The 261,816-nt window shown below is 35.8% G+C and overlaps 15 protein-coding genes and 1 non-coding gene across 24 annotated transcripts; 9 read left to right on the top strand and 7 right to left on the bottom strand.

Annotated features, from left to right (window-relative positions):
* The first annotated feature begins 19,125 nt into the window (after positions 1–19,125).
* Positions 19,126–28,649, top strand: LOC110372882 (MORN repeat-containing protein 5). 2 transcript variants are annotated; one of them, XM_064035593.1, is made up of 8 exons: positions 19,126–19,287; positions 19,715–19,754; positions 20,292–20,369; positions 20,617–20,741; positions 21,167–21,353; positions 22,054–22,221; positions 27,324–27,528; positions 28,332–28,649. In XM_064035593.1, exons 2-8 carry the CDS (start codon positions 19,726–19,728, stop codon positions 28,563–28,565), a joined length of 1,026 nt encoding a protein of 341 aa, XP_063891663.1. In that variant the 5' UTR covers positions 19,126–19,287; positions 19,715–19,725; the 3' UTR covers positions 28,566–28,649. The 2 variants fall into 2 exon arrangements, with proteins under 2 accessions (XP_063891663.1, XP_063891664.1); XM_064035594.1 differs by lacking the exon at positions 28,332–28,649 and adding an exon at positions 27,871–28,094 and having other exon boundaries at positions 19,130–19,287.
* A 2,069-nt stretch (positions 28,650–30,718) lies between these two features.
* LOC110372675 (MORN repeat-containing protein 5) lies at positions 30,719–34,309 on the top strand. Its single transcript, XM_064035678.1, has 8 exons — positions 30,719–30,871; positions 31,024–31,066; positions 31,142–31,219; positions 31,561–31,685; positions 31,836–32,031; positions 33,329–33,496; positions 33,730–33,934; positions 34,170–34,309. Exons 2-8 carry the CDS (start codon positions 31,038–31,040, stop codon positions 34,275–34,277), a joined length of 909 nt encoding a protein of 302 aa, XP_063891748.1. The 5' UTR covers positions 30,719–30,871; positions 31,024–31,037; the 3' UTR covers positions 34,278–34,309.
* A 1,159-nt stretch (positions 34,310–35,468) lies between these two features.
* On the top strand, positions 35,469–39,164 carry LOC110372985 (MORN repeat-containing protein 5). Its single transcript, XM_064035525.1, has 9 exons — positions 35,469–35,636; positions 35,868–35,913; positions 35,995–36,072; positions 36,531–36,658; positions 37,010–37,205; positions 37,438–37,605; positions 37,951–38,161; positions 38,329–38,384; positions 38,938–39,164. Exons 2-9 carry the CDS (start codon positions 35,879–35,881, stop codon positions 38,978–38,980), a joined length of 915 nt encoding a protein of 304 aa, XP_063891595.1. The 5' UTR covers positions 35,469–35,636; positions 35,868–35,878; the 3' UTR covers positions 38,981–39,164.
* Positions 39,165–40,776: 1,612 nt separating this feature from the next.
* On the top strand, positions 40,777–46,044 carry LOC110372055 (dnaJ homolog subfamily C member 21). Of its 2 annotated transcripts, XM_064035408.1 has the most exons (8): positions 40,777–40,937; positions 42,751–43,021; positions 43,144–43,288; positions 43,370–43,517; positions 43,683–43,897; positions 44,102–44,326; positions 44,808–45,185; positions 45,356–46,044. In XM_064035408.1, exons 2-8 carry the CDS (start codon positions 42,831–42,833, stop codon positions 45,893–45,895), a joined length of 1,842 nt encoding a protein of 613 aa, XP_063891478.1. In that variant the 5' UTR covers positions 40,777–40,937; positions 42,751–42,830; the 3' UTR covers positions 45,896–46,044. The 2 variants fall into 2 exon arrangements, with proteins under 2 accessions (XP_063891478.1, XP_021184252.3); XM_021328577.3 differs by lacking the exon at positions 40,777–40,937 and having other exon boundaries at positions 42,718–43,021.
* Positions 46,045–50,473: 4,429 nt separating this feature from the next.
* LOC110372038 (uncharacterized) lies at positions 50,474–61,621 on the bottom strand. Its single transcript, XR_010276617.1, has 2 exons — positions 61,487–61,621; positions 50,474–50,652 (listed from the first exon to the last, which is right to left on the bottom strand). It is a non-coding gene; the product is annotated as an uncharacterized LOC110372038 (transcript).
* Positions 61,622–61,674: 53 nt separating this feature from the next.
* Positions 61,675–88,821, top strand: LOC110372030 (uncharacterized). Its single transcript, XM_021328540.3, has 5 exons — positions 61,675–61,815; positions 80,881–80,984; positions 81,377–81,493; positions 85,885–86,117; positions 86,252–88,821. The coding sequence occupies exons 2-5, from the start codon at positions 80,883–80,885 to the stop codon at positions 86,643–86,645; spliced, it is 846 nt and encodes a 281-aa protein (XP_021184215.1). The 5' UTR covers positions 61,675–61,815; positions 80,881–80,882; the 3' UTR covers positions 86,646–88,821.
* Positions 88,822–89,643: 822 nt separating this feature from the next.
* Positions 89,644–102,439, top strand: LOC110372199 (protein Son). Of its 5 annotated transcripts, none has more exons than XM_049847401.2 (14): positions 89,644–90,622; positions 90,867–90,968; positions 91,564–91,776; positions 92,321–92,484; positions 92,878–93,053; positions 94,282–94,428; positions 94,575–94,666; positions 94,758–94,816; positions 95,133–95,224; positions 95,390–95,473; positions 97,802–97,912; positions 100,641–100,808; positions 101,134–101,310; positions 102,234–102,439. In XM_049847401.2, the coding sequence occupies exons 1-14, from the start codon at positions 89,790–89,792 to the stop codon at positions 102,342–102,344; spliced, it is 2,529 nt and encodes an 842-aa protein (XP_049703358.2). In that variant the 5' UTR covers positions 89,644–89,789; the 3' UTR covers positions 102,345–102,439. The 5 variants fall into 5 exon arrangements, with proteins under 5 accessions (XP_049703358.2, XP_021184465.3, XP_049703356.2 ...); XM_049847399.2 differs by having other exon boundaries at positions 89,645–90,622; positions 100,641–100,835; XM_049847400.2 differs by having other exon boundaries at positions 89,646–90,622; positions 100,641–100,835; positions 101,134–101,304.
* Positions 102,440–104,010: 1,571 nt separating this feature from the next.
* On the bottom strand, positions 104,011–106,330 carry LOC110373020 (iron-sulfur cluster assembly scaffold protein IscU). Its single transcript, XM_021330110.3, has 3 exons — positions 106,088–106,330; positions 105,274–105,577; positions 104,011–104,437 (listed from the first exon to the last, which is right to left on the bottom strand). Exons 1-3 carry the CDS (start codon positions 106,181–106,183, stop codon positions 104,364–104,366), a joined length of 474 nt encoding a protein of 157 aa, XP_021185785.2. The 5' UTR covers positions 106,184–106,330; the 3' UTR covers positions 104,011–104,363.
* Positions 106,331–108,224: 1,894 nt separating this feature from the next.
* LOC126053821 (uncharacterized) lies at positions 108,225–110,146 on the bottom strand. Of its 2 annotated transcripts, XR_010276631.1 has the most exons (4): positions 109,823–110,146; positions 109,414–109,583; positions 108,523–109,341; positions 108,225–108,368 (listed from the first exon to the last, which is right to left on the bottom strand). XR_010276631.1 is itself a non-coding variant. In XM_064035465.1 (3 exons), exons 1-3 carry the CDS (start codon positions 109,953–109,955, stop codon positions 108,415–108,417), a joined length of 1,230 nt encoding a protein of 409 aa, XP_063891535.1. In that variant the 5' UTR covers positions 109,956–110,146; the 3' UTR covers positions 108,225–108,414. The 2 variants fall into 2 exon arrangements, 1 of the variants encoding a protein (XP_063891535.1); XM_064035465.1 differs by having other exon boundaries at positions 108,225–109,341.
* Positions 110,147–113,493: 3,347 nt separating this feature from the next.
* On the top strand, positions 113,494–123,330 carry LOC110372599 (uncharacterized). Of its 2 annotated transcripts, none has more exons than XM_021329432.3 (4): positions 113,494–113,653; positions 113,896–114,098; positions 114,189–114,352; positions 122,731–123,330. In XM_021329432.3, exons 1-4 carry the CDS (start codon positions 113,565–113,567, stop codon positions 122,872–122,874), a joined length of 600 nt encoding a protein of 199 aa, XP_021185107.2. In that variant the 5' UTR covers positions 113,494–113,564; the 3' UTR covers positions 122,875–123,330. The 2 variants fall into 2 exon arrangements, with proteins under 2 accessions (XP_021185107.2, XP_021185098.2); XM_021329423.3 differs by having other exon boundaries at positions 114,189–114,361.
* On the bottom strand, positions 116,633–119,116 carry LOC135117075 (uncharacterized). Its single transcript, XM_064035464.1, has 2 exons — positions 118,982–119,116; positions 116,633–118,884 (listed from the first exon to the last, which is right to left on the bottom strand). Exons 1-2 carry the CDS (start codon positions 119,068–119,070, stop codon positions 117,723–117,725), a joined length of 1,251 nt encoding a protein of 416 aa, XP_063891534.1. The 5' UTR covers positions 119,071–119,116; the 3' UTR covers positions 116,633–117,722.
* A 146-nt stretch (positions 123,331–123,476) lies between the features above and the next one.
* Positions 123,477–125,378, top strand: LOC110372557 (phospholipid hydroperoxide glutathione peroxidase). The gene is made up of 3 exons (XM_021329355.3): positions 123,477–124,032; positions 124,279–124,442; positions 124,659–125,378. Exons 1-3 carry the CDS (start codon positions 123,825–123,827, stop codon positions 124,806–124,808), a joined length of 522 nt encoding a protein of 173 aa, XP_021185030.3. The 5' UTR covers positions 123,477–123,824; the 3' UTR covers positions 124,809–125,378.
* Positions 125,379–127,487: 2,109 nt separating this feature from the next.
* Positions 127,488–129,867, bottom strand: LOC126054847 (uncharacterized). The gene is made up of 7 exons (XM_049841685.2): positions 129,515–129,867; positions 128,980–129,202; positions 128,703–128,875; positions 128,579–128,632; positions 128,283–128,345; positions 128,073–128,207; positions 127,488–127,863 (listed from the first exon to the last, which is right to left on the bottom strand). Exons 1-4 carry the CDS (start codon positions 129,532–129,534, stop codon positions 128,623–128,625), a joined length of 426 nt encoding a protein of 141 aa, XP_049697642.2. The 5' UTR covers positions 129,535–129,867; the 3' UTR covers positions 127,488–127,863; positions 128,073–128,207; positions 128,283–128,345; positions 128,579–128,622.
* Positions 129,868–130,565: 698 nt separating this feature from the next.
* On the top strand, positions 130,566–134,870 carry LOC110372473 (delta(14)-sterol reductase TM7SF2). Its single transcript, XM_021329225.3, is given in 5 exon segments — positions 130,566–130,800; positions 130,894–131,058; positions 131,060–132,209; positions 132,495–132,915; positions 133,152–134,870. Coding segments are annotated over 4 exon segments (2,022 nt in total). The 5' UTR covers positions 130,566–130,800; position 130,894; the 3' UTR covers positions 133,439–134,870.
* Positions 134,871–135,014: 144 nt separating this feature from the next.
* Positions 135,015–255,085, bottom strand: LOC110372671 (Kv channel-interacting protein 4). The gene is made up of 8 exons (XM_064035635.1): positions 255,026–255,085; positions 253,951–254,039; positions 253,409–253,590; positions 205,044–205,064; positions 149,062–149,250; positions 139,530–139,603; positions 138,937–139,149; positions 135,015–138,628 (listed from the first exon to the last, which is right to left on the bottom strand). Exons 1-8 carry the CDS (start codon positions 255,083–255,085, stop codon positions 138,518–138,520), a joined length of 939 nt encoding a protein of 312 aa, XP_063891705.1. The 3' UTR covers positions 135,015–138,517.
* Positions 140,382–142,411, bottom strand: Sumo (Small ubiquitin like modifier). The gene is made up of 3 exons (XM_021328684.2): positions 142,240–142,411; positions 141,959–142,075; positions 140,382–140,960 (listed from the first exon to the last, which is right to left on the bottom strand). The coding sequence occupies exons 1-3, from the start codon at positions 142,255–142,257 to the stop codon at positions 140,820–140,822; spliced, it is 276 nt and encodes a 91-aa protein (XP_021184359.1). The 5' UTR covers positions 142,258–142,411; the 3' UTR covers positions 140,382–140,819.
* Positions 255,086–261,816: the final 6,731 nt, after the last annotated feature.

Below are 261,816 nucleotides of genomic sequence, written 5' to 3'. Positions count from 1 at the left end.
TTTGGCTGATCTAAAAAAAACGAAACATGGCTTTCTGGCCACGTGTGGACTTTTTTGTGTTTGGCGAAACTGTAAATCTGACTGATCTGGTATTATACCAAATGAATTAGAGACTTATGTTACTATTTGTTTTAATATGTATAGATAAGTTTATTTTTTGTGGACGAACCATAACTTAAAACCGCAAAAAGTACAACAATGAACAACTGCATAGACTTGAAATGGTGTAAAATAAATAAGTTTGTCTTTTTTTCCGCCGCTGTGCAAGTAAATAGGCTTCTTTCTACGTGAACTACTCATCATACAGCAAAACCTGGCAAGTTTCAAGTGGTATTTTAGTGGGGTTCCGTATACCTATACTAACATATGTATAAAGATAAAAGATTTGATCGTTTGAATCGAATGTGCTCTCGAATGACTGAACCGATTTGAATCATTTTTTCACTGTTAAGAAGCTTCACTATCTGCGCTTAACATGGGCAATTTTTTATCCGGGTACGAAATAAGTTTTTCTGGGACTCAGATGAAACCGCAGGGAACAGATAGTATTTAATAAATAGAACATTGTAAGCGACAGAACAGTCTCTGAAAACTGAAATTGGAACTGTACGTATTGAATGGTGTAATTGGGTCACCTCTTCAACTATGCCAAACAACTGGAAACGTATTACCTCACAGAAGTACGTGAGTAGGTATTATGACAGATGGGACTTCTAGTTGAAGTGTTCGTGAGAATACCTATTTGAGTGCCAGAATAGTCTGCATGCTTGAAAGGGTTATCAAAACAGAATCTGTATCTCTGTTGGTATGGCTGGTGAACTCGTATATCATTTTAGAAGTGTTCTATAAAAGAACTGAAGGATGACTTATGACTTTTTTTTTATTTTTATTTATTCCTTTATTTTGGATACTTAATTTCATAACGGATGACTTTATACCTGAACTAGTTTCTCCCAGCGGTTTCACCCGCATCCCGTGGGAACTACTTCCCGTACCGGGATAAAAAGTAGTCTATATATAGCCTTCCTCGATAAATGGGCTATCTAACACTGAAAGAAATTTTCAAATCGGACCGGTAGTTCCTGAGATTGGCGCGTTCAAACAAACAAACAAACAAACTCTTTAGCTTTATAATATTAGTATAGATATTTTTATATAAATTAGCACTAATATAGATACCTATTAGTGCTTTATAGATAAAACACTCACTACTATTATCTGACAAGATTAAAGGAAACCTTTTTCCATTAAGATGGTTTAAAAACAATTGGACCGTGCTTGACGGATCTCTAAAACAGACAATGAAACTAGTATCTAGTATTCTTTGAAGTTGTACAAGAAAATCTTGAGTTACTGCTACTTTTATCTGTACACCTTGTAACTTTTTACTATTTCTACTGTTTCTCTAGTAAATCTTAATTTATTAAGGAAAGGTTTCTTCATGGAATTGTTCTCCGATAGATACCGTTTTAATTAGTACTCAACTGAATAATTATTTTAATGCGAAACCTAGGAATAAACTGAACACCTTAATCGATATTACTCACACAAAATAAATAAGACATTACTTGTAATTTGACAACGCATGTGTTGTCTGTAGTTCAATACAGTTTGAGTTGTTTCAACCATTTTCAGCATAACATAATTTAAGCTTTGAATTTATTTGTTTTAAAATCTTCAAGTTAACCCAACCACGTAGGCACTAATATAATCTTATATATCTTATTAAATCCTTAAGCAATATACCAACGTGCAGACAGAAGTGAGACATAACTGGAGTTAGGAGTTATGAACTACAGTTCTCACATATTCTTTGTGTAAGTCGGCTCAAGAGGGTTACGGCGGCTTTGAGTTTCGGCTTCCAGACGTGTGTAGCTTACAGTCATCTTTGTTTGTGGAGATACGTTCTATTTATATCTCGGCTATTGGTATTTATAAAGACTTTTGTTTGATTAATAATTGTGGCATTAATTAATGCTCAATCCTTCAGAGGAGGCCTGTGCCCAGCAGTACGACGATAAAAAGGCTGTTACAATAATTGCGGCATTGGACGGCAAGTATGATGATGATGAATAAAATAATGAAATAGACCTAATTTTATTTATTTTTATTTTTATTTTTTTCATCTTATGGTCCGCAAAAAAAACTAAAGAAGAAAAAGCACAATATAAATATAAGCCAATTATGGGCAGTAGGAGGTACAAGTACATGCATTAAATTAAGATTTTCTAATGGTTTGTAGTTCTTTGCCATTTTATTTCCTTATTTAAAGACATCAGGAAACTGAGCTTGCTACCTGATACTTGATACCTGATACCATAAATGATTGGGCTACGTGCATTAGTGGGAGAACCTCGAATGCATTATTCTCGTCTCACATTACATGCCATTGTTATCTTCGAATAGAAAATAAGAGCAATTACGTTTAAGTACGACTATTAATATAATTCATGAATATTTCTGGCAGATATTGAAACACGTGTGAAATCTGTCTGTTGATGATGATTACTAGATTTTTGTTAGACTGGGTTAGACTGGAAGCTGATCTCAACGTAGTTGGAAAAAGGCTAGGCAAATCGAATTCAAAATTGATATCTTTTATACACTGCTTTTCAGTTTCTTATACTAATTTCATCAGATAATCAGAAAGCTCAAATGTCAGAAAATGTCGTTAAAAATCAAACAAAGCTTATGGTGTGCTAATACCAAGTCGATATCGCTCCAGTCACGTACTGAATAATCTATGGGGTTCAGAGATCGAATGCAAAAGTCGATGGTATCGCCCATAAATATTATATTACGACATTGTAAAATACTTTCCGTAACTTATGTTATGGAGTTACGATTGCTTATTCAGTACCTTTTGTGTGATAATGTTATTTAGAAAAACACATCGTTTTTGAATCGGTTCACTTGATTTTGATCATGATCAATACAGGATACATAGTTCCATACTAGTTTACATTAAAACAAACTGCTATCAGAAATCGGTTCATCAGTTTTTGAGCTACGATGCCGCTGATACGCATACACTCAATTACACATATCCAACACAACCCTTTTTGGTCGAGGCTTACATACTTAAATCATCTAGGTATTAGGCTAATTATTTCTATGTTTTGCTTGTAAATAGTTCTACGCAGAATAATATTACGACGTAATAGAACAAACTTGACATTTGAGATGTGTAAAGAACCTTCTGTTTGAAATAAAGGCCACTTTAGTACTCATTTGTAGATTTACTTCTTGGAATTCGGTGTTAACCATAGTTGCAAAATAATAGCTCTTATTATATCATAGAATTCCCAACTAAATATAATAGCAAATGTATTTCTGATTACCTTTAGAACCTACAAAATAGAATACCTAAATAATGTTTACATATTTTGTATGCATAAGTATTTTATCATATAAATAATTATTATCACGGATGCTTCATTCCTCGTGGGAAATATTTCGCAGCGTTCCTCTGCTTTAAATAGAAGTTCAACCAACCGCAAAATAATCCATAAAACCACTCTTACATTTTGATTCAATATCATAAAATTCGGGATCGTTGCTCAGAAAGTTAGCAAAGAAATGTCATATAAAGTTCTTAAAGAAGGACAATTTATGATCCACGATTCTCTTAACTTAGTTCCGAGTTTAGGATCAACTTATTCAGTTGTTACGTAAGTTTCAATGATTAAAGGGGAAAGAAAATGGGAGCCGTATGCATTATACACGACTTTTGAAGTAACCGAAATGATGACGAATAATTTTCTTAGAAATTGTTATTGTTTTGGCAAACAATAACTTTATACCACGAAAGAAAATAGCTTATTTCTGAGACTCTGAGACTGCCTAAGTGTTTTAGATTTTATACAGTTTTATAGCCATCAAGATAATAAACAATTAAATCTTTTACATGTAAGTTGGACATATCGAACTTCGTGTTCTTACTTATTTGCCTTTGTATCTAAATCTGAAGTAAATTCTATCTAGCTCTAAACCAAAAACCCTTTAAGTATCACATATCAGAATCACGGTCACTAATTGCTGCAGCTTTTCCTATCCCCGAGTGTCTAATAACGTAAGATTTACTCTTGGCAGCGGAACTGATAGCATTAACGTGAAAACCGTGTAGGAATTAGAAGCCATTTAGATAAAGGATTATCAAAAGAACTTAATTACAAAATGCTCTGCTTAAGTTTTTCTTTCTTTTGATTTTTTTACCTTAACTTACTGACCCAAAGAAACTATTTAGGAAGGCACATCTGTTCCTTCTATCTTATCTTTTAAGGGAACCCTTTACCTTCCAACTTTCGAATCCTTAACTTTCACTCTGATAAGATTAAGATATTTGTTCAAGTAAGTTTCATCCCTATTTGTATTTAACTTACGAATCCCTATAAAAGGGATTGAAAATTGAAAACTGTCGCTTTTAGTGAAGCACCGAATTACCTTTAAAAATATATTGGACATGGTTACATTACCTACTAGCAAATAAGAATCCTATTTTGCCAAGTAAACAAACGCTCGCTAATATTAAAAAAAAACAGTTGGCTTGCAAGTCCATCAAAGAATGCATCTGTACCTACTAATATAGGTAGTAGTAGTTAAACTTTATTAATTACATCCTATATGAAACAAAACCTTCTTCATAAAAAAAAACAATAAAATAAAAAAAAACTGCAAATAAAAACAAACGAAAAGCGCTGCATGAATAATAGAAGCCGCAAACTATGCAAACGGCATTTCCATTCACATTCCCACCAAAAATATTGAGTGATCCCATAGCATACGGTTAGAGTCTAACACACTGCAGACTAAAAAGTTGGCGGACAGTTGACCCAATAGTTAGCAAATGTTTTTTACACGCTTTTTATTAGCTTCACCTGTATGTTTGTAACCGACTTCTTTGGGCGCGATTTTGACCCACTTTAAACGGCCAGATTTCGTTCAAACTTTGTAGATTTATTGAGGACCGATGACAATACACTAATTTGATAAAATTATTCCATTTTAACCGACTTCCCAAAAAGGAGGAGGTTACACATACACATCGATTACTCCGAGGTTTATAGACCGATTTACGTGATTCTTTTTTTGTTCGACTTGGAATAGCTGCCAGTTGGTCCCATATTCATCAGGTCAGGATCTGATGATGGAAACCCTGAGAAATCGAGGGCAACCTTCAAAACTTGTAGGCATACATAGGGTAAAAACTTGACACTTAGGTGTACGCCTAAAAGCACTATTCAACTGTGAAGATTTGGAGCTGACCTGATGATGGAGACCAGAGAGGGTCGAGGGAACTCGACAACTGAATATGTAAACTACCTCGTGTTTGGGCTTAAATTATTTGTATTGACAAGACCTTTGCAACAGTGAAGGTTTGGAGCTGACCTGATGATGGAGACCAGAGAAAATGGAGGGAACTCGACAACTGAATATGTAAACTACCTCGTGTTTGGGCTTAAATTATTCGTATTGACAAGACCTATGCAACAGTGAAGGTTTGGAGCTGACCTGATGATGGAGACCAGAGAAAGTCAAGGGAACTCGACAACTGAATATGTAAAATACCTCGTTTGGACTTATATTCTTTGTATTGATGAGAACTTCCCACTTGTATGGATAGTGACAACTATTCGTATCACTGAAAAGCTTTAAATAAATAACCTTTTTACAAAAAAATTAAACCGAGTTCCCAAAACACTAAAAAGCAAAAAAAAAAAACTAATTTTAGGTGCATCGGCCTAGGAGTCGGTGGCAAAATTAACTTAGTAACATCCATTAGACACCGACTTCTAGGCTTTTCAATTTGCAAAATATGATCTTTGTTAATTTATATAATTTTCATCTATAGTCGTTAAGGTAAGAAAATTAATTAAAATCTAGAATTTTTCTCTACAGTCGATAAGACAGGACTCGATGTTAATTTTTATTTCCAATAATTATCTTTAGCCGTTTTCTCTAATATTGACAAATTTTTGTATACTAAAGAGAATTTTAATTCTACAAAACAAATAATAGTTTGAAAACAAACTAAAAAGTAGAAAATAAATAATAGTTTAAAAAAACTAAAAAACACGCTTTTTATAGAAAAACTAACTAAAAAATAGGAAATAAATTTTAATGAATTTAAATTAAGAAAACAGTGTTAAAAATTTCAATGAATATAAATTAATAATAGTGTGAATAATAGAAAACCGACTTGCGCGAAGACTCGACGAATTCCAACCACCGGAGCAGGCAGGGTTTCGGAGCGGATACGGCACCATAGACCACATCCACACAGTGCGGCAGATTATACAGAAGACCGAAGAGTATAATCAGCCCCTGTGTCTAGCATTTGTGGACTATGAGAAGGCCTTTGACTCGGTTGAAATCTGGTCTGTTCTGGAGTCCCTGCAGCGTTGTCAAGTAGATTGGCGATACATCCAAGTGATGAGATGTCTCTACGAAGCCGCTACAATGTCCGTCCAAGTACAGAATCAGCAAACAAGGCCCATACCGTTGCATCGAGGAGTGAGACAAGGGGATGTTATTTCCCCGAAACTGTTCACTAATGCAATGGAGGATATGTTCAAGACGCTGAACTGGAAAGGACGCGGCATCAACATCAATGGCGAACACATCTCTCACTTGAGATTTGCTGACGATATCGTCATCATGGCGGAAACGCTGCAGGACCTACAACAGATGCTTAACGACCTGGCTGAATCTTCTCTACGCATCGGCCTACGGATGAACTTGGACAAAACCAAGGTCATGTTCAATGAACATGTTCTACCGGAACCGATTGCGATACACGGCGCCGTTCTCGAAGTTGTTCGGAAATATGTATACCTCGGGCAGACATTGCAGTTAGGTAGAAACAACTTTGAGGACGAGGTGAATAGGAGAATTCAGTTGGGTTGGGCTGCATTTGGGAAGCTACGTCGAGTCCTAACATCGTCGATTCCACAGTGCCTAAAGACAAAGTCTTCAATCAGTGCGTCCTACCTGTCATGACTTACGGAGCCGAAACGTGGACACTGACGGTACGGCTGGTCCACAAGTTTAAAGTCGCTCAGCGGGCTATGGAAAGAGCTATGCTCGGCGTTTCTCTGAGGGATCGCATCAGAAATGAGGTAATCCGTCAGAGAACCAAGGTCATCGACATAGCCTACCGAATCAGCAAGCTGAAGTGGCAGTGGGCTGGCCATATTAGCCGAAGAACCGATAACCGTTGGGGTAAACGAGTTCTAGAGTGGAGACCGCGCCTCGGCAAACGTAGTGTAGGACGTCCTCAGGCACGGTGGAGTGATGACTTGCGCAAGACGGCTGGCAGGAGCTGGATGCGAGAAGCCGAAAATCGATCTCAGTGGCGTGCACTTGGAGAGGCCTATGTCCAGCAGTGGACTGCGATAGGCTGATGATGATGATGATGATGTGAATACAAAAAAAAAAATAAAAAAAGCGTGGGGTGCTTTTTAAGATATTATCGAAATGAAAATCACTGTACTCATATCTGTCAATAAAATATTTATAACTATTGACACCATGCACCCCACGCTTTTTTTAAAATATTTTTTTTGTATTCACACTATTATTAATTTATATTCATTGAAATTTTTAACACTGTTTTCTTAATTTAAATTCATTAAAATTTATTTCCTATTTTTTAGTTAGTTTTTCTATAAAAAGCGTGTTTTTTAGTTTTTTTAAACTATTATTTATTTTTAAGAAAATTTTGATTAGAATCCATGTTCGGTCCATGTCTGATCCAGGCTAAATACCCGACCCTTGTAATCTGCGTACTGACGTAAACTGGGTTGAGGAGGCCAGATAGGCAGTAAAACACTGGTACTCAGCTCACAGCTGCATCCGGTTAGGCTGGTAGCGGGCCCAAACGTAGTTGGGAAAAAGACTCGGGAGATGATATATTGGTAAGTACTTCCATTTATCTTCATACTGACTCATACGCCCAAATAAAATCGGCCGACTAAAAATTTGCAGTTTAGTACTCTTAGGCTAAAAGCCAAACGTAGTTAGAAAGGCCCTAGGCTAGCTAACTCGCAGCGTCTAAATCAGCTTTATCCAGAGCTAGAATAATTTAACTTCCGCTAAACCGCTTGTTTTGCATACCAGTGTCGTTTTGCTTCTTTCCCTAGAACAGGTTAACTGCGGAAACTAAAACCACAGTGTGAACGATAAGTTACGGGACTTGCTGCTTACGGCGAGGCTGTGAAAACAGCGGGTTGGGGTAATACTGGTGTAAAAATGTTTGTACTAAGCTTTGGGACTTTGAGACTCAGTGTAAGTTTCCAAGATTTTTTTTACTTTCCCTTTCTTGTTGTTACTCAGCAAACACATTGGCCACAGAAACGTACTTATAATTTTCATGTTAATTAGTACGCTTTTAAGGCTCGACTAGTTTCACTGCGATCATTTGTTACTAAAAAGGAGGAGTAAACTGGCCATGCCTTCTTCATTAATGTTGCTCTTGAAAAATGCATCACCAAGAACAATCACGCTTTCTGAAATATAGATAGTCCTTTGACTATCGTCTTAACGATAGATCGAAGTCTCCGCTTCCGCCATCCTCAAAGCTCCTCAAAGTTCATTACAATTGGTCAGTAAGTTTTTATCATTGGTGTTGGAATGGAACATCAAAAACTAGCGGTCTTACAAACTGATCCAGCGTAACGGCACGCTCAAACTTCACGGCTCAATCGTTTAAGGGTCTGCACACAAAAACGAGAAGACCCAAAGAAACAATACGATTAGTCTTTCTCTTCAACCTGTTTGACCGTGTTAAATTAGGTCAATGAACTCTCAGCTCGTATTTATAAAGTCGTGAAAATAAAAGTCTTGATGGTCTGGATTTGTGGTCAGTTAGAAGTGTGTCGCGGATGACAGTTTTTTTGGAGCTTGATTAAGTGTTGCTGGTTTGAAGCCTTATTATTTGTATGTCTGTTAAACAACATTGGAGCCATGTCATACATATTGTACAATATCGGGGTACTAAAGGACATAACCATTCAAGTGTTAAAAATGAAAATAACGTAACTATCCATTGGCCCGTAAATCTTAAACTTAATCTCAAAAATACAATAATGTGGGTCCTTCAGAAAACCTCATACCTAATAAGCCTCAAAAGGCCACCTAATCATTAACGAACTCAAATTCAAACGCAACATCTAATAAATGTCACAAAGATACATACAAACGTACATACGTACAATTTATTGCAATAATCTAATTGCATAGTCAGGCATACATCACGCTTGAGCTATTGCGATATCGTGATTACATACGTCACATTACCATTTATAATGATGTTTGTACATTATTTACTTCTCCTGTGTACCAAATTGATGCGATGAATTATTAATGACCCTTCAAAGGTGCCAAGTGTACCGTATTTTGCAAGCCAGAATTCGAGAGCTTCGACGTAAAAAAATGTTTTTCGTAGCTTTTAGTACTGGATTTCAATGTCTTGCAAACTAAACAGTCGGCTGACAGTTGGCCCCATGGTTGGCAAAAATGCTTTTTTTTTAAACTTGATTGCAATCAAAGTTGTCAGTTGTTCTGATACAGTTAAATACCTGATCTTTGTAATGTGCGTACTACCATTCATCTTAATACAGATTTATGAGCCCAAAACAAACTATCAGCCGACTAAAAGTTTGCGGTGTGCTTTTAGTGTTAAAGTTTTTAGTACTGGTTTTCAATGTTTGGCAGACTATGGGGCTTATTTTATGTAAGTAGAACCAAGCTTTAAGATAATCATGGAATTTCTCTACGATAAGTAAGATAACAAAACATGGTATTTTAGTGTCGAAGCTCTTCAATAGCTGTGTGGTATTTAGGTTCAGTACCAGTTCCGATTTTGAGGAATTTCCGCTTTATTGCTTAGAACACTTTCTTTGACGTTAAAGTAAGGCACGTTTGAGTCATGAACATGTGTCAGACAGAATTAACAGTTAACTTCTTTTGAATATGTACCAGATAGTTTGAGCACGTTTAAGGAAAATTGAGTCATTAATATAATGTTTCCCCAAAAAACGGCTATAAGTAGTTAAAATTGTTTGGTAATTTATACGCACGTGAGTCAGTGTGCAGGCATGAGTTTCTGAATGCAAATGTGTGTTTATGAATTTATACCAATTCATACTTCTATTGGCTATGTGCAAAGCGAGTAGTGGCGGACATATAACGACCGCAGCGCACACCATGGCAGAAACTGGAAACAAATGCGGATGTTTCAAACCCGGTTTTTATTATTATATTCATTTAACAGTAAATCTATTGAATAAATAGTACTTAAATAATGTCAACAATACTATTTTAATCTTGGTTTTATTTATATTTGCAAAGAAAATTATAATGTTTACATTGTTGTAATTTGACAGTTTCCGCAAATGTTGTAAACGCTACGCGTCGCCACCGTCGCGCACATAGCCAATACAAACTAATCTCAGTTTTATATACTTACATTTAAGATCACGATAAGATAAGACACCGATTAATGAACAGTTTACATTTTTAAGCATTTTTCTTAATTAGGATGGTGCACCAAATACATTATTACCATACTTACAAATTCAAGTGACAAACCATAATCTCCTTATTGATATCCAAACACATATCTTCATAGAACATACCAATATAACTCGGAAACACAGTCGCAATTAGACCGCAGCCCACAGCGCATCCATAGACTAAATCTATTGATGACATTAATGTAGCCACCACGGATTTCACGGATTTCGACATCCCGGGATTCCGGGATTACGGAGTGCTGACTGCCGCTGTTAATTTGCTGTTCATTTATTCATCGATGACAAATGTCTGGTGCATGCATTAGCTCTGTGATTCTATAATGCTTTCTCCCTATCTATGGTAACAACAAACATTTGTAGATAGCATCACAAATTCACAATATATAAAGGCTTGAAAAAGTGTTCAACTCGTGGGAAGCCTAGTTACCAAAAAAGGAGGAGGTTCTCAAGTCGTCGGAATCTTTTGTTTTTATTTCGTACTTTAATTAATAAAATAAAACCGACTTCAGAAAACACTGTGGAAGTCCGTGACAGCAGATCTGTTGACTGTGTTAGAGAAGCAATAAAAAAGTTTGACTCTTTTGACTTTTTCTTTAAGTTTTCAGTCTATTAGAAAAACTTTTTGGGGATATTCGTTACAAACATTCAATCAAAAAGTTATCGAAATTCGATACCATATACATAAATTCTGGACAGCTTAACCCCATGTCAGTACACGTTGGTTCAATAACGATTACCGGCACACGAGGAAAACCTACAGAGAGCACCGGCAACTGAGCTCATTAATAATTTCGACTGAAATGTTCCGAGAAACGCGATAATTATAGCTCATGCGAAAATAAGAGCCAAACAACCACATTTACTTGATCTTCCAGCTGAATATTAATCTACATTTTGTCTGCAATTCTGCTTACACGTGAGAGGAGAATAATAACGTAAGAAAATCAGAACATGAAATAAAAAAAAACTTCCTATTAAAAGCAAACCCTAGCGTTCTTAAGTTTGTGTATCTAATTGACATAAATGAGCTGAGCAGGATACTTAACCTATCACAATAACATATAGACTACATTTCACCCGGTTGCAAAATAATAATTTACTCGAGATGCAGGTAAAATCAAAGGTAAAGGCGAGTTAGTCAAAAATATGTATACCATACAGACTAACAACAAATTACACTATACCAACTATCATATTTCCCACTGCAAGGTTGTCTTCTATCCACTTATTGTACGACAAACGCGCCCGTAACTCATCTCCTAAGAAACCCAGTACATTACCGACGTAACGTACTACTCCTAACGTGAGCAATCCTAGTGAATTGCCGCACAAATTCATCCTTTCAGGCTGAGAATTGAACATTAAGCGCCTCTATCAGTTTTATGGAATGTGGGCCACTTGTTCTGCGAAACGGTGGATAGTTTAGATGAGATTAAATGTTATGTATGCTATTAGTGGTGATTACCACTAAAATAAATTGTATTATGGTTTGTTCCTGAATTTAGTTTTCGGCAATTTTGGAAGACGTAGTGCGTTTTTTATATGGACCACTGCCGATGGTTTTTTTTTTTTAACGACGTCAAAAATCATCAAATGACCCCTCCCGCTGTGGGTTAGCAGCGGTGAGGGAGTGTCAGACTCTTACTGACTAAAAACCGTCGTGTTCCGTGACGGAACTTCCGTCATAGGCCTTTCATGTACCAGGGCCGCGGTATCTCTTTCGAACCCGCAGCCCCTGCCGATGGTTTCTTACCTATTTATTAGGCAATAGTGACTAATCACTATCATATTATCATCATCATCTGCCTTTTCCCAACCATGTTGGGGTCGGCTTAAAGTCCCACCGTAAGCAGCTGTGGTTTACAATTAGCGACTATCTTTTCATCATCAATCACTATTCGTATTTATCGAAATACGTGAACTCATTCGAAATAAGGGTTTCTTATCCTCAGCTAAAATGTGTGAGAAGTACTTACCTATTTTTTATATCAAATTAATCTATAATATCTACCAATCCTAGCACATGGTGTAACAAAACCTCAGAAGGATATTACAGTAAAGTTCTATTATGTAAAGATTCGCCACGGTTTACAGTGTTAGTGAAAGTGCAATCCGACTGACCTTTGATTCTGATTGTGAACACATACAGCGATAACAATCTATCTATGTCAGTCCTCAATAACTCTGCTATTTAAATGTTTAAGCATTAAGCTAAGTTCTGTGAAGGACTATAAGCACAGTCACTTCTGATTCCAATGATAAACCGAGCTATAAAACCTGCAATTCTGAAAAATTAAACTCATGTACAAAAATGTTTGATACTGACTTATTAAATAATTAGGTGACCAAATTAACAACGAGGCAATTTAAACAGTTATGACAAGAAACTTTCAACATAAGACAATTAATTCAATAACAACCTACCATCTAAGAACATCCAAAACTTTAGCAGTCCAAAAGTACCTACATGTTATGAACAAACCAGTAATAATAGGGGCATTACATTTCTGGAACATCGCCAAACATGGTCCCCGAGTCCCTAACGCAAGCTACTTATAACTTGCTCATTACACGAACGAAACCATACTGCCGCTGAAGGTAGAAGCTTACGTTATTTAAACAGTAATTTCATTTTGAATTTCATGTAACATTATGCTTTACCTCGTGCAGGTAAACGGAAAATGTGTGCAACGGTTTTAGAGTTATGAAAATTAGGTGCCGAGTTAAAACTGCATGATTTAGTGTTTTATAAGTTGAAGTGTGGTTGTAAAAATATGTTAAAGTAGGTGTTTTACAGTGTTATCTTTCTAAAAGAAAAAGAATGGCTGAAAAAATTGAACACCATTGCAGTCAAATCAGTCCAAAAATCCATCACATTGGACAGTGCGCTTCTTCACTACATCATGAGAAAAAAATACATTACAAAATAACAACAGAAATAAATTACAAAATTACATACGATTATTTAATCCAGTGTAACATCTTTTTCAAAGGCAAATATTTATTTCGTAAATGATAGCTCTAATTTACGTCGGCCATATTAACAATGGGGCATTAAGATTCATTGAACACATTGCAGGCCTCATTAAAATTTTCGTCACTCGTGGCTCAATCTTTTGTATGATTTATACAACGGAGAATGTTATAAAACAATTACTCTTATGTTCTGCTTTTGTTGATGTCAAGGTTATTTTTATTGAGTGTAATGCTATTGTTTTGTGGCTGATGGATTGAGATGATTAAGTGAAATTGTTAGGCTTTAGTCTAGCTATTTTGAGATCTGTATAACCTTTGAAAATCGAAAATCAATCTTAGCCAGTCGCTGGTTGAAAACTTATACAAGTTTCTGTGCCATGTAACATATCTCATCATCGTATGAACTAGAAAATAATTTCTAATATGACAAGATTTGGCACATTTGAATAAGATTTGGTATTTTCGAGACATAACGTGAGTTGATAATAAAATAACCTCCTTCTTTTGTTGAGGTCGGTTAAAAAAGATGATAAGTAACTAGCAAAATTCTATTGCTTGACATCTTACTGAACTAATGGCACACTTTTCTGCCATTGTTACGAAAAGACGTATGTTCCAAACAATAAAATCTTCAGTAATAGCCGATTACAAGCTGTTACATATAATTACGGATCATTTTTAAGAAATATGTTCTTAAATTCACTTCGTTTATATGCTAATAGATTTCGATTGCGAATTTTTACGCAAATAAAAAATCTTTTACGTCATTGTTTTCATACTAGGCATAAAAATGCCTATACTTGCTCTTTTGGATTAATATCATACTTATTTAGAAAGCCTTTGAAAAAAATAATGCAACTAAGCAATCAAGCGAAAATGTCAGAACTAAATCATACACCAAAACACAAACCATTACCACCACTTAACTCTCATAAAAAAAATGCATTCAACACAAAAAAAATTATACAATTAATTAGTCTACGTTTTGGCAGATCGCGTGCCCACAGTGCTGTAATCCGTCATATCGTGAGAAATGATGCGCAGTCGCAATTTCATACACTTCGCAATATGGCCGCCCACAGATACCGTGACTAGATGTGATCGCGATTCGCACACGAATTTAATTGGTAACGACTTAGGTAATATGATATAACAATGGATCGCAATATTACATTGTTATTTGTTTGATAAATAAGATAAATGCTGCAATAAGCGCTTGTTATTAATGTAATAGGATCTGTTAGGAAATTGAGAGGTGATGATGTTTTAAATCGTTTTTGATTATTGCTTTCGTCTAGGTCTTTGATTTTTTAGACTCTTTTTAATTTTTGTGTTTTGTAAGCTAAGTATTCTTGTGACAACACTGTTCTTATAAAACCAGTAATTTATACATATTACCTACTGATTATTTCTTTTGAAATAATTATTTTAACGGTACCGAATGCAACGTGAAAAAAAACATGATATGAACATAGTTACTTTTTTACATTCCAACTAACAGCACAAAGGCGCTCACAAAAATAGTTCAAAAACGTTTCCATACGTTAAAACATATTCGCAGAACTAGAAATAAACAACAAAAAATCCGCATAAAATAAACGGAACAGTGAACACGAAAGGCGTAATATATTCCACTCGAACAAAAACTACTTTGAAACACATATTCATAACATACTTATTTGACACAAGGCAATGAAAACATACGGCACGCGCGAGACTGAGGGACTTCATAAAACTATAACGAGCTGAGCTAGACCGGGATACATCAACCCCATTCGTTCAAATAAAACCTCTACACATTGTTCTACCGAATTCATTCCACAATAGAATAAAAACAGTTCGATCGAACATGCTCCACTGAATTAAAATTTTACATTCCCAATTTGTCATTCAATTCTGGACTTTATTCACACGAAATAAATACGACATAAAACATTCTTTTCGTCGTGCTTTTCAAAGATTTTACTAACTTATCTTTGCACTACAGAAAAGCGTTCCGCAAATCGAAATTGAATGTGGTGAAAAATTTAACAGATTACATTGAACAACAGACAATACTTTGTTGTCCGTCTGTGTTGTGTTAGGGACTTTCTCTGGAACGAATCGCGTACAGTCAACGTAACTAATTATTAATGTGTTGCGACTGTACGAATGGAGACAACGCGGCTGTTACCAAGTGTCCATCTTCTACTAATAAAATACTATCCACGCATAAAATTCTTAATTTTTGTAATAAATTCTTAACACGTACGACCGTAAACACTTTAAAAACATAAAAATGTTTGATTGCCTATGCTATACTGGTAAAACTATTAATCAATTCTTCCATCCAGTTTTTAATTACAGTAATGGCCTATTTTGTCTCACCGCTAGGGCCTCTCTTCATACTAATGAGGCAACCAGCAAGAACATTGATCGGCCACTTATTCATATTTTTCTTAACCGTCAAATCCGTAGCGGACCCCAATCGGGGTCTGAACATCAATGTCACCGTAAGCTCGGTTTAGACCCCAATTGGGGTCTGCGAATCAGTCATACACTTTCCTAATTATTTACGCTCATATTTATTTTCTTTCCAATCAAACCACATTTGTGAGTACTAAATAAAATAACTAAATAAATTTAAATTATTTTTACGCATTCACACCTTTCATATTTAGCATCGCGTTAGAAATATACCTTTTTAAAATAAAATCGTAATTACCGGGAATTCTGATCGAACTCGCCATGTTTGTTTACATTAGTTGTTTTTTTAAATTTGAAGATTTGAAGACGCATAGACAAGATGGCGACGGTGATAGAAGTTTTGCATCGAATGATCCGATTCGTTTAAATAAAGAATCGATTTAATAATTTTATATTACTTTTGTATACTTACCATAATCTGAAAATAAATTAGGAAAAGTAAAATGGCTTAATTTATTTTGAAAAAAATGCTAGAAAATCAGTGGTAGAAAATACGTTGTAGCCGGAATAAAAAAATCTTCGGTTTTTAGGGTTTCCGAAGACGGCAAATGAAGACTTATTTATTTCTTCGGGTGTTTTATGTGCAGGATTCCTGTAGACCTGCCAAATTTAATGGCGATTCGTTACTTCCAACTTTTTAACTGAGCGGCAAAGCTATTTGACGAGAGCCGTAGTTAGGTGTAGTTATCGCAAAATTTTATGACGTTTTTATTGTTTGAAAGGGCAAATAGTTCGCTGTTCATCGAAAGCTGGTCCAAGATGGAAAGATGGCCGCCGCCGACTTATTTTTAACCCAAGCGGAGGTTCTCAATTCGACCGTTTTTTTTTCTATGTTTGTTACGCGATTACTCAGCCATTTATTTATCGATTTTGATGATTCTTTTTTTGTTTGATAGCGTATACTTCCGAGGTGGTCCCGTTATCATCAGGTCAGGATCTGATGATGGAACCTTGAGAAATCGAGGGCGACTTTCGAAAGTTGCAGAAATACATAGGTTGAAATCTTATCACTCAGGTGTTTGCCTGGTAGCACTATTCAACAGTCATAGAGGTATTTAGCCTACTTCAATCGATCTCAGTGGCGTGCACTTGGAGAGGCCTATGTCCAGCAGTGGACTGCGATAGGCTGATGATGATGATGAGGGTAAGCCTGGTGTTCTGAAATATAATGCAATTTGTAACTACCAAAGTAATGTACTTATTTGATGATGAGAAACAATAATAATAATTGATTGATTTTAAAGTCACCAAATATTTTTAACCGAATCCCAAAAAGGAGGTGGTTCTCAATTTGGATGTTTGTTTTTGGTCGAAAGGGTATATTCCCCATATTTGTTATTAGGTCCAGGATCTGATGATGGAAACCTTGAGAAATCGAGGGCAACTCTCGAAAATTGTAAGCATAGATAAGGTTATAACTTGACACTCAGATGTATGTCTGATAACACTATGAAACAGTAAAGGTTTGGAGCTGACCTGATGATGGAGACCAGAGAAGGTCGAGGGATCTCGACAACCGAACTTCTCTCGTCTCCATCTCCTTCACTGTTGCAGAGGCCTCGTAAATACGAATAATATAAGCACAAACACGAGAAAGTTTACATATTCAGTTGTCGAGTTCCCTCGAACTTCACTGGTCTCCATCATCAGTTCAGCTCAAAACCTTCACTGTTGAATAGTGCTACCAGGCAAACACCTGAGTGATAAGATTTCAACCTATGTATTTCTGCAACTTTCGAAAGTCGCCCTCGATTTCTCAAGGTTCCATCATCAGATCCTGACCTGATGATAACGGGACCACCTCGGAAGTATACGCTATCAAACAAAAAAAGAATCAGTCAGAGAAAAGAATCAGAATCAGAGTTGCCCTCGATTTCTCAAGGTTTCCATCATCAGATCCTGGACCTAATAACAAATATTACCCTTTCGACCAAAAACAAACATCCAAATTGAGAACCACCTCCTTTTTGGGATTCGGTTAAAAATATTTGGTGACTTTAAAATCAATCAATTATTATTATTGTTTCTCATCATCAAATAAGTACATTACTTTGGTAGTTACAAATTGCATTATATTTCAGAACACCAGGCTTACCCTCCGCCGAAACAAAAATCTTAGGATTGTTGAGAAATAATATAAGAATAAATTAAAATTCCGTAATGGGTAATAAAAATTCAATTAAAGTTAAAAATTATTACGAATGACGCAACACCAAAATAAATAATACATATAAAAATTTAATGCTAAAAACTTTCATAAAACTGAAATATCTTTTTTCTTAACAACGAAAACAAATTGAACCTATAATTTAAAATTAATAAATAAAATTGAAATAAGTTGCTATTAAAAAATAGGTATATAAAAAATTGGTATTCGATTATTTATAATAAATATCCGATTTAGGTATCGAATGCAGACCGCTGATTGAAAAAAAAAAAAACTCCATTCCAAACTCTACTTCTTTTTGATCTTGTAAATTGTTCATTTTTATTGTGTATTTTATGTGCTGATTTTTTAGTTATTGAACATAAATAAGTGCACGAAATGTATTGCAACGGATTGAAAATGTTATAAATATGACGTTTGTGTTGTGTTTGAGAAAGTGATGCGATTATTTATTGGTAAGTTTTCACCAAATTTGAAATGCCTAACTTTTCGATAGACTTGAAAACACCGTAATTATTATCTTTTTCTGAATTAACTGACTCCATTCGACCTTTGCACGTTGTTGTCAAATAAGTGAGCTCTAAAGTTATAGTTAAAATACTTCTGATCAGGCATTACGGACTTTAGAATTAATGTGTTGAAAGTTAGTACAAATTTTTGACATCCATGTCGCGATTCAAAATTCCCGCCGAATCAACGGTAAAGTCATATGTCAAAATCTTGTCGAGCAGAGGGGTTAAACCTTTTTCTTCATGAACTTATGTCTATTTCTCCATTCAATGGGATATAAAATAAGTTTAAGAAAAGTATAACACATTACAATAGAAAGGTCATAATCTCCACGGAACTCATTCCTCTAGGTAGTTCTGTTTTTTCATTTGATCTATGGTAATGTAAATAATCAAAGAGTTTCTATTATGTCTGGCTGTCAGCGACTAGAAAGGCTTTAAATAAAGAAAACTAATCAAGATGGCTTGTTTATAAACAAAACTGATAACTGGAAATAAATATTTATACTTTACATTTTATGAACTATTAAGAATAAATATTATGTATTCAAGTTTTATAAAATGATGTGTATTGTTTTATAGAAAAGATACGGAGTAAAACTTTGGTTTATTTCTTTGGGATAAGCTTAGCAAGGTAAAACTCTGCGCCTATTTATTTTTAAGCATCAGGTAAATCAATGAGAAACTACATGAAGAACAAGTTTCCTTATTAAGGGTCAGAGGGTCGTCTTAGGGGCGCAAAGCCTTGCATAATCTCGATAATTGCACATACATACTCACCTACAATAATTTACAATATCCTATTTTTTTTACTTAGGAAGACTTGTAACCTTAAAAAAATATGCAGTTAAGTTAAATTAGTTTAAATACATAATACAATTTATTGAAATGTAAAACACAACAATGATTTCTGCTATTCTTATTTGTTTTACTAGCTGTTACCCAAGGACGCATGTTCCCTGTGAACCACTTTTCGCAGCCAGCTAAAAATAAACCTATGTTCATTCAGTAGTTTTGGGGTGAAAGCGTATTTCTAATATTAATTGGCGATTTATTTCCAGATTTCTGCACAATGTCGAGAAAGCCGAGCATGGGATCTAGGTAAGTTTAAAAATCCATCTGCTTAATTACAACAACATTAATAAGGTTTTAATTCACCCAGAAAATCAAGTAGCCAGTTCAGTTCATACAAAAGCTTTATTATTCAAACTGCAACAACTAATGGGAGTACACACGAACTGGCAAAGCATACAATCCGAAACAAACAAGGATATCAAATATAGAATGTAAATAAAGCTTGCCACAAACTTACAGTTTGGTAAGACTTAGCCAAAGTTTGGGCGTCTGCGCCGAAATAGGACGCACTTGTACCTATTTGCTTTGGCTCAGTTGCATTGCTTGCAGCTTAAGTTACCGTTATTAAGTACACTGGTGTTATACAGTTAATTATGTGTTTAATTTTATACTAGTTTATGCCCACAGTTTTACCTGTTTTAAACATCAAAATCACTCAAAGGCACCTAGCATGCATCTATAAAAATATTGTGCATGAACTTATTGACTGACACTTCTTCGCTGATCAAATTATATGCTCTTACGTCCTTTTTTCAAAGTGTTATTAATATCGATTGCTTTCAGCTATGTAACAGAGAAAAGACTATCACAATGGGAAGAGCTTATGAGGAAATTCTCTGAAGCTCATAAAGACACATGCAAGTAAGTAACACAATTATCGACACAAAGCTATTCACTACATTATTTCATAAATCTATAATCCTAGTGGAAATCTAAAAACTATTATAGGTGCCTGAACTATAAATATAGGTATACCTATTTAACTATACAGCGCGGGGTACGTTTTCCGCATCTTTTCATTTTCATAAACCACGCCATTACAATTACTTGTCCATTTCACGTGCGTGTTCAGAATGAATACTTTTTCTTTACCCTCAATTTGTTCCAGGGTAGCCTCAGTGGACATACCGCGCGTTGAACGGTCTACCAAATACTTCCCGACGGGATCACAGTATCAAGGCACGTGGGATGTGCTCGGAATGAGCGGTTTTGGAGAATATACTTTTCCTAATGGTGGGACATAATAATTTTATATTTTCCATTGAACGGTAAACAGGTGCTTTTGTCCTTATTTTGTCAATAACGTGATTTGCAAATAAATATTTATTTTTCGTTGTACTTTTATATACACTTTTATATAAGAATTGAGAACTAACCTATTGAACATTGACCATGATAGTTTAAGCCTTTTATCATCGTCTCAGCCGTAAAATTTCCACAGTAAAATTTTTAAAAAGGATCGATTGGAACAGGTCTTCGTCCTTTAACAACCATACAAAATCTAATCTAGTCCAGTATACAAACTCTGAAATTACCAACCCGCATAGAAGTTTAATACTTCTCCGTGTGAGACAAAGCCTGTGTCCTGCAGTAGGACAATCAAAAGGCTGATGGTCATGAACAAAGCTTCTATAACAATAATTAAATATATTAAACAGGTGTAACATATGAAGGTGACTTCCTAGAAGGTATGTTCCACGGCAAAGGTGAGCTTCGATACAGTGGCGGTGTATGCATACGAGGGAAATGGAACAAGGGAGAGCTGACGGAACGAACCCTGGTCTTCAACGACAGCGTGGAGTACTCTGAGAAGAATTGGAAGTACTGCTCTAAGCAAGATAGAAGGTATATAGTTTTTTTTATATTCTTCTTGTAGGTGTGATGTTGATATTGCCAACCGTTGAAAAAAAAATATAAGTATCTGTGGTTCTAAAACAAACTGGTTACCGAAAAAGTGTCAGTTAGTTACCCTGTGGTTAACCTGCTAGATAAAGGCTTCTTGTAATTTCTGCCAGATATGGCTATCCGATACAGTCTATCTGAAAGATAAGTTCCTGATAGGCTATCAGATATTTTATAAGTAATTGGAAGAACCGGCGATTAAAGTAATGGAGCCTTTTAAAGTTATTGTCATTGATTTCAAAATTACAATAAATATTTAAATTCAGTCGTAGTCGACGTTCATGTCAGTTAACTCACATTATTATTTCAAAAACACAATCCTACTAATTAACCTTTGTCATGAAGTTGCTAATTTAATATGTGCAAATGACTTGGGTGGAAAATTAACATTTTCTCGCACCAACTTTCATTCGAGGCAATTAAGAAGTTTTTTGAATTAATGATTACCATATACTCATGATTTATTCACCATTTACCTACATTTGCATAATCGATATTAGCAGGAATAGTTATTCTTACGCATTAGATTAAACCTTTAACTGCTATCGGTCCAAGAGACTATTGTGTGTAAGTGATAGTAATCTATGACATATTTAATGTTCAAAAAGTATCAATATTAATTATAAATTCCACCTTTTTACAGATTCGCGATAGAATATGACATAGAGCTGCAGCCTGCTGGCAAGTCTTACCTGACAGCCGATCAACCGACGAAGAAGATACCTTATGGATACTATGACAATGGGGAAGGGTTCTATGATCCTAAAACTGGAGTCATTTATAAGTATGACGATCTCTCTTCCATACACAGGTAAGCCATTGAATCTAGTACCATTAAAAAATATATTTTAATGACATATTGAAGGAAGAGGTTAAGCTAACTAAGATCTGCTACGAATAATTGTGTAAATAAAAGTTGATAGACAAAATTGAACTTAATTTGAATAGGTAGGTACATGTCTTTTTTGTTCAAATAGCTCATGTACATTTAAACTACAATAGGATAAAAATATAGAAAGCTCCTCGGTTCTGTCAAAAAAAGCCGACTTCCCAAACCATAACCTATGTATCCTTGGCTGTAAAACTTTTTCAACTTCAGTTTACTCATAGCAGAAAGTATCAAAATACAAATGTCTAAACCAGAGAGCAATGACCAGGTTATTGCTTGTCGTAACCACAATTCAGTTGGAAAACTAATCGTATTGAAGTCTGAGCAAATTACCGAACAATCAAGTTCCAATTATTCATATCGCTCTCCATAAACGTGGCACGACTTTAGCTTGACTGTGATGACGTCACAAGCAAGCGTGACTTCTAGGAAATCGTGGAACGAAAGTGGGAACAAGTACCCTTGACCCTTGTTTGTATATCCTTAAGAATTTCAAGCAAAATAATTTACATATTCCAAAATCTTCGGTTCATGCTCATGCATGACTTAAAATATCGTGCACAAGTTCAAAATAGACTCCTTACAAAATATTGGAAAATATTCACTGATACCGATACTCGGCCTTTCATAAAATATTCCAAATACGATTCAAGAGGGTTTTAACAAAGATAACTGACAAGAAAACATTTGAGAAACCCAAAGATTTTCCTGTTTGTACTTAACATTCTAAGAATACAAATTTTATCAAACAGTGGAAGGAAATCCTACATTCAATCATTTACAAAAGCCTTATTCCAGTTAACTTGTTATCTTTTTGCTCCAGACGTTCATACTCTTAAATATTTAAAATTTTCACCCAAACCAATAATTTATAATCATAATAAACAACAATATGGCTAACAACGAAAACCTCTAATCAAACCACATTAGCAACATCACACCGAAAAGCTAATTAATAGTTTGCATTAAATTTGAATTTATTGGAAATACTCAAATATCCCCAATAATTCATACCAGCTGTTACGCGTCAGTTCACCTGCATAATAAATAAGATACTCAGGCTTTAGACATTCGCGAATTTCATCTAAATAACTTCAATAATTTTGGAGTGAAAGCGAAACTATTCGAAGTTAAGGATATTCCAGCCGTGGCACTGAGGAACTTTACATTATTAGGCTCAGACTTCACCAACGCAAACACATGAAAATAAAACCAATAAAATTTTATAATTTAAACATCTCGTCTCTGCCCACTCAACGGTTGTTTAAAAACTTCCTCCGCTTTAGTGGAGTCTGGGCCTTTAGGTCCTTCGAAACACACCCCAATAGCCTTGTTAATTGGCGCCCCGCTACCTTTAACGTACTTTCTAATAAATTCATGGTTATTGCTAGAACCGAATACTAAAATAAAAATAACATACCCCAGTATTCATGCCATGGCTTTATGGTTTTTCGAAAAAGCTTTTAAGTACTTAATTGGCATAAGTACATTTTGCAAACTCCACAATGCGAGGAAGATCCGAATCGGCGACTAATTATATTCCATTGGGACATACATCAGAGGCTCACAAATACCTACCTACTCATCATAATAATGACTGTTCGGAAATGTTGATATCAACCTTCAAAGTAATAATTCATTAATTCCCGGAACCAATATTCATTTGAATATGTCTATTTATTTGAAAACGTACTTTCCTCTTTACATCAAAGCTGTCGCCTTCTAATCAATAACTGAGAAAGATAAATACCGACCTTTTATTAATCTTAGCTTGTTATTGCCATTGGTATCATTGAACATGTTTGGCAGTCGTTACGGGTAATCAGAGACCAGTAAGTTTGACAACCAGATTTTAACAAGGGCTATTGGGTTGCCCGGGTGGCTGGGTAAACTACTCAGCTGCATACGGTTAGTCTGGAATCCGACCCCAACATAGTTGGAAAAGAGGCTCGAGAGATGATGAGCTTGTATTTCATATTATTATATATATAGATGTAGTTACCAAACGCCACATAGATATAAAATATAAAAGTATTCATATAAACGTACCGCTAAGACGTAGAAATATTTATGCAGCTTACACCGTTATTGCTCGCCCTTTGTTTAGCCTTTCTTGAGACGTAATTCTTCGAATAAATAACAGAGAAAAATAGCAGCATTTTTATGCGATACTGTTGAGCTTTCATTTATCTTACCACTTTGTTGCACACGAATGTAATATTACAATAGCTGCCAGTCGTAATCTGAAGGGATGTCAAAACTGAAAAAAATATTTTGCCATTTTAGAACTGGATACAGAAATACTTATGCCCGTTTTCACCAACAACCTCTTACCGTTTCCCTATCTAAATGCTACTTTTAGTAAGGATCCCTCCCAATTTGACACCTACCTAAATTCATTTTCACCACACTTGTACATGGATCCCTTAAGTAAGTGACAGATTACTAGTTCTACAAACGATAATGCAAAGTCGATATTTTATCGATAAAATGATTTTTCTGTACTTCTTAAGAAATAAACGTCTATCGAGTATATATTACTAAAGCCTGTGAGTTTTTTTTCTTGTGATGTTATTTTAATTTAACTTAAACTACATTACGCTATGTTTTATGCAATAAAACAGTAAAGAGGTTTTCTATAGGTGAATTTTTACCTATGTCATTCGCGCGTTTGTCAAATTGACTGATGTGTATGTGTACATAGAGTGAGGTTAATTTTGGGTTTATTATTGTTGAATAGATAAGTTTATTTTGGCAGAGAAGAGAAAACGAGGATAAACCTTTCTTGCAGAAGAAAAAGACAAGCTAGTGAAATTGCTGACGTCTCATAGAGACACAATATTAAACAAAAAACGGATGGGACCACGAACGAAGCCAAAAACAAAGCTTGGATCCAGTCACAAATAGTTTTAATGCGACAGGAACCCTTTACAGGTAAATGTGAATAATATCTGTGTATAATAATATAGTGTATTAAGATATTGCCGTACAACTGTGTTCCTTGTTTTACTGTCGGCTTCATTGTATTTTTGTTCTCCATGAGTTGATGGATTTAAGTATGGGGTTAAAATTATATATTTATTTAGTTTCAGGTGGTGCGAGAATTGGAAAGACGTGTAAAAACATGCTGCGCCCAGCCCACCTCAAATTGAATTGGTGCAGGAGGATGATGATAATGTTTGGTACATCATATGAGGACTAATATTAAAATATTTGTTTACTATCTTTGTTTTAATTTACATAATTTATTATGTTCAATGTTAGCCTACTTCTTACCTCCAGAGGGTATCCCCTATCACCTAGGAGATAGGCTCCTCCATATTCACCATTTTCGAATCATTGGTATCTACTGCACTTTTGGTATTTGAGGCCTATTCAAACCTGAGCGATATTCGCTGCCGCTGTGGGTAGAGGTAGATACCGCGCCGGTTTCGCTCAGGTATTTAGTATCAAGTATAGTTACCGGCACGGATATTGAGCTCTCGGCGGAAAAGTGGGGATCGCTTTGCGCACTGTACACAAGGCAATAAACCAATAAATGGCTTCTGCGCAGGTGAAGGTCAGGGCTCAATATCCGTGCCGATAACTATTACGCGGCTAGAGCGACCTGAGCGATATCCACTGCCGCTGTGGGTAGAAGTACATACCGCGCGGCAGCAGCGGCATGCATCCCGAACATCAACAGTAATATTAACGCATACCCACTGGGTTTTCTCTGTCGCAGGTGGTAGCGAATACCGCTTAGGTCTGAACAGTCATATTACCGCATACCCACAGGGTTTTCTCTGCCGTAGACGGTAGCGAATACCGCTTAGGTCTGAATAGGCCTATAGTTGTCCCGGCCACCGCGAAACTACATCAGTGATTACCAGATTTGCATCTGTTATGGTCTGTATATTTATGGACATGCAGGACTTCCTATTTTTGAATAATTCAGCGACATCACGACCTAGCAAGTGCATTCATAGCAAGTGATAACCTATAATCTTATAAAAAAGTCATGATCATCGTACTTTTTTCTCAGACATCTGCTCTTTCACGTAAGATAGGTACGTGGTCTTCTAATGATTATTATTTTACATATCCACAACCTCCACAGCTTCTAAACTTTCTAAAAGTTTACGTTTCATTTTTTTTTTGCTTTTTAAACATGGTATTTTTGGTGTTACATAACATATAAAGGTACATTTCACTATCCATCGCCAGAAACGGTTCAAAATATGTTTGTATTCTGTAATGATAATGATAGGAGTTGTTTAAGCAGGCATCAATCGGGCTCCCAAGTTTAAGTGAAATTTTTAGGTTAAAATTGACACCTAGGCTTTGGTGAAAATGAAATTCTTATTAAGTGTTCCGTAAATGCTCCCTAAATTTAGGTATTCGTTGGTGAAAACGGGCATTAATGTATAAGTCTCGTGAGTTAGATCTATCTCTATATAATTTGACAGAATAGTTATATTCAATAAAACTTTTATCATATAACATAAACACCGTACTTAAACTTTGGGTTCCCCAAGGCACTGTCTTGGGACCCATTTTTTCGTGGAAATGAGACGAGAGTCCGTGGCCGTGTCGTTTGTGACAATTAGGCCATCACGGGACACATTACACGCCACCCACGTTGTGTGGGCACTGAATATGTTGTAATTACCTCGACTCTTGTATGTAAGGCTACACTAATGGCATTAGATAACAAAAACATTAGGATCGCCAGTAAACGCGGTAAACATTCGCGAAGTACAGGTTATTGAGAATTTATTTGACTAATATGAAAGTACTGTTACTCAAGCTAAGCGAAAAATGAAATTATTAGCTAGTTGCAAAATGTATAATGGACCTTCTCCCTTTATCTATCCTCATAAGGCAAACTTTCATTCTTATATTTTGGTAATAAGAAAGTTTTAGGTATATCTATGTACGTGTATTTTCTTCCCCAATTTTTTAAATAAGACTAAACTTGGAAAACCAGAAACAAAGCTTACGAAGATAACGATAAAACCATCTCCCATTTTTACACATTTCAGATCCCCATTAAAGGCTGAGCATACATGGATTATAGAGAACTGTCGCAAAAACCCCGAAGAGCCTTTAGGGGCTCGTCAGAATTTGTACGAGGAGTTTACAGAGCCTCATCTGCGGAAACGCGAACCTCCACCTCCTGCAGCTGGTATTAAGAACGCCATGACCTTCTTCAGGTCACAATCCATTTTTGAGGAGGATTTCGACTTCGTAAGTACAAATTTTTCTTGACAAATACCCAAAAATCTTTACTCCTGCTGAAACTTAAATAAGTTATTTGAGTATCTTAACTAATATTAGGAATGCGGATGTGTGTCTATTTTTTATCTCTTGCTTTCACCGTAAAATTGCTGAACAAATCTTTGGCAAGGCGATAGGTGGAGAGTGAAGCTACATTAGCGTGGACTAAATCTATACTTGATCTGAAAGGTCACATTATTAATCAAAGGGATTTACGACAAAACAATATGATCTAGTATATTATAGATACACCAGTATACTTATGATACTTAGTATTGAGAGAATATGATGACATAACACTCTTGTCTTCAGAAACGCCATCGTGCGCCGAAATTTTTCAATGTCGGCTCGCCATCAGACAGTTCTTCTAGTAACGACAATTAACCAAAGCTTATCATTAATTTGTGTCAAGAGTACTTTATGGGAAGATGTTTTCTTTTCGTTATAATAAGAGAAGTTTATTTTTATTTGTTTAGCTCTTATGAATTAATGCTTAGTGTTTAAAGATGTGATTAAAGTTTGAGTTTTTCATTTTATTATGTCTTTTATTTAAACTAGATAGAATTTACTTTTACATTGGACAATTTGATTGAATTGATCATGTTTATTTGTAGCTGATTCAGAACATCATGTACCTCAGCACAAAGACAATGAGATACCTAAATCTGTTTATTAAACACACGTTTTTTTTAAGTCTCTTAAAGCCAATTTTCTCGATTACATTAAAATTTATCCATTAAGATCGCGTGCAACCTTTTCTGTTTGGTCCACAGTCCCCCGAACATTCCCTACACGGATTCTACGACCCCTCGCAAGTTTTCGCGAAGAGCCAACAGTTTACCTTTCATAAACCATACATATTCTACCACGGACCTAAAGATCGATCTATGGAGTTTGAAGCATATAGCAAAGATGCTAACGATAATGCAGAGTTTAGGGACTCGAGTGACTCCGAAATAGTAGGGTCGACAATGGATTTTGGCAGTGTTTCGAGCGATCCAAGTTAACATAAATTTGAGAAAATGCTTGCATCTTTTTGTGTCAAAAAGAGAAAATCCGCTAAATTGTTATGTTTCATTAATTTCGACTTGAAACTATAAAAAGGTTTTCTCCGTAATTTGTTTTTCTATTCATCGCTGTAACATTTTAAAGTAGTACCTTGTAAACTATAATAAACCCAGGAGTAACTAAAGAGGTTGGTAACCAGTACAGTTTTTAAACCTTACCGCATACTCCTCTTTGTGTCTATTGACATCATAGATATAATATGGCTTATGTTTAACTGATCACCAGATATAGTAACAAACAGCAGACAAAAATAGTAAATGATCACCAAAATGAAACTCGCATTTTAATGTAAAACTATCACCAAAGTTTTAACACTTTGCTATCCTATTTAAGTGAAATTACTCCAAAATAAATCATGCGTAAGCCAAAAATAGTAAATGATCACCAAAATTAAACCACCATTTTAAAGTAAGATTATAACCAAAGTTTTTAAATTCTGCTATCCTATTTAAGCAAAATGAGTCCAAAAAAATCATTGTTATCCCAAAAGTAGTAAATGATCACCAAAAGTAGTAAATGATCATCAAAAAAGTTTTTACATCTTGCTATCCTGTTTAAGTAAACTGACTCCAAAAAAATAAGTTCGGCCTGATAAAATAAATGTAACTAGCGTGGAAAATTGTCTATTGCATGCCTCTAAACAGTGCGATAAGAGTGTATTGAGAAACACATTCTTCTTCTTCTTTCTTCTGCCCTGTTCCCAATTTTACTTGGTGTCGGCGCAATATGTCATTTTCTTCCATTTTCCCCTGTCACTCGTCATACTGACACTCACGCATGCATTGCAAGCCGGACACATAACTTAATAATAATATGGCATCATAATACTTTATTTGGTAATAAGCCTACATTTTATGGCAATCACAGTGACTTATTTAGGCAACAATAATACATTAATTTGGTCGTCAAGAGTTGGTGATCATTTACTAAATTTGGTGGTCGAATACAATTTAAAGTGAAGTCGTGACTAAAATAGCTGGTACTATTACATTTTTAGACTTTATTTTTCTGGTGTTCAGTAGATATTTCTGGTTGCAAAACTTAGGGTATCAAAGCATTTTATGGTGGTCATTATATTTGTTCCCATATAATATTACTAAACAAGATTGCGCACGCTCAAAATATATATTTACGAAAATGAACTCTATTCTAACGCAATAAGGTACTAAATTGGTTGCATAATACACAGAGGCAAATCCGAGCCGAGAGGGATAGTTCGAACGGAGGCTGTTTGTCTCTTTCTAACACCTTGCCAGCATAAAAAAATGTTGTGATCAAAAGTTTTGTCTTCCCAAAAAACAATTGAATCACTTATATTTTTATCTTATTTTAACAATTGTAAGTCAACAAATTAGTAACAATCGCATTAATTTATTCGTATTTATTATTAAAACATAAACAACATAAATTTTTATTTTACTTTTTTTTTATTTTCTAGCGGTAACCCTGAACATTCTTGGCGCGTAATCAGCATTTAAAATTTTGTTTATATTTTTTTATATAAAATCAATTTAAACTATTAAAATGTGAAAAAGTGTTGCGTTTCTACTTGCAAAAGTGAATCCTGTGGTGATTGCAATATATCGTTCCACAGGTTAGCTAATAATAACATTTTCGTAAACCAAACAACTAGGGTGCCCATGAATTCTTGTAACGAGTCAAAATATGGGTGATGGATTTTAAAACTGTTGTACTATTGTTATAGCTTCCCAAAAAATTAAGAAAGGCGACATAAATGGCTCAGCAGTCTATATATGAAGTAGAAATACAAAAAAAACAGTCTTCACTTCGAATCTTCCTGCTTTTATACTGCTAATTTCGGCTAATTATTAAAAGCCTTTATTAGTATCTTAAGGTCACAAACTGCGTAAGTTAAAACTTCAATACTAATCTGTGTTTAATAATCTTAGCAAATTCGGATTTGTCTCACATAGCTTAATCTCATAGTCACCCTATTAGAAAGGGACAGACAGCCTCCGTACTAACTGTTTCACTCGGCTCGTTTTTTGGGTTTATATGCGCAGTCCTGTTTACTAATATTATGTCTATGATTGACATTTACAAAATACAGAAGAATATTTTAGATGTCATTTTTATTTAGTGGAAAGGAAACTTTATTTATACTTTTTTATTTTTCTAATATGTTTACCTCGTCTTAAACGTTTATAAAATTCATTGTATATTTTCGTAATTTTGACACGAAAAATTTAACACTGTGGTTTAAAGTTTAAAAGGGTGCAACAAGGTAAGTCTCTCGAAATTACGAATGCGTGCTCAAATATACATGTATTAAATATAAATAGATTTTAATGAATGAAGACTGCACTTCATGTCCTTAAATATCAAATAAACCTATCTATATATAAGGATCACCCTCATTTTCTCTGTCTTTTACAGAGTTTTTCAGTATAATGTTGCCGAAATCAAAATCGGGAACTACGTAAGTCTTGTCTATAAATATTTGATTCCTTTCCGGGCTTATCATAAACACTTTTAATTTTTAACCAACTTTCAGCTTTATCTCGGGAACACATATATCGCAATGGGAAGATAAGATGAAAAGGTTTACTCGGAAGAATATGGACAAATGCAAGTTAGTTTTCAAATAGTATATGTATATAAATTACATTGCCTCTGAGACAAATGATACCTTCAGGTACTGAATTATGATCTAGTTTAAAGTGAAAGAGAAGGAAAATTTAAAATAGCTCTCGTCTTCTATTCGAGTAGTCTGTAATTCTATCACTTTAAAATGGGCATTCATCAAATGATTATTCTGCGTACTTATCATTGTCAAAAATCCACTTATATTCCTTCTAGAGCCTTTTCAAACAACTGCGGATTTGTTTACCTTTAAGTCCTTGCCGGTATAGCACCGGCACAGGGTTTTGAAGCCAGGCTTTTTTGTGGTATTTATTCTCTATTTGCTCACAGATCACAGCCACTAGAATTTCCTCGAACAGCACAAGTAACGAAGGAGTTCCCAACGGGCACTGTTTATGAGGGGGAGTATGATCAATTTGACATGAATGGTTATGGAGAATTTACATTCGCTAGTGGTAAGGTGACTCCAGTTCTAGCTCAACCGTTTCCCAACTATGTTGGGGTCGGCTTCTAGTTTAACCGTATTCTGCTCAATACCAATGTTTTATGTGAAGCCTGCCTTTTCGCGATCGCAATATCATTCAATTAATGATTATTTTTTGTAGGTGTTAAATATGTAGGGTCGTTCGAAAATGGTTTGTTTCACGGAAGAGGTGAACTAATATTCCCGCATGACAATGAAGTGGCAGTCATTCGGGGTAGGTTTCATAAAGGTGTTATGACTGAGAGGACTCTGCACTTTGATGATATATTGGACTACCGGGAGAGAGACTGGAAGTATTGCACGATGCCTGATAGAAGGTAAAATATTTTCTTTAATTGTTTTTTTTTGACAGTGATAAACTATTTTTTTTTTATAACAGGGATCTTTTCTCTCGAAATTTATAGCCACAAGTCAGTAACTAACCCACCCATATCAATTTCTGTAATAGGACCGTAAATCGGTGTTGGTATGTATGTCGGATTTTTAAAAGCCCCTGTATAATAGAGATTGTTGACAAAAAAGAAACCTTTTTCTCGTTTTGACAGCACGACGTATAATCTGTATACAAGACCAAAGTTCCGAGGTTGGAGCCCCGAAAGACCCGAAAGTTGTACAACCCCGCAGGAACATTTTCCAAATTGAATGCGAAATTAGATTATAATCTAGGACTCGTTACGCTTCGCATTGTCCGTGAATTTGCTTCGATATCGTACAAAGTGCACTTAAACTTAATTAAACTGGTTTTCAGATATTATGAACAAAATAGAAGCAACAACTAACAGCTTCTGTAGATTGGACGGCTTTGTTAGGTGCACGTACGCAATTTGCGTTGATCACATTCATTCGTATGGTTGTAATAATTAATACTTACCTGATGTTAAAATACTTTATTTATTTCAGTCAGGGAAACTTCAATTATCATAAATCCGTACATTGCACAAAGTACGATTCTTCTTCTTCTTTCGTGTTGATGACATGTCTTATAGTCAGACTACAGTACAGTATAATCGTAGGTACTACAAAGTACGATTATAGCTGCAGAAAGAGTTTCACCTTGAAATATTGGCATTAAAAATCTCAATTGTCGTATTTAGTAACGACCAAAATAATTTTAGTTGTAACCCAATGGGCAACGCAATTACCTAAGAAAATTACAATTAATTCTGTAAACAACCGTTTTATTTGCGTAATAACGATATAACCGGCAAATTACATCTCATCCCGTTGGGTACGTACAAAAATGGCGGTAATGAATTGCGCGCCAAAAACATTTCCCGCGTATTTTTACCTTAACTCACACTAATCGCCTATCATAACGATTTGTTTTACTTATACGGATTTTTACCCGAAAAATACCGTTTATTCTAATGAGGATAAATGATGAGACAACCTTTTTGTTATATTTAATTCTTTGTCAGCAGAATGCCTGAAAAGAGGGTTAGGTATTATGTGAGTTTAGCAAATTGAGGATCCTTTCTTTAGTGACACGGTAGGATTAAATTCGATAACGCAAAAGATTCTTATATTGCTATAAAGTCCTACACAAAACTTCATCCGATTTTCTTTAGTTTTAGACAAAAGAGTTGCTATGACATCAGTATATAATATTTTCAGATTTGCAATAGAATACATAGAAAAGCTGAAGCCTGGTGGCAATTCCTACCTCACTGCCGAACAGCCCACGAAAGAGATACCTGAGGGTTTCTACGATACTGGAAATGGGTTCTTCGATCCAGTACAGAAAGTCGTTTTTAAATATCATGACCTTTCAGCAATCAAGAGGTAAGTTTCAGAATAAAGATCATCAAGGTGCAAATCATCCTTAAATACTAATATTATAAATGCTCTGGAGGCAAGAAGTACCATGGAGATGATGCTGACTATTTGAACCGTTTGTGGGAACTGAATCCCTTTAGGACTTGAGTAAAAAATGAGAATAGAAACCTAACTCAAAATAGCCAGACATACCATAACTATGTATAACCGATGATGAAATACATTTTGCTTACTTTTAGGGCTCCATCAATTCGTGAGCAGGAATGGATAATGAAGAACTGTCGCAGAGGTACCATAGAGCCTCTTGGGGCCCGTTCGGACCTTTACGAGCGTTGGACTTATCCTATATTGAAGGCAGGAGCCAGCCCAGCACCGGCAGCAGCTGGGACAAGACAAGCCCCGATAAATATTTCCAGGAAACCATCGATTTTCGAATACGATGGCGTAAGCATTCCTTTACAAACCTAAACTAGTATCTCGATTTCGTATCAAAATATCTTACATTGATTTGAAGCTTTTTTATTGGACTCAAGAAAGATATTTTCGCGAGTATAGGTAACAAGCGTACATAGTGGAAAATAATCCACTAACATTATGAATTATTACCTTACTAATCCGCTAGTACGTAATATTCAATCAATGGTGAGGCTGCTTCATTATATTTTTCTTTTATTTTCAGCCAGATGATGATGAGTCACGTCCACTTTTCTACGACTTTTCCGCGTTTGCATCCCGTTTCCCAGACGCTTCAAGCGAGAAACTTTCGAGAAGGCCTGTACGATATTAAACGTAAAAGTCTTCTTGTTATTGGGTTACAGCTACTGAAGATTTACTTCTGTTTAAAAGATACCTTTTTAATTGCCATATAGAACAAAACTGTAAAATCATGCATACACATAGTGCCTTAGTTAGAGCAAAATATTTACAAATGCACTGTTAGTAACGTTACAGTGCATCTATTTTTATTATTTTTTACACCTTTGTATTTTTGATAATTTTATCTTTTTTATAGAGTTTTTATATTTTATTTTTTTAGAGAGCGTCTATAAACTGTTTTAAGTAAACATGTTTTTTATTATATACATACTTCCTAATTATCTCTTGAATTATAATGCTTCACGTAAAGCAAGCTGATGATAACAGTCGTTCAACAGAAGTCTATTATCATGTCCATAGTGATGCTACTTAGGCTTTTCTGCTTTCATAGGAGAGAACTAGTTTTATATACCTAATTGAAAAAGAATTTGCCAAAATAAGCTTAGCCTTGGTACCATGTCATGCTATGGCTCATTAGGCTGCTGTGTCTCTTAGAAACAAGGATAAAGAAACTACTTTCCGTCGCAAAAGCAGCTAGGCTCCATCGCTAAGACGAATAGCTGCCCACACCATGATTGTCCTGCTTTGGTATAAGTTGACTTCAGGAGAGTACCGTAGAACATCCTATGTTCTTCAAATCATCGTGAATGCAGATGGCACCTAAACCGGGTCCCATCGGTGAACACCACTAAATACCATTGAAGAACGATGCTGTAAAATATCATTTTTTATATTTTCCTCCACTTCCTCACGCATCTCTGTAAAAATAACCATAAAGGCTCCAGCAGACCGAATGCGTATGCGTAGACGTAAGCGTAGCCACGCGCGTAGTTACGGCGTAACCATGAGTTGTAATGTATGGAAATGTATGAGACAGGCCACACCGCTTGCGTCACGACGTGCACGTCTACGTTACGCAAGCGGTGTGGCCTGTCTCATACATTTCCATACATTACAACTCATGGTTACGCCGTAACTACGCGCGTGACTACGACGTGGTTACGCATACGCATCCGGTCTGCTGGAGCCTTAAATCGAGGAGAAAGGTTGTCTCTGGGCTGACAATGATCGTTATTTTGGAATGTTACTGAATACCTTACCTACCTTCGTCTGATTTTGAATTCAGAATAGCGTCAGCAAAAATATGCTGTCATACTGACAAGGGTTATGGACGAGTCAAAACGTTTGTATGAACTTTACAAACTTTAGTGTAAATAATATCATTTGAAATATTTGTTTTCAGGTTTTATAGTAGGTATATTATATTGAAAAAATACTTTACTCTGCGAAACGTTGATATAACTTTTCTGAATATCTTAACAGGGAGAAGGTAAGTTAATTTTCTTCAACTCCTTTTTGTACAAATATCTTAAATATCGTAGACTATCCATTTCATATCTTAAATACTTCATCTGGTTTAACCCAGGACCAGGTTGTCAGGTATTTCTCTAACTGTAATGATAAGGGGTAGTTGAAAGCAAAATTTTATTTTGAAAATATATAAGAATAGTTTTAGCGAGACACAATATTTATTTTATCGTAGTTTTTTGTATTTTTGCAGTATTCTACGACATGGCGACAGGTAGGAAGGGAAGTTATGGTACCACGTAAGTAAACTAATTTAAATTAATCATATTACACTTTGAAATAATAGTTAAAACTGCAAATAATCAAATTATTCGTTTCAGCTACGTCAAAGCTACGCACGTTTCCCAGTGGCAAAGCCTAATGAGGGATTTTACTCGTGCACGTGAAATTAAATGCCAGTAAGTATTAACGCAATACTTTTTACACTACTACAGTAAGTTGTAGATAGTACACACAGCAAATACTAAGCCAATATCCTCTCGTCCCATATTTGACGAAGATGATATCAATGGAACGTGATTTGGTCCTAGTACGACCACGTTGTTCAATGTTCACTTTCAATAGAGGCTATTACACTTTAAGCTAGAAACTGTAATATTAATTGATACTTAAAATACTGATTATTTTTTGAGAGCATATTTTAAAGAAATAAAGAACAAATTAAATAAACAAATAAATGAAAATAATACAGCATCCTGCATCCTCGAGCCTCGATTTATTGTCTTGCGAAATATAAAATACATATGTATTTTCCCTAACATATTATGTCATGGATTTCGGCATAGTAACGCCTGATTCCAGAACTTATCTTTATTGTTTTTATTTATTAGCAACCTAAGGTTCCTTATGTTTATAGAGCAGCACCACTGGATGTAACGACCCGCTCTCGACGCATGATCAAGGATTTCAGCACTGGCTCCAATTATGAAGGCGAGTTTGACTATATGGGCATGAATGGCTATGGAGAGTATACATTTCCCAATGGTAAGGACTGCACTCTGGATGTTTCTAAAGGTGCCAATAGGCGCATGCGCTGATCACACACATCTTAAAAAAAAAAGTATTAATAAACTAGTATTTAATTCGAACTTGATTTACTTAATCTACGAATAGATAGAGACCATGCATGGCCTCAATACAAAATAGGTTACCACCAATGTCGGGCACAGGATCCAAGGTATCGGTGGTCAGGGACCAGAAACAGAAAACTCCTCACAATACGCGCCGTATCAAACCGCCTTCTGAATCAGTCCCTTGATCCACGCGCCTAACGAGAGCCTCATGAGGTTGGTCGAGGTTCTTGGCTTGGCTATTAACGTCAAATAACTTTTGTAGGAGTCCGCTATGAAGGCAGTTTCAAGGACGGACGTATGCACGGCAAAGGCTCCCTGTGCTATGCTACCGAGGTCGGTACATGCGTTATTCGTGGCAAGTTCCATCACGGCATCATGGTCGAGAGGTCACTGCTCTTCTCCGATACCCTGGAGCATAATGAGGACAATTGGAAGTACTGCTTGATGCCTGATAGAAGGTACTTATACTATTTACTTTTGAAGAGTTTTACTTTGATACTTGCCATTTAAAAGCACCTTATTTAAGTAATAAATTTCTTTAACTTGAATTTATGTGGTGACTGTCTACATACTTCGGAAACAAATTAGGCGTTGCTCTTATTTTCTCAGCATTCAATTCTCATACCTATATTACATTAGTGTACCTACTTTAAAAGGATCCTATTTTATTATCTTTTTTTAAATTGACAGATTTGCCGTAGAATACGACATAGATTTGATGCCAGCTGGCAAATCATTCCTGACTGCCGATCAACCTACAAAAGAGATACCCCCGGGTTATTATGACACGGGCGATGGCTTCTACAATCCAATAACTAAAGTCATATGCAAGTATGAGGATCTCAGTGCCATTACGAGGTAAGGGAATTTCACATACCTGCCAAAAGTGTGTTAAAAGGTCTACACTGCAGTCAAATATAAAAGCTACTTTTGCCTTCGAAATAAAAGCTACTTTTACTTATTTATACAATCTCTGTATCTGGCAATTAGCTTCTTGGAACACTGGTGTCAGTCAATATACCTTTTCTTCTTAGCACAAATGCATGATTAATGAGGCGCTACGATTCGCCAAGAGAAACGTTCTGTTTTTTTTTTATTATTATTGAAATAGGTGGCTTTAATCTGGACTGTTACGTCATATAGGTACTGTGTTCATTCTTCAATGAGTGACAGGTTTTACTCTTACTCACTCCTTTCCTTCAGAGCCCCATCAGAGCGTGAGCAGCAATGGATACTAGATAACTGTCGCATTGGTACTGAGACCCCTCTAGGTGCTCGGATGGACCTGTACGAGCGATGGTTGGAGCCGGCCTGGATCCTGGCGCCTCAACCGCCTCCGGCTGCTGGCATCAAGACCTCTACTATGACTTCCTTCAAGCGACAATCTATAATAAGTACTTCTGAGTTCGACTATGTGAGTGTTATTGGGTCATTTCTGTTAATTTCTATCATCTTTCTTTCGCTCGAAGCTTGAATTTCAGATTCTGGCCTAACAAAATATATATTTTAAAACAGCTTTTACGCGAGTACCAATTGCCTGTGATTATTTATTTTCAATAATTTTACTTTTTTAACACACAGGACAAGAAGCCAGCATTCTACGACGCTGCAAAGACTGCTAATTTGGAAGAATTTATGTATGTCAACCACCTACTTACCTTATAACTTTCAACTTATCTACATTTTAACTTTCAATTATCCTTTTAATTCTTAACCGATCTATTAAGGTAGAATTCTGTGGGTCGCGGCTGACGCAGCCGCGCGCGGCTTGCGACAGTCGTCGGCCGCGCGCGACTGTCGCGAGCCTCGGCAGCGGTTCCATACATTTTCATAATATGTTGACTATTGTCTCGCGCGGCCGACGACTGTCGTAAGCCGCGCGCGGCTGTCGTAGCCGCTATCCACGGAATTCTACCTTTATCTCTATCTGTTCGTTACGCTTTCAAAACAAAACAGTTCACTTATTTTTCTCCGTTTTCCCAACTTTTCCTTCCTTCCATCTTTGTATTAAGCATCTGAGTGAGTAGGTATAGGTAATTTTGAACTGAATATCACCATGACCATAACCTGTTGGGATGAAGATAATTGAGTGGAATATTTACATAGATATTTGAAAACAACCTAGTAATAAGAATTATACCAATATAATAGGCTTAATTCATATAATAAAACTTTTGTCCTCCTTTTCAGGCCCAAGCGTAGATTCAGGCTCGCTCATGATAATATCGGATAGAAGATTATATTTTTTTCACGGAAGTAGGTAGATACGTACCTGTTTTAAACCTGTTTTATAAAATTAAGTATTTCAGTTTATTTCGCAATCGTTTCTAAAATATTATTACATTGATTATTCTGTTAAAATTATTTTCTTAATTTTATTGAAACGAATCATTGTTGAATCAATATTGCTTAATATTTAATCTTTTTTAGGGTTCCGTAGCCAAAATGGCAAAAACGGAACCCTTATAGTTTCGTCATGTCCGTCTGTCCGTCTGTCCGTCTGTCCGTCTGTCACAGCCGATTTACTCGGAAACTATAAGTACTACAGTGATGAAATTTGATGGGAATATGTGTTGTATGAACCGCTACAAAAATATGACACTAAATAGTAAAAAAAAGAATTGGGGGTGGGGCCCCCCATACATGTAACTGAGGGATGAAATTTTTTTTTCGATGTACATACCCGTGTGGGTATCAATGGAAAGGTCTTTTAAAATGATATAAAGTTTTCTAAAAAACATTTTTCTTAAAGTGAACGGTTTTTGAGATATCAGCTCTCAAAGTCGTAAAAAGTATGTCCCCCCCCCTCTATTTTTATAACTACGGGGTATAAAATTCTAAAAAAAATAGAGGTGATGCATGCTAATTAACTCTTTCAACGATTTTTGGTTTGATCAAAGTATCTCTTATAGTTTTTGAGATAGGTTGATTTAACTGTAATTTACGGAACCCTTCGTGCACGAGTCCGACTCGCACTTGGCCGGTTTTTTTATATTTAATCTAGATTTCTAACGAGTTGTGTCTAATGTTTTTAATTAATATCTATTGCTTTGCTAATCAGGGCTAATTAATTAATTGATTGATGCACTCATAGTGTTTCGTGTTTCTCTTTTTTATTAATAAAGATACATTTGACTTTATGGGTGTTTTTATTTTTCTAATATGACTTGGTATAAATTTACTTAATTTCGTTTCTGTTGACCTGACATTCGAGAAGTCGCGGTCTATAAGTCGTGACGGCATCCCATGTTTACACTTATTTTCTAAAACTTAATTAAAAACACCAAGTCTCACGGCTGCAAAGTTCATAGATAGGTACCTATATACCTATTCTTTTGAAACGAGTAGGTTCCAATTTGCGTTCACAAGCGTAAGTTATTATAATCTAATTAGTTTAATTCAAAGAAACATTGGGTATCAGTTTCCACCCATTTTCCACCACGTTTCCACCCATTTTCCACCACGTTTCCACCGTTTCAGAAGCAGCGCTTTTTCGCTCTACATAGACAAAAAAAGGTTATCATCATAGAGTATAGTAATATACATTTACCTATATCTGGAATCATCTCGTTTAAGCATGTTTAAGGCAATAATTAAAATCCCTGATAAAACATAGCCCTTATTCGGCACTAACAATTTAGCTTTCTAGCAGTGAAGGAATTACTCATGCACATAAACACAAATCTATCTACTTTATATACTAGTAAGCTGGATGGTATAAAAGTAAACTCGCAACTACGGTTAAGCAGTTAACTTACAGTTTACCTATACCATACCTATACGTGAAATGAAACATATTCTCATATGTTTTGACATTGGCATTTATGGACATTGACATAAAATTACAGTGTTGCCTTACAAAACTATTATAATTGATTTTTTTAAAAATGCTTCTATCTTGTCCGATCGATGTAAATACCTTTAAAGTTCTTAGATGATACAATTTTTTGTCGAAGGCACTATAAATCTACACAAAATCAACATAAATATTCGAAAAACTGCAACAAATAATTTTTAGGATCACAAGTATAACAACACTGCTCAGAAAAAAACAAATCCGAAAGAAGCATGGACGTCGTGTCTTTTTCGCTGAAATCTTCAAAATAGATCGATAATATTTTTCTGCAAAAACCCTATTTATATGTGTGTGAAGTTCCTCCTTTAGTTCGCTAGAGAATTAGAAATATTCGGTTGGAGTGTAGCCTTAGGGGCACTATGGAGCAAGGACTTAGAAAAATTTTCGTAAATTTTTTTTTTTCGAAAATTTGCCGATTTTTTTGCAGAATCGGTTTGACCTTGCCTGCAGCAACCATTTACGATCTGAGAAGCATGGCCCTAGGATGCACTGTTTCCGAGTTATGGGCCATTTTCAATTTTCGTATTTTTTGAAAATTGTTTATATTTCCAAAATGGTAGCTCAGACGCGATTGTTTTCGAGAAAGAAATTGTTGTTCCACTCGAAAGCCACGACATCGTGTAAAAAAAACCAGCAAAATTGAGAAAAAAAAAACCAACATCAAAAATTTTCTAAGTGTCGGGCGTCGTTTCAGCTTGAGTATTGTTAGGGGCGCAGGACTTAGTAAAATTTTCGGAAATATTTTTTTTTGTCGAATTCGACCATTTTTATTTCAGCAACTAGTTTTGTGACTCCTTAGAAAGCGTTTATGATCTGAGAAGCATGGTCCTCCGACGCACCGTTTCCGAGTTATGGGTCATTTTCGTATTTTTAGAAAATGGTTTATATTTCAAAAGGTAGGTCGGACGAGATTATTGGGAAAGAAATTTTGCTCCACTTGAAAGCCATGACATCGTGTAAAACCAGCAAAATTGAGAAAAAACCAACATCAAAATTTTCTTTGTCGGGCGTCGTTTCAGCTTGAGTATAGGGGCGCAGGACTTAGTAAATTTTCGGAAATTTTTTGTCGACCATTTTATTTCAGCAACTAATTTTGTGACTCCTTAGAAAGCGTTTATGATCTGAAAGCATGGTCCTCCGACGCACCGTTTCGAGTTATGGGTCATTTTCATATTTTTAGAAAATGGTTTATATTTCAAAATAGTAGCTCAGATGAGATTGTTTTCAGGAAAGAAATTGTTGCTCCACTCAAAAGCCATGACATTGTGTAAAAAAAACCAGCAAAATTTAGAAAAAAAAAAACTCTCCGAAAATTTTACTAAGTCCTGCGCCCCTAACAATACTCAAGCTGAAACGACGCCCGACACTTAGAAAATTTTTGATGTTGGTTTTTTTTTTCTCAATTTTGCTGGTTTTTTTTACACGATGTCATGGCTTTGAAGTGGAGCAACAATTTCTTTCCCGAAAATAATCTCGTCCGACCTACCTTTTTGGAAATATAAACCATTTTCTAAAAATACGAAAAATGGAAATGACCCATAACTCGGAAACGGTGCGTCGGAGGACCATGCTTCTCAGATCATAAACGCTTTCTAAGGAGTCACAAAATCAGTTGCTGAAATAAAAATGGTCGAATTCGACAAAAAAAAATATTTCCGAAAATTTTACTAAGTCCTGCGCCCCTAACCATACTCAAGCTGAAACGACGCCCGACACTTAGAAAATTTTTGATGTTGGTTTTTTTTTTCTCAATTTTGCTGATTTTTTTTACACGATGTCATGGCTTTCGAGTGGAGCAACAATTTCTTTCCCGAAAATAATCTCGTCCGACCTACCATTTTGGAAATATAAACCATTTTCTAAAAATACGAAAAATGAAAATGGCCCATAACTCGGAAACGGTGCATCCTAGGGCCATGCTTCTCAGATCGTAAATGGTTGCTGCAGCCATGGTCAATCCGATTCTGCAAAAAAATCGGCAAATTTTTGAAAAAAAAAAAAAAATACGAAAATTTTACTAAGTCCCAAAAATTTTTTTTTTTCGAAAAATTTTTTTTTTGGTTTTCTATGCTGCTCATAGTGCCCCTAAGCGTATACTCCAACTCCTACAACTCCGCCCCTAAGACGACCCACTGACCAAATATTCGTTGTTATTTTCCGTTTCATTCCATCGGAAATAAGGATTTATTTAATTCAGGTTAATATTTAAGAGAATGTTCATAAAAAAATGAAGTGCCACTACGAAGTATTGTGTGTACCGAAAGAAGCATCAGCTTCTGAAATAAAGAAGGCTTACAGGCGCCTTGCATTGCAATGGCATCCCGACAAAAACTTAGAGAATTTGGTAGAGGCCAAAGAACAGTTTCAGCTTGTGCAGAATGCTTATGAAGTGCTTTCGGACCCCCAGGAGAGAGCTTGGTGAGTTCTATCAGTAATCTCAGCTATATTCTTGTCCCATAGTAAATACTGACATAGATTTTGACACCACTATGATTATACAATGACTGCTAAACTGCTTCAATCAAATTTTATTCCTACAGGTATGACAATCACAGAGAGCAGCTACTTCGTGGAGCCGGGAGCTCCTACAATGATGACAGTCTTGATGTTTATCCTTACTTTAGTCCGTCCTGTTACAAAGGTTTTGGTGATGACCCACAAGGTTTCTATGGAGTTTACAATGAGGTATGTTTCTGGAAACATCCTTCTTTATTTAACTTATCTTAATATTCGTGGTCTTTTCTTATTTCTGATTAAATTTTACAGGTATTCTCCAAACTGATAACAGAAGAAACCGACTTCCTAGATGACCCTGAGGATGTTGCCAAAATTCCTACATTTGGCAACTCTACCTCTCCATATGAAGAAGTGAATGAATTTTATGCTTATTGGATGGCGTTCTCAACTAACAAAAGTATGTATTTAACATTTTTCAGCATCTGGTAGCTAGATTTTTTTATTTCATTAAAAGCGTGCCAACATTGTGCAAGAGGTTGTAGAACCATGAAACATAGAACAGGTTGGCTATGACATCCTGAGGCTATGAATAAATAGTACAAAACTATTTGTCACTTTACAGGTTATGTATGGCTGGACCAGTACGAGATCTCACAAGGTGACAACAGAAGGGTCATCAAGTTGATGGAGAAAGAAAACAATAAAATTAGGCAGAAAGCTCGGAAAGAGAGAAATGAGGAGATAAGGAGGCTTGTCAGCTTCGTCCGCAGGAAGGACAAGAGAGTCATAGAGCATACTAAACTGTTGCAGGAGAAAGCTGAAGAAAATAAAAGGAAGGTATGTTGTCTTTGTCACCATTTCATGGCAATTTTCAATGTTGTGCAATAAATATTATTTAGAGATTTTGTTGTGTAATTACCAAATTACAGTTTCAAATTAAACATTATGAAGTAATAGTCTTTGTAATAAATAATAATATTCAAAATACACATATTTTCTAAGTATCTCTTTTGTTGTACCATGAAATTTTTGCATTTCTAGGCAGAACAAGTAAGGAGAGAAAGGATAATACAGAGACAAAAAGAAATAGAGGAAGCAAAGAAGAAAGAAGGTGAAAGCTCTTTCTTACAAAGTGAGGATTATCAAAAGAAATTAAGTGAAATAGAGTCTCTTCTAGCTGAGGAGTTTGGTCTATCCTCCGATGATGACACTATCAGTGAAGGGGGAATGGAAAGCAGTAATGAGGAAAGTTCTAAGACTGAGGAGGTAAGAAAATGTTGTCAACCTCTTTATTCTGTTTCTTTTTCTTTGTTCTTCATTCTTTTGTTTTTTCAAGACCCATTGAAACATCTTTTGAACATAAAAACATTAAATACATAATGTATTTATCAAAATTGTAGTTGTTCTTGCCTTTAGCACAAGCAATGTCAACTTTCATGCAAAACCAACCTGTTGCTTCAAAATTAAAAATCATATTTGTTCTATCAAAAAGTTTATAGTGAAAAAACCTGAGCCTTTGTTTTATGTCAAATTTAAAAATAGATTGAGTATACCAGCTTTTACAATGCAATAAAAACTGCATTGAAAATAAATACTTTCATTCATTTCATATACTGCAAATTAATATCTTAATATCAAAGAACTTAGTTTTGGTCACCTTTTCCAGGTTTCTTTCTGCAATTACATCTTCATCCACTCTTTTTTTTTTTGTAATGTCTAAATATAATTCTTTTTCTTAAACTTTCAGGCTAGCGAGGCATCTAAAGCTACACCTAAACCTTCAAAATCTAAATCAGCAATCAAAAACCTATATTGTTCAGCTTGTAACAAATTGTTTAAGAATATTAAATCATTTGAAAATCATGAAAACAGTAAGAAACATAAAGAAAATGTAGCTAAAATGACATTAGATGATGATATTGATATATCGGAGAATGATGATGATGAAGCTGATGTGGACGCCCATGAGGAAGTGTTAGTGAATGAAGATAAGGCTGAAGGTGACAAAATGAACGGCCAAACTAAGGATGAAGGAGAACATATGGGCAACTCTACTTCAGATATTGAAGACAATGAGGATAATGATTTCAGAGAGACTTTGAGTGACGATTCTGATAAAGTTCAGGTAAATTCCAATATGTCATATTTCATTCTAATACACTATCATACTAGCGCTTAATACTTACCATGTTCTTTGACCAAATTATGGCAGATGCTGGGTAAGAACTAAAAACACTTACATTTGTAGTGTTTTCAACTTTCTATATTTTTACATATGTGCATTAATTATTTCAGGCTTTACCCAAAAGTCAGAAAAAGAAGAAGAACAAAAAGAAGTTTGTTCCAATGCCAGAAAGTGAAGGCAATGACAGTCATGATGAGATGAGTTTTAATGAAATAGAAGGACCATCACGCAGTAGAAAGGCAAAAAAGTTTAATATGCTCAAGAGTCAGATACAAGCTAAGAAAGAAGCTAACTTAAAGAAAGGTTCTCAATCTCAGACTTCTACAGAGAATTTATATGAAGTATCTAGCACCACTCCCACAGATGATGCGCTTGGTGAAGCAGCTCTGCCAAAGGACAGGCCTGCATTGCCCAAGACTCAGAGAAATATCAAGCCAAAGAAGATGGTAGATAGAAAACCAGTGAGAACTAAAACAAGTGAAACAGAAGACTCAAGCACAGCTTTGAACCTCAGATGTGCAGTCTGTGAAACAGACTTCCCATCAAAGAATAAACTGTTTGAGCACTTAAAAAAGACAGGGCACTCCATACCTCTCCCTCAGACTAGCTGCACACCACCAACTAGGAAAGGTAAAAGAGCTAATAGGTAAACATGTGCAATTTAGATAGGATGGAAGTATTAACTAATCATTGAGAATCAATTGATTTTCTTTAAAAATCTCTAAAAGTTGTAAAAGTGACTTTATCAATCTATTTATTAAAATTATGATCACTGTCATTAAAACTATGCCTAAATGAATATGTGGTTTCATTGTATGTGTATACTATGAACAATCAATAAAATAACCATTATGTAATGTTTTTGTATTTATAAACACTTTAAACATGGTCCATATAGGAAAGCTACATGCCTTAAATATAAAATCACATTAAAATTATTTACATAGGTAATACATTAAGATATTGGCATTCATACATATTATAATCTTGAACAGTTGAATTAAAATCTAAAGATTGACATTAGTAATATAAGCCACTTCCTATAAGTATTATGTGCTTTTGTAGAAAAAGCATATGTGACACACAAACTAAAATATTAGTTGACTATTAGGTACTCACTGCATCAAATAACAATAATATACTACATAGAAAACAACTTCTAAACATCAACAAACAGATCTATTGGATAACAAAGTTATTCATAACATAAACATCAGAATTGCTACTCAAACTCAGGAATGTCAGCAAAACTGTAACCAGGATACTCCTTGTATGCATAATATGCTATTCTAATGTGATATGCTCCCGGCAAGAACATTATACAGCCTAAAACTATCATAGGCCACAAACGGTCAGAGTACTTTGTGTCTATGTGGCCAGTCACAATTAAACTGCCTACAATAAGTAGTGCTGTGCCCACAACAAATAAGAACGCAGCCAGAGATATTGCTTTCCAAGGTATTTTAGGTGGAGGTCCTTCAAATTGTGCATCAGAAAAGCCGCTGTCGTCATTGGAGACTAGACGATAGCCATCATGTTGTCGTCCAAAGCGAAATCTGGACATCTTCAAGGTTTTCAGCTGTTCTGTACAAGAAATGGTAATTGTTAAAAAAAGTAGAGACAGGTACTAGCTTTCACCCGCGGCTCTAACTGTGTCCCATGGGAACTGCTTCGGGAGCCCAGATAAAAAGTAGGCTAACGATCCTTGATAAATGGGCTATTTAACACCGAAACTTTTTCAATTGGACCAGCATTTCCTGAGATTAACGCGTTCGACCAAACAAACAAAGTCTTCCGCTTTATAATATTAATATAGATGTTTTACACTAAACGTGAAATATAATAAAAACAAGAAGATAAATCGACTGATTCACCGGGAATCATCACGATTTGTATACAGCTTTGTTAAGTACATTACATACATATTCACCACACACAAACGCCAAAAATGCAGTTATTTACATACAACTCTAAACTATGTTTTAATTAAATGAGTATTAGTCGAATATATAGTCATTTTTTTCTAATAATTATTGATAAAAGTACCAATATCAATCATAACAATTCAATCAAATTGACACTATTGACAAAGAAAAATGAAGTGACAGATGACAACATGCTTCCGTCAGTGTCATATTGATGTAGCAGGCAGGTGTCACTGTCACCCATAGACATAATATTAGTAAACAGGACTGCGCATATAAACCGAAAAAACGAGCCGAGTGAAACAGTTAGTACGGAGGCTGTCTGTCCCTTTCTAATAGGGTGACTATGAGATTAAGCTATGTGAGACAAATCCGAATTTGCTAAGATTATTAAACACAGATTAGTATTGAAGTTTTAACTTACGCAGTTTGTGACCTTAAGGTACTAATAAAGGCTTTTAATAATTAGCGGAAAGGAGATCATTCATTTCGTACCCAAAACTGAAAGTGCCGGCCAGAGTAAAAAAATAATGGATTCTTGTAGAGAAAAATGCCCTGAAGATTTTTTACTATTACAAGAATCATCTACAGTTAACCCCCAGGCTGCTATTTGACTTTGAAAATACAAAAAAATCCAACAATGTTTGGAGCATTACATTACGTCCCCAAACTGGAGAAGGCAGGCGCTGCCTTCAAACGACACCTGCCTAACCTGGGAAGTCATCAAATGACCCCCTCCCCCATCCTCCCACTGTGGGTTAGCAGCGTGAGGGAAAGTCAAACCTTACCTACTGACTAAAACCCATCACGTGTCTTCTTAAGCCCTTTATGTACCAGGGCCGCGGTAACTTGCGCGAACAATCCCGCAGCCCCAGCAAGCCTTGGCCCTGGTGTCAGCCCCATTGGGCCCACTGGGGGTTGCTGACTCCAGAGTAAAGATATCGTAGATTCTCGTCGAGGATAATGCCCTGATGATTTTTTACTATTATAAGGAACGTCTTCGGTTAACCCCCAGACTGCTATTTGAGTTTAAAGTGTGAGTACCGTGAATAAAAAATCTTTACTTGAATGTTACGGGAAATAACGTCCACAGTACTTTTTAGCTGACCGAACGTCTACGATACCCCTCCTGCTACACCGAGGAGCCAAGTTAGGAGTCTAAGTGATTTATACCCATCATGTTCCTTCTGACCATGTACCAGGGCCTCGGTAACTCTTTCGAGCAATCCCCCGGCAGTTTTTGGCCCTGGTGGGTCCCACCGGGGTTGGCTGACTCTCTCTGAAGGGCTTGGAACAGTGCACGCCGCCAACACGGGCCTGTTGTCTCAGACCGACACAGACCCACGGCTACGGTGGCCGGGAGTCGTCTCTATAACCGACGCGCGTGGTGTCGTCCACGTCCACCGAAGTGGCAGGGATGAGAGGCGCGAACTCTCAGGTATTACACCGCTTACTTCTCTGGCATGCTTCGCGGAAGGAGACCAAGACATCCCGTTCCCCCTCGCCCTAATAGAATTTCGAGTGGCTCACCGTCCCTCGTCTCTTTGGAGACAACAGGCGTCAGCGGCGTGCGTTGTTCCACACCCTCCACAGAGAGTCAGCAAACCCCGCTGGGGCCCACCAGGGCCAAAACCTACCGGGGCTGCGGGATTGTTCGAAAGAGTTACCGAGGCCCTCTTAAAGGAACAGGTCAGAAGGAACATGATGGGAATAAATCAGTTAGAGGCTCCTCGGTGTAGCAGGAGGGGTATCGTAGACATTCGGTCAGCTAAAAAGTACTGTGGACGTTATTTCCCGTAACATTCAAGTAAAGATTTTTTATTCACGGTACTCACACTTTAAACTCAAATAGCAGTCTGGGGGTTAACCGAAGACGTTCCTTATATCCGCTGGGGCTGCGGGATTGTTTGCGCGAGTTACCGCGGCCCTGGTACATAAAGGGCTTAAGAAGGCACGTGATGGGTTTTAGTCAGTAGGTAAGAGTTTGACTTTCCCTCACGCTGCTAACCCACAGTGGGAGGGGGGAGGGGGTCATTTGATGACTTCCCAGGTTAGGCAGGTGTCGTTTGAAGGCAGCGCCTGCCTTCTCCAGTTTGGGGACGTAATGTAATGCTCCAAACATTGTTGGATTTTTTTGTATTTTCAAAGTCAAATAGCAGCCTGGGGGTTAACTGTAGACGATTCTTGTAATAGTAAAAAATCTTCAGGGTATTATTCTCTACAAGAATCTATTATTTTTTTACTCTGGCCGGCACTTTCATTTTTGGGTACAAAATGTTCGAGACTTGAATGATCTCCTTAGCAGTATAAAAGCAGGAAGATTAGAAGTGAAGACTGTTTTTTTTTGTATTTCTACTTCATATATAGACTGCTGAGCCATTTATGTCGAATTTCTTCATTTTTTGGGAAGCTATAACAATAGTACAACAGTTTTAAAATCCATCACCCATATTTTGACTCGTTACAAGAATTCATGGGCACCCTAGTTGTTTGGTTTACGAAAATGTTATTATTAGCTAACCTGTGGAACGATATATTGCAACCACCATAGGACTCACTTTTGCAAGTAGAAACGCAACACTTTTTCACCATTTTAATAGTTTAAATTGATTTAATACAAAAAAATATAAACAAAATTTTAAATGCTGATTACGCGCCAAGAATGTTCAGGTTTACCGCTAGAAAATAAAAAAAAGCAAAAAAAATTTATGTTGTTTATGTTTTAATAATAAATACGAATAAATTAATGCGATTGTTATTAATTTGTTGACTTACAATTGTTAAAATAAGATAAAAATATAAGTGATTCAATTGTTTTTTGGGAAGACAAAACTTTTGATCACAACATTTTTTTATGCTGGCAAGGTGTTAGAAAGAGACAAACAGCCTCCGTTCGAACTAGGGATAGTTCGAACGGAGGCTGTTTGTCGGCTCGGATTTGCCTCTGTGTATTATGCAATTTAGTACCTTATTGCGTTAGAATAGAGTTCATTTTCGTAAATATATATTTTGAGCGTGCGCAATCTTGTTTAGTAATATTATATCTATGCTGTCACCTCACTGCTTTTTTTTTTTCAATGTAACTTCGAGCCTTTTAGCTTTAAGATTTAGCCTCTGAAAGTCTGACCTTCCCTCACGCTGCACCCACAGCGGGAGGGCTTTATTTGATGATTTCACACCAAAAAAAGCCCCTCAGCTCGATAAATTAATAGCAATACCTTTGTGGAATTTAATTGAGTGATTTGAGTCAGAGCATGATGATGAGTTGCCCAAGTTTATTTAACGATGTATTATATTTCTCACCTTTAATGTGTTGCAGGAATAACGTCATTTATTACAATTTAAAACGTGAACTTTTTATAACTTCTTCTAGCAGGGACGATTAAACTAGATGCGGTATAATAACGTGCCGATTAATTAGCCATCCATCCAATATTCTTATTTGTTCTGATTTTGTACATGAAGGTGAGAATGCCCGCCATCTGAAAAAGAAAATGTAATTTGCAATATTTACATTATCCTTCAGTTCATTATTCAATTGTTGGATAAATTAAATAATCTAAACATTGTCAATCAAAATGAATTAGAAGTCGTTAGAAGCATGTCAACCCTCGTCAAGAATGGGGTTATTTCGCAATTAGCATTAATTCTGTTAAATTAAAAATGTGCAGTAGGTAGTCGTAACCATTCCGGGGGCATGGTTGCCATGAAATGGTTCAATGGATTACTTAAACATAATGATAAGGTGCCCTTTCCAAATGGGCGGAAACTACCTACGCTCGTTAAACGAAACAGCTGAGTCATAGGGAAATCCCCGCAATAGATCCTCTGTCTGCGGAAAGGGTAATGATTACCAGGAAAAACGGGTAAAAATGGTAATTAAGATAAAGGAACTGTTTTGTCATTATTTTCTACCAATAACATTTAAATACATTTTATTTTTTAAAGAAATTAAATATATTATTCGGTTTTAGTGAACCTTAATATCATGTAATTGTGAAATTGGGTACCTAGACCTAGGACAATTTTCAGTACGTACCTACTTTTGATTCGCGCTCAAAATCTATAAAACTAAATAAAGCTGGAAACTAGGATACCTACTTGTTTCAGGCTATAAAATTCTACTACATATCTTACAAAATTTGGCAGCGTTTGAGAATACCCGCAGACGTTTTTTTGCTTTAAGTCGAAGTTTGGCCTATTTCTTTAAAATATCCAGATTACTAGAATGAATGCCAAACAGTCTAATATTTAACGCAGTCCTTAATTACGGCCAACGACGGAGAGAAACCAGTCCCTAATGAATTTCTTTGAAGGTATTGTGTGTTTTTTACTTTCCAAATGTTAAATCTGTAAATGAAAAATATTTCTCTACGTCTGGGAAAACATTAATTTATTAATATGTATTTTTTATTCAATATTAATTAATTTCGAAGTAAATATTAGCATTAGCAGGCATTAGCATATAGTAACATCCCAGGCAGCACACAAGTCAGATAACTGGCCAAGAATTTAACTCTATGCAGGGTTAAGCTTTATTATATATGAATATAAGCTGAGTGTATTACCAAATTATGTATTAAAGTTATTTCTTGCTATAATAATGCTATCAGCTGAATTAGTTTAGTAATTTGCGGATTTTATTTCTTCAAACTGAATAATCATCATAAAAAGACCTACTACTCAAGAGTTCGTGTAATCTTTTGTATAACATTGGTATAAAATTCCATTATCAAGCATGATACTGGATAAGCTGTATTCTGTTTTCTTTTAGTTGTATTACACACTACACCTTGACAGTTATTCAGCTGCTGTATAAAATAGGCGTTGTTTCTGTTATGAAGCATATAGTAACTTAACAGAAATAAAGATAGCTGTTGTAACTACTTTATGACGCTTTGAGTACGAAATTACCGTCATGTGCAGCTAACTGTAGTTAAAGCAATATTAACAGATTCTGGTGCAGATAAGTTTGCTGCGTATTCATGAGAAGTACTTAGACATTTTTAAGCTAGAAGAGCTGTTCTGGAAAGTTAGTCAGCATTTAACCGGCTGACAGTTTTGTAGGGTTACTACGTGAAAATGCATCGCACGTTTGTAGTAGGTATATAGTACCTACTATGCTTATGTATTTGTATCGTACTATTTATGAATTCTGTACTACAATGATTAGTTATAATTAAGTATGTAATTTTTCGTATCGTAATATTTTTTAACCGACTTCTAAAAGAATGAGGTTCTCAATTCATCGGAATCTTCTATAATTATCTGAATTTGATAAGAACTAAAAAGAAAAAATAATATAGCTTTCCTATAATGTGGGTTTTTATTATTATATGACTGAATCCTAATTGTTTGATTTACAGTACGAATGTGTGTTATTATAGAACAGTTGTCGAAAAATGTTTAATGCAGTCCACTTTTAACCAGAGCACAACTTAATAAGTGGACACTTATGGTCTGTTATGCATACATTAGACGGTAAGCCACTGTGCAATCAGATTTTATTCAGAATGTGCGTCGCCATAATCGAACAACATAACCTAATTATAATGATGTGGAATTTTATACTCAAATACTCAAGTTTAATAACGAAATAAATATAATATTCTTAAAAAAGCTTTACATGGTTATTTTTGAACCCTTACATTGAAATAAACTAAAAAAATATTTTACACGTAAAAAACATAACTAGAAGAAATGTTGTTTATTTCTTCAAAACCCGGCTTATCAGGAAGCGCGTGAAAAATTTACACGAAATATATATATATATACACGGTAAAGTTGCATGCGCACCTACAATTTCTTTCATCAAGCCTAAATAAGGGTAAAATTTACGATAGGTAAAATATTATACTACGCATATGTATAACTCTGTTCGGATTTGTCAATATTTAATTTGATCAACTTCTTGCTAAAATATACCTGAAATAAGCTAAACGCTGTGTATGATCTGAATATCTGAGCTTTGAAGGACTCGGTCAATTATAATATGTTCATTCATCATTCACTCATCATCTGGCTAAAAGAGCTGTAATACTTGTGTTAAAGAACAAAATCTTTTTATGTAGAAGATATTCAGCTTGTCGTACAATTATTCAAAAATTATTCATCTTTTACGTTGCTATTACACAGCTAATAGCAGTATATTTTGTGCCCAAATTGCTTGAATAACGTCTGAGTAAGCGCCATATCAGCTATTTACAGTAGTTTTTTTCTGCAATTAGCTTCTATGACTGCTGTTAAACAAAAATTACTCAAAAGGTTTGTGCTGGCTGGGATTTAACTTGTTAATAAATTAAGTGCTCAGATCAGGTTCTAATAGTTGCTTAAATGTACGGTACGGACCGTGAATTAAGGGGGCCCAGGGATCATATTTTTAGGGACCTTAATATGTAAATAATTATAACACTCGGACAATCTAAGTCATAATTTTTCCGTACGCAGCTGATACGAGTCAGAAGCGAGAAATTCTGACAATCAGTCTTACTACGGGGCGTCATAATAATATTGCATGGGTAACTAGGCATGACATGGCTGATGCTCACTACCACTTTTAGTTTTTATTTTTTTTCGTCCCTTAAATTAAATAGCGAAAATTATAAAATTACACTTGGCGAAGACCTCCAGATTTTATTTGATCATTAGCTTCTGCCAGCGGTTTCACCCGCATCCCGTGGGAACTACTTCCCGTACCGGGATAAAAAGTAGCCTATAGCCTTCCTCGATAAATGGGCTATCTAACACTGAAATAAATTTTCAAATCGGACCAGTAGTTCCTGAGATTAGCGCGTTCAAACAAACAAACTCTTCAGCTTTATAAGATTAGTATAGATAGGACTATATTTACACTTCGATTTTTAAATTACGTTTCTGCACTATTGTCTATTGCTGGGGGCACTTTGTATAAAGCTATGATGCGCTGGGCTGCGGCCCCAAAAGTTCGTTAGTGAATTCGGCCCTGGAAGCTGCTTATTAAGAGTAGGTAAAACCACCTTAGATCTGTGTGTCATGCTTCTCAGTAACTAATAAGGAACCTACTCATTCATCAAACTACTTAAGAGACTGTTGTTCCGTGGTGTCAATTCACATAAGATTAACTAGCCTTATCGAGCGCTTAAATTGCAAAATTTTGTGAACATTCTTCACAGATTTGTGACCTGTGTAGGAATTTAAGAAAATAGTGTTTGCCAAACCCTTAAGGTAAGTATAATCATCGGCAGGGATATTGAGCCCTGACCTTCACCTGCGCAGAAGCGATTTATTGGTTTATTGCCTTAATTATGTGTACAGTGCGCAAAGCGATCCCCACTCTTCCGCCGAGAGCTCAATATCCGTGCCGGTAACTATAAGTGCTCTTCTTGCTTTTTCTTTATCGAGCTAATCTTACTTATTTTGTATTTTAAACTTACATCCTCAGTTATTATCTTCATGATAAACGCACAATATGCAAATTCCCTTTTTCTGATACATTAAACGATTCAAGAGATAATTCCGTGACCACACTTTGATTACACGCTTTCGATCTCTCCCTTCAGAACTGTTCATGCGTACACATGTATGTGTATCGGAAAATGTATGGTCCGTTTGCTATGTCCAGTCTGGCTTCTGTGTGTATCAGTGAAAAAATCTTTGATTTACTAGACTAGACTTTCAGGGCCAAAGTCTTCCTTGCAATGTTCACTTTGGGTAGGTAGTACCTATATCCTTGGGTAGTACCCACCTACTTTAAAAGAAGCTATATGTAGATATAATAAATTTAGTAAAATGCGTAAACAACTATGTACTAGATAGTTAATAAAATTCCTGGGCCATAATAAATATTACAAAACTTGAAATATGACATCAAATAATTGTTGGCACGAAACCTAACCCAAAACATTCGACTAAAACCATACATCAAATTCAATCTCGATAACAATTTATCGAAAAGAAAAACAAAACAAAAAAGGTTTGATTCGAACACCAATTACGTATTCAGCACGCCCCAGTGATTTCATTTGGCCACCAATTTCACTAGTAGCCCGTAATAGAGAACTAATTTCGAGCCCACGTGCTACCCACATTGATAGGTTACCTAAGCACCAATTTACTCTAAATACCAATTAATTAGCAAATCGTGATATAATACGCCATTGAAGTAAAATATCACCGTAGCGCTACGCCGTAGTCAAATAACGAAACACTAGTCTGTGCTACGAAAATAGCGCGTTAGTAAAAAATATAGTGTAGCACGATTGCTACGAAGAATGTAGTGGTAAGTTTAGAGTAGTGAAATTATTTAAGTTCTTTGTTCTTACAATAAATACCACTTTGTCAAGAACCCAAATCTAGCGAAACAATATTGAATTGTAACCTTACCTGAACTCTACCGAAGTGAGAATGTACAAAACAACTTCTTATATAATTACACAGTCAAAATGCATCAATCGCAAAACGAACAAACTATACGTTGGCACTATTCAATTATTCAATACTGCGCTATGATATCAAACCCATAAATTAAAAAAAGAATGGACATTCGAAATTCAAATCTCCCCATCGGACGTTACTTGGGGGAGTTGTTGTATGCGTCACGAAGGAGACTGCGGATTTGTGCAATGTCCTTGACCTGAAGCTACTACCCGCAGCGAACACATACGACTCCATCGCTGCTCAAATACTGGTCAGTTTGTTTGTGGTGTTTAACCCCTCTGCTCGACAAGATTTTGACATATGACTATACCGTTGATTCGGCGGGATATTTTGAATCGCGACATGGAAGTCAAAAATTTGTACTAACTTTCAACACATGAATTCTAAGTCCGTAATGCCTGATTAGAAGTATTTTACCTATAACTTTAGAGCTCACTTATTTGACAACAACGTGCAAAGGTCAAATGGGGTCAGTTAATTCAGAAAAATATAATAATTACGGTGTTTTTAAGTCTATCGAAAAGTTAGGCATTTCAAATTTGGTGAAAACTTACCAATAAATAATCGCATCACTTTCTCAAACACAACACAAACGTCATATTTATAACATTTTCAATCCATTGCAATACATTTCGTGCACTTATTTATGTTCAATAACTAAAAAATCAGCACATAAAATACACAATAAAAATGAACAATATTTACAAGATCAAAGTCACAGACAAGTAGAGTTTGGAATAGAGTTTTATTTTTTTTTTCAATCATCGGTGTACATTCGATACCTAAATCGGATATTTATTATAAATAATCGAATACCAATTTTATATATTTTTTTTAATAGCAACTTATTTCAATTTTATTTATTAATTTTAAATTATAGGTTCAATTTGTTTTTGTTGTTAAGAAAAAAGATATTTCAGTTTTATGAAAGTTTTTAGCATTAAATTTTTATATGTATTATTTATTTTGGTGTTGCGTCATTCGTAGGTAATAATTTTTAACTTTAATTGAATTTTTATTACCTATTACGGAATTTTAATTTATTCTTATATTATTTCTGAACAATTCTAAGATTTTTGTTTCGGCGGAGGGTAAGCCTGCTCATAGAGGTATTTAGCCTACTTCAATCGATCTCAGTGGCGTGCACTTGGAGAGGCCTATGTCCAGCAGTGGTGTTCTGGTATATAATGCAATTTGTAACTACCAAAGTAATGTACTTATTTGATGATGAGAAACAATAATAATAATTGATTGATTTTAAAGTCACCAAATATTTTTAACCGAATCCCAAAAAGGAGGTGGTTCTCAATTTGGATGTTTGTTTTTGGTCGAAAGGGTATATTCCCCATATTTGTTATTAGGTCCAGGATCTGATGATGGAAACCTTGAGAAATCGAGGGCAACTCTCGAAAATTGTAAGCATAGATAAGGTTATAACTTGACACTCAGATGTATGTCTGATAACACTATGAAACAGTAAAGGTTTGGAGCTGACCTGATGATGAAGACCAGAGAAGGTCGAGGGATCTCGACAACCGAACTTCTCTCGTCTCCATCTCCTTCACTGTTGCAGAGGCCTCGTAAATACGAATAATATAAGCACAAACACGAGAAAGTTTAAATATTCAGTTGTCGAGTTCCCTCGAACTTCACTGGTCTCCATCATCAGTTCAGCTCAAAACCTTCACTGTTGAATAGTGCTACCAGGCAAACACCTGAGTGATAAGATTTCAACCTATGTATTTCTGCAACTTTCGAAAGTCGCCCTCGATTTCTCAAGGTTCCATCATCAGATCCTGACCTGATGATAACGGGACCACCTCGGAAGTATACGCTATCAAACAAAAAAAGAATCATTAAAATCGATAAATAAATGGCTGAGTAATCGCGTAACAAACATACAAAAAAAAACGGTCGAATTGAGAACCTCCGCTTTTTGGGAAGTCGGTTAAAAATAAGTCGGCGGCGGCCATCTTTCCATCTTGGACCAGCTTTCGATGAACAGCGAACTATTTGCCCTTTCAAACAATGAAATCGTCATAAAATTTTGCGATAACTACACCTAACTACAGCTCTCGTCAAATAGCTTTGCCGCTCAGTTAAAAAGTTGGAAGTAACGAATCGCCATTAAGTTTGGCAGGTCTATAGGAATCCTGCACATAAAACACTCGAAGAAATAAATAAGTCTTCATTTGCCGTCTTCAGAAACCCTAAAAACCGAAGATTTTTTTTATTCCGGCACAACGTATTTTCTACCACTGATTTTCTAGCATTTTTTTCAAAATAAATTAAGTCATTTTACTTTTCCTAATTTATTTTCAGATTATGGTAAGTACCTATACAAAAGTGCAATTTAGTAATATTATAATATAAAATTATTAAATCGATTCTTTATTTTAACGAATCGGATCATTCGATGCAAAACTTCTATCACCGTCGCCATCTTGTCTATGCGTCTTCAAATTTAAAAAAACAACTAATGTAAACAAACATGGCGAGTTCGATCAGAATTCCCGGTAATTACGATTGGATTTTAAAAAGGTATATTTCTAAAGGGATGCTAAATATGAAAGGTTTGAATGCGTAAAAATAATTTAAATTTATTTATTTATTTTATTTAGTACTCACAAATGTGGTTTGATTGGAAAGAAAATAAATATGAGCGTAAATAATTAGGAAAGTGTGTGACTGATTCGCAGACCCCAATTGGGGTCTAAACCGAGCTTACGGTGACATTGATGTTCAGACCCCGATTGGGGTCCGCTACGGATTTGACGGTTAATGCAGTACAGATCTTTGGGGCTCTCGATAAGGTAAAGTTTGTGTACAGCTAAGTAGTGTTTGAGTGAGAACTAAGAAGTTTCATTTAACTTGCATCAGAACTACAGAAGTAAGTTTTGTATATACTACTATTGCTTTACCTTTTTTTTATTACTTGATAACAATTAACTAATAAGCGCCCGTTAATCAGCGATGATAAAAACTTTTTGTATCACATCTCCACTTGATTGTGGTATCGGTACCAAAAAATAAGATTAAAAAATACTATCAGTAAAAATACAACTTTATTTGAACAATTTCAACTAACCTGCAGGTAAGAATAAATACCCTATTTGACCTTGTAACTCAATCTTCAAAAGGGTGCTCCCATTTTAATCCCCTATTGTGTCTAGTCTATTATTCCTTTCATTTTGAACATCTGAGATGACGTCACTTTTGTAAGCTTCGTTCAATTCTTAAAAGAACCGACAAGTCGTAACTTAAAACTTTATCTAAAAATAACATAAATTACGAAGCAGGGTGTATTTCAGAAAATTTTTCGTGTTCGTGCCAAGATTATAACAAAGCACTTAAATCTATAAACTTGACACCAACTTGTTCATTACTTAATACAGAGACATTATTATCTGCTTCCACGAATTTCTTGCGAATATTTATAAATACAGTTCAAACAAGTAAAGTGATACGTACATTAGAAGCTTAATAAACAAAAGATATTCGGCAGCTATCGAATGTTAGAGATTGACATTACCTACTCCTTATTAGCAATTGGGACCTTGTATTATGATACGTTAGAATAATCCTTTTGGGCTCTCTGATTCAATGATGAATCTCTATCTATAATTACTAACGGTCGTTCCCATATTCTATCTATCCAGCGATAGGAATGTGACGTTACTTGCACGTAGCTTTTGTCAAAATTCTATCTCTAGTAGGCAAATCAACAGATATCCTACTTTATATTATAAATGTGAAAGTTTGTGAGAATGTATGGATGTATGTTTGTTATTCAATCACGCAAAAACGGCTGGACCGATTTAATTGAAATTTGGTATGTAGATAGGTGATACCCTGGATTAACACATAGGCTACTTTTTATCAACACACCACGCGGGCGAAGCCGCTGGCGGAAGCTAGTATAGAATATTGGGAAGGGCCGTAAGAGTTAAACTTTCTGGGCCTTACTACAAAAACTTTAAACCCTGTTTTACACTTGTCTAATAAAATTTTGGCTGCAAAATGAACCATATGTCAACGTCATAATTTGACATTTTTTTAGACAAGGCATAAACTGACGTTTAAAAGTTTTTGTGGTAAGACGGTTAGTCTTTGTAGGGGTTATTTTGTGAATCCACTAAACCGATTTTGTATATTATTTTTCTATGATAACCTAGATATATTGCATCCTAGTTAGTAGTATAAACAACCATAAATTATTCTTATCACAAGATACCTAATGTTTTAATTCCACAATCACTATTACAAAAATCTAATCGGCCATAACTGTTACGTGATTAAGTAACATCAAAACATACGCAATTTAATAAATGTGAAAACTTGTATAACGACTTACAATGACGTCGAAGAAAAATAACAGAATTAAATAATGGCGGAAAGTTTCTGGAAGATGGAAAAGCTTATTTTGTTAAGGGTAGTAGGTAACTAAGTAATCATCATCATCATATAAGCCAATTGCTGTCCACTTATGTTTTGTGTTGAACGAGTATCAACCAGCGAACTGCCTATTGCATGTTTAAAATTAGATTCTTTAATTCTCTATGGCTTCCATAACAGGTGCAACCCTAAATAAGTGCCTATCCTAAATAAGGGGCATCGTATACCGCAGAGTTTTTCACTTCCAATAATGCTCTATAGTCGTTAACTAGCTGCTGATATCAGTCGAAAAAATAATAAATAAACTTATTTCTTGTTTACGAATAGTTAAAAAACTAATTTAGGTACATAAACAAAAAATGCATCTTTTTTGGCTTCACCAAATTCGAGATTAATTAATTAGTAGCAACTAAAGATGTAAATGAGTACCTAGGTAGGTAATCAACTGAAAATCTTCCGATATGGTTTGTAGCAATGCAGATACTCTCAGTTGCGTGGGTGTGCGTAAACACATAGATAGTTTAGCAAAGTCGTGCGTTTGACCTGTACAAAGCTAACAATAAATTAAACTTCCGATAAATTACCGTGCATTTGATAGAGCTTTCAGAGCATATTTCTAGCAAGTTACTTAATTAACCTTACCATTATTTGTTTTTTGTCTTTGATACAACAAAAAAAAGTGCATTGCAAAAGAGAAAGAGAACAAAAATTGCAAAAAAAAAAAATCTAGTCAACTATTTACATAAATACGTACAGGTAGCTAAGTTAATTTGGTTAGATATTGTTTTCACTAAACGGCAGAGGAGATTGGGCGCACCTTTACAATCTAGCATGACATAAACACAGACATTGTTGTGCCGCTCCTAAAAACGACAAAAGGACGATCACAATTCACCCACTAAATGAACCGTGAACGATACGCAAACTTACATTCGATATCTTTATTCAGGTACACGAATGTCTAAAGCTGCCATTATGACCAGAAAAAAGCATATTTTATTTTACTATACTTTAGTTTTTAGCTAACTAGCTAAGTTGTTCGTAATTGTTACGCAAAAATGGCGTGTGCTTAGTAACAGGGTGGGTGTCCGCCATTGCTGGAGCCGCGCCAAAACAGAATAACAGTTAGTTCGCGCCCAGCGGTGAAAGTGCCGCCAATCGATACCCCACACCGATAACCTGACACAAACAGCTGATCTTAACATCTACACTACCTACATACAACCATTTAACACCCCCTAATTACTTACTGCAGGAAATCTTCTAATATTATTGCCATAATAAACCTACAACATCAAAACGACACGCTACTGAAAATTCTTTCAGCAACAAAAACGTTCATGAATGTCACAGCTTTTGTTGATATAGCGCGTCGCTAAGAATATAAATTCTAAACCTCGCTACAATAATTCATTCAAGTGAACGTTACAAAAACTTATAATACAATAAGTAAGAATATAATATAGGTCAAAACCGAAGATTATAAAAAATACGTATAATGCTCACCTCGATATGTAGGTAAGGCGGCAGCGCGCCAGTATAGCACATGTAGTGGCGCTGCGTGTTGGTGTATTCAGTAAGTTGCGGCGCGCTGGCACGCATGCGCGGTGCTGCAGGCGCGCGCACCCCGCCGGCTGTCACCCTCGGCCCACTCCGCCGGCAAACCGACCTCGAGGCACACGCGCGCCCATCGCTCGCTACGCGCAGCAACGCCGGCCCCTCGCGGCCAGGAGCCCTCCTTGGCGCTTCCATCACCCGACCCACTCGACACTACATCACCAGGGGCTAACCGCCACGGACGCCGGCGTTCGCACACAGGGCTCGCCGGATAAAAGGTATACCTTTCATTATGTGTTTGCAATGACATGTCCGCCCTGGATCCGCTATTCATTTGCGGTACAATGCCACATTTAATTGTTTGGCTGCAAGCAAAAAATATCCGCTCCCAGTTGTACACCTGGGGTAGCTGCATTATGACAAAAGAGTGCGAACGCGATAGAAATCCTTGTTCCTCTTTTGTCAGCTGCCGTATGTTGGTTATGCCGTTAATCCTCTAATTGACGAGTAAGGCATTGTGTTTGACCTTTCCTCATTACGGCTTCCACTAGAATCTGCATTACATACTATACATGTAGTAAATCGCCTATTTTTACATAGTACTTATGACGTTTTGCGTGTGTGTCCGTTGTCTACGACGCCTGTCACTCTTCCATTTCGTGATCAAAGTTCTATAGTTATTACCGATTGATTACCTTATATTCCATTTTACGATTTTAGTCTAGACTACCAAAGCCCACTTACTTTAAAAACGTTCGTGTTTTGTAAGAAGAATCCACTATCAGTTAAGTGAAGCGTTCACTCGGATCTCGTGCGGTTCCTCAGAGCAATAAAAAATTTAACAAACCATACAGCTGTCGTGCCAAGCGTGTTGACGTCGCAATTTCGCGAGACGGCAAAGAAATTACGTTTTTGATAGTCTTTGTTTCAAACACTTTATAGTCGCACATTTGACAATTTTATATTTGAAAAGACGATACTTGTAAAATGATTTGCTTTAGAGATCTGTCAAATGATTATTTGGAATACCTCTGCCTCTTCTATGAATGAGACTTACCTTATTTATACGCGTACCTGCATCATGCAAGCTTGAGCACATTCATAAAAAGAACGAGCTGACATTCAAACCTACCTCAATGGAGCTTCCATTGAGGCAAGCGCATCCAACTGACATTCCGTGGCTCTCTTTCTTTTGTTCATTAAAAAAAATACACCCTTGAGTAATCTGACTTCACAACAGCAGTTTATATCTAGAAATTAATTAATTATACGAAAAAGGTTTACAATTTCTGAAATATCAAAAGCTTCTTATGGTCTCAAAACCGGCGTTCTTAGTAACAGAGATTAATAAATGTTGTGAGGATTCTATGATTGTGGGTGTACCTATTTTTAGGTTTATCAATACTTCGTATATATTACACGTAACAAAATATATTTTATGGGACATTTGATACTAGTTTCCACCCGCGGTTTTACCCACGACCCGAGGGAACTACTTCCCACACATGGATAAAAAGAAGCCTTTATTATTCAGAGATGTTTAACGCACCTCTGTGGTTCCCGGCTGACATTTGAACATCTTTGGCAGTAGTTAGGGGTCAGTAGACAGAAAGTCTGACAGCCAGTTACCAAGGGGTATCGGATTACTGGGTTCAGGAGATCAGATAGGTAGACGGTCAAAGTAAAACATTGGCAATAAGCTGCATCTGGTTAACATTGGATACCGACTCCGTATAGTTTGGGAAACATCTGGATGATTACTGCAAAGAATCATCAATATTTCCATGAAAGAGCAACATACATGTACATATATGTATGTACCTACATTCATATCGCGTTATAATATTAGCAAGAATAACGATTTTAAGTCCGGTGTTACGCTTTTATGCAAGATTAATGTTTAAATTGATTTTAAAAGCTTCATTTATGTTTGTCATAACTTCTGCTAAAGAAAATTAGTCACACCTCTTCCGAATGTAGCATGACTGCAGTTTCGTGGAACGTCCACTGTAAATTAGGAATTCCCACATCGATTTCATGATTAGTCATGCACCTTTCTTGAACCATTGATCTGTACCTACTGAACGATTTCACGAACCCGGATTAAAAAAAACCTAAAACTGTCTCTCAGGGTCCCAATTTTTTCTTTGGACCTTTTATCAAAACTGTTTCTACCGTTTTACCGCAATGCTCTTTCACCACAAGCATATCCATATTCCATTTGTAATATTGTTTAGTTTAATATTTTTCACATCGGTTCCTCTTAATTGTACGTGTTACTTCAGGATATGTATGTAATTGAACAAATTGACCTTGCAACACTGCAGTAGTATGTCCTTGAGCGCTGAGCTATCGGTGCAGTACTCGTGTGCATACATTACTAATCATAGAGGAAGGAAAGATATGGAGATGCCAGACAGGTAGGTCAGGCGCCTTCTTGTAGGTCCGTGACCAAAATAATCAGTTACTTTTAAGCTGACGTTACGAGGCGTTCGGATTCCTTGAGACAAAGTTTGATCTTGATTGGTGATTTGGTTTTAGGAAAACTAAACGGGAGGGTGGCGCTAGTAATGTCTCTCGACCCCCGATCACCCGCATTTTGGCGCGCTACTTTTTTATGTGATTTTGCGTATGACATCTCCGCTAGTCATTTTGTGATCCGTGTTGCAGATACTCATCTGATGTAATTCAGGCTATGACTGTGGGAGTTACATCAACTATAATGTATTTTTGTAATATTTTGATTGATGGGCGCAATACTGGAAGCCGACCCCAACACAGTTGGGAAAAAGGCTCGGAGGATGATGGGTGCAATTCTGTTGTTAGATAGTTGAAATGACGTTTTCAGAAATTTCGTCAAATTGTTTTCCTTTACATTTAGTACACCTTACGTTCAGCCGTCGGGAGCCAAGATACATATGTATTTATAATACTTATAGAGTCACATTAAAATTTGTCTGACCCCATACTCATTATGCATGTCATTAATCCATTCGAGGCAATGTAAAATGGGCCAAAGTTTCGCATTACATTACTGGAATAGTACAACAGCTAGTCTAAGTCCTAAGCCTTAGTTACCGGTGTCGTAGCGTTAAATTAAAATAGAACTTAAATGTGTTATGCCAAATGGACTGCGGCAGTTTCTAGTCTTATCAGATCTGACTAATTTAGAACTGCTATGTCTCTATGACGTTGGCCTTTGAAGAAAACTTATAGATAACAACATATTATTAGAAAGATTTGTTTCACTGTTTGTTGCCTTTCCCCTGTATCTGCAGTTTCACACTAGCGGATTTTTCGCTCGACTTTTCTAGCAACTTTCGAACCGAATTTTATACAAAAGCCGAGCGTACACGAGGGACATAATCAGGTAGTCTGAAAGCAGTCAATTTAACAGAAAACTTCTAAGATAATAATTACAAACTCAAGGAAAATTATAGGACATTTGGAAGTCCTACTTTAAAAGTTTGAAAAACTGTTCTCAGCTTTTCCATAAATAGTTCGACATTAATTTTGTTTTTTCTTTGGCATTGTTTTAATAAACATTCCCCAACTAAAAAGGAAAGGTACATTCAGACGAGAAACTACTCGGCGGTAATGGTAGATGAAATGGCTGAACATTTCCACATCATTTGTTAAATACCAGCCCTAGACCGGCGCCTAAGACAAATGTCTTCGCTCCGAGTGGAAATGTGATAGGGCCTTTTAACGTTATAACACTTTTGTTGTGACCTACTATACTTAGCCTTCTTTGTATTTATTTAAAAATACATTTTACTCTTCAAACTGTCTCATGAATATCTTACTAAAATTATAAATGCGAAAGTTTTTAAGGCTATAATGAATGTCTCTATGTGAGTTTGTTACACTTTCATGCAAAAACATCTGAATGGATTTTAAAACTTGGCAGTAATACACGTATATAGCTTATACACGTCAAATATACAGGCTAGTTTTTATCCTTGTGCAGGAACACACAGCATGTTCTAATGTCGTCTAAACTCTGCGCAAACCACAAAACTTTCGACAATCAAAATCGAATCTACACAAACGAAAAGGTCGTTAAGCAGACAGACAAACTAATCCTTACCTAGATAGAAATAGTACAAATAAAACGACCTCAGACGAGACGAGAGGGGCAGACATTACGGTGGTATCCAAGCCTATTGTCCTTGTGTCGCGTAAATTCTGCTAAGCCGCCACAAAAACTAGGCTATCAAGACGGCTTCCATTCAAACGGCTATCGATCTACACTAGAGTGCCACTCTTCTTAACAAAAGCTAGCTTCTTAAACGCGATGAAACATTTTACTTTCACTTAACTGTAAAATCTTTCATAAAACCCTGCGATCGCTGTCGTACGCCTGTTCCCATTAAAAGTGTCTTTATTGAAGATCGTAATACTGAAATAAAGATCCTACATTTCCTGAACCACATCAATAGGTACTCTTTTGAATCAAAAATCAGAAACTTCAAGTTAAGCCACTTTACACGTGGCCAAAACTTTAACAGACAAAAAAGCCCGAAAACGAAACTGTTTTATTGAAAAATCGTGTTTCAATAAAAAGTGTGTAGTGATTGACAAAGATAAATACTGTTTTACATAGTAAGTATATTCCCACTGTCCCCCACGGACTTCGGCTCCACTTGACCAGTGACATCACATCACATCATCACATCATCAGCCTATCGCAGTCCACTGCTGGACATAGGCCTCTCCAAGTGCACGCCAGACCAGTGACATATTTTACAAAAACTTCTCGCTCTCTACCAGTGGGGATATCAAAGCTTTTAAATTGTTGCAATTGGGCTCTAGCTAAATACATGTTCAAGCAGTGCTTAAACATCTTGCTTCGGGAAGCCCGATGCAGCTAAATGACGTTACATCAGACGCCATATTTAAACGTTCTCATCGATATTCTAAATTCAATTTTAAAATGTGGAATATTTTCATATTTTGAAGTGAATAATGTAAGAATGTTATGAAGCCATCTCGTATTCACACAGGACTTTCTCTGGCTGTCGTCAAAGTGAATCGGGCCAAAGGAATTTATTGTCAATTGAAATATTATGCGGAATAATGTATTGTGCCTGTGACTGCATTTGAATTCAATATAAAAGGATTTTTATAAAATGTCACGGTTTATGATTTCGTGGCGGAGAATACCTAACAGTGCCCAATGCTCTATACAACTTTTAACATGACTTATCCTAAAAAATATAGGTGCATAATATTATGTTTGGTTACGAGAAAAAGCACTGGCAAGCCATAAATCCAAAAACCAATTTTCACTTGTTATTTTCTTTTACATAAAAGCTTTTTCGTCAGGCAATAATATAAGAATATAATTCTGTACCAACTAGAATCCCACCGCGCTCTGAATATGTATGTAGAGAAAATATTCGGGTTTCGTGAGGACTTACACGGCATTAAGATGGTATCGACCTAAGTCCCATTCAATATTTCTATAACTATCGTATTTCAAAGTAACTTTCAAGTATACAATTCATATAAAATAGCAGATTACTGAATAAGGCTAATTTTTTTTTTTTTTTCATATTCGAAAAATTAATATAGATTTATTGATAACTCACTAAAAAGTTTACCAAAAAAAAATTGCCTTCATAGCATAGATCGGCTACAATCAAATAATTAATATTTTAAATACGTACAGCCTTACTTATAAAATAATAAGTTATACTTAAGAGATGTTTAAGAAAAAATCTTACTTATAAACGTGGCTGAAATAAATCATTTTCTTAGCAATGTCTTAAATGAGCTGTCAAATTAAATAGCCTCACACCCTTGTTTAACCCGCTAATTATCAAAATGGCTGGATTCTTACCAGCTGATTTTTCATTTCCGGTTTATTGACAGCTCAACTTTTTAATTTTATATTTTACGGATGCCATTGTTGCCATTACACAACGTTTTGATGACAAATATTTTTTTAAGCTACCGACATTGCGGTAGTGTTGAGAAATTAGTATGTTTTTATGTCATTATCTGTTCATTACTTAAGACATGCTTAAGCAACGTTTATAGGTCAAAATAAATTAATCACTACTTAAGGCTTTAAGTTGTAATTACTTAAAACAATGCTTAGAAGATGATTTGTTGATTTTTATCAGTAAGGCTGGTAATTAATAATAATGCGTCAACATTCAGCCGCACGTGATGCGGTAATTGCATCTATTATTTATGGTCGCCATATAAACTCCTACACATAAAACATTTACAGCCTTACTTATAAAAATCAACAAATCATCTTCTAAGCAATGTTTTAAGTAATTACTACTTAAAGCCTTAAGTAGTGATTAAATTATTTTGACCTATAAACGTTGCTTAAGCATGTCTTAAGTAATGAACAGATAATGATATAAAAACATACTAATTTCTCACTCAACACTACCGGAATGTTGGTAGCTTAAAAAAATATTTGTCATCAAAACGTTGTGTAATGGCAACAATGGCATCCGTAAAATATAAAATTAAAAAGTTGAGCTGTCAATAAACCGGAAATGAAAAATCAGCTGGTAAGAATCCAGCCATTTTGATAATTAGCGGGTTAAACAAGGGTGTGAGGCTACTTAATTTGACAGCTCATTTAAGACATTGCTAAGAAAATGATTTATTTCAGCCACGTTTATAAGTAAGATTTTTTCTTAAACATCTCTTAAGTATAACTTATTATTTTATAAGTAAGGCTGATACTGATTAGAGTGCAACCAACACTGACATTTCAATGAATTCATTTGTATATTCAATTGTTTGCACAACCACAGACAATGCCTAAATAAAACAAAATGCTTAAATGCCCTGTAGCTAAAACAATGTAAAGCTAAAAAAAAATTTGCTTATTTCAAAATTAGAACATCAATTTGTCTTGCGAAAAAGTTTGTCATATTTTCCACGTTCCGTTATACCAAACTTTTTGCAAGACATTTTCACATTTTGCCCGTATCGTATAACAATCCTTTGAGGCAGAGTTAATGAGTTATCTCCGAGCTCTCACACATGTAGAAAGATAGGATTTTGAATTTTAAGAAGTATTTTTCTTTGTATAATTTTCGTGTTTGATCAACATGCAAACTTTAGAAAATCAAGCTTTAGCGTACTCCGTGAATAAAGTGTAAAAAAAATATGTAGGGATATGTTTCTCAATGACGAACGGTTTAGTAGGCGATTGCCCCCTATCTTAAGCGGTGTTTAACTTGAAATGTATTATGGTAGAAATAAATATTGTATAAAAAGCCCATGCCCTTTTATAGCATCACAAAATAAGTCAGTTCAACACATTGAAACGTCCATTTTCACGGAAGCGAACATTTTTATATACTACCGGCTGTAAAAAGTCATTGAGCCAAGCGTATCGGTTCAGTGATTAGCTTTATTTACATGAAAATATACATTTAGCGAAGCTCTCATGCAAATTCGCTTCTTTGTTTGTCACAACATATTTAGGGCATAGTAAAACCTACATGTATATTTATTCAGCCTCGATATTCCGCCTCAAACATAACTTCGTATGCAAACGAATCAATACGAGGGCCCTTCTGTATTATTGGCGACATTTTCATTCAAGCTCTTGCTTGCATTTTCGCTGAGCCAAGGACACACTAAATATTAATTTCCATCACCCATTATTCATTCCATACAATTTAAGTATCATTATAAAAGCTCGGAAGCCTAAGAAACACCGTTCACAATAAATCGTGCGGGAACTTAGGTTACACGCTAAACGGACGATCACGCGAACTTTTTTGTTTAATCTTTAGAAATAGAACATTAGCTAATTAATGGTGTAGGTGCGTGAGATAAACAAGTATGTATATTATATAGACACGCTATGAAAATCTACAGTTTGTCCACACAGATGATGCAGAGGTTAACAGCTGTCTTGCTCGTCACTCACGCCAGTAATTCTCGCCTACCACCTGGCAGTTTATTGTAATTCTTCATGATAACTGAGTGTCATGTTTTTGCATTAATATAGCAGTTGTCTTCTGCACCTGCCAGTCAGTCATAATAGATTTATTTCGTATGCATAACGTATTTCTTACACGTGTACATATTATTATACCGTTGCATCACGCTTGTTTTTCCTGGAGAGTTCAATTGCTTGGCATCCACAACTGGCTTGTTCGTCTTAAGTGATGACTCAACACTGTATACCATCTCAGTCGTACAAGACAATCATTAACTTCAACTTTGACCCAAACTACACTATAAGGCGTGAAAATAAACCATCTTATAATTAAATACCGCACAAGGGCGAGGCGCGATAGAAAAAAAAACATTTTTCCGCTCGAATACTTAAGCGGTGTTAACCTAGATACGTTTTCAGGCGATGATGCCAAGATGTTATAGTAATGAGGAACTGAAAAGCCCTTGTAAGCCAAAGCCGGTATGAACTGGAATTAAAACGAGAAACATTTTTGAATGTTTTAATCACGTTTAAAAGGAAGGGGTGTCAAAAGTTCAGCGTCCGCACCTGTATGGCAGCACGACACATACTTACTAAAGTTTTGTTGTCTACTTCTCTTCCTCGTTACTTATGAAAATATCCAAGATACTAAATCGTGACTGGTACAATTTGCCTGCAACTTATTGTTACCGAGATTATTAATATTATGTAGATTGTAGTCCCTACTTGTAGGTATATCTTTGGAAATTGCACAACTACACTCTAATTTCTGGAAACGACAGAACAATAGCTTAATTAGTTTTTAGTACACAATTCCAATAAAACCTACGTAGGCTCTACCTATTATCAAAAGGCAGCTTTATGAAAATGAGTACCATAGTGAAAGTTCAAACGTAGGGCGAACTCCAGATGAATTTCATAAAGCTTACTAAGTACTTTCGTGGAAATTCATAATTGATATTCCCGTGGTAGTTAATTTTGTGAATTTTGTTCTCATCTACTTGACACAAGTTTATAAACGACATTATTACGCAGTAAGCAGTTTTGCGTCGTTGGTTATGCAATTAGTTTCAAAAAGCGTATGCTGTTTTCACTGTTTCAATTTAGTTCACATGGAACTAAGACTACTCAGTTTTTATTTTCATATACAACCGTCAAAACCTGCAACTCAACAGCGTAGATACTCCTTTTAAAGACCAGTAACACCAAGTGTGTTGAACACCAAGAGATGACCTCTGATGACCACCGGGAGTTCCGAAAATCCGAAAAATAATCTGATCTGGAGGTTTGTTCTAACAAACACAAATTAGACTTGTTAATTTTCCATTACCAGTATTAGACGGTTCAACGACTAAATAATACATTACCACTGGGATATAGCGCACAAAGATACATGGAATGGCCCCTTCACAATAAGCCAAACGAGTAAATCTTGATGAGGCCAACTGCAGCCACAAAGGCATGATACATAACGTTTTGACGTTGTACTACTACAATACTAGTTCACAAAGTACTACTGTTGTTCGTGGTTCTACTATGCAAGTTTACTGACCTACTTTACCCATTGTTTTGACTCTGAACAACAAGAGGACTTGCATCAAATTCGCAGAAAGCGCATTCGTACCCCTATTACTTGAATCCGTGCCTTGCGTTATTTGGAACTTTGAAAAGTGCTCCAATTTTCCTCAGAACAAGTTTAGGCCGAATCTAAAAGTGCAATATAATTACTTGTTGAAAACTACATTATATAAGTTTTAAAGTTCGTTCTTTAGCTTCAGCGAAACGTATAATTGTACCATTGTGAACTGGCTGTTGGTCTTCAATAAACTTTCTCGCCATTATTAATTCCCGGAACTTTTAACTCTTAAAAATAATATAATGGATTTTCTCTTATTCTGTTGGCACAATTTGAAAATAGGTACAGACATATAAGGCCATTAATTTTTATCTGCTGAATACAAATCAAATCAATAAATAATTCACATAATCTTCCGAAAATAAACGATGTTCCCGCAGTAATAAATTCGTTTTGTCGGAGACTAATTAAAATTCAGCGCTGATGTCAAACAATAAATCATTTCAATCATTTATTGCGAACCGACAAAATATTCCAATTTAGAAATGGAATGCGCATAGATAACGTCAACAATGCTTTATTTGGATGAGCATCAAGAGTGCCTTTTACCTGTTTAATTAAAAACTATTTTTACCGAACTTTTTACTAAAATCGTAATTGAAAATAATTTGATTCATTTTTTAATTGATGTCTACTACGATTTACTCATAAAAAACATGTTTGACAATTGCTGAAAAAACGTTTCACAATGTCAGCAAGCATGCTTAGCAAATTATAAGTTGTATCGGGAAATAAAGTTGACACTTTATACCCTTAAACCGCAAATGCTACATCATCGACATTTCAATTAGTATACGCATGGAAGCATAAATAGGATTGCTAAGAGATTTATAGTGGTAATCCATCGATCGTCACTGCAGCACAGATTCAAGGGCGACGGTGAACACGCAATGGCGTTGCTGACTTAATATGGCTGCTGTTTTGTCGCGTGCGAGTATAACATGTTGGTTTTAGTTTTTAGTGGAGTGGGACTTGGGTTTAATGTGGTAGTTAGGTGGAAGAGGTTTCCTTGAAAAAAATTGATTGAAAATAGGATGGAAGAGGCTTATTTAGGTGTTTCTCAAGCTCCTGTTTTAATAATTGGTTTTTGCTGATATGATTAACTTATCCGCATTAGGAAGTCATTCAAGTTGTTGGATAAATAACTGAGTTTCAGAAGTCGCGCGTTTTGATTTGAACTTTTTATTTAAACAAGCGACTTGCTGACACTTCAAGTGACCCAAAGGCTGGTTTTTATTTTGGTCAAAAATTAAGCATTGCCATCCAACGTGGCAATGCTGCCAGCCTCTTGGGTACACTCCCGGTGGGCAGCGATGAGGAGTTTTTTGATGCCATTTTTTAGTTGTATATATGTATAAATAAGGCTTTTTTTACGTCATGTAAATATGTACATAAACTGAACCCAACAATAAATAATTACTTTAACAAGTATCTGAAATTGAGATAAAAGTTTAAATGAACTGCCAATTTCTTTTTACTTCTCTGTTCTTAAATAAAATGCGTAAAAGCCTCAAATCTTATTATTCAAAACGAAGCGAAACATAATTTAGCTCACGTTCCTATCAGGTAAGGTTATTAAGATAAACACATAATAAAATGTAAAACAAAAAGGTAGACAATTCCCAGCGAAGCGGTCCCCTATTTAAGATACGCTACAAATTGAGCCCGCAATTTTCTTTGTTTGACAGACATATCTCTGATTCTCAAGCATTCAGCCTACATTTTACCTCTTCTCTCGCTATTCTATTCTATTGTGTACATGTTACGTAAGACATCTATATATGGCTGACTTATTTAGTTACAGAACATAATTCATGTTCCATTTAAATATCAGACGGTTCACAAATAAGAAATACTTGTTTTCTTTCATATTAAAATGAGCGTCTATAGGTCACTGCGGCAAAATGTATAACCTGTCTAGTAGGTTGATATTGCGTCTGGTTGACCAGGGAGCGCCCGACGAAGCTACTCGTAATCTGCCAAAAATATCATACCATTTTTCACGAAAAATGTTCTGAACATTTCCGAATCTTTCCGTTCGTCGATAATGAGTGCCCAAATAAATCATAATACTGGCTCATTCTCATTAGAAGGTATACCCACTACAGTAATAGCAAGAAAATGCTGGAGAATATTTTGCACCAAGCGCGGAATATGCCTCGACTCGTTTAAAATGTAACCTTATTCACCAAAATAACAAAACACATCGCACAAACTATAATAAACCTATTAAATTATTTTCTGACCTGGAAAATCGCTGACACAAAAGAGCACGAGGCTTAAAATTCACGACGGATTCCTTTGTATGTTCTCCCAAAGTTCCGCAGTACCGGGTTTCCGTACCTAACAAAAGGACATACCTATATGTCCTCAAGCTACTGAGCGAAGTAATAATTCAGCCCTCAGTAGGTACTGAAGTCGCCTGAAGCAATTGAGGTGGAAACATTAATCCGATGGATAAATCCTCCTTACTCCCACCTAGTTTAATTCTTTAATTGAAACTCGAACTGGCTGGTATTAAAACTACCTGGCTAGAAAAGATTTCAATTTGCCTTCTGGCTGCTTGCTCGAGGCGTTCGCATTTTGAATTGCTTAAAGTTTTATAGTAAGAAGGTTATATATCTTGGTAGTTCGTAGCATAAACATCGTTATTAAAACTGGGAGAAAATGCATCATTGTTAAATTGAGTTTCTTTAAACTTTCTATACATAGCCTTCAACATGTTATTAATAAAGGCTTTATCAGCTATACAACATTATTAAGCTAGCTTCATAACATATTCATGCAAGTTTTGTTGAAAAGCTAAACCAATTTATAAAGATAAAACTGTTAATCTTTAAATCCAATGGTACAAAAAATCCTTTTAAGCAAACGTGTTCATTTGTCCCGTTTATTTCAATCAAGTTTTAACTAGTATACCTACCTACGTATGCGGTTTCCACGGGAAAACTAAATGAAAAACGTGCATTTACATAAGTAATTAATGTAGTTACTTAAGCATTGAATATCTTATTGAAGACACGTGGATAGTAAAACTGTTTAATGTTCCTTTTATTGTATTTATAAACTATTCTTTAAGCATCTTACCTACACACTAACCTTAGGTACCTTATTGTAAGCATACACACTTGCAAAGTTTCCTCTTTATTCATTACCAACTCTTAAACAATAGGTAATATGCCTACTCCACAAAACCACATCGTTAAAAAAAGAATTTATTTCAAAGGTCGACAATCCAAACTTGTACCAATCTTACATTCTTCCAACATTTACGTATAGACACCATAAAAAGGCTTTCGAGGTCTGTTTTATCAAAAGCGCTAAATCCCTTAAACCTCGGGTATGATAAAACTTCACATAACACACCCTTCGAACATCTATCACATGTTTTACGAGCTTACAATCAGTTTTTTTACGAATATACTACCTTCTGCTTGAATCGATATACTGGAAATCGAATGGTTTAAATCAAGTAGGTATGTCACTTTGCTGCCGATTTTCCTCCAAATCTGTCGCGTAGTTTTTGGTAAAAGAATCACATACAATCGTGCGTACCCAAAAAGCATAATAATTTATTTAAAAGTCTATATAGTCTAGAATTTTCCTCCAAATCTGTCGCGTAGTTTTTGGTAAAAGAATCACATACAATCGTGCGTACCCAAAAAGCATAATAATTTATTTAAAAGTCTATATAGTCTAGAATTTTCCTCCAAATCTGTCGCGTAGTTTTTGGTAAAAGAATCACATACAATCGTGCGTACCCAAAAAGCATAATAATTTATTTAAAAGTCTATGTAGTCTAGAATTTTCTTTTGATCTAAAATTATTTTACTCTCTCCGAAGAAACGCTAGAATAGTAAAAAACATACGATAGAGCATAAAAATCAGGGAGTTACAAACTTGATTGAGAATCAATAAATTGCGGAATTGCATTCTTGGTCAGGCAGCTTATAAAATAAAGTGTCGATCACTTCCTTCCACTCAGTTATCGTTGATTTATAAAGGCACTACTCTTTTTCTTTCCAGGATTTTATCCGCGAGACTCTTTTGTAAAAATAGGAGCATTTTCTTTCATGTTTTAGAACAATCTGTACAGGAAGTGGTCGCTATGGTGGTTACTTTGGACTATCAACCTTAATGTAGAATATATTTTACTTGAAATAAGTTATTTTAGTTTTAGTGCTGATAGAGCTAAATAGATAAAATACTGAACCACCCCTATGATGCGGCATTTTTAAGTACCGCCCCACGATGCAGATAAACCGCGTTTTATAAACAGTCCATATATGTACATACCCGTAGTATATACATGGAGCGTCCTCGTTAGAGGTAGTACATAGCTTTATTTTATACAAGGCACGCATTGCATACTAACATAATTAATAACGAATTTATACGGACATGCTTGTATGCAGATACCTGCTAGCCCGGGGCAGGGTTGTCTCGGTAGAAAAATATATCAGTTTGAAATCTGTATTCCGTGTTTTGAATACTTACCTTGGAATTCTTTACATTTTTCTATGCAGTTTATGACTTTCGGACAATTCTCTATTACTTACTCTATACATTATGTGCGGTCATCCAGTTGAAATTAGTTTAGTAGATAATACTGTTCTACTAATTATCTCTATACGCCTTCGTTTATGTCACTACCTGGAATAAATATATTTCTCACCTACATATTTTCTCCATCCAAACCAGCCTACATTATTAGCACAATCAACACAAAACAAACGTCACGTTGTATTAACCGTCTACCAGAAGCATTTACCAACCCTACGTGGAACGGAACGTGCTCGTGACGTCACCGTTGTCCTTGAAACGCCCGGTGCATTCGACCAACCCTTCCTGCCAACTGCAGGGGTAGCAAGCCCCTGCTTTAAATTGCAAATTTAATTGCTACCTTTAGAAAGTACGGCGTAATTAGACAGAAAATATTTACGTGTAACATGTAATGTTTTGTTTTTATGGGAGGTATTTTTTTCGTGTTTTACAGTACCAGATTTTAAACGAATATGTTAATGTCGTTAATGTAGATTCGCCATACTACCTAGGAGTTGTTCATTTCCAGCCCAATTCCAGAATACCAAACTAGGTTCATGTATTCCTTTTTCAGTGACATTTCCATTTCCATAACGAGCATCAAAAATCCGACGTTCAAAAAATAAGCCGGGCTACAATCTCTTAAACAGGTCACGGTTTAAATAAATAACAAATAATGGCTGTCACTTTACTTTATTCATTTTGATTAGAGTCTATTAATATTATAATTTTATCTTATTTTAAGATGTTTATACTTCATAAGGAAAAGGCTATACCTTTCTTTGTCCCCAAAACTATACAAGTATCTATCCCTTTCTTATAACACGACTCTCATATTTTCACTTATAAAACTCTCCTTCTAATAAAATCCTCTTTACCCCACGTTTAAAACCTGCTCAGTAATCGGTACACAGCATAAACTGTCCCGCTAATTAGATACATCCATTAAAAACATCCCTGAGGCTACAAGATAAGTAGCCCGCCGGCAATTAATATTAAAAGGCTAACGTGCAGCTAATTACGTATTAACTTCAATACCGAGGGAAATATGAAAGTTGAGCGGAATTTCATGAAGTTAGCAAACCTGATGAATCTGTGTATTACATTGGAAAATGTTGGGAGATAATTAGACTTTAGTTTTAAACGTATTTGTGCTCACGGAAAATTGGGTGTTGTTAAAAGAACGAAAAGGTTTGCGGAAAGTATTTTTTCAATGGTTTTTTTTAAGATTTCTTGGTAACTATCACAACTCAAGAAAAAAAACAACACTTATTTAGAATTTTGAAGCCCAGGCCACGAGGAGAATTTACAATTCCCCAAGAAAAAAGTTCCCTACTATTAAATTAATTTATTACGCATAGTATGGAGTGATTAATTAATATGATTGATATGCAGCACGTCACGTACTAGTGCAACAAAGATCTAAACAAATAAGGTGGTGCAACCTCCGTGTTTCGCCGTATTTATTACAAGCACATTAATTAACATCCTAAGTTCATAATGAGTGGTCTAGGTAGGTACTGATACATATAATAATTTTGTCCAATATAGGATTTTTTCATTAAGTAGGTAGGTTTTAGTTCATATTATATGAAAATCTTATCTGTACTAAACAGAACGACTAATGGATAGGTTATCAATTTTGGGTACATTAAATATAGGCTCCTCTATGATACGATAATACGGCTTCGATAAGGTTGCTATGAGTTCTTTCATCATAGCATGTTGTCTATGCTTTGTACCTCCCACATAAATTAATAGCAAGCACAGCACTATTTTAGGCCTACATTTTAGACGGCTATTAATAGCTCGAATACCGTCCACATTGACCCAAATACCACTCAAGAAACATCAACATAAACCCCGACTATCCATAACGTCTGCAAATTCCCATTAAAGGCGAAATGTCAGTTATTACCCATAAAAGTACAATAACATAGTACGGCCTCGTGATCCTAGGAATCGATATGCCGACTGTTATACGTTGCTACAATATTCGTGTTTTTCATACCCTATTAACACGTGATTTTTTCGCAATCAATGCTTTTGTTATTCCGTAACAATCACTCACGTTTCGCTTTTGTTTTTGTGGAAAGTTGGGCGGGATGGGGATTCGATATTCAAATTCAAAAGTTTTTTTTTTTATAGATGAATTGATTTGTTTATGATTTTCGCTGGCTTCTGAATATTGGTTTATGGTTGATTACCGAAACTAATTAATCAGCTTTTGGAAATCTGATTCTCGGAATAATTATTGGATTTCCAATATAGTTGAAATATGCCAACTTCAATCATATTTCGCGTATTAAATCGCCAATAAATTCCTCTGTAAAACACCAATTGCTTTTGAAGCATCACAGCATTTCTATGAAATATACTCTTACATGCATGAAAGCTTCCTAACTCTGAACATCCTGTATGAGCTGTCTATTGTATGAAAAGCTTTTAAGATTTATGTTGAAGCTTCTTATACTGTCAACTAGTTCATTAAAATGGATAGAGACTTTCAAGGAACAGGATTTTGGATTTTTAAGTAAAATTTTTAGATAATATTATTTAATACGAAATAAAAACCTGAAGACGAAGTTTCAGTTTAAGTATTTATATTTATAGCTAAAGCAAAAATTTAGATAGACAACATTTGTTAAAAAAATCTCGTTAAATAAAATGATGTAACACTTTCGGTGGAAGTTTTAATCATTTTTATCACCTAACTTTTATATAAAAAAACCATGATACATTTAAGCTGCAGCTTTAAGCATAAGTTTTTACATAAACTGAATGCAGAACCGCATAACAAGGTCACTAACGATGTTTCGCGTATAAACTCAACGTTTGCAAATTGCACTTCATTTAGCGTACCGCATATAAAACGCTCCGAATAAGCTGCAGACCGTCACGAAATCCATCGTGTATGACTTTCTGGATAAACTGCAGAAAATGCGAATGTCTGCTTGTCACGACTTTGATGGTAAAACGGACGAATAGAATAAGATGGAGTCTGTAATGTGTTTCTTATATAAATCTTAACATCTCGATGTGATTCATCATCATCAGCCTTTTTATCGCCCCACTGCTGGGCACAGGCCTCCAATCACCACGCCTGCTCAATGCGGGTTGGTGATTTCAGGCATTCAGGCATTTCCCTCTAGATGTTTTCCGCCACCTTTAATCATTCATTTCAAAATTCATATCCAGTTTTTTACATCTTTTTTGGTTGTCATTGGTCTGTATTCGATTAACTATTGCGGTTTTAATATATTTTATGATTACACATAATGTTTACCTTATCGCCTACAAAGTAAAAGGTTTTGTACCTCTGACGTACATGGACCGTGTACCATATTATTAGTATATATCGTGCAACATGCAAGTTTCTATGTCAGTTTATATGACCCCATAATGTTACGTGTTGATTTTTAACCTACTTCATAGAAAGGGGTTTGACGTTTATGCATTTTATTGACGACAATGTAAAAAGTTTACTTACGTACGATGCGACAGTCTGAAAATATGTGGTTTTGATACGTGAATAAAACCGTAGGTATAAGCAATTTTTAACCGACTTAAAAAAGGAGGTTTTCAGTTTGACCTGTATTTACCGTTTGGCCGAACCGATTTGGAAATGGTTTTCAGCATAGTTTTACTTTTTTTACAAAAGTTTTTGATCTCTGTACATAATTGGCAGTGGCAATACATAATAGATAGTACATACCCACAGAATACAAACCTACAACTTTAAATCAAATTACATAACACAATACATCAACAAAGTGAAATCGGAGTTCAAATAAAATAAATAACTCAACAAGATCAAATCTGGCTGACATTCAGTAATTCCCTTTCAACGACACTCGTACGTTGGCATGAATTTCGTTTACAATGCGCTTTTCTGTCCAAGATTTTATCTTTCAAACGTGGTTGTTGCAGTTTCATAAAATTTCATATAAAATTGTTTACAAGACTGCTACGACTTCTGTGTAATGTTAAACAAAAACCAGTCTTATAGTAGTTGTAATAAAGTTAGTTTCATTTTGTCTAATGTGGGTCCGGTATGCGGAACGTAGCTGTAGTCGCTGCGTAGCCGCGTAGTAAATTCGTAGCAAATGTATGGCCGGTTACTTTTTCTTCTTTTAGGGGATCTCTTTTCTTGCCCTTCTGATAGTTAGGCTACTAAAATAAGTAGTGAGCTATTGTGTATACCTACATCTTTATTCTTATTAGTATGTATTCCAAATGATAATTATGTCGGTCTTAGGTATGGCTACTTTGAAGGCTAAATTATGTAAATAAATTCTTAGCACTGTTTAATTCAGATTTGGGGCTAAGTATCTATAATATTCAGTTTTAAAAACTTTTTTTCAATATAACCCTGTAATTTCCGGTAATTCACTTTGCTAATATTGGGGTATTTTATCCCCATAATCTGATTATAAAAACACATAACATGACCGTTGACGCCATAGCGTGTCTGTAGTTATTTCGTTCAGAAATAAAACCTTGGTAGCTAACCATATTATTTGTTAGATATAAAAACGGTCACAGATTTCCATTGCGATAACATGAGCAAGTTAACAACCTCTTTCGGGTTACATTGTAATACACCATAAATGTTTGTAAAAATATACAGGTGTTTGAACTCTCATGCTTTAGAGTCAATCTGTAAACGTATTCTAAACTTTATTGCCTAGTAATAAGGTTCATTAATAATGTACAAAACGTTTGGCTAATAAGTCAGATTGCATGCAGTACAACATTATTGACTGCCTTAATACCGATACCGTAGAAGGCTAGTTAACAATGTATAGTTCGCAGAAACTGTTGGAATGATTGCTGATTAATTTACGATACAAGTTGTTTCAAAGGATAATCTTTGAACCGGTAATGACAACTGTGATTACTTAAACTGTTCTATCGATTTTGATTTACCGCGCTTATTGCAAGTTTTTATCTCGCCTGTCTTTATATCCGCAAAATAATATTTGTAAAAGTCTGCAGATTAAATTGCCCATAAATAAGCGCACATTTACATAAACTAACACAATCCATTATAAATAACCGTACAGACAGGAAAAGCAAACACTATTAAAACCTTCATGTTAAAAAACTGGCATTCAATACACATATTGGCTGTTTGCACAACTGCCTTTGCCAGCCAGTATTTGACATACAAGCGTTCCATTTTCCCGCCACTTATTACCTTGAGCGAAATGAAAACCGTTGCAACGTTTGTTTCAGAGATGGAAATCGTGCCCGAAGGGAAAAACTTTCGATTGGTTTCAGAAGACGAGCTCCCAGCTGTGGCCGATATCTTAGTGCAGTATATGCCTGAATCTTTAAAGGTAACTTTTAACGAGGTTTTACTTCGCCTTTGAAATTCGGGAGGAAAGATTTTTCATCAAGTTTTTTTATTGCTTTGGTGTTGTTATTTTTTTTATTTTTGGGAAAATATTAATGTAATTTTGGAAGTAACAAATTATATTTGAAAGTTAATTATGACGAATATCACTGCTGTTCTGTGAATCAAAGAGCAAAAATTAAACGGTCCTTTGCGTTTATAGGCAATATAAATCTGAAGGGATCATAGAGGGTCGACCATAAAGTCGTAATATGTAATATCAAACGTTTCATTCTTTATGTAGGCGTTATGAAATACTTGAACCTTTATTAATAGAACTTAGAACTTATTTAATATAGAATGGTTTTAATTATATATTTGTTTGTTTGTTTATAGTTTCATCAAACGATTCAAACATATCTAAACAACAAGGTGTGGGACTTCCATTTTTATGTAGCGAAGAATTGGCCCGAGGATCCGATCTGTCTACACTTCCCCGGCTGTACTAGTACGGTAAGTTAATTTCTCATTAAATCATTTATTTTTGTAAACCGCAGATTGATCAATCTAGATGAAAAGGCAACTTTGAGCACACATGCGTACATAAACGGATAAGTTCAAACTGCATATCATTTAGATACACTACACCTGTGGTGTTAAAAATAGTAAGAAAAAGAAAAATAATAAGCTTTCTTTTAAAACTAAAACTCGTTACTTGCAAAACAAACTACTCGAACAAGAAAAAATAAAGAACGAGAATTTAGTTTTTTCTTTACAACAAGAACCTAAAATTGAAAACAGAAACTAGTCTCGTTCATTTTACGTCAAACGGCCTGCTTAAATTATTCAAAAGTGACCTTTTGTTCCTTACCGTGTACTTGGGCGAGATTAAAATTGAAGTGGGTACTACAAAGTTAGTGGGTCTTATTTTCTCTGTTTTAATATACAAGAAACAGCCATTTGTTTAATCTTGGGGTGTTTTAAAATTGTCGCTGTTATTAACCATTTCACTGTTGACGATGTAGAGACGATAGTTAAACATTTGGTGTGTATCATATATGACAGGGAAGTCAAAAATGATGATTTAATGATACGAAATATTATATTATAACTGTCCCTTAATAAACAAAGAATAATATAAAAAAAAATATAGGAGATGCTGATTTGTTTAATGAAAAAAAAACTGCAATTTTCTTTGTAAATCCACGCGGTATCTGTCACGAACAAACACCAAATTCAAGAATTTGTCACGAACAAACACCAAATTCAAGAGTTTATTTACTTAAGCTATGGATTGGATAGATACCTGCAGCCATCTTATCCACACATATTATTCTGTACACACCTACATACGCACTAAAAATAAACGTACAAACTTTTCCACTCCAAATCTCGACAAGAATATCAGAGCCTTCCAAGAAACAAACGACTACCTGGAAGTGCCAAAACCAGAGTTACTATATTATTCCACCAGTCATTAGTGCTATACAAACGAAAATGTCATTACTTAACGTTAAAGGTTAAGGGTTGTTGCTATTTTAATCCATAAAACGCCCTGCGGAAATGAGTTTGGAACGTGACGTTCGGGAGTTTTCTTGGTAATGGTAACACAATGTAAGAAAGTGTGAAAAGCTTGGTTTTAAGAAAAGGCTTCTACATATTTAAGTGCCTTATTTACATCGGAGCACTTAACCAATGAAATCTCAATAAGAATAATTTTGGACTTAGTTTTCTTAAAACTTGTCAGTTATCAATAATGATGAATTGTGAAAAACTTTAACTATTCATAAAGTCCTGCAGAATAATCATCAGTTTTTCAGCTTGCCATGCAAAGCAGTCTTAATACTTTCGCAAATCATTTGTCGAGTACAGGCCATCAACAAAATGGCGTATCACGCAAGTCTAATGAGCGTACAACTTTTAATTATGTTATGACTTGCACTTCGATCTTTGTTCGCCGACAGCTTTATAAAACCTATCTTCTGCTGTGGTACCTTAGGGATACATAGAGCATGGAGGAAGGAAAGATAAGCGGAGATGCCAAAGGGTAGGTGGTTCAGGCGCCTTCTCGTTGGTTCCAAAGAAGGCGGATCTCCTCGTTCCTCGTCTACCGAAGACCCACATCTTGACGCACTACTTTCTTAGGAGATTTAGCGTTGACGTATCCGCTAGTTATTTTGTTCTCCTTGTCTGGTAGGTACCTTTGGGATAGAGTGTATAGAACTAACGAGCTGTGTCGCTCGTATTTGCTCTGCCGCTGCATGCATTATTTAACTGCGCGTCTACTGGCCCGTGATGAATTGCATAGAGGAATAGTTTCGTAAAGAAAATTCGTTCTTTATGTTCGTTCTTCTGGGATTTACTGTGGATTATTTTATATGTAGGTCGGATATAAATTGAGGTGAAATAAGGATCCAATGTTGATATATTGTAATGTGGCTTACATAATCGGGTGTAATTTTTCCAAGCCTTTAAGTTTTCAACAGTTCCATATTAACCAGTGACCGACACATTTCAGTCAATAAATTGCTCCCATTTTTTGTCCCAACGACTAATTTACATGAAATCACCGTTTCTCTCAATTCTATCAATAACAGTTTCAGCGCAATACCTTCCTGAATTTGCAGCAAAAAATCCAATATCCATAGATTTGTTCCACTCCCTAAAACCGACATTTAAGGTTGCGTCGTTTCCGAGTTTTGCTACACAACATCACTTATCTCATGACGTAAGCGTTTACAAGGGCTCGTCAAGAGTGCTTCTCTTTTTCCAAGAAAATCTCTGCTCCCTTCACATATTCACGGCAAAAAAAAACGAGAAAGCAAAGCAAAATACCTATATTTATTTATTTATTTACCTATTTGATCAGGTTACTTTAATCCTGCTTAAGCTTCCCCGAGACAGAAATAAATCCGATTGGTTGGTGTTATAGTTCTACATTTTTTTTTTAGTCTGGGAGCGCGGTCTGGTTTTACCTAAATGTAGGGGATTTATCTTATTTCAAAGTGCCTACAACTCGTTTAAGGATCGTTATCTACAAAACGTTCTAGAAACTTTTGCGGTTTTTATCTGTTAAACGTGGTGTGATGTTTTTTTAACTTAATGACCGGAGTTGATAAAAGTAGGATAATTTTCGATATCTTGTGCAAATCACGTTTATTTTGTAATTATAGATGGCCTGGTAACCTTTTTGTCGCCTTATTAATGTATTTTATGGTAAACCAATATATTATCTTTTTACCTATAAACTTGGGCACATAGAGACCTACAAATACTTGAAAACTAAAATTAGCCAAGTTTAGCCAGCCAGTTTCAAGTTTTAGCGTGACTAACGAAGCTTAGGTACTGGTATCTAGTCAGTGAATGTCACAGAAAATTCCACAAATTGTTCTGTCAGTTAGAATCTAATCTTTCGAAGTGCTCTCATCTCGTATTTGACGATTCATAATTTATTCAGCGCTTTCTTACAAACTCAAATGGATGTTGACAAGGAAAATGCAGACATCCGATCACATAATAGGTACCTAGTTAATTAAAATTATTTTTCAAAATGATCGCTTTTTGAAACTGCTTTACCTACTTAGTTAAACAAATACGCCCACTTGATAAAGACATTGGGATCGACAGCCGAGACCGGCTTAAGAGCCCTGCTTAATTATATGGCATAGCCGACCGTAGGCGATTATCCTCAGAACCTATCTAGACTTAATACTAAGCCCAAGCCATTTTCGAGCACAATCTGAAATCTCGCTTTGGAAACATTTACAGTTTTTTGTTCGATTGTAAAGATTTATTAATCGGATTGATGTTTTGTATTCGATAATACCAGTACCGTCAGTAATGGCATGAGCTCGCAAATTCCTCATTCGATAATCCTGGATTTGGCTTTAGCGCTAAAACCCAGCAACCATATATGATTTACTTATTTCAGAGAAATATTCTGACTGTTGTCCCAATTCTCGTTACCTTGAACATTACATGATGATGATGTCCTCCTAGCCAATTATCGGCTACAGCGGCTGATGTTATAAAAGAAGAGAAATGTAAATATACAAGCAAAAGTAAACCTTATATAAATTAACCACAAGCACTAACGAACAACTCCTTAATTATACACATGCACTTAATTATCATCAGTTTTTTACTAGAGAATGTAACTAAACTTAATAGTCGCGTTTCCATAGCCGACTAATGAAGACTCATGGGAACTGAAACTATTATGAGTCATTAAATAACTACTACGTAGATTTTGTGATACAATATTAAGTTTCAAATACGTTATGATAGATAACATAATTTTTAGTGAACCAACTTTAGTGAAAGTAAGAGGTTTAACTTATATTGATGTGGCAGCAAGATTCGGCAGACATAGGTACGTTACAAAAACCGCTGAGTACTTAGTCTTCCATGTAGATGGTCTTAATGCAATTTGGGAACAACATTTACATCAAACGTTTTACTTTGGTATAAAAGGTCTAATTTCGTTTTTGTTACAAGCAATGACTTCATAAATGTAGGAAGGTTTCCATATTACTAGCTCTAATTCTATTTTCGGGAATTTTCCTAGAATCTGACCTTTACGAGGCGGGTCCTAATTTTAGACACAATATTCGTTTGATTGCCTCACCGGCCAGACATAGGTCATAAAATTGAGCTTCTTTGTGCGTCAATCTTACCCAGATACACCTGGCAACATTTACAACTTTTTCATTTTTCAAGAACATAGGAAATATTACAGAACATAAATGGTATCAACCTATTTATTAGCTTTAGAATTATTAGGGTCTCCACGAGATCGAAAGACTGAACTTAAACTTTAGCTGTGTCATGTTTAGCACAGACACACAATCGTAACGAGCTCATTCCGATCATTCTCTAATGACTCCCAATTGCAATGTTTCCAGCCGAACCAAACTACATACGAGAGCGTGACAGTGTTCTGTCCATCGGAGCGCGCTGAGCTGGTGGACCTGCTGACGTCAGAGGACATACTCCTCGACCTCACGCAGCCGTTGTACCTGAACTTCACTCACGAGGCTATCGTGAACCGCTTCGAGAGGCACTATGAGGCCCACGACAAGATTACTGGTGACGTCTACGTCTGTGATAACCCACCTCAAGACGACAGTACTGATGGGTAAGGAATAAACTCTAGTTCTTACTTTCTGAAATAAGTCATCCGAATAGCAATTTTCTTCTCAAAAGCCTTTCATTTCTTACGGGATTCATAAAGAATCATCAGAGTTAACACAATCAATAAATTGATTGCAGATTGCCACCGGACGTGGAGTTAGTTCGCTTGCAACCCGAGCACATGAAGGCGGTCCACGACCTCTACCCGGCGAGCGATATAGAATGCCGCGAAGTATTCGAGAAGCTGGTCGCCGAACTGCCCGCCTACGGCATCTTCGTGGAAGGGAAGCTCGCCGCTTGGATGGTCCAGTCCTACTACGGCGCTATGTTCTCCATGCAAACTAGGCCCGAGTTCCGCAGGAAAGGCTACGGCATCTACCTCGCCCGGCGCCTGACCAAGGAGGTGGCGGCCCGCGGCTACAAGCCCTTCGTGGTGATTCGTCCGGAGAACGAGGCGTCGCGGTCGCTGTACACGAAGCTCGGCTTCGAGAAGCGTTTCCGAACGGTGCGCGCCGTCTTGCGTCCCCGCTAACGCGTTAACGTTGATCACTAGCAGATTTTATTTTTTTAAGACTTTTGAATAAAATCAATTTAGCTTGCGATCTTTGATCGTCTAGAGAATTTTAGTAGTAGCTTTAAGATGGGGCGGCTAGTGCTCTCGGTCCGACCCGAGTCGATACGACAGGTATTAGCTCCGTTACTGCGCTTGTACAAGCCAACATTCGCCGTAGTCTTGCCCTAATCAAACAAATTAAAGGGCTTCTACGGTACGACCCGGTTCTCTGTGCAAGCGCTCTTAGACTTCTATACATAGGGCCTGTGCGATATTTTTCTGCCGTTAGCATTTTTAATCTCCTAGTATCTACTTCTTGATATTGACAACGAATGGCTTTCTTGTTGGTCGTTTCATACAAGTCTGCCTACATTTTGATACGTACCTATATAGCTAATGCCTCATCACGCTTCCAGTCAGATTCGAGAGCTGTAGCCGTTTGCTGCGTTCTCTAGCGCTAGCCTAGTTACTGATCTCAACAATACTAGCGTTTACCATTACTTGGAACCCTAACATTTGACGATCTATAGAACCCACGTCACGCGGCCTCTACACCATACATACAACCAATATTTACCACTATTTTGGTTGACACTAAAAAGATCTTTCTTAACATTCCATGCATAGTACCTATATTAAAAATATTGAGACCAAAAATAAATCTGGTTTTGTTTTGACGTGGGTTTTCGTATCCTATCGATGTTTTTGGGGTTCAAAGATTTGTGAATATGATTACTCTACTCATTTAGGCGAACGCTTCATTACCACTCGTTGATCGAGCGGAAACTATTCTGTCTCATGGTTTATAAAATTTTTGGGACCCGTTATGATCTGTGTGATAAAAAAGTTAGCATTAACATTGCGTTACTTGAAAATGTAAAAAGTTCATGAGAAAGAAAGGTTGCCGTCGTTGCACCCAGTTTGCACAATTCGAAAAGTTTAATCAAGCACCTTTTAAATGACAAACGCGAAGAAAATTAAAAATGTATTAAAAAAGACAAAAAAAACGTTAAAAATATTGAACATTTTATTTCATAACGTAAAATAATGAAGAAGCGGATCTGTATTAAGCAATGGGAGGAAATGACGATTATTTTAATTTAATTTTTAAGTTTTAAAAATGTGATTTTGCAAAATAATCATAAACAATAAATAAACTTGTTGTCTAGATATTTTCATAAATGTAGAAAGTAAAGAATAAACTGTGACTAGTTTTCAGTTAGTATTATATTAGTTTTTATAGCAAACAAGTTTTTATAAATCAAGTACATGAAAAGAATCATTTAAAATTTGATACGAAACGTAGATAGGTAGGTATTTTAATACGGGAATGTATTTTATGATTGTATCGACGTATCTAATGAAAAACGTTTGCTATTCTTATGTATACCTGAATATTAATTAGAATTATTAAGTTAATCATCGATTTATTAAGTACCTAATTATGGATATTATTGTGTGATATGATAATATTTATTGCTTTTTGAATATTTTTATTAATTTGGCCAATTTGTAGTAGGTATTTATTCTGTCTTCCTAGACATTATAATAAGTATGATGAACAACTCTTATGACAAAAGCGGGTAGTGTAAAAGGACTCGTTATGAATAAAATATGAATTCCTTTTTATTTTACTGCTAGTCAGAAAATGCTACTGTAGCTATTTTTTTATTTTGAAACGGCAACACTGACTACACTGTTTAAAATATTGGCAAAGGCCTGAAATTGTTAAATTAAGTATTGCTCAATAATTGGAGCTTCCGATTATTAAATTCACTAAAAACAATTGCCAAATTATTGATTGTGTATTGTTCTTGCATTTTAGTGTAATGTTTATTTGTTAAATAAATTGTGCTTGTCTTTGTTTGTGTCAAACTTATAAACTGGATGATAGAAAATGAATTTGATATTACCTAAGTACTATGCATTGTTTTGTCATCAACTAACAATATATTTTTCTTATAAACAGGTGGTATACAACAGTCAATTGTGGAGAGTTCAACTGTTTATCTGAAAACGTACACTCATACCATGCAATCATGCTAAAAGCTTTCCTACATAAAAGTAGGTACATGTCGAATAAGTAGATCGAGATTTCTTGAAATTATTAATTGTAAGTACATTTTCTCTGAACACTCCCTTACCTACTTACTTATGTACCTAAATAAAATATACCTAAAGTAAAAGGACACGTTTTCCGTCCTACGCTGCAGTTGGCAAATCGCAGTGTACTTCAACCATGCAGAAATGATGAAAAATGTAGTATCCATTCTGTATTGTTTATCAGGTTATCACTTACCAACCTTGCAAAGGTATTGAGAAAACAATAAAAACTAAACCTTACTTTGAATCTTTTATTTTTCCCTACTCCTTTTCACTATCGAGGCCATTTATGAGTAACCACGATAAAATATTAAGTAACCTATGTTACCCGAGGATAATGTAGCCTGACTTCTCAAGCGAGCTCGCCCTTAATGTACAAACAAACAGCAAAAATATGTTTAATAATGCCAGACTTGAAAAAAAGATGTATACAAAACAAGTCAAATAAAAATATCATTATCACATGATAACCATTATATAAAATTAGGAAAGAAAAAAAAACTACATGTGAAGGCTACTCTTAGACCTTGGACTACTTTCGGATTAGTAGGATGCATTGGAAAACAATAGGGACAAGATGATGAGACTTAAAAATGAATCCAATAATCAAACCCTTGCCATTACCTAATGGACAATAATGTTCGTTATATTTGAGATAAAGACATATTATACATTGCCTAGCTGTTGTTCTAAATACCTTTTTTGTGGGATAAACAAAGATATACCGAAATTATGCAAGTTGCCGGTAACATGTGATCGTTTATTTTATCTCAGATAACAAAAGTAATGTAATGTTGCCAGCGTATAAATTGTACACTTATCTATGATCTGGTAATACTTTTAACCATCTTTTAACCAAATGTCATGCCATACTCGTACTTACTGTCAAATTTAATTTCGCAACATGGCGATCGTGTAATGTTTGCGTTTTGCCTTTTGTGTTTGTAAAGCGTTGCCACAGTTACTAGTCCTGTGAAGTATATAATGTGTAAATAAGGTGAAGTCAACCGTGTTTTAGCGATGACTACCTTAATAGATAAAATTGAACAATTAATCAAAAGGGAAAAGACAACTCCCGATAGGAAAAAAGATGATTCCAAAAAGTCGTCAAGTGAGATTCTTTCTGAACTTTTTAGTGCTTTTAACGCGGATCCTCCTAAAATAGAGGAAGTCCCTTCAAAGAAATCTAAAAAAAGCAAGAAGAAGCATAAAAAAGAGAAAAAGAAACGCAGTCGAAGCGTTAGCAGTGTCAGTTCTGACGACAGTGAGTACTCCCACAAACGAAAGAAAAGAAAAAAGAGCAAGTCTCAAAAGCGTGCACGAGAGAGCCGGTCACCTTCGTACCCTTACCCGCTGACACCAGTTAGAGTAAAACCTGAAAACGACATTGTAAAGCATGAAAAAGTTAAACATGAAAAGGAAATAAAAAAAGAGGATGTTAAAACCAAAGAGGTTAAGGTCGAAAAGGACGTAAAAGATACGGTATCTGTAAAATTAGAGGAAGGTGAGTTATCCCTATCACCTCCACATCCCATTCCCTTGCCTCCAGAATGTAATAAGACGATAGACTTGAGACAAAAATTAGATAGTAAGAAAGCTGAACTGAATAATGGGGACAGTGATAAATCTAAGGGTAAAATTCAAATAAAGAATCTAAAATTCAGTACTGTGTATGAAGAGACTGTTAAGAAGGCTGAAGAAGAGGCTAGAAAGAGAGCGGAGAAGTATGAGGAAGGGGAATATACAGATTCATCAAGTAGTACTGAGAAAGAAGTTGTTTGCAACTCTCAATTCCCTAAAACCTCAGATCCTGGGGGTATACTCAAGAAGCAAGCTGAAGAAGAATTGAAACAGTAAGTAATTCATCACACTTAAACATGAATATCAGTATTAGTCTATCTCATTTATAAATAATTTGGCTATATTGAATTCCTAGCATATAGAGATAATTGACATCACAATATAATACCACATGCAGTTAAGTGTTGTTTATATACTCATTATGCTGTGAAACAGTTATTCTACTATTAGAATAGGTAATTAACTAGGTACTATTAACTAATGATGACTGATGCAATGTTTCTGTGTTATTTATAGTGACATCTGTGAAGAAGCTAAGCTTGCTGCGAAGAAGAGTAAAAAGTCTGAAAGTTCATCGAAAACAACATCTCGGAAAGAAAAGAGCAAATCTCCTAAGAGGTACACTTCAGATAAATCTACTTTATGCTTAGTTTGATTGTCTCATCTTTATAAAAAAATGCTGTAATCTACAATAATAGCTAACGGACATTGAATAGACAATACCCTAACCACATCAAATCATCCAACACTTCCCAAGTTGCTTGCAACTTTGCAAAATATAAACCCTTTATTGCAGACTAGCGACCTGCCCCAGCTTCGCACGGGATTACCAATATTTCCCTATAATATAAACCTTCCTCTATAAACACTCTATCTGATAAAAAAACCGCATGAAAATGGGTTGCGTAGTTTTAAAGATTTAAGCATACAAAGGGACACAGGGACAGAAAAAGCGACTTTGTTTTATACTATGTAGTGATTATTTAATTCATTTACAACAGCTTACAGAGAAGAAATTTCTTCAGCTTCTTCAGCTGGATTTCAATAACTTATTTACCTGTTGGTTTACTTACTAGAGATAGAATTTTAATGTTAACCTCTTTCATTCTTTCTTTCTATACAAATATGTGGAATCGGAACAACAGTTTCACTGAGAAAACATAACAATATGTCACCTTTCTATGGTAAAATTTATGCTTTAATCTTTATGCAGGTCTGGAAGTAAATCCAGGCGTTCATCATCAACATCAAGAAAGCACCATCATAGATCCAGCTCCAAGACTCGACACAGCAGTCGATCGCGTCACAGATCTACTTCAAGGTCTCGTAGGAGGTCAAGGTCGCGCTCCAGACGAAGGTCGAGGTCAAGGTCACGGCATAGGACAAGGCGACTCTCGCCTAGGCATAGTGGAAGGAGGAGATCTAGGTATGTGGAAACTTAGTTTGCTTTCTTATTCTTATTCAAAATGTCCAGTTTTTTAAATTGAGAGAAGGCAGAACTGGTCTGGTGTGTACGTAGAATTACATCAGAGTAGTGATTTTAAAGAAAAAGTGCATTCTAAGTACAGAAAAAAACAAATCAAACATCATTGGCTATGGAAAGGTTTCATCATGTAATTCAATTACACTGTTTCTGCTACCTTTATGCAGTTAATCGAGAAACTTTGCTATGCATATCCTATTACATTGTCTAAGCATATTAAAATGTCATTAAAAATATTTACCATGACATTTTATGATTGCCTCGAATCAACTGAAGTGTATCAGTTGAAATTGTTTCCATTTTTTCAATTTCACTATTTATGTGAAACTAACACAGAAAGTTGCAGTTTTGTAATTTATGTATTTATATATTTTTTAATCCGATAGCTTATTTGGAATGCAATGTAATTTAAATGGATGTAACTTGTACGAAATATATTATTTTATTTATTTATTTTATTTTTATTGATTTGTTACATTTATTCAAGGTCTCCAACGGGAGTGAAACTTGCGGATAGTGAAAAGAAGCGATTACTAGAAGTGGCTAGAAGGAATGCTATCAATATGCTCAAGAATGGCGCGGTGCCTGCCGGGGCAGCCGCGTTGCCGCCTCATACGAGGAACCAAGTGATGGCCGCTATACAGTCTGGAGGTAAGATATTCGTTTTATGTATTTGTCACTTCTAGGAGACATAGAGCTAGGGAGATTTTTAAGCATGTATTTTTATATAATGTTAGAAACAAGTGAACCAATTTAGATCGAAGTACATAACAAACTGGTTTAGTGTGTGATGAACATAACTCAAGTAAAATTATAAGAATTCATTTTTTTCCTTTCTATTTATGGAACCCCAAAAAGTTCTATATTTAGAGCTTTTGACGAGAAAACTGGAAATATGCAACATAATAAATGTTTAGCTTTAATACTTGTTTTAACAAACATTGATCATTGCAAAAATGGTCAGCCAATCATGTTTTATCAAAGACCTGAGCATTTTCGTTTTTATAAACAAAAATCTTCATATTTCCAATAAATTGTTAACAGGTAAATCAGTAGACGAATTGACGGACTTCTGCAAGCATTTGTCAAAGAAGGAAGCTCTTGGAGAACTGTCTTCTGTCTCATCCAACGACGATGATATGAGCGAGAACGAAGACACGCTCGCTTTCCATCATCCCTTCCTTGTTAAAGAGAAGGCTCCTATTGTTATGAATATTAGGGTGAGTTTTTACTATCAAGATTTCAATGAAAAAAGTGTATGGCAACAATAAATAATAGCAATTTATTGGTAACAAAGTGTAACGAAAATATTACAAAATAATAAGCAGTGGGCTGTTCATTAATTTTTCGTATAAAATTTAGAAAAAATAAATGTGCTGAAAAAACTTCATAAGTGCCTATACTTCATAAGTAACAACTAAATATTCTACTCTACTGACCTAAAGGTAGAATTCCGTGGGTCGCGGATGACGCAGCCGCGCGCGGCCTACGACAGTCGTCGGCCGCGCGCGACAATAGTCAATCTATGAAAATGTATGGCGCCGCTGCCGAGGCTCGCGACAGTCGCGCGCGGCCGACGAATTTCGTAAGCCGCGCGCGGCATTGTGTTGAAATTAGTAGATTTTGCTCGTCCGTTCCTTCTAGTCGAAGTGCTAATTGATATCCTTGAAGAAGAAGAGGATGACGTGTTGCTGTGGCTGTATTATGAAAATATATTACCAATCGACCCTATCTTTAAAAAATAGAAATGATGAAGGATACTATAAAATACTGATTCAAAAGCATTTGTATTGTAATGAAAACAAAAGGAAGTTTTGCCGACTAAATAAAAAACAATTCAATTCTGGTTTTACTAAGATTCTATAGATGTTAATAAGCGCTAGACCATGTTGAGATGCTTACGGCCGCGCGCGGCTGTCGTAGCCGCTATCCACGGAATTCTACCTTAAAATCCGACGTTTACAACACATTTAGTCAAGTATGAATCAATATTTCATAAGATGCAAATGCAATAAGCAATTAATTTCAACTAATGAAATGCAGTTGTGAAATACATGATTAATACCATGTGCAATAGCAGAATGGAAAATGAATTCTGGCACAAATACGGAAAGAAACGCATCCTTATTGTGGACCTTAAGTCCTTTGACGTTAAGTATTGTGGACCTTAAATGACTGCACATCCTGATAAAAAGTAGTTTGTATCTAAAGAGTACAAAGTTGTTGCAATTGTTTCAGCACTGTAATAAAACAAGCATTTTATACTATTCAGTGAATTAGGATTTACGTTTGATTCTACAAAGATTATTAATCATACCACAAGATCAATTATTTGAACCAAATTTTGTTCTGCCTATTGACCAAAAACAAGTAAACAAGATACCATTTCAATATCAACTTAATACATACTGACAACAATTAGAATTTATGAACTGTTTTTATTTTTAGGGAGGCGCTCCACTACCCATAAAGACGAATCCTCTACCGATAGCCAATAAGGAGGAGTTAAGGCTACAGTTCCCAGTGTCTTCAGGGTCGCAACATAGAGAGAAGGCTTCAGAATGGGTGCCCGTTTCACCGCCTAAGAAGGACATGGTAAGCAATCATTAATAATAGTTTGTAGTTACAATATGCTTTAGGGGTTATTTTCATAAATAATATGATTTATGATATAAAATAATATGTTTTCTGAAATTTCATTTACATACAGGGTTTTTCTAACTAAATTATTTTAATTGCAGCAAGTGGCAAAACTGAATTCAAGCAGTAGTAGTTCTTCGAAATCAAAATCAAGTACTACCGCAGCGTCAAACACATGCACTGAAATTGCCAAGTAAGTAAATCATATCACAATAAATATTAATTATTAAAAATACAATCAATATTAGACAATTTAATTAAATAATACTGTATTTTTGTTACAGAATATCGGAAAGGTCTTTAAGTCCACCCCCTTATATGAAAAGCTTCACGTCGGGAAGTCGTAAGTGTTTATAATATTACTACACACTATAAAACTGAGTTTGCTTCACGTCTGTTTCTCTGTCGGATCGCGATAAACTCAAAAACTACTATGTCTATAATGCAGTTTCCACCAATGGTCAGAGAGATTCGTCAGGGTTATTTTAATACATCATTTATAGCCGTGCACAGCTGGGAAGGGTCGCTAGTTATAATAACAGTTATTACTCTTCAAATTTTATTTTCTATTTACTAGAGGCACGCTTCAGACAGAGAAAGATTCTTACGCCTAGCAGTGTGTGTAAAGTGTGGAAAACCTTATATACGTTACGTTTCAGAGCTGAACTCGGTGCCGACAATACCCGCGTTACCGGCGCCCGGCCCGCAGGCATACCCGCCCGGGGTCGATGCGCAGAAGATGGTGCGGATTGTAAGTTATTCACTATTTTTATTATTATTTCGAACTTTAAACATCATTTGAGTTTCATGTCTCACTATTAAAAATGATTTATAATAGAGATGGAACATTTTCTTTCTGTATACGGTCAGTGTGTCTTTAATATCCTGTTGTAATAATAAAATGTTTGACCTACAGCAAGACGTCGCGTCGCTGGTATCACAGAAGCTGTCTATTATTCGCAAGGAGCAGGAGGAGAGTGAGCTCTTTACTACACATGGTGTAAGTGCTTTTTATTATTATTTTTTGTGTAAATATTCTAAATCATTCCATTATTTGATATATGAATATACAGTCATGAACACGTAATTAAAGACACTGTTGAAATCTTAACTTACTGGGGCATTTCATCTGTATTTCTTTTTTTACATTGTCGTGGGAACTTTCTTTTCTATTTAAAAATATTGAAGAAGGCATTGTGAAATTTTAAAACTAATGACTATATTTAATAATTCTCCGCCCCTAGTATTTTTTCGCTTTATCCGAATCCCGGGCGCTATGATCCATAACGAAGCCTGGCCATCTAATTAAAGACACTCCATTTGCTCAGAGGAAGAAATAGTTAGGAGTAGGAGAAATAGGAGTTACCTTTCTTCAACAACATTCCCTACACTATAATTAAACATTCCAATATGTATTAATATTTGGTTTATTTCATTTTACCTCAATAACAGTACGACATCCCTGAACGAGCAAGCGGTCAGTTTTGTAGAAGTCGCTATGGGGATTTTCTTCCATGCTTAATTAAAATCTGTGTAAAATTGATCGATGTTCCATGTACAACTTATTGCCATAGTATTTTTCGCCTTTTAACAGTTTTTATTTTATTGGATTTGCAATAGGCCAAACCAAAGCCGCCATAAGTTGCCCGATTAAAGAGTCATTTTTACTACCCTTGCAGTGTTTTTCAGAGCTTTTCTAATTTGGAAAGTCCTAATGACCGGTAAATTATGGTTGGCTTATAACGATATGCTTGTTTATGAAATATTATAGTACTTGAATTCGCCTATTTTTAATTATACTTTTCTGAAGGGTCTTTCACTAAACGGTGGCGACCAGCCCCACACTATAACATTTTCGCCTCCTACGTTTGAGAACTTTCTTTCTGTACTTTGGTTACATCTCATTTTTGGAAGTGACTAAAATCAATTATTTTTTTAGAATTCCTCAAATTCCTTTGTTTTATCAGATTAAAAAAAAACATTTTTCAATACTTGTTCAGAGCAACTTTCACCTTTGCTAGAAAACGCCAACTACAGTATGGACACGCAGTGCTTTTCCAAAAGTAATATCTTCCGAAACACATTGCACTTACAGGTTTTCCCGACTTGGCTGTTATCTTAAAGTTTTGCAGACACAATTTTTGTCCTTTTAGCATCAAATAACTCCGAAAAAACAGTACCGAATAATATTAATGGTTCTCTATTTTCGTTATAACATCACCGTGAAGTCTGTTAATGCGGATAAGTTTTCCTTCACGTCAGCTTTCAGTTGTTCTCAAACCTTGACTTTTTTAGTGCATTAACAAGGAATCTTTAATAATATTTTATTACCATGTCCTTATTACAGTTCAAGTGGTATGAATGAATCCGCATGATAAAAATTTATTTAAAAAAGCCTAAAACATTTTACTTAGCAGAAATTTTGTTTTAGTCGTATTGATTGGACTAAAATGAAAAATGTTAATGAAGGGAACCTAAATTATTACCTGATTTGAGTTCTCATAAATATTTTACTCACTTAAAAAAAGTATGGCGACTATTTCTATATCTTCCGTTTTTTTTCTTAACTAGGCATTTAAGGCTCCAGCAGACCGGATGCGTATGCGTAACCACGCGCGTAGTCACGCGCGTAGTTATGAAGTTGTGTATGGAATGTATGAGACAGGCCACACCGCTTGCGTAACGTAGACACGCGCGTCGTTACGCAAGCGGTGTGGCCTGTCTCATACATTTCCATACATTACAACTCATGGTTACGCCGTAACTACGCGCGTGACTACGCGCGTGGTTACGCATACGCATCCGGTCTGCTCGAGCCTTTACTGTCTTTAATTAGCTGACCAGCCATGTATCCGCTCCAAAAGTTAGTGTTCAGTTCACATAAAGCGTTTTATCTAATGTATTAAAGACAGTAAATATTTTTTGTCCTTAATTTAAAGAACACAATGTAATATTTGTTTTAATAATAATTACATTACATTTTATGCCGTGCTTAAGTTCATGTCAGTACCATAACTATTTATTTCACTTCGATTGGGGGTGTCTTTAATTATGTGTCCATGACTGTATAATATGACATATGAAGACTAGACAATTGGTGGTGCTATTCGTCTTGTATAACTCCATCTTCCTGCCTACATACCCATACCCGTCTACATAGTTTATTAAGTGTAAGTTGATTTTCACTCGCGATCCGAAGGAACTTTGAACATCCGAATAAAAGAAAATTACATCATTCTCAAGATAGATCTCTTTATTAAAAACCTGTTATAATTATCATCGAAAATCACTTCGTACTCCTTTGTAACTCTAGTAATTTTATTCACAGTTTGGTTGGTCTGCGGGTGAATCATCACTGGGTCAGTTCACCGGCTCCACTGGTGCACAGATACTGACGCCGAGGGAACTCGCTAGCGGTACACAAGCTTGGGCCAAAAAGGTACACATTTATATACAATTATACTTCAATCAATATTGCTATATTGCTGCATTTTTTACTATGTGTCAGTGGAGTTGTTCTTTCATTTTCATATATTTTTTTAAACACTTAATGTATATGAGCTGCGGATAGACCTTATGGACGATGTTCAAGGCTCAAAATAAGTATATCATACTGTTTTTGTAATAACGGTATCTTTAATGTACCATCTGCCAAGCCTTTGCTTAATGGGTTTATATACATAGACTAGACATATATGGCCGTCGAAACTTGTAGAATGTTTTTCCTATGCTTTGTAACTTCAAGAACATTTTACCGCATTTACTCAAATGAACATACCAATGAAGAAACCACAAATATGTTGGGGTGGTTTATGCGAATGCAGGGAGTTTTTATGTAGTAAATTATATTGATTATGAAAGAACAATACACTTTTAGGAGAAAAACATAAAATATGCATTAAAGTATCAAACGAAACCTAATTAATGCTCATCTGGTGTATTGAGTACAATGTATTGTTTTTAATTTTGTTTACAAATATATGAGGGAACTTACCTATAATAACATATTCAAAATTATAGAAACCGATAAGAATTCTTTTCCACACGAGGTTCGATCTTGATGAATCTTTAATCATAATTGATTGTTGCATATTTTCTTATCTACTAAGCTGTTACACAAGGCAATGAGTAAGCATGTTTTATTTCCAAAACATTATTATCTATATCTTCGATAATAAAAGTAAGTAAGAAGTAGATGCGAAAAACGATTTTATAGCACTGGTACACACCCACATCCTGTAAGACTGGAAGCCGACCCTAACACAGTTGGGAAAAGGCTCGGGAGATGATGATGACAGTATGAAAAACGGCGGCACAATAATTCTCGTTGAATCAGTATCTTATCTCAGTATGTACCAAATTTCTTCCTTGTCGGTTCAATTGTAACCATAATACGGACCATTCAGTATGAAAAGCAATTAATAAAATTGAAGTAGCTTATTTAATTAAATTGAGAAGGGATAAGGGCAAAATTAAACTCCATACAGCCTACCAATACTGCCAGTGAGGGCAAATGGTTTCGTTCAATACTTTAATAGTGTGGCAATGACTTTTCTTTCAGCTGATTGCCCCGCCGGTCAGGATCCACGGTCACTGCGCGGTCGACCGTTCGGTCAGAACTTATAATACATGTTGTATTATACTTTCTGACCTATTTCAATATTATTGTGATGGTTGCAACAACTTAGTTTTTTACTACATATCAGTATTTTCGTAAACTATGCTATATTTTTGTACGTCTATGTATTCTATTTGAATGACTAAAGCTTTAAAAATGCTTGACTTTTGATGCACGGGCAAGTGTTACTGAATCTTATACTGAATCTTACTGTTAACTACAAGGAATTGGTAAATTTTTCTCACTATATCAATGTTGTGTTTTATACTATTGCAGTTCATATAAAATATATGTATAATATGAAATTTGTAGTCTGCTCAGACACATTTGTGTGTTATATATGCACATCTTTGAACTCACTCTATTACAGCAATTTATTGAAAGTACTATTGTATCAATTGCTTTATCTCGTACTATATTGTTGTTAACACTTTAAATTTTATCCATATTAATATTTAACCATTCTATATAATGTACTGATTATTTGTTGCTGCAACCATCACTGTCTCCGTATATTTCTGGTTCGTGTAACGGTTGAACTTTGCAGTTCGCTCGTTACACCGCACTATTCTTCTAACGTGATGGTAATTCTCATGCCAATCCCCTTTGGCATGTCAATCATCATTACCAAAGATTGCGTACAGATATTCAGTTTTCCCCTTGGTTATGACTGACTTATTTATTTTAGATTTTCTTTCTTTTTTGTATTTTTGGTTAAAAAAATATTTTGTAGTTACCTATTCCTGATACTGGATACACACACATCATGATTTAATCCGTGGTTTGGTGTATTTGTGTTATTTATTTCAGTTTTTAAATCGTTCTTTTTGCCCTTTTGACTCTTAGCATAAAATCATTTTTTGAGTCTGGGATTAGGTTCAGTTTTATTTTTAGTCAGTCTCCAAATTGTTGAAGCAGACCGATTCTTTGAGCTATCTCCAAATGTCTAAGACTAAAGTATGGCCATTTCCAACATTTGTGCAAAGCTATGTGCGAAGTTTTGCACAACCATCCACCTTTATAAATGAAGGCCAGGATAAAAATACAATTACCCGTAAATAGGCGCCTTTTGTTAGGAAAAAAATGCACTTTCATAAAATTCGTTGAATTTTTTGGATGGCTCAAAGAAAAGTATGGCTGAAATGGGGAATTCATGAATATTTGTTGCAGCTTTTAAGTGATAAGGAGATGCGTGCACGTCGATGTCTACGATGATAGGTGCTAACCTTACAATGTAATCAAAGAGGTAAGTATAATACGGGAAGGGATGCAATCTTAAACAAAAATGAACTTTATTTATTGTGAATATTGAGTGGAGATCGCAATGGTGAATGAGAACTCTTCAGTGTTCTGACTTGATAGATCGAGTTGAGATCCTTATGTACAAGCATAAAACTTACCTTTTGAAAAGCTCTTTTCCTTAAATTTCTCATCAGTTAGGTAAATAATGTACCTAACTCCCGTAAAAAAGATTATTTTTTGACTGCCAAAGCAATTGAAAATATTCACCTTAATTAATTCATTCTCTAATATATTCCAATATGTATAGGACCAACTAGTTCGAGCCGCGCCCGTGGAAGGGGGCATGGGTATGCACTTACTCCAGAAAATGGGCTGGACTCCAGGCCAGGGGTTGGGTAAGGAAGGCACTGGAACTCTCCAGCCTTTACTCCTAGAGGTCAAGTTGGACACTAGAGGTCTACAGGCCAAAGAAGAGGTCAGTAGCTGTAGACGCAGTAGAGGTGTAAGTAATCGCAATTTATTTAGTTTTTTTATTATTTTTACTTTAAGATTTTTTGTTTTCATTTTGACACGTTTTGCTTGTTTGCAAACTATAGCACTTTAGTTTCACTACCAAGATTACATCTCCTTATTCTTTTAATATAAATGCAAATGTCTGTATAATAATATAGATTGTGCACGGAGGTAGCTTATATCCCAAAGTAAACCAGACACAAACTCTCCTCACAAATTCAATATAATACTCTTGAAATAGCCTTTTCATGGCATGCTTCAATATTACACCAACAAATTCTTTACAGATGAAACCACAGCGCACAGGTCGTCTCCGAGGCCCCGCGCCTCTTGTCGCGGGTGGGAAACACCCAGTCTCCCTACTGGGCGAATATTGTTCCAAACAGAAACTAGGACCGCCTGAATATAACCTGTGCTTCGAGTGCGGTCCCGATCATAAGAAGAACTTCCTGTTCAAGGTCTGCGTACGTTGATATTGCAGTTTTTTATTTTCTTTATTATTTAAGTTAGTTTGTATGTACTTTCTATGTACCTATATCTTGGACACCAATGACTGTGTTTCGGAGGGCTCGTTAACCTGTAGGTCCTGGTTGTCATTTAACATATAAGGCAGTCATGACGGTTGATCCAGGTAACCCGTTTGCCCGGGTAACTGGGTTAAGGAGATCAGATAGGCAGTCGCTCCTTGTAAAACACTGGTACTCAGCTGCATCTGGTGAAACTGGAAGCCGACGAGATGATTAAGTTATTTTTTTTTTTACTTCGATTTAAATTCACAAACGTGCCTAGCCTTTCCTTAACTATGTTGGGGATCGGCCTATCTGACTCAACCCAGTTAATCGGCCCTCATGGTAAGAGATTGGCTGATAACATGCACTTTCCTGTGATAGGAGTACTGACAGTCATTCAGAAATCTTCCATTATTACTATTACTCATGTTGAACACGGATTTGATTGTATCTGTTATTGATTACAAGTATGTGAGAGATGGTCAAAGATTGCAGGCCAAATTGCACAATAGTTACATCAAAATCAAAATAATAATCAATGAATCAATCATTAAACAAATATTTGCAAAGTCATTGTGGAATTGTTATTGAATTATTCACTAGCACCATGAGTATTGAAAACTTATTCAGATAACTAACTCATTCACAAAGAAGTCGTTAATGAAAAATATTTTTAATTCTCAAAGGAATCTTTAATGAAAAAGATTTTTAAGGAAGTCTTGTATCCAGAAACTTTACAATGCGCTTGCGCATAGCAAAATGGTAAAAGTGATAATTAGATAAAATCAAAACGGTTAAAACCATTAACACTAACAAAATCAACTCCTTTTTTCTTAACAATGTGTTACAAATGACTAAAAACTTAATAAATTCTGCAGGTAAAAGTGGCGGGAACAGAATACCAGCCAGCAGTCGCAAGCGCAAACAAGAAGCAAGCGAAAGCCGACGCAGCGCAACTAGCACTACAGAAACTAGGCATAGTGACGTAATGATTAGCATATATATACTTGTATACGACTGTTTATACTTGTTATTCATTAGTACATACCTTGTATTTTATTGGAATAAAACTTTTTAGGTTGGATATTGGTTTTTATTATTATACCTGCTTGTTGTTGGCTTTGTAGTCAACGCTCGTATAATTACGAAATAGGACATAGAAGAACTGTTATATTCCAGTAACTACTGCAGTACTACTTACGTTTGCGAAACTAAGGACAATGTTATTTTTGAAGATTCATGGTGCATATTATGACGAACACAACCTTGCTTCATTTAATTTAGGGTGCCGTCTATCTGGCAGAATTTTATTTGGCCGAATTTCATTTGGCATAACACACTTGGCATAATTTTTTTTCAACGAATGTTTTTAAGGCATAAAAAATATTTAGCATAATTATTGTTTCACCGAACATTTATATGCCCGAATTTACAGTTGCATACTTTTAAGATGGCAGAATTTTATTTCGCATAATTGCTTTTGGCATAGTTAGAGTTTCGCATTATTTCGTTTAGCATAATGTATATTTTGAGAAACTATTATTTGGTATAATCTCATTTGTCGTACTATGAAGATGGAAGTATTTAATTTAGATTCAATTTATTTAGCAAATTGCCATTTATAACCTTCAATTAAAAAAACATTCTTTTAAAAATTGAAACTAGTAACGAAAACGAATCGCTGCAAAACCGACTCCACGTAGTCTTGTCTGCCCTACCCCTAGAGTGCAATTCAAAACCGCGTAGGCGCGGAGGGGCGAGGCGGCCTGCGAGCTGAGGCGCAGGTAGTTTTAATGCTCGCCGACGCGGTTGAGGCTGGCCGGCTCTGCCGGCCAGGAAGCCGAAGCTGCGGCGGTGAGCGTGAAAACCATCTGCGACGATAAGCTCGCATGGGACCGCCGGAGCCCCGCAGCGCCGGAGCCGTGACAGAAGCCATGCTTGGTCCATGTTGCATGCTTGCCAAAAGCAAAGAAACGAACAAACGAAATGTATGTATGCCATAAGGAAATTCTGACTGGCAACTTTCTGCGAAATGATGTTTCTACTATTTAAGTATTATGACTATGAAATTTATGCCTAAAGATGATTCTGCTTGCCAAAATTATGCGTTTTTAAATTATGCAAACTGAGTGTATGCCACACGATTTTCTGCGAAATGAAGATTATGCCAACTGTTGGTATGCAAAATAAGATTATGACATAAAAAGTTCTGCCATAAAGGGGGGACCCTTTAATTTAATCAATTAGGTTGTATGTCAGGTACTTGAATCTGTGGTGGACTTGATAAAATCATGTACTAGCGGCCCACCCCTATTGAATCTTCCTACTTAATTGTTCTTCTTCCTAATTAAAGTAGTTTGTGAGTATATCGCGATCGGACCGATGTAGCCGAGCTCTTTTATATGTTGTGACAAATACCTTCTACATTACAGTATCCATACATATAGAATTGGAAATGGTCTAAAATTATACTTGGCCACTGCGCTGGTAATGGAATTTGCGAGTACGAGACTAAAAATACACTATTGCTTAAGATTATGTTTACTAACATCACCTCTGTCTGTGGCTATATGGTAGAAATTCATATGATCTCAAAACCTTTATCACAATACGGTTCAATCCTCCAATAATAATTGGATTAAATTAAACAGCAAATAATTCAATATCAGTTTTATTTAACAACTAATTTTGACAATATTTCTACAACTATTTTCAAGGACATCAACTAAAACGATAACAATTTTATTTTTTACTTTAATATCATGGTGGATTATTGTGCATAAGAGTATAAGATCTTAAAGTGCAGAAAACTATTAAAAATTAACGACACACTAATTACTAAACATTTTTAGTGCAGATTGAGACTATGGAATATATGTTAATCATTTTTCATCCTCATAGTAAGTATCTACAATTACTTCTTATAATGTAATAGATACTCATTTGGCTCCTAACTTCTTCCTAAAATCACAGATCTGTTCCAAACGCCTTCCGGTCCCTTTCACTCCTTACTGCTTTTTGGCTGACTGTTGCTTGATTCTGTAGTCTGACAAGGCTGCTTTTATAGCATCCTCAGCAAGCACTAGAAAAAAATAACAAAATGTTTAACAATTTGTTGTTGAAAGAAAAATATATTGTTCTATAATACTTTTGTACAATTGTGTTAACATGTATGCATTTTCCACATTCAGGTGTAATGTTGATTATGATCTTATTGTTTTTTATCAGGAGAAATGAAAATAACGTAGGTACACAAATGAAATACCTACTAACATGCAAAAGCAAACAATGAAAGTAATGGCAAATCAATGTAACATCCGTTACTTGAAAGACATTTTACAGTTCCATTCGTTTTGTAACTCAAGGTCAAACAACAAAAGAATATAGAATTTACAGTGTATCATTGTATTTGTATGTGTTAATATGTATTATTGTATGTTTTCAAGTGACTATTATTGTCTAGTAAAAGTACATTATATTTAAGAAGTGCATACCCTCCACTTCACCTTATCTCACAGTACTTGTTTTGCCCTGATAACAGTTAAGCAATACTTCAAACTTTATTGAGCTAAGTATTGGAAAATACATGATGACAAAGGAAGAAAACCTATCTATCTGTAGTTTGTCCATTATTTTCACTTGCTCTATTATGGTATTAGAGTTCCTACAGATGGTATAAAAATGAAGTCAGAATATGACTGAATATGCTACATCCAGTTACAGCTGAAAGCCAACCCAAGTATAATTTGGGATAAGGCTAGGCAGTTGAGGACTAAATGTGGTGCTGAGATTAATCCCCTGACTATTAGAATATCCAAAGTGAGATTTTTTGTTAACCTCCATCCTTCCGCTAGAAGTAATTTTAAGTCATACATCTTACAGTATTCAAGATGTATTGTATTACAAAAGTGAACTTACTAGAGCAATGCAGCTTGACAGGAGGCAAAGACAGCTCCTTAGCAATATCAGTGTTCTTCAGCTGTAAGGCCTCATCAACCGTCTTGCCCTTCACCCACTCCGTAGCCAGAGAGCTAGAAGCAATCGCAGATCCACACCCAAATGTCTTGAACTTAGCATCAATGATTTTGCCATTGTCATCAACCCTGATCTGGAGTTTCATGACGTCACCACAAGCTGGAGCACCGACAAGTCCTGTGCCAACGTTCTTGTCTTTCTTGTCAAGGGAACCAACATTGCGAGGGTTCTCATAGTGGTCAAGCACCTGGAAATCATAAATGGAATCCAAGTTCATCTATAGTTTCATTTAGATAAAAAGAAGCTCTCAATTATTGGTATCTTGTTTATGCCTTAAATACCAAAACAATAAAAAAATATATGAAGATTTGCTTTGTCACTTAAACCTATAGTCTAATTTGCACAGTTGTTTGTCTTAAAAAAAATTGTCCGATCAACCTACATTTACACCAAGCAATTTCTTATTTAGTTTTTATTTTGCTTGATATGCTATCTATGGCTGTGTAATTACACTCATTAGTAACATTTAAATGTAAACACAGTAATAATTTTGGAGATAGTGGTAACTTTATCGCGACAATGAGTTGGGCTACATTGTCCAAAAACCACAATAATAAAAATCTATGTTTTTAAAAACGTAATACTGAAAATGTTACCCAATATTGTATCACCGGTCAAGGTTATTGGTGAAATTACGTAGTTCACATGTAAAATCGATAATCCTTGACATTGCATAAATAAGTAAGTTTGTACTCACATTGGCATGATACGACGTCGTTTGGATAATGTTGGGGGTGCTGAAACTTTTCAGGCAAACACATCTGCGAATGTTTGATACCAAAAACGCCATCATATTCGATTTGATGTATGTATTTCCTGGTCGAATTAACGCACACCGAAATGCACTTTTTCTGATAGAGCTAAACGGAAGAGAGATTTTTCTGATACGGTGTCGTCCGGTTGGGAATTACGAAACTGACTGACTGACAGTGACAGTGACATAACAAGTGCACAGGGCACAGACAGCAATAACAGCGAGCACAATAAAATACGGTTTGTTACATCACTAGACCAAATTAACAGTTTTTATATCTTTCGGTGTATCGAATTATTCAAAATCATATGAGCTTTTTTTTATTTGTGTCAACATGTATGTAACTTCGTTTTTAAAAAAAACTCTAATTTGTGGAAACTTTTTTTTATTTTTAAATAGTGTATAGATCGGATTCGGAACGCCAAAAATATAGCTAGAATAATAAATATCTGAATACATAATGGAAAAAGCTATGTGATCACTTCCAGAATGTGACTCTATTATTAATATTTTTATTACTAATTAAAGAAAGCAATCTTGTCAAAAGGAAAAAACACAAAACACGACAATTCTTTGAACGTTTTATAACAAAAATCAAACTTCAATTTCAATTATGTGACTTTTGATGCACATCGGATATTAATTTTTAAAATATTAAGCTATAATAAAAATATATTTCTGTAGTGATCCCTAGTTATGAATCAAAATTAAATTCCTGTCCATCGAGCGAAAACAGAACAAAACAGTATTTCATAAAGAATTTTAAATATTTTTTTGTTTAAAATATAAAACAGGGACAGACCACCACTCACCACACCACTGAACGCCTGAAAAGGATAAAGCTTCACCTACATGGACGCTATTATTATAATTATGTAATATTCCAGATCAAAAAAGAGTGTGGAATAAATGAGGGCAGCAGTATCGCACCTGTGGCAACCCGAAATACTACGACTCACAGATTTTGATATTTGTTATTTTTTAACTGACTTCCTAAAAAGGAGGAGGTTCTCAATTCGTCGGGATCTTTTTTATTTTTTATGTATGTTCACCGATTACTCGGAGATGCCTGGACCGATTTGCAAAATTTTTTTTTTGTTTGGTAGGGTTTACCTCCCAGGTGGTCCCATAATCACCAGGTCAGGATCTGATGATGGAAACCCTGAGATATCGAGGGTAACTTTCGAAAATTGTAGGCATATGCAGGGTAAAAACTAGGCACTAAGGCGTATGTCTGATAACACTATGCAATGGTGAAGGTTTGAAGCTGACCTGATGATGGAGACCAGAGAAGGTCGAGGGAACTTGGCAACTGAATATGCAAACTACCTCGTGTTTGGGCTTATATTGTTTGTATTGACGAGACCTTTGCAACAGTGAAGGTTTGGAGCTAACCTGATGATGGAGACCAGAGAAGGTCGAGGGAACTCGACAACTGAATATGTAAACTACCTCGTGTTTGGGCTTATATTATTCGTATTGATGAGAACTTTCCACTTATGCGGATAGTGACAAGTATGCTTGTCACTGAAAAGCTAAAAATAAAAAACTTTTTACAAAAAAATAAAACCGACTCCCAAAAACACTGAAAAGCAAAAAAAAAACTATTCTTAGGTGCATCGGCCTAGAAGTCGGTGGCGTATACACTCAGGTACATCCATTATATACTGACTTCTAGGCCGATGCACGTAAGAATAGTTTTATTTTGCTTTTCAGTGTTTTTTGGAGATATTCAATCCTAAGTAGGCGATGTCCCTTGGACACTTCAATGTCCAGTATTAACGATGTTAACAAGGGATGCTGAAGCCTGTGTAATAAGTACCTACAGACAGATAATCATGCCCCGAAGGCAGTTTTAACAATGAGATTGTTAGGCATTGACAAATAGTTTGGTTACAGGGATAATGAATGAACACATTTTGTTTGAAGTTTTATTTTAATATCAATCAATTCAATCAGATGAATCAAAAACACTTTCATCTAAATATTCAATGCCAGAAAAGCACACATTTTGGCTTGAGCTTCCTGCACCTTCAGAATCGCTGGAATATTCTAATTCTGAATCACTACTACTGTCATCTCTTAGATTTATAACTAGTTGTTCCATCTGTTCGTACATAATGGCACCTCTGTCATAATATTATTTTTCTATTTTCATTACATGCTTGCATGAGTTCTTCCAGTCTTCGGCAGTAATGTCTGAAAATGCTTGTTCAGCAGCCACCTTTAAAAAAGAAATAATCATTAACAATCGTTCTTACATTGCAATATTAAATAATTATGCATAGGAATGTGTGGAAGAAAAAGACATGCTGCGCCGACCCCAAATGAAATTGGGATAAGGGCAGGGGAATGAATGATGAAACTAGGCTACATACCTTTATATCAGTGGATCCAACATTGACCGAAGCAATTTTATGCTTTGCAATTCCCCATATCAACTCTATAGGATTCAGGTCACAGTGATAAGGTGGAAGGCGTACCACAGTGTGACCATGATCTCCTAAAATATGGTCAATTTCATAAATAGGCTCTGGTTTATGCTGCTTCACAAGCATTAATAATTGAGGTTTACGGAGAGAGTCCTCAAAAGTTATATTGTTTTCTAATAACCATAACTTTATCTCAGCAACCTTTGAACCACTAGTTGGTGCCTTGTTCAAGACAACCGAATGGTATGGAGCATTGTCCATCACAATGATGGAAGGTTCCCTTAGGTTGGGGATTAATTTTTCAGTGACCCATTTTGTAAAGTTATATTTATTCATTTCTGAGTGATAGTCATCATTTTTGTTTGTGCCACTGAAAATCAAAAGGGCATTTGGAACAAATCCTTTCTCACTCCCCGCATGTACGATTATATATCTCTTGCCTTTTGATATGTTGTGTTTCACTCCGCTGACATCAACTGATTGCCAACATTTTTTTAGCTTGTATGATGAATGAATATAGCTTTCATCTAAATATATTATTTCTTTTTGTAGTTCTAGAGGCAGGTTTCTGTTCTCCATAATAATTTTCAAATATTGCTCCCGCTTTGCTGCTATGTTTGGTTTCTCTATTAGAGCAGATCTGTCTGTTTTACATTTCTTATATGAAAAACCCAGAGAGTGTAATATCTTTCTGAGATGTTCACGGCTTCCATCATAACCCAAGTCCTCTCTCACTACCCGCAGTAAATTTCTCAGTGTAGGCACCTGAAACATTGTATTTTGTATTAAATCTGCTTTTTTTAATTCATGAAATGTGTGTGTAAGAATGAAACGTACCTGCTTTTTCACTGAGTAAAAGAAGTGAACCTTTTGTCTAATTGCACATAAATCGAAATTATCTAAATCTTTCTTCGGGCGACCTTTGCGATTTTTTCCCGGTGTTGAAAAAATGCCATTATTTTTTTCACCTTCCTCAACAATTTTTCTTACTGTGTTGACAGATTTACCTAAAACAAGAAACAATAACAGTACTTTATTATTAATTCCATGTCCATTATCTTCAAGTATCTAATCTTAGAGATTAGCGTATACGAGACTTGTCAAACTACAAAACATAACCTCAATTTTTAATTTCTATAAACAAGACTAAAAGTTACGTAAATCTGGATATCCACAAAACTACGCATTGAAAACATTTATAAAAACTTATTTGTGGTATAATGACTTATTTTGGATACATAAATACCTGTCATATCAGCAGTTCTTTGATAAACATCCTCGATATCGGACAAAACTTGTCCCGCTTGAGATTCGGCCAAACACCGCAAAAAGACGTGATAAATCACTACTCTGCCACTACTACGAATAGTTTTATTCATTTTAAATCGTTTAATATGCAATGAAAGTTGTTATTTTTTTAAAATAATTAGGAATAAACGCACTCTGTTGACACTGGTTGACACAGAATGTACTAGCAGTTGACAAGTGAAGCAATGTTGCCACAATCATCGATTTTTAGTTCCAACTGTCACCGCGTCAGACTCTTTTTTGCCAAGCTGTACCTATATCTTTTTTATAATGGAACAAATAATAACAAAAAAATATTGTACCTCGTTTACATAAAGATTGTAAACATGAATAAAATAAAATTGATCCCCACAGAAAACTATTATTCTGAATTTCTGAAACAACATCACTGTTTCCATGTAAACTTAACTTTATAGGATCAATCATGTTGTGACTTTGAGCTCAGCCCGTATGTGACCATAGATTTGGTCACAAAACGGAAGTCACATTTTCATACTTGCCGATTAAAAAAAAATTATAAAAAATTATTTGTGGTTCTTTTCCATTTGATGTCATTTTAGGCCGGCAGCACACATCCGGTTTCCTGATCAGGAATCCTGATTCGGAAACCGGAATGCTCTTTTTTCATACAAAATGTTCACAAGAGCGCACACGTTCTTACTTTTTCCGGACGGAAAAAAACCTGACATTCGGTTTAAAATTTTCTCCGTGCGTTCGGGTACTCAGAACGGAATAAAACCTGATGACGTCATTCCGAACGCAGCGCTCGCGAACAATTTGGTTTGACCGCCGCACACATACGGAAATTTTCATTCTGAATCAAGGTAGCCCTGTTCCGAATGGACGTGTATCAGAGCATTCAGAGCCCGCCTGTGACTGGCTTTTTATATATGTTTTTATTTTTGTATTAAATATTATATAGAAAAATCCTGTTTATTGAACAATTAACAAACGTACACATATTTACATAAATAAACACCCAAAAATAATGAGTTTTTTTTTATTTCTCTCATATGTATGCCTTTATAATAATAATAATCAATTTTTATTGAGATAATACAATCCATTATTCTTAGTAAAGACATTTATGAAGTTCATCAAAGGATTTAATGGACTTTCTATAATACTTAATAAATAATTATTCTGGGTATGCTCGTAATTTAGCTGTTTTAACATAGAATTGACTTTCGGATAATCTTTGAGCATTCGACGGGTGTACCCAGTAACGTCGTTTCCTCTTTTTCTTGTTTAGCGCCAGTAAAAGTGCAACAGCAATCAATTCGTCATAGTCCATGATGTCGTGCCTTCAATATGGTTCCTCTTTACGTACTGGCCATGTAAATTCCGAATGAAAAAAACCGAATGTGTGCGCTAGTGACACGGAATCCCGAATCTTAATTCCTGATCAGGAAACCGTATCCGGAAACCGGATGTGTGCTGCCGGCCTCCGGTTTCCTGATCAGGAATCCTGATTCCGAAACCGGAATGCTCTTTTTTCATACAAAATGTTCACAAGAGCGCACACGTTCTTACTTTTTCCGGACGGAAAAAAATCTGACATTCGGTTTAAAATTTTCTCCGTGCGTTCGGGTACTCAGAACGGAATAAAACCTGATGACGTCATTCCGAACGCAGCGCTCGCGAACAATTTGGTTCGACCGCCGCACACATACGGAAATTTTCATTCTGAATCAAGGTAGCCCTGTTCCGAATGGACGTGTATCAGAGCCCGCTTGTCACTTGCTTTATTTATATTTGTTTTTATTTTTGCATATATTTTTTTTTTGAGAGATGAAATCCAGTTTATTAAACAATTAACAAAGCTATACTAATATTATAAAGCTGAAGAGTTTGTTTGTTTGTTTGAACGCGCTAATCTCAGGTACTACTGGTCCGATTTGAAAATTTCTTTCAGTGTTAGATAGCCCATTTATCGAGGAAGGCTATAGGCTACTTATCGGCTTTTTATCCCAGTACGAGAAGTAGTTCCCACGGGATGCGGGTGTAACCGCTGGCAGAAGCTGGTTGAAGATAGTCAAGGTTCATAATTTTTAATTCTACAATCTGAAGATTCCCGAAAGGAAAATATTAAAAAATATTTTTTATTATTTTATCTCGAATGGCTTGATGGAGTTCATCAAATGATTTGATGGACATCCGATAGTATTTAAAAAATTCTTCGGGGTACGCCCGTAACATGGTTCTTTTAATGTAGAATTGACTTTCGGCCAATCTCCGTGTATTTAACGGGTGTACCCGCTTATTTTTTTTTCTTTTTTAACGAAAGTAAGAGTGCAATCACAATTAACTCGTCATCCTCCATGATGCGTGTTTTCACTTAAGTGGCTCTGTACGTACTGGCCATGTAAATTCAGAATGAAAAAAACCTAATGTGTGCGCTAGTGTCACGGAATCCCGAATCGGAATTCCTGATCAGGAAACCGTATCCGGAAACCGGATGTGTGCTGCCGGCCTTAAACAGTAACTTAAAGAAATGGCGGTTTCTAGAAATAAATAGCAATCCTAATATTTGGTTACGCTGTAGTAAAATTCAAACACATATCTGAACATAAATTCTGTTCTTGTACGGGACCAGCAACAAAACGTCTACGTTCCTCAAAGTCCTTTTGACTTTAATAGTAAAATAAAGTAAAACGCAGTAGTATGTTTAAGTAGTGCCTGTTTCAAAGTATTAGGACCCTAAAATTGTGGCTTAAAGTACTATAAAATGCGGTCACAATACTGAATGTTCAGGGTGGATCAAAATTTCATCATCGTAATTTTATACGTTTTTTATGTAAATAAGCCAGAATATTACAAATGAATTGATGAATATTATTAAATGATGACATTTAAAAACTAAACCCTTTAAAAAAGTATATCGTCCGTAGAAAAATCGCTAAAATAATATTCTTGATCCAATCATACAAATTCAGCTGGGGACAAGCAAAAAAAGCCTACTCCTGTTTATTTAAATGCTGTTAAAACAAAATAATGAATAATTAGAACAGAAACTAATATAATAAATTAAAATTAAATGTATTTTCTTTGGTCCAGTATCTTTAAAAACTCAAATAGTTAATGGGTTTAAGAATAAAATTAGGTCAAATCCGGGGGACAAGCAAAAAACGCACTTTACACAAATAAAAAAAAAGCTCATATGCGACATGTCTTGTAGTAAATGAATGAAAATTAATAAATTAGTTTCAAATTGGTGAACTACGGTGAAAAGACGCATACAGGAACAGAATTTGTCTTATACATATATCTGATTACTCTCCTTGCTCAGTGCGCTACTCTTCTTTACCAAACCCTCATAACATTTTGTATGGGGTATAGGTAACTTCTTCTTGGGGTGTACAAATAACTTTCAATCGATTCAGTCCATCTCTTGATTCTGTGACTGTTCAAGTTATTGAACGCACTACTACACGTGTTCGAAAACCTGATTAAAACCAATTTATTACATTAAAATCAATGATTACAACAGCAACTTACAAATTAAATGAAAAGATTTCGATTTAAGTTATTGTGAAACATATTCTATAATAATGAAAAATAATATGATATGTAAGGCGCAAGTTCATCGTTTACTGATGGCTGAAATGACGTCAACTACAATCATCGTATCAAGTATATGAACGTAAGGTCTACATAAATAGGAACTTTTTATACCAAACATGACAATCGGATTTAGAGCGATTTCTAAGCTTGTAGCGCCTATCGTTGGGAACGTAATTTGTTTGTCTAGAGCTCAAATAAGTGCAGTGTAAGTTATAAACCTAAAAAGTATTTTCAATTCAATGTTAACTAATTTATGATGTTATGCAATCAGTGGTGCATCTTCAAGCCGGCTCCCGGCTAATTTGTGTACATCACTAATCTTTCAAGATTATGATGGATATAATTTTGAACTTGGAACCTAATATTTTTAATGTTTGATTGAATTTTGAGGCGAGAGCTAGGCTGTGTATTTTATTTTCCTCATTAATTTGTACATTGTGATTACAGCAAAATGAGTACCAACCCGGATTACAAATCTGCGACCTCTATCCATGAATTCACAGTAAAGAACATAAAAGGTGAAGATGTTAAATTGGATGTTTACAAAGGTCATGTTTGCATTATTGTGAATGTAGCTTCACAGTGCGGTCTCACTGCAAATAACTACAAACAGCTCAATGAAATGTATGAAAAATATGCTGAGGAGAAAGGTAGGTTATTCTGATAAGGAAAAACAAGATAGACATACCTATATAGTGTTGTATGATAAACTAGTATCTATAGCAATAATCTATTTTTAGGTTTACGTATTCTTGCGTTCCCTTGCAATCAGTTTGCCGGTCAGGAGCCAGGTAACCCAGAGGAGATTGTGTGCTTTGCAAAGGACAGGAAAGTGAAGTTTGATCTGTTTGAGAAAATCGATGTGAACGGAGACTCTGCCAGTCCTCTGTGGAAGTTCTTGAAGGTACAGAAGGTTGTTTAAGTTTTTTTCTATTACAGGTTGAAGTACTTAATGCTTGCATACTAAACAAAATAATATAACTAAAAATATCCTACTTTTAGTAGCTTCCTAAAGTTTATAAGTAACTGGTTAACAAATATGTTAATAATGTGCTGCTAAATTAATTTATAGTAACAATACTTATATATACAACTTCATACTATCGCAAACATAAAAATAATGTAAAAAAAGGTTTCATTACAAATATGTATTTACAGTACTGATAAAAAAAGTTCTTGTATGTTATGGTGAAAAACTACAAATTCTTGCTAGTAGTAGAGCATGGTCAGTCACCATGACGTTCAGAATTTAGAACAATAATAGAATATAATAATATTGTGAATCACCAAGTTTGGTGAATCATGAGATTTGTAACTTGACATACATTACGTAACTTGTACTTAAAGGAAGTGGAATAAGTAATACTGATAAATTAGCAACAAATATTTGCTTTCTATAGAAGTATGTCAAGTTGTGATATCTGTTGTTCATTGAAAAATTCAAAGAACTTACAGAATTTTAAATTCTTGAATCAAAAAGACATCTAATTTAATAAGAAAATCAATTTAATTATCAATCCAAATATTCATAATCAAAAGTAATAAGATCTGTTTCGAACTAATACTCGTAAAGTTTGTGTATTTAATATTTATTTTATTATCAAAAACAAAATTTTATTGCTTGCATTTAAATATTTCTTAAGAAATTATTCATGTATTGTAAACACAATTCAAGAGTCAAATTGATGATTCATCAATGCACATAATTTAAAGTTTTAACATACAGTTACAGACTTGAATTTGCATTTAAAATTCTTAATACCGCTATGTGGGATCTCCTACATGGTAACTTTATGTTAGCTTTTCTCTGTCAAAAACTCTAAAATACTTCTTGTTTTGATAAAAATGCTTCTCTAATTTCGAAAGCCTTTAAATCTAGGACTAAATAATATAACTTATTACTAATACAATAAAGAGGAAACATTATTTTGTTGTTTGTACACTAAAGGCTTTGATAGGTACTTCTGAGCCAAAATGACAAAATTCTTACACTGTTAGATTAGATTAGATTAGATTACTCGGGCTGGTTTCCGCAACTCCACGACAAAGCGCGTATTTTGCGTGTGAGGGTGATAATGGGTGTTTATTCACTCGATCCACCCCAACTCCTCGAGAAAAGCCAGCAGAGGTTTAATTTTGCTGACTATCTCTTGGATAGTACCTGGGTTACCGAAGTACTTAGCCCTGTATATGGCGGTTTCAGGGCAGTCTAGTAGCACGTGTGCCGCTGTTTCTTCTTCCCCCATGCAGGCTCTGCATAAGGGACTGTCTGTAACTCCTATAACATAGAGGTGTTTATTGAAGGAGCCGTGTCCAGTTAGAACTGCCGTAAACTTACGTAAATTCTGCTTTGATAGGCCCATCAGCTGTTTAGTGAGGCGATCGTTGATGGTCGGGAGGGCCATCTTCGCCTGCCTGCACGCGCTGTGGTTAGTCCAGAGGTGGTTGTGTTTGTGCCTAGTACGCTGTCTTACCAGTGTTCGTAGGTGGCCGAAGGGGAGTGGCAGTATGGGTTCTGGTCCTACTGCTGTTTGGTCTGATCCCCTTCTCGCCAGCTCATCCGCTGCATCGTTGCCTCGGGAGCCACTGTGTCCTTTTATCCATTGAATGGTTATGTTATTTAAACTGCCTACCTTGTTTAACCGTTGGTGGCACTCGTGTATAAGGCCGGAGTTTGCGCAGTGTTTGCTTAGGGCCTGTATTACTGCCATGCTATCTGAGAGTATTCGGATAGAGTGACCGGTTACTTCCCGCTTTATGACTGCTTCGGCCGCTAGGGAGATGCCTATACATTCAGCTTGGAATACTGTATTATGTACTCCTAGGGGTGTGAATATGTGTATGTTTAGGTCTTCTGAGAAGAGGCCTGAACCTGTGCCGGTGCTTGTTTTGGATCCGTCGGTGAAAATTCTTAGTTCTTTGGGATTATGTCCCTCGTAACGATGATCCTCAAAAGTTGGATCCTGTATTTCTTATCGAATATAAAGACTTTGGGTATGCGGTCGTTTATAGCCTGCATAATGGGAAAGTCTGCATAAAGATTGTTTAGTATAGTTGTGTGTTTTGTAGGCAACTTGCTCCAGAGATTAAGGGTTTTGAGTCTTAGAGCCGTCATTGCTGCTTCTTGCTGTGCAAAGAGGTTCAGCGGCGGCAGACCTAGCATGGCTTCCAACGCTGCCGTTGGTGTTGTCCTCATGCCACCTGTGGCTGCCATGCAGGCTTGTCTTTGGACTCGCGCCAGTTTATTTGCGACTGTAGTTTGGTCGGTTTTGGGCCACCAGACTAAGGCGCCGTAAGTGATCATGGGGCGGATCACTGTTTTGTATAGCCATAGTATTATCTTAGGGGATAAGCCCCATTTCTTCCCTATCATTTTCTTACATTGCCAAAAGGTAATGCTGGCTCTGTTTACTTTATTGTCTATATGATTACTCCATTTCAGCTTACTGTCCAGAGTGACGCCAAGGTATTTGACTTCGTTGGATAGTTTGAGTTCTGTATTGAAGAGTTTAGGTAGTTTGTACGGTCCCAACGTTCGTTTGTTTGTGAACATGACTAACTCAGTCTTGGTGGGGTTTACTGAAAGGTCAAATTCCCTGCACCACTGTTCTACGATTCGTAGGGCCTGTTGAGTAAGGTTGCAGATAGTGTCAGTTACCTTGCCTGAGATGAGGATGGCAAGGTCATCCGCATAACCTATTGTGTAGTCGTGGTTTGCGTTTAGTTTTGTGATGAGATCATTAATCACTAGATTCCACAGGAGCGGGGACAGTACCCCTCCCTGTGGACATCCTCTGGCTATTAGTGCTGATTTGTCATCATCTTCAAAGCGTACCACGCGTTTGCTGAGCATGTTTGTGATCCAATCAGTTAGCATCGGGTTAACTCTGTGTCTGAGTAAACTCGTTGTTATGCTAACGAAGTTTGTTTTATCAAAGGCTCCCTCAATGTCTATAAAGGTGCCAAGGCAGATGCCTTTTTGTTCTATTGCCTCCTCTATCCGGCTTACTACCAGATGAAGCGCTGATTCTGTTGATTTCCCCGAGCTATATGCGTGCTGATTCGGATGCAGGGGGTTGTTTCTTAGCGCACCGTCCCTCAGCTCTCGCTCACATAACCTTTCCAGGGTTTTTAGAGCAAAGGATGTCAGGCTGATTGGTCTGTAAGATTTTGCGCTTGTGTAGTCTCCTTTACCTGGCTTTGGGATAAAGACTACTTTGACCTCCCTCCATTTTTGGGGACATATCGAAAAGCCAGGCATGCTCTCATTAGTCTTAATAGTCTATATGAGATGTATGGTCCTCCCATTGCAGGAGCGCTGGGAAGATTCCGTCCGGACCTGCTGCTTTGTATGGGTGGAAGCTTTGAATTGCCCAATGGAGTTTTTCCATTGTGACGATTTTTTGTGCGTATGACCAATCTTCTTCAGTTGGTGTTTGTGTTACCTCATGCCATTCTACATTTTGCGTGAAAACGCATCCTGGGAAGTGGGTCTCAATTAGGACGCGCTTCGTTTCTTCCGGCGATGTGGTATGTGTGTTGTCTGGTTTTCGGAGAGTGCCCAGACCAGGTGTGTTTTGTTGTGCTAGGATTTTCCTTACCCTGTTTGCTTGTTGACAGGACTCGATGTTACCACAGAACTTGCGCCATCCCCTGGTACTTCGGAATCTGATGCATTTCTTGTACCTTGATTTGGCCGCCTTATAGTCGTCCCAATCCTCGTCGGCACATGTATTCATTGCTCTGTTTAGAGTTTTTCTCACTTGTTTACGCCTGCGTTCTAGTTCCGCACCCCACCATGGTTGTTTCCCTGGTGTTTTCTGGTATGCAGTTTCGGGGCAGGCTGTTTGATAGCTGTCTATCATTGACTGTGTGAGGTAGCTTACCTGTTCGTCAATTTGTTCTGTGTCCACGTAATTTGTAGGGTCCCCGAGTTGCGCAAGTTTGGTGCTGAGCGTACGGGTGTACGTCGCGCGGTCCGTATTGCGTGGGTTCCGTTTCGGTGGTGTTTCTTGTATACAGACCTGTAGGTCAAAGCGGATCCATCTGTGGTCTGAGCAAGATGCCTCCTTAGAGACATGCCATCCTGTGATTAGCTCCGCTACGCTCTCTGATGCGAGAGTCAGGTCTATAATTGTTTGACTTCGTCTAGTGACGAAAGTTGGTTCTGATCCAGTGTTTATTAGTGATAGGTTGGTTGTGAATAAGTAATCAAATAAGGTCTTACCCCTATCGTTGTGTGTATCCATTCCCCACAAAGGGTGGTGTGCGTTGGAGTCAGTACCGATAATCACTTCCTTCCCTTCTCTCTCGCAGTGATTCACCAGGCGGGCGAGGTCGTAGGGAGGAGGCTCCTCTGCTTCGGGCATGTATACCGAGGCGAGGGTGATCTCCATGTTTAAAGCAGGTTGCTGTATTGAGATGGCAGATTGGTCTCTGCAACAGAAATCTGATAAAAACTGTGTTTTTATGTTTTTTGTTGTATAGATGCACGCCCTGGGATGGTCGTGATGTATGTCTACGTGAATCTTACCTCCAAGATTGGAGAGTCCTCTGATTTGGCCGGCCCTGACCCACGGCTCCTGGATTAGGGCAATGGCCGTGTGTTGAACCTCCAACCATTTGCGCAGCTGAGCCGTCGCGGTTTGGCTGTGGTGGAGGTTTGCTTGGAGGATTTTAATTGTCGACGAAGAAGGGGACGCCATCGCAGATTGCGCCCTCCTCGTCTCCTCCAAGCTGTAGCCCGGCCAGCAGGTCCCCGGACTCGACTTCGTCCCCCTCCAGGTCTGAACCCGTCAGAAGGGCTTCTTCCGGGTCGTCGTCCTGTGAGGGGACGGTTGCGGGTACGGGCACCGCAGGGCCCTCGGTGGGGCCAGCGCCCTCGCTGGTCGTGGTACTTGTGCCAGGCTGTTTCTGGATGGTGAAAGTGGCGGGGTCCCATCCCGGCGGAGTATCGGCAAACTTGCCGTTGTGACCCTGGAATTTCACGTACACCGCACCCAGCCCGAAGGCGAGGCGGCGCCCGGACTTCATCAGGGTCGCGATTTGTTCCTCCGGGATTCCCACCACCACAAAGCTGGCGCCTTGCTGCTTCTCCTGTCTTTGGAGCACCCACCTGTCGACCGCGATCTGCGGGTTCTGGTATGCCAGAATCCGCCCGATGTCTCGCGAGTCGGTGATGGCCCCCTGTTCATTAGGGATCAGGATGCCACACCTGATCCTTCGTGTAATTTCCGACTGGCTCTTGATGATCAGCTGGTGGCCGGTTGAAAGGGCCAAGTCGGCGATGGTTTTTTGAAACCATGTCAAAGTGTGGTCGTTGGAGCACCACAGCTTCAGGACGCCTTCTGTGTAAACCGGCTTACCATTAAAAGCTGGCCCCGGTTGTTTGTTGTTCGGGGACCATGCCTCCTTTAGGATGGTCTTCTGTATCCCCGTCAGTATCGTGTCCGCTACGTCCTTTGTTAGGATCCCGGTGTGGCCGCATGTAACTGCGATGCACAGGGACTTCTTGGTTGCTTGAGCGTAGCTTACCCGAGGAGTGGCCCGCTTGGACGGGTCCAGGCACTGTCGTTTGCGCTTCCCACGGGGCGAAAGTGTCTCGTTCAGAGCGCGTTTGGCAGCTGTCTGTACCTCACCTGCAGGGCTTATTGTTTCGTCCCCTTCCTTCACCGGCCTGCCGGCCCCGCGCCCGGCGGACGACCACTCGGTCCGGTGGCTGCGTGGGCCTTATGGCTTGTACGCGCGTTGGGGTTGCGCCTCGCCTGCGCTGCGGAGGAGCTCACGCCATGTCCTCGTTGTCCGGGTTTTCCGCGTTGACGGAGGCGGATGGCCCGGAGGTGCCGGCATGTGGAGCAATTTGCTCGGTGTGCTGTGTTATGTGAGGACCGCCGAGGGGTGAGCCGCCGACGGAACCGTCACGGGGTGCTTGGGTCGGTACTGGTTTTACCCGTACCTATAACCCTCGCCCTGTTTGTGGAGTCGGTACCAGCTTTACCTGGTCCCTTCCTCCTGCTTTGACGTTTGGTCTTCGGCACGGTTCTCGCCATGCCTGGACCTTTGTCGCATTTGCCCACGGGGGCAGAATGCGCGGTGTTCGCGCAGGTCGTAGGAGTGTCGTCGGCTTTCGCTGACTCCACCCTTACGCCGGTAAAATTTATTTTAGTGTTATCCATATTTTTGATTATTTTAGTTTCATCTACCGAGCTCCCACCCTCCATGGAGCCCGCAACTGGGAGCGCCCTACTGAAGGTAGGCACGCTAGGACTACCCGGTAGATATAGGAACGCGAGGCTGGCTTACAGTGCGACATCGGGCACTCGATCAGGCTGGAGTCTGGAGCAGAAAGTCCCGACTTCCAACCTTCACTTGCACCGTCAGCATGACCTTCACCACCGCTACGGCCGCCCAAGGACGGCTTTCGCGGACCCCACGTCCCTCGCCTGTGGCCCTCTGACGGGACACGATTGGCCATTTCCCATGGCTCTAAGGTAGGGCAACCGTTTCGCGTGAAATCCAGACCAAAGGGGGCGTGTTGCCGCACGGACGCATTACCGCCAGCGCCGCTTGGCTCAACCCCCCAGGATTCCTTCATCCCCACTTACGGCGCTCGACTGCGCAGGTCCTAGCGCAGGTGACTGTTTACTCCTACCCGCCATCATCAGAGAATAAGTGATGGACGGGCCCGCAACCACTTAGTCACAAGGATCACGGTAAGGAGTGGAGTTGGATTGTGGAGGGGTTGGGGGAAAAACTGGGAAAGGGTTAGGAGTTTGACTGGGGTTGGAAGTGACTGTATGTGCGAGGGATGGGTATGTGCGCTGTGCACACGACAGGACTTTGAAGGGGTGGGATGGGGGAGAAGCAGCTCTTAGCATAGGCAGGAGGGCGAGACCGAAGTCTTCCCTGCGACCTAAGGTCCCGGGTGACGCCGGTGTTACAGGCTCGAACTGTACCACGCACTTGGAGGCGGCTGGGGAGAACGTCAACCCTTACACTGTTGGGCAACTCTGTTATCCCCGAGTAACCCATGAGTATATAGGCTTTATTTTATCCGCACGCATGAAGTTCCCATGAGACCCGAGTGAAACCGCAGAAAACAGAAGAAAAAAAATAACTAAATTATCTAATATGGCCTTCACAGGAATCGCGGATTGTTGCTCTAGATAGGCATTCTGTTATAATCTTCAATGAGTTGGTTCCTGTCGTGACATCATGAGGGACCAACTTTATTTGACAGGAAAAATGGCGTTCATCATATTTCCCTAGACGAGTATTAAATAACTCCTAAAGCTGCTAATTATATACCTACCTACGTAATTCTTAAATCATACCAGAAAAAAATCTAACAAGGCTATTATGAAACTACGCTACCATAAACAATAACAACACAGTACCCATTATATGAATTGAAATCTAATCTTCTAAGCTGGAACATGATTATCTAAAATCACAGATAAAATAACTAGCAACGTACCTACCTAGACTAAAAACAGAGCTAGGTACAAATCAGAACAAATATGTATAGAAATAAGTTTGAACTTTGGAATTATTTGTTACTCATGCCTGAATGATAAAAAAACTGCTGAGTAATAATGAGATATTATGAAAATGAGTTCCAAGTAGCTCTTGTGTGGAACCACAGGTGTAAAGAAGGACAAAGTCCTATAGCCTTGAGTAAAAATACATGTGAAAGCATGGAAATCAATAGATTTGTTATATTATTCATACATGCCGTTGAAATGACCTTTGTATTATAAGGACCGGTTTTATATAATTGTATGATTGCCTACATTATTGCGTCGTTTTTTATGTTTTTGTACCCCTTAAAAGTACCTTATAACGTTAACAAAGATGCATGTTTGTCATCATTCTTAATTTGTGACAGAAGGTATTAATACATAAGTATGAATGGCTATTTTTATCCTCATATCAATACCTATTAATACCTACAGTCTGAATTGCTCTGAATACGCTAACTGTGTATAATACTTACTACGTTATTCCGTCGTCCTTCGTATGCATGAGCACAAGGGGCATACATTGTCTTAACTACTTATAGCATAACAATTAAGACCTTCATGTGAAATGAGGCTACTATTTATAGCCTAGTAGTCATACGGCCTAGGCAGCTATGTAATATATTTTATCGTTGCCATAAAAATCGACAATCATACTACCCCCTGACCTTTGCAAGACCAACACAAACATTGCGCTTACAAGGTCGTGAAACAAACAAAATAAAAATTTCCACTCATTTATATTGCTTTTTTCTTCTTCTAGTACAAGCAAGGAGGTACCCTCGGCAGCTTCATCAAATGGAACTTCACCAAATTCATCGTAGACAAGGATGGTGTGCCAGTTGAGCGTCATGGACCCAACGTGGACCCAATGGACTTAGTCAAGTCCCTTGAGAAGTACTGGTGATCAGTGTAACAGAACGACATCACATTTTATTTTTTATTATTATTTTATAGCCTTAGATGGTTTAGACGTTAAATATGATACGACAGAGCATTTAATATTAAGCCGAGTTTAGATGGTCACAGTTGACACTCAGTGTTAAACACAGCGTGCCTTTTATTGTGACACTATGCTTGACATTTGTTACAATTTCTGTCGTCATCTAAACTTAGCTTTACCGTTGTAATTATAAATTAATTTATTCATCACACCATCAGCGAGCATCACTGATTTTACTAAAACTTCCAAGATAAAAAAGGTTTTGTTAATATAACTTGGCAAGTCGAAAGATGTAATTACCTACTAAGTAAAATACTATGTCAACTGAATATTCTGCAAATGCACTGTGTGATATATTGAGTAGGTTTTAAGAATTCTTCTTTATTTTTTGTGATAATATACCATCATAATAATTTTGAACCAGCAGTTTTATTGAATCTTTGCACACAATTTTAATTTATAAGTTAACGATGAGACGAGATTAAGTACCTAAGACGGTGAAAGAAACAAGTTACTCCTTGTTGCATCAGCTATCTGCAAACGAGATTTGCGTCAAAATCGGTCCAGTCGAGGGTTTAGATAGCCAGAGCAAACTTACAAAAATTGTTTTGTTAAATATGTGCTAAGCTTAGCGAAAAGCCTTTATTTTAACACACAAACAGACAATTTTAATTTAGTAACTAATTTGCAAAGGTAAGTAGGTACGCTCACCAACTTTTAAGGAGTGAATCATGCAGATATTGCGTCTTTCGTGGATTTTGTATCAACCTCCGTAAATGTAAAGTTTCTGCTTGTCATTAATCTTGTCAATAAATCAATATTGAAAGAATAAAATAGAAAATAACTATGTGTGACAATTCCAAATTATTTTTTTAATATGAATAAAACGAATTAAAAATGAGCTCATCATTAGCATGGACAAAATTGTCAACAATCCTGACCACACCAAGGCTAAGACCATTTATGAGTTCATGGCACTAGATATAAATGGTGAAATTGTAAGATTTAACAAGTACGAGGGTAAAGTGTGTATTATTTGCAATGTTGCTACAAAATCCCCGTTTACGGCCCAGCATTATAAACAATTTAATGAATTAATTGATCAATTCGGAGAAAGTAAAGGTAAGGTTTTTTGTGACCTGTTTATTAGGTACCTACCTATGTACTTGTATCGAAAGTTCAGCAAGTAGGTACCTAATATAGGTAAGATATGATCAGAAAAAGGCCTATGTCCAGCAGTGGACTGCAATAGGCTGATGATGATGATCAGAAAAAACTAATTGGCTTGTACTACTGCCGCCTGCAGAATTTGTTATAGCAATCTTGCCAAGTTTATTGTGACTCATCGTCATGTTTAATTATTTTAAGGATTACAAATATTAGCTTTCCCATGCAATCAATTTGGTAAAGAAGAACCTGGTACATCAGAAGAAATCGCTGAACACGCCAAAAGAAATAATGTTAAATTCGATCTATTTGCTAAAGTAGATGTAAATGGAGACGGAGCCTGTATGATATGGAAGTTTTTGAAGGTTTGCTATTGAATTGGATATTAGTAGTTATACCTACTTAGACTATTCTCGAGTGGATAGGTAGGTCAACGGTTAAGAGCATACCTACTTAGTAAGTCTGGATCTTGATAAGTAGATAGGTAGCTAAGATTCTTAATATAGCGTAGGTACTGATAATATGAAACAAACAAATTTTGTTTTATCAAAAATATTAATGTTTATTCTGTTCTATTTTAGCGCTGTGTTCCTGGAAACGCTAAGGCGGGCGATATGGTGAAATGGAACTACACTAAATTCATTGTAAATAAAGCCGGAATCCCTGTCGAGCGTTATGGGCCAGAAGTAGAACCCTATAAATTTGCGGATTTACTCAATCCTTACTGGTGAATTAATATAGAAAATTTATGATAACTGAACTACGGTTACTCGTTAGGTACGGTTCCTGTGAAACGGCAATGAAAAAACGATAGTACCTACCCCAGTGGTTTGGTATACACGCACGGTTTTAAATTAATGTGCCACTTAGCCAAGTGCGCCATAATTTCTGGATTTCAAACGAATTCATTACTTAAACAAATTCAGAAACGAACTCAAATGGATTCTGACAAGGTGAAACGGAAACTAGCTTCGTTAATAAAACGAAAATATCTCAAGTGTTACAGACACGACTCTAACTGTCGTATTAATCCTACGTCTTTAGCTCGTCTCAGCCAAGCATTAACTTCTGTGCATTTGCGGAAACACTCAATATTGCCGGGAACTCATTCTGGTAGTCCTCAAACAGATACCAAGCAAATACGTAAAAAATCGCGCTTTTAATCCATATTTACTAATAGCAGAGCGAAGAAAAAAGAAACCGTTTGCTAACGTATCTACCTACATGACCTATTTTGAGTGAGCTGGGATTTATAAGCAAATAACCAGTACTTATATATCAATAAAACCATTTAAACCGACCACTAGTATTTATTATTTACAATCCTAAATTATTACATTATGGAGGAATTAATTAATCAAAGAAAATATTTGTAGGTACCTAAGTAGTTTCTGAGGGCTGATATCCTACATTAATTCTCCATCAAAATCGTACATTAGGTATCTCTGAGTAATAATATGGCCTTTATTTTTTATGTTCTATCAGTGTTCTATGACATATAATGGCTAGAATTTAAGACCTCCTTTCCAGTTACTTTACCTTGTAGAATATTACACTATAGTAAGTTCAACTCAGTCTTGCGCGCGGCCTTATGTGTGGGTAACCCTTGTACATATACAGTGACTTTGTGTGAGTGACAAGAGGTACAGTCGGGTACAAATACAGTTATTTGGGGGTTGTATACGGCTGTTTAAAGAAAAACAGTTATTACGTAATTTAATGTTTATTTATTTATAATGATTCTAAATCGCTACTTGAAAAATCAAATGATGATATTACCCAACATCCCTTCATCAATTTGACTCAAACGTTAACATTAATGAGTTTCATTATTTCCATCTTATTTTGGTTGACATTATGCGAAGCAATATAATTTTTAAATTCCCTACACATTTTGTTTACATTGTTATACTAGATTATGCGTCTTTTTACATTCTTAGAGTGAGTTGCACCAACTTACTTTAACGATAACAAAACTCGAACCAACGGTCAAATCTCTGGTTAAGTCAATAATGGATTGCACCATTTTAACAATGGTTAAAATGACGTCATATTTAACGATAACCGTAACCAGTCAATTTTGGCCGGTTATCGTTATTGCTAAGTTAACAAATGTCAAAATCTTGTCAAAATAATAACCTAGTCCGTTGTTTTCTGTTGTTTTATCATATTTAAGTATAAAAAAATTAAAAATGTCTTTAGTACGTGATATTTTATGGGAATCTAGTTCTTCTGACGACGAAAATTATAATGATTTACCTAATTCTCGAAAGAAAAAAGTGTATCAACCACGTGTTAATCGATTCCTAAAATGGAATGAGCAGGAGTTCTTGGATAGATTTCAGTTTCCAAGGTTTAGCACGAGCCCTGGCTTCTCATTTAGCACCATTGCTCCAAACCAGAACCATGAAGTAAGTGCCTGTTTAATAAAGGCTTTAAAACTATAGTGGGAATATTTGAGTCGTCCTATGTATGACTAAGGTATAACTACATAAACAATATTGTTTTTTTTCAGAAACTTTGCAGTTACTCCAGAGCAGCAAATAATAATGGCATTGGAATTTTACGCATGTGGTTCTTTTCAACGCTGCATTGGGGATGCTGCAGGTGTTCTAAATCTACTGTTTGTCGAATAATTCATCGAGTGAGCAGAGCTATAGCCGGACTAAGAACAGACTGGATTGCAATGCCTAAAAATATTGAGGAAATGGAAACTGAGGCCAAAAATTTTATGAAATATGTGCATTTCCTAAAGTAATAGGAACTATAGACTGCACACATATACCAATCAAATCGCCAGGTGGTGCAGATGCAGAAACATATAGAAATAGAAAACAGGTATTTTCTCTTAATGTGCAAGTAATCACAAATGCTGAGATGTACATTACAAATATAGTTGCTAGATGGCCTGGAAGCTGTCACGACAGCCATATTTTCAACAGCAGTGTCATTAAGGGACCTAGAAGATGGAGAATTTGATGGTTTTGGTTACTAGGAGACAAAGGTTATGCCAATAAACCATATTTGCTAACACCTCTACGTAATCCTGTTACAGAAGCTGAAAAACTGTACAATGAAAGTCATATTCGTACTAGAAATATTGTAGAACGCAGTTTTGGTTGTTGGAAAAAAAGGTTTCCTGCAGTGTCATGGAAACTCAGAACAAATACAGCAAGAGCCCAATGTGCTATAGTGGCAATGGCTGTCCTATATAATATTTGCAAGAAATTGAGAGACCCGATGCCAACATGTTACGACTCTGATAATGAATCATCAGATTCTGATGACAATGACCTGACCTCTGCATATGTTAGCCAGCATGACGAGCATAATAGGAATATGCTAATAAATACTTATTTTGATAGATTACATTAAGATAGACTATGTTTTAAATGAATAAATAAAAAAACTTCAAAAATAAAAATGCATTTTTATTTTTTTTCTCAGTAGAAAACAAAAAGTGCATGGCATTTTCAGATTCCCATAATTCAGAAAGATAAGGATTTTGATGAAATTTCTCCTATACAAAAAGTAAAAATGTATCTTAAAAATTTATTTTTTTCTCCCTTAAAATATCTATTTCAAGTTTAAGTTTATCCACTTCAAGCTTATGTTTTTCTTCATTGTGCCTCAGTAACTGGCTGTGTAATTCATTTTGGTGACTAATAGATAACTTTATCTTTTCCATCTCCAACTCATGAAGGCCATCTAAAACTGTCAGTTTCTTTTCCCTTAGTGCTTGTTTTATGATATTTTCACTCTTCCCTTGTTTTTTCTTTATGATACCTAAAATTGAAATAAAATATTAGGCTACACACTCAATAATTAAATGGCCTATTAGCGCAGTCGGTGGTAACCCTGCTGATGTACTAGATGGTGTGGGTTCGATCACCACCAAGGAAAACACTTGTGGTGAACTCTGGTGTTTTGTTATATATTTATCTATGTATGTAAGTACAAAGTTTGGCTATAGATTGTCATTTAAAAATACTTACGACTTAGTTGTGGTGCTACTGGTCTCTTTAGTGATGAATGTGGGGCACTAGCATCAAAACTTCATCTGGGACAATATTTTCAACATTATCAAAACTTTTGTCTTGATCTGTAATAATTGTGTTGACTACAACATCCTGCAAACAAGTTAATATAATTAATTAATGCATCTAATCCAAATACATATTAAATAATTTGGAATACATAAATACCTTGAGTATATTGGGCATGTCATGTTGAATTTCACTATCAGTATTTGTGTCTAGTTTCACTTTCTGTAAAAACATTGCTTTTATTATTAATCTTTTCAATTTATTACTAAATCTAAACAGCAGATTGGTGGCAAATAGTTTTGAATAAATAGTGCAATTTATTTATTTTTTAAATTTTTAAACCTACAAGCTTAGTACTTATAAGTTTTATCACAATCACTAAATATTTGTGATGATATGTAGATAACAGGGTCTAAAATAATCAAATTATCTTTAACAATTCAAACCCTCATTACTTTTTGTATAGGAGGAATTTCATCAAAATCCTTATCTTTGTGAATTATGGGAATCTGAAAAAAAAGAATATATTTTATAGTATCTCCTTTACACCTTATTTATAATCTGCAATAATTTACTCACTGTAACAATGGAATTTGGGAAATAATGTCATCATCATATATAGCCTCATTTCCATCAATAGATCCAGACATAATGGATCTTAACCAATCAGTAGCATCTTCTGAATCTGGAGGAAGTGAGGGAGGATTTCCTCCACCTGTGCGTCTCATTTCCTGACGTTCTCTACTTGCTACCTGCAAAATATAATTTCTTTGTTATAACATTAGACATAAATTGATTCATGTTTTAGAAGGTGAGATTAGTTCACTTCCAAGCAGCGGAAAGTAGGTAGAATTACCTTCTTTGCAGATCTTTTCATATTTTCAAATTTATATTTTAGCTGCTTCATGTTTCTAGGTACTTGACCAACAGCATTAAATTCCTTTGCGATGCAGTGCCATGCATGGTCTTTTTGTTTTGTACTACTCCCATCAGTTTTTACACATAAGTACATTTTATATTTGTCTACAAGTATCTGCAATCGACTAATCTCTTCCTTAGTAAAATTGACACTTCTTTCCCTGTAAAATAACAAATACTTTATTCAATGTGGTAAATAACAATAGGCAGTCAGGAATATACCATGAATTTTTCATATGGATGTTTAATTATGTTATTTCACATAGTTTTTTTTTATTTATTGTATGAACAATTAAATAAAACATTTTCTAAACAATGTTGTATGAATAAAAGTGTGGACTGAGATATTATTTTATATAGGACCTAAGTAAAACACGCTTGATTTAACTTGCATAGGCTAAAAGTTATAATGTACTAATGTAGTGGCGCACTTTTTATCAGGTATAATAAATTTAACATAAAATTAAACTCACTTTGTCTTGAAGTCATCCATTATTACTATTACAATATCCGTGCTTGATTCGGCAAACAGACGGACACAACAAAAACACAACAATTATAATAACACAAACCTAACCTCACGAAACGAGATTCGTGAAAATAAATTTGACATAAGGCTCACAGTGTTGTCATAACAAATAATTTTCCCCGTCAGTTTTTAGGGATAATTTATCTTTTTATACTGTCAACCCCATTAGCGTTAACTGTTAACAAAAAAATCATGGTGCAACAAACATTTGTAAAGTTCTGTGGTCATCGTTATAGTTACTGCTAAAATTAATCTTAACTATAGCATTAACTACGCCTGTGGTGCAACTCACTCTTAGTCCACACTTTTATTTATTGCGTACCCCGACCTAGAAAATATGTAAGGAGTATTTAATCCATCTTAGATATTTCACCTCATTTATTTCTTAGATACTTTCAATGTCAATTTGAAAAAACTTATGAGAAAATAATGAAAAACTGTAAAATGTAATAATAAAAAGCTCCGAATGTTGTTTCATTTTTTGAAACGCTACCTGACTCCTTAAACATTTTCTCCGTGAAGAACTAGACATTTTCGTAAACGACTGTACCCATAACAAAAAGCGATAAGAACACGTCATGCTCGGACGACGTCACTGTCACACGAATGAAAGTTGTATATTTACAAGCCGACGCACACATAGGGCCGCGCGCAAATCTGAGTTGAACTATCTATAGCTCCCTATTAATATAGGGACAGAAAAAGCGACTTTGTTTCATACTATGTAGTGATTATTAGTTATTTACGCCAGGCGCAAATTCATCATAATAGTGATCAGTGATTTGAAAAAGACGTAAAGAATGATAAAACGCAAAATTGTACTAAAATTATTTTCTTAGTTGGTTCTACAAGTTTTATTTCGGTAAAGTACGGTTGCACCGGTTGTACGGTTTTTTGAAGTTAGGTTGGTCAATGCTGTCAGTTTGGTTATTTGTCTCTGTCTTTCCCATTGGAAAAAGTAAGAAACAAAAAAGATGAATATAGCTATAAGTTTGTTAGCCAATCAGAAACGCCGTTTTTGAATTCATTCTAGCGTCGTCGTTCGTTGGCGCTTGGCTTCTGCGGCAAATCTACGTTCATTCATCGTGTTTATGTTGCGTACTTTTCGTTTCGCTTTTGTGTTATTTGTTTAGAAATTGTTTGAATATTCCGTGTAGTGTGTGTAAACAAGAAGAAATCGTAACTGAAACAAGAAGTTGTGAATCGATGAGTACTATAATATTGTGACAAGTAAATATCATCGCGTGTGGTTTGTGATAATTTTAGACCCAATACAAAAAAAGCGACATGCTCTTATTAAAACATTGCGGTATTTCGTTACAGAATGTCTACCAGAAGCGGTCGGGTAAGAGCTAGCGTTATAGAAGTGAGTCCTGCAAGAACACGAAAAGGTGTTTCGCCGACGCGTTCTCCCGCCAGAACGCGGAAAAGTTCGCCGCCGTCCGGGAAAACTCCGCCTCCCGCGCGCTCTTCTGGCCGTAAATCTCCCGCAAAAATCGCCTAGCCGAAAACCAGCGTCCAAGTTTCCCGCACGTAAATCACCGTCGAGAACTACCAAGGAAACGATACAAACAGAGGTACCAAATGTGCCAAAATCTCCAGCTAAACGGCCTCCCATTGATTCTGAAGTGGCAGTGGCGGTCAAACTTGACGATTTGTCGTCAAAAATCGAAGTTTACAGACGCACACGTTCAAAACGATTAGAATACTCCCTGAAAGATCTGGCATCTAGTATTACTGAGAGTGAATTTTCACTCAACAGTGTAAATGGCTTGGAATCTAGCGATATATACGGTCTCAGAAATAGGAGGTCTGTCGAGGAGGTCGCGCCACGTAGGTCGAGTAGGTTGCGAGAGTTCATTGACGTGCCTGACATTAGACGCAGTCTCAGCAAATCTGCAAGCCTTAGTAAATCTATTAGCAAATCAGTCAGTAAATCAATAGGAGCATATTCTGATGAGGAAAATTCTGAAGAGGATTACCGCAGAGGCAAGTCACAGTCCGTGACCAGGAAGCTAGCAACCCCATTGCGAAACAGTATCAGCAGCTTGACTCAAGTTGCCAACAAATGGGAGTTTGGCGGCAGAATTGGTTCTCTGTGCTTAATGCTCCTGATACCAGCAACAGTATTCTCTATATTGATTTCTTGTAGAAAGTTCTGCTCTCCCAAATCTCTTTTAGATCTGTCTACATATAAATCTCTTCAAGTATTCTTTAGTTTACAAGCTCTGTGCTTTATCCTCGTCCAATATGTTGTGCAAGCCATATTTGCGGTTGTACCAATATTTGGTACGAGGTCAGACCGCATGGATGATTCTGGCATGATGCACTGTTTCAATGGTTTCTTCTCCAGCATTGTTTCTGTGAACACCCTCTTCCTATTGGATTACTTTGAAATAATTGGGAAAGAGACATTGTTGAATGAGTACCTGAGACTCGCAGTTGTGTCCTATATTTTTGCTGTTGTACTAAGTATTGTTTTGTACATAAAAAGTGGATATCTAAACAAAGATGAGTTGAATCAGTATGGAAACACTGGATATACATTGTATGATTTCTTCATGGGAAGAGAAATTCATCCATTTATCAAGAATCTGGATGTGAAAATTTGGATATCAAGGATTTCTAATATTACATCTGTAAGTATTAATCCTTTTTTATGTCTTATTTATATTTCTCTCCCTTGCGCCTACACATAATGTAGCAATATGAACAATGTTTAATGGCTATTCCGTGGAAAAGAATCAACTCATTAGCGGTAGGGATTGTGTAACAGGAAAATGTCACATATATTGTAATTGGCTTGGACTTATCAACTTTTTATAGGTATCTAGTTCTAATTTATTCAAGAATAATAATGAGTTTTGAACACAACTATTGAACTAATGTCATTTATGAATTAACATAAAAATATATTGTTTCAGCTAATACTTCTATCACTGATCTTCACTCAAGGACTTCAATTTAAATTGACAGAGAAAAATGATTTGTCTATGGAAAACTTGAAAATGTTGCTGAGCAATGTACAGTTGAAGCCGACCGTTGTAATATTTTCTACAATGCAGATAGTTTATATCCTGAACTTTATTATGAGGGAGTACAGGATCACGTCGACGTTTTACTGGCAGTCTGAAGGGGTAGGGTACCTCCAGACGGTCTCAAGTGCACTGTACCCATTCTACTTCACAACAATATCTAAACACGTGGCAGACACAGACCTCGTTCTGTCTACTAACACTTTAATCTCTGCTTCTCTACTATTTGTGCTGGGATTCTTCATAATGCTTCTTAGTAACAATATTAAATATGAGTTCAGGAAATATCCTCTTCATCTAAGCTTGGCAAGTAAGTAATTATATGCTGTCTATTTAATTTAAAACATATTTTATTATAATGTATGCTTTGTAAATGCTTATTTGGAGGAATAACTTTATTAGTGTACTAATCAGAGGTACATAACTAGTAATTGTATTTAACAGTACACCACACAGTACAAAACAAAAATTTATATTACAGTATTACTTTAAAACAAACAAAATTTCGATATTAACACAATATTTAAACCTGTTTTTTACTTTCAGACGTAGATTCCATGCCGACATTTCATGGAAAGAAACTCCTTGTCTCCAATTTGTGGGGGATCTTGCGTCATCCGAACTATGCTGGTGACATGCTGATCCACAGTGCCCTGGCATTACCCGGGCTCATCAGTGGCCAATATGTGGCGGCTGCACCAGCTATTCTAACCATCGTGATGTTGATGCACCGCGCCTGGCGGGACCACGAGAGATGCAAGCGCCGTTACGGAGCAGCCTGGCAAAGATACTGTAAAAGAGTCCCCTCGGTTCTCATACCTAAACTTCTTTAACTTCTATTTATTTTCTTCCCTTCTTCAGGCTGTTCAAACTATTGTTTCACAGACCTCTTCCAGAAAGAATATCAGTTGACTCTGGAATTATCAATTGTCTATATCTTGACTCGAATGTGAAAGATCTTAAAATTAAGAGCATTACTGCTTAGTAATGTAGATTTATGTATGTATTTTAGATATTATGTGGTTGAGAATTTAATTTCTTGTAAATAGATACTTCTATGTATTTCAAGCAATAATATTGATGCATCACATTTTATGCAAATGAAATATTATATTTTAGATCTCTTTGTGAAGAAATACTATTTTAATGAAGTTTTTACGACATATCTATCGTTAATAAGTTAGTATTTGAGATTAATTACTGCCTTACGAAACCACCGTACAAAATTAGACTACTTAAATTGGGCTCTCTTTATTTTATTATTTTGTAATCGTTTTTTTAAATATTGACTTATACAAATCGTGTTTTGGTAATGTGGTTTTCATATTATTTGGAGTGTCGTGCTGTTTTCAAGTTATATTTATACAAGAGAAACTTTTGAAAACACGTTTGTCTCCCATTTGATGAAAGTTATAAGGATTTAAAATTAATGTGTATTTTGTCCCGTGTTCCATGAGTGTAATTCAGAATAATATTCTTTGTAATTTACCTAGATGTTGAAGCTATTTGCTATGGTTAAACTTAAGTCTAGTTTTAATATAACTAACAGATAATATATTATAGATAATATATTAAACTCAGATTAGCACAATATTTAAGTACATTTATAGTACAAACACGCCTAAAATTTCAAAGTAAAAAAGACCAATTATGTGACTTAAGACTCTAGAATTATACATATTATATTTTATATTAGTAATTAAGACAGATATGTCATTATTTACATACGAATGAAGATATCATATAGGATTGGACAGGTATCAGTTTTTTTTTGTAATTAGAGTAATGAAATTCTCAATGTATTTTTATTATTTAAGGTTTCTGATTATTTCAATTAGATTTTGTAAGTTTGTATTCGGTAGAAATACCTTTTTCTAATCTGACATGTATTTAATATGAGTGCCTCAATGTATTATTTAATCGCACTAATGAGCTCAAAGAATATTGTTATAGAGTAAATCCAGACTACAATAATATAATTTTTGAAAATTTTCAGACCATTGCTCATTTTGATAGTTTAATTCGTATCTTGCTCAAAGTACAGCACAAAAGTATTGTAGCTAAGTTTGTAATGATACTTAATTACTATACCGCCTTCTGGTATCAGACAGTGAAACTATATGTTAACTTGCTAAGAAGCAACTATTGCCATATTAGGATGAGGTACATAAATGTTTTGTTTGATTTTAATATTCTTGTAATTTCACTTTTAATTATGCTATATTGCCACAATTTTAATAAAGATTTTGTACAAAGTGTAAAGAAGTGTTTCATTTCTAAGGTGTTCCTTATGTTCTCCCGGGTCTAGGCTCTTCCCCTCGCCGTTCACGCGTGACCAAGGGACTCATTTTTATATTCAATATGGATGTCTAACTAAATTGACTGGGCCATGTACGAATAAAACAACGGTTAATCGTATTTATTTATTTTTCTATAAAATACACATACAATTTGTAAATAAACAATTCAATATTCAAATATCTAATTTACAGATTTCGTTCCTAAACATATTCATTACGTCCACACTATAATGTAGGTACACGGATGCTGATTAATTATGCATCAATTACAACATCAAATAAGATATCCTGATTTGCTTAGAGAAAAAAAGACATGTTTTTTGATGGGCCATAGCTGAGAACTACAAATGACTGATATGTACTTCATTTCCCGTGAATGTTCGGAACAAATTATATGCAAGATTTGATGAATTTCGTAAACGAATCGGTGCACAAACTCTGGATATGACATCACATGCAATGTAAGATTTAAGTCCTATGGGACAAAACAGCATCTATACTAAAGTAACTAACATCAAGTACCTGTAGATTTTAGACTAGTACATGGACCTTAAGACAAAATCGATATTAATTTACCATCCTAATAGGCCTATTATAAACGCTCTGATTAATTAACTGGTGCAACCTTTTTAGATAGAATTAAAACAAACGAAAGGACACGAGTTTCATACAAAAGGCTGCACACTCATAAGGGTCATTTTGGCACTAAGATATCTGATGTACATAATACTTAAAGTAAATAAATTGTAGGTAACATACAGTAATTAATGTAACATTAATACAAAACAACTTAAAACGTACATAGATTTTATTTAATTAATAACATCTAATTTTCATCATAAGATTGTGTTTTAATCCTAATATTATATTTTTATTAATTATTTTCGTATTCATTTTAATCAAATAATAAATAAATAGTAGGGATGTTGTAAAGACGAGATTCCACCAAAATGTTATTGTTCGCGAACAAAAATGCGGTTACGCGTGTCCACTACAGCTGTGTTCGCACAGTTCGGCACACCACCGATGGAATCCCGCCTCAACTCCTGTCTAACCCTTTGGGTAAAAAAGGCGCGATGGTTTAACATGAATGTATTTTAAGTAGTGAATAGTGTACCTCTTTACACTAGGGACATGGTTTCTATGATTTAAGGGTAGGTTAGGGCTTATCAACATGGTTGTATGATAGTTTGAACGTAACGGTATTATTTGGGAAGACACACACATAATCCTTATCTATGTAAGCTCGACCAATAAAATAATGTTTAAAATGTACATGAAAATATTTCCACGTGCCGCATGCCGTTAGCTAGAATGTCCTAAGCACAATGTGGTCGTCTAATTGTGTATCTATTTCATATTAATTATTTACTATGAACGTAAAATATCTTAAAGTAATTATTATTTCATCACTTTTTAATCACATTACATATTATTCATAAATAGATTATTAGTGCTGTTATTCCTTGCGTGTCATTTTATTTTTTCGATATTAAAATACGATGTTTAATTAATGCCATCTAGTTATTTGGTTCCATTTAACATTTACTATGAAAATATACACGTTTAAAATCTATGTTATCGGTATTTACAAGGTATATTTACATTTACGGTATTTTTTATAGAGAAAATAGAATTATTTTCTTTAAAAAAGACTGACAATTATGAAGTTAAATATTTTTATAGGTTTTATATACCTATCGACACCGGTTAACATAAGATTAATTTCATCGAAAAAAGTCATTTTAATATTTTATGATGTTCATATTTTTGTCTTCTTTCCGGTATCGATGTATGAAAAAAAAATACATGAGAGATTAAAAAATACGTAATTTTTAGGGCAAATTATTGTCAATTAAAATTAAGAATAGTTGATTTTTAAGATACATCCGAATTATTGTTGAGGAAAGTGTAAGACAATCAGTAAATATTTTATGGCAGTGTTTTCTTAAGACCCTTTTTAGTGTTTTTTTTTATGGCTAGCTACGGCTTAGCTTAGGTGATTTCTCTTTGGAGAATGTTATACTTGTAGTAGGTAAATTTTATTGTTTTAACGTGAGACAAATTGCAATTTTTTCATCAGAACCTGTCGCTATCAGCTCTGAAAATGGATTAGGTTACTTATCTGGTATGCATACTATAAATATCCTCAAGAAAATATATCTAATTACTATGAAAAATGGCCGGAACAATTCAAAATGAAGGAAAAAAAGATTGATCATTTTGAGAAGGAAGCTACTGAAGTTGTCCTTATTTCTGCATGAGATTTTTATGACGCACCGAGCACATAGTTAAAGTATTCGTGGTATGCTGACAATTTGAGTACCAACATACAATTTTAATAAGTAATTTGAATCGTCTGAGATTAGGCTATAAAGAACAGCCAAAATTAGCGGCTAACTTGATGACCACTAGTATCAGTCGATTCCAGTTATTTTAATAATTTATGTGGTCAATGGAATCACAATTTCTATGTTCGGGCGATAACAAGCGGTGCAATTGAGAAGCATTTAAATATTATTAAGCATTTCAAAATGCAATTATTTAATTTGAAAATGTTTAACTATGGATGGCATTTGTATTTACGAACATTAATAATATTATATTCTTAAGACTGAATGGGTATAAGAAGAAACTTTTCTATGTCTAGTTGAACAGCTTTAAAATATTTAGTTTTAGAATTATTTATTATCAGTGATATTCAGATAAAACTACCATTTTGGAATACATAAATATTTAGATAAAAGACTATATTTTCATAAATATCTTATATTTGTGACTAATAGGTAAAATTCATTCATCAAACTAGAAAGTTCAAATGTTATGTTATGTTGTTAAGGTAATACATCTATTTTACACAAAATATAATTTAAAAGTTGAATTCGGGATTTTCATAACATTTAAGCTAAACGACCACCAAAATTTACAATCGGATAAGTAGATTCCAAGGGTGAACTAAAACGTAGCATTACAGTCGGACCACTCGGAGCCCGCTTGTGGGAATGTTACAATATCAAGCCAGTTACAGCTAACTAAAACTAGCGAGGGTCTAAAAACTGCCAATCGAAGGCAAGGATACCGCTAGAATATACCATAAAACTATAATTATGTGGAATTATAACAAGTTCTTAACTGGACACTTAATTATACTAAATTAGTAAAGGTCCTAATAATTATTAGTACAAAATAAGCCTTACACCATCGCATTGTTGATGCCTACATACAAAACAAGTCATTTCCTTTCCTATTACATAGCAACTGGTGCCACTTACTAAACACCATTATTATGAATCCACTTTATCTTCGCTAAAGCTTCTTATAAATAAGGCATTTCTTTTTACAATAATAGTAATCCAATTAAAGATACATTGTGTATCCACGTCATTCTTAATTGGTCTGGCAATAACAATTAAGGGGATAACCATAAGTGGTAACACAAATCTATGACACCAAGTGGCATATAATACCGCACTACCAACATTCGTTTTCCTAACTACTTTTACAATACGTGGTACGTATTATTGGCAGAATTGCAGGACCTTATGTACAATATGAGGTGACGGGTGAATGTCATGGGACGCGGCACGTGGAGGCCCGCGCGGCCGCGGGCCGTCAGAAGTTGCTGTCGAACACACCCATCGACCTCGAGATGTCCTCGTCGCGCAGGCAGCAGTCCAGGAACTCGTCTAGTGTCAGCACGCCGTCGCGGTTCAAGTCCATTTTCTGAAAATTATGTCATTTCCTTATATAGTAGGTACTATACATACATACGTATCGTATAGGTATCTAAGTAGTAGGTAAGTACCTATATGTATATTATGTGGTTAGGTGGGTATAGTTAGTCATTGTTATATAAGCACGATGTAGTCATTATTTGCAGGACCGCTGATAATTGCTTTGATTTACCACTTATTATAACTGCGAGCGACAGTGCTGATACGGCAATTTTGTATACCAAACCTTAGACCAACAGGATTTCTTAGAGAAGAAAGTCAAGAAACGAATGAATTGAGATAAAATAGTTCACAAACCTGAAACAGTCTTTCAACTTTCTCCCTTATCACATCATCTTCCAACATCGGCTCCACGATCTTCCCCATGAGATCGTATATAGCTGTGACGATCTCAGTCATTTCCTCCTTAGTAATGCAGCCGTCGCCATTGATATCGTATAGTGAAAACGTCCATCTTAGCTTTTCTTCTAGGGTCCCTCTCGATAATATTGATAGCCCGGTTACAAATTCCTGAAAATTGTAATCTTTGTTAATTCCTGGATATTACTATGTATATCTTTTAAAGTATAATGGGTCATCAATGACTGTGTTTCAGAAGGCATGTTAAGCTGTAGGTCCCTGCTTTCATTGAATATCTTTGTCAGTCGTTATATATAGGCAGTAAGAAGCCACCAAGCCTGATAAACAGTCTCTAATCAAGGGCTTTCCGGCTAACTGGGTCGAGGAGGTCAGAGGCAGTGGTTCCTTGTAAAACATCGGTACTCAGCTGCATCCGGTTAGACTGGTCGGACAGGTAGTCACTGTAATTCTGTGATTACAAGATAGTAAGAGCCGATGTATCTAATATCGAGTACTTTATGAGAATTGATAGTAGGTAATTTTCTATTTACCTCAAAACTTAGCAGGCCGCTTCTGTCTTGGTCCAATGTGTTGAATACAAAGTGCGCGTACTGAGCGGTGTTTGCTGTAAAAGAAAAGCAAACCCTTATTTACATCTGGGAAAATTGACTACCATTTATTTCAAAGTTTTATTCCTCCAGTTTTGATGAATAAATCAACAGTTAGCTTCATTGAGACCCACGTAGCATTAGGATTTACTCTTTTCTGTAGATATCTCGAATAAAACATTCTGCGAATCCTGATCGTCCAGAGCGAATGAAAAAAAAGTGACATGATTTAACTTACCTATTCAAAGTATGCCAGTCAGGATGACTGGTCGGTCCTGGTCCCTGGTCGAGAGAGTTCAGGCGTGCGCCAAAGGTATAGAAATTACTTACTTTTTTATGAAGACTGCTGCTTAGGAAGATTGGAGTTATGGCATCATGGGAGACAACAAGGCTAGTTGCCATATCAGATGTACTGTTTTGAATCAAACCCCTTGTATGTATAATTATGATGTAATCAAATACTTTCACAATCCAATTATTATTATGATAAGAATCAAGTAGATATTAATTGCTTTACAATATGTTCAGTTACCTATTACATGTCTGTATTCAGAATGGTGCAACTGCCAATTATGTGGTAGGTATGGTACTGCACATCAGTGGTAACTGTCATGCACCTTAATAGTAATAAGTATGATTTTCCTATAAAACTGTTACCACTGACCTGAAGTTGACTGTACATAGAACATTGAAAAATATGAAAAGTATACACATTTTAGATACATAGAAGATCCTAAAGTAACACAATAAGATAAACACATTGGGTAACCTAAATGGATTAAAGAAAAGACTGGATGGCTTTAAATTTAATTTATTTCAGATATTAATTATTAATATTACAGTGGTTACAGACTGACAACTGGTTTGGACCTGCGTCCAATAAAGTATTTATGTACCACATACAGCTTGCGAGTGTCATTTTTTTGGCCACACTTAAAAAATTAGGAGCTGATCTGAAAAAGTGTCAACTAAAAAAATTATCACAATGGAATAATTATTGAAGTTACCTAGAACATTTGGTTCACCTCAAATTTTCTCCTTAATTAAATAGAGTATACAGTACTACTGTTTTAAGATACACAATGCTAGGGTTTACAAAGCTCGGCTATGCAATTGTGTATCTCAAAATTTACATTTTATACTTGAATGTTTAAAGTTAACTTAATGTTAAAGTTGAGATGGGTTCACCATAGCGTTCTTCCCATGGGAAATGGACAGTTCCTTAAGTTAAGATTACACTAGAGGCGAGCCACCCGTCTGCTGCTGATAAACCTCTATTGTGTCACCTTCTTCCATCTCCAGTGATGTTGGCGTGTCGTTCTCATTGATGGGCTGTCCGTCGAATCTGAACCGAACTACTTGCATTGATAGACCCTGTAAAGATATAGTCATAGATAATCTCTCAGAACAAATAAGTTGTTGCACAATGTTGAGAAATTCTTATTTCACTATAAAGGTCCAAAGGTTAATTATCTACTCATCTTTGTACATGATTTTGTTATCAAGATGCATTTATTGTTGATAACTTCAGTTAAAAACGTTTCAATTGATGAACACATTACGTTTGTCCTGAATCTTTGTTGTTTCGGGATTTAGCATGTGCTATTTTTTCAAAGATGGTTTATTAAGACTGACAAATAGGGACCATTCACACTAGCTCATGAAAATATTGCATCAGCAGATAAATATGATTACAATGTAATTGTTGACACATTTAATATAAACAAAGGATTGCGGGCAACACAAAAATGCAACAAGCTATGTAAAAATTTCAACTAATATGTTCAATAGAGACGTAACTGACTTTTGACCTTTCAAAAAACTTTTGATAGATATTCTTGCCACAAAAATTCAGATAAAATGCCATTTGATCTATGACTAATGCTTGTGGTATTGGATGTCTCATTCATAAAGGCTGATATAACCCACATAACCAAATATGCAAGTTAGAACCTGCCCTTAAGGCAAGGTCAATGATCTTCCCAAAATCATGTTTACCAAAGCCAGGAATAACATTTGAGTATTTTAGAAAGCTTATGGTATATTGTGATTACTCAGGACTATGCCTTGTTACGGTATGTATGATAAACTATTATCCAAGAGTTCCATATTATGACTCTCAAAAGATATAAGCGGGTGCTGTTAAACTTCTTTTGTTTTCCGACTAAATAGATACTGAGCCTATTCTGGTGTATCAATTACATTGGGAATTAAGGCATTCTTATTTTAAACGGCAGTAAATAGCGGTCTACAGCGGCGGTGACGCTTAGACTCTTCATTGTTCAATAAGTACTAACACCACATTTACCGACTCGATTTTACCTATGTGACAATGATATTTAGCACAAGCATAGTAAATAAGATGAACTTACCGCTCGATCGCAATAGGCATTCATTAATTTCCTGAGAGGTGTGTGTTTTTTGATTTTGAACTGCACGATAGCATTATCTTGGCCTAATACTTTCAAGTTGATATGTTCGCTTTCTCCCTGAAAAACAAATGTAACAACGTTTTAGAAAAAGCCCGTAAACACAACGGCAAAGCACTTCACACTTTTAATCCAGGTAACCACATTTTACTAATAACGCCATGTCGGTGAAGCACTGTTTTTTACTTTCCGTAACTACACTGATATTATAGTAAGATACGAACCTTTTTCTCGTCAGACATTTTGGTATTTATATATTTTAAGATACTATCAACACGAAAGAAACAGCTCCGAAGAAAATCCAAAGATTATCAAACGAAAAGCGCACTACTGACAGATTCGTAGTCCGATGGCGTGGTAATGGCGTCCGGTCGTGGCTTGGAGGAAGCAACGCAGGTTTGCCAACACATGCGCAGTCGTAACGGCGAAATGGCGCGCTTCTGCGCACTAACGAACGATTTTTTTTTGTTAGAAAAATTATTTAACTACCAATTTGCTACCAATACAAGTAAATTGTTATGATCATGAAATAGTAAAAACAAAAAATACCTAATTTATACAAAATAAACTCTTTTGTTAATTTTAATCATCGTCAGTCAATGAAAGTAACGTAATAAAATCGATAGATTTATTTAATGAATGGTTTGTAAAAATAGTGTTATTACTTTCTTTATAAAATAATAGAAATAAAATTAAGTATAGAACTTTCTAGAAGCCTGGATATAAATAGAAAATCAATTGACTTCGATAGTATTGCCAACTGCACAGAGCTACATCCGTCGCTAGTGTTGTACAGTATCGATAGATGACGTCAAACGGAAATTTATAGTGCTGTACGGAGTCGACCAAGCGTTCCGTTTCACATAATATGTATGTTTCGTATGTTCCTTCCTTTTAATTTATTTTCCGAATTTCAGAGAATTTAGTAATAACTTAGAATATTTACATGCAAATATATAACTTCCTATTTTTGATTTCTGACACTTACGCGAATATTAGACATTTCAATAAAACTACCTACTTTTACGGATTTTATCCTATTTTTTTATATATTTATAAAGACAGATACATAGGAGAAAAGAAAGTAGCCTTACTTATTTTTACATCAACAGATTTTACAAGCTTTTATTCATGGATGTTTGTGTGTCAGTAATGATATCTCAAATGAAAGTCTTCCCGTAGCCAGAAAAATCATTTTTGAGTATCTGTTTCGCGTAGGCCGTGCTGTGATATTTAAAACTGAGTCGGTTGACTTAAAAAAAAACCATTATATATATTGTAGCTTTTATACGCACGTTACGTGGTAAACGTTACCTACTGCCTGAAGTCCAGTTTTTATTGTCACCACGTGTGTTTTATGTACGTTTTTTCCAAAACGTTTTACGAAACGCTACCTATACATATATCACAAAATTGCAGATCTGTGGGTGTAGGTCCGCATTGATAAAAGCCCGTAGCCAGTTGGGAATAATTGTCAGCAAGCCCCTGTTTTTTTAGTACACTACGTAGCTTCATTTAAATAAAAATGTTTGGGTAAACACTTGGTGTCATTTTTTATGAGCGCATTTTATATAAAATAATTCGGTAAATACGTGAGTAGGCTGATTTTGGTTTTAATGGACGAGGATTAAAAATGCGCGGATGTAAGGATTTTCTTGATAAAAGTATTTATGGGGATACTATTAGGTACAAAAAAGTAAGTAATGGCTTACGTAGACAGACAGACCGATAAATGTTTAAGTTCACTTTAAGAGCCCCCGCAGACCACAGACTTTTTATCGGCCGATAGTTTAGTCGGGTTGGCCTGCTAGTACGCACACCGAGCCAACTAAACAGTTTAGTCGGTGATGAGCGCGCAAACTATCCCAACAGTCTGCCGACTATTTGCTAGTTTCTAACCAACTGGTGAAGAGTGGTCGCACCGCACAATGAAAATTAGTAAAACATTGCATAGAAATGTTATTATTGCTCTCATACACCAGAGAAGGAAAATTAAAAAAAAAGCCCGAGAGTATTGGGTGCATCATATCTTTAGTGATAGATTATTAAATGGAAAATTTTACACTAAGAATGCATTCCAAACTACTCGATTATTAAAGTGCAGGGCTTTTTTCGACTTCCTAGATCAAAGTTACGATCGAAAATTCCGAAATAAGTGACTGAGAATTGGGCGACGCCATTTTACAAAACACGCGCGACCGACCATTCGCTGTCAAAGCTCGGAGCGAACTGAACTATCGGCTTAGTCGGCCGACTAAAAAATCGTTATGTATGCGCGTGTGGTAGGGAGCCAATACTGATTATACGGTCGGCCGATAGTTTGCCGACAGTTTAGTTTGAATGGAATCGGGAAGCCCATCAAACTTGTTTATCGGCCGATACCAAATCGTCATAGTATGCGCACTTGCTTACATCTGCGTACTGATTAAAAGCCCGACCAAACTATCGGCCGATAAAAAGTCTGTGGTCTGCGGGGGCTCTAAGAGCCCCCGCAGACCACAGATTTTTTATCGGCCGATAGTTTAGTCGGGTTGGCCTGCTAGTACGCACACCGAGCCAACTAAACAGTTTAGTCGGTGATGAGTGCGCAAACTATCCAACAGTCTGCCGACTATTTGCTACTTTCTAACCAACTGGTGAAAGAGTGGTCGCACCTCACAATGAAAATTAATAAAACATTGCATAGAAATGTTATTATTGCTCTCATACACCGGAGAAGGAAAATTAAAAAGAGAGCCCGAGAGTATTGGGTGCATCCTATCTTTAGTGATAAATTATGAAATGGAAAATTTTACACTATGCATTCCAAATTACTCGATTATCCGAAAAAAAAAAATCGCCTTTTATCGAATGAGCATAACTAGTTTAGCTACAAAACACGCGCGATCGACCATTCGCTGTTAAAGCTCGGAGCGAACTGAACTATCGGCTTAGTCGGCCGACTAAAAAATCGTCATGTGTGCGCGTGTGGTAGAGAGCCAATACTGATTATACGGTCGGCCGATAGTTTGCCGACAGTTTAGTTTGAATGGAATCGGGAAGCCCATCAAACTTTTTTATCGGCCGATACCAAATCGTCATAGTGTGCGCACTTGCTTACATCTGCGTACTGATTAAGAGCCCGACCAAACTATCGGCCGATAAAAAGTCTGTGGTCTGCGGGGGCTCTTAGGATTACTTTCGATTACAATTTGACGTGACCATTAAATGGGGGTCGGATTGAAATCTTGATTATTACTTCTCTCCGATAGTTATTGGAGGAAGAAAGGAATTTAGGAGGAAAAAAATTGGGTAGATGTGATTTGGTTTTTGGGTAGAAAATTAATCTTTAAATCAGTACACCTGGCATTATCTACATCATTCTTACTTATTCATGTTGTTAGTACAAAAAATATCCTCTAGTTTTAGATGTTCGTATTTTTGCCTTCTCGTTAAACATTACGTTTAACGTTTTGTGTACTTAGTTGCAATTATTTAGGTTTAATCCTTTCCTATAAGTACTTCAGTAATGAGAATGAAACTCCATACAATTTTGCTAAAACGCTCAACATCTGCAACCCGCACCCCAAACTAAATCCCGCTACAAACATTATTAAGCTCCATAAAAAGGTAAGTAAAAAGAGGTAGAATGACGCAAATTGTTTCCCCATTCTGCTTGCACATACAAAAGGTGATTGTTGTTCCTCGCGCCCCGCCATTGGGGTGCAGCGAGCGCACTTGTTAACAGCACTGAAAGCACTCACAGTTTGCTCGTTGCTCGATCCGGCTGCTTGCTTCCAACGGCACTTTTGCTTTTAACATTACGATGTAATTATATGCATTTGCTGGGCACGTATTGGTGCTTGAAATTGAGATATGTACTGTATGATTTGCCAATTTTATTTTTAGTAAATACACGCGGTTTTGAGGCTTACAATGCATGGCATGGTTCAAAGAGGACTTTCAAGGTAGCACGCGTTTTTAATAGGGTTTTTACTAAGTAGGTACTGCTTGCTGTTTTGATAAGTTTAGCCAAAACACAAACGAAATTAAGTATACTAAAACGATCTAAGAATTAAGTTTGATCGTTAAAGATTTAAATCTTCAACCTAATTGTCTTACAGTCTTGGTTAGCAATGCAAAAGTATGCAATGCAATTAGCCATTCCATTTGTAAGCCAATAAACGCTTACGTGGTATGCCGATTGACTTTTTCCGTGGCTTTGTTAACGACCCTTGAACCTCCTTCATTACTATTCGATTTTATTCAAAGACAATTTGCACGCGATTGTACGGCAGTTGGCTTGTAGCGTTTAAATAACTGGAACCGTCGTGAATTTTTCTTATAGAGATTGGTGACAAGATGAGAAAATATCTGCCAATTTAAACAGGACAACGCAACAAATAGTAATAGGTCACTCATGCGTTTTCGACATACGGCCAAGACATACATAATTAAAAATTTTGAAGAAATACGAATATGAGCATCGACCGTTCATACTTATTTGGCAGAAGAGAGGAAAGCATACTTCAATCTTGAATCGTGTAGTTTAAATTCTCAAAGGCAGTTTACGAACTCTCGATCAGTTAACTTTGGTTAGAATTGTTTCTTAACGGTCCGTTAGACGTCGCATTGTCTCTTATCGGAGATTGCGAGAATGGATTAGCAGTTTATCTGTCTGTTTCATCTCATGCCTATTCGGGCCAACTGCCAAAACTTGAACCTTCTCATACTCGATCATTGTAATTATAGATTTTGAATTACTCAGTGTCATTACATGATGAATACCTTCTGCGTAAGTATCAAACGTCAAAAATATATTTGTTTCAAATAGGCCTTTGCAAGCTCTTATGAAATGTCGCACTAGTTGCACAGTTCCAAAAAGTTGGTCTCATTAGGAAGAGAATACTCATGAACACTAGTAATTACTCTATGGACACTCTTTAAGAAAATACTCTATGGATGGATACTCTTTTTAAATAGGTACATAAGTCTATTTTTAATTCATGATGAACGATAGTCGAAACATTTAGCAAATGTATGAGCTTTCAGTTTTCAACAATATTGCTGTATCGTTATTATTTAAAACTGAGCTTGGATCGGTATTTATTTCGAGCCCATTATCCGTAGCGAAGCATTCGTGCAGTTGAGAGTGCAATTACAGAATATTGCTCGAAATATTGTTGTGAAAGGAAATATAGCTTCCCATATTTTTATTTGAATCACGTTGTATTGAATCATATAACTGCAAATAAAATATGAATGCATACATACATAGGTACTATGAATAGTTCACAAAAAATATTTAAACAAAACCTTTCACCAATTTTCATGCGTCCGAAAATAATATCCTGCCATACTACACCCCTTTTGTGTAGGCCTAAACAACCATTGCAATATGAACTTTACGTCTGTTATCCCAAAATCTATTTTCGTACATCAGCGTACCTAAGTTGGGTGAACTTACGGCCGCGTGGACAATTTGCGCGAATGTAAAGCAGTATCCAGACCACTCAACATGATGGGGTTATATGATTATGTGATGCGTTTTTCATGTCCCCATTTTATTCCTTTAGTACGGACGGTATACTTTATTAGCATTCTTCACGTGAACTTTGACGTTTCTGCTTGGGTAGTTTTTTGGTGTGGTAAAGAGTTTGTGAGGTACGTAATACTGGCTGTATTTTTGTGTAAAGTATGGTCATGATTCTAACCAGATTTTAAATGTCATAATATAAAAAAAATGTAGCCTGTCCCGCTAGCCTAAAACAGTATCGAAACGGGTGAATTGCAAAGCCCTACTTCCAATACAAAACCTATTCTCTTCATGACCTTCATAGATAAAAGCGTGTACAAATACACTTACCTCCCGTCATCCCGTAGGTACGTCGATGGTTCTACGATCCGTACATCTTCCTAGTTCGTTGTCTTCTGTCTTCTAACGGCCGATCCCAATACTCTATCTATCTATATATGTGGATAGGAATCTGACGTTTCTTGAATGGGGCTCATGTCAAAATTCTATCTCTAGTACCCAAGCAAACCAAAGATAGATAGAGTATTGGGAGCTGCCGTAAGGAAAGGATAAGGGTAAATAAAACGAAACACTTTTTCTTTTGTTTATTGTACGTGGTTACCTTTTTTCTTTCTAAAGATATAAGACGGTGTTTGTCTTGCTTCCTTGCTGTTTTTACTGTGGAAATCTTTATTGGGAGGGTGTTCGAACTTTGGCTTGTTGAACAAACTTGATAATAAATAGCTTTCTTGAAATCTTTTTATAGTTTGATGTCTTGTTATTTTAAAATTTAAGATTCAAAGCTATAAGTAGAATACTATAGTAAAATAGCTAATAGGTACCTACATTTGTTTCTTTAAATTGATTATTCTAATAATTTATGTAAACTTTGTAACGACCTCGTGGAAGTAGGTAGATACTGGGAACAATCGATATTTCTGCAAGAACTTACAATTTATGCTTATCGATTGGCAAGTATTAAGACTTTACCTCGCGAACAATTTCAAATACAAGAAACTTGAAAGTGGCCTCTAAAACTTTGAGGAGGGCTGTTCCCTCGGAAGCCCTTTTGTAGATTTCTCGATATGAAACTTTATTGGTCACGTTGTTTCTCGCTTTGCCAACCAGTTCCCTAATGTAATTGCAAATACTATGTATTTTAACACAAACAGAAACCATGTAGGAACAAAAACATTGTTTGCCTCATTGTTTGAAATACCTTCGAACTTCTATTGATTTGGTTTCACTTCAGCCCGATTTTGTATTGTCGTTGAAAGAGCGATTTTTGCTTTTTACTTACCTTTTCTCAGAAAATCTCCAATCACTTTATAATTTGAAAGAATTTCTCGAAACTCGTGATTGATTTTTTAATATACAACGGCGAAATACATTTCAGCTTCTCGATTTGATTTGCAGAAAATTCTTGGAAATATTTCAACGATTGAGTCTTACCTCCTTTGACTTACCTTTTCGTCGGAAAATCTCGAGAGCGATAGCGATATTTGAATTCGGAAAGAGTTTCTAACCTTGACGTTTGCTATTACATACTTACCTCCTTGCGGAAAGAACTGCGAATAAATAAGTTTGAAAGTTTCCTCCTTGACGACTCCTGTGGGGCATTCAGCCTTGAAGCCCCGGTACAGGCGCTTGAGCTCCGTGAAGCGTGTGGCGCGCCGCAGTGCCGCTATCGAGTCCGGCCGGTACCGCGGCAGTTGTTCACCCAGCTCCTCGAGTTCCGAATCTGGAAATGTAATGGAAATGTGCCGGTTAGATTGTGATGGATCTAATATACTGGGTCTATGGTGGGTTTAATAGTTCCCACCATGATTAAAGTGAGGAAGTTTGGCTTGACTTCCAAAACGTTAGTTGTGTTGGTGGAACTTTCAGGAAGCGAGTGATCAAATGGGCATCCTTATGTTCTTTATGGTACGTAGGTTGTAGGAAGATCATGTGTACCTACATGTTTCTAAAAACACATTTTGGGTTGTAGCCGTTAGCCATTCAAAAATACGTAACGGTTTTGAAAGCGTTCTTTTTAGGTCCAATCAAATATTCTATATTTAATTTTACATTTCATTGAAGGTTCATGCAGCTTTCATTCAAGGTCGAATATTTTATAACCTTAAAGAAAAACAAATTTTCCGAGAAAGGTTTAAACATTAATCACACTGAACCACCTTCTATCAACAAACCAACACCTTAAGCTTGCAACTGCACTTAAAATCTAACGGCTCTTCGCTCGTTTTCTCAAAGATGTATCTGATGGAAGCTTTTCTTTGCCATCGGTTTCGTGCCCTATCGGCAGAATGGAGGCTTTACAATGAAGGTCGAACAATAGCTCGTTTGTTTGTCGGTTATCATCTATCATTTATCGGGTAAGCATGTCATTGTAAGGAGGCCGAGATATTGAATGTTTGTGAAAGGAAATTTTACCGATATACGTTTTGAGCCTTTGGAATGGGTGATTAAAATTATATGTAGGATATATTTATCGTATAATATGTTTTTCGTAGAGGTCAAAACACAATTTTTTTTTTTTCCTACCCAATTAATATTAAGAAGGTCAAGACGGAAGAGAAAAGTTTTTTTTTGATTACGTTGAATGTAACAATGTGTAAAAATTTGGAGCCCAATATGTATGTAGGCATTTAAAAGAGTGGGAACGAATTGATATAAGTAGTATCTACGCTTTTAGAACATGAAAACAAGTATGATTGAAGTAATAATCAAAACCCTAATTGTGTAACAAAGCTGCAAACCCCTTGTATATTTTGGCAAGTGGAACTAGCGATCTAAATTGAAATGTTCTGATTTTGACAGATAGCTTTTTGCTTAGCAAACAGCTCCCTAGCGAATTGGCAAGATATTCTGGGCGCACAGTTTCTGAGAGCCCTGATTGCTTGTTTGTAGTTTTGTTCGTATTATAGGTGTCAAGCTTCGAATGTTCGTGTTTAAGTGTGGTTAGTTCCCCTTTGATGTTCCTTTGTGCCTTTCTTTGCTGAGATATCCTACTCTTCTGCTAGCATTTGAGAACGCAACAGTCTACGAAAGTACCTAATTATCAATATTACTGTTGACACCCATTCTTCTGAAATACATAACAAACAAGCCAAGTACGTCGTAAAAATGATCGAATTCATAAATATACATTTGCAGACATAAGCTACACTCATAAAATTGCCAAAGTCTACCCTGAAAACAGGTGCCATAAATTCAGAAAATTAAAACCGATAAAAGGCAACTAATCAAAATGTACAACTCGATCGCTTCTTATTCAAAAGAGGGATTGGAGCAATATTCTCCAACATTGCTTCTTCTAAAATTAATCGGCCGTCATCTTGAAAGAAAATCAGATTTTTCTTAAAACAGATGTCTCAAAGACGCGTAGAAAATAAAGTTTAACTTACGATATAGCTGCCTACTAATTAGAGTACTTACGTAAATGGCACTCGACTATGCCTCGTTTAATGCTTAAGTCTGTGCTAGTCTCGACGCATGAAGTCCGAGCAATTACTTTCTGAGCACCGTTTAGACCGACTAGTCGTTTCAAACGGTACTTTTGACTTTGTAGATATGCCTAGTTTATTAAATGCTCTGCAATAAAATTGCCAATTGTGATTGTGGTTTTCTCAGTTTAATTAATAAAACTCGTTGGGCGTGAATGTAATTACTTAATCATATCAACAGTAGATATTTAATTACTTAATGGCGATTTAATCTCATTGAAGTTTCAAACATTGAGAAGGAAAATCTAAGTCAAACTGATTCAAGATTCATGAGTAATTCGCTCGCCTAACATCTGCGTCTAACTTTCCACCACGTATAATGAAATTCGTCAGCGGCAAATTGTCAGTAATCGGTGTGTCTTAAGACTAATTGCTGAGCCCCGAATTCATCTGGAATTCGCATTCCATTTCCCTTGCAATTAGGGCTGATAACGAGCAATTTATTGCGATCCTTGCGGGTTTGTAGCGTCATGACATGTGAACCGCACTGTGGATGATTTAAGCCTTTTTAATGATGTGCCGGCATCATTAATGCGTATGAAAAGTGCATATCATGTGTAGCTTTAGTAATTCCGTGAAAAAGTATGTAGTTATCTCTTTTCTCATCAAGAATTCAAAGGAAAGATTTTTAAATTCTACAGCTCCATATAAAAATGAAGTACCTACATTTTATCTCACAGGCCTCTAGAATGTAAAATAGGTTTTATTCTAGACGTGTAAATAATTGCAATATATCCATCCAGTGTTCTCTATCTGTCTCCTGTGGTGGGGACGCGGTTCGTGACGTCACGTGCAGCCATATTGCGCACAAGATATACTGAGATATCCGTTTGGTTTTGACAGATATTTAAATCATTCTAACCCGGATTTCGTGCATCTCGGTTTCGTGGATGTACGTAATACATAATGTATTTATTTTGTACTTTAATAAGATTTAAATCGTGAACTTAGAAGTGAATTCTACAAATATTTTAAAAATATGATGAAGAAAAAATTGGAAAGTTCAAGTACTTTGCTTTTACAACTTAATCTGCTTTTTTGTGGGAAAAATAACTGCCACAAACAGTAACCGAAAAACAACAATCTCTTTATCTCCTGTCCAAAACCAACAACGACTAACATTAATGTTGTGATTAGAATATTAAATTAAGTAAACAGGATGGACAGACGGACAGACGGACAGAATCTAAACTTAGGCAATTTCCCAGGGAACAAAACGAGTCCAGCTAACGAATTTAATATTACACCCCTTTCTATTTAAGGTGCGATCCCACTGGAAGCTATCGAATTAGTAACCGAATTATAAAACAGGTTTAATTTGAAATCTGTTATTTAGCGATTTTAATTAAATATTAATTAAAATATTACTGTTGCGAGGGAACTGTTTTGCATAGAAACTTTTTGATAGATACCAGCAATCTTTTTTTATTTGCAGTGTTGAGCTACCAAATGTTACCAATGCTGGTAGTACTGACCTAAATTTCTATCAAACCTTAGATCCTATTAAGAAAATTGCACAGCTGATTTCGAAGAATCTATAAATAAGACATTTTGTTACGTAGCTTTATTGACAGTATTCAACTCCATTATGAAAATCACTAATAGAATCAAAAGTCTTAGTCTAGACTTGTACGACTAATACATAATAGTGTACCTATGTACCTTGTTTCACATTCACAGTGCAGAGAAACTTCTAGACATTACCATACGTGGGTGCAGTTCAACTTATGAGCTTTTAGTATAATGAAACACGCTCGATGTTTCAACCTAATTGAACATTAACGATACCTTTACATTGCCTACCAGTGAAAGCCTGGAGCATATTTTGTCACAGAAAAAAAGTATATTTCTTGAAATAAGCGAAATATTTACATAGAAACCATACCTTCATCCAACTACATAACGCAACCGCATAAATCACACAAACTGAGTCATATATCTCGATGATTCGAAGGAATAGTTCTGAGGACTCGTAAAAAATACGTGTAAGGAACATGACAAAATTGAACTGCGGCAATCTGTGGCTTCATATGCCCCGATATTATCGGCCCAGCGTCGGGAACTTCGGATTATGTCGCGGCTACGTGCGTCGCGTGCCTACTGCCATCATGAATATCAAATACTTGCGTTTGACACTTCAGATGCCGTGAAAATGCTCGTAAATGACTCGCGTACATCCAAAGTCGCGAGAACGCACTTCCTAAATTATGAGACTTACTATAAATTTTATGTAGCTCGTGCCTTCTCGGTCCGCAAGACAGAAAATATGGAGGTTTTTGTAAGTTGGGTTGAAAAGGGTTTCGTTGCTGAATTGTCGGCTTATTTTTGAGAACATTTTTGGGAGAGCCAATTCTTTATGGTTCCTTGATAAAGAGACAAGAAGATTTTTTATTTTAGACATTATACATGAATGACATGTCAGAATAAATAAACCCAAATGAAAGAAGTTATCAAACGATATTTTGCGGCACGGTAAACTAAGCCTGCAATTTTTCCCCCAAAAATATTCTGCAACAAGGCAGGAATTTCCATCAACTGCAAAACTGTATCTATACCCACTTTTGTTTTGTTTTACCAGAGATCGGATTTTTCGAACACTGGGTGTTCAATATACACCGTGTCCTGTAGCTACCGCATTGCGTCTCATTAATTGGAAATATTTTGAATTTCTTTTTTCAAAGGTATTTGTGAGTCTTCCGGGATTGTTGTTGAAAGAGCTCTAGGCGGCACGTGGTGGGTTTTAAATAGTGAGAAGCTGACAGTCCTTCAGGCTTCACTCACAGTGAGAGGGTCATTTATAAAGAGGGATAATAATAAGGGTCCTGTTGCGGGTATTGAGTGTGTAAGGAGTATCAGACTCTTACTATTTAAAACCCGACCATGTTTCTTCTGGGGTCATATGTATGTCAGGGCCACAGTAACTTTTTAAACAATCCCGCAGCCCCAACATTTTCTCTAAAGAACAATTTGCGGCTACAAACGATGGAGTCGGCAAAGTCAGGTGTTTGCTATCGCTACCAAGTTTCGACCTATCAGTGTTTCGGAGACTTGAAATATTACGGGTAGGCTCGATTGTGGAAACTTTAGGGTAACTCGTGCCTGTTCTCAATTGATTTTTAACTGTTTAGTGCTGAGAGGTCAATTTATTATTTTCGGAGCTTCAATATTTGTCAAAAGAATACGCATATTCTTAGGGTCTGATAAACAGTGATGAACAGTAATTTTAATGTCTATTATAACATTGTATTTCTAAATCTAATTAACATTACCAAAACACTCCAACATAAAATATAATAAAATTAAACTAAACTAGCTTTATCAAGTTACGAATCTAATTTCGCAACCCTGACCACTAAAACCAGAATTTCATAGATTAAATGATAACACTCCTGAAATAGATCAATTCAAGGGCCCATAAATATCTGTCGGGCCCGACCCTACGAATTTAGTTTATCGGAAGGGAATACTGAAATGAAATGGGTCACTTTAGACAGCGAACGTTCCCTTGGGAATTAAATGCATTGTAATTCTATTACGGAACGGTAATTCTCTATTATGCGGGTTAAATGTTAAATGGGGTATTGTGTTTAGGAGTTTGCTAATATTAATTGTGATGACAATCTGTTTTGTATCGAAAACATTGGTTAAGATAATACAAGATACTTACCTGAATTAGTAGGATTCAAGAAAACATTTCTGTTACCAGTTAACACCATTTAACAGAACCAAACACTATCTAATTGGTTTATTAAACATGCAAATAAATTCTATAATAAAAATTACACTATTGAACAGAATAATAAATTCCTAGTCTATAAATACGTCTTGACAACTTATATCTAACTGTCACTTTCTATACGCTGTTTTTCCGTTTTTTTACGATTAGAGATGACATACATAATTCATATGGAGCTAATGTTAAAATTAAATCTCTTATCGCAAAACAAGAGATAGATCGGTTATAAAAATTCTAAAGTAAGTGAATAATGTCCCCGGTTTGATCTCGACGTCTCGTCGCATTGTGCAAACTTTTCGCGCCGTTTTTCAAGGGTTTTACAAAGATTTGCCGCGCTTTTGTGAAACGAATGAGTTAATACTTCTTTTGGACTTGATTTATAGTTGGCTTGTGTTATCGAGTTTAATCGTATGGACATTTTTAACCGTAGACGCGAGGTGGTCTGGGTTCTTTACATTTAAAAAATATTTTTCTTGATTAATTTTTGAAGTGTAATTTATTGAACATTTTCTCAAAGCTGATCCAAAGTTAGTTTCGAAATTGCTTATTTCATGGCATTAACGAACTATTGAGTGAGATCAGTTTGCAAGAGCGTAATTCGATTAGTAAGAATAATCAATTTAAAACTACAATATTTTCAACATCATGCATAAAGTGAAATAAGTCGAAGGTCGTATGTAAGTACTAAATATGTTCCAACTTCAAAATGCTTGCACATAAAACATCTCGATAATTTACTAGCATACGACTGGCAATTGAGAACAAAACAGTCTGTGTCACCACACGGCAAGAAACGTGATAGATAGAGAACAAACAGTCCAAGGAAATTGCTTTTACTTGGCGTAGAACGGAAATTTTGCACAGTGGGCGCGTGTGGACACGAGCCAGCCACAATTGTTAGAAATACATCAAAGGTTTTCATACATCGTTATGGGATTTCCATTTATCATTCCAGGGTTGGCTCTTTGCCTATTATGCTGTAGTACTTAATAAGCTTCGTGACAATATGATAAGTTAGTTCTAAGTAAGTTGTTAGTAGATTTCTGGCAAAACATACTATTCGAAACATGGCAAAAGTGGTTCACGGTGATAAACGATAAAACATGTGACATTTACAATCAAGAACTCATTGTCGTACTGTGTACTGTAGAGATGTAGTACTGAAGTAGATTAGAAGTAGTAGTTTTAGTCATTATAATTATTGATACTGGCTGGACAATGATATAAATAGAAATAGAATAGTTTTTATATATTGAAGTGTGTCACTTCACCCCCGAGTCAGCGAATAAACGCAAAGTTAAAGTTCCTTTTAATGTTTTAATTTAACATCCTGAAGATCCCCGGTTCCTAGCGCGCCACGCGCTACAGTACCAACTAATGCGAGTTTTGTATTTCGGCAAATGGACTACATTTTCCGAGATACAAACTCGCATTAGTTTGGTCTTGTATGTCCTCGTGAAAAATGTGCTAATAATTTACGGATACACTGAAGTTTGATCACTATATTTTCGAGCGCAAAGTTAGAGAGTAGACGTGTGAAGTAGCAAATCTAGGCGGAGTGGCGTCGAGATTGCATTCACACCGACACGTTTGCCTGAGCCGATTATCCGATATTGAGATTTGGACGAAATTCAATTTCGGCGCAGTCTTTCGCGATCAATCCAGTCTGGGAAGTTCGGCCGCATAGCTTTTCCGCTTGCAGCAATGCAGCGCTGAATTTGGAAACTAAACTGACGGCTTAGTTGTCTTTGGCTAGAACTTATAATTATATACCGTTGCTGAATTCGCTTCAGCGGCTTTAGGTAACTTGTTACTTCAGACTAAAGTTGTGGTTTAAGGGTTTGGTGTTCGTTAAAGACTTTGACTTCCGAAACTAGTTATCCTCGCTGAAACAGAATATCTCAGACAGATTTGTGTTTTGTTTCTATAAATTATTGTCGTGCAGCTCACTTGGGGACTCAGAGCTAGATTGATTAATCCGTGTATTGCCCAAAACTGTCCTAAATCTCCATTAAAATCCTTAACCATATTATATTTAATATTATAGTCTACAATAATATTTCACATAACCATGACCGCCCAAAGATCCGACCTTGCCGTTATTAAGAAAAACTGGCGTCAAAATGCTAAATAATGCCTATTAATTTACTAGCGTAGCCTCACAAGAAATGAGGGTAGGAAAAACGAGGAAGTACGTGTTAATTACTAATTACACACGCTGCTGTCACGAACATTCTGTGTGTTTTGTGGCGAAGTAAATAAGCTTTAGGCTAGGATTTTACAGAGCCTGTTTAATGAAACGGAATATCTCGATGCTATTGTCTGGCCTTTTTCAATGGCTGCGGAATTTTCTGGCAAAATATTTTTGAACGAATGTTTTTGTGTTTTTCTTAAAAGGTTATGAAACAAAAGTTTTGTTATATTTTTATTTACCTTATTAGCATTATTAAGATCTCTTAAGACCCAATACTAAAAGAAAAATAGCTGGCTACTGATAACTCTTAATTTAAATACTTTATTTCAATTACTCGCCAACAAAACTAAGACACAGACACAAACTACAACTCTCAAAGAAACGTAACAAACAACGCAATATCCGTCTAGTCTAGAGAGTAAAAAACAAAACTGCATGTGCACTAATTAAGGCTGATCTTTTATTCAGTGCAGTCTAGTAAGACTGGGGAACAATATCCGACCACAAGGAAATCGGCTTGAACGCGTTGCACTACAAAATGCAAGAGGTTTTGCCCACATCGTTGAATAAAATTTTAATAATGCAACCTTCTTTCTATTTTGTGTTTTTGGATATATGGGTAGGAGAATTTTTAACACTGGTTTTGTGGTTTGGCTTTTTTATATACCTATGTAAAAGAAGTGAAATGTGGTGGAGTTCTTTTGTAAAGTTTGTGCTTGTGTATTTTCCTAAAAAAATAGCAATGGAAAAGAAACTACTGCCTTAACTTTCAGATGAAGGACTAATCTATTTCTAGCCGCGTAAAATATGGACTTTGCACAAGGCAAACATCTATAGGAAATAAAAAGTACAATCAACAGATTTGCAGAAAATAATTGTATAAAGTACATGTGCCATTTTTGATGATTAAAAGTTATACAGAATTTTCATTTACATGGTAGGATACTCGGTATAGGAAATCTCAAATCCTCATTTGTGTTCCAAATTTAAAAAGCTATTCTAAATACGTCAAGAAAAGGTCAGTCTACATGGCCAGTAAGAGTGGACCCGTCCAGCCAGCACATGTGTAACCACAAAGCCACTCTTGCAGTCAGTAATGAAGCCATCTGTTGTACGTCAACGTCAGCCTGACGTCTAACCGTCGTCTGACCACGTGTGTGTGACGCCGCCATTTTGTGAACATAGATTTACTTCACTAGTTTGGGTAGAATTGTAGGTCCGTTTGTGAATTTTAAATCCCCGTGTTATGAACATGAGAGTTTGTAAGAATTTAAGTTTGTTATCCTAACTAAATGGACTTCCATGAAACTTGGCAGAAATATAGCTTAGAGTAGGTACTTTTATCCATACAAGGAATGAAGTTTTTTCGAGACGCGGTTGAAGAAGAAGGGTTAAGTCAAATAATTACAAAAAAGAATTGTTGCTATTGGTTAACTTATTTATATATTGTTCTTTTTTAAATATTGCTACCAAATAAAAGGAACATTGGTCCGAAACAAATCGCTCTTTTCCCTTCCCATATCTCTTTAACTGCTGCACAATATGCCCAGTTCACTGAATTCAGCAATGCAAAACACGTAAGAACGTATACGCGAGAAATTCACGTAAGTATTTGGTGAAAATACCGGGAAGTAAATCAAGAAGTTTCGAGAACATTTAGTTTCACAGAATGTAAGTAAATACTTATCATGCTGGTGTAGTTTATCGTTATTATAAAATAAATTATTAAATACCAAACATTCGTTAAGAGCTTGCTACTTATATATTTTCAGTAGCTTTGTTTATCAAACAAAATTATTTAGGTACCTGTTATATGTTTAATTGCCGCTTACAAATGATTTTCGTTTAAATTTATTAAGAGTACGAGCTGTGCATGATTACTGAACCTCTTTGAAGCTCCAAAAGATTTCAAAGTTGCCAGAAGTTTCATATGTCGGCAACATAGTTAAGGCTGTAACGATATATGTACTTCTTGGATAGGTATCCATTTCATGATCGTTTCATTGTACGTCTATTACAATACTTTTAGATGTTGTCAGGTATAAAGTGTACCATGTCCCTTTTATTGTGTGGTCAGCCTTAGGGATAACCTTTACCTCGAAAGTTTTAAGGGTTATATTGTACTTTTATTGATTAAAACCACGCGGTGTGTGGATGTCTGTGGTTGAAGGGACTGAACTCAAAACCATATTATAAATAACAATACTGCCTCTGAAATGTTGGTAGATACTTCTGTATAGAAGTTACAATAGTGTCCAGATTTATACATACAAGGGCAAATTGTTTTGAACTAAGCCGATAGTCAATTTCCCCGATATCATCTAAGTTTAGACCCCCTAACAAGCGGTTTTGTGTGGGGTAGCTTAATCCTGCGTCGTGAGGTGAAACATCGAACTAGGTTAGTTAGGGAAGATTAAGGCAACGTATTATCGAATTTCTTAACGAGTTTGCTTGGTATTAATATTCATATATTAAAGTTGTATACATACTCAGCACATATATATGCTAAAATATACAGAGCAAAAGTATTTAAGCAGCAGGTATATGACGTCATAATGCGATTTGAACTGCCGCAGCGGGTTCTCCAAAAACGTTTTGTCTACCTTCGCTCCGGGATATAAGAACTACAAGCGACAATACTTTTTGGACTAAAGCCAGGGCTCAACGAAAGCAGCTGTGAATTAAATGCTTTGCTTTTAGAATTATGACCTCTATTTCCACGTTTTCTTTTGGTTTGTGACAGATTTTACCGTGGCGGTGGTAGGGGAGAGTGGGGGAATTGCGGACGCTGAAGGGAAATAATGCACAACATTCGTACTATTAGTAATTATCAGTCTGTCTTTATTAATTATCAAACTTTAGTTATTTGTCTACAAAACAATTATACTTATTATACGAGATCAATCAATAAGTATAATATTTTTAGCAAAACAAAACCTTGTCAGTCCGTATTTACCCGCAGCGCTCGGGGTAAATTCGGACTGACCCTAATTAATTACGGACAGCATGGGGTATTTACGGACTAGGTCCATCACTGACGAAAATCACAAGTAAAGCCTTTAGAAGAACTTCCTGCAGTGCAGTTCTCATTAGCCCACTTGTTACCTACACTTTGAACACATAATCCAGTCTTCGGCGGGTGGATCACTGTGCTTTTCCTGACAATAAATGTAAAAGTAATCAACATGTCAAACAAAGTAGCTCTGGGAATACCATATTTTTCTTCCGCCTGAAGCAAAGTTATCTACTGGTCTTTCATTTCTTGCACAGCTTTTTGTAATGATTCGATTTTTTTCTTATATATTTCCGAGGCATCTAAAAATGAGTATTGAGTAGTTATTGATTAATTTCATAATAGTTTTCGAATTAGGGGTAATTGCGGACGTACGTATTTACCCCGCGAGGCTTGTCCGCAATTAACCCAACTGGGTATTTCTAAATCAAAGAGAGAAATTTGTAGATTATGAAAACATTTCATAAAAACAAACATTGGCGATTCAAACTCCATTGACAAAGCTATCCATAGAAAATATCACTTTTTACCATCACTTCATATACAGACCTGTCCCTCGAATTGTAAAACACTAAAAATTAGATCAATATACACTTTTTTTTTAAATTTTATCTACCTTTGAAACAGTGCGCAGCCGGCTGTCGTAAGTTTTTGCGTGGCACTAAAATGGTGGAAAGAAACAGATGACAGCACCGGGCTGCTGCGGGGGGGATTGAATGAGTAGATACTTGCTAGTCCGTATTTACCCCGCGTCCGTAATTCCCCCACTCTCCCCTACAAATCTTCAGCTACGGGTAAAATGCTGGTTTTTATGTAATGGGGCACGTGAGATGTTTGTCAAGTATTTTGTTTTAAACGCTGTTATATGGCTTCAACATTTTGAAATTAGAACGTTTATTTTTTGTTTTAACTTTGGTGAGTAAATCTCACCCTTCAAAGGAGTTAAGCTCACTTTTGAGTTTTCAATATCTTTAAACGCTTCATTGATTTAAACTGTTCAGGTAGAAATAATGAAAACAAATGGGTAGGTAATGAAAAACTGGTGAAGTCATAAACAACTGTAATAAATTAATTGTATGTTGCGAGTTGAGACATTTAATTAATGCCTGTAGCACGTGTGTAAGAAATTAAATACTTCAAAGTTGTACTACCTACCATAATTTGAAATTAGGTACTTACTCATTGTTTTGATTATTTAGACGGGGGTTGTATTAAAGAAATAATATGATGAATTTCAGCGTTCAACTCAACATATCAACGGAATCTTTTTTTATCTTTATTCTGCAAAAAGGCACTTAATAATGCAATGCTAACCTAATAATACTGAAAGCTCCCAGGAAAATCTACGTACATTCTTCGCGTTCATTTATATCAGGAATTATGAGAAACACAGGCATCCAACGAGGTCTTAAGCAAGAAAAAAGGAAGATCTAAAGATACGCGCTATACGGTCTACGCAGAAATCAATTTATCTTTATTTGCAGCAAAGAGGTAATTCCCCTAACAGCGATTTCTTTCATTATTTATTTTCTTCTATCTGCGCGAAGGTTTTGTTTTTCTTGCTTATTATTTATGTTACCTTTTCATGTTAGTGTTTGGGATCAACACGTTTAAGGATGATTTGTTGATTTGCTTCGATGTATTTTCCTATCGAGGAGAAATATATTTCATACACGAGTTATGATGTTGGTAAAACTGTGTTTGCCATTATGGAGGTTTAAATCCTATAAAACTATATGTTAAAGGAATTATAAATGTTAATAAGTATCTATGAATAAATTCTAAATTTTTTTCACAACAGGTTTACGCATTCTGGTGACATTTTAAACAGCCACATAACCTTTTTATCGTCAACGCCACAACATGCTCTTTTTTACAAAAAACACGGTGTCGTAAACAAAACACAATCGCGGAGCGCAGCCCTTAGAGGTGTCAACATAAAGTGTTAGTACAATGATTTGTGTGTAAGTACGTTCGCTTCGGAGGAAGGAAAGGTGAGCGGAGATGCCATAATGCGGCCTGGTAGGTCGTGGTAACGTACGTAGCGTAGGTGTGACCAGTTACTAACGAGGCGTTTAGGTTCCTTGTCAAATGAAAGATTAGTCTTGATTGATTGGTGTTTTATTTTGAAAAAAAAGGCGAGTTCGAAAAAAAACTGAATGAGAGCAGTGCAATTTTCCTCGTCCCCCGTTCTCGGGAGATTTTGCGTTATGACATCTCCACACGTCATTTTGTTCTCCATGGTAAGTACGTTCGCCCACATCTGCACCTCCCGTTTGTACCCCTCCACTTAAGGAAAAAGTATGTCGGTTAAGATAATGGAAAAATCATCACAACAACTTTGGTATGTCTCGCACAATTCGCGTTAAATTAACCCTGAATGATTGGCTCTTGTTTTCTGTACATTTGCCGATATTTTTTGTTACTTCTTGATATCTGAAATGGGCGTTTTTGTACTGACTACTGATATTTTATTGAGTGAACTTTAGCTGTATTTTATATTCGATGAGCTCGCATTTCGAACATTTCAGCGATTCGGTTCTAGCTATTTCTGTTTGGTGTGGGTTTTCAAGTTAAAGGATCGTTCGTTCACAAACAGTTCATTATAAATGAAATGTACGAGTATACCTATTATATAAATATAACGATTAAGTTAGATTTGTAAATTCTTAATAATAAATTGAGATTTTTTATACACACATTGTACACGAAAAAACTTGATATTTTAAGCAAGATTAAACGCCCTTTCATTTCGTTAATGCATTTTTATTAGCCAAAAGTCCATAAAGTTTGCAAAAAATATCTATAAATTTGTCAAAAGGACGATAAAATTGAGACGGCATTAGTTATCGGCGTGTTCAAATAAGATATTAAAGTCGTTTCAAACGACTTCGCTTAATGCCGAACTAATCCGACTTGAAGTTTAATGTTATTTTAAGCTGACGCCCAATGAGCTAACACTTTTACTTTATTTGACAACTTGCTTTCGTTTCGCTTTATATTCGCACAGGATCAATTAGTTCTTTTCGAGAAAAAATCTCTAAATTCAACTTAAGATAATAGGATGAGTATTTATTAGAGTTAAGAGATCGAGTAATGATGTTTTTTTATTAAACTACACCGGCAGGGTTTAACCGCTATGAATTACCTATATTATGTTAGTGCCCTTATATATCTTAAAAATAAAAACCAACGGACACCACCGTGAAAAGTCCAAAAAGTCTGTATAACAAAACATGACAGGCACTTTACAAGCTCATGCCATAACCAAGTCTATGAACGTTCTACTTTCAAATCATCTTTATTCCTGGCTGATGTTGGCGGGGAGTCAAGAGGCAAAGAGGCCTGTTACTGTTTACCCACTAAAGTAACTAGCCAGTGTCATAGATATAAGGATGTAGCTACGTTGCTTATTACTTAAGTTACGCTATTAATAGTAAGCTTTTAAGTTTATGGTGCTATTTTTATAAAAGTTTTTAAATAGTTTTCTTGTGATTTGATCATGTGTCGATGAAAAGAAGAGAGGGCAAGTCGTTACGTTGCGTGATCATGTCAAATAAGGAAGGTGGTTTACCAGGTGAACAGTGACCATTTTGGACAATGTCAATAACAGAAGCATGGATATAGGTTTTATTTCAAAGAAAAGGTCGAGATGCTTTAGAGTAGTTTAGAGTGTCGTACAACAACATGAGAACTTAACCTACCCTTGCTACTATAACATCAACAACGTTTTGTTCACAACTGCTCACCCTAAAAAACTTATCAAAACGCCGAATCAGTGTGATCAACAACCTCCTTTCTCCAAACTTCAAAAAGCTACGTTTACAAAAACAAGTTTATAAAGTCTGTGCTGTAACGAGCGTTTGGGCGCCCGCCGTGTCGCGATAAACTTGGCTCACGCGATCGCGTGTCGACGAATCTGTCTCGGCCCTTGACATTGTACTCAAATGCGATAGTACCCTGATTAGCGTTGCCAAGTATGCCGATTTTGTGGACGTTTTTCCTTTTAGTTTTATGTCTAGGTCAATGTATTGGACAGTTTGTGAGGCTGTTTGGTGGCCCTTGGCATTGAACTTTGAAATTGTGTTGATTAGCTTTTTTAGCTAAGGTACTTAGGGATTTCTAAATGTATCCCTTTTAACGTGTAATTGAAGAAACGTTGTTATTGTTTTTGAGGTACTTTGCTAGGAATCTTTGTGTATCAAATTGACAAAGACTGAGAAGGTTAGACATACTTGGATTAATACCTACTAATCAACAATATATTGAGACCTAGTCACAATAAGATCGAGTATCCAGCAATCTGTCTCCAACCTTGACATTGTACTCTTTGGGAAACCGACAGCAGTAAGTGTTGCCAAATAAAGGATTTGTGGACTTCTCCCCTTTCACTTGGCAAATTCGGCGTCAACAGCGCAAATATAAAGCACAAAATATGAGCTCGGAAAGCAAAGGCATTTATTGCATTCAGCCAGCTTTCATAACCGATAGAGAAAGTTTACAGTGTTGCCAGAATTACACAAAGCTTGCTGTGTTGCTTGTTTCATATGTTTTACTAGTTTTATTTGAGTGCACATGATATTTGATGTTCGTGATATTACAGAGTGCTTTTATATCTTTTTGTACAAACTCAAATTATACGATTTTTATTTCGTTTACCTGGTTTCACTTCGTAGTTTCATTAATTTATAAAAGTGTATTTTGTAATAAAAATGAAGCTTTATTTACATTCATACAAACCATTTAGAATTTTCCTTTGCGTAAAAAATACAGGCCAATATAATTTCGAATGTCAAATTTCGAACACGGAAAAAAGGAAAGCGTTACATCCATTGTTACATCAGTTTACATAATTTACATAGATAATACAATATATTTTAGATTATTTACGGAGTTTACATTACTTCTCAAACATAAAGTAATGAAAAAATAGAAAACAATGTGTATTTTGACCTTCGATTTCTCTTCTGGGTTTTCGAACAAAGTTTATAGGTGAAGTATCGTTCATAGATCTAATTCTCTATTCAGTTCGATCGTAAACTGACTTATTTACGACAGTTTTTGAAACTCAGCTATTTTATAGCGTCTATAAAATATGTTATGTATCGGATACTTTTCACTTTATTTTGACAGTACAATATTTTTGTTTATAACAACGTTGCTTTTAGATATTGATTCTATTTTTAAAATAACTACTATATATTAGTAATTTTAGTATGGTCTGACCGCTTTTTCGGTGCGTTGACAGTTCTGTTAGTCAATAATAAAAAATGCTATTTACCCTTGTTAACAGCTGTCAACTACACAAAAAAATCGGTACCCCTGTTACGTAATAATACGAAGGAAATGCATTTACACGAGTGGCTTTAAATAATTATTCAAAGGATGTAAAGAAGTTCTAATTATACCACGAAGGTTGTATCAATAAAGGTTTTAAAAGGTCAATAGGTAAGGCCTTCCCGCCATAAAAAACAGGATAAAATTGGACTTTCCGAATGTCGACAAAGCATTAAGTTTTACATACGTGGAAAATTTCCGAGTCGAAATAACTCTGATTAAATAGGTACCTATTACATAGTACTACATAGTACCTATTACATTATTATTAAATAGTACCTAGGTAATTTGGTATAATTCGAAAAAAGCTAAAAGCTAAAGCTACTTATGATAAAAACAAAATACTTAATAGGATGAATTTATCAAATGGAAGAGCTTTAGTATTAAAAGTATTAAACACTGACCATGGTTCAGTTTCAGCCTCATAAATTGGTATATTATTTTCATTGCCTTTAAAACAAAAGTTATTCATATTGAGATATAATAAATTATTTCTTCTGAAAATGGTGTTAGATTAGCTATCCAATAAAATTACGTATTTCGTTTGATTTTATTGCGAAAGTTTGATGAAGAAAATAACAGGCTTGTGCTGGCAAGAACCTTACAAAATTCTTCTAAACTTTAAGCTTTTAGTTTCTAGTTGGTAGGTACTAGTTGGTAATACTGTTTGAGTATTTCTGAAGTATTTCTGAAGATATAAAAAGAGTAAGATGAATATATAAATAATCCAGGAAAAATCCTAACTGTCAAACGCAATCAAAACCCTTCAACATCGATTAATGAAAGCCTATTTAGGAACGTCGGACACAAAAAGAAGCGCAGATTCACCTGCAAGCACTCCGCGCCGACCCAATTAGTACCGAAAACCTAACCCGACACGGGTATTAGAGAGCTAAGTATAGAGAACACTTACGATGTAAAATGATAGGCTTTTATATATGTATAAGTAACTAGCTTCTGCCAGCGGTTTCACCCATCCCATGGGAACTATTTCCCGTACCGGGATAAAAAGTAGCCTATAGCCTTCCTCGATAAATGGGCTATCTAACATTGAAAGAAATTTTCAAATCGGACCAGTAGTTCCCGAGATTAGCGCGTTCAAACAAACAAACAAACAAACTCTTCAGCTTTATAATATTAGTATAGATAATTGTTTATCTACTATATTATGTTCGTAATTTTGTTCATATTCTGAGGGAACGTCGTCCTACACTTGGATAAAAACATAATATCTTCATGTTAAGTGACATATATTTCAATCGGTGCAGCAGTTTCAGTGTGAAAGCGTAAGAAACAAACTCATTTCGACAGTAAAGATAATTCATATTGATTTATCGGATTACAGAGTGCCTAGGCACGAGTCGTAATACGGCAAACACAATTATTATACACAAATATTATATTTAATTGTGTTTTAAATTAAAATACATTTAATTGTGTGAAAGCTTGCACCAGAAAATAATGATTAGCTTACTAATACTTGTTTAAGATATGTGTTGCTAAGGCAAATATGGTCCTCAAAACACCATAACTTATATTTTTGTCACTATAATTAATCCATACTCCAAACCAACAGCAACATACTACCTATAAACACAATAAAGCTACTTTCAGATTCCACAATATTCATTCCAGTCCCGTTGTCCCATTTCCCAGTCCAACGTGTTGTCACCCTGTCGCCACCTGTCTCACTCGCAGCCGTCATGACAACCGACTGGGAAATTAAAACCTCTGATTAAACCATTCTAATTTTTCTCCACCGTTTTGAGGTTTTGATAGAACGATATTCAAATATGGATCTCGTCTTGAGTTTGAATTTGGAGAGTTCTGATTGGTTGATTTTATTTTTTTTAATCACCGATGCAAAATATTTGTTTTAAGCTTGACTGCCAAGTGTGTCTGTCTGTAGCACTAAGCACTAAGCATTGTTTTAATTCACTTTAACGTACGTAACGTAGTATGAGTGGTTTTGGAGCTAGTCCTAAGTGTCGTACAGAAGAAAACAGGTGCGTTATAAAGGTAGTAAGTGCCTAGAAATATGTTTCTGGAAGTGACATTATGTTGATACATGGAATACTTTAGAGAAACAACCTAGGGCGTAACAATAAGGCGTAGGATCAAAGATTAATGTGTAGTGAGCGACATTTTGTAGCATGTTTCGAAGGAAAATGTTAACAGAAATTAATTGCTGCAAAATTGGAAGCCGTGAAAACAGTGGATTTTATGGTATAGGTACATAAAATGCGTTTCTGTGAAATAATCTACCAATAAATATATATTTTTCAATACCTCCACCACCAAAATATATTATCAAGAATTTGCATACAACCAATTTGCCTACTCCTTACTTTACTATCTATTCTATATTTATGAGAACCTATGGGTAAATCAACCCAAAACTGTTTTGCATTCTAACTTAAACCGGTAACTTTATTCGTAAACCGTGAAAAGTTAAATTCAAATAGCCCTTATTCATTTGGGGGCTGTATACATTTATACCCTTGAATCATCCCTTAAGGGAAGTGAGAAAATGCCGTAAACAGCTTTACGATTTGACCCCATTCCGGGGACTGATGTGTGACCCAAATGGTGAATGCCATGGTTTTGTCTTGAAGACCCCATAAATCTACCATATACCCTATAAGTACCTACACTAGTATAGTGTTGAAGATGAAGTAAATAGTCATTAGATCAGGGAGATTATGGTAAAGATTTTTTTGTATTTTTTTTTTAAATATATAAAACTTTTTGTCTATCCTTTCCTCTTGAATTCTTTTAGATATCGCATACATTTTAATTTATCTCATCTGTTTTATGAGCTTACTCGATGTCAAAGGCCCTAAAATGTACCATTTATAGTAATGAAAGTAACAAACACAGTAAAAAGAAGATAGCTCCAATAGATATTAAGGTAGTTAAACTGAAAATGATCCAAGAACGGCTCCCGCCAAAATTCACAGGCTCTCGAGTAAATACGTTTTCCAGGATATCTTATCAAGGTTTTATAGCGTCGAGCCTTTTATAACATTACAAGTAAAAAAGTTTTCAGTATATTCCCTAGTGAGACGGTGAAAGAAAACCATTGCTGAGTATGAAATTCTTATGCTGTAATCATTTTTAACAAGGAGGCCTGTTACATAAAGTGCAATTTGAATTTAGAATGATTTGTGACTAACAATTGTGTATCTTTTTATTTTTAAATTCAAATTCGAAAGAACATTCGATTTATTTAAAATTAGATATCGCCACCGGCTTTGAATTTGCATTCTATTTGAACTTATGGGACAGCATACATTACCGATTTGACCGTGGCATAGTGGCTTCTAATAAAATTATGCCTGTCTCTTGTTGTTTCGGACGAAAATGATGAAAATATTCATGGCCACGCGCCAGATTTACATTCTCATGATACGCGGTGCCGACCAAGTTATAGTGTTTACTTATTTTTTTAAATCGCAGTCCGCCATGTTTGTTGACTGTTTGAATTTAGAAGATAGGAATTCAGTATTCGTATTTGCTGATAGAAGATTTGTATGTACCAAGATGTATATGTATATTTTTTGTTGAATTTCCATTGACTGAACAACAAAATATATTTATTTAGATTTTTATTTATCTTCTTTGTTATGCATATTTCATACATTTCTCTAGAAATTCTTGATTATATATTATAGTAATGTACAAAATAAAGAATCTTTATCTTTACAATATAAATGGATAGCTACAGATATATGTAAAACCGAGGCCATACACAACTGCAACTGAGTGGTCTCTAGTGGGCTCGTAGTGAAGAAGTTGGCGACGTTTCATGAACTTTAGCCCTTAGGGAACCATAAGGAAGCTTCTTAGTTACATGCTTTGAATGAAAGAACACTTTTTCTAACTTTTTGGTTTGCGGATTGCATTTGTTTTGTTTGTGGCTTTGTCTCAAATAGGCTGTAGAGAAAAGTGTCCCAAAGTATTAAAATATATTTCATTATATTTGAATCAAGCCAGGCCAAATATTTATTTAAAATATTATTGCGGGAACTGTGTGTGTCTTGAATAAGAGGAGACCGGAAAGAGAAATTAGAGACAGCAAAAACAGAAAAAAAATAATTAATTCGCTTTTATAAAATTGCTGTTTGTATGTAGCGAAAACAAAACAGAATCGATCTTTAATCCCTAAGTAACAATTAAAGATCGTAACAATAATAATATTGCAGTGAATACGTCAATTATATTCAATAATCCGCAATCACCCGTTAATATGCGTGTAGCGGCCATTATGCAAATCCTTGGCTTAATAGCGTACAGTAAAATGTAAATCAGCAATAGTATAGAACGATAACAATGCTCGCAACAAGTGTGTAGTTGCCCTTAAGTATTATATTTTTCATATTTTTACGATCAGACTGCAGCAATAATATTAAGAGATTTAACGATGAATGTCAAAATTAGGCGATGTTACAAAACGAGCATTAGATCAATGGTTACTTTCATCGTTTTAAATACAACATTTTGTGATTGATATGGGTGGTTAGTAGCGCATACTTTCAGTATAACTCTTTTCCTAGTCAGCTTTACAATACTACCAAAAGGGTTAAAAAGTTGGGTTGAAATATGTTATAAAAACATCCATTGCAAGTACACGTTTTGATTATATCTTACTATTTACCAATAAGTATCGCTCACACACAGCCAGACTAATCGTATAGCACAATCTACAACTCCTTAGAGAATCACAATCCTCAATAGACTGTTCAATTAATGCTATACAAATTGCCGAATATCTAATGACACTAACATCCATAGCTGTAATAATACCACTTGCATCTCAAGCTACAGAACCACTAACAAATGTACTAGAACTCGGCTCGAATATTCTAGAAGCAAGTAAAGTGTAGTTACAAGAGTTCATGTTATGACAGTTGACATATACCTTTAACTCTATCATAACCGCTCTTAATCGTGTCTCGTGACGTGTAGGAATAGTTGCAATGCTCCAGTTACAAGTCTACAGTATGAATAATGGATCCAAGATGGATAGCAGTCTCAGTGTGACCAACATCACAATGCTATGAGATACACTGATATAACGCCGTCATTGGAGGTTTGATTGCGAACAATATCCGTGACTTTAATGGCCAGATTTGCAGTTGCCTGATAAAGTATCTGACAGGTAAACTGTAACTTTTGGTTTCACAGGTCTTGGATAGCAATTAAAAGTAGCCTTTATCTGGCAGATAGCATTAACTATCAGATAACTGACACCATTGGTAACCAATGAAATCGAGCCTCACTAGTTAAACTTGATGTTGAACGTTGAGTGTAATTTGTCTTCTGTCTATGGTTTACTTTTTTCAAGAAGTAATTAAGTAGATAAAAAATAAATTGCTCTGCTCGGTAATTGCTGGCCGAAAACTAATTTCCGATGAAAAAAAGAAAATTCTTCAAACATATTCGAACGCGAAATATTTTTCCACAGTTTTTGTTCGGCTAATGAAGCCTGTTTCAGGATGAAAAAGATTTTTAGCTGAGGCTGCTAATCAATTAATTATGCTCACAAAATTAGTTATTTGGTTTTATATTCTTTTTCGTAAAATTATTACACCCTAGGCAATCCTGTAGTCAATTTATTCAAAGCTTAAATTAAGGTAGCCATTCTCGCGTAATCAGGATTCCATTAGTTAATACAGAGTGAACTGAAAACATTTACATAATTCACAGGGTGAGTGTTTTTAGTAATTTACATCAAAATTACATGGCCATGGTTTTGTTGGCTTACCGGTCATTAATAGGAGAGAGTATAATAATTAGGTCACTAAGCGAGAACAGCCGTAGGAATAGGATTTTTCTTAAATTTTATCAAAAAGTACAAATGAAATTCTGAAAACCACATCAAAATTGTTTCAGTCAAACGTGCGATAGTCGCGTGCAAACGTTGGTAAAGGTAAAACAGGAGCTTTCCTTTATTGAAGTCGGTTAAAAATACTATAAAATACAAAAACTAAGTAAAAGGCAAAGAGTTGTATAATATTCAGATCACACATAAAGAACCATGTTTTTTCATGATTGGATTTTCCCATCGCCGACCTTCCGCCGGTTTATGACATTTACATGTTTTACATTTCCGCATAAGGTCCATGTAAAGACATAAAAAATGTTGCGGACCTCATCTGATTTTGTGGGATTTGATTTGCAAGACTTCACACACGGAATAAAAACGTTACCTAGCAAAATATTTAGTTTACCCAGAAATTATATCAAATCAAATGCGATTCCATAGATACTAAAAAACAAAAGAATAGAGACAAAAAAATACCGATAAAAAATGGCTGACAAACCTTTACGTAATTCCGTGGGCAAAGAAACATTCCCAACCAATGCAAATAATAAAATGTTTATCACATTAATAAATTAAATAAATAAATAAATTGAAACGAGAGCATAGTAAAATAACTTCTGTAATTACAAACGTGTGGCCTCTGCATTTCATTTCGAGATTGCGTTTCATAAATTATAGGTTTCGTAATTTCACACGGTGCAAACATGCTGCGTGTCATTTGGCATAATAATTATATTTTGTACCAATTTTCGGGATATGTTTCTGCCATTGCGTGTTCATATAAATCTGTGGATGGAGTTTAATAATTGAGCTGGGTTCACCATTTTCTGAAAACATCTATCTAGAAAAAAATCTATGAAAACAGTTCCATGACGTTCTATACAACAAAATCAATCAAAATCAAATTCACAGCAGTCTGAAAATCTGCACTTTTGAACGTCAAATTTACAAAAGACAGCCCCCAAAACGCCCGCCCTTCACCACTTCCTATGTGTTTTTTCTGGGAAGAAGAAGTGGTGGAACAAACTCCCCAGCTACACAATTATGTCTGTATGGTTTGAAGAACCGTTTACAAATATTAAAAGTATTAGAAATATCACTATACAACATTGTATATATCTGGCAGAACAAATAAACAAAACCCTTTTACCCCCTCCACATTTAAAATGACCCAAAATCACACACGTACCGTAAACCGTAACATTTTATCTTCATAACCCACATCAAATAACTGAGGTGCATAAAAAGCTCATGAATGGACATCGAATAAAAAACGGTCCGATAAAAAAACCGTGCTCTTTCACATGAATGCTGCTGATGCAAGCCGTTGCGCGCGTCCGATTCGTTCCCGGCGCCGACTCGTGAAATAAATCGGAACCGTACAAATGTAACGAACGTATAGCCAGGTAATTATTTTTATTCGGCCCCGGTGTTTTTGTTGCCAGTGTTTTTTTGTTCGATTGTGTTTTATTTTGGAGCTGATTTTCAGTTACAGGGTTTGTTAAGCAAATTAAAGTAAGGAGATATTTCTTGTTAGTATGTAATTGTTGAATAAGGTGTCTCTCAATTTCGATCACGATTGATATTGATTCATAGGTATGTAGATATGATAGTTCTTAAGTTTTCTTATTGTTTAACAATTCATCATCTGCCCAACCTTTTCGGATGCAGCTGAGTACCAGTATTTTACAGGGAGCGGCTGTCTATCTGAACTCTTCAACTCTGTTGACATATATGTCAGAACTTTGTTACACCTGTAGAGATCATAAAAAAAAACATTACCTAAAGCGATCGGCTTGCAATGAAAAATATGTCATAAAAGCCTTATCAGTAAAAGTCAGCACAATCAATATAATAACATGACTACAAAGTATGTAGACATTTAATATGTTAAGAAAATATCCTTAAAGCGGTAAACAATAGGTAATAATGTTTAACGGCGGCTTCAGGGCGTTATATACGTTTATACGCAGGACGCTTATGATAATGGTTTGGGGGAAAAGTTGGAAATGGGTAATAATATTATAAGTTGGAGTTTTAGTATAAGAATTTTATTTGTCAACTACTTTATTCATAGAACTCGTACATATGACAGAAAATATATAAAATGGTATCACATAACATGACAGGTTAAAATTATTGTCCTACTATCAAAACATTATTCTTACTCCAAATAACCATTTTGTACTGGTAAATATTAATTGAAGGATTACTCGTTAGAAACCAATCTTATATGGGTCAGTAAATACTCACTGACTTAGCGTACTGATTTACCAAAAAGAGTTTCAGAAACTATTTAGCCAGGGTTACTTTTAACAAGCAACATTTAAAAAAATAATGATTATTGCAAGAGTGTGAGGGGGCCCTTACTATATACGTAGTATATAGATAATACTGGTCCTATCGCGAATGAGCAGATAAATAGAATATCTTTTCAAAGGAATCTAAATAACGGCTCAATATAACTTCGTAACTTGAACATATGAGTAATATCACCTTAACCCGGCGGTTACAAATTAACGTTTAATGTTCCCGTAAACCCACAAAGTAAACGTTAGATTAGATAATAAAATGTACCGGGTAAGACTGAAGACTAATCTGCTGCGAAGATTATAGTCTCTAAGCTCGTTATTACATTGTCTTTTAGCAATGATAATATGTAGATATGACTTGTGTTATTCTTGTAGGTAATAATTTTACGAGTATGTAAAGGGGTATGTTTGTTATATTTGGTTGAAGGGAACACTTAAAACATATGTTTTATAACGCTCTACGTTTTTTTTGATAAATTAGGTTACTTTAAATCTTTATCCTTTTAAGATGCGTCGTGGACAGACCTCCCAGTAGATGGACGGACAATCTGGCCAAGGTCGCCTGGAAGCAGTAGATGCGGGTTCCTGACGATTTAACAAAGTGGTGAACCTCAATGAAATAAAAACAAATACCAACCAACAGCAAATTGGTTAGCAGTGGACGTTATTTGGCTGACACGACGACATATGTATGTATACGTTGTCTAACTAAAAGTACCGAACATAGTACGTGTTTTTTTAAAAAAAACAGCCAACACACAATCCAATACCTGCCCACAATAAAAAACCAAACAAATCCGTCAAAGTAAACAAGCGTTGTACTGAAAACTCGAAATCGTACGCCGAGCCTTCAAACAAACGTGAGCGAACTCGATACGTGGCGATGCATTCGAATTAACAAATATACGACAGTGTACGTATCTTCGTGTGCGGTGGCCAAGTCCCCAAACACGGAATGTTGAATTAAGGGACATGTTTAGGGAACAAATATAGGCCCGACGCAAAACTGTGTTTCAATTTGTAGACTATTTGGAAAGTATGTTAATTTAGGCTTCCGTGTCTAGTTAGTATGTTGTTTGTTGGTATAAAGTTATGCACTACATTAATAGCTAAAATATATATGTCTTTACAAATATCAATAAGTAGCTATTGCTTAATTATGCATTTTTTCATGTCGATAGAGCGCTGCTCAAAGAACCGTAGTGCTACGTAAAAAGCGTAGCGCGACGAGAGAACACGTAGGCTCCGTACTCGCTACGAAAGTCGGCTATACATAACTGCGTAAACAAGAAATTCAAAGTTCGATTCATTAACTTTATAAGTAACCTCTTTGTTAAACTTCCCATCATTCGTTTTAAAACAAGCAATGCACTCAACTGGTAATTTAATTAAAAACGTACACTTCAACTAAAGCTGAACAGCGAAACTGCAACACATTAGACGTATATCACGGTATAATGTCTCAAACATGTTCGCACACGTCATCAAATTCTCAGCAAACTGCTAACGACAGAGGAGGGTGTCCAGCAAATCGCTGGAGCAATTTGCTTCAGCCGGGCGACCAGCCGAAGTTAGTCACCAACTTCTGGGCTAACGGCCAGTGTTGGCCAGTTTATGTTAAGGAGTTTTATCGTCTTTGTGGCTAAGTGCCGTAATGTTTTAGGGTACTTTTAAAATATTTTTAGAATGCATGTGAAATTGATAACATCAAACAAATATGTCTGTTTGCTTAAGATTTTTTTTAAAATATAATCATCAATATTAAGACACAAAAAATCGAAAAAAGTATAACATGCATTTTGGTTTTTGGTCCTATTTTTTAACGTATACCTAACGTAAAGGAAAAGTAAGCATATACCGTCTTACCACAAAAACTTTTAAACGTCAGTTTATGCCTTGTCTAAAAAAATGACAAATTATGACGTTGACATATGGTTCATTTTGCAGCCAAAATTTTATTAGACAAGTGTAAAACAGGGTTTAAAGTTTTTGTAGTAAGCTTCATAGGGCCTTACTACAAAAACTTTAAACCCTGTTTTACACTTGTCTAATAAAATTTTGACTACAAAATGAACCTTATGTCAACGTCATAATTTGACATTTTTTTAGACAAGGCATAAACTGACGTTTAAAAGTTTTTGTGGTAAGACGGTTTATGTTTAAAAATATTAATATCCACGAAGAAGATCACCCCTTAAAGTCGCCTAGACAAGCCATTAAAATCAGTTTATCCGTACATTATTCAGCAAAGGTAAAGACTTGGAACTAATTAAATTGAATGCATTAGAGGCGAGCCTTTGAGCTGGTTTATGTGCCTGCAGTAGTAAATAACTGGAAGCTTCCATTCGCTCGCTTTTCTTAGAAATACATTGCTTTGTTCAGAGAATGGAAATTTTGTTGTAGTTAGTTGAATAACATTTTAGACCAACAACGGTTAAAAGTAATGAAGCATTTATTCCAAAGTATTTTCAAAGACGTACGTTAAAACATGAAAGCACCAATTTATTGTCACAGACGGTCACATAATACTGTGATATACTGTATTCATTTTAAGGAGAAAATAATATTCAATTTTCATATAGATTTCCTCAGGGACACGAGATGAAATTAGATAAGGTAGATCACACATATTTATGAAGCATTTATTATTAAAAAAATCCGTTCAGAAGTAAAGGTTTCATTTTAGAATCAAAATCAACATTGCGTTCTGAACACTCCTCATTACAAGATAACTTTATCTAAGGTTTCGTCCTACGTGCGCGAATCAAAGCGAACGCGATGGAAAGCGAATTGAAATATGTTGCCCTACACGAAGAAATCGGGCCAGTAAGTCTGACACCAGTCTAACCAAGGGTATTGGGTAGCCCAGGTAACTGGGTTGAGGGGGTCACATAAGGCAGTTGCTTCTTGTAAAGCACTGGTACTCAGCTACATCCGGTTAGACTGGAAGCCGACCCCAACATAGTTGAGAAAAAGGCTCGGAGGATGATGACGAAGAAATCGATTATTTGTTGCTATCGCATCGCACCGCGCCGCTTCGCGTTCGCATTCAGATCGCTCACATAGGACTCACAGCAATAACTTGGATATCATAAAACTATAAGTAGTACTAAGTTGAAGTACCCGCATTGTACAACTTAGCTCTTTGTGCAAGTTCTCCTGCGATAACTATTGCGGTACAAGAAACTAAACCCTGCAGTATGTGAAATATCAAGTTCATGTTACGAGGGAGGGTTTATTAATGGCGGATCGTGTTTTATTTCATGTTTCTGAGGGATTTATGACTGTTGGTGGAAAGGTTTGAGCCTTATGCAGGCGTAATTTGTCTCAGCAAGTCAAGTAAAGTATGCAACTTTTTATGGTATGAAGAAATAAGATCGCTTGTAAATAAAATGTTGAATATTCTGCTATTTACAAAAAAACTAGACCACTTGAAATCTGACCACACGTTTTTTGGGTACAATATAACACATGCAGACATGCGAATCCGGTACATGTACAGCAATTTTTATAGACGTTAAAAACCACGGGCATTAAAAAAAAAAACTACGGCATTTTTTTACTTCAAATACCAAAAGGAAATGTTTTTGTAAAAAAATGGAATGGCATTCCATTTTTAAATATCGAACATTAATTAGCTCAGAAAGCAAACGTCAATTACCAACATCAATGAAAACCTACACAATACTGTGAATGTGTGCGTGACTCACAATGAATACACAGTACACACACATGCGTCGGCAGGCAACAGAACGCCAGCACAATGTTTAATTAAAATCTGTGCTGAAATAAAGTAAGCGTGTGACGTCACAAGATGGCAGCAGAGCAATCATTGCCCTATATAATTAGCTACGTTATTAGCACAATGGCAGGCTTAACGTAGAACCTTGCTTACTAAGGATTACTGCAGACTTGGAGAAAAAGTTTGTATATTTTTATACACCTATTTATAGGCACGTTGTAAACTTTTTCAAAGCTTTGTGGGCTTTATATAGGCTAACGATGTTATGTGTAAAGGTAATACATGTTCTTGGAGTGATTTTCTTTTATATTTCTGTTTAATTATAGTTAATAAAAAGCGTTAGTGCAAATAACTAGTCGTTGATAAAGAAGTTAATGTACCTACTAGTCGTATAATATTTATCCAGATTACATTGTTAAAAAATTGAGCTTTTAAAGTGAAGTATGTACCACTGTCTCTCTCCTACACTAGCTGTACTACTGTCTCTCACTCTTACAATAGATTTAGTTTAGTTTTACTTAAAGAATTACAAGCCCACGTCTTCGGGGAAATCATGTATGATTTTATGAAAGAAATTCTAATGTGATCAGATATGCATTGGTTGTACTGCCTGTTACATAGATGTAAATTGTCCTAATTAGGTAATTCTTCAGTTATTTCACCGCGAACCTATAAGAAACTTGATAAATCATTTAGGTACATTATGTATTATTGAATTAAATCAAGTTTCCTAACAAAACATAATGAAAATCAAAATGATTTCACGTACAAAAAGCCTAAACAAAGTCCTAGCTGTCACTAACTTTGTATTTAATAAACGGCTTATAAAACATTAATTGTAAATGTCAGCGTAATATTGTATTATATTGTATTAATACTGAAGCTTGCTTCATCAAGGTTTAATTACACAATGGGTTTATCGTTCACGGCTCACGCTTGTTCGTTTTCCTTGGCTGTTATTTACTTTGTTGTGCGTACCTATATAGCTATGTATATGTGCGTAACTTGGTTATGTTTGTAAGGGTTGAGCCATATTGAGTCTTAGGTTAGGTGGTAATATTTTTATATGGGATACGAAGATACTATTTTAATGTGAGATTGAAATAAATTACAATATAGTTCTTACGATTTTTGCGGATCAATTGTTGAAAGAAAACAATTGTAAAGAAGTAACTTATAGAAGGGCTTTAAACTTTATTTAGATTACTTTACTTTAGCATATTGAATGATTAATTAAATGATTTATAAAATCCATTAAAATACTACAATCAGTAACTCCCACACTGGCTTTGACTTTTTCCTCCTATTAACCTATATCTTGTGATACAACAGTCCAGAAATTCTATTCTAAATAATTACAATCAAACAACACTAACTCCAAGAAACAATAGCAACAAAGATAAATGCAAATCACATCTGTTTCTACTCTATCTCAGACAATGACTGAAACTTCGTCGCCTGAACATTAAAGGGAAATATCTAGACATTAATACAATTCAACGACTTTGTTATATCTTAGCTATAATTCTAGATGTCTTCGCTGGGAAACTTGACTCGAAATTTAGCCTAAAGTAAATATTCATTCGAAGGAACAATCAGACTCCATTGTAGTGCTATTACTCGGAAGAAAAAGTTGCAAGTTATTTTTATGTACTAAGTAGTTTAAATGGCACTTTTCAAATTATTGGTTTTAATCACATTTAAATATGAAGAAGTTTATTTTTATCCTCTAGAAGAGAGACTGTAGAAACAATTAACAGGTAGAAGATAGGGTGAAAATTTTACTTCTATGCTGTTCTATCGACGATTATATTAATTACACCATTAACTTGAATTATTACTTGTCGTTGAATAACTGAAAGAACACACTAGACTGCATTTTTTCAATATTGCGTTTTTGTAGGGCGTAGTTCCAATTTTTCAGTAAGGCATGAACTCAACATAACTTCTCTAAAAAAAATAATATAAAACTGAACATGCGAGTGCAGAAATATCCAGGAAAAATACAGTATTACAAAATTTTTCATATCAGTAATGAAGGTCCGAATAAGACATAAAAAGCCAAATATACCGAAGGGTTTTAATAAAACTGTAGCAATAAGTTGTGCAATTTATTGTATAGTCCAAAGACTGAACGAATTCATGGTTATTTTTTGTTTTATACTGAACTGTTTTCCAACCAATGAGATAGAAATATTTTTCATCTATTTTCTCTGCTTGTAAATGCAATTTAAAAGGCCAGAATACGTTGTCCGACGATTACAGTCATTGATTTGTTCTTCCTAACCCTTACGTCCAATATGAGTCTCAAGAAACTGTCAACCGACCTAATTTTAAAATCGACACCATCACTTATGATTCCAATATAAAAAAACCCAAAAAATTACCACCTATCTCAATACAATATTGGTCAGTATTGTGACAACTAAGTACATCAACATACACTGAACCCCTTTCACATCGCTAGTCGATACTCGATATATTTTGTAGGAATAAGCCGTAGTAACAAGCTCCTCAAATTGGTTGCAGTGTACACAAATCTGAACATTTCCTTGCCGAACGTTGTCGGTATTACGACGTGAACGAAATGTTACATGCGAAGATTTGTTTCGAATAACACTGGATTTTATTTGGCAGGTTTATATTGTGTTTGTTGGAGCTTCGAGTTTGGACTTTGTGTGTAAATAAGATCGGTTTTTTGGATGGAAATAATGGGAAAGCTTTAGTAATTCGTTTAAGTATGCTCGTTATTTATCTTCTACAAAAGAGCTAACGTATATTATGTACTACCGGCGACATTCCCGCCTGACCACCAGTCATCGTTTTGTTTAGGATTGAGATGTTATAGTTAGGTTTATGTTTATTACTTTTTGTATTGGCTTGAAATATTATAATGCAAAATGGGACTGTCATGTATCTTAGTACAAAAGTCCCTAAATAACTCAAGAAAGACAAATCTTTTTTTGCACTAATGACCTTAAATAGACTATATTATGCTTTCCTAAAGGGTTTTCTTTAAATAGCGCCGTAGGAATTTAAGCTCAAAAAATCACCAGTGGTCGGGCTAAAAAGACACTAAAAAGTTGTCATTATTTACAAAATATGAAAAGTTTTGCGGTTATTTTTAATTTCATATTGTAACTTTAAACGGGCTTCTGACACCTAACCAGGGGCATTAGACTTTAAAACGGTACGTTTAGCCACTTCATAAAATAACCACAATGTAACACGTCCAAAACCTTCAATTAAATATGCATCACTTTCTAAACCGAGTAACACATTATAGTTAGCTTTATCCTGCGGTTTTACTCGTATGAAGTACTAAGCACTTTACTCATCCGATATAAAAACTGTTACTACAGGATTTCAATTTATCTCCACGCCAAGTTATTAGCTATCCAATTCGGTTTATCAATGTTACCTAAATGTATAAAAAAATACTAACACATTGACACACGGAATAAAATAATAGGGTATTACATGCATTTTTAAAATATATCTTAAATAAATTCTTTAGTCTTAATATATCTCTAAAAAATTAAAAATATTTTTTTTTCTCACGTTATGTACGAATATAAATTAATTGTTTTATCATAATTTCAAATTTCGCGCGTATTTCGCGAAAACGCGGCACACAACGGACGCCATGATTGTTTTTTGGTCATGACGTCATTACGTAAGAAAACAAACTACAGCTGTCAGTAATACATATTTTGATATGTATTGAAAATTTTAATAATGAGTAATTATGCTCCGTATCGTTGGTGTGTTGTTTCTGAATGTGAGAACACTAGTGTAAAAACACCAGACAAATTATGGATTCAAGTACCAGTGGATATAAATATGAGAAACACTTGGTTAAAAGTTGTTGACTACCGTAATGACGTCATTAGCATGGCGGCGACATTTCGTAGTGTTCAAAGACAGATAAAAAAACCTAAAAACTTTAAACTGCAATAAAAAATATATTTATGTACCTTACGAAGTGAAACTAACATTTCCCGATTGCTTTTCCTCTAAACAATCATTGTAATACACTTTTAATTTTTTTCTCATCTAGACTAAAATACCCTATTACTCCACTGCCAAGAAGGCTTAATATAATATTGAATCAATTAGAATATGAATCCCTTCTATATGATACTTAATATAGATTCAAAAATATACCTACTCAAAATAATTTGCATCATAATTTTTCATGACAACGTCTTTTAAAATCACCAAAGTTTTGTTTGTGAAAAATTTCGCATATAACCCTGCAGCTTCTGAATTTATTATGAAGTACTCTGGCAGGTATAAAAGGTGTACTTAACCCATCTTAGTCAGTTAATCACGTTTGCTACACGGTCGTAATTTCGTGCTTGTAAAGCTCTGCAAACAACCAAATTGCTTCATAACATGAATTAAGGCTGTTTATATTATTTTAGTATCAAGAAGTTTGTAGACACTGGTGTATGGCCATTTAGTTTACTCCATTAAACGAAAAAAAAAAGAAAATGTAACAAATGAGAATTAGGCTCTCAATTTGTTAATTGCATAATAAATAATTCAAATAAAGAATGCAGACGACGGTCTTTTGTTATTTTCATCAACGAAAGTTTAAATTTTTCCTCAATAAAAATGATTAGCTTCCGAAAAAAACCATCAAGGAAATGGTTTGAAAAATTATATCTCAGCAATAGGTAATTTGAAGGTATAGCCATAATCAGAGGGCCTCATTATCTTTATTAAGCCTCTCAACCTCCTGGCCTTCCATGAAATCCATTTAATCAGTTTCCCTGATAATAAAGTGTATTCGAACTCGTTTGTTCTTTGTACACAATTTCCTTTTAAATTGGGTTGTAAAAAGTAAAACATTTTCTGTTTTATTGCGTATTGCAATCGTAGAGAAAAGTTTTTATCACGATCTCATAAATAATATGAAATGCGCAACGCAAATTAATCCGCAAAAAGGTAATCCCACAATCTTCTGCGACCTTTTCATGTGACAAAAAAACTTTCCTTTTAAAAGAAAGACGTTATAATCTATCCTTACCTACTAATCAAATAGCTATTAAATGATCAATCTTCCATGTAAATCGTTCATTTCCCCGTCTAATAACTATCAAGGAGGCTTGTAAAAAAGCACCGCGGCGCAATAATGTGAGTGATCGAACGCAAGGAGATGGATGAACGAACCCTCGTCAAGCATGACGTCATTCGTGACGTCACCAACTCCCGCGGTCCTGGACTATTTAATTTAATTTGGGCACAAATCAATTTGTTACTGCCAAGTGCGTGTAATAGTAAATTGGAGTTTTTAGTTCGAATTAGTTAAGTTTTTGCCACTTTTGCGGCTTTTAAGGAAGTGAATTTTCGTGAGGTGCTTGAGTGAGGTTGACGTTAGGAAAACTTGGGTCATTAATAAAGTGGATTAATACAACATGTTTATCCGATAGGTGAGATGATTTAAAGACCTATGGCATGCTTACCAAACCAGATATACAAACTGATTAAAACAACTAAATTGGTAATAAAAAAACAACACTTTGATCATAAATCTCTAATAAACAAAAAAGTATTTAATAAGTCCATTAATATTCCGAAGCTGGAATGATTCCATGAAAAAGAAAGCAATTACAAACTCAGGTAAAACAAAAAACAATTTCAGCCTATTTTTTCAGCCTGCTTTACTTGAATAAGTCCTAATGCCTTTGTTTAAAGAATCCCTATTCCCTTTGTATTGGGAAATGATTAACGCTCCTTTATTGGAGAAAAAATATTTGTAGGTTTTTATAATACATACAATTATTATTTTAATGGAGTCTGGAAACTAGAGTCTAAATTTTTTATGTATATTGTCATTACAAATATTTTATTTTTATTTAAACTCAAGTCAAGCTGTAAAGATTTCTGACCAGCGAGAAAGAAATGCATTTCTTATGAATTGTAAGAAAAATCTTAAAAGTCCAAAATTACGCGGATAAAACTAACAGCAGAAACATTTTCTTCGTAAAAATTAATTCAATATCTAACAAAAAAAATGGCAACATAAAAATTCGACAGTGTCAAATTATTCACAAGCGGCGCGTGCGGTCGCCTTCTCCCTTGTGTCACATGATGTTAATCCTATTAGCAAAAAGGAGGTATTCACCTCACGTCCGACACATTTTGGTTATACGTGAGGCCCAAACGAGACCTATATGCAATGTTGGTACGATTGTAATTGATATTGGCGTTCCGATCAGACTTGCCGAACAAATACGCTGTATCCGTGTAATTCGGCTTACGTGCGTACGAGTGGAACGCTAAATCTACGGTGATGGCTTTTAGGATAAATAATGTCTTTTTTTAATCCACCGCTTCCAAATCCAAATTAATTTGAAAGCTGATGAATATTGTGTTACGGTGAAATTCAACCAACAAAAATTGTCTGCGCACATTTGTTTGGGAGCGAACACAGGGTAGGAGTTCATGGGTTCGCGCACAAAGGTTGCAATTACTCGGACATTTTTAAGAAACGTTCGTGAAAGACCAGAAGAAACATGCAGGTGCGTCACATTGCCATACATTGGTGGAATCTCATGTTTACTACTGCAGCGAGACAATATGTTACTCGAATCAAAATGGAAGTAAACAAATAATTCACTCAATGCTGACTATACAAAAACATTTACTTTGACATCAACTTATGAAGATTTATCGCATTACCATAAGTCCTTTAGTAGTAACGGTTATTGCCCTAAGAAATTCGGAATTTTTGATAATCTCAATATGTTTTCGGGAGAATATATGAAAATAATCGAACTGTAACTAGTTTGAGTGAACACAGACTAGTCTAGCAGCTATTTTGAACATCGCCTGCGTGTGTATGTGTACCTTATTAATCAATGTTCCAATAGTTTGCAATACACCGAAAATTATTTATCCTTAGGGAATACGTTAGCAATATTCTACACGTAGAGAGCAACGCATAGAGCATGGGGCAAATATTTTTTTTGTAGATCTATGTAAATTTGTATTAAAAACTTATGTACCTGTACGTACACACGGCTATGCAACAAGCTATACAAAATTACTATATAAGCTGACCTTTCAATTTGTAGAAAGACCATTTAAAGCGAGTTCAAAACAAATTCTTATTTAATAGCTTGATGTGTAGCCGTGCTTATTAACTGTAGTACTACATCAGAATCACGACATTTCAAAGTCCATATATTCACCTTCTTTCATAAGTCTTGAACCAAACAAAATAACAAACATTATAGTCCAGCAAACACCCAACGATCAAGAAGTTCGGTCGCGCTATAAACAAGAGGTCGGTACACAAACATCGCTCATTTTTCGCACACTCGCTGAATCGTGAATGTGTCTAGATGACGCGTGGGTAATTCTACGCCGTAATCCCTCTAACTTTGTGAGCGAACTACGTAATGAATCAGCAGCGCACAGAGCAAAAATGCTGCAAATAAGTTTTTTGTAGATCTATATATGTACATTTGTATTAAAAACCTATGTACCTGTAATAACTCTAGTACTCGAAAGTCAAAATCATGACATTTCAAAGTCCATATATTCTCCTTCATTCATTATATCCATGTTTTCATATAGTCACCAATACAATCCAGCAAAAACACAACGATCAAGAAGTTGGGTCGCGCTATAAACAAGAGGTCGGTACACAAACATCGCTCATTTTTCGCACACTCGCTGAATCGTGAATGTGTCTAGATGACGCGTGGGTAATTCTTGGCCGTAATCCCTCTAACTTTGTGAGGGAACTACGTAATGAATCGACTGTGCCGATGTGTTTGTGAGGGAACATAGACATAGTCTACGTAACGTAATGACCTTATATATTTTTTACCGTCTGTTCTTAAAAAAAATTGGAGTTAGGGGATGGTTCGATTTGAAGCAGTTTGGAAGAAGTTTGGAGTAAATAGCAATAAGCCTAAAAAGAGCTTCGAAGACGTTTCAGAGGCGTATATGATTATGAATATGTTTTGGAAGGAGACGTGGAAAATAATCTAGTTAAATTCTTCTTCTTCTTCTTAGCATTTATCCCGTCTTGTGACGGGGTCCGCTTTCCGTATCTTCTTCTTCCACTTCGCTCTATCCTGGACATCTTCCTCTTTGAGTTCGCAGATTTCCATGTCTTTCTTTACGACACTCAACCACCGCAGTTTTGGCCTGCCTCTGCGCCTTTGACCGGGTATATCGATATTGAGTGTCGCGTTGCCGATGTACTCAAGTGGTCTCCTTTTAACATGTCCGTACCATCGCAGCCGTTTTTCTTGTATTTTGTTAAATATTATCCAAATATTATACACTAAGCTACGGGCCAATATAATATTGATACACAATTTCTGAAGCACGAATTTAATATTTCAAACAACGGTCGGTGAGGAAGACACAATGAAAATCCATCATTTACATATTCGAAACTAATAAGCTAACGAGAGATTTCGTAGAATGTAACATATTATTAAATATGTGTTATATTTCGACGTACAACATCATTTTATTATTAAAATAGTTTTCAGAAACAAAATAAGCTACATTATCTGAATAAATTTTCACGTCGACGATTGGTGAGATAAAACTAGAAACTAAGAAATATACTTGAAATGTTACGAGCCAATAGGCGCTCAATCATAATCCGAAAAACAAAATAATTTACTTTCAATGTTAATAATCACCATTTCTTTTCAGTTACACAAACAGCCCTTTCACTGTTACGTACTTTTTCTATCTTCATTGAAATTAATATATTTTTTTGTACTTATTTTCATAACCAGGATGTTTGTAGAGTAAATATTACCTACCTACATATATAATATAACTTAGCTGTACCGTAAATTCTGTATATTTCGATCGCTTACAAATAGCCTAGAAGTTTCTCAAGCCATCTAAATAGAGCTCAAATAATCCATCCCCACTATTTCCATCAAAATAACTGAACACACTAGCAACATATTCCGCAAACATATTCTCATATTCTAAGCTGTATAACAGAGAGCTTCCTCCATTCTGCACACAATATAATTTCAGAGCCACGAGCCACGAGCCATGACTAAATTGAACTCCAACAGCTAGTGAATTCAATCAAAACCCAGAATGTTCTAATGTACAGTACTTCAGTTTGAATCCTACAATCTAGAGGGTTATGCATGCATGGCATATGCATATGTTGGTGTTACGAGCGACCAATCTGCTTGCATATCCGTGGCAGTCTTAAGTTAAGTTTGTTGTGAGAGGATAACTAAATTTAATTGTATTTATTTAGAATTTATTTGAGTTAGGTAAGTTTTCATTTTGTGTTTAAGTAAATAAGCGTAAAAAAAATGCGAAAATGTTTTTATTTATTCAGAAAAAAAGATATTAAATTGTCTTACAAACCGAGTAACTAATTAGGGTAATTGATTTGGTATTCGAACAGTTTAGAGGTAATTAATTGCATACTATTCTTTCTATTTTAATTGTGCAAACCCCGTAGTTTTAATCATCCATCGCTGAAGGTCTACGATTCTTCAAGCAGCTTTAATGTGTTAGGTGCACTTAGCTTAAAAATGCAAGCTTCAAAGACATTGTTAGTAAAAGCTAACTGTGTCACGTTCGCTAGTTCATCTATTTGTTCATTCAACACGAATCTGCACTCATCATTTCATGCCAGTGCCTCTATCGCAGTCTTACTACGATATCTCGATCTGAAGAATTTACATACGTGACTTGCTTCTATTCGAACCAGTTTTTTTTTATTTGTTGGATGAAGTTTTCAAGTTTTCCAAAATATTGTTGATAAACGTTTATTCAAATTACGACGATAAATCGGCACTTTTCGAACCTAAAAATCAAAATACAGCCTCAAAACGTCTACACTTCACTTCTTATGTGTCTTTGATGGGAAGAAGTGGCGCAACATACTATAACCTGTTTTCCCCATACTTTTTACAATTAATTTCTATTAGAGACAGGCACGTTAGTAAAAAAAAATATTAAAGAAAAGAATGGAGTTGACGGATTGGATTTCTTTTTTCAAATTCTTCCTTGCCAGTTCTAATTTCAAATTTTGAATCGAGAACCTCTAGTAGGGCCTGTGGTACATCTCCGCAGAGCAAGCTGACTTTGCTTCAATATTCATTTGCATTCAACATTCGAGCTCTTTCTGTGACGTAAGACAATGGGGCGTGCTACCTGCAACGCCTAAAACGTGTTCGTGGGATGCATAGGAATGGGACCACGTTCCGAATCGAATTTATCGCTGAAAATATTGGGGACAGAAAAAAATATAGATACAATTCAATTACAGGCTTCAGTTTCAAAAAATGTATTTTAAAAGCTCGTTGGAAGCCCTGTCCAATGCGTCAACTGTATAACCATCAATTTATAACTTCAGTAGCTTATTTATCAAAACAAAACCTAAGATATTATCTTTACTTAGCTATGTACTTTAAAAATATTACTCTCATAAATAAAGAAAAGCAAAGCTAAATAATTATAAATGTAACACAACATTAACGTGCTCGCTGTATGAAAAGGGTCGGATGCAACTAATTAACTCTTGACAAAATTAAAAGTAAGCTTCTTAATAGGACTTTGCCACTCAAATCCCTTTACTGGAATACACGTGTTTGCATTTTTCAGTCCTTTTTAGTAGAATATAAAAATTATGATTAAAGATGCATGTAAAAAGCGATTTTTCCATTAAAACAGGAAAATCAATTTGCATTTTCTATCATGTATGTTACCGTAGTATATTTACAGTTTCTCATACCATAACATGCACGAAAATACTAGAGATGTGTTTACGTTCCACCGACTCCATTAACTGTTCCCGATAACGCATTGAATCTTAAACAAACTATCTAGCAAACAAACAAAAACGGAAACTTGTACGAATATTGAGTTTTAGGACATAAATGTCTCCAAAGAGTTTTAATCTAAATAGTTGGCTAAGCATATATATGAGTGTTTTATAAAAATGATAGTTCTCAAAGTGCCCGTTTTTTTTTGGAAAAATTATTTATTTGCGGTATTACAGAGTTGATTACAAACGTATTTCCTACTTTTAAGAACACTTAGCTATGGTTCAAGATGAATTAGCGAAGAGATTTTTCTCTTAGAATATTAAAGCAATAGCGCGTTTTGAAGAAATAATTTATGATGAGTCGTTTGTTTTTATTGGTTTGTTTTATTTATTTTTTAATGGTTACTAAATTAAAAAGTCTTTCTAATTTGTCGAGATTAGGGTTAACTCTTATTTCACGACTTGCTTAACCGAGAAATTCAAACCCTTTCTGAAGATAAATTGACTTAAATGGTTCAAATAAATACTCAGGACTGATATGATGTCTTTCTATGCGAATTGCAATTATAAAATTTTCTAACAATAATTTTCAAGGTTTGCTAGTTGCAAGAAAAATCAAGATATAAATCCGGAAAAAATATCCGGTATAATATATAATATATAGGTAGGTATGACCGTCCTACACCACCCAGTTCCTATGAGAATTTAATAACCCAGTGCGGGGATGTCGGGAAATCCTTTATTATCTAGCCAGTTCCTTACCCACTGCTTAGCCTTCTACAACGTTTAAAACAAGAGAAAACTTCCACTCTTAATAAAGTCTGAAATTCCTTCAAAATTAGATTTTTAATTTCATGGTTTCAGCATCTTAAATGCAAGAAGCTTCAGGCAACGGGTATTTAGATTTCTTTATTATTCTTTCTTTTTGTAATAAATTCTTCGTAAAAGATCTTAAGGTGTAAGAATCCATGTATAAAAGTTTGGGATATAGAATCCATCTTGTATTTAGGTCCCATCTATGTATATATTACTGTGCATAAGTTGCTTAAAAAAATTACAAGTTACGTGTGGAGGTGAAATAGGCAGAGTTTTGTCCAGCAATGAGACAGTATACACTGAAGATCACTGTAAAATTCGAGTAGTCATTGAGAAGTTTCCTTGGTTAATACAAAATACTCTTCAGAAACAACACTTAGCAACGGTACCAATTTCATGAACTTTGTTTGAAGCGTACTTTTGTGTTTTTAGACTCTCTGGCGTTCTGGGCTGATAGCTCTTTAGCGGCCTCAGTGCTGTCTGAATAAAAGATTTAGATCTCCGATGAGCGGTGTACGATGTTAGCAATTTGTTTCACGCACTTTATTTTCTAAGGGTTCGGGCCTGATTTTTTGTGTCATTTTGGGGTAGGCAGTGATATTTTTAAAAACCATCATTATTATTTTAATGTTTTATTATTTGGCAGAGTAATTACAATTACGTTTATTGCCATACAATTGAATTGACCGATTTATTCACTTAAGCAAAATGGTACGTCTTACAAAGATACTCAAAAAAAATAAGTTTTAAAACTTGTGTTTTCGAGGCCGGTATAAAATGAAAGCCGGTAGCCGTCTCTTTCTTTTTAGAACTTTGACTGTGAGGTTACTTCTAACGGGCTTAATGTAGATAATATAAGAACTAACGACACTTCTTCAAGAAAAAGTAGCGTAGTTAGCAAAGATGAGTATGTACTATATTTTGTCGAGTTTCATACTTTTTGCAGGTAAAAAGTTTCGTAGCCGACGAACGCTGAGAATATTTTGGGCATTTGCCAGCCGGAGTTCTATATTTTTCAAGACTTTTTGCATTATTACCTAATATGGTAACTGGAGCGTATTTTACCTGATTTTAAACTCTAGAATACAAACTCGTTTAAACTGGAACATATTTCATATAAAACTCACCATATACCTTGAGAATTGCATAGCCATCTTGGGCCAGTACGAAGCTAGCTTTTACTTCGCCATACAGCAAAATTTCAAATCGAGACACGTATGCCAATCGTTGTATGTCCCGACATGTACCGTTGACCACGATAAGGCTGAGTCCCGTGCCCTAACATTTCGGAATAAACCTTCGACTGCCGGCTTTGGCACTCAGTCCTCAACTCCTGAATAAAACATAGTAAGGTTGAGTGTTTCAACGTACGACGGTTTGTTTGAAGTCAACTTGTCGTGTTGTTAGGCTGTTGCCCTGTAATCTGTCTTACAGTCTCCGCTTTGTGACTTCTTTGTGGGGCGAATAAACTTTATTTGGAAAGTACCAATTTTCTATTCAAGGGATTTATGTTTTAACTTTATTTAAACTAATCCTTGCTTAATGTATCTTTTCACTTTATTTCATGAGATGGGATTGTGTTCATCAATTTGATTGTTTGTTTTTAGTCATGGTTAATGATAGTACTAGTGCTAACTAGGGCTACAGATAGGTTAACCAGTATCTTGTGGATTACTTAGTGTGAAGCGTGTTGTAAGTATATAAAGTAGAATTAAGTAAATGGCACATAGCCAGTTGTTTTAATGACAGCTTAAAATTAAATAGCTTGGGGTTTTAAAATTTGGGAAAGAAATTGTCGTTGGAAACGTCCCTGTGCACATATGAGGTATAAAGTGGGGGCTAATAGCCCCTCGACGCCGAGAGGTCGTTTAATGTTCGCGTTTGCCCATAAGCATTGATATACTCGACAACGGGACTCGAGACGTCAGAAAAAATATATGAAACCCAATTTGAAAGAGCTTTTGTTGATCTGAATTTGCCCAATTGTTTAAAGTACATGGGAAATCGAAATTCCGTTCATCGTTATGTATTTTTCAATCAATATAATATAAACAGCGTTATGAAGGTACATCATCGCTGTATATCTGCATATGTTTAATTTGTGCAAGGTCGATTTAAATGATGATGCTGTCTTTTGACTGCAGATTTGTTACAAAAGAAACACTAAACTGAAATATGCTCATTGCATTTACATAAAATATTAAAAATAATAAACATAATCTCAGTCAGCTTCCAGTTCCAACGTACTTGAGCTAAGTTGCCAACTTCGCACTCTTTTATTTCCCCACAAATGAGAAACTACTTGCGCAACATGATAAGTAGTTCATATTCTCGTAGCCAGCTAGAAAATTCCAGGTATTAATAACATTTTGTGAAAGCTTTACCTTGTTGAAAATCGTGGTTTTTGAATTGCATAAATAGTAGCACAATGCCTTTTTCTGCGGAAAAACTGAGGAAAATTTTAAGGCCATTGTGTTGGGCTTAAACTATTTCTAATAGTACAATATTTAACCAGTGAACCGCAGAACTTGGAGCAATAACGATCAAAATCAGTGGCGTGGGACAGAGAGTTATGGGTTCCTCGTGTGTTAGAGAGAGAGAGTGGTGTCGAATTGCGGACGCGTCGATCGGAAGCGGAGCGGAGCGAGCGCGGAATTCACGGAAGTAGAACAATGCGCAGCGGCTTTTGTGAGGCGATAACCACCGCGTTATAATTTAGACGTAGCGTACGAAGCTGCGAACGTACGACTGCGAGACCAATTTAGTTATGTTGCCGCAAAATTTGAATTGTAAGTTCTCTCGCTGACTTTTGTGACCGTTTATGTTGTTTCAGGTGTTTCAGTGGAAGGAAAATGTTACAGCGTTTTGAAGTGTGGTTTAATATGACCTGCTATTTTGAGGCACTACTTGAAGTCCGGTAGGTAAGGCTTTGGGAGTGTTCGAAAGAGTTACCACGGCCCTGGTACATAAACGGCTTAAGAAGGAACATGATGGGTTTTAGTCAGTAACAGTCTGACTCCCGCACGCTGCTAAGATACAGCGGGAGGGAGTCATTTGATGATTTCCCATCATAAAAGACAAAAAGTCAGGTAGGTATTGATTAGAATTTCAGCAAAACTGTACTTCAACCTTTCAATAAGAACGCGGAAAATGAACAAAACACATTAACAAAAACACCCAAATACACAGCGGGCCGAATATTTTTTCTCCGGGACCAGTTCGCAGTGACATTCAAATGTTAAATTGCGAAACCGCAATCTTCGCGTCGGAAGTTCCGTGCGAACGGACCGAAGCATTTGTCCAAACCATTTGTTTTTTGAACCTCTATTCTCTTTTAAATGAAAATTATTCTTACGAAACGAGCTTATGGTAAGCGTTTGAGATTTTCAAGCCACTTAATGAGATAAAGTAATGGAATTCTCATTATAAGGCGCTATTTGAATGCGTATTGTGGATTAATGGTGCTTGCTCGTGAAATGTTTTTGGATTTGTTTGTTAATGTTTTATAAAGCCAATGAAAATTCCAATTTGTATATATTTTCTGAATCTTTTTTATTAAAACAAAACAAGGCTTTAAGTGAATTTAGCATAGTGAATATTTCATAGCTCATTTAATATTAAGTGCGTGTTTTGTTCACGCTTATGTGAGCGTGAAAGAACTCATTAGATACAATTAAGTGAAATAATTTATGTAAGCACTTAAATGTTTTTGTTATATTTTATTCAGCTAATACAATTATTTTATTTGGACATATAATGGTACTAATTTCAAATAGCTATCTATTTGAAATTAGTACCATTATATGTACTCTTATTCGTAGCTCAAAAGACACTGGCTTTACAAACTACCAGTCGGCAATTTTTTACGAAAAAACTATTTCTAGATAATCCCAAAGTCAACTAGAAGCAATGTTCCAATACATTACTTCAACAGCCGAAAATAAGAACACGTCGGTTCTCTCTGGCCCTATTTTTTTGTCCGCCATGTTTTTTCCGCTTTCGTAAATATTGTGGTATAATAAAATAGATGAGGTCGCCTTACAAAAACCCTGATTCTTGTCAAAGGAGCACCGGTATGTCTTAGCTTGGTATTTCAGGAATTTCGCAATATTTTATCTTGAGAATCGTAATGGTCAAATTTTGTGGGGACATCCTAAGGCTTCTTTAATATCACGGATTATTTATAGGTCAAGGTTGAATGGAAAGGTCAATGACATCGCTTGATTGATTACGAATGCTTTTGACAAATATGAGGTTTGTATTGCATTGTGTATTTATTGATGGGAATTAAAACTTTTTAGCAGCAGCGAAGTCAGGAATTGTAGTCGTTGGTATATAAATAAGTCTAGTTTAATTGTTTTGTATTTTTACGTGAATTAAATTAAAAGGGATCTTAGCAAGTCCCTGTGATCATAAATAAAAAGTAAATTCATGGGCATACGAGTAAAAGTTGTGTTGCGATTCCTTTTCTATTTATGATTATCTCAAGAAATTCCTCCATATATGACCACCGGGACATTTTATCTTTAAAGCTTATTTTTAAAGCTAGGTACTCGCAGTATCTTTATTGGACCTAAGTCGACGTAAAATATACTGTAATAATAGACGTCAGTGCTTGACAACAACTGATTTATTCATATAAAAACTCATTACACAACAACTCCCCTTTTAAGAACATAACACACATACACTTCCCCCCTTAAAATAACATAAATCTTTAAATAACATAAATCTTAAAATTCTCAGGGAACAAAAACCTAACACAATTAATTGAAAGAAAATTAAAATAAAACAAGACTCTAAAATAAAGATTCAATACTAGTACCTAAATAGTTTAGCTTTTGCCCTAGTCAATGGACCAGGCGGGATTCCGCTCGAGGTTACTGAAGGACCTGCTGCATCTTTCTCATTAGGTTGAATACCTCTTTCCTGATCAGAGGAAGCATGTGCCACATCGATTGCCACCGGGATTGGCTCACATTTTATCAAATGTCGTCGGTTGCGCCTTACTTTATTGCCACAGCTTGTCTCAACAAAATAAGAACGAGGAAATCCCGCTTGCCCTATAACTTTACATCTTGTTCTTTTATTTTTCCCATTTAAACAAATAGCTTCGTCTCCACATTTTAGTTCCGGAAGAACTTTAGTGTTTCTATCGAACCACCTTTTATAAATAATTTGCTTCTGCAACATTGTTTCATGTTCCTCAACTACTTTTGGTTTTAACATATTAACACTAACTGGTAACTTACATCTTAACTGACGGCTCATTAGTAACTGTGATGGGGAACTAAGACCATCTCTTGGAGTATTCCTATAATTAAGTAAGGCCAGCTGAAAGTCACTGTTATCTCTTAAACATTTAATCAGCATTGACTTGACAGTCTGAACTGCGCGCTCACTTTTCCCATTTGATTGGGGATAGTTAGGAGATGATGTTATGTGAGTAAACCCCCACTCCCGTGCAAATCGTCTAAACTCGCGACTGCAGTACTGTGTGCCATTATCTGTGACAAGTAGTTCAGGAATGCCATGCCTCGCAAATATTTGCTTAATTTCTTTTATAATGCTTGCCGACGTTATATTCGGTAACTCACAAACTTCCACATAGCTAGAATAATAATCCACAATCAAAAGAAAATACTTTCTCTTCCATTCAAAAATATCAGATGCAACTTTATTCCACGGAATCGATGGAATCTCCACAGGTAATAATGGTTCCTTGGCAGGCGAATTTAAACATTCCTGGCATATAGAACAACGTTTAACAAATAACTCAATGTCACGAGAAATGTTTGGCCAAAATATTGCTTGGCGCGCTCGGCGCTTACAGCGGTCTATACCCTGGTGGCCCTCATGAACGACCCGTAACATTTCACCCCGTAAAGAAGAAGGTATTAAAATTATATCGTTTTTAAACACCACACCATCAACTTCATACAATTCCTCTTTCATCGACCAAAAGGGCTTAATAACATCCTCTACTTTACATTTGTGCTCCGGCCAACCCGAGTTAATGCACTTGATAAGCTCGCTTATTTCTCTATCATCGCGAGATGCCTTTTTTATTTCACATAGTTTATTGCATGAAATAGGAATGTTATTAACAATCATCGCTACCTGATACATTATATTTTTACTCATTATATTATCCTCATATAAATCAGGCAACGGTGCACGCGACAGTGTATCGGGAATAAACATGTACTTTCCCGGTTTATAGCTCACAATTAAATCATACCCTTGTATTCTTAACATCATTCTTTGTAAGCGTGCTGGAACGGACATCAACGGCTTTTTAAAAATACTCTCCAATGGCTTATGATCGGATTCAACAACAACACGTTTCTTCCCAAAAATATATTGATGGAACCTCTCACATGCAAACACAATGGCAAGGAGCTCCTTCTCAACCTGCGCGTACCGGCGCTGCGTGTCGGTGAGCGTGCGTGACGCGAACTCGACGGGGCGGCCCGCCTGCATGAGCACTGCGCCCAGCGCGTGCGCGCTCGCGTCCACCGACACCAGAATGGTAAGCGTAAGAACTGGTACCTCCCGAATGGGCTGATAAACGTGCATAAGTCAGCACTCTCCTGATCAAGCTGCACCGCCCAGAAACCGGAGTTAGCGTCCAGCACGGAGAAGTGCGTGGCGCCGTGCAGGCGTGCCGCCAGCTCGGTCACGGTGGGCAGCTGAAAGTGTGCGCGCCGAACTGCGCGATTCAGCTCCCGCGGGTCTAGACAAACACGAATGGTATTATTTTTCTTAGCGACTATGACCAAGGGATGCACCCAGTCAGTTGGATGTGTGACCTTTCTGATCACCCCATATCTTTCCATTCGCTTGAGCTCTTCCGCCAACTGGTCCCGTAAACTCAGTGGTATTTTCCTCGCTGCTGAGATGACAGGCCGTACTGACTTATCTATCACAATGTGATATTTACCAGGCAAACATCCTATACCATCGAACAAGTCATCATATTGAGACAAATTTAATGAATGAATCCGCTTAATCAAATTCAATTGTATGCACGATATCCGTCCCAACACACTCTGACATTTCATATCGGCTATAGCAAATTTCAGTTCATATTGTTTACCTTTATAAACACAAGCTATATAGCACGTTCCTTTACCGGTATTACATCGCCACTGTAAGATTGTAACTTTATAACTTTATTACATTTCAAAATGCTAACATCTAAACCTAATTCTAAAAATCTCTCAAATGACATAACATTTATGTCGGCACCAGTGTCAAGTTTGAACTTCTCGGTACCACTGCCACACGATAATATTTCAAACCACTCACCTAGTCGTTTGTTTCCCTCAATCATGGAAATAAAAAATGAATCACCATCATCCGACTCTGACTCACTTCGGTGTTTAATGTCGCATACGCGCGCTGTACCACCACCTTTATAAAACGCATTCGCTTTGCACACCTTCGCAAAGTGACCACGATTTCCACACACGAAACACGTGCATTGATTCGCTGGACAATTTCCAGCCTGACAGCGCGGTGACAGGCCCCGCAGCGAGCACATAGATGCGGGCTGGGCGCTGCGCCCTGCGCGCCTCGCCGGCCGCCACCGGCACTCCCGCGACCTCGTCGCCGCTGCGCGCCAACCACGTCCACCTGCGCCACTCCCGAACTCGTGCCAACAGCATCCATCTGCTGCTCGGATTCCCTGGATATTTCCTCGGCTTGGCATAGTTTTACAGCTTTGTCGAGATTCAGATCCTCACATCTCAACAGCCGATCTCTCACCCTTAAACTTCGAATGCCACACACAATTCTATCTTTGATCAATTCGTCCTCAAGCTCTTTGAAGTTACAATTTTTCGAAAGGAGGCGTAACGCAGTAACATACTGTTGGATTGATTCGCCTTCCTCTTGGTTCCGAGTGAAAAATTTGTATCGAATTAGTGTAATATTTAATTTTGAAACAAAAAAACTATCGAACTTCTCAAGTAAAATTCTGATATCATCTCGATCCTCCTCCTTATCGAACGTAAATGTTTGGTATATGTCAAAACCTTCCGGACCAATTAAATTTACCAGTAGACTCGCCTGAACCCCAGCAGTCTCTGTATAGGCACCCGAAGCTTTCAGGAACAGCGTGAGTTGTTGTCGCCACCGTTTCCACGCCTCTGCGCGGCTTGCAGGACCGCCGTCCAAACTCAACTCGGATGGTGGGCGAGCGTGTTCCATTATTTTTGTCGATAAAATTGCACCAAAATACGTATTTTATAATAAATTTTGAAAAAATTTTCATCACCGCTGTCACCATGTAATAATAGACGTCAGTGCTTGACAACAACTGATTTATTCATATAAAAACTCATTACACAACATATACTAAAGACTTTTCTGCGAGCAACTTTGTTCGTATAAAAATAAATAAGTTGAAATAATACGTTTTCCAAACGAATGATAATGAGTAACAACGGACTCACAAAGCAAACCTAAATTTATGCCTTTCTAAACACGAATACTGTTGCAAGTTTGGCTATCAATAAATCTACATCGCTTCCCGTCTGATAAGAAACTATAGAGGACAGGAAAGTAGCTCATAAATAACCAAGCCCCGACATTTGGCAATAGTTTGCTTACTCGAAAATATATGGCTTTTTGATTTTTAAGAGAAACTTTAAAAGTAAGAACTGTGAAGAATAACTCACGATCATTAGTCCACAATTATCGTGGGAACTTCATCCAGCGAGACGAATGGTATAAAGTTCCCGGAGTGGGACTATTTATCAACTCAATGCAGCTCACAGTTTCGAAGCCCTATTCTGTTTCACGCCTGTCCAGTTAACGCTTTGACCCACCAATTTATCCTTTGTGGTTGAAAAGTATTGACCAATGAATTTTACGGTCGTTTGACCAGTATAAATGAAGCGAGAACGAGTTGGCTTGCGTACCAAGGGCGGATTAGATTTTTATTTAGATTTATTGGGAGCTTTTTTAGGATAATTGCGCCATTTTAACAATCTTGTTATTGGTGGTTAATGTTTTGGACCCAAAAATATCCATAATTTTTATGTTGTTTGCAAACAATGAACAACAAAGAACGACCTTTCTTTTTTCTAAAACCATTTAAAATTAAAAATAGAAAAAATAGTCTTCAATTAAAACTATCATATACTAATTCACATAAAACTATTTGCAGAATAAGTCACCCAAAAGTCGGACGCCCGAGATTTATAAAGAGCAAGTTTGAAAAGTCGCAGGAAAATATCCGGAATGAGTGCAACAGAAGGCGACGATGGGAATCGTTGGCGCCATCCAACAGAATTAACCCCCACTGTGCAGTTCGGTTCAAAACGGCCCCGCAGCTTCAACCTCATAACAATTTATGTTTATAGGAGTTGTGGTTGTAGAATTAAAGGCACCTTTGTAGTTATGTGGATTTATTGTATCTTCACAGTGTTTACAAAAGTTATACTTTGCACTTTAATAATGTAACTACAATCCTACAGTGAGAGTTAAGAAGGACACGTGGTATCGCAACTTAGTCTCCCTAGACACACTCTTAAAGACCGCTAGGCTATCGAATAAGAGGGTGCTTACTGAATACGAGTGGACTGCGGGGCTATCGCACTCGGATCCGTCTAGTTAGCGAATGCTCTGGTAGGCCTGCGCCGGCCTTTATATAGTCGCCGCTGCCGTTGTTGTCGTTGCTGTCGAAGACTCGGTGACACGTTGTTTGTATGTGTGCGTGCGCTGGCGGTGATGCGTCATTGTATTGAGTTGTTTACTTGGTATGTTATATGTTTATTTTCTTCTACAAACTCTTGTATTGTATTCAAAGTCTTTCAAGATCCAGTGATTTATTATATCTCAAGGTACGTGCCGGTTTCCAGAATATTAAGCTTTCTATAAATCATTTTTGCATGTCAGGTGTGCCGAATTTATTGAACGCTCCCGATGTGTGTGATGTGATTTTGTGAATAATGTCTTTGTTTTAAGTGTATAATTTGGAACCAGATTTTTCTTTAAGAGATAATGGAAAAGTTTTGCCGCCCTTGTTTTTTGTCGTTCCTCGCTTCTTAAGATTACATTGTTATTTCTTGTCTGATATGAAATTGTTGTAGAAAGCTTTAGGGCGAATGCTAATTAAGATATGTACACAAGGCTAAGTATTGTCTACACTGAGATACCTATTTGTATTCAGCCGTAATGTAAAATGAAAATATTATGCTAATTGTGCGATTAGCGAAATGAAAAAAAAAATGCCTCTGAAATTAGCTTTGTCCACTCAATGATCTTCGAGATATTATACAGAAATTGCTACTGAAGTTGTTTCGTTAATCTTTGAATTGAACAATCATTATTGTATTATCCTATTTATATAGGTCAAAGGGTGGCTAGTGTAAAAGGAATCTGAGGTAAATAAATAAGCTTGATTTATGTTGAAGTGGTTTCACCAGTTGTGTTTCCAGCGAAATATTAAATTAAATAGGCCGGTTATGAAAATAAAATATTCTACTTTAATAAATGCAAATTATTATAGAGCAAAGCAATTAACGCAATACTCACAAAAACATTAATTTGACGCAGTTTCAATTTAATTTCGGTGGTCAATTAAAAATGTATATGAACGTTATATTTTCATGTTCAGCTTTAGTCACTGAAAGTAAATCCTTTCATGAATATTGTAGTTTCAATCAATGGTTGTTTGTATGATACATATGGGCAAATATTTCATATTATTTGTGTATGTATATAGAGGATATTTGCATGATATTTGTTGGAGTGATTAATTGACGGTACTGTTTGCTCAGCGGTTGAATGATCGACTGGCTCGTTGAGAGAAGGGGATTCGATTTCAGTTGAGGTAAATATTATGACGAAAGTTTTTTGGGTTTTGATTGTTTTGTATGCTTCTCATATGTATGAAACACAGTAGTTATAGGGAGATTTAAGTAGAAGTATTTAAATTTATAATTTCATTGTGTTTTATACATTGTTTAAAAAACTGTATATGATTTCACTTTCTTCACGTCGATTTAGTACATAACTCTTTCACAGTAAAAAGTCAGTATTTTTTGTCGCCCCATTTTTAAGGACTTTTTTTTTTTCCGACGTCAAAAATCATCAAATGACCCCTCCCGCTGTGGGTTAGCAGCGGTGAGGGAGTGTCAGACTCTTACTGACTAAAAACCGTCGTGTTCCATCATAGGCCTTTTATGTACCAGGGCCGCGGTATCTCTTTCGAACAACCCGCAGCCCCGGATTTTTAAGGACCTTTGGTGAAAACACAGTTTTAATGTAGCTGTTTTAAGACAGACTGGTTTGACTGTAAAATTTTATATATTAGGTTATCACGGGTAACATTCAATTAATATTTTATGTCATCCTATCTCAGTTCTTAACACACAAAATTATTTTTGGCTTTCTATGCACCTACCTAAAACATCATACCATATTTTATGCTGTACCCGTAAAATTAAAGAAATAATAATCGTAAAAATATTTTCAAGAAATTCTTTTATATTCTGTTTATGTTTGGTAGAAATAATGGTCAGAGTAAAATGAGAAATAAAAACCTTTCGTAAAACCCGACATAAAAAATTCAAAAAAATATGATTACCGAGTTGTTTTCCAGGGAAACCTTTTTAAATGTTACTCCATATATTTTCTGGTACATTGAGCAGTGTTTTGCTCTACATTTAATTTGTTTATTTATATTTAATGTGCTTAATTTATTAACTTTGTTTATATTAAAAGTACGATAGTTATATTTACCGTTCTAGTAATGTAAATATTAATTATATTAATTCCTCAACTCAAAGGAACTGCGTCACAAACGGCTTTATAAAGGCATATTTTTTTTCTTTCTTTTTATATAAGAAGAGGTACAGCTCGTATTTAATAAATTATTAATTAAATACATAGGTGCATACATTATTTCCCCGACAGATATTAATGTGTTAGACTGAGAGTAACAGCAAGCGAACAATACTCATTTTAATAAGTTTAACATGGAATTGTTTAATAAATATTACTGGGAAACAATTTGCGATTCAAGTGATAGTTGTCGAGTTCTCCGAACTAAATTGTCTGTTTTACTTGCAATGAGTAATATCTGTTGCTCTGGCAACTCCGAACATTTTCAAGAGTTACTTTGTTATGGAAATGTGTACTGTACAGATTTAAATGAATTGTGTGTATGGCCGTACACATTTTTGTTAAAGATTTACGAATTAAGCAATATTTTACTTAAATTAAACCTTCAAATATATCGATTCAATCTTGCTCTTTGTAAACTTTCAATAAATATACAAAATAAATTCCTCAAATTATCTTCGATACACTCTCCTAAGCCTAAGCTAGCTTACTCTCCTGTATTTCCACAACATTGGATGTAAAAATATCGTCACTTAAGGAGATACTCAAAGGGAGTGCCCTTTGTGAAGCAGAGCCTGCTTACATTTCACCAGTAGCCGGATGATGGCACTCCACTGTTAATTTGCCATGCTTACCTTGCATATTTTGGGGACGAAATTTTGGATATCTTCGCTAAAGATAATAGATACTCGTTGTGTCTAAAGTCTCTCAAAATGAAATGAATCTTTAGGTCCTTTTGTTTTGAACACGTTCATATTGAAGGAATGAGGCAAAACGCCAATAGGCTGTGAGGTTACTATCAAGATAAGAAAAGTAGACTATTTTCAGTGTGATTTGACTGGACGGTTCTTCCAAAACCACATCACCTATTTTGATAACGAGCCACAAATAGATGTGCTGTATAAATTACCTACCTCCTATGTCAGTAGGTATGTAGTATTTGCACCTATACAAATAAAGCTACTTTCTGTATAATGTCGATAATGCCTTATTTACACACTTGTACTGAAACCAGACTCTTTCTGCTCAGCAATTAGCACTATAGACAAAAGCGAAATCCATAACGTTAATTTAAAATCTGACAGGTTCACTCTGCCTCACATTGTTGCCACAACGTGATATTCATGAAACAGACTAACAGAAAATCAATGGCGCCGTAATTGGAATCGGACGATTGTATTATTATCATCTCATGAATGTGAATTTATACGGGGGCTGTTTTACAGGGTTTATTGCGCTTCGTTTGGGGTCACTCGCGTCGAAACGACTAGAAGCCTGGGGTGTAAATGACGGATTAAATTATATGCGAGTGTCTCTTGGTGATAAAAGTAACGTCATATTATGGGGGAAATATTTTTTGGCAAAGTATGCAAAGTATGTATGTAATATATGCAACATATATTTTTTGGTATGTCAAACCTGAGGGTTATTAAAATTGTATTAACCCTTAACTGAGTAGTAAATGGTTTACCAGTCGAATTTGTCAGTAAACATAGATATTTCTATTTACACATAAGTATATATAGGCTTATTTAAGGCCGCCGAAGATCGTCAAAAATTGGAAGAGAAAATTAGGACACGCGGGTTCAGATGTGATGTCAGATGTGTCTGAGGGAAGAATTTTTTGAATGTTATCCATGACCATGTAGATTTTTTATTTTATAAAACAATTGGGGCATTCGCCAATTTTAGAGATTATATTTTTCATAATTATTATATTAAAATAACTACCTGTTTGACCCTCATAATATAACAGTACAATTAGGTAATCCTCACAGACCTATCCTACAGGTTTAACAGCTCACACGGCTGAGTTAATCTACTGAATACGATGCTAATCACAGGCTCGTACACTCGCTTCACGTAAACACTGGCCAGTTCTAGACTAATCCCCACTCATGGCGGTGACATTTTCTCTGTGTTCCCTGGAGTGGTCAACATTTTGCTCTCAAGTGTATTACGTGACGTAGACATTAATATGATGTCATATGAGATGCGATGTTATAATACCGTTTCTGCAGTAGGTAAGTACTTCGTTACAGCCTTTATATCGTCCCACTGCTGGGCACAGGCCTCCTCTCACAAGGATAAGGATTGAGCATTAATCATTAGTTGTTAGTAGAAATCTCTGTATCAGATAGGTACGTGTTAATTGAACGTGGTTTTATGGTTTTTGTTAATGGACATAAGCGCGAATAAATGCTTTGATTTGATTTGACATTACTCTATGTTTTATTTTAAGTTTTGTGACATTTTCTCTCTGTGTTCCCTGGAGTGGTCAACATTTTGCTCTCAAGTGTATTACAGCCTAATATATTACGTGACGTAGATATTATTATGATGTCATACGAGATGGCATGTTATGGTATAGTTTCTGTATTACGTACCTACGTGTTAATTAAACGGGTTAATATTTAAAGATCACTCAACTGAGGATGATCGATTCTTATGCATAATGTTTTTTTATTCTATATGCATAGTTTTTGCAAGATGAAGATGCACTCTGTTTACAAGTTGAGGAGAAAATTCAATGGACTGTCAACTAATTTCTTAGATATTAAAAAGTAAAATCTTTGTAAATACGTTTTTAAAGCTTTAGCTTGAATTGCTGTGAAAGTGTGGTAAAGTTAAAAAAAACAATCTTAAACAAAATCCACGTCAGAAAGTACCGCTTAAAGAAACTCTGGAGAAAAATGTGAATATTTCATAAAGTTTTCGGGGATTATGTTACTTTTGTTAGGCATCGAGCAAAGTGAAGAATTTACTTAATAAACTGCTGTTGTATGTACATTTTCGTCAACGGTCTGATGCCTAGAGGTTCTAATGAACATCCAGAAAGCACTCTATTTGTTTTTTTTTCTTTCAACAACAAAGACGGACGTGTAATTTCGTTCTTTATGAAATAGCAAAGTTTGCTGAGAGAGCAAAATTGTCTGAGACATTGTCGGACAGTTTTAAATTCCTTTCTCTGTTCCAACATGAAGTTTTCAATTTTTCTTTATTGCGATATTTGTCTCTTGTTTGGACATAAAAATGTATTACGAGACAAGAAAAATTTAAGGAGGACCAAGCTTATAATATTATTTTTTATTTAATTATTTATAATATGACGTTAAATATTTAGTTTAGTGATAGAAACATTTCTTCTCAAACCCAGGGTTAATTTATTCGGACCATGATACTTAGTCGTAAAATTTGAGGAAATCACATCATCATTCCAGGAAAATGTCGGCCATTTCAACACAATGTAATTCAATGGAACTTTGCTCAAGTTTAATTTGGTTCACGACATTTGGGATCCTTACTCGGAACTGCACTTATAAACTGACTTTAAGACTATAAAGAGAATTTTAGAATAAATCCTTGGAAAGTAAAACCATTGCAAAACGACACCAAAGGTATTTGTTTATTATGAAATATTTTGAGGCATTTTTAATACAGGCATTTTTTTATGAAAATCAAAATCAAAAATCATTTTTTCAAACCCGGCTACAAGACAGCACTTGTTTTTCAGGAATTTACAAAAGACCCAAAACGCCCACCCGTCACCACTTCCTATGTGTTTTTGCTGGGAACAAGAAGTGGCGCAACAAACTCCCCAGCAACACATGTCTGTCTGTAGGTTAGAAGAACCTTAAACGTTGTTTGATATATAAATATATCAATTCACTAGTTCTTAATTGAACTTCAGAAACACTTTCTTCAGGTTACATTCAATCAATAGTAAGTATACTTACATTGACTTACCATAGTAGAGTTCTGGCTCAAATATCCTTTCTTTGAGCTGCAAAAAACTCTAGGTACAAATCACAAAATAGTTCACAAAACACGACTAGTGTCAGTACTAAGTATAAAATACTGAATGAAATGTATCGATATGTAGTCGAATCGGATACTACGTCATGCCAAAACAGTGGATCTCAAGGGCGAAGAGTAAAGGGTAATAAAAACTAGATGCTCGCTATAACAATGGAAAAATCTCTGCATGTCATAATGCCTTCAAAACGCACGATTCAACATTAATCGCTCTATCTAAGAACATTTTTTCAAACTAATAAAGTACTTGCACATCGATTAATTGGAAATAGATACAAATTGTAGCCAATAAAAGAAATAGATAAATTCGTGCTTCGTGCTAATAAAAAGACAATACACATGGTGCCAAAAATAATGGGACACATGTTGTGGGCGTGTAAAACACGACAGTATCGATTTGCAAGTAAGTGTATTAGAAATAGTAATTTGGGGTAATGTGTTCTACTGTTTGTTGGTACTATTAAAACTACAATCAGGGTATGTGTGATAGCGAAAATTTTACTAAGAAATGAAGACTTAAATGTTCTGATGTGAAGTAAAGTTCGTGGTTGAAAATCTACAAGTACATGCGTAGTTCGGATTCTGGAGCTTACTTTCTGACTGCGCTGTGAGACCTGGGAAATATAGCAATGCGTTAGTATCGAGGGATATGCTACATGTTGGACTAATCGAAAATGGTACTTATTGTTAAAGAGTTAAGGTACAAAATCGGTTAGTTTACAGAAAAGGAGTAGAATATGTACTGGTGAGTAGAACAGGTTCATGATAATTAAAGGTTAAAGGTTATTTTCGGGATGTGAATGAATAGTTCGTTATGTGAATTTCAAATCACACGCTTTTCAAATAAATGTGCCTTAAAATAAGGCTGCATACTGCATCACATAAAGCCTACGACACGAGACGACTATCCCTGTAAGTTAAGTCAAACACACCATAATTTTTGGTATATTTTTTATCAAAAAATACACCCGCGTTCACATAAACGGCATCGAGCGTGAATTATTAGGTACATCAGTCACCGCAACATCACTTACACGCTCCGCCATAATCGTCGACCAACAGTGAAATATTATCCGGATAACAATGAAAATAAGAAACATTGATATATGTGGGTCAATCAATCATGCATGCCAGTGTCCTGTGCAGAATCAATAGATCAATGTTTGTGATTCCCGTTCATTAATCAATTATGAAAATAATGACCGTGGTATTCAAGTGTTGTAGAATTGATTTTGTGATGGGTCAGTTATTTTGGCCTGAAGTGTATTGTTTCGACAGAAAATCTATTTCGATTTTTTTACTTAATAAAAATTGACTCTTTTATAAACATTATATAGAATTCTTAGAAAATAAATCTAAAGAAATAAGGCAATTGCAAACGTCGGTGGTTGCTTATTGAACCTGGAAAATGATTGCCGCGTTCACTGCTGAAGTATTGAATTTAAATTTCGAATTTATTACATTGGATCGAACGAGAAAAGAGTTATGAGTTGTGATTTTTCTGATTTTATTCGAATTTTCATTTGAATTCAGAACGTTATTGGAACATGATGTAGCGTTTTGTGTAAACAAATACGCAACGTACCTACATATATTAAAATCTTAATACATTTTCATTTTTAATATGTTTTCTATGGAGTCATACTTTCTGATTTTGTCATATTCATTCCAATATAATTTGTAATTCGATATAGATAGGTGGGATGTAGACATAACAAAACAACGCCACCAATATGGTTTATCAGAACATAGATATAACAATAAACAAATAACTTTCCACGTGCCTGCCCACTAATTGAAACGGAGCCACTATTAATATGGTTCTTCACATCTTTCCATATAAACCAACTTGACCGTCAACGCATAAACCATTACAGCAATATGTCAAAAGCAACCCTTATGTACTAGAACCCTTTGCGCAACAACGTGACTTATCACGTTTTGCTTTCACACCAAACGTGTTTCCCTTTCTTTGTGTATGATTTACGAGAGAGCCTTTAATAGAATATTTATAGTTTTTCCATAAACCAATGTATAAAAATGTACTGAGGAAATACTGTGTGTCCCACTTTTTCTTTATTGAATGAACGTGCAAATTGAGTTCAGTGAAGACGCTGGAGTAAGGGAATATATTATGCAATAGTGTGAGTAAAGAGTGATACTTCATACCTATGTCATTTTTACAGGTAAAAACCTAGGAATTCTAGCCGTATTTTGTCTGATTTAGACAGAAGAAGTATGTCTCCTTTGTCAAACTGATAAAGGCGATTTGATGAGGGTCGATTTTGTCTTGGCACAAGTTGTCTGACAGTGACAGGTATAAATGTCACAGCATAGCTTGGAGACTGGACTCCAGTTGACGCGTTCGATTCGTGGTACCGTGCAGATATTTACCTATGCCTGTCATAGACAAACGGCTGCGGTCAAGCACACTTCAAAATCAGTCGACTACAAAAATTAAAATAAATAGTTTGTATAATTCATATCTTTCAAATCGCTTATGTCTGTCCGCATTTCGCTTATAAAATTTTGAAATATAAAATAGTAAAATTATATTCTCATTTCAACATTATTCATTGCATATTAAAGTGCTAAAATTGAATTAAAGTCACACAAACTTTATAAATTGAATTAATTACCTTTGATGTTGGTAGTATGAATAGTTTTACAGAAATTACGTATAAATTTTATAAACTTGGCTTGGTTAGTGTTAATTAACTTTATAAACAAAATCCTTCTCTCAATATTCCACAATTCTAAATGAATAGCACAAACTTTAGTTCAGGCATGTAATTACAAGGTTTCCCAAACAAAACATCTCTATATACATTTGGTGTGCCTTTGCAAACACAATAAAACAGTTGGACCAAAACATTTTCCAGTGGGTTACCATTCTGGGTCCTATAATTAACACATTGAGACCGCCTAAGTATCGCACTACGTTGGGGTCAAAGTCATTTGAACAACCCTCCAACAACAGCGCATTTTTTACTTAACAGTCTTCAAGACTCTTTTAAAAGGAACTATGCCATGTTAAAACTCCCACTAATAAGAACACTACGAAGTTTCCTCTCGATCAATGTACTAACTTTTAATTTAAACTGTGTTTGCTTCTATGTAGACGAGATTAAAGCAGCTCTTTCAAAGTTAATATTTACATCTTGATTAAGAAGTGCGTCTTTGTATATTTATGCTTATAAGGTAAGGAAGAGAGCTGCGGTATTCACTAATGATGTTTATGTTTACAATAACATGGCTTCTTTCTTTTTCAAACAGAAAAGTTTTAAGGTATATAAACAAGCAATTAATGGTTTCAACATAAAGTTCCAAAAATGATGGAAGAAAATGTCCTGAAAAATCTTCAACAGGATTCCATCCCGCATTAAGTACTCTCCAAAGTGCTCAAATTTCGCCACTTCAAGTAAGAAATTTTATGAGTTCGAGGGTTGATCCGCGAACTCATAAAAATAAAAAAAAGGAATTTAAACTTCAACCGAAGAGTTTGCACAAAAGTTTATTTTTATTCATTTACCGAAGCGAGACAAAAATAAAGAAAGAAAGGAAGGAAAATGCGACCCTATCAAAATTTACATGGCCTTTTATAGCTTGTCAGAAGTTCGTAACGATTCAAATATGGCTCGTTTTAATACTGTTCGGGGTTAGTAGTGAAGTAAGTAATCACCTTTGTTCAGAAGTTGGGAGATGGAATTAGGATGGGGTGTTAACTGCTTTCATACTGAAATGTTGGACTTTGTAATGACTGTGAAAGTGTGGCCATATACATTCTTGAATATAGTGTTACTATTTGTTTATACTGTGAAGTATTTTTAAAGGATGTCTGAAGCAATGCAGATTCAGTGTATTTTTATCATTAGACTTATTAGCTTTTTTACAGTCCCACCGCAGGGCATAGACCTATTTTCATACGGAAGGAATCAACGTAAATCAGCACGCTTGCTCATGGTGAATTGGCGTATCATGCTTTAAAGTCCAGGTTTGAGATGTTGTCCTTTACACACACGGGCTTTGCCCGAGTAAAGACCCGTATGTTAAACGCAGAAAATGGCTGTACATTTGTAAATGGAGATATATCATGTTTCGTACAGGAGCAGCGTCACAACACGTTAATTTAGTCCTTTTAGTAGAATATTTGCACTGGACTCTGTTACATGTCGGGGCTTGTACACCGTGTATTAACTAAACACGGTACCACTGCAGCTTTGAGTAAGTACCTAATATACACGTACCGTTGTCTGTTTATGTCTTCTATATTTTAGTCTTTGACAGGTTAAAAAATACAAGTTAAAAGTATCAGTCCAAGAGTGCAATAGATTAACAATACGTCAAATTATTTAGTGAGTTCAAGCACCAAAGTGAAATCCGTGCAATAAGATAAGTTCTAGATTACTTTCTTCATCGTTTAAACCAAAAAGATAAAATAAATAATTTCAAATGACTCCGTTAACTTACGCAAAAAACCCTCTTCAAGAAGATATTAATTATAACAAGAATTATTATCAAAGGGGAAGTAAAATGCCTTCGGCCACGGGAAATTCGGATGTCCGGAAATAAGCGGTATAATAATTCCGCAATTTCCTTAATTAAATTCAAATAATTGTTACAGACTGATCTGGGTAGGAAAACGAGTCTTGTAAGATATTTACACGAATATGTTTGTATTCAAATTAATTTACTTTATGAAAGGTGATTAGCCAAAATCACCAGTTACTTACACGGGATAGTACTAACCTACTCATCAATTTAATGAACATTCTAAAGACTACTACACACAATGCACCCGGCGGCATAGAAAGCCGCCGGCTTTGCCGCACGAAGAAGCCGCCGGCACGACCAACCAACCAAAAAAAAACGATTTTGTGCCGCTTGTATTGCCTCAAGCGTCAAATATTTTGTTTAAAAATAAAAATTTCAATAAAATAATTTTAACTAGAAATGACATGTCTTATATCTTTTAATATAAAATTAGAAACAACTTTCACAAACCATTATTCAAGAAACATTTACCTTGAAACTCAAACTCAACCCTTTCAATTCAAACAAAGCGTCGCGGAGCATCGCATGCAACACTGTAGATTTACAACTTTCTGTCGACACGCAACGACGACAAAATGGCGCTGATAAACTTGCAAACTCGTTAACTGACACGGTGCAGTGATATTGATGTTTTGATTATGCAAATAAGACAGCAAAAAGTTTCGTTGTTTTGTAAAATGTTGAAAGAAGTTATAGGTTGGTTTATGAGCAACCTAGATAGGGTACAAGATTAGCTGCATTGATAACACCTTTTGAAATAGGATTTGAGCACGTCAAAGCTCCTGTTAAAATGTTGGTGAAATCATTGTCGAAGATATTTATACTAGTAATAGTTTATGTGAAAGTGCTAAAGCCTGTAAACTATCCACCATTTTAAATATTTAATCCATTCAAATTATAATTGATTCATAAACAAACAACATCATTATTACGTGACAGACTGGTTCCGAATCGACATACGAACATTTATTGGAACGAACCGCAAAGTTTATTTAGTTGGGCCATTAGTAAACGTATCAGCACTCAATATATTAGCCGTACGAATAAACTGGTACCGTATATTACAAGTCCATATAAATAGTAGGAGTTCTCGATAAAAATAACCCTTCGTGCGCTCAAGGAGGTAAAAACATTGGGATTGAGGAGCAAATGTTCCTGGCTGTATCTCGCGTCTGTTGAATTAGAACGAGAACAATTGGACTTTCTTTCTAAAGACACTGTTATTGGGTACAAGTAAGCGGTCCAGAATAATAGGGTTAAGTAAATTGTTAATAGAATTACTACTCCTTAGTTTCTTTTTCAATTAATTTTACAGTCGTAATACTTGAACATGTTACGAAAATTGATAATTTCAATACCTATATGAGAGAACGAGAGATGAATTGAAACCTGACATACTATATTGTGTTTGCACAATTTGTAATTAACAGTAAACTAATTTTATTTACTTTACCAAAATTAATTGCCATTATTGATTTCTGTGTACATATTTGTATTCCGCGCGTCAATTAGTGGTTAACCAAACTTGATCAAAGACCAGGATATATTTTCAGCTATACATTTTTAATTGGTAAAACAATGCAACTTTTCAATCAAACCCGAGTAAACTGACAAATCCTATTTTAATTGAATTTTATTGACAATATTGTTGAGCTTTACGAAATAAATTAAATTCAAATAGTAGTTTTACTATACGCTTTCATAAAACAAATAAGTTCAAAAGGTTGCTTTCTTTTACCATGTCCCGGAGTAAATAAATAAAAGTTGATTCCAGGAACCCATTTACGTAACCCGATAAATAACTCGAAACTTACAACTGAAGGCTGCACAGCCTTTAATTACCAATTTATCAGCCTTTAAAATATTTTAAAGTTCGCCCAGTACGTAAATAAACGCCAACTCATTTAAAATGGCGCGCAATTTTTAGTGAAACGAACCGCTTTGTCGGCAGATATAGCTAGGGGTGGGGCCAATGTGCGCTTTGGAAAAATCTCCATTCAAGGGAAAATGAAGGGTGCTCCACTCTAAAACTGATGACGTGTAAAAAGCTGATAGAGCCATCGGGGGTTCATTTAAATGTCGCGAATGGGATGAGAATCTCTCAAGCTTTTGTATTAAGTTGAGGGATAACCTCAGTTTGGAGCAAGATTGTATCTTTACCAAGATATTTTAGAGTTTAGGGCGCATTTTTTCTTGAGGAAATGTGTGAATATTAACAGATTAATGAAATATGGAGCGATTAATATTTTGTAATTTTTATTTTTATTCATACGTGCTCTTCCTGCTTAGTGACAAAACAAAAACATATTTTATGTCAACCAAGACTGATTTATGCGAGTATCACTTTAATGTACCAAAGTCAAGCTAAATTCAAAATTATAAAATAAATATTTAAAAAAATCGCTCTTTCAAAAAGCGAAGTCCCAAGTAATAACAAACGATATACTCGTATTATATGCAATAGGACCGGTGAACGAATTCACTTACAAATATTGACTGGGGATCCGGAGCGAAGTTGCGACAATCTTTCACGTACCCCGCCTGTGTTGCCAACGCCAATAAGTCACGGCCTCAATGAAAAAAAAAAAAAACGAATGCGGGGTGATTGATTCGGAGAAATTGAAGTCAGAATTTTATTTTATTTGAATTTCGAACATGAAGAAGCGTTTTGAAGATATGAGAAGAAGATATAAGAGTGTACTATGAAGAAATACGCTCTTTATTGTATTTTAAAAAGTCATTGTAAAAATTTTCATTATACTTATTTTTCTTCTTCTATTTTTTTTTTTAGTTTTGTCTTAAAATGCGTTTTTTTGCATACAAGTCAAGTTAAATAGTAAATTACAAATCGTTTTTGTGATCAATAAACTGACAGTAAATCTTAGACACAGATGTCTGTGATTTTGAGTTTGGTTTACAGTTTATTTATTTTCTCCAATTTGTTCGCTATCAAAGCGTAATCTAGCAACACCGTGCCGTATATCCAGGCTCAGTTATTTGGCAAAGTTTGAATTGTGTCATTGTTTCCCCGGTGTCAAGTGGAAGTCGATTTACAATTCAGCTGTACTGACGTTTAGAGAAATGTCATAGCTTGCTGTGAAGTCGGCTTGACTTATTATTGTGACAGGCCAGTTCAGCTACCCAAATGCTGGCTGGTTAGTTGGATTAAGAACTTTATTGTAATTAGAATAAAGTTGAAAATAGACTTATAGTAAATTTCTAATTGACTTTTTTATTTTTGTAAAGTTTAACATTGTGGAAATCAATCAAGAAATGGCACGAATGCAAAATAAAAGAATGTGCTTCCCTGTAAATTAAATCCTAGGCCAAATAACTTTCATCGTTGCACTATTAATTCAACGTAATTCAACAAGTGAATTAGGAAAATAATTTAATTGCATTCAATTTCGTTTGATTACGATATAATTATGAAAACCGCACAAATCAGTCATGAAAACTATGATGTGAAGCTCTTAATTAATGAATTCAATTGCCAACCGTATATAGGAACGTATTGCAACTAGCATTAATTATTGGAAATTAAAGTGTACAAGACTAGAATCACAGGTTTTATAGTTACTTGGAAATCCTATATTAGTTAAATGTGTATGTACTGCAATTAATTAATTAATCTATTTGCTGAAAATAGTATGACGTTTTTTGGTATAAATTACCATATTTTGTAAAAGTTATACACACAATATGCTCTGTAGGTACATTTTTATTTATTTCATTCTTACTTTCTTTAAACAACTTAGCTTTCCAATTAAAACTGCCGATAACCTGAATTCAGTCAATTTAAACCTATTATTAACTTAAGGTACCAGGGCACCATAATGTCTAAGCGGTTTAAATAGAATTCACGGAATGCATGTAATTGAAAACACGGCGATCGAAGCAATATATTTAAGAAAGAAGCTCTATTGTAGCTTCCTAAGGTAATAGGAATCGTGTAGTTCAAACTTTTATTAACTTTGATTGGATTTATTTTTCAGGTAATGTGGTGTCTTTTATTTTCTTATGGATAAGCCTGTTAGAGAATGGGTACAAGCAAGTCATATTTTCTTAATTTTTCGTAACAATGCCCAATCTTTTAAAACAGTCTGTTTCGATGCAAGGAAACATGTTACATCTACTTATTTTATGAAATATTTTAACTGAATATCAATTAATTATTTTTATTCATTCATAATAATCAATATTAATCTATAATAGGGAAATATTAAAACTAGGTATCAAAATATTCATCCGCATCGCTGTCAGCTGGGATCGTGCCCAAAAGGCTGGCTGCATTGCCACGCTGGATGGCAATGCATATCCTTTGACCGAAGTATAGGCCAGCCCTTTGGTCACGAGTGGACTCCACTAATCGCTTACTAATTTCTCGAAATAGTCTGTGGGCACTTGGGCCCCATGGTCCCAGGGTTTCAACCCCAAACGGCTCAAAAATGCAATTGCCGGTGAGGTTTACATATTTGTGCCGCTTGAGGTTTTCCGCGGCCGCAGCAGCTGCACCGACACAGCTCGCCGTACTGGGAAGGTGGGAAGGTGCAAGGGTGTCGACGGAGGTTGCGTCCCACACCAAAGACCTTCCCATCTTCCAAGGCATTATAGACATTAATTATCATAAAGTTGAATTCGGCAAACAAAGTCGATTAAATATAAATTGTTGTTGTACTATTATTTGCAGTATTAAAACAATACTATAAATAAACAGTACTTATGTATTCAATTAAATTGAAATCACCGCTGTACACAGCAATATATTCGACGGAGTTGTGCATTTGGTCGCTAAGCTCTTTAAGCCGCTGCAGCGTAGCGCTGCATTCGCTGGAAAATATACGGACGAAGCATCTTGTGTACTCGATAGCTATGTATTCCTAGTGGATTGTTTATTTTATTGACTGTACGGAGATTTTGATTGTTTGCATGATACTTTTGTCAAGTTTGAGAATTGCATAATATCATCAAAATATCTGATAGAATACTGAAATATTGACGTGCATGATAATTTTTTACTTGTGTGATAAAGAGCTCAGCCACTAGCGAAAGTATAACTCAGTGATTAATTGCAATATTGCAGTACGCTTTAATGATTAAAATTCAAGAATTAATGTGATGTACATATTTTATTAAATAGTTCTATATTTATATATAGGTATTATTACCTACATAATATTTTGTAAAGATCGAATTAATTACCTCATTTTAATATCTCATAGCAATCAAAACACAAAAGGTAAATTCCATAACATCGTTGCTTCAGTAATGTAATGTAGATATTTGCGTAGTGCCAGTAATGTATTTGCATGTATAATTAAGTATCGCCTAAAGTATACAAAGACACACGCATTGTATGTTTAAGCTAGAATATACATAGATTAATACCTACTAATATGATCTTTGATTGGACATCTAGGCTAACTTGAAGTACACATATGTATGTCGGAGACTGTCAATAGTACGGACACTAAACGTCACGCAAGCGCGCCCTCTGGTGGCGTTTCCGGTGAAACAACATTTTGGCGCGCTTGGCAGAGTAGTGGTGGTCGGCGTGGCGTCCGCGGAGCTCAGTCTTGGTCGAGTCGTCGTGCTGCGCACATCTCGAAACTGCCCTACGTCACGTCTAGTGTTATTGCCTAGTGATGTAGTACCGTTGTAGATCCATATTGTAAAGTGTCTTTTGAAATTAAAGTGTAAAGGTTCTTCTAACCTAACAGACAGACATGTGTTGCTGGGGAGTTTGTTCCGCCACTTCTTCTCCCCAAGCCAAAACACATAGGAAGTGGCGAAGGGCGGGCGTTTTGGGGGCTGTCTTTTGTTCTGACTAATTTGAATAAACGTTTGACTTTTGAGTTCGTTTGAGTTTTGAGTTTCTTTGAGTTATCACTTTGCTTCATTACCCTAACTGATGTCGGACGATAGTGCCATCCTTGATGTTCGCCTCCGACATCAGAAGTGGGATGTAATCCGAATGCCCACATGTGTTAAGAATTCGCCATGCGAAGATAAAATTCTGCCCATTGACAAAAAAAAAAAATAGAACGTCGATAATTTCAAATGTGAGTTTGTAGTAGAAGATTTATTGAGAATTTCAGCGAAGGTACAAGTATGGTAACCACGGTTACGGTAATGGTGTATCGGTTTCCATTGTTACATGTCAAGTTAGTTATTGAAGGTATGCTAGAAAATTAACCGAATTTGTCTTTTTTTTTCATGTTTCAACAATGACGGTGGTTATTGTGCAATATGGCGTCAAAATTATTGCGGAGCATCCCAGCTGCCTGCCAGGAGCCCAACGTGTCAACGTGTCGTGTGTTACTGCGCGCCATAGCGATGTGCGATCGTCATGCGCGTTGAGGTGTTGAGTGGAAACCCGGTGAGACCGATCCATTTTTGCTTTATTTTGAGGTTATTTGTCTTACGACATTTATAAACTTGAGAGACAGTTTCAGTATCGTTGATTGCGCTACCACTGCGCTTATTAATTGGTGGAATCGTAGATAATCAGAAACCTAGGTTCACAGGTTTGATCCCAGAGTTGAAAATTATTAGTTAGCTGATCTCATCAATATCCTAAAGTTAGAATATTTCAGTTTTTGCGTCATTTGATTGAATTGTGCATCAGACTAAAGATTTTGGTAAGGTGTTACATTCACCTACTCTGTAATTTCGTTGTGCTAAGTTGTACCAATGATGGATACCGGGGTAACTTGGAAAAGACCCGTTGGCCTGTGTGATGGCATCGGGGTGACCAAGAAGAGACCTATGTAAAGTCTGCGGTACTGTTGTTTTTATTGTGTTAAGCTGTACCTAAGATGGGTATCGGGGTGACCTGGAAGAGACTCGTTGGCCTGTGTGACGGCATCGGGGTGACCAGGAAGAGACCCGTATACATCTGTGGTACAGTTGGTGTCATGTCACTATAGTTGTGGTTGTGGTCCCTAGGAGGCCAGGATGGGCTGAGAGCTCGGCTAAGGGACACGACGGTTTTGTGAAGCCTATCGAGTAGAAGGCGTTGATGTGAATGACAACCGTAGCTGTAATAATTTTGTAATTTACAAGTTCAGTCTGACTAGCAATTCGATCTTTCTTTGATTTCGTGCTTAGAATTTAATGTAACTAGTTTCTTCATTTAAATGGTGATTGCTATTCTTAAAACCAATAACATGTGTTTAGGTCTTACCATCGAGAAGGTTTGTTGCTGACCCATATGTTGTCAATATTTGATGCCTAAGCACTTTCCATTTCTGACTTAACAGATAACATCTAAGGTGAACCGAGCCTGGAGAACAGGACGAGGTCCACTAGTCAAGCGGCGCGCGAGGTGCGCTGCAGTTGCTGTTTGGAGCGTCATCCTCCCCCGGATTTGTCGTGGAGGCCGTATGAGTTGCGGCAGGCCAGGACATCGCATGTCATCATCGCATTGAAAATGTTTAGATTGATCAGACAAACTTGACAATGACTAGCCAAACTGTGACAATGACTAGCCTGTGTGGCAATGACTAGCCTGTGTGGCAATGACTAGCCTGTGTGGCAATGACTAGCCTGTGTGGCAATGACTAGCCTGTGTGGCAATGACTAGCCTGTGTGGCAATGACTAGCCTGTGTGGCAATGACTAGCCTGTGTGGCAATGACTAGCCTGTGTGGCAATAGGAGCCTGTGTGGCAGCTAGGAGCCTGTGTGGCAGCTAGGAGCCTGTGTGGCAGCTAGGAGCCTGTGTGGCAGCTAGGAGCCTGTGTGGCAGCTAGGAGCCTGTGTGGCAGCTAGGAGCCTGTGTGGCAGCTAGGAGCCTGTGTGGCAGCTAGGAGCCTGTGTGGCAGCTAGGAGCCTGTGTGGCAGCTAGGAGCCTGTGTGGCAGCTAGGAGCCTGTGTGGCAGCTAGGAGCCTGTGTGGCAGCTAGGAGCCTGTGTGGCAGCTAGAGAGCCTGTGTGGCAGCTAGGAGCCTGTGTGGCAGCTAGGAGCCTGTGTGGCAGCTAGGAGCCTGTGTGGCAGCTAGGAGCCTGTGTGGCAGCTAGGAGCCTGTGTGGCAGCTAGGAGCCTGTGTGGCAGCTAGGAGCCTGTGTGGCAGCTAGGAGCCTGTGTGGCAGCTAGGAGCCTGTGTGGCAGCTAGGAGCCTGTGTGGCAGCTAGGAGCCTGTGTGGCAGTTAGGAGCCTGTGTGGCAGTTAGGAGCCTGTGTGGCAGTTAGGAGCCTGTGTGGCAGTTAGGAGCCTGTGTGGCAGTTGGTAGCCTGTGTGGCAGTTGGTAGCCTGTGTGGCATTCAAGTGTGAGCGATATTAATAAGCCTGTGTGGCGTAATTATGACCCTATGTGGTTCTGTGGTTCAGATGGATCTGTGTGACTTTTGTTCAGTGTGCTACATAGTGGTCAGGAGTGGCCGAGGTTGTACTGTGCATACTGTGCTGTGTTTGTGTTGTTGCAGATTAACCCACGAGGACGTGGGTCTACGCAGGATGGCCGTGTCGGAGACTGTCAATAGTACGGACACTAAACGTCACGCAAGCGCGCCCTCTGGTGGCGTTTCCGGTGAAACAACATTTTGGCGCGCTTGGCAGAGTAGTGGTGGTCGGCGTGGCGTCCGCGGAGCTCAGTCTTGGTCGAGTCGTCGTGCTGCGCACATCTCGAAACTGCCCTACGTCACGTCTAGTGTTATTGCCTAGTGATGTAGTACCGTTGTAGATCCATATTGTAAAGTGTGTAAAGTGTCTTTTGAAATTAAAGTGTAAAGGTTCTTCTAACCTAACAGACAGACATGTGTTGCTGGGGAGTTTGTTCCGCCACTTCTTCTCCCCAAGCCAAAACACATAGGAAGTGGCGAAGGGCGGGCGTTTTGGGGCTGTCTTTTGTTCTGACTAATTTGAATAAACGTTTGACTTTTGAGTTTTGAGTTTCTTTGAGTTATCTCTTTGCTTCATTACCCTAACTGATGTCGGACGATAGTGCCATCCTTGATGTTCGCCTCCGACATGTATATGACGCAGTACTCGATCTAAAGTTTCAACTAACAGAATAAAAGTGTCAAATTATATATATATAGGCTTTTAAACCTCAATGGTTCTTAATATTGACCTTAACATATTATAAGACACCTATTTGTAAGGTATTAGTTAGAGCCATCTTACCTATATAATGTACCATGTAAATTCCAAGAGACTTTTCACACTACACTTTATTTTCTACGCCACTCAAATGAAGGCAACGGAGAAAATTATTCTACTCCTAATTTACTATATTCTTGCTTCTTACACATAGCTGTTTAATATTCTAAAGTGGAAGCAAGCATATTTGTGCTTTATAACTCGCAGGAATGAAGCATGAAACGTTGAATGTTGGCGTACTGTATAATTTTATACTGTGATGTACCTGAGAGTTTGTTGAAGTTTCACTGTATATCGCGTCTGATATTTTCTTGTGAGAGACAGACTAATTAAGTAATCTAGGTTTAATTGCTGTTTTAATAAGTCCAAGATATTGTTGATATGTAGATGTGCGGTTTGTTTGTAGATATTTTGATTGTAAGACGATATGATCGGTACGTCTGGAGTCTACCTACAGTCAGTTTAATTCATAAAACAAATAAAACTGACCACTGCTAGTTCTTGTTAATAATTTAATACATTTTGTCAACATTTTATTTTTTATGTGTTCTTAAAATAAGCTAAAGAAAATAAATGATCGGGATACTTAAAAACTTTCAGAGCACTGGTAAAAAGATTCAGCAATTTTACATATTTACCTTAGTAAGCAGAAAATAGTTTCATAATAACTTCTTTCGTCTTGAGAAAATGTAAAAGAGCGTAACATTATAATAATAATGAATGACTTACCGGCAAAACTACGTTAACTGAGAAGCTAATTAATTTACGTGACTTGCTTTTTCCCTTACGTTTTAATTTTCAACGGAAATATAATTACTTAGCATGTCGTAATTTACTTACTATGGAAATTATAGACCTTTTTATAAGTTATACAATTAAGTTGAGCTTTTGAAATTAAAAAAATCCGGTCACTATTCTTAGTTAATTGAATTAAGCCAGCACGTGATAAAAGTCCATTTTCTGTTGTATTTAAAAGTAACCGTTTTCCCGAGGTTTCACCCGCGTCCTTTGGTAACTACTGCCCTGCCCGGGCACTGCCTACCGAAATAAAATATAGCCTATTCTACTCGAGAAGAGTGTAGCTTTCTAGCAGTGAAATACATTTTCAAATTGGTCTATTAGTTTCAGAGTCTTTAAGGTACAAACAAAAAAATGTTTCCTCTGACTTGCTGAAGCTATGCAACTAAATCTCTAATCTAGTAAATATTTTACAAAACATGAGCACCTGATATTACGATCTTATCTAAACAAAATTGGCTTTCGTTATTATTCATGCTTCAGTTTCGTACAGATAGCATTTTTCAATATAGGGAAAATTAATTGAGTAATTTTAAGTTCGCCTTGAATTCGTAATTTTCTTATCAAGAGGTATTTGCCTAAGCCCTCCCTGTTTTTTCAACTTTTTGTTTTAAAAGTTACTTTGTAAATTATCATTTATGTTCACGAATAACTGGTTTACTTATTGTTTTGTTTTAGTTACATATTGTTATGATAAAGTATTCCATTTGTTTTATATAACATTATTGTAAAAGTCAAATCATCTAGAATTAGGTTTTAGTCTTCGTCAATTTACGAGTAGTTTGCGTGCTCTATTTAGAAACAGAGCATGCAATGTCTTAAGGTCAGTGTAAGTTGTATTTGCATTGTATTTGTATGCATTAGACTATAAATGTGCTGTTGTACTACCAAGTGTATCTTGTGGTTAACGTATCTAAGTGCACTCTGAAAGTTGTTTTAATTAAAAGTATTTTTATACTGAGGTTTATAAAAAGCATTGTAAAAATTATACGTTTTGAGGCTCATGTGGACCGCCCTTTAAAAAATAATTAAGTCGGGTAGCTATACAAGTTTCCGTTTGAAAGTGTTCGCACCCTTAAACCTTTCCAACGATAATTCGTACCGCACGAGTATACATTAACCTTATAATAACACCTACGATTAATCAACCTAACAATAAAAACCAGTACAAAACTCCATAAAGAACATAAAAAGAATCAATTTTCGCAAAGGTTAAGGCTTTCTACTGAAATCTTTATACGTACGGCATAATAAGGCATGTGTAGAAGTAATGTATTTTATTAGATTACATAAAATATTAATCAAGGGGAGGTGTTATCAATCACATGTGACGTCATTCGCTCTCGGGGGTAATTACCCATGAAAAACTGGTGGCGAAGAAAATGAAAGAATTTTCGCAACAAGATAAGGCTGTTCTCTTTAGGGACCCATTTTAGACGGTGACTTATGATAAAAAAATACATGGTATTTATAATGAAAGTGAGACTCTGGGTGCTGGGGAAAATGTAGATTAGTATAATATTATTTCCTTTAAATTTGGTATATGTAAATGTAGTAAGATAAGTGTATTAAGTTTAAACAATGTTGATGTAGGTACCTACGTGAGTCGGTATAACAACAAAAATAATCTTGTTTAAAAGAAGTGGTTTCCACAAGCTTTTTCTTATGTCTGAAAGTATTTAACAGATCTCATCAAGATCTTTTTATTTTGTAGAGCAAAATACAAACACTTACAAGAACGAAAGAATTTTTGCCACACATTTACTTAAAACTGAAGAAAGCTTGGTTTGTCTACCTTACAAGGTACCTACCTATTTTGTGTAAGTATTGTGGGTTGGGTACTTACGTAGAAAATTACCTAATACCGTTTGCAACAACGTTCGTCACGTCATATGCAGAATATCCACATTCAGAACAAGTTTGAAGGCTTTACAATTATTGGCCTAGTTTCGGGAATCGAATCCGGTGACGTTCATTGTCTAATGCTTCATTCGTGCAACGCATTCATAGAAGTCGGAAGTTTCATTGCACTATTTAGGCCGCCTACCGAATCCATGTTCAAATCCAGGTCATCTTGTGATGAGAAGGCAGGAGGTATAGTGACCAAATTGCATATTAAGTTCTAATTTTAAGCCATGACAACTATATCGGCTGCCTTATCAATAGGACTCACTGACACACTTATTTGAGACCTTAATTCCTGCCTAGAAAGTTAGGTGCCTAAATAGGACAAAAGTTTTGTTTCATGCAAAAACTCACTTGCTTAAGCTGGAATATTTAAAGTTACCTTAGATCTTACTTGTTCATATAAAAAGCTCTTAAACAAAATTGATCTAGACATCAAGTTCTGTAACTAGGCCCACAACCACTTAACCAACAGCAGAAGGATCAAGTTAAGTGCCAATAAAACAGCACAAAAGTCGGTGTCGCTTAGAAACGTATCCGAAAAATTATATTACTTTTCACAAGAGTCTTTACGACTTGTTTCAAGTCCTAGCTCGTGAGAAATTCAACAGGCTCATATATTATACGGGGCCGTGACGTCATCGATTCTCTGGTACTTGTAAAATGCAGTGTCATCCGGCCTGATATATTCTGCCATCCATTCCTGTCTCCTTCGATTATGCAGAATGGAAATCAGTTGATATCTGTATTATTTGATAGGCTTGTGGCTGGCTGCATGTTTGATTTGATCACTATTTGTAGTATCATTGTTATTTGTAGATTAAAAAATGTGGTAGCCAGTTAAGAGGAATGTTATGATAAATACATATTTATTTGTTAACCACAGCATAAACAAACATCGAAGGTCGAACAAATATATTGCATGAAAACACTGATGTGAATTCACGGTGAAATACACACCTCCGGTTCACTGCTCCCGCTTTGCTTATTCTTTTTGCAATAACTTGCAGAAACCCGAGATCAAAGGAGCGTTTCTTTTACCGTGCACCGTTAAAGAAACCAATCCGCTTAACCTTTTACTGACTAGACATAATAGGCAATAACGTTTGGTCAATCAGGTCGAAAGCCAATTTGGCCAGCGTTATTGTGTGCCAAATTAAATCTATCTAAAGTAGGGAGTATACGGAACCGGGGCCAAATCGATTCCCGCGGGATGAGAGAGCAGTTGTAAGCAATAAACGCCTAAATAATCCCTAATTCGAGGTGATTTAAGTAAAGCGGATGAAAATTAATGGAAGCCCTTCTTCCCTGTTATCCGTAAGGTAAGTTGTGTAAAGGTGCGTTTGATTTGTTATTTCTGAACACGCAACGGAGGCTAATCCTTCAGCGCTAAGGAAGGCCGAGCAATTAATTCTGTGTGAACTGCAATTATGTACACGAGAACTCGAGCAAGCTGATCTCTTAATGGATGTTCCACAATCAGTTTGTTTTTAAACAAAAATGCCGTTCGAAAAAGAGTTTATAAAGAAAAGTTTTGAATCAAATAGTTTGAAGGCTCGGTCGTAGTTCTGAAAGCCATTACTTCGCATCAGTGGTTCGTTAAGGGTATTCAAAGCGGTCAAGCCGAAAATAGCTTAAAATTCTAACGTCAAGTTTCACTCATCCGTAGTCGAAATGGTTGTCCGTGGAAGCGTGGCAAGCGAAAAAAATAAGTGCTAGGCGTCCGAAAATTGGCTTCGAGTGTCCTCGAACAAGCCCGTCTGGTTTTTAATTGGTTGGCTACAAGTTCGCTGATAAAACTGTGACGCGTTTCCACCAGTTGGATACTAGGATAGCATGTTAGATTAAAAACTAGCAAAAAGCGAGAAACGAATGAGAATGTAAGCGCGCTTCTGTGAATTTTAATTTTATCCACACGAGGGAAAAGTCGTTTCGTTACAATATGTTTTTAGCCAAATGGGTTTGTACTCAAAGGTTACATTTCATATGGTTTAAAAATTGTTCATAGTTTTACGAGTTGAATTGACTATTTATTACATTTGAATGTGGTATATCTGAGATACATTAAAGTCTCGACCCATCTTAGATTATAAATAGCAGTAAAACTTTTCTATTTATATGTAATTTACCTTAAATAACCAGAACGTAAGTGAAACGTATAAAAACTAAATTATACGCAAACAAGTCCCATATTTTACCAGAAAGACGTTCAATTATAAAGATATCTACCTACAAAATAATTTGTGTTAGGTATAATTTCGTATAATATTTTTATGAAAACATAATGAACGACCTGTAAAAATAAATAAGTAAGAATAATTAAATACATTCTAGTTATTTAAATTAAATGAATTCCAAAGCTTGTTTTCTACTTTACAAGAACACTGTCCACTTTGGTCATGAAATAAACTTTGTAGGAAAATAACAAAACATTTCTAGTTCTGTGTAAGCACGAGCGGAGAATTAGTTAATGGCCACGAGTAAACGTATTTGTGTTGCAATTACACAAAACATCAGTTGGCACCGACAAATTCTAAGCTGGACGAAACACGGCAGTAGAAGTACCTTGAGTTCGTGACCTATATCATTATCTTGACCACGGAAATATATTGCATGAATTTAGCATTGACTAATGGCGTGGTGAGGAGTTCCTTGGGGAGCAAAGTTCCTTATTGAGATTGTACAAACAACAGCTCGAAGTTCCCGAATATCAAATTATACCCGCACAAATAGTAAGGATTGTGAACGAACGCATGACACTGAAAGTATGTACATATGTATGTACTCATTTTGGTCAAATTTTGTTATAGTTAAATCCCCCACAAAGCTGATTGAAACAAATTGTCAGAGCGAAACTTAATTGAGATAAAAACAATTTTTATTCAGCGTAAATGAAAATATTTGTGTATCTTATTAAGTCGAATACTTGCAAAGGCAGCTCGTAGCGAAAGTTGTTCCTTTTATAGAGCACTGTAATCCTCTCAAACGGGCTTTCTGTCATTTAAATTCCGTCGGTATTCCGTCGGATTTTTGCTTTGCTTACAAATTGTATGTATCGGGAACACCGACACTTATTATTTTAGAGTGACGTCTTATCCGGCAAGATTTACGAAAATTGGGTTAAGTGCTTTGTTATAATGATTGATGTCTGTTACGTTGATCATTTTGTGAGCACTTACCTATATTTCTGGTTAAGCTGAGACTGTCTTGGACTATAAAAGTGAAATCTAATACCTAATTATGTTAGGAAGTTAAAATTCAGCTAATTCGTCCGTGCGTCGTTATCATCAATTTCAAACAACGTTTCATTTGAATTTTTGATAAACAGGCATTACCTATCAAATTATGTAATCAGTATTACTATATGCATAAACTTTTACATACAGCAAATGTAATGAGTCAGCCATGCAAAATGGTTTTGGTAACACCCAATTTTACGGTTACCTAATTACGATCGACTATTTATGCATCAATGTGAGTTAATCCACCATTTCATTGCGGAATAAAGCGATAATGATTCACAGTGTTAGCGCTGAAAATACGTTGACCTGGCGATCCGCGGTTGAAATCGAAAAGTTGAAATATTGGTAGCGAAAATGTTGAATTTGGAATAGCTAATTAGGTTCATTATCTAGTCAGTATAGTATAGAGATAACCTTTACAGCTTATGAACACTAGAAAGTATTAACTTTCTAGTATGATGATTTATCAAGCTGAGGATTGAACAAAACGGCATAAGTTACAAAGCATTCATCAATCGGCCACAACAATTCGTAAAAGTATGAAAAGCAAAAAACAAAATGGCGATTCATGGCCGTTATATTCAAACTTACCAACTGATTTAAACCAACTATTCTTTTGTCGATAAAACAGTAAGCGAACACAATAGATAACAGATTATGCGGTGAATGATCGGCCCAAGGTAATAAGTTTGGCCTCCACATTGAAAAGATGGCGGTCAGGAAACGCGCCAAATAAGGCTAGGCCTCGGCCCGTATTGGCGGGAAATGGGGAAACTTCGCCCTATTCATGGGATTCAACGATTATTATTGAGTTAAAAAAAAAGTTTATGGTGTAAGGAAATGAAGATGTTATGAAAACAATCACGCTATTATTATTAAGTGTCATAGAAAAGTTTTAATTGTGAAGATAATAAAAATCTACCAAGCATTGAGGTCAATTTCTAAACGATGTTTAGTTCCTATCAAGTTTGTCTGTGTGAATCACTTTTCAACGAAAACCTATAAAACTGCAGATATTATCCACTCTGCACTAACTCGGGAGTATTAATGGTCTGCTTTATTAGTTTGGGTAATTAAAATCCAAATTAGAATGGGTTGGAAATAAATACATTAGTTGTAAACATCCCGACTTTATGAATTTCAAATATTTAGCAGTTCTTCTCATCGAACATATGGAGCAGAAGTAACAGAATAAACATGAATATTTATGTAATTTAAGCTCGTAAGCGTGTTTATAATTCAATCTCTGCAGTCCCACGGTGGGCGCCAGTATTTGCTAAACAAAGTTGCCGGGTAGCTAAATCACAACTTGGTTTGCACACTTGTGATTACTTAAAACTCCATTCGCTGAAGCAGTAACAAAGTTACAAGTATTCCATTGAATCAAATTATAAATTCTCTATAATTTTCCGTGTTACATGTCATGCCCAACTGGCAATATCAACAAGGATAAGGCCTATATTAAATTATGCATCAGCGTTCGAAGGAAGCTTTTAGCAAACAAGGTTTGTTTATGCAAATTCATTCCATAATTCATCAGCACCGGTTTGTATAACATCAAATCAATATGAAGAGACAATAGTAAGCCGCGATTCATTTGTAAACGTCGAGGCTCGCGGTGATACCCAACCGAACGCAGGTGTAACAAAAGATTGAAAGATAAAACGTAACGAATTGTGAAGTGTTTTCAGTGTACAACAAACGATAGCTGTTTCTGACAAACAAGGCGCTTGAGAGTTTCTCGGAGAGTGACGAGCGTGTTCGGGCGCGAGATGACAAACACAATGGGTTTTCTGAGCCCCTGAATGACACCTTCATTATAGAAGCTGACGTTTCGCAAATACTCGACGAATTGTTACCGCGCACTTTACCAAGTGTTATGAAAAGTAAGCCGCCGACTCTAATGGGCTCCCGAGTTTATTTTCGCTCACCGAAGTTATCACGATATGTAAATATTGGATTTGCGTTATTAGAATTTGAATAAATGTTAAGGAAAAATAATGGGTTTCAAATATCTGCAGAGAAAGATAAATTTTAATATAACAAGAATATGAAAAATGTATGTACTTAAGAGCTTTTTAGCGCGTAACAAATGTTAACGTTCATTGAAATACAATATTTCACACTTCAATCGAAATTTGAGGTCTTCAATATCGAATATATACCGTAGCTGTTAAAAGAGTATCTAGATGTATTTGATATAGGAGAAGCTAAGATCAAATTCAAAACCTTGATTATCTGTATCTCCCACGCAAATAGTACTCACATTTACATCAGTTCTACAAATATAAAGCGGCATTACGGATAAATAAACCATTGTATATACAAACTGTTGTACTCCGAATAATAGAATTGGGAAGAACTCACTTGCGATTTGTTTGAGCGCCGTCACAGCCGATTTGATAGTGTTCAACGTTCGACGCCTCAAATTCTTCTTCGAAGAAAAGTTCTCCATATCAATATTCACCGACATTTTGATTTGCACTCTATTGTGTTAACATTAGGAGTTATTTTGTATTGTTGGAGCACAACACTGCGCACTGAACACCTTTTGTTTCGGGAGCCCGGAATACACTGCGCGTAAATGCATATCAGTAACAGCCAGTCCACGCGCGAATTCTAAAGAGTTTATAACGAACAGTGGAATACGTGGAGACGAAATACAAACACTAACGACTCTGGTAATAATTGTGCTATAACTGCTATTACCGATTCTATGCCAAAGTCGTGTCGTGCTGTGTTTATTGGCGTTGAAGTTCCGAAGTATATGTTTGAATGACGTCATTTACGAAACTTTGTGAAAATGGATCTTTGTTTCTTTATCCTCGTAAAATAGCTGGGGTTATGTTTATTGTTTCATCTGCTGAAATATGGGAGTGATATAATAAACTTTGGAATAATATCGTGGTGGTGTATAAGCGGTTTATACACACAGAAAATGATACTAAGATACGTAACAGACTCGTTAATATTTACACGATAAAAATGACAAATCAAAAAAATCATTAAAAAAATTAAAATGACTACGCCATATCTTTTCACTTAACAAAATTTTTCACCGTACCAATCATATTAAATCATGCGATCAGCCCAGACCTTCGCCATTCATAAGCGTATTAACACCTGATATATTAAAGAGCCATCGACAACGGATGAGTGGAGTGAACGTATACAATCGACAGTTTGGTAAACAACTTCTATTCTTAAACCAGACAGCCGGGAGAGATCAGGTTCATTATCAAACGATGACTTTACGAGACCTTCGTATTGACGTGAACTAACTGTGGTATATGTATGATTAGCGACAGAAGTACTTGAATATAATAAAAGTATAAGATCTATGATCACTTAGAATATGTACGTATGAAAAGACAGATTTTTCGAAGTCAAATACCACCAAGTTCAGTGGTGCTGCAGCTTTTGTGCGATATAAAAAATATTCAGTGGGACGTGGTCTATCTGAAAACATCGCCTTTTTTGTGGGTCTGCACTTTGAGATTCTGGTCCAGAATGGATCTCCCCTTAATACAAAGTGTGTTTAGCGACTTTTGTAATTATCTGATGTCCAGGTTATGTTACTCTCTGGGCGTGACAGTCTATGGGAGTGAGTATAAATGACGGATCTATGGGAGATTTTAAAGTACAGGTATATTGTAATTTTAAGCACTTGTGTTGGTATCTGTACAATCAAATGAGGTTCTCTTATAAAGCACATTACAATTGTGTTGTGTTTTCATAAGGTTGAGATGAAATTCTCGTTTGCGGCATACGTGATGTCATAAAATGTATTACGTGTTACATTTTAGGTTTCTCATTCTGAGAGTATTCATTGTTATCTATTGGGAATGAGATATATTGTGATTGAGATATTCAAATGGAGCTTTTAATTTATTATGCTCGGTTTTTATTGTTGAATGCCATGTAACATTTTATGAAAAATAACATTACTTTTACCTTAATAATGGCCGATTTTTCTATCGCTAGATCTGAAGAATATGTTTGACGTTTTGACAGCCTTTGTCTAGAAAATATGTCAAACCGCTATATTTATTCTAAAGATAAAAGTTAACTAATAACTAAAAAATTGGCCGTCATTGGAAAAAAGTTGCAAGAAACCACCAATGCTGGTCATAAAAACACAATTGAAACTAAAACAATTGCTTCAAAAGAAAACCTTGGATCTAGATTAGAGCAACATAAACCAGAAGAATTCGACAGTAAATTGTATGCAGCTAATTAATTACACTAAACAGATACATACAACATTGGCTGTGATTCTTTTAACGATATAGTACAACTAGTTGTTGTCCGCGGTTCCGACCGCGTCGTGAGGGAACTACTTCCCGCATATGGATAAAAAGTAGCCTCTGTCTTTTCTCAGGTTCTAGACTTACGAGCGTTCCCAATAATCTATCTGTAGTTTTGGTTATTAGAACTAGCAATTAAACCTGAGTGTATGGAGCTAATGTCAAAACTTTACTAAGCGAATAAACACATAGATAGAGTATTGGGAATGGCCTTTAGTACTTATCTATGTTCCAAATTGCGTTTAAATCGGTCGTCCTTTTGGCGTGAAAGCCCGACAGATAGACAGACTTTTATAATATTAGTAAAGATTGCACTGTCCTTGTCGTTTCCACTTTTAGATTTCTGTTTTTCGTTTCATTTATCAAATCTAATTTGATGAATGTTTGTTTATTTTTCTTTGGAGCTTTTTGTTCTTGTTCAATGTCATTTTTGTTTGTTCCTCTTTAGCCTATTTGGGAGGCCCGAGACTTGTGGTAGAATTTGTTTTTTATTGGGCTGTTAAAAATATTTTTCTTTATTAATGGTGCATGAATTGGAAATGAATTGGAAAAAAACAGCCAAGCTTCGTGATAACTGGAGGATGATTGTACAGGAGGCCAAGACCCACAAAGGGTTGTAGAACTAACGGAAGTAAGTAAGTAAATGGTGCATGAAACGTACATACAATGTCTTTTGAGTTCAATATAAAAAGGCCGTGAATATTTTTGGTCTTTTTACTTAAATGTGATTGAGTCATAAAGACCACTTTGTTGAAACTTCGGCTACCCGTTGCTAAAGCTGACTACAACTTATAATGTCTTCAGATTTTATGTCGAAGAAACTTTTGACATAAAAGTGCTCTCCAACTCTTGTCATGAAGCATTAGTTCTAACTATGTATTCAAGAGTAATGAATCTATAAATATATATTTCATTTCAGCTATAAAACAAACAAAATCGCTTGAACACGAATCTGCATGAATAATGACTATTTTGTGTCACAATGAGCTAATATGAAATTTGTGTGAAATGCATATTATTTAGAGGTAAACGACACCACGTTTGGGAAATGAACCCTATATCCTCACAGCTAAGGTTTAAATTTGGTTGTAGTTTAAAGAAATATGATTGATGAGGCGTATTGTACGTTATAACTGTAAGCTGAAGTATAAATTAAACTGTATGTTAATGGGTCATAAATCTATTTGCGTATTAACTTTTGGACTTGTTCATTCGTTGAAGTGTAACTTTGATATATTGGTGATTTACTCATTAATTTGGGACACTTAAGTGTGTTAATTATGGATGTTTTTTGTTAACAATTAATTATGATAATGTGATTCAAAACGATGCTTTAAATACTGTATTTTTTTCGGCTCATACTTTTGTGTTTTAAGATTTTTATTTCGTGGAACCGGAATCCATTTTCAATACAGATTAACCAAGCAAACAATACCGTGTCAGTCAAAAGTAGATTACTCGGAAATGATGAATAGCTTTAACAGTTTTGCATTTTCAGCGGATGATGCTCGTTCGTTAATTTTGTGCGTTAAGAAATGCGAATCAGTTTTGTATTGCTTTACGAATTTTCTCGATGATAAAATACAATTTTCTATAGATAGATAGACAGATATATGCTTAGTAAGTCTACCAATTTTTAAATTTTTGATCTTAGAACTAATTATTGTAGACTAATTTTGATGCGCGTAAGTCAAGACAGTCTGTCAGAGAAAATGATTAGTTTGAACCATTGCTCCACTCAAATGGTTCCTACTAGTGAAAAAATCTTTAGACCAAGAATCTAGAATCTCTAAGTGCCTATTCACAGTCTCGCACAGCTTTTAGTTAAACAATCTTGATCTATCTCCAGTCAATAATGACAAGATTACGTACTGACACATCGCATGTTGTCAACGCCATTGACAGTGACATATCATACAAACAGTGACGTCATCGAGTTCCTAATTGAACTCCCGATCACTGATTACGTAATAGACCAAGAGCTAATGCCTGCCAGATTTTCTATCCATAGTCATATAATAAATGTGAAAGGAACTCTGTTTGTCTGTCCGTACCGCTTTCACGAAAATGTTGCTACCGACTTAAATGGTACTCAGACAGTCTAGAGCCTAAGAAAGGATTTAGGCTAGTTTTACACGGCCGGGACATGAATCCCCGTACGTGGATGAAACCGGATAAAGGATGCGACTCGTGTGTGCATCTATCCTATAGTGAGCACGAAGATAGCTCAGCAAAATTTGCACAAATATTAGCTTTTATCTTGTATGAGTGCAACGTTTGCTGCGATATCGAAAATGGTCTGTAATGATACCATACTCTTTACGATAGGAGATGATGATATTAAAGTCCAGATAATAAAGTCTTCTTTAATATCTTCCAAAACCATCATCCACGAAACATCATCTGCTCACAAAAAGTTTCAGCCTCAATAAAAAAAAGCAGGCTTGGCAGTTCCTAGCTCCAGTACCTACTACAACTAAAGTGTTGACCAAAATACATTACTATCACTACGTCACATATCATTGTCATGGGGGATTTAGATAGATTTTAGTTCATGACGTCACAACCAATGAGTTCGTAATACGGGAGCTTACCATTGTCAAATACCCCGAACGATTTTACTGGCTACGGCTAATTCTAACCACATTTTCGATGGGAATTCAATGTAGGCAGTAATGGTCTATTTTAGGAGGGAATTTAGTGAATTGAGTATTGTTCTACATAGCCCAACGAATCAGCAAGCTGAAGTGGCAGTGGGCTGGCCATATTAGCCGAAGAACCGATAACCGTTGGGGTAAACGAGTTCTAGAGTGGAGACCGCGCCTCGGCAAACGTAGTGTAGGACGTCCTCAGGCACGGTGGAGTGATGACTTGCGCAAGACGGCTGGCAGGAGCTGGATGCGAGAAGCCGAAAATCGATCTCAGTGGCGTGCACTTGGAGAGGCCTATGTCCAGCAGTGGACTGCGATAGGCTGATGATGATGATGATGATGTATTGTTCTAAATGGGTTTGCCATGATGATAAAGTTCGTTGTGTTGGTGATGTTAACTATGCTTGTTGTTTTAGAGATAATTGTAATATACAGTTTTGTTTTAAATTAAAGATCAAATCAGTGCTTCCGAGAGTATATTTACTGCTTTAAAAACGTATGTTATTCCCTTTTTTGAAGTCGGGCTTTTCGGACTTCTAGTTCAAATAATGTAACCTACATTGAAATACAAATAAATACAACTTCTTTACATCTCTCTATTCAAAATTCGTCTTTATCTTGTGTCCTAAACTATACGCCGTTACCGAGTATCCCGTCACAGTAACCTGATCCATTCTAGTACATACTCGTAACTGGGTTGATTCCTCTTTCCATTCGTATAGCAGTTCTTAAGACCAGTCTGAGTTCGTAGCTCGAGTGATGCACTTAACGTTGATATAGCTTTTAGTGTAGCTTCGTAAATGTAAGACTTTTCGAGTCAGACTGTCAGTTTGAGTGGCTTGTTTTAGTATTAGTTTGGGTTTCTTGTGTTTTACAATTGCGATGTTGTATAGACAAATAGGGTTGATTTTATTTTATGTTTTTTTTTTGAATAATTGTTACTCGTTAGGCTAAATCAGAGCTAAAACACATCATTTACCTGTATTTAGGCTTTACCAATGTATCTAATAAACCTTTCCCCAACTATGTTGGGGTTGGCTACCAGTAACTATTATTCTCAAAGAAGACTTAATCCAACGGAACAGAAAAATGGACTCTGAGTTGCTACTGAAAAATCTCAAAATATAATTACATAATAACTGAATTCCTTGACTTTTCTAAACCAAATATCAAGTTTACGCATAACAAATATTCACACAAACAACACCCATTTATTAGAACAAAATATAATAAATACTAAGACGTTCTAAAGATGACATCAGTACTTCGATTTCCCTCAGATATGAAAGGGAGGAAATTGGAAGGGCTCGATTTGCTCACGGAAACGTTATGATAATAGGCATTAGCAGTGCGACGAAATTACTTCCATGTTCAAATAAGTATTATTAAGGGCACAAGTTCCTGCCCTTATGGGTTAAGCGAGTTTTATTCTCTATATGCCCATTTGTATGTTTGATGCACGATAATGGAGGTAAATATTATCTGCAGACAAGTTTTCGAACCAGAAAATCTGTATTCTGGAAATGGTTCTGGATTTTTATCGTGATCATGTAAGCAGCAAAATATAGCATACAGGATGATAACTTTTGTGCTGTTTATTGTTTTTGAGAAAATTAACATATTTTATTTTGTTCTTACTAAGCAGATTTTTAAGTTATATAGTCTATTCGCACGCTTGAAGTACAATTTTAAAATCAATTACTTACAATGACTAAAACATACAAATTGATTAACTAAAACCTTAGCATAATACTACGAGTAACAGCCTCATTTACTAGTTACAATTTACAATACAAGCCATTGGTTAAGCAAACTGGTACACTTAGTAAACTGGTACACATAGAGGACTGGTACACATTGAGGACGCCTCATTTGTGCCAATATACAGTGATTAAGCTCCTGCAGCAATCGGTTGGTGATTGCGGACATTAATCCTGATACTGATGGAGAGGTTGTGTTTTGCTTGTGTTTTCATGTTTTTGTAGGCTTCATTTGTGGACTTTTCAATTGCGGGGGAAAATGTGCTCCCCTATTTAGTTTTCTAAAAGAAGCGAGTATGTGTACGTAATAAACAATATGAGAATAGAAAACAGTGTTAAGTAAAAGATCTTTTGTTTACGAAGTTTGGTAGATAGAATCAAATACATAATGAACTGCATACCTATTGGTTTTCTAGTTTCATTTCAATTTTACCAAAAAAATTGGTGATAAGAATTTGATAGGACCTAAAGGAGGCACATTGGTATAATGTAATGTACCCATACATTAAATAATGAAAAATACCTCCACAAAAAAACAAGTAAACATTTTTCTAATACATTAAACAACAATTAGAAACATAATTTCCTTAATTCGCGAAAACAGCGGGAAACTGACATTTGTTTTGTCATAAATTTTGCGTAATGCTTGCTAGGCGAAGTAAAAATGATTTACTACGTTCATAATGTTCCGCTAATTTAGAAGTATTGTACAATAAATTAACACCTTTCTCACAAAGTTATTTAGTTAGGAAAGTATTGAGTAAATTATAGTGTTTGGGTTAATTTATGAGGGTGTGTTGCTGTTGTAAGTGGTTGGGATTTGTGGTGTTAAAATGGTAAAAAACCCCTTTAGGTCATTTTGTTCCTTGACACCAAGAAGTTTTTATTCACGGAGGAAGGAAAAATGAGTGGAGATGCCATAAGCCAGGTAGATCAGGAATAAGCGATAAAGAAAGTGCTGGTTCCAAAACAAGCAAGTAATGTTGCTTGTCCCCAGTAAGTGTTCATTATGACATCCTCCATTTTGTTCTCCATGTTCTTATCAGAGCTAAGAGTAAATGCAGACAGACACTGGCTAGACACAAAAAATATATAAAAAAAAACAAACCGTAGTCTTTATTGAGCAGAAGAAAAAAAAAAAAACAAAACACAAGCAGTACCAATTACATGAAGGTCGGTAAAGAAACGGACTTCTTGCTAAAAATACGTTGTGCATTTGAGCTTGTAAAAGCTAGTTACATTGTTGAACAATTGGAAGTCTGGGCAATTTCCTCTGAAGCATTATGTGCACGTCCCTATGGACGTAGCAAGGGTATTGTGAGGTTAGCGATAATTGTTAATTTTACTTGTATTGGAGGAATTTTGATTAATAACTCAAAAATAATGTTGAGTTGTGATCCGTACCCGAAAAAAAGGCATGTATTCAAAAGTTTTGTTTTGGTCTGTGGCAACCCTGTTGACAAGACGTCAACAAAACTTCTCCCAATTAATTAATTTAATTTAAATATAATTTAAGTGTTATTTTATAAGTTATAACATTAATTCGCAATAATAATAAACCCTTATTGCTGGGACGGTAAATTTTGTGATATACTTTGTGTTTTACTGTGTAAATATAACCAAGTCTCGGCCTGTCAAAGTTCGAAACTTGGTATAACGATCTTTGAAAGTTTTGAATTAAAGTGCATTGTCATCGTGAAATCCTGTAAGTACTATCTTTTTTCAACTTAATTTATTACTGAGAATTCTTATTCTTCATTAGTGATTACCGGAGAGAATAATTATCATCATAATAGTGCCTAGAAAATAGTTTCTCACACAAACTAAAACACTTTCATAAACACCTACCTGAGTTATTGTTTTTTCTGTGCAAAATGGAAAGAATAATGACCAGGAAAGCCACTGCACGTTTGGAGGAAGCTAAACTCCAACAAACACTAGTGGAACTTAAGAAATATAAGGATTTGTGTGGGGATCTACAGAGGGAACAGGATGACAATGAGAAGGAAGTACTAAATATTTTAAACAATAATAGTAAATTAAAGAGTGAGATGGCAGAACTGCACTGTCAATTAGTAAACATTACAGAAGAACGGGATAAGCTCCAACACATTGTTGACCAGTTTGACCGGTGTAGCGATGAGTTTGACACAACTCTCAAACACAACGTTGAACTGAAGTGTAGGTTGAGTGAGGCCCAGGACACTATTATTAGGATGGAGAGTACCAGCCAGAGACTTCAAACAGAGCAAACCAATGCACTGTTTGAGGAACTGGTTGGTACCACTCCGGTGCAGTCTGCTGACTCACTCTTGAAAAATAGTTCTCAAATAGTGACTATTGACCTGACTACTGACAACAGCTTTACATCAATATCCCAGGTCAAGCAAATTATTGGCAGCAAAAACAAAGTAAAGAAATATGCCAAAATAAATAAATTTATTAAAAGGACTCAAAAGTTAATAAAAAATAACAAAAATAATTTCACCAAAACCTACAAATCTTTAAACAGTTGTAAAAAATTGCAATTAAATTTCAATAATAGTAAAAGATAGGGTTGATATGCAGCGTCTGCAGTCAAGGATTCTCCATTTACAAGAATCATTGATGGCAGTTACATGCAAATATCAAACCTCACAAAGAGAAATGGGTGAGTACATACTGGCAATGAACAGCTTGGTCGATCTGTGTAGTGAGAATGAGAAAATGTTTAATTCATTAACAAACAATCGAACACCAGGTTGTGAACAAGATCTGCCAGGCTGTTCAGGGTTAGATGGTTCTCATCAATCTTCTCATTGTATTAAATTAAATAGTTGTAAAAAAAGTACTTCCTTCGACACACAAAAACCAATAAAATTAATACAAAAGGAAAAAAATAATTGCAAAAAAATAGTAATATATAGCGATGAAATTGGACAAAACATGTGTCACAGATTACATCAACATTTAGGTGACCAGGTAATAAACTATTGTATGCCTGAGGCTACTTATGAACAAATATTAGATAAAATACTAAGCAGTAGTTACTGTCCAACTACTACTCTGGTTGTACTAATTGGGAGAAGAGGAAATGCCACTATTAAAACAGTTATTAAATACTTTGAGTGTTTATCTCAATTAAACGTAGAGAAAATAGTTCTGTATGCTTTCCCCTATGGCAAGGGCTTGTCGCAGACAGAAAACAAATATAGACATAAATGCAATCTTAAAATACAAACTATGACATTGTATAATGAAAAATTCAATTTTATTGACTCTAATGTACTCATTAGTAATAATTATTTTATGACAAAAGATAATTATTATCTTTGTAATTTTTATAAAGAACAAATAGCAAAATCGCTATTTTATTGTATTTATAACAAAGCCAAATGCTTGGCTAACGATACTGCTCCTTTTCAGCAGTCTAGTTTTATTTTTTCACAGAACTTGGAATTAGTTCCAAGTGATTTAAATTCCACCACCAGACAATAGAGCCAATCTCTAGCAATAGTCAATCGATTATTTTGGATTGTGACATAAATACAATTATATCTTCAAATGTACAATTAAATACCGCAAAAAATGTTGTTGTCACTTCTGATCCATCAAACCCTTTGAGTATAAATACTAGAAACAAACACAATCTGAATATATTCCATCAAAATATTCAAGGTTTGATTGGTAAAGAATTGGAATTGGAGTTGTTCATGAACTGTAATAATATAGATATTTTATGTTTAACTGAGCATTGGCTTAAAGAGCATCAGTTCATGTTTAGCTTCAAGAACCATTGTGTAGGCAGCTCGTACAGCAGAGTAAATATAATACGTGGTGGTTCTCTAATAATTCTTCGCAATAATATTAAATACAAAGAACGGAAGGATATTGTGAACCTTTCTGTTGAGCGAGTAATTGAGATATCATGCGTTGAGCTTGAGCAGTTCATTGTAATGAGTGTATACAGGCCCCCATGTGCAACATATACAATTTTTGAGAAGCATCTGGAAGATGTATTATTCAAAATTTCTAATAATAATAAAACAGTTGTCGTCTGTGGAGACTTTAATATCAATATACTGGAAAATACTGCTATTGTTAATAATTTTATAACTCTATTTAAATCATACAACTTGTACAGTACATTTCTCGAGCCAACTAGAATAACTAGCACTAGTGCTACATGTATAGACAACATTTTCACAAACTTAAAACCTTTAAATAAACAAATTTTAAATGTGTTGGATTCTGATCACTCTGGTCAATTAGTTATTTTTCCTATGAAAACTAACAGAGCTCTGAGAAAAAATGTAAGTTTTATTCCTGTAAACAAACATCGCTTGGAACAATTTAAAAATAACTTGTTTGGAAAACTGCCTGAATTGCCCTATCATGATAATCCTGATCAAGCTTACAGCCTTTTATTCAACTTAATTAATTGTGAATTTAAAAAAGTTTTTACTTCTAAGTCCATATCTGTTTGTGATCAGGCAACATTTAGTGATTGGGCAACGCCGGGTATTTACAAAAGTAGACAGAAGTTGTTTGAATTATACTATGAAAGATCATTCAATCAAGATGAAACATTTAAACAGTACGTTAAAACTATTCAAAAATATTTAAACGAGCCTGTACCTCCGCAAAATCAGTACACATAAAACAGAAAATAAAAGCTTCTGGAAATAAAATAAAAACCACCTGGAATATAATTAATTCAGAAATAGGCCGATCCACTGTACGGAATCGAGACTTTCACTTGAAAATAAACAATGTAGACATTAAGTCAGACTCGGAGGTAGCATCTGAGTTTGAAATTTTTTTCACCAATATCCCTATTTTAACAACCAGAACTCTGATGGCATCTTCCAGTTCGGCTCTTACAATATTAAAAAATTGTGTTGCGGAATGTGACAAAGGTTTTGAATTCACGGTTGTCAGCTCTAAGGATATTATTCAAGCGTTTAAAGATCTCGATGTAAAAAAGACTGCTGACCTTTGGGGATTGTCAGTTCAGATAATCTCATCGATAATTGAAATAATTTCACCTTATTTAGCAACTGTGTTCAACTCTTGTGTTGCATCAGGTGTTTTTCCTGACTTGATGAAACTTAGTAAAGTAATTCCATTGTTTAAATCTGGTAGTACAACCGATCCATCAAATTTTCGGCCAATTTCAATTTTACCCACTTTGAGTAAAATTTTGAGAAGTTAATATTACGTCAATTGTTGAGCCATTTTAATAGAAACAACTTGTTGCACACAAAACAATTCGGATTTACCAAGGGTCGTTCTACTACGGATGCGGGCGTGGAATTGCTTAAAAATATATTCGAGGCCTGGGAGGATTCGCAGGATGCGCTCGGTATTTTCTGCGACTTGTCCAAGGCTTTTGATTGCGTGCACCATGACATACTCATCAGGAAACTTCACCACTATGGTATCAAAAACAAGGCTCTTGACCTTCTGACTTCTTATTTGCATAATAGAATTCAGAGGGTGGATGTCAATGGTAAGAGGTCTTCCGGATCTACGGTCACCATGGGGGTTCCACAGGGTTCAATTCTAGGCCCTTTTTTGTTTCTTATTTATATTAATGACCTCCCTTATCACGTAAGGGATAATCACAAGATTGTGTTGTTTGCCGATGATACTTCACTCGTTTTTAAAATCAAGCGCCAACTCGACAATTTTGACGAAGTTAACAATGCACTCTCAAAAGTTGTTCATTGGTTTAATGTCAATAATCTTCTTTTAAATGAATCTAAAACGAAGTTAATTAAATTCTCAACGCCTAACGTAAGGCAGTTACACACCAATGTACAACTAAATGGAGTAGAGTTGAAGCCTGTTGAGTCAACGGTATTTCTTGGTTTGACCGTTGATTCCAAACTCAATGGGGCCCACATATAGTTAAATTGTCAGGAAGGCTTAGTTCAGCCGCCTATGCTATTAAAAGATCCGACTTATCACCGATGTGGACACAGCCAGAATAGTTTATTTTAGTTACTTTCATAGTTCAATGACGTATGGGATTCTCCTTTGGGGAAACTGTGCGGATGTTGAAACTATATTTATTTTACAGAAAAGAGCTGTTCGAGCCATTTATAATCTGGGTCCAAAAGTTTCTCTCAGAGAGAAATTCAAAGAAATAAACATTCTGACTGTTGCCTCTCAATATATTTTTGAAAATTTAATGTACGTTCGTAAAAACATTTCTAACTTTGTTCAAATGTCTGATGTTCATTGCATAAATACTAGGAATAAACATAATCTTGCTGTACATGCTACTCGCCTCCACAGAGTAAGCAACTCGTTCATGGGTCAATGTATACGCTTTTACAATAAACTTCCCAAAGCGGTTCGTGACTTACCTATCAGGAAATTTAAAAATCATATAAAATCCAAACTTTTGAAAAAAGGATATTACAAAATATCTGATTATTTAAATGATAAAGAAGCTTGGGAATGAGCTGCTCGCTTAGTGAGTGATATCTTTTTAAATGCCTGTGAATTGTTACTTTTGACATTTAAATATTATTATCATTAGATAACATTTTATTAATGACATTCTTTTTATTGACATTTATATGTTATAATTGTATTTTTTTTTTAAACTTATTATTATTATTGTAAATGTGAGTATCGTGTATGCGAGCAACATTATATATTCTTATAACATAAATACTGTCTGGCGGGTTTGAGTATTTTTGAATGGCCTACGCAAATGTTCTGCAGATCTGGTATCGTCGTGTGACAGGTCGTTGAGCTCCCTAAGATATGGTTGAGCTACACGACGACTGATGCATGCGTGCCGTCTGTTGGGACTGGTCAGCTCCAGCCTGATGTGGCTCTTTCCTCAAAAGGCCATTCCAGACCGCGTACATGGTGACACTCACACATAATTATTTCATTTATAACATGTTTGGACTTTAAAGGAGACTATGACCCTTGAGTTTGTTTCGGCGTTTCTTCTCAGGGATCAGTCAGTTAGGAAATGCCGGCCTCAGCGTTCTTAAAATGACGTGTAAAAGTGATGTAATGTCCAACTTGCAAAATAAACAATTTCATTTCATTTCATTTCATGTATCATTACCAGTTTAAATTAAAAAAGCGGCAATATTTGCATGGTGACGGCTTTGATATGTTTTTGTCTACTTGCTACTAACAAAACCAAATGAATATCACTAATTTTGTTTTTCTACGAAGTTACGTATATTTGGTGCTAAGCTAAACCTTCTTTACGAAACTCCTTGATCGATCTCTCCTGACCGTTTCCCCGCCATAATTGATGACGTCACGTGCTTAGATCAGCTTACCGCATAGACACGCACAAACTAGTCGTTTATATGAACGTTGAACGTTGTAATTCATGTCCGTAACATACTCTAGGGAGTCAAAACGACTCAATTTAGGCGACGTGAAAAATGAGACGCGGGTAATTCGTATATTTGGAAATTCGGATATTCGGATACGTTCCCTAATAAATTATGTACTAACATAAAAATAGGTATAAGCCCCGTTTGAACAGAACGAGGGTAATGTCAGTATTTTTTGTTCTTTCGCCGATGCTAAGGGATATTTATGGGGTAAATATACAGGTAGTTGAAGGGTATGTTTACTTGAGTAAAGGTATTTATTTATACTTTCATTTGACAGAACTTTGAATTCATAAATAATAAAATATGAAAAGGTTGCCCTTTTTCAAACGAATGTATAGAAACAACACCTTCCGAGGTAGTCGATAAATGAAAATAGCCATTAATTAAAAATAATTATTATTGAACGAAAATTGTACCAGGATTTTTGTCGTAATTATATCGTAAATTACATCAACGAGTTCGGTATTAATCTCAATAGAATTTATTGTTTGCATAAGAATATTGGCACGAATATTAATGAGTGTGTGTTGAGTTTATAAATCAGTAAACGACGACGCAATTAAATAAATAGTACTCTTAGTAATTAGAACTATCACTGTTAGATACTGGCGTCCTTGATTTCCAAGAGAACTGGTTACTGCATAGCTCATGATTCTAACCAAAAAACTATCAACTAGAAAAGAGAAAGAAACGTGTGTAAGAATTCAAGATTAAAAAGAAAAAAATTAACTCGTAACCAGCTTCAACTATAGTTTACCTATCGTCAGTCATGTATATACGTTTCTACAACAATACTAGGGCTTACATTGAATTGATTGAAAATCAATACACTCAGCCTGCAGGCCTTGTGCTAGAAATCTCTTGCTTGTAAGGATTCACAACATAATATTATTATTGTTGTTGTTATAAACAACCCTTTAATCTTTTGCTTTTGCTTTGCAAATATATGAAGAAATATTTCCCCTTGATACTAATACAATCATTTCACTTTAATCGGTTCAGGTCTAAACCATTAAATCGTTATAATTACATTGTTATATAAAATTTTAGTGATATTAATTAGTAAGATAAATAATTTGAGATACCAACGCTATATAATAGATTGATATCAAGTATTTCATGAATGCCACAAAGAGTGAAACTTGCTTGTAAAGTTGTATGGCGCTCCGTCCCAAATTGTTGATCAACTCGACGCTGGAATATGGCATTTTGTAGTTCAATAGCTCGAACATTTCATTAAAATTTAATTGGTATCGTATATACTCGTAGTGACTGCGAGTTGTAATTAAGTTGGCTGTTCCATGTTCGTGTACACTCTCGACGATGTTGCTTCCTTTGTAAATAAATTGATTGCTAATTAAATAATGATAAAGAAAGCAGCTGTTACTGAGAGTTAGATAATGCTCGAGCATTATTAAGAGACTTTTGTAACTGTCTCATTACTTAAACGCGATTTCAAAAGTCGCTCTCAGTTACCTAAAATCGTAAAGACAACAAACAAAACAACAACTCCAAATAAAACAATTGTTTACAGAAGACAGAAACAAGATCGGAAAGAGAGCCGCAAAAACAGGATATTATAAAAGGTGGGCGTTAAACAATAAAGGAAAACTTACTTATAACATTTTTCACGGATCCCCCCGTGTACTTCCAAAGGAAATGAAAAAAGCGGACGAAACGTTCGCACAGGGTGCTCCCGGCCTTCGGAACCGGCTCGCTGTCTGAGAACCTAACCCTTTTCTTGCCGCGTTTGCCCTTACTCGTTTTCCCCGACCTTTTATTCTTCACTAAGCTCGACTTCATAATTCTCACTTCATTTGGTACCACAACACTGACATCGACGCTCGTTTGTTCGTGTTTTTTGCCATCGCGCTCTTTGTCGGCTACATTTTTACGTATTCGGGTGTCAATGTTCAAAGGGCGAGCGCTGATTCCACTGGTTTGCCGCCACTCTTTCAACTCCGTGCTTGTATTTTATTAAGCGCGACGAATGTGTACTATGTGTTTTGTTTACGCGACACGCAATGATACTGAGGTACTTATAGTTATGACGCGGATGATTTGCACGGCTAGTCTACGCGACACTTGGCTTAGTTTCAATTCTCTACTTTGAAACTGTTGGAATATTGACTAACACGAAACATATTCCCTGGACAGTGATATGGGATATAAGTTTACAGAGAATTGATTGTTTGGAGGGCTCATTCAGTACATTTTATGGTTAAAACTTACATCAGTTGCTAATTTGAAAGATTTGTTTGTGAAGAGATGAAGTGTGAAGAGAAACGGGTGCTAGTTTGGTGAACTGCCAGCTTGTATTAAGAGACAATTCCGATGCGTTCCAATTATAATTCAGTCAGATTGTCGTGCAACATATTTAATTATGTGTGAACAAAAATAGCTGTGCATTATCAAGTTTACACACGGCGTCTGTCACGAGCGCTGAACACGAGGCTTCCAATAATGTTCAGTAATGCTGTTTATGTGTACCTACATCTGTCTAGACGAATCCAAATGAATTTGAATATTGAAACAGTTCGACGTCGAGGTAATTGATCTGTTAACGTATTGGCCAATGTTTGTGGAAGCTATTGGTGACGTGGAAGGTGCATACCTATATGTGTATACTTTATGTATGTATATGTACATCGTCTCCGACGTCTGCATAGTTTGCGTAATTAGGGCGCATCCGACATTCAGGGAACATGCAATACAATATTCGCCAAACATTTGGCAAATACACAAACACAATAGGCTATATGGTTTGTTATGAACTCAAAGGGGTACGTCATGTTTGCTAACGATTTGCATTATACACAATTTTGATTGCTTTCCAGTACATTAAAGCGTATCGGATATTCGTTTGCTGAGTAATAAAAAACGAATGAAACTCACTAATCAATTTACGCGATAAAAATTCAATTAAACACGAGAGCTTTGAAAGGGAATTTCGATAAATTGACAGAATTGATGAAAAAAAATTACCAGCGTTAATAACTTTCATTTCTCTGAAGATTCGACGGTTGCGATAAAGGCACTTTTTTCATCGAAATCGTCTGCCAATTGAAAGGGAACGACAAGGAATTCGTAAATGAACAATTTGCGTACCCACCGGCGAATACTTTAGAGAGCTTTCTTCGTGAAAATTAACTGATTCTTAACGAGCCGAGGATCCTCAGACGAACCAGCCTTCAGGCGAAATGTTCGAACCATTTCCAACCATTATTTTAAAATGATTGCTAGAAGTAGTCTCATTTCAAGATAGTGCTTTGAGAGGTGGACAAATGTTATCTTTCGGTACATTGAATGAAGGACGAGTTATAAAACAAAAGTGAACGACAGATTTGGGAACAGAAACTTGACTTTGGAAGTGGCGGTTAGTTTTGAATGTAGAACAATGTAAATTGTAGTTCGCTGCGGTAGGTAAAGCTTATCTATTCGCGCGAGTTGTGAAACTGACATCCATTAATGCTCACACGCCGTTGATTCTGTTTGAAAGTCGGTTTAAATGATCACTTGAATAATATTATTATAGCGGTTAGTATATTTTGTGAAGTTCATTCATTGCAACGTTTTGTTCGACCTATTTTGTTTGTTTGAACTAGAGGTGCTCCTGAAACACGATCGCTTATAAATCAGTATGAAGATGAAAGGTTGTACGCACTTTACAACTAAAGCTTAGGCTCAGGCTCAGGAAATCAAGATTATTAAAAAAAATATATGTTATGCCAACTATCGGATCAATTGTCTATTGATTGTTTAGTTTGCTGTGTGCGGTATATTTAAGTCAGGAAGTTTATTTTATAAAACAAAAAAGAAATACATCTTCATTGACGCGAATAACTCGTAAACGATACATTTTTAACAATTTATTGTTTTTTAATACAAGTGTTATATAAACGAACGGATGCCAGTATTTTCTTTATTGGAAGCAATATCTATTTTCCTGAAATCGTGTGGCTATCTGTTAGCTTCATAGTTTCTGTGTAAATAAACAAGCGTAAGAAACTTGCACTGCGTTTATTTTCTTCTTTTTTGCATCAATAACATAAACATATTCGGAACAAGTTTATTTTATTTAATTTACGGTAGAAAGCATAAAAATGTGGGCGTTAATATGAAAACAAAGATTGCTTAGTAAATTGACAGATGTTAATATTTATGTATTTATGTGCAGTGAGCATGCTTCTTGGATTAACTGAAACAAACCCTTGCTATCGAAACATAATATCTTCTATCTATTTATCTATATACTTAATATCGAGTAAACTACATCTAGATGTTGCAATGTTTCAACCAAACTGATTTGAAACTAAAGGGTTTTTCGGTTTCTGCCCGATCTAATGAAAGTTTCATTAACAGTTTTAAATAGTTGTTGTTTTCATTGCATTGTATTGTATCTACTACTACGTAGTTGTTACTTAAATGATTAAAAGTTAAGAAATTTCAAAATATCTGCTAACTTTTGTTTTTAAAAAGAAATGTTCTCGTCGGTATAATCATCGGCACGAATCTTGACCGCTGACCTTCACCTGTGCAGAAGTAATTTATTGGGTCCCTTTTGTGGTATGAAGTGAGGCGCTCACTCGGGATTGGTTCTTTGCTAATAAATCACTTCTGCGGAAATGAAGGTTAAGGCTCAAGATTCGTGCCGATAACTATAAAAGAGATCCAGATCCTCCATGGACCAATTTTTGTACAAGGATCATTCTAAAAAGAACAGGATGACGTTTACAAATTTCTTAAGTTCGTACCATGTGAAGACTTGCGATGTAAATTTCCCGACAATGGCAACATTGCCGTCGTATGAAAGCAATTTATCACTGACCGAAACTTGGGCGAACTTCTTAAATACGCCAACTAAGTATAATAAAGTTGGGAAATTAAGTATCTGCTTGCAAGGCCATTGTGGACGGTATTAAGCTATCTACCTAATTTATGAAAGCTATAGAGTACATAACACAGTTGAATATTAAGTTTAATAATGTGCCTTCGTTACCAAACCTGGGTAATTCCACGATTGATTTAATCATCCTGGAACTACTGATAAAATCATAAGTCTGTGACATTAAATTAAAAGTCAATTAGGTACCCATATCAGGTCTGTCTACCCAGGCCCGCCGCTAGCTGTTTGTTCGCCCGCGTGCAAAACCGATTATGCCGCCCTACGACTACATATTATACTGGGTTTTGTCAAAAAATATATAAGGGGGGGGGGAGTCCAGAGGGTCCGGACCGGATTCAGTAAAATATGTTATTAATGGTTTTTGGAGAGTTTATGCGTTGAAAAAGTCAACGCATGAGACATATTTCATATGTAAGGAAGCGCGAGCGAAGGGAGCGTGAATTTTTATTAGTCTAAGGACTCAAAACAAATAAAAACCACTGTAAATTAACAAAGCAAAGTCAAAAAGTAAGATACGCACAGAAACGAAGTGCAAATGTACATAAAGTCCCGGTTTTAACTCTACCAGCGCCCTGGGCGAGATTTCTACGGCGCCCTCCGACTGCAATTCAAACCCATACGAAAAACAGAGACGCATGTAGTTACCGATTGCGCGAGCGAAGCGAGCGCGAATTTTTTTGTTATATTTTAGAACTCAAAACAAAAATTACTTAAAATTTTGCCGAAACGTCGGCGCCTATGTATTAAAATTTTGGGACTTAAAGTAGTACCGTAAATAAGAAAGTTCATATAGAAACTAGAAGTTACTTTCTTATTAATAAAAGAACTTAAAAACGACGCTCCCTTTTTGCTAGGGTAGACTAGAAAATTCTTGAAAAATAAAAATATAAAATCAACTAAAGTGAAGCAAGCCCGAAAATTTTTGAGTTTTGGATCACTAAAAGTCCTAAACATATAATAAAAAGCGACTGTGAAGTGAAGAATCCGCGAGCGAAGGGAGCGCGAATTTTTTTGAGTATTGGGACATTAAAAGTAGCTATATGTGATAAAAAACTGAAGCGCAGAGTAAGGAAACCGCGAGCGCAGCGAGCGCGAAAGATTTTGAGTTTTGGGACATAAAAGTAGTGTTTCTTCGAGAATTTCCCAAATTTAACGCGGAATTAAACACAAATTCGCTTCGGCGCCCCTGAGGAATCGCGGCGCCCGGGTTATTCGCACACGCTGCACCATAGGTTAAGATGGCCCTGATGCTATCGATTCATTTGGATACAGTTCTTGTAAGTTGCAATCTTTGATGAAATTTAAAACAAAAACAGGAGTAACTTTCTGATCAAGGATTGGTTGGGCGGCACTATTATCCGGCGCCCTGGGCCGTTGCCCAACCGCGCCCTACCCTTAAACCGCTACTGATTGCGATATCTGATATGGAGGCGCGAGCGCAGCGAGCGCGAATTTGTTTGGGGATGCAAAGGATGAACCCGTCAAAATTGATAGAGGACGACCAAAGCGAGGGCGGCTTTTTCTGAAATTTTATTGCTCATCTATTTTTAGTAAAAATATTTTTATTACGTAATTATGGTTTAATTTTGCCGCCCCCTAAATAGTGCCGCCCAGGGCATTTGCCTCCACTGCTCTCTCTCCCCACACGACGCTAATGGTTGATCTTAAATCGTTTTTAATAATTTTTAATTTTGAAAATGATTAACAGATGTAACTGAAACCGGCAAGTAATATTAGTATTAGTAACATTAAATAAGTAATATTCTTAGCGCTATTGCTGTGTTCGGAAATATTGAAATCAAATAATTGGTAAAAAGATATTGTATTTTTTTAACCCTAGAAGCCTAATCTATTTCGAACGTACACAAAGCCTTAACATACGTCTCAGAGGCGTACACATATAAAAGCCCTGATTTTAGGTAAATTATTTAATTATTATTTTTATTATTGAGCAGAAATTTTAATTTGGAATATAAACTAAAAATAAAACAACACTGTTATTAATTATAACTATAATTACAGTTATTTATTACAACAAAAAAACAATATGCATAAATTGGAACAAAAAAAATTAACTTCTTCAAAATCAGCTAAAAAATATATATTTTTTTGAATACCAAATATTTTTTTTACGCTAATACCTATTCTTAGAGCAAACATTACAACTAATCAGATTTGAGCTTTAACAGTTGACCAAATATGACCATTCTGAGTACGATTACGAACACGATAAATCCGCTTCGAGTTGGTAGGTGGTAGAACACGGTCTGCGCCAGATGATGGACCAGCTTCCGCATCAAGGGTAGGGTCGGTTTCTTCAGAGGCTCCAGATTCTTGTAAAAACGAAACGTACTCAGATACTTCATTATTTTCGTCCTCGCTTTGAACGTTGTCGATAATCTGGTTATCCTCAACTTCGGAATCTGAATCTTCCTGAAAAGGATTGTCTTCCTCGTTCAAAATTGCAAAAATATCGTCTTCGTCTAATACATTAGACCGTGACATATTTATACCTGAAACAACGCCGAAAAAAGATATAAAATATACGAAAAACAAGCAATAGTAAAATCACTCAATCTCAGTTAAAAGTTACACAAAGCCTAAATATACGTCTCGCAGGCGTGCAACACTTCGATAAATCATAAATGGCGGGACTTACCTCAACGATAGGGGCACCATCCTCTAGCTCCCGTCGGCCACGAAGATAACAGAAGAGCACCACGCGCTAGCTTCAACCGTTAGAAAAAAACAAACGATATTCGAATGCGTGTACGTCTCGCAGGCGTAGATTAGGCTTCTAGGGTATTACGTGATAGGTCGCTCGATTTGCCGCCCCCTAGGACGTGCCGCCCGCGTGCGGTGCACGCGCTGCACGCCCGCTTACGGCGGGCCTGTGTCTACCTGATATACCGAATTGACTTTTAATACTTTCTTTAATTTATTACTCATTTAATCACTCAATGCTTTGAGTATGCTGTGGGAGCTACCGCTTTTAATGTTTGCTTTCCATATTTTGATAGTTTATAGCGGAATTAAATTATTATTATTTGCGTTATTATTTGGTCTACCGCAAAAATATAAAACAAGGTTTAAAATATTGCATATGTTGCAGTCGGTAAACTAATTGCGTCACAAATATTTGTCATCGAAAAGCCGACAAAGTATGTATGACCCTCAACTGTTGTAGCATGGTATTTTAATTTTAATTATACATTTTAATAATTTAATTTTGTATTCGTAGAAATTGAATGTTAAATAATATTAGGCTGAATTAATTGGTAATTATAATGTTACGAATGGAATTTATTGTTGGCACTATGTTTTTAGTAATGTTATATTTTTTGCCATGTAGGATCATGAGTGAAATAAAGAAAACAATAAATGTAAAAAAGCAACCAAAATAAGGCTATATCAATATTAATTGTTAATATTTACATAGTATTTACATTTGTTAAGAATTATATGTACATATTTACATGACGTAAAAATAAACTTATTTATACATATTATATATGTTATGGACCAAGTGATAAATTGGGCAGTATACATAATGCCCGGTCATTATGAATAATGCCCAATATGAGAGTGCAATTTGATAATAATTATTCAAACAATCAAATTGACCGGGCACTATACATATTGCCCGTGACGTTTTGGGCAAAGTAATACAAACATCTTTAATTTCATTTTTTTTTATTGTTATTGACATTTAACTTAAAATAAACCAAATATAACACATCCCATATCAATTGACAGAGCATAGAAGTAAGCATGCAACATGCAGCAAGCATGGCTTCTGTCACGGCTCCGGCGCTGCGGGGCTCCGGCGGTCCCATGCGAGCTTATCGTCGCAGATGGTTTTCACGCTCACTACCGCAGCTTCGGCTTGCTGGCCGGCCCGAGCCGGCCAGCCTCAGCCGCGTCGGCGAGCGTTAAAACTACCTGCGCCTCAGCTCGCAGGCCGCCTCGCCCCTCCGCGCCTACGCGGTTTTGAATTGCACTCTAGGGGTAGGGCAGACAAGACTACGTGGAGTCGGTTTTGCAGCGATTCGCTTTCGTCACTAAGTTCAGTTTTTAATACAATGTTTTGAATCCAAATTAAATTCAACCATAAAAAAAACGAGCCAAGAAAAATGAGATCAAGAAAAACGAGGCCGAGTTAGTAAATTAGATGACAATTGTCCAATTAATAATTTTGTGGCTAGACTTATAATTTCCCATTAAAATAGAACATATAATTTAAAACAATAATCATAAAATATGTAGCAAGTAACAGGATTTATTTATTAGAACAACTGCCACCCTCGCACCACATAAAATATAGCTTTATTATCAAATTGCCCAACTATCATGTAGCAATATAATAATGCCCGTGCAATGTGATAAATAATGAAGTTAAGATAGCTATTAATCACTTGGCCCGATAAAGCTAGACATTATTCATAATGCTCGGGCATTATAAATAATGCCCGAATTAATCACATGGTCCATAACATATACAACTAAAAACAATAGGGTAGTGTCCAGGGTCGAAATAATGAAATAATATTTAGTCCGCTTTTTAATAATAAACGTATTTTTCTTTTTAATTAAACATAAAATGACAAAGATAATACGCTTCAAAAATTAGGAGTGGGGCCTTTTACGTCACAGTGTCCTGAACATTGTAGCAATTTGTGACGTCACACTCAACTTTAACACGCTATATCTTAACAAGTTCTGATCCAATTTAAAAAAGAAAAAATACGTATCGCTTAATTTTGGACAATCTACAAGACGGACTAATTATTATTTTTTAGGAAACTAGCCTATTATAAAATGGCATCAAAAAACTCCTCATTGCATTTTTTGCCATTGCTAAAAGATTAGCTGATTATAGCTATTATATATTGCCCAATTGTTGAGCCAATTGAGACTAAAGTTAACACAATAGGCTTTATATTTAAACAGTCCCAAAATATTGTTTAAAATAACAGCTAAATAGAAGTAGTGTAATGGGAGATTTTGAAATAACATAAATTTTATCCGTGAAAATGGTTCTATCAGACTCGAGCTATTAAGGTGAAACTCAATATTCTAGGATTCAAAGTTTGCTGAGTGAAAGCTACTCGCAGTAATCACTTAGATGCCTTGGAGGCAACCTAGATATTTTGTTACTATGTAGCTATGTAGCACGCTTTTCAATATATTTTGGAGTTTCCCCAATAAGTATTGACAGGAATACACGTAAAATGGTGGCCTAAAAATGTAAGTTGGATTTTTATTTGTGCGAAAATTTTTGGCAAAGGTCTAGATTAAAAATTTAAAATGTAACAGAATTTATAGGTCTTACAAATATTTATATTTTAATTTTTGAATGATTCTCAAATAATATTACAAAACATATTAAAGGAAGCAAAAAAATGTTCAATTTCCTCTATTTTTAACATACGAAAACCAAAATAAAAACTGGCCTCATCAGTGATATTTTCCATAAAAGACTTTAGAACGTGATAAAATCACGGAAAAAAGCAACAGGAGTCTGCAAGACCCATCATAAAAAAACCTTTTGTGATTCCTACCTTCCTTATTGCTCGAGGGGTTCCATATAACCTCCTGAGCACATTTCCCATAATAACCCCGTAATTCTTGTTACACCCCAAATCCCTTGATTAACCCCCAACGCAACGCAGTATATTATTATTATATAATAGGCAATATCATTGAAAATTACGAGCTAGTAAGGCCTACCCGGTTTACTATTACACCTCAGTTTTTACGGTTATGGGAGCATAATGTACCGGTGATGAAAGCGCCTACGTTTGCCGAATATTGAGATATTTTAATACTTCATTCTATGTCGATGTTTGGTGAGGCCCGTTTTATGGGGAAGGCAGTGTATACGCATAAATTTAATCGTTTTTGTTCTGTGTTTTATCGTTCTTTGTTGTGATGTTTGGATTTGTTTGATTTACGTGACAATGAGAGAATATACAAGGGTATAGGGACATATAGGACTATAAAATTAATATAATGGCGCATTATTTTTTTATTTTGGAGTGAGTTTATTACTAGATTTTTAACAATGAATAAATATTTTACTTATTTAACCATTTATGTACCTACATAGTAAACACATGACAGAAGAAGAAGTAACATAAAATAGTTAAAAGATACTGCTTATTTTTATGAAATATTAAAGGTTATTTAATGTTTAGATATGTATTTAACAAAAAATGTAGGTTTAATAGAGTTAATCAAGAATACTACTGTATATTTTGGGCTAAGTAATATTTGTAGTAAAATGTTATAGGTTATTCTAAGACCACTAACCATTTTAGCTATAACCGTTTGGTCACTGCATATGTGTGCGTTATACCATTACTTTATGCTTCAAGTAACAGGTGGGGCTACCGTTATTTTCACGTAAGAAATGGGTGATCAAATGGTGTGTAAAGGATATTATTATTCTACTTTATGTGATGTTTTTGTACTTCAATTATTAGGTCAAGGAATAGTATTGAACGAGGTTATATTTAACTTGTATATTAAAAATATTATTTTTGTGAAAATAATTTTATAGTAGTTACATTTTCCAAGAATCTTTTATCATGAAAATATTCAATACACTTCTGTGCTTACTAATAATTATAATAGAAATTTCCAGAGTAAAGAACAAAATAAAGCACTGTGAGAAACTTTTCATTACCAGGAAAAATATTTTCTTAGTAGCTGCCTCGGAATTTTCTATAGGAACATATTTTAGCTGGTTTATTTCTTATTAAAATGTAGGTAGCTTTGTTATTGTGTTTGGCATAAAGGCACCGATAACAAGAGACCCAATCGTAAGTTACAGGTCCGACGGCCCTATTTTTTATTGGACAAAAGCTGGTGTTTTGTTAAGAAAGTTTTGTGTTATAGTATGTGTTTGACTGTAGCTATTTTTTGATGATTTTAGGTAATTATGAGTAGTAAGAAGATACAACTAGCTAACTGTGTTTTTGGGGCCGAAAGAAAAAAGTGCCACATACCGTTGTTATAATTTACATTAAAATGTAAACAAGGCGTTTAAGGTTTTGTGTATTATTAAGGAAACAAATTACCTACATCTTTATAAATTGTTCTTTAATAATTTAAAAATATTTTGCAAGACCCTACTAGAGCTTTATTATTTATGAACCAAATACCAAACCATTTTCAACGTTCTTTATTGTTTTTCATTATCACAAACATTAAATATTTCCATGTTTAGTTTATGTCTTTCAGGAGTGCTATCCACCTTGCCGGCACATTTAACACGTTGGATTATGTACGCATAATAAATTTTGTTCTCGGCTCTCACCTGATAATAAATATCATTTTCAGGTTTACTGTCTCATAATTTTCAGTACGGAATTTTTAAATTTCAACTAATGGAAGCTTCTTAGAAGAGAGAATTATGTGTGTATTTTATGTTCTATTTTGTGGAGTAATATATTACCTATTTAAGTATGATGTGAATTGATAAAAGAGGCTCTTTATTCAGGTTTTATCAAGTTTAATATAATTATAGCGTTTTGAAAAACATTTCATTTCATGAAAAATGGTACCTAATAGAATTTATTTTTGTATCGAAAATAAATAAACTATAAATAAGTATCCAGGGTAGAAAATACGAATGGTTGCTATTGATCCCGTTCAGGAAAATACCAACAGGAGAGCTAAAAGGGATCACTTTCCATTTTTCTACAATTTCTACAGAGGTTGGTGTCAATACACCAACCTCTGTAGAAATTAACAAGTAACGTACATAAAATACAGTCAAACGATCAGTTCAAGTTCAGCTTCTCGAAAACTTATTCGTCTTTATTCTCGAGCGTACAGTAAAAGCAAGTAAAGCGATCTCAACATCAAAGACGCCGACGTTTCTTACGTTAATGTTCGCCACGACCTTAACAATATTCAACCAAGTGTGAAGTTGAAAATTCATTTCCAGGATTTCGGCTAAATACTTAGCTTTGTCCCTACATTACGAGCCGAATCACTTTTGTTCGGAGGCAGTTTTGTAAATCGACGACGAAGAGAGACTCCAAAAATTACGTGCGAAGTTACTTACGAGGAAACCCAAGTATGCTTCGTTGGAGCTCAAATTTTAACAGAAAGGAGGTAAACTTTATACACTAAACAATGAAGTATTATAATATGCATAAATTGCATCGTATCAGAGTTTGCACTCTATTCCACGAGGCACTTAAATTGTATAGAGAAGTTTGTTACTTTAGATTTTGATATAAAGCCTGTCTTATAAAGTCAATTTTGCTTGTACCGGCTTTATATCAAAGAAACTTAAATTAAGAAGTTAGGGCAGAGGAATGTAATGAGTTGACGTGAGTAGGGGTTAGAGTGAGAACATTACCTAATGCAAACTTGACGCCAGTCCAGGCGGTGCGGACATAGTGGAAGAGGCGGCGATAGAGCGGGCGGTGGCGGCGCCGGCGCACGGGCGCCTCCGCGTCGGGCGCGGGCGAGGGCGCGGGATCGTCCGCCCCGCCCGCACCGCGGCCCTCCACCGACGACGCCGTGGCGTTCCACACCCAGCTTTACTCAAAACGCTGTCGCTGCGCTAATCAAACCGCACCCGCACCGCACACAATCCGAACACTCACATGCATTTCACTTTTCACTGTACACTACTCCGTTAGTATATCACACTGTTATTAGTATTTTAGTGTCGATGAAATTCCATTAAAACAGATATCACAAGCACTAATCTTCCAACCACAGCTTTGATAGGTCTTGAAGTAGATATAGCCTGCCTTAATAAATTCAAAGGGCATCCGTAACGAGCGGTCGAATGTTCGGAATGTACTAAACTGCTCTTCAATATTAACGCTTGTCTCAATATTCCAAGTTTGAGAATTGAGTTTGGAATTTCATCGACTGTTAAACACAACTCACTGAGAAGACGAATTAAAAGTAATTAGTGGCACAGTTTGCTTTTTGCTAAGTTTTCCAATAAAGCAAGCGTTAGAGAAGAAGCCGGGAATCTGTGAACAAAGAGAGGACGATTGTTAGTCTTGTTAGTAGCCGTTGACGAGCTGAATTAGTCCTTGTTAGGGAAGCTCGTCCATTAGTGTTTTATTATTTATAGCTGTGTTGGGCGCCAATAAGGAAATCGAAGGAAACATCGCAAATCTCGACCTTTCTATTTACATTAACCGCGTCGGTTTCTTTGTACTGTAGGCTTATGTATCGATTGTTTGGATCTTTTTGTGTTCCTCGTAATCCATTCTTCGTTTGAAAGGCTTTTATAGCACTCATCGTGGAGAAAGTTAAATGGGATCAGGTTTTTGCTGATTGTCTGTGCGATACCAGTTTATAACACAATAAAGACAAGGGTACTGCTGTTGATAGCACATTTATTGTTTTTTCAATGTCGAAGGAGTTTTATCTGCTGCCTTTAGTGGCGATTGACTTTATTGGCACTATGGTTACGGTTTGGGTCCGTAAAGTATTCTGGAAAGAAAATGTGAAAACACTTTCAGACATAAACGCTCGAATAATATTTATTACTATAGTAACTCATTCCTTTAATACACATTAATTGACCAAATTAAGATAAATAAGAAGTACCCTCAATTTCTCTTGAACAAACTAATGTTAGACGAAACAATATCTAGGAACGTGGGATTGTTTTGTCTCTATCTAGATATATATGTCCCTACATAACCTAAATTTAATCTATAACAATGCTATACTCCCTTTTTTAGAGGTAGCAAAACTACGAAGGTTTAATCCATCTGCGTAAGGAAAGACAAGCGGAGATGCCATAATGCAGGTAGGTCAAGCGTCTACTTCTAGGTCAAATTCGTATGGTGAGCTCGACCAAAACGATCAGTTACGAGTGAACTAACGAAGCGTTTGGGTTTTTTGAGAGATCTGTCAACGATTTTTGGTATTGTAAAAAAGAAAATTGGGATCCAAAGAAGGTGTATAAGGGCGAAAACAGTAACGTTTCTCGTACCCCGCTCACCCGCATTTTGGTGCGCTCTTTTCTTAGGCGTTTATCCATCAAGGCACCTCCGCTATTCATTTTGTGCTCCGTGGTTTAATCCTATACAAAGGGTGTGGAAACTTGGATGTAAACTTGAGGCAGTTTAATTTAGCTAAAGTCACAATTTGTGAATACGTGCGCTATTTGTTTTGGATTCCCATTAGGGGTAGTGAAGATCGTATTTGTATTAGTTTTGCTGATAGTGTGTTAAACGTTATTTGAAACTGAGAACTAGTAGTACTTAATTTAATTGTATTGTCATACTAATTTGTCCTGGAAGTAAAATTTTTATGTGTACTAATTCTTCTTAACCTACTCATTATTTACACTGGACTCAAGAGGATTGTGTTAGTATTGCCTCTTAAGTTAGTTTTTTGACCACAAAAATAAGGGCTAAATTAAACAAAATGCAAATGAAGCATATATGTAGTACTAGCTTTTGCCCGCAACTTCGTTCGCGTGGAATAGTGACTACCAGCAGATTTTTGATTTGACCAATAGATGGCGCTATATGTCCGTAATAAATTTTATTTTTTATTTTTATTTTTTGTAATAAAAACTATCCAATGTCCTTTCTCAAGTTTCATACTATGTCTGTACCAAATTTCACACAAATCGGTTCAGTAGTTTAGGCGTGAAGAAAAGACAGACAGACAGACAGACAGACAGACAGAGTTACTTTCGCATTTATAATATTAGTTTGGATATACCTACGACAGGGTTACATAAAGTTTTTTTTTTAAATAACGTATTGTTGAATTTAAATAAAGAAGTACGAATGTTATCACGTTTGTTTATGGATTATTACTGAAATCCACATTCGATATTGTTCTGTAGATGTTCCAACTGGCAGTCATACAAGTACAAAAATATTGTAGTGTTTCAGTAGTGGATGTATTTTTATGAAACCTGTGGGAGTGCAAATAAATCGAAGCTTATCGATACGTGATGATCAATTGTTTTGCTCTCGTATAACGTTACTCAACGAATGGCATGTCTGTGTATTTATTTTTGTTATTGCAATTTACATTTACTTCAGTTTATTGATACTAAGATTTACTTGTATTTTGAGCATATTGTTACTTTGTTTAGTGTATTTTATTATGTTTGTTTTGTGTATTGCAAGTATGCATGCACTTTATGTCATTCCTTTCTAATTGTGATATCTTTTGTTTTTTCAGTTGAATATAATACACGGTGAAGATGTTGCTAATAAGTAGGTACAGACAACTTATATATACCTAAACATGTTGCTATCGTCATCCTCCGAGCCTTTTTACCAACTATGTTGGGGTTGGCACCTAAAAATGTTGCTATATCAGTTAAAAAATGATTATTTACTGCGATGTCTCGCAAAAGTCTGCTCGTCATAATATAGCAGACATACATATATTATGACGAGGTTATATAGGTTGTAAAAAACAGTCTCAAAGGAAGGTTAAAACTAAATAACATCAATTTGCTAACGCTAATATCATTTTAGGGTAAATACTCGTTGATCCAGATTTAATATTGAAATAGCCACTAAATATACACTCAACCTAATTTCTTAATTTAGATGCGATCGATTCTATCAGTGACGCAGATAAGTTTTAATGTGTTATTATGAATATTAGGTATTCATTTGTTTGTTATTGCTTGTTTTTTGGTATCATGAAAAACTATAGCCATAATTCTGTGTAGGTAGGTTGTTTTACCCAGAATTAGAATTTATTGCCTCTCCATCTGTATGTATTTATACTGTAATTTGGTGTGACATTGATACATAATAAACAGTTGATATAGTTTTTAACCTACGCAATATATAATATACTAAGTGGCGTAGCAACATGTCTACGGCGTAGTTAAGTGAGCCTAACTGCCTACGCCGTAGGCTCAGTCATAAAACAAAAATTATAATGGAAATAAGTGTCCTGCATTTTATGTGGCCGACACCCAAAACATGAATTTATCCACATGTGGCTTAATATAAATCACGGCGTGAAGAACTCACTCGACTAGCCGTCTGTCGCAGTTTTATATCTGCAGGGACAATGGGCTCGCTGAGAGCGCCATACAAACTTCTACCTTAACAATTTTACCGTCGCCACAACCCAAATTAAGCTTTATAGCTTCAGAATAAAGATGTTTTCGTCCGCAAAATAAACATGGTCAGTATATAAATTAGACCATGCGTCACTGTCGTGGCAAGCGGCAAACGAAAGGATGGTTCGTAATAACCTGTGAAATGAACATTTGATGACCGCTCCCAGCCATAGTATAGAAGTTTGCAAGTCGCTCGTATAATTGCGTGCTCCGTCAAATCACTTGCAATTAAAGTTGCTCGATTAATGGTGGAAGGGTTAATTGTGTGAGAACTTGTGGGAGAAATATCGAAGAGATATGTTTGTCGGAGCTGCAGTAGTTTTCATTTTGAATGTATGGTGTTTGTGATTGTCTGCAGTTTGGAAAAAGGGTATCGTATTACTTTGGTATATCACGTATAATTCTTGCACGTGTTTAGTATATAGCAGTATTCTGCTTAACATAATTAACCAATCTATTTAATTTTATTCTAGATTTTATTTCTATGTGAACCAAACTTCATTAACTTAAATGCGACCTTATTTTACTACCCTCAGAGTTTAACTTCGCTCATCAAGCAGCCTTAAAATCTACGGAACAATAAACATCCAAGTCCTGTCGATGAAGCAGCGCTTTGATTTAACTTCGTCAAACTTTTGTTTCACAATAAAATTTAATTTCACCCATCCTCCTAATTGTTTGTCAAGATACTGTGTGTTTTGCTGAACTCAGTATTTTATTATTTGTCATTCATTTTCGTAAATAGAACTGATTTATATTACAACCCAATATTTTTAGAACTACGCTATGTAAAAAGTCAGCACTGTTAAGGCTTTCTAAAATATTATTTAAGTTGTAGGTATTCCTTTCTAAATGACGGTCACCCATTTATATTTTACTTCATTTTTATTTCTTGTGCTATTGTCGATGAATCTAATAAATAAATAAATGCATCATTTTAAAACGTAACAAAGAACAACTCATATATTTAATTCTTTGAGTATGTCATTTCACGACTGTAAAATACAAAATTGTCTCATACTTCAGACGAGAGACAGAACGAGCGAGGAAACTGAAACTTTCTTGTTTTCTATGTTAATGTTCACAATTTGACGACACAAGACAATTGTGAATTACGACCAACATCAACTGTATGTGTGTACAAATGTTTTGATTGCAAGAAGGGTAACTTTTGTCTGTTTATATGAAGACGTAAAATTAAATTTTCTTAGGAAGGGACTGTTAGTAAATTAAAGATCAAATTAATGTGTCTTACCACTGATATTTATTCAGATACACCTACTAACTTATTGAAAACCTTTACTCAAATATATAAAACTGCTTGCGGTTTCACCCGCATCCCGTAGGAACCACGGCACAAACCGGGATAAAAAGCCTATAGCCTATAGCCTTCTTCAATAAATGGGCTATCTAACACTGAAATAATTTTTCAAATCGGTCCAGTAGATCTTGAGATTAGCGCGTTCAAACAAACAAACAAACAAACTCTTCAGCTTTATAATATTAGTATAGATTATTCAAATCTAATAAATATTTTTTTTTATATGAAAGTTTACTAGTCATTGGATACATGAAGTGGGCTGCCGTTGTAAGACGACTAAAAAGTCACGGTGTATACGCAATCAAAGATATCAAAGGAATAATATTCACCTTCGTCAGATGGACATATTCGTAAATAATTGTGTAAAATATTCGTTGCTTGAAACATATTTTATCTACCAAAAGCTCGATACACAGGAAAATAAATTCCAAAAGAATCAGAACATTTAAATTCCGAATACAAATTGAATTCACTTCATGATGACGTAAGTTAATTCTTTAAAACGTTCCGTTTTACGCATTAAAATTGCTTCAGTTTTCCGTATCAGGGCTGTAAGCTTTAAACTATCCTAATTGAAAATGACTTTTTAACGAGTTTTTATTCTCGTTTTATGGTACAGAAGTTAAGTGAGATGATAAACGCAAGTTCGTATTTTATGCGTTTAATATTCTGATCAAGTGTCTTTCGATTAAGGATCTTGTGGTTGTTCAAAAATTGATGGGTCATAGAGATAATCTTTTGAATGTTAGTTCAAAGGTAAATATGTCATAAGTCTACGTAATTGTTAGCATAGGGAATCCTTTTATTACTTATTTTATTTTAGGTAACTTCCATTTCGTCGATACTTCACAAAATCACTAAAGTAAATGTGTCCTTTACAGAGCGTCAATAATAAATACATAGCAGCAACATAACTCACATCACACGGGATGAAGTACACCTGTCACACTATTTCTCTCTCATACCCAGATCAACGTGCCTTAAATAAATTCTTATACCCAGACTGCATAATACAAAAAGATACGCGGATATTTACAGACGCGCGAGGAACCATCCTTACTCGTTATAAAAGATAACGTAGAAAAAAGATAGAAGCTCGTAAATCTTCGCGAAAGATAGCGAATTGTAGAAAATTATGGAAAACAGTTCTCTATGTAGAGATAAAGGTTTCCCTTGGGGAGAGGATCCAACTAAAGTTATTTGATTTCATTACCTATCTACGGACCTTCTGGTGAAACGAGAATAGTGATTCAATTACTCAGGTATTAGATGTGATTTTCACAACGTTGGGAGTCGGACTGCGGTTAAACCTGAGCTATTATAACACTCCGAGTGTCATGTTGGAGATATTGAATACATTGTTCTGTAATTTGGCTGAACTTTGGGATGGACAAGACGGATGAGGTTTATTTTCTTGTATTTTAAATATTAGAGGTGTTTTAGAAATTTACTTTATTTCAAGATAAGTGTCTATGCGATTTTGGGATCGGTAGTATTGTTGTAGATATGTTGTGATACTGATTAACATAGGCTTGTACCATCGGCGCCTTTATGTATTCATGAACCCAGTTCGAGAGTTGTCTGTAAGTTTTTCTTTGTAGACAATTGGTATAATACTTAATATTCAGAGTAACTTTAGCAAACGTCGGCTAGCTTGTAAAGAGGCTATAATTTTTAACAACGTCTTATAACCCAACTTTGCCAAAATTAATGACCGGCCGTTTCGTCCACGATTCTTTCAAACAGTCACTAAACGCGCTTACTAATTGACTTTCCAAAAAAGTATAATCCTACCTAGTTTACCCTCGTAACGTTCCCAATTCCATTCTTTACCCGAAGACAAAACGTTTTAGGAGTTTTAATTAAAATTAATATAATGAACGAGCACCAAATGTTACTGGCTTAATTACGATCTGCTACACAATGGATTCTGCAAAGAGTAAACCCTTGTTACCCTCCAATTTATGGGTTACCCTTATAAAATTGGAGATTAAAAAGTATGGAGCGATTAGGTTCACGTGGGATTCAGAAATGGGAATGGAATATTAAGTGATTTTAATAACGAGGCCAAAATACCGTCTGGATGGCTGGATTATTATTTTTTGACTTTCCTTGTATGCTTCAGTACATTTTAGTCAAATCACTGAATAATCCATCTCATAGTTTGTTTTATTTTATTAGATAATATTTAGATAGTTTGGAATTAGGCTATAGGTACATTTACGCTGCTTAGCTCCTTAATGTTATAATCAATAGTAAAACAGCAAAACTGTTATTTCAACAAAATAAATCTAAATAAATATCTACTATTGCATAATATCTGATCACAGAACCCCATTACAGTATCGTTTAAAAGCAATGAAAAATAGTAAAAAAATGCACCAGACCGACTGACTGACTAGAAAATTGTATTTTTTTTCATAATGAAAGTTCCACCAGCAAAACTATTTAAATATTCTTTATAAATAATGTATGAGATATAGCATTCTCGTCTGCGTTTGCTTGATGATGAAAATAAAATTTTCTAGCTCGCTGTAATTTTTCCTTTTTTTACACGCTTTTTATTAGCTTCACCTGTATGTTTGTATGTTTGTATGTTTGTATGTTTGTTTGTAACCGACTTCTTTGGGCGCGATTTTGACCCACTTTAAACGGCCAGATTTCGTTCAAACTTTGTAGATTTATTGAGGACCGATGACAATACACTAATTTGATAAAATTATTCCATTTTAACCGACTTCCCAAAAAGGAGGAGGTTACACATACACATCGATTACTCCGAGGTTTATAGACCGATTTACGTGATTCTTTTTTTGTTCGACTTGGAATAGCTGCCAGTTGGTCCCATATTCATCAGGTCAGGATCTGATGATGGAAACCCTGAGAAATCGAGGGCAACCTTCAAAACTTGTAGGCATACATAGGGTAAAAACTTGACACTTAGGGGTACGCCTAAAAGCACTATTCAACTGTGAAGATTTGGAGCTGACCTGATGATGGAGACCAGAGAGGGTCGAGGGAACTCGACAACTGAATATGTAAACTACCTCGTGTTTGGGCTTAAATTATTTGTATTGACAAGACCTTTGCAACAGTGAAGGTTTGGAGCTGACCTGATGATGGAGACCAGAGAAAATGGAGGGAACTCGACAACTGAATATGTAAACTACCTCGTGTTTGGGCTTAAATTATTCGTATTGACAAGACCTATGCAACAGTGAAGGTTTGGAGCTGACCTGATGATGGAGACCAGAGAAAGTCAAGGGAACTCGACAACTGAATATGTAAAATACCTCGTTTGGACTTATATTCTTTGTATTGATGAGAACTTCCCACTGAAAAGCTTTAAATAAATAACCTTTTT

This window comes from Helicoverpa armigera, chromosome 7 (genome assembly GCF_030705265.1).
Source record: "Helicoverpa armigera isolate CAAS_96S chromosome 7, ASM3070526v1, whole genome shotgun sequence".
Classification (NCBI taxonomy): Eukaryota; Metazoa; Arthropoda; class Insecta; order Lepidoptera; family Noctuidae; genus Helicoverpa; species Helicoverpa armigera.
The sequence above is the reverse complement of the archived record's forward strand: the minus strand, read 5'-3'. Positions and strand labels throughout refer to the sequence as shown.

Bases quoted from the DNA above. Each gene is read 5' to 3' on its own strand.
- LOC110372882 (XM_064035593.1), top strand. From the start codon at position 19,726: ATGTCGAGAAAGCCGAGCATGGGATCTAG. The intron at 22,222-27,323 runs GTAAGCCATTGA...TACACATTTCAG, and splicing joins GATCTCTCTTCCATACACAG to ATCCCCATTAAAGGCTGAGC. The intron at 27,529-28,331 runs GTAAGTACAAAT...TTTGGTCCACAG, and splicing joins TTGAGGAGGATTTCGACTTC to TCCCCCGAACATTCCCTACA.
- LOC110372675 (XM_064035678.1), top strand. From the start codon at position 31,038: ATGTTGCCGAAATCAAAATCGGGAACTAC. The intron at 31,067-31,141 runs GTAAGTCTTGTC...ACCAACTTTCAG, and splicing joins AAATCAAAATCGGGAACTAC to CTTTATCTCGGGAACACATA. The intron at 32,032-33,328 runs GTAAAATATTTT...TAATATTTTCAG, and splicing joins TGCACGATGCCTGATAGAAG to ATTTGCAATAGAATACATAG.
- LOC110372985 (XM_064035525.1), top strand. From the start codon at position 35,879: ATGGCGACAGGTAGGAAGGGAAGTTATGGTACCAC. The intron at 35,914-35,994 runs GTAAGTAAACTA...TATTCGTTTCAG, and splicing joins AAGGGAAGTTATGGTACCAC to CTACGTCAAAGCTACGCACG. The intron at 37,606-37,950 runs GTAAGGGAATTT...CCTTTCCTTCAG, and splicing joins GATCTCAGTGCCATTACGAG to AGCCCCATCAGAGCGTGAGC.
- LOC110372055 (XM_064035408.1), top strand. From the start codon at position 42,831: ATGAAGTGCCACTACGAAGTATTGTGTGTACCGAAAGAAGCATCAGCT. The intron at 43,022-43,143 runs GTGAGTTCTATC...TTATTCCTACAG, and splicing joins GACCCCCAGGAGAGAGCTTG to GTATGACAATCACAGAGAGC. The intron at 43,518-43,682 runs GTATGTATTTAA...GTCACTTTACAG, and splicing joins GGCGTTCTCAACTAACAAAA to GTTATGTATGGCTGGACCAG.
- LOC110372030 (XM_021328540.3), top strand. From the start codon at position 80,883: ATGGAAATCGTGCCCGAAGGGAAAAACTTTCGATTGGTTTCAGAAGAC. The intron at 81,494-85,884 runs GTAAGTTAATTT...CAATGTTTCCAG, and splicing joins TCCCCGGCTGTACTAGTACG to CCGAACCAAACTACATACGA. The intron at 86,118-86,251 runs GTAAGGAATAAA...AATTGATTGCAG, and splicing joins CAAGACGACAGTACTGATGG to ATTGCCACCGGACGTGGAGT.
- LOC110372199 (XM_049847399.2), top strand. From the start codon at position 89,790: ATGACTACCTTAATAGATAAAATTGAACAATTAATCAAAAGGGAAAAG. The intron at 94,817-95,132 runs GTAAGTGTTTAT...GTTACGTTTCAG, and splicing joins AAGCTTCACGTCGGGAAGTC to AGCTGAACTCGGTGCCGACA. The intron at 97,913-100,640 runs GTACACATTTAT...CAATATGTATAG, and splicing joins CACAAGCTTGGGCCAAAAAG to GACCAACTAGTTCGAGCCGC.
- LOC110373020 (XM_021330110.3), bottom strand. From the start codon at position 106,183: ATGATGGCGTTTTTGGTATCAAACATTCGCAGATGTGTTTGCCTGAAA. The intron at 105,578-106,087 runs GTGAGTACAAAC...TATGATTTCCAG, and splicing joins CGACGTCGTATCATGCCAAT to GTGCTTGACCACTATGAGAA. The intron at 104,438-105,273 runs GTAAGTTCACTT...ATTTTTTTCTAG, and splicing joins TGTCAAGCTGCATTGCTCTA to TGCTTGCTGAGGATGCTATA.
- LOC126053821 (XM_064035465.1), bottom strand. From the start codon at position 109,955: ATGAATAAAACTATTCGTAGTAGTGGCAGAGTAGTGATTTATCACGTC. The intron at 109,584-109,822 runs GTATTTATGTAT...TTCTTGTTTTAG, and splicing joins AAGAACTGCTGATATGACAG to GTAAATCTGTCAACACAGTA. The intron at 109,342-109,413 runs GTACGTTTCATT...ACAATGTTTCAG, and splicing joins TTTACTCAGTGAAAAAGCAG to GTGCCTACACTGAGAAATTT.
- LOC110372599 (XM_021329423.3), top strand. From the start codon at position 113,565: ATGACAATCGGATTTAGAGCGATTTCTAAGCTTGTAGCGCCTATCGTT. The intron at 113,654-113,895 runs GTAAGTTATAAA...TTGTGATTACAG, and splicing joins AGAGCTCAAATAAGTGCAGT to CAAAATGAGTACCAACCCGG. The intron at 114,362-122,730 runs GTTGTTTAAGTT...TTCTTCTTCTAG, and splicing joins AGTTCTTGAAGGTACAGAAG to TACAAGCAAGGAGGTACCCT.
- LOC135117075 (XM_064035464.1), bottom strand. From the start codon at position 119,070: ATGGTTGGAGGTTCAACACACGGCCATTGCCCTAATCCAGGAGCCGTG. The intron at 118,885-118,981 runs GTAAGATTCACG...TTTCTGTTGCAG, and splicing joins AGGACTCTCCAATCTTGGAG to AGACCAATCTGCCATCTCAA.
- LOC110372557 (XM_021329355.3), top strand. From the start codon at position 123,825: ATGGACAAAATTGTCAACAATCCTGACCACACCAAGGCTAAGACCATT. The intron at 124,033-124,278 runs GTAAGGTTTTTT...AATTATTTTAAG, and splicing joins TCAATTCGGAGAAAGTAAAG to GATTACAAATATTAGCTTTC. The intron at 124,443-124,658 runs GTTTGCTATTGA...GTTCTATTTTAG, and splicing joins TGATATGGAAGTTTTTGAAG to CGCTGTGTTCCTGGAAACGC.
- LOC126054847 (XM_049841685.2), bottom strand. From the start codon at position 129,534: ATGGATGACTTCAAGACAAA. The intron at 129,203-129,514 runs GTGAGTTTAATT...GTTATTTTACAG, and splicing joins ATGGATGACTTCAAGACAAA to GGAAAGAAGTGTCAATTTTA. The intron at 128,876-128,979 runs GTAATTCTACCT...TATATTTTGCAG, and splicing joins TGAAAAGATCTGCAAAGAAG to GTAGCAAGTAGAGAACGTCA.
- Sumo (XM_021328684.2), bottom strand. The intron at 140,961-141,958 runs GTAAGTTCATCT...ATATCTTTACAG, and splicing joins ATGCCTATTGCGATCGAGCG to GGTCTATCAATGCAAGTAGT.
- LOC110372671 (XM_064035635.1), bottom strand. From the start codon at position 255,085: ATGAATAGCGGAGGTGCCTTGATGGATAAACGCCTAAGAAAAGAGCGC. The intron at 139,150-139,529 runs GTAAATAGAAAA...TACAATTTTCAG, and splicing joins GCGGCCTGCTAAGTTTTGAG to GAATTTGTAACCGGGCTATC. The intron at 138,629-138,936 runs GTTTGTGAACTA...CATAATTTTCAG, and splicing joins AAGTTGAAAGACTGTTTCAG to AAAATGGACTTGAACCGCGA.